This window comes from Pyrus communis, chromosome 2 (assembly GCF_041283825.1).
Source record: "Pyrus communis isolate YQ-2024b chromosome 2, ASM4128382v1, whole genome shotgun sequence".
Lineage (NCBI taxonomy): Eukaryota > Viridiplantae > Streptophyta > Magnoliopsida > Rosales > Rosaceae > Pyrus > Pyrus communis.
Window position 1 is genome coordinate 2,596,596 of NC_142566.1, and position 212,651 is coordinate 2,809,246.

Below are 212,651 nucleotides of genomic sequence, written 5' to 3' on the forward strand. Positions count from 1 at the left end.
TAATTTATGATTTGATGTTTGAGCTATTGAGCTCCGATGAGATATATTTTTGAAATATTAAGTTCATGATTTTTATGCTTACTTAATGGTTATTCATACTATGTGCCTACGGGCGAATGATACTTATATATGGCTTCGGGTAGGAGATGTAGTACTTACAGACGGAAGATATTTATATATGGCTACGGTCAGGAGATGTAGTGCTTACGGGCGGAAGATATTTATATATGGCTTCGGTCATGAGATGTAGGGCCTTTGGGCGATTGTGATACCACTATTAAGCACACTATATACGATATATGTTCTATGAAAGGTTTTATGACATGCTAAGGTTTTTGGAAAACCTATTACTTATTATGGTATATGAGTTTTCTAAATTGGGGGTTAGTACATTGAAGAATAACTATTTTAGTATTACTTGTATATAACTTGGTCCACTCATGTTTTGTTTTGCGCCCCCTCAAAACTTAGAATCGAGGTATACAACCCTAGCGTCAAGGCACTCTCACAGCGTATCTTCGAGTTCTCTCGATGTAGGACCCATTTCTTTGTTCATACATTTTTATAATATTCCTTGTTCAATGTTCTGGTTTAGTTGTATGCTCTGAACACGTTCCATAATTGCATGTAAGTATGGCTTCGTCACCTTCGGGTGTCGGCCAACACGTGCCTACCCTAGTGTTTGGAGGATATCGGGATCGGGCGTGTCATTTTTTGAATTACTTTATGTGTTTATGCATCTGGTTTTGCAGCTTTTTTATGTTGTTTTCAAGGTTTTAGTTCGAAAATATTCAAATACCTCTCTCTCTCTCTCTCTCTCCCTCTTTTCTCTTTTTCTCCATAGACAAATTACTTTGATTTTTCCCCCTTCCAAATTATTTGATTTTGTTTTTCAATTGTTTTTTTTTTTTTTTTTTTTGTTCATCAGGACTATATACCAACTGTGTTTGATAAATTCAGGGCAAATGTGGTGGTTGAAGGCACCACTATGAACTTAAGCCTGTGGACACTGTTGGTAACTCTCTCCAACCCAAATTCTAATTTCATGTTATATAAATGTGTTCTCCGCCCATTGTTGAGCGATTTGGAATTAGGGTTAGGTTGGGGTCTGTTTGGTTACCTGGAAAATTTGGGAAGGAAAATGTGGTAATGGGGTTTCTTGATTTGTTGTTGGATTTGTGGAAATTGCAATTTCTAGTGGAATTTTTGTGTGTATTTTCTTAAGGGGAAAAAGTTCAATACTTTTTTTGGTTTCTTGGCCACCAAATTGGAAATATTTCATTTTCTTTTATTTGTGCTTGTAGTGATGTAATGCAGGTTCGGTATATTGTGATTTTAAATCAAATGCCTTACTTCGTCTAAATTTACTACAAGATCTAATATGTATCTTGTGGGAAATGGTAAATAGGCCGTTTTCGGAATTACATGAAATTAGTTAGATATGGCATAAAAAGAGGGGATACTTACAGTTTCATAAATCTATTTCAGTCAAAGAATGTATCTTGGCAAGGGAACTTTGAGCTAATTAGGTGAAGAACCAAATTGTCTTATAGCATGCTTCTCATTTATTTTAAAAATGGATTGGATTCCTGTAAATATTTTAGCAATTGACTATAGATAAGGTAGTTGTATTGCCACTTTAAGATAAGGCAGTTGTATTTTTCAAAGTGAATTATCTTATACACATACAAAACTATGTGAAATGGACTAAAGTATAATCTAGGACTTTTACCTCAGTATAGAACTTGGCTATATGCCAGAATGGTTTGTCTAAGCACCTTTTAAGTTATATTATGTTTTCTATTTTTATTTTATTTTAAAGTTATCTCTTGTCTTTTAGTATCAGAACCGTCTATCCGTACATGATCGCTTCTTCATTGCTTCATTGTAGGTGAAAATATTATGCGAAAAAGCAAAGGAAATTTTAATGGGAGAAAGCAATGTTCAGGTGGAAATTTTGGTTTCTTTAGTCTCTTATTATATTTGTATTACATTACATATTTCACTGTTATTGCATTTTGTATGGGAAAAAAAGCATTATTATTGTCCTTCATTTTGAACTGGTAACGCTGGTGTAGATCTTTCAAATTATATGGGTAGACACTTATTATTATTTATTTGCATGCCTATGAAAAGGTCAGTGACAATTTGTGGGATATTCATGGGCAATTACATGACCGTGCCGAGTTTTTTTTGAATTGGAGCGTTTTCTTGCTTGCAATTTTGAATTATTTCAATTTATGAATGAATAAGCATTTTTTTTTTATTTTTTTACAACATTGTTGAGAGTGGGTTTTGCTTGAGCTTTCGAGTTCTTAGTTTGTATCAAGACATTTGATATGGTTTCATTTATTTTGTGAAATTAGATATTTTTATGTGAAGATTTTTCTTTGGAGTTTGGTAAATTGATTGCTCGTTTGGCTGTAAATTTGACATTAGTAAATTCTGGACTTTAATTTTAATGATTGCCTAATATTAATTGGCTATTGATTAGCATTTGTTTTCTGGAATTTGGACTCTAAACAGTTCAAAGGTTTTGGGAAAGAAGCACTTTTTAATCAGGCCAACTGGGTCCTCCTAGCAATACAATGTCGAAAAATTTTAAATACGAGTCCGATGGTTTCGGCAAGATGCAAATGGGTTGTGATTGGGAAGGTAACATCATCCCAATATATTTTTCAAAGCAATTTACTTATTTGCATTTTTCAGCTTTATGCAGCCAAGAGTTTTCAAGTGTTAATAAGGACCTAGAAAAGGTTAATCAGTAATGCTGTAGTAGTACAAAATGTAAACATCACTTTGGAGTGATTAATATAAACTCTATACATTTTCGTTTTGAATGTTGAAGTTGGAAATTGCTGTGGTTAGGATACTAATGATCAGAAAATAACTTTGACTAAATTTCTTTGTTGTTTTCATATGCTGCTTCTATGGTGGATTTTGAAATTTTAGTTGTGGATGTGAAATTCACTTCCCAAGATATTTGCGATAATACCTATTTTTCTTTCAAAGCTCTTTCAGCCAAGTTGCCAGAATCAGTGATTGAAGCTCTCCATGACGAGTTGAACATCGTCCTGGTACACTACTCTCACTCTTTCCTACTTTTAATTTTGATTGTTTATGAACCGTGTGTTTTTTTATTTGCAATTTGTTGCTGAAATTTATTTAGATAATTTGTAAAATTTTGTTTTATTTTTATTTCGACAGCTTTTAGGGTTATTGCCCACAAATTCTCTTTAGGCCAAACAATAAAGTTAAAAGAGCTACGGATTTTCTTTCGATTGGTTCCCCTCTATTGATTCCAAACATGATCCTAATATACTTGAATTGATTTTAAGTTAGTATCTTTTCTAGGATTGATTGTGGTTTTGGAGCGTTACTTAGATAAAATGTGCATTGTCTAAATTGCTACATTTAAGAATGCAATTGTATTGCTGCAGCAATTTCAATTAATTTTTCTATGGACATTATTCATGTAGGTTGTTGATTATAGTTTGAAAACCTGCAGCGAAGTGCAGACATTCCTGCTAATGTAAGGCTATGGAAGAGCCGACAAGGTTTTAGATTTTCCACTTGAAATTGATCGGTGCCGGCAGCGTCTAACATGACAGCCCTCTTCAACCTGAAGGCGAGCAAATTGGGTTATCCATTTTTTTTCCAAAACTAAAAGATTTGTTGTTAGGGTTGGGGATTTAAAACCCTCGCATTTTCCTCTTCAAAATCTGCTACTCTGCAGACATTTCACCTCAGAAATCTCAGAAATCCACCACGATTTTACAATCAATTACCTCATAAACTCATGTGGGCTGTCCCCAGAAGGTGCAATTTTAGTCTTCAAGAGGGTCGGGTTACGATCCCCATTGAAACCAGACTTCATTCTGTCCTTTATCAGAAACCATGGATTCTCTAAGACCCAAATCTCAAAGATGGTGAGGATGTACCCACAAATTCTTAACTCCAATTCGGAGAAAACCCTTTTGCCAAAGCTTGAGTTTTTCACTTCACTTGGAGTTTCAGAGGAGGACCTTGCAACAACTCTGGAATATGAACCTATGCTTTTGGCAAGAAGCTTGGAGAAACATATTCTACCCACTTACAATTTCCTCAGGAGGGTGATTTTTGGGGGAAAAATTGCTTCAGTTTTCAAGAACTGCTCGATGGTTTTCTTGGAAGGCCACTATAATAATGTTGAGCGAAATATTAGAATCTTAAGACCATCTCCAATCGAAGGGTCCAGAGGGCCGAAAATGATCTGAAAACTGTCTCCAACTGAGGGCCAGGTCAAAGGGCTTGTGGACCCCATTGGACAAAAAAGGCCAAAAGGTCAACCGGGCAGCCCAAATGAGCCAGCCAGTCAGCCTCGGGGCTGGCCAAAGGCTGCTAACATCTTGAAAACTGGGTGGTAATTAATATTTTAATGAATAGTCTCCAATCGAAAGCTACTAACATTAAGCACTACTAACAGTGCTTGATGCCATTTGTTCAAACTTGGCTGAAAATGTTTCTTCCATCTTGAAGAACAACTCTTGTGGTTTTAGGTATTCGGTGGAGTGGTGCCTTCGTAGAACTCTAAGTATTTTTTGGACACACAAGTCCAAACACCTTCACTTGTTTGAGAAATCCCCCTATAAGCCCTGCAATGAGCTTCATCTTCTTTTCGGATCCAAGCCTTACCTTTCATTGCAGATGAGGCCATATGAAAATTATTGAAAAAATTGAAGGAAATATTTTTGGAAGAGGTAAGGAAATATGAGAATTGAAATGGTGTAGGAATGGTGAAAACTTTGTGAGGAATGGTGAAGGAATGATTTAGATATTTATAGGAAAAAAATTATAATTTTTTAGAATTAAAAAAGAAAAATTGGCCCAAAAAAAAAAAATTAAAAAACCAACGGTAACTAACATCAGCTAGCCGTTGGGGATTCAAATGGAGCTCGGCATGGGGCTGACTAGCTGGCTCATTTGGGTCGGCCGGTTGGCCCTTTGGCCTAACCCTCGGTTGGATACGGTTTTCGGCTTATTTTTTACCCTCTAGCCTTTTAGATCATTTGGTTGGAGATGGCCTAAAAGAATCAGGTATGCCCCAATCTTGTATTTCTCTGTTGGTAGCTCATTTTACCCAGGTTTTGATGCAAAACCCTAAAAAGTTTGCTCAAGTTGTGGGTAAGGTTAAGCAAATGCGTTTTGATATGGAAAAATCAATGTCTGTGATGGCTATAAAGGCTTTGAGTAGTGCCAATAATAAGTTCATATGGACTCGAAATTGCGAAGTTTATAAGAGGTGGGGTTGGTCTGAGGATCATGTTCTCTCTGCTTTCACGCGGTACCCACATTGTATGACCAAGTCAGAGAAGAAGATAATGCAAGTCATGGAATTTGTAGTGAACAAGATGGGATTGTCATCGCAAATGATTGTTAAAGCCCCGATGATCATGCGTTACAATTTGGAGAAGAGAATTATCCCATGGTTTTTGGTTGTGAAAATTTTGATGTTGAAAGGATTAATGGATGAAAATAGGAAACTAGGCTCCGTGTTGTGTTTTACGGAGAAGCAATTTTTGGAGAGATTTGTGACCAGATATCGAACTAAAGTCCCTCAACTGTTGAGTGTGTCCCAAGGGAAAACTACAATTCAAGATGTATGAGTACATTTGAGAATTGGTGAGATTGCAAATTCCAGCCACTTGATGCAGCACTACAACTGGTAGCAGCTTTGGCATTGTATTTTAAGGGTATGTCTTGTATACTAAAAACTATTCCCTTAAATAATGTTCTAACTACATATGAGCGTGACATGCAATTCATCTTCTCTTATTTAACAACCATCATTGCTTGTGGCGTGGTTCAATTTAATCTATTACGAAATGCAGTGAACAAAACTAAAAATTTCATGTAGTTTTCGATCGGTTAATGCCAACAGCAAGCAGTATCTTTAGGGTAATTAGCATTTTCCAAGACTGATTGGAAGAAAGGCATTGATGTTGTCACGTCCCGATCCCGACATACATCTAGGATCGACACGTGACGTCACCAATTACACACACACACACATATGTGTGTGTGTGTATATATATCTAACATACCCCGCCTTTGGGATATGTGCCCAGCTGAACTCATGCCTGGAATTGTGTAAAGATTTTTCGTATACTTTATGGCTATATCTAACATGCTCGTTAGATTGCATATGTATCCTAAACATGGAGCAAACCATTTGTAGTTCATCATTCATTATGCTCGAACATTCATCACATAAATCACCATTTTTCAACATTACCAAAATGCATATCATGCAATATTTCAAAGAACAAACGACGAAATACAATCATATTCTCTAGCCATACTGAACAACAACTCTAATCATAATAATAACAATGATATCTATCGTCATTCCACAATCCCGTCAATTAATCAATTCATGAATCAAAGATGCATGATCGTAGCACTTAACTACGTTAATCAATCAATGCAATAACATATCATTTTACGAATTTAATTAAAGAATTCTATATAATTCCCTACTTGGATTATAAGTAATAACCATGGTAAATCTAATTTATATTCACAAGGTCTAGTGCTGGTAATTCCCATTTACTCGAATCCATGATTTAATGAATGAATTTTGTGGAGCATAAAAATTAAAGCTAAATATTGATAATATTGACTGATTTTTGATATCTTCCATAAGTACTATTAGTCTAGATTTTCATTCATATCATAACTTTTTAACTTGCTCACAAAATGTAACTCACATAGTGCATCTTTTGTATTATCAAGGTAATAGATTCAGTGAATAATATATATATATATATATATATATATATATATATATTATAAATACTATTATATTATATATAATTCGGTTCGGATTCTGTGACGGATATGGATTGAGAACCCTTATAACCACATCCAAAGTCATAACCGAATATTATTCACGGTTTTTTCCCATATCCAAAATATACCCGAATTTTCATACTCAAATCCAATCCATTCGAGTGATTATCCACGGTTATGGGTTTTAACAGTTAGAATTGTCATCCCTAAATTTAAACCACATTATTATCAGCTTATTGTGGGGCTAAGCTCAACTCCCTTTCCCTTAGACTGCACTATCTTTTGTTCAAAAGAAAAAAAAAAAAAATACATGTCTCATTTTCCGTGCACTTCACAATCCTTGTAGGGTCCTAAATGAGTTTTTTATTAAAATTGAAAATTATTATTAACACTCTAAAATTGGAATTTCAATCTGTCTCTTCTAAATTTAAAGTAACTGGGAATATTACATTGTTTATATATATTTAAAATAAAAAAAAATAAAAAAAAGTGTAAATAACAAAATAAGATTGGGCCTTTGGTCTGGATTCGGCCTCTCCCCGGACCCCCACCCACAATAAAAAAAACCACATTTTCCATAGATTCCAAATTAAGCTTCAATTTTCAGGCTCGTCACTTGCCCGTTGGCTATCTTTTAGCTCTATGACTTTGGCGCCATGGCAGTTATAGCAAAAACTGCACTCCAACTCAATGACGTCATCACACTCGCTCTTCGAATTCGAACTTACTCCGATTCGATCCATGCATTTCATCCTCCCAGTTTTTCTTTTTCCCACCCAATCAGATTCTAGCAACAGCAGATTTTGGCGATGCACGTCTTCCTCGAGACCCCGAGCTTCCTCGTTCATCCTCACCGCCATGGATTCGATTGGGGGACGCAAATTCCCCTTCCGAATCTGAAGGCGTCGAGGCGGAGAGCAATCGGAGGACCTTCCAGAATCTGAGGGGAGAGAATTCTAATGGATATAGAACTCGTGAACAGTTAGCTGGCAAACTGTTTCTCTTTTTCTTCTCTCTAATTTTACAGTTTACTGATGTATGTATGTATGTATGTATGTATGTATATGTGTGCCTTAGAGATAACAGTAATGTGTGCATTTTTTTTATTTAATTATAAATTTACGGTTTACTACCATTTCAACCGTTGAGAGGAAAAATAGGAAGAGGAAATAAAGGGGGAAAAAGGATAGGAATTTTAGTTATTTTTTTGTTATAAAAATATGTGTTGAAATCCTACACGGACTCTCATTAACTGAACCAAGAGTTTGGATAGGAGGAAGAAGACACCTTCAACTTGCTTTAATCAAGTTTATGCATTCATAATCTGGTGTGTACTATGAATGGATTAAAGTATGATAATATGCATAATTATTTGATTGTTATTTATTTATTATTATTATTATTTTATATTTTTTTTATAGAAAAGGGTTTTGATTCATAGGACTGAAGGGTGAAGACACACAGGATTATGATTGAGGTTTAACATTCCGGCTGGGGGAGGTAAATATTGTTAAATTTAGATAAAAGTTGTGTGATTGGTAGATTGGGTTGGTAGATATGGCGTGGTTTAGAGCAGTGTCTAGTGTGGCAAAGCTTGCCATTAGGAGAAATCTATCAAATTGTGGATCATATATGGCTAGGAGGTGGGTTCTTCCATCTCAAAATCGGGACTTTCACACCACATTATGTAATTCGAAGGCTCAATCTGCCCCGATTCCACGCCCTGTACCCCTCTCTAGACTAAATGATAGTTTCTTGGATGGAATCAGTAGTGTTTATTTGGAGGGGCTTCAGAGGGATTGGGAAGCCGTCCCAAATAGTGTTGATGAGTCCTGGGACAATTTCTTTAGGAATTTTGTAGGTCAGGCCTCTACCTCGCCTGGAGTTTCAGGCCAAACCATTCAAGAGAGTATGCGCTTGTTGTTGCTTGTGAGGGCATACCAGGTTAGTGGTCACATGAAAGCTAAGTTGGACCCTTTGGGTTTGGAAGAGAGAAATATCCCAGATGATTTAGACCCTGCTCTATATGGGTTCACAGAGGCTGATCTTGATAGGGAGTTCTTTTGAGGGGTCTGAAGGATGTCTGGGTTTTTGGCTGAGAACCGTCTCGTGCAGACCCTTAGGTCCATATTGACCCGGCTTGACCCGGCTTGTGAGGGCATACCAGGTTAGTGGGAAATGTTGAAAAAGATCGAATTGTACTAGCTGTGGCTTTGTGAAATCTGGTGATACGGTTTTTGTTGTTTATTGTTCTGGGGGATAAATTTGGCTGACATCATGAGGTTGACACACTTGTTATTGGTTCTTTCAGATGCCGAGATAGTTTGGTGTCAGGAAGAGCCGATGAACATGGGTGCGTACAGCTATGTTGCACCCCGTCTTACTGCTGCCATGAAGTCCCTGGGCAGAGGAGCTATTGACGATGTCAAATACATTGACCGTGATCCATCAGCTGCCACAGCCACTGGTTTTTCTCAGGTTCATGATATGGAATAAAACGAGATTTTGCAGAAAGCGATGCAGTAGGAGCCAAATGAGTCTCACAACTGAATCCCGTCGCGCTTATTGATCCTCATATAACACTGTCTGAAATCTCCCTTCCTGATTTTTTTTGTTGATCCAAATTTTAATAAAAGATCGATTATATATCAAATATGCCTCCTTATATGTGAGGGCTGATGCACACCACAGGTTATGCTTCACAAATTTCTCTTCTTTTAGCAAACAGAGATCAGAAATAAGAACCTTTCCTTGGCACAGATGTTTCAAAGTATCGAATGGAATGTACTTGCCTCGTTACATGTAAGTTGTCTTTCCTCCTTACGGCCGAACTACATATATCGTATGTGTAAACTTTTAATTTGCAGTTAAGAAAAAATGACTCGCCTAATTGTAAGGAGCTAAGCAGTGTTGTATTAAATTATGCACCTACTTCGAGACCACCATGGATCTTTGAAATACAACCAAACAAGAATATATCTTGCTGGCCAAAACAATAGTCAGCCTATATTTATCGCAAAATTGATCTTCGTACTCTTACTGTGTTCTATTGCACCTCTTCATTTGGTTTTACATCTTATCTATTTATTGTTTCATCAAAATTTACATATAACGAGTTTACTTGTACTACGCCCTCTCGATTCAATAATTAAGTGTTATGCATAAGATTTTGTTATCCCTCTCGGTCACCGTAAACCCTAATTCCGGAACCCCGTCCAGTTGCTCTTAGGTTGGGCCAGATTTGGACCTCTACCCGACCCACCCACAATAATTGTTTGTTTTTTTTAAAAGTAGGAAGCAAGATTTGCCTTGGTTCACAAATCGACCGAAAAAAAGAAAGAAAATAAATGGAAATGTAAAATAAAAGGTAGCGTTCCAGAAAAGCTAAAAAAAGTCACCGTCGCTTTCCCTGCGATTAGGGTTCTTTTCCGTTCTCTTACTCCTTCCACCTCTCGCTTTCAGTTCCCCTCCCACTTCCAGGTAAATCCCTAATCTCCATCGATTCCAAGCTCGCATCTTTCGGTAGTTTAATCTCGTTTCTGTAGAGACTAACGAAACGAACCGCGACGTTTCGTCCACCAAGCATTGAGTTCAAGGAACAATTTCGTTTCTCTGTAGATCAAACTGGTTATATGTTCTTGATTGGATTTTGTTAATTATTTATTTAATGGAATCAAATTTTTGATCTTTTTATCTTCCAAGTTCATGAACTCGTACACGTATTATGAGTGGATTAAGGTATAATAATTGGTATAATTATTTAATTTGTTATTTGTCTTTTGTTGCATTGTACAGGGTTTTGTATGATTGAGGGGTTTGAGCAGTGGGAGAAAAAATTGTGTAGAATTGGGATAAATTTTGTGTGATTGATAGATTGGGTTGGTAGCTATGTCGTGGTTTCGAGCTGGGTCTAGTGTGGCAAAGCTTGCCATTAGGAGAAGTTTGTCGAATAGTGGATCCTATGCGGCTAGAAGGCGGGTCCTTCCGTCCCAAAGCCGAAATTTTCACACCACAATATCTAAATCGAGGGCTGCCCCGGTTCCACGCCCTGTACCCCTCTCTAGGCTAACCGATAGTTTCTTGGATGGAACCAGTAGTGTTTATCTGGAGGGGCTTCAGAGGGCTTGGGAAGCTGATCCCAATAGCGTCGATGAGTCGTGGGACAATTTCTTTAGGAATTTTGTGGGGCAGGCCTCTACCTCTCCTGGAATTTCGGGGCAGACCATTCAAGAGAGTATGCGCTTGTTGTTGCTTGTGAGGGCATACCAGGTTAATGGCCACATGAAGGCTAAATTGGACCCTTTGGGTTTAGAGGAGAGAGATATCCCAGATGATTTGGACCCTGCTCTATATGGGTTCACTGAGGCTGATCTCGACAGGGAGTTCTTTTTGGGGGTCTGGAGGATGGCTGGGTTTTTGTCTGAGAACCGTCCTGTGCAGACCCTTAGGTCCATTTTGACCCGGCTTGAGCAGGCTTACTGTGGGAACATTGGGTATGAGTATATGCACATTGCAGATCGTGAGAGATGTAACTGGTTGAGAAACAAGATTGAGACTCCTATGCCCATGCAATACAATAGGCAGCGCCGTGAGGTTATTCTTGATAGGCTTATTTGGAGTACACAGTTTGAGAACTTCTTGGCTACTAAGTGGACAACAGCAAAGAGGTTCGGACTTGAAGGTGGAGAAACTCTTATTCCTGGCATGAAGGAGATGTTTGATAGGGCTGCTGATCTCGGGGTTGAGAGCATAGTAATTGGAATGCCTCACAGAGGCAGACTAAATGTATTGGGTAATGTGGTGCGGAAACCTTTGCGTCAGATATTTAGTGAATTTAGTGGTGGTACAAAGCCTGTGGATGAAGTTGGGCTTTACACTGGGACTGGTGATGTCAAGTATCACTTGGGAACCTCTTATGATCGACCCACAAGAGCTGGGAAAAGAATTCATTTATCTTTGGTTGCAAATCCAAGTCACTTGGAAGCTGTGGACCCTGTCGTTGTCGGAAAAACTAGAGCAAAGCAGTATTATTCAAATGATGCGGACAGGACCAAGAATATGGGCATTTTGATTCATGGAGATGGTAGCTTTGCTGGACAAGGTGTGGTCTATGAGACTCTGCATTTAAGTGCTCTTCCGAACTATACCACTGGTGGGACTATACACATCGTGGTGAACAACCAAGTTGCCTTCACAACTGACCCAATGTCGGGAAGATCTTCTCAGTATTGTACTGATGTTGCCAAAGCATTGAATGCCCCTATTTTCCATGTAAATGGTGATGACATGGAGGCAGTCGTTCATGTCTGTGAGCTTGCCGCTGAATGGCGCCAGACTTTCCATTCTGATGTTGTGGTGGATTTAGTGTGCTATCGTCGATTTGGGCATAATGAGATTGACGAGCCATCTTTCACACAGCCCAAAATGTACAAGGTTAGACCTTGTTTCCAGTTAATTAATATTTTTATTTTGTTCATTTATTGAAGAAATTTGTACCTTATTCTCATGATAAGTCTCAAAGTTCTTTCTTTGTTGTGTCCTGCATTATTATAAAGTGCAGCTACTGAGATGTGCAAAGCTGACTCCTGATTTTTCTACCTAATTCTGGGTACACAGGTTATTCGGAATCATCCCTCAGCTCTAACAATCTACCAGAACAAACTTCTAGAGTCTGGACAAGTGACCAAAGAAGACATAGAAAGGATACAAAACAAGGTTAATTCAATTCTCAATGAAGAGTTCTTGTCTAGCAAGGATTATGTTCCTCAAAGAAGGGACTGGCTTTCATCTCATTGGTCTGGATTCAAGTCACCTGAGCAGATTTCTCGTATCCGGAATACTGGGTATAACACTGTCTTATATCAGTTTCATCTGTTATTCGCAATATCTGATTGTATTTTTTAGTGAATTCCTTATGCTCCTGTGCAGGGTAAAACCAGAGATTTTGAAGAGTGTTGGCAAAGCTGTCACTGCCCTTCCAGAAACTTTTAAACCTCACAGAGCAGTAAACAAGGTGTATGAACAACGTGGAAAAATGATTGAGACTGGTGAAGGGATTGATTGGGCAGTTGCTGAAGCACTTGCCTTTGCTACACTACTAGTAGAAGGTAACCATGTTCGACTGAGTGGTCAGGATGTTGAAAGAGGTACATTTAGTCATCGGCATTCTGTTCTTCACGACCAGGAAACTGGGGAAAAGTATTGTCCTCTTGACCATATTACGGCTGGCCAAGATGAGGAAATGTTTACAGTTAGCAACAGGTAATGCTTGATTAGGTTTAGTACAGAGTTTTGTTAAAATCTCCATAAATGCATAGAAGATTTTGACCATTTTTTTTTGTTTGGTCTGTTAGGTTTAGTCCAGAGTTTGTTTGTGCGGTAACGTAGTGACCCAGAATTTTAGGATTCAGCTGCATTCCCTTTTACCATATAATCTAAAGAAGAAATGGTGGCGTTTGGCCATAATTTTGTTGTATTTTGATGTCTACATTTGTGACAGACCCTCTTTAGGGGCTATTTGTGTTCCCAGCAATCTATTTGATATACATGCTTTATTCATTACGCCATGGTTTACTTCTCTTGTTCATGAGCATTTCTCACATCTCTCTATGGTTTATTTTTCTTGCTCTTATTATGCTAATGAGAGATTAATGTTGACAAATAGTTTTACCTTTTTGTTCCTGCTAGAATATATACCTGCTGTACTCCATCCTAAAGATTTTAAGATTGCTGGACTACCATGACTTGTGATGCATTGAATAATATAGGCAAATAGTTTTACCTTTTTGTCATACCATGACTTGTGATACACTGAAAAATACGTTTTTAATTTTTCATCTAATTGTCTTTGTGTGTGTACAGCTCACTCTCAGAGTTTGGTGTACTTGGATTTGAATTGGGTTACTCGATGGAGAGTCCAAATGCATTAGTGATTTGGGAAGCTCAATTTGGTGATTTTGCCAATGGAGCTCAAGTTATCTTTGATCAGTTTTTGAGTAGTGGGGAGTCCAAGTGGCTTCGTCAAACTGGGCTTGTTGTGCTGCTTCCTCATGGTTACGATGGCCAGGGCCCTGAACATTCTAGTGCCCGCCTGGAGCGATTTCTTCAGGTATTCCTTTGTCAAATATAGTTCACTCCTTCCCCCTTATTTCTCTTTTCCTTTAGACAATAGTAGTGTCAGGCATGCATCCTGATCTAATATGTGTTCACGAATGTTTGTACAGATGAGTGATGACAATCCTTTTGTCATACCTGAGATGGATCCCACACTTCGAAAGCAAATTCAGGAATGCAATTGGCAGGTTGTGAATGTGACAACTCCTGCCAACTACTTCCATGTTCTGCGTCGTCAGGTGAGTGGAAATATTTTGTTTCAGTATTTTCCAGCATTTTGACTAGTTTCTGCATGTTCTAATATTTTGATGAAAAGAAAATATATTATCCAGTATTGTGAAAGTTTCTGGATGTTCTAACCTTGTCTCATTTCTCAGATACACAGGGAATTCCGCAAGCCTCTTATTGTGATGGCTCCTAAAAACCTGCTACGGCACAAGGACTGCAAATCAAATTTATCTGAGTTTGATGATGTGCAAGGCCACCCAGGTTTTGACAAGCAGGGGACTAGATTTAAGCGACTCATCAAGGACCAGAATCACCACTCTGATCTTGAGGAGGGTATTAGACGGCTGGTTCTGTGCTCTGGCAAGGTATATTATTCCTAATTTTCCTCCGTATATAAACATTTAAACACACACATGCATACGTGTACATGTTGTTTGACTTCTAATTGCATTATAGTTTTACCATTATATAAATCAATTCAGCAGACCTTGGAGTATGAAATGCAAAACCTGACAGAAGTATATCATATGTTGACTTGTAGATAATTATGATTTGTAATTTTGTATCATTAACCTGGTTCAAGGGACAAATTTTAATTCCATCTTCTATCCTGTATTCCCTTGCAGCTTTATTATGAGCTTGATGACGAGCGAAGAAAGGTTGAAGCAAAGGATGTTGCAATTTGTAGAGTGGAACAGCTTTGCCCCTTCCCGTATGACCTCATCCAGCGAGAGCTGAAGCGATATCCAAGTATGTGGTCTGTAAATAAGGATTAATGGAATGTCGAAACATTCTGGTGATATATATAATGTTTATGAGGCTCAGGGTGATAGCGTTGTTTTCTTTTCTGGGAGCTCAATTTTGCTGACATCACGAGGTTGACACATTCTTTATTTGGTTCCTGCAGATGCTGAGATAGTTTGGGTCCAGGAAGAGCCGATGAACATGGGTGCCTACAGCTATATTGCACCCCGCCTTAGCACTGCCATGAAGTCCCTGGGTAGAGGAACTATCGACGACGTCAAATATATTGGCCGTGCTCCATCAGCTGCATCAGCCACTGGTTTCTATTCAGTTCATTTGAAGGAACAAAGTGAGATTGTACAGAAAGCGGTACAGAAGGAGCCAATTGAATCTCACAGCTGAAGCAGCGCCTCTCTCAGACATTAAGATTTTTTGCTTCTTTGTGTAATGCTCATGTGTTTTTGAGAATAAGGTCAATCTGCTTTATCATCGACGACACAAGGTTGGTCAGACTTTGGCCATTCCGGATGAGTATCTTTCGGATATTTATTGTTGTTTCCCGTTATGTATTTGGTTAAGCATCTTGAATTTCGTTAAACTGATATCTCCGGCGGCATGTATCTCACCACCAGAACAATAATTTGATTGCAAATGACTCGAGTATATTGCTCAAAATTAGGCGGTTAAGGGGGGAAAAAAAAAATTAAAAAAAAAAAAAAATCTAAGGGGATGGTTAACGAGAGAATTTATAGGGCATATTTGTATTCAATTCGTTTGACTTTAAGTCTTCATTTTTTCAACCATTTGAACTGTAAAAAGGGATGTGTGGATGGTATGCACGAAAAGCCATGAAAAGCTGAGTGACACCTCACATGATGCAGTGTCGTATATTTCATATGGGCACATAGGAAACTTGACATGTGTAATGTAGGGATAGCTTAGTAAAGCTATGTGCTGTCAACAAGAATTGGAGGGATATGTACAAACTACATGGCTTGAATAAATAATAGTAGTTGGTAGGTCACATTTGGAAAATAAATATTATGAGGTCTAACAGTCGATCCGGAAAATATTTAGCTTTAAGAATTTGATCTGGTAATGTATTTGGATTAAGCATAATTCGCCACCCAATGTTTGCTAGATAAGCTAGGTTAAAGGCCAATAAGTCCCTAAACCCTAACCCACATGCCTTCTTGCTTTGCTTCATTTTCTGCCATAAAACCCAGTGCATGCCACCTTTATCCTTATTCCCCCTCCACCAAAACTTAGCAATACCTGAACCTCTTCCTCCTCAGCCCTACAGAAAATTACCTCATCATCTGCAAAGAATAAGTGAGAAAGAGGCAACACAACATGTGCCACTTGCACTCCGTGTAAAACTCTTGGCTCCTCCTTCGGATGTAACAATGCCGAGAACCCCTCAGCACAAATTAGAAAGAGAAATGGGGACATAGGATCTCCTTACCTCAACCCTCTCTGTGGCTAAATGCACCCAGTAAATGCTCCATTAACCAACACATTGTAGGACACTGTAGTAATGCACTCCGCAATTCGATGGAAAAACTCAAATGGAAAACCCATAGCTTCCATCATCGCTAATAAGTAACTCCATTCCACACGAACATAAGCCTTCGCCATATCCAATTTCATTGCCACTGAAACCTCATCTCCATCTCAAAGTGGATTAAGCAAATGTAATATCTCATGCACCACCAAAACATTATCTTGAATCTGTCTCCCAGTCACAAAAGCCGACTGATTTGCACTAATAAGCTATGGCATAGCCATCTTCATACGAGTTATCAAAAGCATTGCACTCACCTTAGAGACCACATTACACAAAGATATCGGTCTTAGCTGAGACATCATTCGCGGACTAAGCACTTTCGAAATTAGAACCAAGTGAATATGATTCAATTTCCGTAATAGTTTCCCAGAGAACCAAAATGCCTTCACCATATCCACAGCATCCCAATATTCATGGTAGAAACTACCCATAAAGCCATCTGGTCCAGGCGACTTATCAGCTGGTATTTGAAAAACAATTTGCCGCACCTCCTTTTCCGATATAGGTCGCAAAAGTTGGCTCTAATCCGCTGCCGTAAGCCTAGTCTCAACACATTCCGTAATCTCTAAGACTCTACATGAGCTACACGACATGAAAAGGTTTTGAAAGTAGCCAACTGCAATCGCATCCACCTGAGATGGTTCGGTGCACCAAACTCCCTGATCATCTTCCAAACCCAGTATTTTATTACATCGACGTCATTTCACCGCTTGAGCATGGAAAAATTTAGTATTTTTGTCCCATTCCTGAATCCACTGAGTTCATGATTTAATCCTCCAATTCCTCTATTCCTCCTTAAGCATCGACTTAAGCTCCACCTCCTTACGGCGAACATCATCATTTGCAAATGCCGGTGTTTTATAAGCCTGCCTTAGATCATTCTTCTAAGCATCAATACGAGATTTCGAGTTCCACCTATTAGATTTCCTCCATTCTTGCAATCCACGGCGAACCCATTTCAACTTTTCCACAACCCTAAAGGCATGCGAGCCCATAAACCCACGACTCCAATTTTGTTTCACAACCCCGCGACACTCTTTCACCTTGTTCATCATAAATAAACCGTCGCTTCCTAATCAACGTCGAAGGTTTCGTAGCCAAAATAAGCATGGCATGGTCAGACCCCTCTAAGACTTCATGCATAATTTTTGCCTCGAGATACACATCAACCCAACCACTCGTCGCCAACCCATGGTCTAAGCGCTGCTGTATAGGGCCTTCATCCTTGCGATTCCTCCAAGTAAATGGGTACCCCATAAAGCCCAAGTCAAGGAGCTTGTTACCTACACTAAAGTCACAGAAATTCCTCATACTTACCACAGACCTGTAATTCCCCCTTTCCTTATCTAAATCATCAATGATATCATTGAAATCCCCAATAAGCAAACATTTGTTCCTTGCAGCCTTAATCCGATTAGATAGCATTCGCCATTGGTCTTTCCTCTTATTATCATTCGTACTCGTGTAAATCGCGAACAACCTCCAATTCTCATTTATTTCCCCGTCACATATACCAACCTCAAGGAAAAAATTTGCATATTTAACCAGTAAAACATAGTTCCTCCAAAAAATGCACATACCACCAGCAATTCCCCTTGGTTCAACAGCATGCATAGAATCCATCCCAAGCCTTCTATTCAAATAAACATAGTGATTACTTCTATTTTTAGTCTCCAACAGAATCACTATGTCGGGGGTATGAAGCTTATTTTGCTCTAACAGGTCGTCAATTGTCAAGTCACGCCCGATACCCTGACAGTTCCATTCATGGGGACTTGGGAGACCCCTTAAGGCTGGTCTTCTCCGCCTCAGACAACAATGATTGTTTTGGTCGGTTCCTTTGAGGTTCATAACACTCAACAGGTTCCACATATTCCACCTCATGTGTAACATCCCACATCACCCAGGGGAGTGGATCTTGTAAGCCTTATATGTATATTCCCCATCTCTACCTAGTACGAGACCTTTTAGGAGCTCACTGGCTTCGGGTTCCATTAGAATTATGAAGTTAAGCGAGTAGTGCGCGAGAGCAATCCCATGATGGGTGACCCACTGGGAAGTTCTCGTGTGAGTTCCTAGAAACAAAATTGTGAGGGCGTGGTCGGGCCCAAAGTGGACAATGTCGTGCTATGGTGGTGGAGCTGGCCCGGGTTGGGATGTGACAATTTGGTATCAGAGCCTAACCCTAGCTATGGTGTGCCGACGAGGACGTCGGGCCCCTAAGAGGGGGATTGTAACTTCCCACATTGCCCATGGGAGTAGATCCTGTGAGCCTTATATGTATATTCTCATCTCTACCTAGCACGAGGCCTTTTGGGAGCTCACTGGCTTCAGGTTCCATCAGAACTCCAAAGTTAAGCGAATTGTGCGCGAGAGCAATCCCATGATGGTTGACCCACTGGGAAGTTCTCGTTTGAGTTCCCAGAAACAAAACCGTGAGGGTGTGGTTGGGGCCCAAAGCAGACAATATCGTTCTACAGTGGCGGAGAGGGCCCGTGATGTGGTGGGGCCCGGGCCGGGATGTGACATCATGAATAGGCATTTTCCTTCATTTTTGGTTCTTCATCACTGCCTCAATAATAGAAACTAGATCAAAGGGATCATCCTCAAAAATCTCAAAACCTCCTTTCACTTTTACACGTTCGGTATGCACTACCAAGTCTATTCCCTTGCCTCCTAAGTCACATTTCCCACCCTTCCCAGTTTGTGCTGCAATATCTAAGTCAATCTCCTTCCCGTTCTCCTGCGATACACATACAAAGTTAATCCATCCATCCTCCTCCAGCATTCTGTGAAAGACCACATCCACTGATTCATCCGTAATCACACCCCCCGAACCGATTAATCTTGCATCATAAGCCTTTTCTCGACTTTTCCTTGCTTCCTCCTCATTCACTCGTTGACGACGAATTTGTGCAGCAAGGTTAATACCCTTTGGCGCATGATGGTGCATAGCACTTCCAACCTTGCTTAAGGATCGTCCCGTGTTAACCACTCTGTCATCCATCCGCCTACTACTAGCAACTCCAGGTTGGACCCCACTATCCCCAGAAGTAGCTGGAGTCCCTGATACTATGGAAGACTCGCCATTCATTTTCGATCCACCCCAATCAGTACTTCATACTATCCTTATCTGTGCCAAACTAACTCGCCCCCTATTTGAAACACCTGATCCACCGCCTCGAAAACTGAATCTCAATGAGTTACCACGAAGGTCCACCTCTGCATCCAAGCCTGATACTCGAAAGTCTCATCCAGAACCACCGAATCCATCCCAGCCTCTCTATCGTCCTCCAAATTATCCCGACAAGCTCTCGTTGTATGCCCCATAAAGCCACAAATAAGGCAATATCGCGGTAGTGGTTCATACTTCAAATCTACCCAAATCCTTCCATCATCCGAAAAATGCACAAACATCCCACGCATGAGAGGTTCACTTACATTAAATCAAATTTTCACACGAAAGAATCAACCAATGCAATCACGACTGACCGACGTATCCACCTTACGGACAGTACCCACATTCCGCTACCACCACAGTCATACTCAATGGGGGAACATTGTGAATTTGCACCCAAAAAAAGCCCAAGAGAATGCAGTCCAACGATTAAGACCATTTCCCGTTCTATCAGCCACCATCACTAGGTCATTCTTAAAGGTCGAAGGCTGATCCGCATCCACCACTTTTTCCAAATCATGTTGCCCGACAAACCTCGTAAAAAATCTACGGTCACCATTATCACGGATAGAGACACCCTCTCTTTTGTGCCAAAGCGACGTGAAACAATCTATGAAGGCTTCACCATTCACATCCTTAGACATCAGAACCTTTGTAACCATGGTATACTGAAACCCTAAAACACTCCATCAGTAGCCTTCTTATCAATTGCAATTCCATTTTGTTCCTTATCAGTCAAACGAAGGTTAGCCCCAAACCGGGATCCCAACTGCTTTACCTCTTGCCTTTCGCGATCCAACGCCATGCTAGCAACAGGACCACGATGTTGCACAACGTCCTTCCCTCCTAAACTCGCCCCCCTACGCACATAATTACCATGAGGGAATCTCCTTTGCAGCAAAACCTAGCCCTTTTGTGCACTATCAGAACCCTTTACAAATGCCCCTGATCGTGAACCTCTCGAAACTCCTATGCACCTTGCCGCCATCACACCTCTAGGGTTCCAAACGTGAATCGCCAAACCAAACCTCTGACTTTCTCAGAGCAACTCCATGTGGCTTGAAAAAAAAAAAAACTCTAAAAAAGTTGCTTAAAATACACTTCAAAATCTCATCAATTCTCTCAAATTCCTGAACTTTTTCAATTTCTTTAAAATCAATTTCTAATTGAATACACCTTAAATGTTATAAACTATTTTAAAATTCTAATTGAATACATCCGGATTTCTAAAGATTTTAATTAACTATCTTAAAATTCTAATGGGATACACTTTGAATTTTAGAGAATCGCTTAAAATCCTAATTGAATACCCTTAGATTCATTAAAAGAATTAAAATATCTCAAAGTCTCATTTGAATACACCCCCTTATATGAAATCTCAAAAAATCAACTGAACTCCCAAGAAATCCATGAATTTATAAATCCATTAAATTCTCTCAAACTCCGAATTGAATACATGTTCCGTAATCTATCATCAAATTAATTTGAAAACTCATATAAACAAAGATCTCACATTGCTCAAAAGAGGAATAATGTAGTTTAAATTCGTTTTTGATAAAAATGAAACTTAAAACCCCTTATATATAAACGAATATAAAACTATTAAATCATAGTAATAAATGACAACTTCCAATATACACTGATTGTTGAAAAAAAAGGGCAGTATTAGCCGGTAGGGTTTTGGGGATTTCCCGATAGAATTTGATCGTCATCGGCTTAGTTGCTTCCACTCTGCTAACACGCTAGTATGCTGCGAACACTCAGATTATGCTATTCGCAATCTTCCAGCATAGTTGCTGCTTCCAGAATCACATTCTTTGTTCAACATCCGATACTCCGCAGACACTTGAGCTCGGAAATCTCAGAAATCCAACCCAATTTCACAATCAATTACCTCATAAACTCATGTGGGTTGTCCCCAAAAGGTGCGATTTCAGCATCCAAGTGGTTCGAGTTGCAATCCCCAGAAAGAGCAGACTCCGTCTTGTCCTTCCTCAGAACCCATGGATTCTCCGAAATCCAGATCTCGAAGATCCTCAGGTCATGCACACAACTTCTTAACTCCAATCCGGAGAAAACCCTTTTGCCAAAGCTTGAGTTTTTCAGGTCGAATGGAGTTTCAAGGGAGGGCCTTGGAAAACTTCTGGCAAATTATCCTCGGATTTTGAGTGTGAGCTTGGAGAAACAGATTGTACCCACTTATAAATTCCTTAGGAGTATGATTTCTGAGAAAAATGCCGTTTCGGTTTTGAGCCGGGGCTCATGGTTTATCTATTCCAAGAATTTGGTGCCAAATCTTGAGATGTTGAGAGAATCAGGTATGCCCCTACCCTGCATTTCTCTGTTGCTTGCTCGTCAACCCACTGCTTTTGCACTGAAGCGTAAACTGCTTGTTGAGGTTGTGGATAGGGTTGAGCAAATGGGTTTTAATATGCAAACATCAACTTCTGTGCATGCAATGTGTGTATTATTAGTGCGCTTTAACGATAGTAACTCGGTATGGAATCGAAATTGCGAAGTTTATAAGAGGTGGGGTTGGTCTGAGGATGATGTTCTCTTTGCTTTCAGACGGTACCCGTTCTGTATGAATAAGTCGGAGACAAAAATAGCGTCAGTAATGGATTTTTTAGTGAACAAGATGGGATGGCCGCAGAGATCAATTGTCAAATACCCGACTGTCATGGGTCTCAGTATGGAGAGTAGAATTATACCAAGGTGTTTGGTCGTGAAAGTTTTGGTGTTGAAAGGATTGATAAAGGAAATTGAAAATGTGGGTTTGAGTTCGTTGTTGGCACCTGCGGAGAAGTGTTTCTTGGATAAGTTTGTGTTCAGATATATAGATGAAGTACCTCAATTGTTAAGCGTGTATGAAGGAAAAGTGGAAATCCAGGATGTATGATGTTGGTAGGAGCTGCAGTACTGGTCATTGTCATTGGTAGCAGCTAGCTTTTGGCCCAGTGTTGTAAGTTCGTTCGTTAACTACTGTTTTACTTATGCCAACACACTCTTCATATTTCTGTAGAAATAAATTCAGCTGTTAGTCTTGGCCAAAGAAAAACAAATACTTGTTTGTTTTGTGTTTGCATTCTGCTGCATAGCTGCTTTAGCTGTTTAGCTCTGCTAACCTAGTAATTTTCTTCCACGAACAGCTAGCCAGCCTTGGTTTCAGCGGGCAGTGGCTGCGTAAACTATCATTGTCATTATCTTTGTGTTAGCCTTGTTAGCGTTCAGTTTATGTAATGCTTGCTTATTCAAAAACAAAAATGAAGCTTTGACAAGATGTGTTATACTGATTCGTTAGAGTTGTAATGCAGAGTGGAGGAGTTTGGATTTGAGATAATGATTCAAATTATGAATAAGACTACAAATAATACTTGTGATTGGCTTCACTAGTTGACTTTGAAGTGATTCCCCATCTGTCTGGTGCTGTCGCAATCTACATATAGGCTGGCCAAGGTGCTGCAGAAAAGTGAACGAGGAAGAGAGCAAGAGATTTTGCCTTACAAACACCATTAAAACCAAGTAGAAGAAAGTAGATGGCGGGCAGTTCCATTAAAAGTTCATGTTTATTTTCTGGATTACTGGTTGGAATAGGACTTCTAAAGCTAGAGATAGTTCATCAAACTAAACATTGAGTCGTCCATAGTTTGAATGGCGAAATTGTGTTTCCATGCCTGAAATAAAGTTACTGGGGGAAGGAAAAACAGGTTTTGGGCCACACCGTTTAGTTGACTTGTGTTAAATCTGATGCATATTTGAATTATATATTTCCTTGGAATTCCATATCCATAGGAAGATAAGGACTGCAATGCAAGAGTAGTTTAGATTAGCAGAGAGATGAAGTAGCCTCAGGCGTGCCACTTGTATGACCCGGAGTCCGGACTCCAAGTGCATTGCTCCTTATAACCATTTTGACTTCCAAATCTGTTGTGTTTTGTGAACATGTCTTCGATGATTACCAGTTCTTTCATCTAGCTGCGGAACACGTTGATAAGGATGTGTTAGTTTTGAATCCGATATATATAATAGCTTAGAGCAGCCAGTGAGCAGAGAGCATTTTCCAAAGTATTTTAAGAGAAGAAAAACCTGTTTTGTAGCCGTTTGTTTTTAGAGAAAAACTTAGTTTTTGATCATTGGTTTTTCCTACACTTATGGATGTGCCTTGTGATTTTCGTAATTGATTGATTTAAAAAATCATTTCATTTCATACATTATGCGTGATTGTATTAGTATCTTGCAAAGTTAAAAAGGTGATTGATGACCGCGTAAGTGTTGTGTCACTTCCACTTGAAGATTGAAGGGAGATCAAATGGCAAAGTCGTGGAGACAGAACTGCACTTTTTGAATTGATTGTTGGACACAAGTTGTAAAATATTGAATCCAAAATAAAGAGGGTAAATTACATTTTATCCCCTCAGGTTTGGGATCAATTTCAATTCCTTACAACATCTTTAAAACATTTCAATTTCAAACATTTACTTATCATTTTTTTTCAATTTCATACATCCGTTAGAAAATCTGTTAAGTTAACTGTTAAGTGATGATGTGGCAAATATGAGATCCTCATTTGTGCTAAAAAAAAAAAACAAAGAACCCAGAAATCCCCTTCCCACTTCGTCTTCCTCACCCCAAAGACACACACACACTCTCTCTCTCTAATCACCTTCTTCTTCCTCTCTCTCTACCTCACCTTTCGCCACCATTCCCGGGCCTAGAAGGCCCAGCCCAAGCCCGCTGCTGACGTCCAGTCGGGTCGCCATGGCCTGCAGCAATCTATCCCTTCTCACCTTCTTTCTTCACCTTCTCACATGAACGATCTGCCCAGCAAGTTCACCGTTCCACCGATCGATAGCTTTAACCCAAAACCCAGAAATCAAATTTCCACAATTTCCAGAAACCCAAAATTCAAAATTTGATTATTCGAATTGCAAAAAAAAAAAGAAGCCAAAAGTGCTTACTGTGCAGGAATCGCAAGGGTCGAGCTCCAAGGAAGAGTCGTCGGCGGAGAAGCCCTTTTGGGCATTGATAAAGGAGTGAGCTTTATCTAAGTTCATCTAATCCAGCCATTTGGGGATGATGTATTGATCAAATTTTGGTTTGACTTGATTTGTATTTGGTGATTTGAATTTTGTTGAAGTTATCCGAGATTCTTGATGATAGGGTTCCTTTATTCTAGGGTTTATTCCTGGACGTGCTAATAACCCTCCTACACTTGAGGGACAAGTTTGTTTGTTTTCTGTTTTGACTTAGTCGATCACCACGATTCTAGGGCTTGTTTATCGTGGGTTGTTATTTCACTTTCCTGTTGATGTAAAGCTATATAATAGCTAGTTGTTGTCTTTGAGTTTAATAAGAATACTCTCGAGTTTTATCAGTGCAATACACTTTGTGTTCACAAAAGCTTTACGTTAACCTAGTTCAGTTTCAACATCTGGTATCAGAGCCCCATCACGGGGCCTGACCAAAAATCTGCAAACACAGTTGTGTGAATAAGAGAACAAGAACATGACATCCGAAAATAGCTTTGTGCAACCTGCCATTCCGAGGCTCGATGGGCACTATGATCACTGGAGTATGCTTATGGAAAACTTTCTGCGTTCCAAGGAGTATTGGAATCTGGTGGAGACAGGAATTACTACAGTCGCAGAAGGAGCTGACTCTAGTGATTTGCAGAAGAAGGCACTGAAGGAACTGAAGTTGAAAGACTTTAAGGCCAAGAACTACCTGTTTCAGGCCATTGATCGTTCAATCCTGGAAATGATCTTGAAGAAGGACACGGCGAATGACATATGGGATTCCTTGAAGTAGAAGTATCAAGGGACAGCGCGTGTGAAACGTGCTCAGTTGCAGGCACTTTGAAAGGAGTTCGAAGTATTACATATGAAGACTGGAGAAACTGTCAATGATTACTTTGGAAGAACACTCATTATAGCTAATAAGATGAGGGTGCATGGAGAAAGAATGGAAGATATAGTGATCATTGAAAAAATTTTGAGGTCTATGACTTCAAAATTTGACTATGTTGTTTGTTCGATCGAGGAGTCGAATGACTTGGATACTTTGTCCATTGATGAACTTCAGAGCAGTCTTCTTGTGCATGAACAAAGGATGAGTCGGCATGTGGTGGATGAACAAGCTCTCCAAGTAACCACTGGAGTCCAACAAGGAGAACGAAGTGGTGGTCGTGGCTTCTATCGTGGAAGAGGAAGAGGAAGAGGTAGATTTGGGTTCGACAAGTCTATCCTGGAATGCTACAATTGTCACGAGCTAAGGCATTTTCAGTGGGAATGCCCTAAGAAGGCTAAGGACTCTAAGGCTAATTTTGCAGAAACAAAGGAAGAAATGCTGCTAATGTCGCAGGTGGATATCAAGGAAGCTGAGATGGAGCATGTTTGGTTCCTTGATTCTGGGTGTAGTAACCATATGTGTGGTATCAAGGAAGCATTTATTGAAATGGATGCCAATTTCCGAGAGTCAGTCAAGCTGGGAAACAACTTCAGTCTAGTGTGCAAGGCAAAGAGAAAGTGCGAATGGAAGTGCATGGGACCATGCATGTGATTACAGAAGTCTTCTTTGTACCTGAATTAAATAATAACTTGTTGAGCATCGGTCAACTACAAGAGAGGGGACTTGCAGTGCTAATGCAACATGGCAAATGTAAGATCTTCCACCCTGAGAAAGGTCTCATACGTGAAACTGATATGACATACAATAGGATGTTTGCCTTGGTTGCTCGCTGTCCAGTAAAGACACAAAGTTGTCTCTCCTTGACAACTACAGATCAGGCAGATCGCTGGCATTGTCGATATGGACATTTAAGTTGGAGCGGATTGAAGGTGCTACAACAGAAGAATATGGTTGAGGGGCTGCCAAAGTTCAAAGCTTCTCAGAAAGTGTGTGAAGGCTGTCTCGTGGGGAAGCAGCATCGTGACTCTTTTCTTAGGGAAAGTGTGTGGAGAGCCTTGAAGATCCTTCAATTGATACATGCTGACATTTGTGGTCCCATAAACCCAATCTCAAACAGTAAGAAGAGATATCTCATAACTTTTATTGATGACTATAGTAGAAGAACTTGGGTTTATTTTCTGGTGGAGAAATCAGAAGCTTTTGCAGTGTTTAAGATGTATAAAGCCAAAGTGGAGAAGGAAACAGGAGCATTCATAAAAAGTTTGAGGACGGATCGAGGAGGTGAGTTCACATCACATGAATTCACAGATTTTTGCAATGAGAATGGCATTCACAGACAGTTGACAGCTGCCTACACGCCTCAACAAAACGGCATTGCTGAGCGAAAGAATCGAACCATCATGAATATGGTTCGATGTATGTTATCAGAGAAGCATATTCCGAAGACTTTCTGGCCAGAAGCAGTGAACTGGGCAGTACATGTGTTGAATCGAAGTCCAACCCTTGCTGTGAAAAGCAAGACACCTGAGGAAGCATGGAGTGGGCGCAAACCCTCGGTGGAGCATTTTAGGGTCCTTGGTTGCATCTCTCATGTGCACGTACCTGATAGTAAAAGAGTGAAACTTGATGACAAAAGCATCAAATGCATACTGTTGGGGGTAAGTGAAGAGTCTAAAGCTTATAGATTGTTTAACCCTGTCTCAAACAAAATTATTATAAGCAGAGATGTGGTTTTTGAGGAAGATCAACAATGGATTTGGGATGAAAGTCATGAGGAAGCTATATTAGCTGATCTTGATGAAGAAACAATTACAGAAGATGAAGGAAATGAAGAAGAAGATAAAGAAGAATCTGAAGCTCATGAGTCGGCTGATGATAGCTTCTTTGAATCAGAAGATGTCACAAATGAAGGCAGTGCACCTCAAGAGGGACGAGCTCGAAGGCCACCAATTTGGATGAGAGACTATGACACTGGTGAAGGTTTCTCTGATGAAGAAAATATGAACCTGGCTCATCTAGCCTTGTTTACTAACGGCGATCCCACTACTTATTGCGAAGCCATGAAGAGTGAGAAGTGGAAACAAGCAATGGATCGAGAAATAGAAGCAATAGAGAAGAATAATACATGGGAGTTGACTGACCTACCATCAGGAGGAAAAATCATTGGAGTAAAGTGGGTTTTCAAGACAAAACTAAATGAAAATGGAGAGGTGGACAAGTACAAAGCTCGGCTTGTTGCCAAGGGGTATAGCCAACAGTATGGAGTAGATTTTTCTGAAGTATTCGCACCAGTGGCACGATTGGATACAATTCGAGTGGTTATTTCCCTTGCTGCACAAAGGAGTTGGAAGATCTATCAACTCGATGTCAAATCAGCTTTCTTGCATGGAGAGATTAATGAAGAAGTCTTTGTTGAACAACCACCTGGATATGAACAGAAGGGAAGCGAAGCCAAGGTATATCGTCTCAAGAAGGCGCTGTATAGGCTCAAGCAGGCTCTCGTGATGAAGGAGGAGCAAGAGTAGATAGCACATTTTATAAGCAGATGGTTGGAAGTCTTATGTACTTAACAGCTACACGACCTGATCTTATGTACACCGTAAGCCTAATCAGCAGGTATATGGAGTATCCTACTGAGACTCATGTGATGGCAGCCAAACAGATTTTAAGGTACATAAAGGGCACTGTTGAGTTTGGGGTATTCTACAAGAAGGGAGGAGATGAAGGGATTATCGGCTATACAGACAGTGACTATGCTGGTGATCAAGATGACAGAAGGAGTACGTCAGGCTATGTATTTATGATGAATTCAGGAGCAGTCTCATGGTCCTCGAAGAAGCAACCAGTGGTCACTTTTTCCACCACTGAAGCAGAATTCATTGCTGCAGCTTCAAGTGCGTGTCAAGTAGTGTGGTTAAGAAGGATTTTGAGTAGTTTGAATTTGAGGTAAACTGGTCCGACAGTGGTTTATTGTGATAATGTCTCAACCATTAAGCTTTCAAAGAATCCAGTAATGCATGGTCGCAGTAAACATATAGATATACGGTTTCATTTCCTTCGAGATCTTGTCAAAGATGAGGTGGTGGAGTTGCTGCAGTGTTCTACGCAGGAGCAGATAGCAGACATAATGACGAAGCCGCTGAAACTTGAAGTATTTCAGAAGCTGCGAGATTTAATGGGTGTTTGCAAAATGCCCTAGAATAAACTGTATATCAATGATATTTAGTTTAAGGGAGGATGTTGAAGTTATCCGAGATTCTTGATGATAGGGTTCCTTTATTCTAGGGTTTATTCCTGGACGTGCTAATAACCCTCCTACACTTGAGGGACAAGTTTGTTTGTTTTCTGTTTTGACTTAGTCGATCACCACGATTCTAGGGCTTGTTTATCGTGGGTTGTTATTTCACTTTCCTGTTGATGTAAAGCTATATAATAGCTAGTTGTTGTCTTTGAGTTTAATAAGAATACTCCCGAGTTTTATCAGTGCAATACACTTTGTGTTCACAAAAGCTTTACGTTAACCTAGTTCAGTTTCAACAAATTTTTGTGGCTGTTCATCTTCCTATCAAATCCGATGGCGATGGAAGTTCTTCATCCTTTCCGTTGTCGAGAAGGTGAAGAACGAAGGTGAGAAGGGAGATATTGCTATAGGCCATGGCGATCTGGTTGGATGACGGCGGCGGGTTTGGGCTAGGCCGTCTGTGGGGTGGGGAAGACGAAGGGGGAAGGGGATTTCTGGGTTTCTGTTTTTTTATTTTATTTTATTATTGTTTTAATATTTTAAATATTTTATTAAGTGTTTAGCTACGTGGCATAAATGTGGCAGTCATGTCAGCACAAGTGCGAATTCTATATTTGTCACGTCATCACTTAACTGTTACCTTAATAGATTTTCTAACGGATGTATGAAATTGAAATAAAATGATAAGTAAATATATGAAATTGAAATGATTTAAAGATGTTATAAGGAATTGAAATTGATCCTAAACTTAAAAAGGTAAAACGTAATTTATTCAAATAAAGAATCATCAACCAAAAATTCAAGAATGTACTTTTCACTCATTTTAGCACCAATCAGTGAATTAAATTTCGCGTAATTTAATTGATCAACCAAATTAATGGGTAGTTTGGTACAAAAATAAATGAAGAGCAAATTGAAGAAAAATGATCGGGAAAACAAATGATGAAGGAAAAAAGTGTAAATTTGAATGCTTGCAACTTCTGCGTTTGAACAGGCAATTGCACTCTATTTTGTTGTGAGGGTATTTAAGTCTATTCGCAACAAATATGGTTAGAATTATGACCACAACGATGCGCTTCAAGGACCGCAGGTCCTCAGCTTGATCCTCTTGGAGGCTGAAATCGCACCTTCTCGGGACAGCGTACTTGAGTTTATGAGGTAATTGACTGTGAAATGGTGGTTGGTTTCTGAGATTTCTGAGGTGAAATATCTGCAGAGTAGCAGATTATGAAGACGAAAATGCCTGCAAATATTTAAAGTCAGAAATCTCAGAAACCAACCACGATTTCACAGTCAATTACCTCATCAACTCACGTGCGCTGTCCCCGAGAAGGTGTGATTTCAGCCTCGAAGAGGGTCAAGCTGAGGTCCCCAGAGAGAGCAGACTCCTTTTTGTACTTGATCAGAAACCATGGATTCATTCTCTGTAAGCCAGATCTCGAAGCTTGTCGGGAGTCGCTCAGAACCAATATTGAGGTTTAAAAGAATCAGGTATGCCCCAATCATGCATTTCTCTGTTGATGCTTCAGAGTCCCGGCGTTTTTATGCTAAAGCCTAAAGATCTTGGTCAACTTGTGGATGAGATTAAGCAAATCGGTTTTAATCTGCTGAAATCAATGTCGGTAGAGACAATAAGAGCATTGTGTGGTAACAATAGGTCCATATGTAATCGAAATCGCCAAGTTTATAAGAGGTGGGGTTGGTCTGAGGACGATGTTCTCTCTGCTCTCAGGCGGCACCCACGCTGTATGACTGTTGGACGTTTTAGTGAAAAAGATGGGATGGCTTGGCCGTCGGTAATGATTGGCAATGGTGTTCCGTTGTTAAAGTTTTGTTGCTGAAAGGGCAGATGCAGATTGAAAATGTGAGTTTGCTTTCTGTGTTGGTGCTGTCGGAGAAGTTCTTCTTGGAATGGTTCGTGGCCAGATTCATAGAAGTGGTACCTCCGTTATTGAGTGTGTATCAAGGAAGAGTTGAAGTCCAGGATGATGATGTTGGTACGTAGTTTAAAAGGGTTAGAGAACAATTGATGTGTATGCAGTCAGTGGTGGCATCTATAGCTTTTTGCTTAGTATTTTAAGATGGAAATAATGGACGTGCGCATCTTTATTAATTTGCATAGGATGATTGGCATCTGCAGATCGGTCTTACACATATGTCGTTCCTATACCTTACTGCTAGGGACTGCAGCATACCCGTTTACCAGTAACTTTTACACTTAGCACGAAGGCATAGGCACAGGGTGGTATCCTATTATTGAATACCACAGAGTCGTGTATTTACTTATTCACGATATTGCTAACTTCTGCCATGCAGACTTATGTCATGGCTACTGGACAAGTTTCTGCTTTCAACGACGTAGTGTTGAATTAATCTATATATGTATATTCATTGATTTTCAAGCTTGATGATCTAAACTGATTCTGATATTTCATATGAGCTGCATTCTGGAATCACGCAAGTCTCAGATTGTTGTAAATCGTGATCTGGTAGGCTTCGGCACAAAGCACTGGCCAAGGACACGACAGGATGCTGTGCAATGCATTCTGCAGAAAGAGAGATTTAGTAATGGTGTTCATTTTTTACTGTTTTTGTGTCTTCCTTTTCCTTTTAGATGACCAGGTTTGAGCTGTTCACTTGTTGCAATTGCAATTTTGTATCATTTCTAGAAACCCGTGTTCATCGCGCTCTGAGACACCTGAAAAAACTGTATTTTCCGGGGAAAAAAGAGAGCTATAAGTAGGCCGTTTGCTATTGCTATGAGGGCTGCTCGCCTTTATATGGCTTGGGAGGGTATCAGTCATTCCTTCAGCTCTGTATAGATGAATTATATGGAGAAGTTGTTTGTTGATACCTTTCTTATTACGTCCAACTCCATCAATATGATCTGGTCTTGTTATGCTCGCTTCGATGCATTGAATGTTGTAAGTGTTATTTTTTTTATGAAAAGCAAATTTTGGTGCCCGCGTGGAAGTGCTTCTCGGTGAGCTTTGTTGCCAGATATATGGATGAAGTACGTTCTTCGGTAGAATGTGCGCGTATGCTGCTTCTCTTGTCCCTGTTCTGCTCTGCTAATAACGTATCCGGGTGAAGTATCATTGTGTCATTGTGATTCCCTTGTGTTAGCTTTCTTTGTGAGACCATAAGGATTGAGGGTGCAATTTATTTAACGCTTGTGTTATTTTGAAAAAACAAAACTGAGTCTTTCATAAGATTTGTAATGCAGATTCATTAGAGCTTGATGCAGACTCGTCTGGAAATTGCTTTTTGCGTAGATAAAATGCATCCGATTGCGTTCTGCACCTATAATGCAACCGTTTCATGTTAGAATCTGTCCGCCGATATATGGGAATCGATTAGGAGGTGGCTTTCTTGGCTTTCTTTTCATTAGTTTTCCTTTTCTTTTATTGCGAAGGAAAAGAAATAATCAACATATGTCGGTACCGAAGACGGAGAATGAAATCTAGGATATTTTGGACATATGAGAATTCTCCTCGGATCTTCTTTGTGAGGATCTTCAGATCCTCACATCTTATCCGTTCATCGTACATCGTGCGGTCATTTTAATTAGGTATTGTTTGTATTTAATTTTAAATTAAAAAAAATTCAAAATGATTGTGGCTGCACAATGTACGGTAATGGATAAGATGTAAGGATCACTAAGATTCTTACGAAGAGAGTCCGATTGAGATCCAAATCCATTTTGAACAGGCTACATTCATTTGTAAGCCGCTAAAAAGGAATAAGCCCAAGACTTGACAATCATGTCGTTCACATAGACCTTCATTTTTCTTGTGAGTTGTAATAAGTCGATATTATGCTATATATTTGACCCTATTCTTAGTTGTAATTTATTGGTTATTTAGGTGAGATTTTGATTCTTTAAATTATATTTCTAATATAGGACATTCGACTTTCTCTTGAGCATAAAGTAATTACATGGATGAATTTTGGAGTGATTCCAATTGGAGGATGTTCATGAGCCTTCAAGATGATTGTATCAAAGTTTCAGATTTTTCTACTTAGTCGTTTGATCGTGGCAATGAAATTAAGGCCCAAGACGTAGCTTTCCCAAATTGACCTTTTTGGATGTTTTAGATATTTTAGAGGTCAAAATGGCATACTTGTAGGAAGATTCCTTCTAAGGATTTGTAGGGGCGTCTTCAGCTTTCAAAAGAGACCTTTTAGGCCCAAATCGTAGTTGATTTGGTTGGTCAAAAGTTTTATTTTTTGAGAAGTTCGAATTTCAGTTTAAATAGGAAACCTTTTATTTGCTAGTTTATTGTTTTATTATGTTTCATAGTTTTATTCTAAGACCTTTTAGGGTTTTATTTTGAAGTAGTATAAATAAAGATATTTAGCCATTAGGCTTTTAAAAAAAGGGAGACGCATCAATTTAGAGAACTTTTGTATTTTTTCTTTCAAGGTGTATTCTATCCTTTTTCAATTTAAAATTCCTTTTATTTTATGGTTGCGCATAATTAAATCTTTGTTTGCTAGGGTGAGGCCATGAGCCTTAACATGAATATGTAGTCTTTATTCAATTGCTTATGATATTATTCATGCATACTTTGAATTATTAATTATTATGTTTAAACTGTCCCTATGTTTTAATGCTTAACTATCATTAAGATGTTTAGATAAGTAATCGGATACAATTCGATCAGAATTTCACCGTAGGATTGAGTATTGCTTCTTGTGGTTAATAATTGTAATTTCACCTAAGGCGAATATCATGCTCTTAGGGGTTGCGTGGTTTTTCAAAGGGTTTTCACAAAATTTAATGAGTCTTGCATGTTCATATTTGATCTGAATATCATAGACGGATTGCATGTTAGATATAAGTTATTGCTTGAATATCATGAGGAGAAGATGCATTAGGAAAACCTAACCTTCAAAGTTGCATATGTAATTCAGAAGTAATCCGTAAAACTACATAGAATTGTTAAGGTGACGGCGAAACCCTAGGCTTTTACAATTTGGTTTTCAAAAAAAAATCTTTTCCTTTTCTTTGATATTGCATATTTTCTAATCTTTTTAATTAATTTCGTTTTTAATATTTTAGGTTATAAAATCAACCTTTTTCAAAACCTTGTTTGAGCTACTATACTACGACTACCTTGTTCTTTTGCAAGTATTTTTAAGTGTTTTTATCCCTACTTTTATTGGTGGTAAAAATCCTACCAAGCTGCGACCAACCAAATCATTATCATAATTTTGTTGGTTAACAGTTGATCAAAGAATGTATGGTCATTTAGGCCCATTACCATCTTGCATAACAATTTTTGGAAAATCTGTTTCGTAAATGAAAACCAAAAATAGGAATTTCGATTTTTATGATTTGATAATGCTTTAGACAGTTAATTTGGTAATGAAAAATAGTGAAAATGTGTCTGGTAATATCTAAAAGTCAATACATATAAATTTGTGTGATAGTAATGGTGGTCATGGTGGTTGAGAAAAGAGTGGTGTTGGTAACAATGGTGGTTGGAGTGGTGGTAGTGGTGAGGGTAATGGGGTGGAGATGGTGAAGATGGTGGAGTGGTGGTGGCAATGGTGAAGGTAATGGATTGAAGAATGTATTGATGGTGGTGGTTGTGGTGGTGGTGGTGGTAATGGCAGTTGTAGCGGTGAGACAATATAGGTGGTGATGACGATGTAAAATATGGTAGTGGTGGCAGTGATGGTGGCGACGGTCATGGAAAGACGGTGGTGGTGGTGTTGTTGATTGTGGTGATGGTGAGACGGTGGATGTTGTTGTGGCATGGTGATGGCGGTGGAGGATATGGTGGTGTCAGTGATGGTGGTGTCAAAGATGGTCATGGTGGTGGTGATGATGATTGTGGGATGGTGGAGAAGGTTGTGTGGTGGCGGTGGTGGTGGTATACATAATTTTATTTACTAAACTCTAACTTTGTTTTATAATGTATGTTTTATGTTCTATTATTTTGAAAATTATTCTTGAAAGACAGAGGAAACATCAATTTAATGTTATACAGAACTTAGGCTAAATATTGTTTTGAGTTCATTTTTACAAAACAATATGTCAAATATTTTTTTACACGTTTTTTGTATCTGCAAAACAAAAAATTGTGTTTAAAGCGTTAATGAACGAGCCATCACTTTTGGGTTTGATATCAAAGGTGGAGAAATGGATGTGATTTTCGTGTTATTTAATTTGTACCATTGATATCAAGTTTAATAGTGGACGATCATGAAATCCTTAAGCAATTCACTACTGGCCGAAAAGTTGAGTTTGATTCCATTTTTATAAGATTATAACTCTAACAAGAGAAATTTGGCTTGAGTCATATGCAATACATGACCAACTTTTTTATTAGTAGAATGATGGTGTTCGTAGGCTAAATAGTTAAATGTTAGAGAAAAAGCGAATCAATGTAGATCTTACCCGCATAAAGAGACATAAGCACAACTTTTTTCAATTATAGCAATAATGCACCATCTGAAAATACAACAACAATAAAGCCTTTTCCCACTAAGTGGGATCGGCTATATGAATCCTAGAACCCAATTGCGCTCAGTTATGTGTCACGTCTTCCGTTAGGTCCAAGTATTCTAAGTCTTTTATTAAAGTCTCTTCCAAAGTCTTCCTAGGTCTTCCTTTACTCCTTCGGCCCTAAACCTCAATCCTGTAATCGCATCTTCTAACCGGAGTGTCAGTAAGCCTTCGTTTCACATGTCCAAACCACCGTAACCGATTTTCTCTCATATTTTCTTCAATTTCGGCTACTCCTACTTTACCTTGGATATCCTCATTCCTAATCTTATCCTTTCTCGTGTGCCTGCGCACCCAACGAAGCATTCTCATCTCTACTACACCCATTTTACGTACGTGTTGATGCTTCACCACCCAACATTCTGTGCCACAAAGAATTACTGGCCTTATTGTCGTCCTATAAAATTTTCCCTTGAGCTTTAGTGGCATACGACGGTCACACAACACACCGGATGCACTTTTCACTTCATCCATCCAGCTTGTATTTTATGGCTGAGGTCTTCATCTAACTCTTCGTTCTTTTATAAGATAAATCCTAGGTAGCGAAAACTATCGCTCTTTGGTACTTCCTGATCTCCAATCCTCACTCCTAACTCATTTGAGCTTCTGCTTGCATTGAACTTACACTCCATATACTCTATCTTTGACCAATTTAGGAGAAAACCTTTAGATTCCAATACTTCTCTCCAAAGGTTAAGCTTCGTATTTACTCCTTGTAGTGTCCCACATAACCTAGGAGAAAGGATCCTCTATGCCTTATATGTACATGATCACCTCTCATTGCAAGACACATTTTGGGAACTCACTGGCTTCGGATCCCATAAGAACTCTGAAGTTAAATGAGTTTGGGCGAGAGCAGTCCTAGGATAGGTGACCCCTTGAGAAGTTTTCGTGCTGAAACCCAAGAACAAATCCGTAAGGGCATAGCATAAAGCGGACAATATCTTACTATGCGGATTGGGATGTGACAATTTGATATCGTAGCCACTCCTTGGCCGGAAGTGTGCCGATGAGAACATCGGGCCCCTAAAGGGGGTGGACTGTAGTGTCCAACATCACCCACGGGAGAGAATCCTTTATGCCTTATATATACATGCTCAGCTCCCATTGCAAGACACGTTTTGGGAACTCACTAGTTTCGGATCCCATAAGAACTCCGAAGTTAAGTGAGTTTGGGCAAGAGTAGTCCTATGATGGATGACCCCTTAGGAAGTTCTCGTGCCAAAACCCAAGAACAAATTCGTGAGGGCGTGGCCCAAAGCAGATAATATCTTGTTATGCGGACTGGGATGTAACACTCATTCTTAAGTTTCATCTATCAACACTATATCATCTGCGAAAAGCATACACCAAGGAATATCATCTTGAATATGTCCTATTAACTCATCCATTACCAATGCAAAAGGGTAATGACTTAAAGATGAGTCTTGATGTAAGCCTACATTTATAGGGAAGCTTTCGGTTTATCCTTCATGAGTTCTTACAACAGTCCTTATTTTATCATACATATCTTTTATATCTTGGATATATGTTACTCGTACTTTTTTTTTCTCTAAAATCCTCCAAAGAATGTCTCTTGGGACCCTATCATTAGACGTGTAAATGGGTCGAGTTTAATGGGTTTGGGTCAGGTTGAACCCGACCCATTAATTTAATGGGTCACCCGAACCCAACCAGTTAAGCTAACGAGTCACCCAAACCCAACTCGTTAATCAAATAAGTCACCCGTTAACAATTTTTTTTTTTTAACATTTTGAATTCCAATACAAATTACACATATTTTAACCAAAATTACAGACATTAACTAACATCCTATATATATATATAGGGAATTGTTATTAGCACTCCAAAAATCTCATTCTACACTCCTCATAAGTGTATTTTTCTTTCTAATTATATAAAGTTTGAAGTGCTAAATGAGATTTTTGAAGTGCTAATAGCAATTCCCTATATATATCAAAGTGAAAGCGTTTATAAGCATAGAAAGTATTGATAGCCTTGCCAATATCATGAACGCAAGAGTACCTCCTGATCATGATCAAGAGAGTGTGAATAGTGTCAAACTTTCCCAATCATTGCGAACACATGAAAGAACCGCTACCACCAGCTCTGACGAGGCTGCTATGCCGCATTGATCGAGCTTCCTCTTCATCTCAGAGCCCAGCGACTCGCTCTGTAAACTTAAGATGTTGACAATGCTTTTCACATCTCGAGAAAGACCCGAATCCAAGACTCCCAACTCAGTATCATCATCATCTTCTGCGTTTAGGTTTGCGCAAAAGCTAAAAAGCTAGTTTTTCAAAGATGCCTTTTGCTGCTTCTGTTTTTTTGCTTTTTTCACCCAAAACTGTGGAAAAAAAAAACTAAAGTTGGAAGTTTACCAAACACCAAAAACTTTCCTAGCTTTTTTCATACCAGCTTTTTTTTAAATTACCTCAACCCCAAACCATACCTAAAACTAATAGCATTAAACTCATGTGCATTTAGTCTCTAGCCTCTCAAGAGTATAAGTCCAATCCTAAAAGAACGAAAAATATGGATAGCCTACCCAATTGAAAATTCTTGACTCCGCTCTTGTGAGCAGGACTGCTTCTATGCTCATTTGTTAAAATATGCATCCACTCAACAAAATCATAATCCTTGACTTAATGAATCATAAAGCACATAACTTTACCTACTAAATCGACATCCACAAGAGTTTCCTACACTCGCAAAATACCCTTATGAACTAACAATCCAGAATTACCACACAAACCAAGAAATTAAATTACTTTCCACACACACATGCACGGTGACATATACAAATCAGTCAGAATATAACACATTATAGAACACAAACAAAGAAAAAAGGGTTTTAGCCTTTTTAGAGAGAGAAACTAGAGAGAGAGAGAGGAGGTTGTGTCTTGTCGTATCATGTAACTTGCAAGTTGCAACAGGTTTTTTATTTTTGCTCTTTTGATTGTTTGTTTTGGTGAAGTGATTTTTTTTCTTACGATTTTTAATTTTAATTTTATTTGTTTTATGATTTTGTTTTCGCTTTTTGTGAGCTAGAACATTTTAGGATAAAATGATAAACTAGAAAGAGAGAGAGAGAGAGAGAGAGAGAGAGGAGGTTGTGTCTTGTCGTCGTGTAACTTGCAAGTTGCAACAGGTTTTTTATTTTTGCTCTTTTGATTGTTTGTTTTGGTGAAGTGATTTTTTTTCTTACGATTTTTAATTTTAATTTTATTTGTTTTATGATTTTGTTTTCGCTTTTTGTGAGCTAGAACATTTTAGGATAAAATGATACCGGTTTTATTGTATTATTGAGGTCTTCAATTCAAAGAAGTTTCTAACAAAACTAAGAGGTCATTGGCCTAAACTAGTTATAATCGTAATAGTAGATTTGAGAACGAGACAAGTTCGAGAATAAGCAAAGGAATGCATCAAAATCTTAAAATCTTTCACACTCAAACTCACATTCTAAAGTCAAAGGAATTCCATTCGTAATGAAAAAGTCAAACACTTTGAAAATTGACATTTGTGAAAATCTACGTACACAATCTTGAATATAGCGAACGGGATGACACTCATCGATAATAAGTAATATCGACTCCAGCAACAAATATATTGTTACAACAAAATAGACCTAGGAGAAGCTAGTAACACACCGATTCAAAATTAAAATGTTCATTAAGAAATACTCACAAATAATCTCACCAAGAAGGCATTTATTAACGAAAAAGAAAAAATAAGACAAAAAATAGATATGCAGCAAGGCATAGGAAAATTAAGTTGGAAGGCATGAAAATTAGGGAGGACTGTCTTTGTAGGATAAAATTGATGAGTTTGAAACTTAAAGAATCAAATTGATAACTTGTTAAAAACATAAGACCATCTTTAATGGAGATGTCAAATATGTCAAATAGAATTAAAAGATATTTAGGTAATCTTCAATAGACATGCGATATATGATGTGACATGTGAATCATTTGACTCCTTACTTTCTAACTGTCTTTTTTACAACAAACAAAAAATGAGTCAAATATATTTAATTAAATTTTTTAATATATGAGTCTCATTAACATCTAATAAAATAATAAAATAAATATTTCACAAGGAATAAAAGAGAATTTGGCACTCGTAAGGAAAAAAAAACATGAAATGCTAAAACCCTTTGCACGGAAGAGCCGGCGAGGTTTTGGATTTTCCACCTCAAATTGATCGGTGCCGGCGGCGTCTAACATGGCAGCCCTCTTCAACCTGAAGGCGGGCAGATTGGGTTATTCACTTTTTTCCAAAACTAAAAGATTTGTTGGTAGGGTTGGGGATCTAAAACCCTCGCATTTTCCTCTTCAAAATCTGCTACTGTGCAGACATTTCACCTCAAAACTCTCAGAAACCCACCACAATTCCACAGTCAATTACCTCATAAACTCATGTGGGTTGTCCCCAGAAGGTGCGATTTTAGCTTCTAAGTGGGTCAAGTTGCGATCTTCCAAAAGAGCAGACTCCGTTTTGTCCTTTCTCAGAAACCATGGATTTTCTAAGACCCAGATCTCCAAGATGGTGAGGACGTACCCACACTTTCTTAACTCCAATGCGGAGAAAACCCTTTTGCCGAAGCTTGAGTTTTTCACTTCGCTTGGAGTTTCAGAGGAGGACCTTGCAACAACTGTGGAGCATGAACCGATGCTTTTGGCAAGAAGCTTGGAGAAACAGATTCTACCCACTTACAATTTCCTCAGGAGGATGATTTCTGGGGGAAAAATTACTTCAGTTTTCAGGAACTGCTCGCGGGTTTTCTTGGAAGGCCACTCTAAGAATGTTGAGCCAAATATTGGGATCTTAAGAGAATCAGGTATGCCCCAATCATGTATTTCTCTGTTGGTAGCTCATTTTACCCAGGCTTTGATGCAAAACCGTAAAAAGTTTGCTCAAGTTGTGGGTGAGGTTAAGCAAATGGGTTTTGATATGGAAAAATCAATGTCTGTGATGGCTATAAAAGCTTTGAGTAGTGCCAATAGTAAGTCCATATGGACTCGAAATTGCGAAGTTTATAAGAGGTGGGGTTGGTCTGACGATGATGTTCTCTCTGCTTTCAAGCGGTACCCATGTTGTATGACCAAGTCGGAGAAGAAAATAATGCAAGTCATGGAATTTGTAGTGAACAAGATGGAATTGTCGTCGCAAATGATTCTTAAAGCCCCTGTGACCATGGGTTACAGTTTGGAGAAGAGAATTATCCCAAGGTTTTCGGTTGTGAAAGTTTTGATGTTGAAGGGATTAATGGATGAAAACGGGAATCTAGGTTCGGTGTTGTGTTTTACGGAGAAGCAATTTTTGGAGAGATTTGTGACCAGATATCAAACTGAAGTCCCTCAACTGTCGAGTGTGTACCAAGGGAAAGCTGCAATTCAGGATGTATGAGTACAGATGAAAATTGGAGAGATTGCAAATTCCAGCCACTTGATGCAGCACTACAACTGGTAGCAGCTTTGGCATTGTATTTTAAGGGTATGTCTTGTATACTAAAAACTATTCCCTTAAACAATGTTCTAATTACATGAGTGTGACGTGCAATTCAGCTTCTCTCATTTGACAACCATCGTTGATTGTGGTGTGGTTCAATTCAATCTATTACGAAGTGCAGTGAATAAAACTAAAAATTTCATTTAGTTTTTGATCGGTTAATGGCAACAGCAAACAGTATGCGTGCTTGTGTGCATTGGTTTTACATCTCATTGTGTCTGTGTCTAAGATATCAATGGTGGTCTGCAGTATAGTGTCCTCCGCAGGCGGCTAGCCTTTTGCAGTCGCTATGGCTGGGTTAGTATCATCCTGTCATTATTATTCCCCTTCATCGGACTTTGGGGTAAGGAAGGGGGCGGCAATTTAAGTAACGCTTGTCTTATTAAAAAAACAATGCAGTGGTTGTGGCTACTGTTTGGGTTCTTCAGGGGACACAGGATTGAGCTGATCTGATTTGTAACGTTGAGCCGCTTGGCTACTGTTATCTGTGCGGATGAGTGAATCCATGTGAAAGCCCTTGGTGGTTCTTTTTAAACGGATGTCACCATGTATTGCATTCGGTACTGCAGGCGATGAGGGAAGAATTGCTTGTATATGATTTTCCTGCTGTTATCCTGTAAACGCTGCAAACTCTCGTTAGTCGCACCATGTAAGCATACATTGTTCCCTTGCTTTATTATGTTAAGGAGAATGATGGTCGTTTTGTTCTCTATTTTATGTGGATTAAGGTTTGACATGGATAGACTGCTGACATAGGTAACGCCGGTTGTTCTGTTCTCTTTTCTAGAACATTTGATTGCCAGAAATGACAATAAGCTCTTATAGTAAGATCATTTGCAGCCAGAAATAACAATCCTTGACCTGGAAATCTAACCCTTCCACATGGCTACTTATTTTCCTCCAAATTACAAATTACAGAATGAACGGGCGCGCCCACACGTATATTGCACAGAGTTGCAAGTTTTTTCATTCCTTCATCGCCACAATAGATTAGATCGAATGCCAATAGAAGCAACATATGCGTACAGACAATTCCCAGACGAACAAAGTCACGAACAATCAATCTTAAGTTGAAAGCACCACAATCACAGGGAGAGGAGCAGGTCAAATCTCAGGTTCATTTCAGACAAGAAAGTAGATATATAACTAAAGTAGCTAGGCAGTGAAATGCTAAGACAAACAAATAATTAACAGCTGAATTCATTTCTAGAGAAATATAAAACACTAGTTAAAAGTTAGCTGCTACCAATGGAAATGAAGAGCACTGCATCTCCGATACTGCATCAAGGATTCTCAAATTAGAACAATATCTAACCTTGTTTGACCTACATACATCATACATCCTGGACTGCAACTCTTCCTTGATACACACTCAATAGCTGAGGTACTTCATCTATGTATCTGGCCACAAACCTCTCCAAGAAGCACTTATCCGCAGGCTCCAACAAAGAACGCAAACCCACATTTTCAATCCCGTTTATCAGTCCTTTCAGCAACAAAGCTTTAACAACTGAACACCTTGGAACCAACCTCTTCTCGAAACTGAAACAAAGGACCAGTGGGGTTTTCACAATCGTTTTCGAAGACCACCCCATTTCTTTCACTAAAAACTCCAGTGTTCGCATTAATTTCTTCTCTGAGACAATCATACACTGCGGCTGCCTCTTGAACGCAGAGAGAACATCATCCTCAGACCAACCCCACCTCTTATAAACCTCGCGACATCGATTCCATACAGACCTATTGCTACCGCCCAATGCGTGTATTGCCTTCACCGAAGTGGAGTTTTGTAGATCAAAACCCATTTGCTTAACCTCATCCACAAGTTCACCAAGCTCTTTAAGCTTCAATTGTAATGTGTTGGGATGATAAGTAAGCAACAGAGAAATGCTGGACTGGGGCATACCTAATTTTTTCAAAACCTCAATCTTGGGCGCAACATTCTTGGAGTGGCCTTCTGCGAAAATCCAGGAGCCGCGCCTTAAAACGAAAACGACATTTTTCTGAGAAAGCAGACTCCTAAGGAAATCATAAGTGGGTGCAATCCGGTTATCCAAGCTCAGAGACAAAAGCTTCGGTTCAAATGTCAAAGTTTTTGCAAGGTGCTCCTTTGAAACTCCAATAGAAGCGAAAAACTCGAGCTTTGGCAAAAGGGTTTTCTCCGGACTGGACTTAAGAAGTATTGGGCGTGCCCTGACCATCTTGGAGATCTGGGTCTCAGAGAATCCATGATTTCTGAGAAAGGACAAAACGGAGTCTGCCGTTTTGAGGGATCGCAACTTGACCCACTTAGATGATAAAATCGCACCTTCTGGGGACAGCCCACATGAGTTTATGAGGTAATTGACTGTGAAATCGTGGTGGATTTCTGAGATTTCTGAGGTGAAATGTCTGCAGAGTAGCAGATTTTGAAGAGGAAAATGTGAGGGTTTTGCATCTCCAACAACCAATCGTTCAAATGTGGAAGCAACTACGCTGGAAGAAGAAGATTGCGGGTAACCCAATCTGAGGAGGGTGACTGCCTTCAATTTATAGAGCCCCACCATGTCAACAGCTGACCAATTTCAAATTTTAATTGGGATGGTGGTTTGTGGTTTGATCGGGGAAGATGGGTTTTCGGCTCCTTATTTTCCATTTTGCTTCAATACTGCGCCGAATTGGATGCTACGCAATTGAAGAGGCTTGAGAGCCGTTGGATTGCCATTCAATCCAATCCACGGCTGTCCTATTTTTCCCTAAGACTTTTCGTAGCAGACCGAACAAATTGGTCACTTCTCCTTTCTCTCTCCTGTTATCTCACCTCCACTCTTGTCTTTTAATCACATTTATTTTCTGAAGTTGGTTTTGTCTAATTTGTCATTTTTGTGCCATTTGATGCTAGGTCACTTATAAGTAAGAAATCTTAATTTCGAATCTCGCCAAAAATGAATTTGAACTATTTTTAACGCAACTCTTTACCCACAATCTGTAAACAATCCCAATTCTATTTTTGACAACGGTAGTTCAAATCCCCGTCCGTCTTTGTCAAAAATGTAATGCACTTGCTACTTAATTTAACGTCTATTTGATGGAATGGACGAAAATAGTGTGAATCAAGACTGAACAAGACCAAAATGACAGTTTCAAAGAATAAAATAAGACCAAATGACAGTTTCAAAGGCAAATCATGAAACTGGACAAATTACGTCAAAATATGTGTACATTCTATGTACTTGGAGTTTCCGTCAAAATATGCCACAGGAAACTGGACAACTTCAGCTGCACTGCCACTGCTAGTTCCCTACCCCCTTACACACACACACACACATATTGCACAGAGTTGCAAGTTTTTTCATTCCTTCATCGCCACAACAGATTAAGATTGAACGCCAATGGAAGCAACATATGTGTACATTCTATCGAAGGCGATTCCCATACGAACAAAGTAAAAAAAACCATTCATTTCTAGAGAAATATAAAACACTAGTTAAGAACACAAACTTACAATGCTGAGCCAAAAGTTAGCTGCTACCAATGGAACTGAACAGAACTGCATCTACGATACTACATCAAGGCGTCTCAAGTTATAACGAATATCTAACCTCTTTTGACCTACGAACATCATACATCCTGGACTTCAACTCTTCCATGATACACACTCAGTAACTGAGCAACTTCATCTATATATCTGACCACAAACCTCTCCAAGAAGCACTTCTCCGGAGGCACCAATACAGAACACAAACTCACATTTTCAATCCCGTTTATCAATCCTTTCAGCAACAAAACTTTAACAACTGAACACCGGGGTATAAATCTCTTCTCCAAACTGTAACACGTGACACTGGTGATTTCGCAATCATTACTGACGGCCATCCCATCTTTTTCACTAAAAACTCCATTGTTAGAATTAGTTTCTTCTCGGACACCATCATACAATGGGGGTATCGCTTGAAAGCAGAGAGAACATCATCCTCAGCCAACCCCATCTCTTATAAACTTCGCAACTTCGACTCCAATTAGACCTAATGGCAGCACACAATGCGTTTATTGCCATCACAGAAGTTGATTTTTGCAGGTTAAAACACATTTGCTTAACCTCATCCACAAGTTGACCAAGATCTTTAGGCTTTAGTATTAAAGCGATGAGGTGACAAGTAAGCAACACAGAAATGCAGTGCTGGGGCATACCTGATAACCCAATAAATCCTAAGAAGAACAACCCTAAAACTCAAAAAAGACATGGATGAATATCCAGAAAACTCAGAGGCTCAAAGGTTGAAGCTCGTTCTGCTTTCCTTCATTTCAAGAGAGAGAGTCTGGTATTTTTTTCTGCAGATTTGTGTGAGAGTTATATAGAGACCTTTTTGTAGTATTTGGATTGTTTGTGGTTGAGATGGATCGACCTTGCAGGTCGTAACGGATCTCAGGAAGGGAGGAAGGGGAGTTGCTCTGACGGAGAGAAGAAGAGAGACAGAAAAGGAACTTGGCCAAGCAGAGTCGGACTAATAATACATCGATTTTGGGGAGGATAATTAGCCGGGTGTGAGGAGTACCAAAGTGGTGGGGTCGGATATCTAGTCCGGGTACTATTTAATACGTTAGAGCATCAAACACCTGATTCCGTATTATTAGTACTATCCGGTTCTATATACGATATACCAAACGAGGCCTAATATTTGGCGCCACCTTCTTGGAGAGGCCTTCAGCGAAAATCTAGGAGCCACGGCTTAAACGGAAACGACCTTTTTCTGAGAAAGCATACTCCTAAGGAAATCATAAGTGGGTATAATCCGTTTCTCCAAGCTCATAGCCAAAAGCTTCGGTTCATATTGCAGTATTGTTGCAAGGTCCTTCTTTGAAACTCCGAACGAAGCAAAAAACTCAAGCTTTGGCAAAAGGGTTTTCTCAGGATACAATTGGAGAAGATGTGATATGGCATTTTCTTCCAAATTTCATTGCTTTCCAGGCTTAATCCTAGATTAAATATGGCATTTTCGTCTTATTTAGACTCAATTTGCACCATTTTCGTCCATTCCATCAAACAGATGTTTAAGTAAAAGAGCGCATGGGCATTTCATTTTTGACACAACTCTTTGCCCCCAATCTTTCTGCTAAAACAATCCCAAGTTTATTTTTGACAACTGTAGTTCAAATCCCCATCCGTCTTTGTTGTGGATTGGTACACAGCAGTTAATGTCGGAGCATCGACTAGATATTGATCATATGAACGACATGACGAGGATAGATGAGTAATGTGGCTCAATACCATAGTGATAGATGGGGATATGCTGCAGACGTATTTCATGATTTGTGGGGATAGATGAGCAGATATTGTCATATATGAATGACACAACGAGTTGTGTCAAAAACGAAATGCACTTGCTCCTTAAATTTAACATCTATTTGAAAGAATGAACAAAATTTGGATGAACTCAAACAAAATAAGAGGAATGCTCGCCAAGAAGCACTGAAGTCTGCACTCGAGCAGTAAGGTACAAAGTTTAAAATACAAACGACGTGTTTGTATGGCTTCCAGTGTGATAAAGATCTGCGGATGCCAGTCATCTTATAATATGAAAGATAGTGAGCCAAAAGCAGTGCTGCATCTACATCAAGGGGGCTAAAATTGTTATATTACCAACACTTCAACTTTTCCTTTATATATACACTATATATTTGAGGTACATCACCTACATATCCCGACACAAACCTCGCCAAGACGTCCTCTACATTTTCAATCTCATTCATCAATCCTTTCAACAACAAAACCTAAACAACGGAACACTTTGGAATCAATCTCTTCTCGAAACGGAAGCGGAAATGGAGGACCACTGGCAAGAATTTCAGATAAGACAGTGGAACCCTATATATAACTAAAGTAGCTAGACAGTGAAATCCTAAGACAAACAATAATTAACAGCTGAATTCAATTCTATAGAAACATGTTAAGGACACAAACTTACAATGCTGAGCCAAAAGTTGGCTGCTACCAATGGAAATGAACAGCACTGCTTCTACGATACTACACCAAGGCGTCTAAAACTATAACAATATCTAACCTCATTTGACCAGCGAACATCATACATCGTGAACTTCAACTCTTCCTTGATACACACCCAATAATTAAGGAACTTCATTTGTATATCTGACCACAACCTCTCCAAGAAGCACTTCTCCGGAGGCACCAACACAGAACCCAAACTCAAATGTTCAATCCCGTGTATCAATCCTTTCAACAACAAAACTTTAACAACTGAACACCTTCAAACCAATCTCTTCTCGAAACTGAAACCGAGGACATTGGGGTATTTGGGATTGGTTGTTTGATCGAGTAACGATGGGTTCTTGGCTCCTTATTTTCCATTTTGCTTCAATATTCAATACAACTTCGTATAGGATTTTTTTTTTATTTTTTTGAAAGAAATGAGAATTTCATTAATAACCAACCACTTACAAGGATGCCAGATGGGTACATAAGCTTCAGTGATCAATTTCTTGATCTGGAGGTAATGAGCACAAATTACAAATAACTTTAAAACCCCTAAACGACAATCACTCAAAACTCATCATTACAATGAGGAGTCCCAAGATTGATAGACCCATAAGTGGCATACCAAGCACTGAACCCTCACCAAAACCTACGCTAAACAGCGAGGCTACAAAATCGCGACACAAACCAATTGCTGAAGCAACACAGAACAGTCATAAAAGCTAGACTAAAAAACGAAAGAGCATGCGACCAACACATGCATAGGACGAATAAAATAAATCCAACATGTCCACAGTGGAGTCACATGTGCAGCATTGGAAGAAGACTGAGCAGGATCATGTGCAGAGATGACCGTCGGAGCCGCCGTCTGGTGTGGGTTGTAGCAGAGGGAAGGGTAGTGACGACCGACAAGGAAGGCAGATGGCATTATCCCATCCAAGTCTCCAAGCCACCAACCACACCCCCCAAAAACGAACCCAAATGAGACAGAAATGATAGTTCCAAGAGCAAAGCCCTCGGGGAGCCCAAAACACCCGGAGCAATAGACCTGCATTGCACAACAACCCGTGAGCAACCATGTCACCGGGAGCACAAAAAAAAAAAAAAAAAGTCCACCGCGGACAGAACACTACATATTCGAAAGCCCATCACACCCCAGCGAAGGAGGGACACTACGAAACCCAGATCCGGGTCGCCGCAACGCCAAACCCGGCAGCCAACAACACCCTCCAAAGCCACAAAATGGCAGAGCCATCCAAGGGAACCAGAGAACCCCTGGGACGACGATGGAAAACCTTGTGGGGTGGGGGAGCAGGGAGGGATGGATGAAGGAGAAAAAAGACGCGTGCGGGGGAGGGGGAAGCGGGGAGAGAGGGACGAAGGAGAAAAACACCGAGGGGGGGAAGATGAAAGGAAAAACTATGGAGGAAGCACGGGAGAGTAGAGGTGGGAGGAAGGCTGAGAATAGTAGGGATAGGGAGGCGAAAATGACGAAAGAAAACAGAGGGGGGGTGAAAGGGCTAGGAGGATGAGAAGGGGGGATGGAGACGAAAAAGGGGAAGGGGAGAAGGAAGGGAGGCTAGGAGGAGGAGAGGTGGGGCGGCCACCGACCCTCAGCCTTAGCTGGAAGCCGGTGGCCATGGGATGAGGACTTAAGGATGAATTAGGGAGCCACAAAATAGCCAATGGATTGTCACTTTAGTTAGGTGGTTTATTGATTGGATTAAGATTATTTCCCTTTCTTTTTCCATTTCCTTATGTCTTCTCATCTCACATTCTTTATTTTGTCTTTCTCTTTTTTTTTAAAAAAAGTTAATATAAGATGTTAGCGTAACCCGTTCAAAGAGGGATGGAGGGAAGATGAGAGGAAAAACGGAGAAGAGAGAATCATACTCCTTATTGATTTCGAGAAAAAAAAAAACGATTTTGATGGATTTTAATTCTTTTATACTGTATTTGAATGAAGAAATTTAAAATTACTAAGGAATTTTAAAATAACAGAAATTGAAATGACGAAATTTTATTTTCTAGAATTTGTGAATTTTCTTATTTGGTTAAAGAACAATATAATTAAATACGAATTTTTTATTTATTTTAAAACTCTCTATAATATAAATTGAGAAATGATACTTATTTACATGGAATTTGAACTTGAGAATTGGATGTCTCAAATTCCAAGTTTTTTTTTTCCACGTGGATATTCTAAATTTCTATGTTTATGAATTCAAACAAAGAAATTCGTGCATGTCAATTTGCAAATTCTAACTTTAATCAAAATTCTATGTTTTTTTTCCTCATTTAAACATAGTGTGAATCTAGAGGTATTCAATCAAAATTTTAAATGATTTTCTAAAATTCAAAGTGTATTCAATTGGGACTTTAAGACGGGTTATTAAAAACCTTAGAAATCTAGGTGTATTCAATTAGGATTTTAATGAAGTTTATAACATTCCAGGTATATTCAATTTGAAATTGATTTTAAAGAATTCGAAGAAGTTGAGGAATTCGAGGGAATTTGAGAGATTTCGTAGTGTATTTTAAGCATTTACAAATCTCACATCTTCCATGAGATTTTGTGTGACATCCCACATCGCCCAGGAGAGTGATCCTTATATGTATATTCCCATCCCTACCTAGCACGAGGCCTTGTGGGAGCTCACTGGCTTCGGGTTTCATGAGAATTCCGAAGTTAAGCGAGTAGCGCGTGAGAGCATTCCCATGATGGGTGACCTATCGGGAAGTTCTCGTGTGAGTTCCCAGAAACAAAACATGAGGGCGTGGTCGGGGCTCAAAGCGGACAATATCGTGCTATGGTGGTGGAGCGGGCCCGGGAAGTGGTCTGCCCCGGGCCGGGATGTGACAATTTGGTATCAGAGCCTAACCTTGGTCGTGGTGTGCCGACAAGGACGTAGGGCCCCTAAGGGGGGTGGATTGTGACATCCCACATCGCCCAAGGGAGTGATCCTTATATGTATATTCCCATCCCTACCTAGCATGAGGCCTTTTGGGAGCTCACTGGCTTCGGATTCCATGAGAACTCCGAAGTTAAGCGAGTAGCGCGTGAGAGCATTCCTAGGATGGGTGACCCATCGGGAAGTTCTCGTGTGAGTTTCCAGAAACAAAACCATGAGGGCGTGGTCGAGGCCCAAAGCGGACAATATCGTGCTACGGTGGTGGAGCGGGCCCGGGAAGTGGTCCGCCCCGGGCCGGGATGTGACATTTTGAGAGAATTGAATCAAAATGTTGTATTCAATTGAGAATTTGAGAGATTTTAATGGATTTATAAATCCATAGAATATTATAGAGTTTAATTGATTTGTAGAGATTTCATTTAAAATTTTGATTCAATTCCCTCGAAATCTCATGGGGAGGATGAGATTTGTGGATGCTTAAAATACACTTTGAAATCTCTTCAATTCCCTCGAATTCCTAGACTTTTTCAAATTCTTGAAAATCAATTTTTAATTGAATACACCTGAAATATTATAAACTGCTTTAAAATACTAATTGAATACATTCAGATTTCTAAGAATTTTAATTAACTATCTTAAAATTCTGATTTGAATTTCAGATAATCACTTAAAATCTTAATTAAAGACCCCTAGATTCATTAAAAGAATTAAAATGCTTCAAAATCTCATTTGAATACACCCCCTTACATGGAATCTCATAAAATCAATTGAACTCCCTAGAAGTCTATAAATTTATAAATCTATTAAATTATCTCAAACTCCCAATTGAATACACTCTTTTTATTCTATCATCATTAATCTAAAAACTTATATAAACAAGGACCTCACACTGCTCAAAAGAGAAATAAGGTAGTTTAAATTCATTTTTATCGAAAATTGAATCTAAAACATCCCTTGTAAGCGAAAGAGAAAAGCACCAACCATAGTAGTAGTACTGATTGTTTAAAAAAAGGGGAAGTATTAGCCGGTAGGGTTTTGGGGATTTTCCAATTGAATTTGATCGTCATCGGCACAGTTGCTTCCACTCTACTAACACCGCTAGTATGCTGCAAACACTCAGATTATGCTATTCGCAATCTTCCAGCATAGTTGCTGCTTCCAGAATCACATTCTTTGTTCAAAATCCGATACTCCGCAGACACTTGAGCTCGGAAATCTCAGAAATCCATCCTAATTTCACAATCAATTACCTCATAAACTCATGTGGGTTGTCCCCAAAAGGTGCGATTTCAGCATCCAAGTGGTTCGAGTTGCAATCCCCAGAAAGAGCAGACTGCGTCTTGTCCCTCCTCAGAAGCCATGGATTCTCCGAAACCCAGATCTCCAAGATCGTCAGGTCATGCACACAACTTCTTAACTCCAATCCGGAGAAAACCCTTTTGCCAAAGCTTGAGTTTTTCAGGTCGAATGGAGTTTCAAGGGAGGGCCTTGGAAAACTTCTGGCAAATTATCCGCGGATTTTGAGTGTGAGCTTGGAGAAACAGATTGTACCCACTTACAACTTCCTTAGGAGTATGATTTCTGAGAAAAATGCCGTTTCGGTTTTGAGCCGGGGCTCATGGTTTATCTATTCCAAGAATTTGGTGCCAAATCTTGAGATGTTGAGAGAATCAGGTATGCCCCCATCCTGCATTTCTCTGTTGCTTGCTCGTCAACCCACTGCTTTTGCGCTGACGCCTAAACTGCTTGGTGAGGTTGTGGATAGGGTTGAGCAAATGGGTTTTAATATGCAAACATCAACTTTTGTGCATGCAATGTGTGTATTATTATTGCGCTTTAACGATAGTAACTTGGTATGGAATCGAAATTGCGAAGTTTATAAGAGGTGGGGTTGGTCTGAGGATGATGTTCTCTCTGCTTTCAGACGGTACCCGTTCTGTATGAATAAGTCGGAGACAAAAATAGCGTCGGTAATGGATTTTTTAGTGAACAAGATGGGATGGCCGCAGAGATCAATTGTCAAATACCCGACTGTCATGAGTCTCAGTTTGGAGAGTAGAATTATACCAAGGTGTTCGGTCGTGAAAGTTTTGGTGTTGAAAGGATTGATAAAGGAAATTGAAAATGTGAGTTTGAGTTCATTATTGGCACCTACGGAGAAGTGCTTCTTGGATAAGTTTGTGTTCAGATATATAGATGAAGTACCTCAATTGTTAAGCGTGTATAAAGGGAAAGTGGAAGCCCAGGATGTTTGATGTTGGTAGGAGATGCAGTGCTCGTCATTGTCAATGGTAGCAGCTAGCTTTTGGCCCAGTTTTGTAAGTTCGTTCGTTAACTACTGTTTTACTTATGCCAACACACTCTTCATATTTCTGTAGAAATAAGTTCAGATGTTAGTCTTGGCCAAAGAAAAACGAATACTTGTTTGTTTTGTGTTTGCATTCTGCTGCATAGCTGCTTTAGCTGTTTAGCTCTGCTAACTTAGTAATTTTCTTCCAAGAACAGCTAGCCAGCCTTGGTTTCAGTGGCAATGGCTGCCTAAACTATTACTTTCATTGTCTTTGTGTTAGCCTTGTTAGCGTTCAGTTTATGTAATGCTTGCTTATTGAAAAACGAAAATGAAGCTTTGACAAGATGTGTTATACTGATTCGTTAGAGTTGTAATGCTGAGTGGAGGAGTTTGGATTTGAGATAATGATTCAATGGTTTAGCCAGCCTTTTCATTAATTTTCCTTTCAAATTATGAATAAGACTACAAATGATATCGTGGAAAATGACCTCAAGCCACAGTTCTTGTGAATGGCTTCACTAGTTGACTTTGAAGTGTTTCCCCATCTGTCTGGTGCTGTCACAATCTACATATAGGCTGGCCAAGGTGCTGCAGGAAAGTGAACGAGGAAGAGAGCAAGAGATTTTGCCTTGCAAACACCATTAGAACCAAGTGGAAGAAACTAGATGGCGGGCAGTTCTGTTAAAAGTTCATGTTTATTTTCTGGATTACTGGTTGGAATAGGACTTCTAAAGCTAGAGATAGTTCATCAAACTGAACATTGAGTCGTCCATAGTTTAGTTTGAATGGCGAAATTGTGTTTCCATGCCTGAATTAAAATTACTGGAGGAAGGAAAAACAGGTTTTGGGCCACACTGTTTAGATAACTTGTGTTAAATTTGATGCATGTTCTAATTATATATTTCCTTGGAATTCCATAGGAAGATAAGGACTGCAATGCAAGAGTAGTTTAGATTAGCACAGAAATGAAGTAGCCTCAGGCGTGCCGCTTGTATGACCCGGAGTCCAGACTCCAAGTGCATTGCTCCTTATAACCATTTTGACTTCTAAATCTGTTGTGTTTTAGTGAACATATCTTCGATGATTACCAGTTCTTTCATCTAGCTACGGAATACGTTGATAAGGATGTGTTAGTTTTGAATCCGATATATATAATAGCTTAGAGCAGCCATTGAGCAGAGAGCATTTTCCAAAGTATTTTAAGAGAAGAAAAACCAGTTTTGTAGCCGTTTGTTTTTAGAGAAAAAATTAGTTTTTGATCATTGGTTTTTCCTACGCTTAAGTAGAAATCATTTATGGATGTGCCTTGTGGTTTTCGTAATTGATTGATTTAAAAAATCATTTCATTTCATACATTATGCGTTATCGCATTAGTATATTGCAAGGTTAAAAAGGTGATTGATGGCCGCGTAAGTGTTGTGCCACTTCCACTTGAAGACTGAATGGAGATCAAGGGAGATCGAATGGCAAAGGCGTGGAGACAGAACTGTGTGCTAGTTGAGTTTCTAGTAAGATACTAATTGTTGTGATAGTCGGACACAAGCTTGAGCCGCTACAATTGATGCAATAGTCGGGAAGCAAGCGCTGGTCCTAGCCGGGCATCATCCTTTTTGAATTGATTGTTGGACACGAGTTGTAAAGTATTGAATCCAAAATAAAGAATCATCAACCAAAAATGCAAGAATGTACTTTTCACTCATTTTAGCACCAATCAGTGAATTTAATTTCGCGTAACTTAATTGATCAACCAAATTAATGGGTAGTTTGGTACAAGAAAAAAATGAAGGGCAAATTGAAGAAAAATGATGGGGAAAACAAATGATGAAGGAAAGAAATGTAAATTTGAATCCTTGCAACTTGTGCGTTTGAGTTGACAATTGCACTCTACTTTGTTGTGAGGGTATTTAAGTCTATTTGCAACAAATATGGTCAGAATTATAACCAAAATGATGCGCTTCAAGGACCGCAGGTCTGCTTGATCCTCTTGGAGGCTGAAATCGAACCTTCTCAGAACAGCGCACGTGAGTTTATGAGGTAATTGGCTGTGAAATCGTGGTTGGTTTCTGAGATTGCAGAGTAGCAGATTATGAAGAGGAAAATCTGCTACGCTGCAGACATTTCACCTCAAAAATCTCAGAAACCAACCATGATTTCAGTCAATTGCCTCACAAACTCGCGTGCGCTGTCTCAAGAAGATGTGATTTTAGCCTTCAAGAGGGTCAAGCTGCGGTCCCCAAAGAGAGCGGACTCCTTTTGTACTTTCTTCGAGACCAGATCTCGAAGCTTGTTGGGAATCGCTCAGAACTACTTCAATTTGATCCGGAGAAAACCCTTTTGACAAGTATTTTTCAGGTCTTTTGCAAATTTCAAGAAAGGGCCTTGCAGCAACTCTGTCCTATAATCCGCAGATTTTGACGAGGAGCTTGGAGAAACGGATTGCATCCGCTTATGATTTCCTTAGGAGTCTGCTTTCTCAGAAAAATGTCGTTTCTGTTTTCAAGTCGGGCTCGTGGATTTTCGTGGAAGGTCACTCCAAGAAGGTGGCGCCAAATATTGAGGTTTTAAGAGAATCACGTATGCCCCAATCATGCGTTTCTCCGTTGATGCTTCAGAGTCCCGGCGTTTTTATGCTAAAGCGTAAAGATCTTGGTCAACTTGCGGATGAGATTAAGCAAATCGGTTTTAATCTGCTGAAATCAATGTCGTTAGAGACAATAAGAGCGTTGTGTGGTAACAATAGGTCCATATGTAATCGAAATCGCCAAGTTTATAAGAGGTGGGGTTGGTCTGAGGACGATGTTCTCTCTGCTCTCAGGCGGCACCCACGCTGTATGACTGTCGGACGTTTTAGTGAAAAAGATGGGATGGCTTGGCCGTCGGCAATGATTGGCAATGGTGTTCCGTTGTTAAAGTTTCGTTGCTGAAAGGGCTGATGCAGATTGAAAATGTGAGTTTGCTTTTACACTAAGCATGTGGGCATAGGCATAGGCATAGGTGTTAAAGTTGTTGGCTTAGGTTTCTTTGTTTCTAAGGCTACTCACGTAGTTGGTTTTGTAGCTGTTAATAAATGCCTGATTCTTAGGAACAGGTTTGTTGCACTTTCAGTTTCAAGCTTAGTCAAATACCACGATTCTAGGAGCTGTAAAATCGTGGGCTGTTGCATTTACATTCCTTTATCTTGTAAAGCCTTTTAAAAGGCCATTATCATCTTTGAATTAATAAGCAAATCCTTCCTGAAAATAGTGTGCATCAGTTTTTCTCCTTGCTCAGGTTTCTTGTGGTTCTTTGGGTTTTAACATCTGGTATCAGAGCCCCACCACGGGGCCTGATCAAAGTCTTAAATCAAACACGAGTTCAGTGAGAAGGAGTAACAATATGGCTGGTGAAAGCAGTTTCGTGCAGCCAGCCATTCCTAAGTTTGATGGGCACTATGATCATTGGAGCATGCTCATGGAGAATTTTCTGTGATCCAAAGAGTACTGGGGTCTGGTGGAAGTTGGGATTCCTGCAGCAGCAGAAGGAGTGGATCCTACAGAGACACAGAAGAAGGCGATCGAGGAGCACAGGCTTAAAGATCTAAAGGCGAAGAATTATCTGTTTCAAGCTATCGATCGATCGATATTGGAGACAATCTTGAAGAAGGACACAGCGAAGGACATTTGGGACTCCTTGAAGCAAAAATATCAAGGCACGGCTCGTGTAAAACGTGCACAACTGCAAGCTCTTCGTAAAGAGTTTGAGGTACTTCACATGAAGACAGGAGAGTCAGTGAATGACTATTTTGCAAGAACACTCACCATTGCCAACAAGATGAGATTTCATGGAGAACAGATGGGTGATGTGGTGGTCATTGAGAAGATCTTACGGTCCATGACGCCTAAATTTGATTATGTTGTGTGCTCCATAGAGGAGTCCAATGATATTGACATTCTGTCCATTGACGAACTTCAAAGTAGTTTACTCGTCCATGAACAACGAATGAGTAGGCATACCATGGATGAACAAGCATTGCAAGTCACAAATGAATTTCAGCCAGGAGGACGGAGTGGGGGTCGTGGTTCTTATCGAGGAAGAGGAAGAGGACGTGGCCGGTCTGGGTATGACAAATCCACGGTTGAATGCTACTACTGTCATGGGCTTGGTCATTTTCAATGGGAGTGCCCTAAAAAGGAAAAACAGGCAAACATTGCTGAGACAAGTGAAGAAATGCTACTCATGGCATATGTGAATGACAACAAGGCTAGAAGTGACTGTTTTTGGTTCTTGGACTCAGGGTGTAGTAATCATATGTGTGGGAGGGAAGAGTTTTTCTGTGATCTTAATAAAAACCTCCAGGACTCAGTTAAACTGGGAAATGATGCACGCATGGAAGTACAAGGAAAGGGGAGCATTCGAATGGAGATTGATGGCATCATGCACGTGATCACCGAGGTGTTTTACGTACCAGAATTGAGGAACAACCTACTGAGCATTGGGCAACTCCAAGAGAAGGGTCTTGCGGTTCTCATGCAACATGGAACCTGCAAGATTTTTCATCCTGAGAGGGGTTTAATTATTCAAACGTCAATGTCACACAACAGGATGTTCATTATCATTGCTCGGTGTCAGATAAAGGAACAAAGGTGTCTTGTCTCTCTTATCACAGACCAATCCCAACTATGGCACTGTCGATATGGGCACTTAAGCTGGAGTGGTCTTAAAGTTCTTCAACAAAAGAAAATGGTGGAGGGTATGCCAGAATTCAAAACTCCCTTTAAAGTCTGTGAAGATTGCTTGGTGGGGAAACAACGAAGGGACGCATTTCCAAAGGAAAGAGCATGGAGGGCTTCTGGAATCCTTCAGCTAGTACATGCTGATATTTGCGGGCCTATAAATCCAACATCAAACAGTAAAAAACGGTATCTTATTACTTTCATCGATGACTTTAGTCGAAAGACTTGGGTATATTTTTTGGTTGAAAAATCTGAAGCTTTTGCTGTCTTTAAGAATTACAAAGCTAGAGTTGAAAAGGAAACAGGAGCATACATAAGGACTCTTCGCACTAATCGTGGGGGGGAGTTCACATCACAAGAATTCACAACGTTTTGTGATGTGAATGGAATTCGAAGACAACTGACAGCTGCATATACTCCCCAGCAAAACGGAGTTGCCGAGAGGAAGAATCGGACGATTATGAACATGGTTCGCAGTATGCTTTCTGGAAAGCATATCCCAAAAACATTTTGGCCTGAAGCTGTTAATTGGACAGTGCATATTCTCAACAGAAGTCCCACATTTGCCGTGAGAAGCAAGACACCAGAAGAAGCATGGAGTGGAGTCAAACCATCAGTGAACTATTTCAGAATCTTTTGATGTATCTCGCACGTTCATGTGCCTGACAATAGAAGGATAAAGCTTGACTATAAGAGTCAGAAATGCATATTTCTTGGGGTAAGTGACGAGTCAAAAGCTTACAGATTATTTGATCCAATCTCTCAGAAAATAATTGTAAGCCGAGACGTTGTTTTCGAAGAAGATCAAAGCTGGGATTGGGAGGCTTGCTACAAGGAAGCCATTGTTGCTAACCTTGAGTGGGAAACAGATGAAGAAGTAGAGACAGAAGTTGATGCAAATGAGGAGTCAGAAATCAGTAGCACTGAAGAATATGAGGACAGTGGTGAAACTGAAGACAGTGAAGATGTCGAAGAGGTGGATCATGGTGCTCAAGAAGATTCACCTCATGAGGCACGGACACGAAGACCGCCAACATGGATGAATGATTATGAGAGTGGGCAAGGCCTCTCTGAGGAAGAAGACTTTGTCAACTTGGCTTTGTTCATTAACAGTGATCCCATGTTTTATGAAGATGCAGTAAAAAATGAGAAATGGAGGGCAGCCATGAACGTGGAGATCGAGGCAATAGAAAGAAACGATACGTGGGAACTTACAGAGTTACCAACTGGCAGTAAAGTTATCGGGGTGAAGTGGGTCTACAAGACGAAACTCAATGAGAATGGAGAAGTCGACAAATACAAGGCGCGACTCGTTGCAAAAGGGTACAGCCAAAAGTATGGGATAGATTATGATGAGGTATTTGCACCTGTAGCGAGACTAGACACGATTCGAGTTGTGATTTCGATGGCTGCTCAAAAGGGATGGGAGATCTATCAACTAGACGTCAAGTCTGCATTTTTGCATGGAGAGATAAATGAGGAAGTCTTTGTTGCTCAGCCTCCTGGCTATGAAAAAACGGGACAAGAACACAAAGTGTACAAGCTTAAGAAAGCCTTGTACGGTCTTAAACAAGCTCCACGAGCTTGGTACAGCCGTATAGAGACTTACTTTATTAATGAAGGTTTCAAGAAGTGTCCATATGAACATACTTTGTTCATCAAAACAGCAGAGGGAGGTAAAGTTTTGATTATTTGTCTATATGTTGATGATCTCATATTTACTGGAAATGATGAAGTTATGTTCAAAGATTTCAAACAGTCTATGATGATAGAATTTGATATGATGGATCTTGGAAAGATGAAGTACTTTCTTGGCATTGAGGTATCGCAGAGATCTGATGGTATCTTCATTGGGCAACGAAAATATGCGCAGGAGGTGCTCGACAGGTTCAGAATGGATCAATGCAATCCAGTGAATAATCCAGTAGTTCCTGGATTCAAGCTGGTGAAGGACGAAGGTGGAGTTAGGGTAGACAGCACTTTTTACAAACAAATTGTTGGAAGTCTTATGTATCTGACTGCTACACGTCCGGATATGACATATGTAGTGAGTTTGATCAGTAGGTACATGGAGAGGCCTACTGAAATGCATTTACAGGCAGCAAAAAGAGTATTGAGATATGTGAAAGGGACTATTGGTTTCGGGGTGTTCTATAAGAAGGGAGGAAATGAAGAGCTTCTGGGATACATGGATAGTGATTATGCAGGTGATCAAGATGACAGGAAGAGCACTTCGGGGTATGTGTTTTTAATGAGCTCAGGTGCTGTATCTTGGTCCTCGAAGAAACAGCCAGTGGTCACTTTTTCCACCACTGAGGCTGAGTTCATTGCTGCAGCGTCCGGTGCTTGTCAAGCTATCTGGCTAAGAAGAGTTCTAAGGGAACTAGGTTATGATCAAAGCAAGGCTACGGTGTTATTCTGTGACAACGTATCAACCATCAAACTCTCAAGAAATCCAATCTTGCATGGTCGTAGCAAACACATTGATGTTCGCTTTCATTTTCTTCGTGATCTTACGAAGGAGGGAACTGTGGAATTGGTTCAGTGTTCAACCCAGGAGCAAGTTGCAGATATTTTTACAAAGCCCTTGAAGTTTGATGTGTTCGTGAAATTGCGAAGTTTGATGGGTGTTGGTTCTTATCCAACAGTAAACTGAATAACTTGGTATTCAGTTTAAGGGAGGATGTTAAAGTTGTTGGCTTAGGTTTCTTTGTTTCTAAGGCTACTCACGTAGTTGGTTTTGTAGCTGTTAATAAATGCCTGATTCTTAGGAACAGGTTTGTTGCACTTTCAGTTTCAAGCTTAGTCAAATACCACGATTCTAGGAGCTGTAAAATCGTGGGCTGTTGCATTTACATTCCTTTATCTTGTAAAGCCTTTTAAAAGGCCATTATCATCTTTGAATTAATAAGCAAATCCTTCCTGAAAATAGTGTGCATCAGTTTTTCTCCTTGCTCAGGTTTCTTGTGGTTCTTTGGGTTTTAACAATAGGCACGGCATTGAACCCATTTACCAGTAACTTTTACACTAAGCATGTAGGCATAGGCACGGCATGGTATAACTCCAGCAAGAGAAATTGAGTTTGAATCATATGCAAGACATGACCAACTTTTTTGTAAGTAGAATGATAGTGTTAGTAGGCTAAATATTTAATTGTTAGAAAAAAAACGAATCGGTGTGGATCGTCCCCGCATAAAGAGACATAAGCATAATTTTTTTCAATTATTGCGATAATGCGCCATCTACCAATGATAAAAAAAATATAGAATAACAAATAGTTAGAAATAATAATTAAATAAATTCCACAACTAAAACCTAACCTCTATTAAACTCCAAGGGAAAAGAAATGAAATTGAAATATGCTAAAACCAAAAGCCCAGTGAGCGGAAGACCTGGTAGGGGTTTTTGGGGCCGTTGCCAGTTCCAAATTTGAAATTGATCATCTATTATTAACTGAAACGATGGTATTGCTTTCCAAATTGAAAGTCGTTACTCTCAGATTTTGTTATTCTCCATCTTCCTGCATAGTTGCTTCCACATTTAAACGATTTGTCGTTGGAGATGTAAAACCCTTACATTTTCCTCTTCAAAATCTGCTACTCTGCAGTCACTTCACCTCAGAAATCTCAGAAACCCACCATGATTTCACAGTCAATTACCTCATAAACTCATGTGGGCTGTCCCCGGAAGGTGCGATTTCAGCGTCTAAGTGGGTCAAGTTGCGATCCCCCAAAAGAGCAGACTCCGTTTTGTCCTTTCTCAGAAACCATGGATTATCTGAGACCCAGATCTCCAGGATCGTCAGGAATCACTCTCCAGTTCTTAACTCCAATACGGAGAAAACCCTTTTGCCAAAGCTTGAGTTTTTCGCTTCTCTAGGAGTTTCAAGGGGGGACCTTGCAAAAACTCTGGCATATGGACCGAAGCTTTTGTCTACGAGCTTGGAGAAACGGATTGCACCCACTTATGATTTCCTTAGGAGTCTGCTTTCTCAGAAAAATGTCGTTTCCGTTTTAAAGCGCGGCTCCTGGATTTTCGTTGAGGGCCACTCCAAGAAGGTAGCGCCAAATATTGAGGTTTTGAAAAAATCAGGTATGCCCCAATCCTGTATTTCCCTGTTGCTTACTTATCATCCCAGCACTTTAAAGCTAAAGCCTAAAGATCTTGGTCAACTTGTGGATGAGCTTAGTGAAATGGGTTTTGATCTGCAAAAATCAACTTCGGTGTTAGCAATGAACGCATTGTGTGTTAGGAATAGGTCTGTATGGAATCGAAGTCGCAAAATTTATAAGAGGTGGGGGTGGTCTGAGGATGATGTTCTCGCTGCCTTCAGGAGTCAGCCTAATTGTATGATTGTCTCGGAGAAGAAATTAATACGAGCACTGGAATTTTTAGTGAACGAGATGGGGTGGTCTTCAAAAATGATTGCAAAAAGCCCGCTGGTCCTCTGTTTAAGTTTGGAGAAGAGATTGGTTCCAAGGTGTTCAGTTGTTAAAGTTTTATTGTTGAAAGGATTGATAAAGGGGATTGAAAATGTGAGTTTGTATTCTTTGTTGGTGCCTGCGGAGAAGTATTTCTTGGAGAGGTTTGTGGCCAGAAATATAAATGAAGTACCTCAGTTATTGAGTGTGTATCAAGGAAGAGTTGAAGTCCAGGATGTATGATGGTGGTAGGACAAAAGAGTTGAAGTCCAGGATATCTGATGGTGGTAGTATCGTAGATGCAGCGCTGTTCATTTCCATTGGTAGGAGCTAACTTTTGGCTCAGCATTGTATGTTTGTGAACTTAACTACTGTTTTATATTTTTCTCGAAATGAATTCATTTGTTAATTATTTGTTTGTCTTAGCGTTCCACTGTCTAGCTACTTTAGTTATATATTTACTTTCTTATTTGGAATTAACTTAGTGGGAAAAGGCTTTGTAGTTGTTGTTGTATTTGAAATTAACTTGAGATTTGACCTGATTGTGGTGCTTTCAACTTAAGATTGATGTTCTTGACTTTGTTCGTACAGGAACTGCATTTGATAGATTATACACACATGTTGCTTCATTGGGGTTCAATCTAATCTATTGTAGCAATGAAGGAATGAAAAAACCTGCAACTCCATGCAGTGTGTGTGTGTGTGTGTGGGCGCGTTCATTCTTTGTGCTTTGGAAGAAAATAAGTGGCGTGCGGAAGGGTTGTGTGTGCGGCGCGCGCATTCTTTGTGTTTTGGAGGAAAATAAGTGACATGTGGAAGGGTTGTGTGTGTGTGTGTGTGTGCAGCGCGCGCGCTCGAGTTCTTTGTGCTATGGAGGGAAATAAGTGGCATGTGCAAGGGTTAGATTTCATGGTAAGGAACTAGCTAGGAGATGTGCAGCTGAATTTGTCCAATTCCCTAGGCCTATTTGGATGGAAACTCCAAGTGTATAGACAAAGTACCTCAATTAGGGAGTGTCTGCAAGGAAAAGTAGAGGTCCAGGTGTAACAAATTAACAGTGCATTATCTTGTTAACTTATCTGAAAACAGCTTGATGATGACATGCGCTGCTCCGTGGTTGTGGTGCCTTCAACTGTAGATGGTTCTTGAGTTTGTTCGTCTGGGAACTGCCTTCAGTAGATTGTACACATTATAATCTATTCTGGAGATGAAAAATACAAAAGCAACTTGTCTGAATTTTCACATTATCAGTTGTGTCAGATATCATCGATTGTCTGCGAGTTGTCTGTGTTATGCTCTACTAATGTCTAATGATATTCCTCCACAAGCAGCATCCTAGTTTTCAGTGGCAATGGCTGGGTAAAGTATCACTGTCATTGTGGTTCCCTTGTGTTTGTAAGAATTTATGCATAGCTTGCGTTATTAAACATGAAAAGGCAGCTCTTGTCGCTGATTATTGCATTTTCCAAGGGACAAAAGATCAGGCTTTGATAAGATTTGTAATTGGAAATCGCTTTGTGTGTGGATAAACGACTCCAATTGCTGTCTGCATTAGTCTGATAGTAATGATGGGGAAGATTTTTGGTGGAATCTCTCCAATGAATCCAATCGCTATCTGCGGCTAGTAACTTGATGATATAAATACTTTCTTCTTTTTTAGTCTGTTAATAAGTGCCTGTGGAAGCTAGCCTTTTCTCAGTGGCCATGGCCTGGGTAAGCATCATTGTGCCATTGTGATTCCCTTGTGCTGTATTTTCACCACTTGCCTTATCAAATTATAGGTCTGTATGGAATCGAAGTCGCCAGGTTTCTAAGAGGTGGGGTTGGTCCGAGGATGTTCTCTCTGCTCTGAGGCGGCACCACGGTGTATGATTGTGTCCGAGAAGAAACTAATGCTAGCAATGGATCTTTTAGTGAACAAGATGGGATGACCTTCAGAAATGATCGCCAAAACCGCCCTCTGTTTCTGTTTCGTGAAGAGATTGATTCGGAAGGTGTTCTGTTGTTTAGGTTTCGATGTTGAAGGATTAATAAAGGAGATTGAAGATGTGGAGAACTACGTATTGGCGAGGTCTGTGTCGGGAAATGTAGGTGATGTACCTCGCTTTGTTTCGTCGGCATTGGCACCCGAGTGTCTATCCCCATCATTGAGCCACATTACTCGTCTATCCCCATCGTGTCGTTGATATATGATCCATATTTAGTCTCACATTCCGATATTAACTGCTCCGCATGAAGATAAATGAGCGTTTGAACTACAGTTGTAAAAAATGGAATTGGAATTTTTTAAACAGGCAGGATGAGGGTGAAAGGTGGTGTCAAAGATGAAATGTTCATGCACCTTTTTACTTTAACGTCTATTTGACAAAATGTTCAATGAATTGAGACCAAAATTTTAAAAGGCGAAAGCGTAGGCGAGGCGTCTCATGTATAGCTAGGCCTAGGCGAAAGCCTTGAAGCGTGAGGTGAAGCCTCACAGAATCTAAATTTTTTCATATATATTATGTATAATATTTTGGTGGTATAGGTAGAGTCTTAAAAGAGAAAAACAAGAACAATGTATAACGTTACAAAAGAATAATAAAAACAAAATGATGCTATTTTTTTGGGTTTTTATTTATTAACACTATACATGTTTTTGAATATATTCCACTTAAAAATGTTATGTTAAACAACTTGTAACTCAAATATGAAATGACTATTTGAGCCCTCATAGCTACTCGTACTCTCCATTATAGAACAAACCCCTAAAAACGCACATGTTGATGAAGAAAATATCTTTTGATGAACGGAACAAAAAAAATAAAGTTTTGCTCCTTGTTCATTAATTGATTTTCACATTCAAAATATTATTTGAATAATGAAATAAAAAAATTGACTTTTTGTAAAGCCCTGCTCAAATTGGAATCCAAGAAATATGAAGAAAATTGGAGAATGTTGTAAAATTTTAAGATGTAATTAAATGTAATATTCTTGTGGCTGTTTGATAATGAAGAAATTCAATGTTTTTTGGCTGGTTGGAATTGACATGACTTTATAAGAACAGTTCCTATCATTTGTCTATTGGGCTTCTTAGAATCCAACGTGATCATTCAAGAAAATTTGACAGGTTTATAAATCAAACGGCAAGATGGAGATTTTATACAACAATTAATTCATCTTTCTTGTCTTTTAAATGTGTATTATTCTTTTGTTTGAAAGAGATGAAGAGTTTGAATTGTGGTTAATTAGTTGATGATTGTGGGGTGTGTGAGATGTGAGGTGTGGGGTGTATGAGATGTGAGGTGTGAGGTTAGTATTGGAAAATATGTGGGATGTGTTAAGAAAATTTTAATTTAAAAAGTAAATATGGGTGTATTAAGTATGTGGGGTATAACCAACAAAATGTGGAGTGTTAATAAAACAAGCCTTATTTTTTCAACTGGCCACACAATTTTTGGATCTATAAAATAATATTAAAAAGTATAAAAGTTTTTTGAGTTTATTGGTATTTATAAAATAATATTAAAAAGTATAAAAGTCTTTTTTTTTTCTTTCTGCACAACTTTTAGTCATTTGAGATTTATAAAATAATCTAAATTACATATTAATGAAATTTTTCGTTACCTAAAAAAGGATGAAAATGCATTTTTTTCTTCTATACAAATTAAAATTATAGATAAAATAATTTTGCACAAACTAAATTTTACAATTTTTTTGAAAAACATAATGTACATGTGATCCTAACAAATCTTTAATTTAAAAAAAAAAAAAACAAAAACTCATCCCCCCCATTTTCACATTCTCTCTTTCTCCCCTTTTCTTATCTTAAAGACAAAAATAAAATAAAAAAAACATTCACACACATAAAGTGTGTGAGCATATGCTAGTATTAAAAATAAAAACCAAACAGAAAGAAATATGCTAGATAATAGCTATTGGTCAGAAGTGACAGTTTAGAGAAACAAAAAATTAAAATAAAGAAATATCAGCCAACAATTTTGTCTTCTTCTTCATCTTCTCCGAATGCAACTAAAACCCCAGATTTCAATTTCTTTTTTTTTTTCTTTCCAGATTTCGACAACTTTTAGACAAAAAGGATGACCGATCAAATGCCTTGAGGCACACCTCTGTCACGCCCCGATCCCGACATACGTCCAGGATCGACACGTGACATCACCAAATACTCGTATCTTAACATACCTCGCCTCTGGGATATGGCAAATCACAACTCGAGAATCGAATCACATAGTAATTTTTTGTATACTTTATGACTGCATCTAAACTCCTCGTTAGACTGCTTACGTACCCTCATTAGGGATCAAGCCATTTGTAGTTCGTCGTGCACTAATTTAGACATTTATTCTAGTGCGTTCTAACTGGAATACATAGCATTCTGTAATCAATTATTAGAACTTGACATGCATGACATTACCAAGTTCAGGGCTACAAAACTAACCAACATGCCGTTCAAGATTCTCATTCCATCCATCATATAAATTCCATGTTTTCAGCACGATACTTCCATCCACAGTATGTAACATATCAAATAACCAATGAAGCACATATTATTCTCAGGCCACATTGATCAACTAAAATAATCAGAATAATAACAACCATAACCAAGGTCATTCCACAATCCCATCAATCAATTCATGAATCAAAGATACATGATCTTAGCATTTAATTATGTTAATCAATGAATGCAGTAACATATCATTTCACAAATTTAACCAAGGAACTCTATATAATTTCCTACTTGGATTATGATCAATAACATGGTAAATCTATTTTATATTAACAAGGTCTATTGTGGGTAATTCTCATTCACTCGAATCTAGGGTTTTAGACTAACCTTATAGGAATGAGCGAGAGCCTAGATTCCGGACCACTCAATGGAACCAAAATATCAAGCAGTTTCTCATAATCTATCCAGACCTGTCATATGTAAAATCAGTGCCTACATCATGGAAATGGTGCATCAGCCAAACGGAACTTGGGTAAGCTGTGGAGCTCGAGTGAGTGACAATAATACAAATATGTGATAATCAATAAAAAGAAAGACCATCGATCACAGTTTATAAACCTCAAATATAAGTTTGTAAATATGAAAACATAGTCAAGTCTCTATCAACTTCGAATGAGTCACCCAGACATCCAACAACTTTTCCCATTCAAACCGTCAAGATTCTCAAAAAACCATCGTTCATATGTACATTAAAAACTAGGGTTAGAGGGACATAGTTTGGCCGAAGCCTACATAAGTAACCAAACAGGAAGTGGCCCCCCAAAGTGGATTAACCAAGCAAAGCTACCCCTAAGAAAGTAACCAAGTAGGCAGTGACCCCCCAATGCAGATTAACCAAGCAGAGTCACTCATACAACTGTTAGGAAGTGATCACCCAATGCGGATTAACCAAGCATGATTACTCCTAAGCATACATGGCCACAAGGATTGCCCAACGCGGATTAACCAAACACGATCCATATATAGTATAGTCTCCCAATGCGGATTAACCAAGCAGGACCACTAGTGACCCCCCAATGCAGATTAACCAAGCAAGGTCAAGATAATCAGGTAGGTAGTGACCCCTCAACACGGATTAACCAAGTAGAGTCACACCTACAGAACTGTTAGGCAGTGATCACCCAACGCGGATTAACCAATCATGATCACCCTTAAGTATAAATGGCCATAAGGATCACCTAACGCGGATTAACCAAGCGTGATCCATATGTAGTATGGTCCCCCAATGCGGATTAACCAAGCAGGACCATTAGTGACTCCCTAACGTGGATTAACCAAGCAGGGTCATAGTCCCCTACTAGCCCTCAATTTACAAAACAATTCAATATGCAATTCAAATCACTTTTTCACAAATATTACCAATCCATGAATCAAATCACATTTAATAAAAATAGATCGATGGCCAATTATAAAAGAATCACATTTTAACAGAAAACACATTTATAAAGCCATGTCATATCCACAAAGGATATTAATATAATGAATCGGGTAATCACCATATCACATATATTAAAGTCACTCACCGAGACAAATCCACAAAGCTTTACTGAGTCTCTAGTTATACTAATTTTAGTAATTCAAATGGTTCAAAACCTGTTGACCAACCATCAACGGTGTGGTCCACACCCTAGCAATTTAATCCGTAAGATTCACACATCATAATCTAGATCTGTAACTTCCTAAGGTCCAAATTATGCTCTAAGAACAACATGCTAAAATCTCATCGCAATCCGATGGTCGGATCTCAGCCAATTGCTAGAATTAGGCGGCGGTTAACACTTACTTTTACTAACTTAGAAATCTAATTCGGGAAGATCCGTACGTCGGATTCCGAATCCGTCAGTTCCATCTATCCTCAAATATTACGTTCTATAACACATTAAAGTTTGGTGACGATCCAACGGTCGGATCGTCAATTCAAATTTTGATCAAGTGATTATCATAATGATTCTATAACGCATTAAAGTTTGGTGACGATCCAACGGTCGGATCGTCAATTCAAATTTTGATCAAGTGATTATCATAATGAAACTAAGTTCAAACAATCAAACCAATTCAAACAGATACCAATTATGAATTCAGGGCATCTAATTGGACTTGGAAAGACATCGTCGCCCCACTGGTCACGCGCCGCCGCGGGATGCGGTCGGCCACCCCGACTTGTCGGAAAGTTCAACAATTTCCAAAAATTACCAAATTTTACAGGCAAGTATATCTCAGTTAGGGGAGCAATTTTCATACCTGTGGCCAAGTCTAATTTAGCCAGGAAGTGTCTCAATTTCATCCAAACCCACAAGAGACCCTAGAAATAGGTGTTCCTCGATTCATCGCCAGAACGAACTCCGACGCCTCATCCAATGCTTGAGCCTTGCTCCAGGGGTTGAGGGGAGTCTATTAGTAGTGATGATCGATGGTAATCATTGTCGAAATCACCATAAAATGAGAAAACTCGCCGGAAAACCCTCGGCACTTTGTGGCTTCGACCTAGAAAAATGGAAAGGAAAAATGGAAATCTAACAATGCAGGGATGTAAGACTCATTAAGAGCTTTCCATGGACACCAAGATTACCCAAAACGGAATTGGATGAAGAAGATATGGCCAAGTCAAAAATGGTGGTTTGAGGGTGAAAGATGAACCATTTTTGGGTCTCTCCTTTCCCTTCCTTCCTCTCCCTTCCCACTGGTCACTCTTCCCTTCCTTTTCTCTCCCGTTGCCACCTGGCAGCAACCATTCCCTTTTTTTTTTTTTTTTCCTTTTCTCTCCCATTTCTAGTTGGTCCTTCACTCTCTTATCTCATTGGTCCCTTTCCCACAAGGTGGGAGTTTCAAAATAAACTTAAAATCTATAATTTAGTAACAACTTCAAATGTCCATAACTACACCGTTAAAACCTGGACTCCCAAAAGGTTTCTGCCTATGTGCTCGTGGTTTCGAGATCTATTCGAAAACGTTACTTGTGACCTCGAAAGGTCAATGAATCTTAAAGATTAATTACGAAAATTCAAACCCGATAACTATTCGATTTAAATCCCAAAATTTACGGAATTAAAATTAAGTAATAAAATTAACATAAATGTGAAATACGAATTTAAATTACGAGATACATAATGAATACTAAAATTCCGGGGACGGGATTTCACAACCTCAGCCACCCAGGTGCGCCTTAATGGAGCCTAATTACTCCCACAAAATAGAGGCAATTTTACTGACGTCTCCAAAACCACCTAGGGACGCTTTGGGGCAAGTTTTTTTTTTTAAAACTAATTAAAACTAAATGGAATGGAAAATGACCATTTGAGTGGACAAAGTTGGGGCGAAACTGATTTTAAAGAATATTATAGAATTTCACTTGTATAATGGCATGTGATTTATCATCCGGTGTTTCAGATACACGGATAAATCTCTGCAATACTAAGTAGAATTAAATAGGGGTGGATTTTTTTGCCGAATTGCCAACCATGCCATACCGATTTTGTGCCAATCGGTAATGGTACAGTATTGTACCGTACAGAAATTTCATGGTACGGTATTGGTAATGGATACCATTACCATGGTATTACCATACCGTACCAAAAATATAATATAATATATCATTTATAAAATTATATAATATATAATTTTATAATGCATATTTATAATATATTTTATATATATTTATAAAATTCCAATAATTTGAAAATAAAACCCTACTTATATTGTTGTTGGTGACTTTGATCTCTTGATGTGGTGGAATTCAAACACAAAAGGGTTCTCAATTCTTTCACAAGTAGTTAAGGATATCTTTGCAAACCCCACTTTTACCGTTGCTAGTGAAAATGCTTTTAGCCTAGAGATTAAGGTTGTGGACCCTTTTAAGGCATTCTTGACTCCTAAAATGGTAGAGGCACCAGTGTGTATTAGTGATTGGTTTAGGATGGATGAAGTAAACTTTTGTACGGAACCACAGGAAGATATGCTTCAATTTTACAAGAAAATGAAAGAAGTAGAAACAAGTAAGATATGCTTTAATTTTTATATGGTTTTCAACTTAAATTCTTCTTGCTACTAATATGTTTTCTTTATTTGTAATGTAGACTTGACACAAGCTCAATCTTCTACAAATTCAATGCCTCCTCCAAAAGCTTTGACATCTTAAGCTTGAAGAATTGATCAATGAATTTTACTTTTTGAAGTTTAGTTCCAATTTTCATTTGGTTTGAAACTTTAACTTCTATTTGGATTGTTAACTTCTATTTGTTTTGGTACGTAACTTCTATTTGGATTGTAAGCTTAATTTTCATCATGAATCTTGATGCATCATTTGAATTATTGTATGTGTGAATTGTGAATGATGAATAATAGATGAATTTAAACTACAATGTATGAGATAAAGGTACAAAAAAAAAAAAAAAAAAAAAAAGAAAAAAAATTTGCCCTTGAATTGGGTTAAAAAAATAGAAATAGATTTTGTCCCAAAATAAATTGGTAATTACCATTGCCATACATGCCAACCGAACTATTTGGCAATACCGAACTTTGGTATACTAAAAATTTGGTATAGTAATGGTAATAGATTTTGTCAAACCAAAAGTCTGGTACGGTAATTAGTACGAGGGTTTTGGTTCGATAACCATATGGAACCTACCCCTAGTATTAAAGCAAAATAGAAAAATAAGGAATAAAAAACCCAGGCACGGATCTGCTGTCCCAAGTGGCCGTCTCCTTCCTTCCATGTCTCCAACCTAATTTTATAACATGTGTCTTTACACCCACAAGAGCATTAATTTTTGATCAAATCCAAGCATTTGTCAAGAAATCTCTTCGTTTTGGCCTTTCAGACAAATGGTGACCAAAGATAAAGAGAATTTGGGCCATAGCTAGCTTTATGACGTCACTAAATCAATCTTGATTAGCTTTCTAGGCTATGTAGTGGGACATGAAAATGAGGTTTTTTTTGTGATACGGTAGTGGAGGTGGTGGCAAACTGGAAAGACATGACGAAGGAGATTGCTCGTTGAGATGGGCTTAAAAGGTGAGATGACTTTTGACACACCCGACCCTGATATTCTCCAAACACCATGTTAGGCATGTGTTGGCCGACACTCGAATGTGACAAAGCCATATTAGGATGCATGAGAACTAAAAACAGTTAACCGACATAAATAAAACTTGTAAATTTAATTATAATGAATATGCAATTGTGGAATGTGTTTAGAGCATACAACTAATCCGAGACATTAAAATGAATAATATAAAACTGAATGAACAAAAGGATGGGTCCTACACCCGAGAGGATTCGAAGATGCCAATGTGGGAGTGCCTTGACGCCGGGATTGTACTCCTCGATTCTAAGTCCCGAAGGGGCACAAAACAAAACATGAGTGAACCAAGTTGATATATAAGTAATACTAAAATAGTTAATCAACAACGTACTAACCCCCAAAGTTTATGAAAACTCAATAACATAATATGTAATAGGTTTTCCAAAAACCCTAGCATGTCATAAAACCTTCGCAAAAACATATATTATATATAGTGGGCTAAGTAGTGGTATTATCTCCCGCCCGAAGGCATATAGAACACTTCATTCGCCTATAGGTAGTATCATTCGCTCGTAGGCTCCTACATCACCCAACCGAAGCCAATATATAAGTATCATTTGCCCGTAGGTAGTATCATTCACCAGTAAGCTCTTACATCACCCGACTGAAGCCAATATATAAGTATCATTCGCCCGTAGGCAGATCGTATGAATAACTACTAAATAAACACATAAAAACATTAACATTATATTTCTAATGTGTGTGTGTATATATATGTGTGTATATATATATATGATGACTATATACCTACTTATGAACGTGGTTTTACGATATGACGTTTTAGTTACTGAGCTCCATTTTGAAATACACACACACACACATGTTCATAAGTAGGTATATAGTCATCAATCATATATACCACAAAGAACATAAAGTCAATAAAGCATGATAATTCATAAAGCGTGAAAACAATTTACTCATAAACGTTTCAAAAAATGTAGCCATAAAATCATGCTTTTTATGTATGCATTTCTAATAGTAAAATATGCATTTTAGAAGGGGTCCACTCACAGACACTTTGCTGTCGAAGAATCGTGCAAACTAGAGAAGATGGAAACGCCATAAACAATTGCACCTAAGCACATGAAGGTACAAATTAATAAAACTCTATAATAACGATTGAATTTCAGAAAACGGACGTCATAAAGAGATTCAGGACGTCGAAAAACATAGCGGGGGACCTCGGGTACCCCCACGCACCCTCACGCACTGCCATAGGGCAGCGGCCCGGACTGCCACGCGCTGATTTAGGTCTCCGGAAAGTTGGCCAGATAAGTCCCCGACTCCGCCATCCACAGTACCTCCGGTGGAGGGGCGTGTGTTCCGCGCGCCGGCCAAGACAGGCGCCCATGTGCGGACCCATGCATTGGCCAGGGTTCTAGGTTGGGCTGGGGGGTTTTGGGCAATAAGGTTAGGCCTCGGTAACAGAGTTTAGGCTAAGAGTTTGGGTCGGATTCCATGGCCCAAAGGTTTGGGCTGGCCTAGGGTTGTGGATTAGGTTTGACCCATTTCAGGCTGGGTTGGCCGATTTTCGAGGAAGAAGAAAGCCGAAGCTTCCCGAGCTCTGTTCAACCCCAAAACTCAACTAAAACGAGTCCTACAATATACCAACATAAAGCCCAAGGGACAAGGAAGAATAACGTATCTATCTCGTGGCTAGTCATGGCCGGAGTCGGCCGTAAAATGGCTTGCAAGGTTCGGTTTTTTGCTGGAATCTGGTGAAGTATCCCCAAGCTGGTTTTTTCTATGTCAAACGTCCCCAAAAAATACTTATATTCCTTAAAATAACCCAGAACGTTGAAAAGGAAGAATGAGCGATGGCATTTTGAGCCTTACCTAGTCGGGAACAGTGAAACTTGCTGGCGTGTGGGTGTGCTAAGCAACTTTGGGTGGTCTCTATGCTTCACAGAGAAGGAGAGAGAGAGAGAGGGAGAGAGAAAGGTCGAACGATGGTGGTGGGTGATGGTTCGTCGGAGGGAATGTGTGTATGCATGTGTGTGGGGTGTTCGGGTGAAGAAAGATGCAACAAGGGAGAGAGAGATTGAAGAGAGAGGGTTGTGTGGTTTGTCACAGGAGAGGAAAAGAAGAGAGGGAGATGGAATAGTGGGCTGGGGGACAAATTTGTAAGGATTGGCCCCACGTGGCTCACAAATTAAGACCCAAAAGTAACAATTTAAAATATCTAGCCCAATCCCAATGAAATTACCAAAATACCCTTCCATTCCTAAATCCGTAATATTAATCGGGACGGGTTGTTACAACTTCACGGGATTGTTCTTTTTTCTGTTCAAATATACGACGTAACAGCCTTGCTCTCTGTTAAGTGGAAGGACATGGCCGAACAGTTTAGCTTGATTCCAATTTTATAGGATTATAACTCCAACAAGAGAAATTGGGTTTCAATCGTATGCAATACATGACCAATTTTTTTATTATTAGAATAATAATGTTAGTAGGCTAAATATTTAATTGTTAGAGAAAAAACAAATCGGTGTAGATCGTACCCACATAAAGAGATATAAGCACAACTTTTTTCAATTATTACGATAATGCGCCATCTACCAATGATAAAAAAAAATATAGAATAACAAATAGTTAGAAATAATAATTAAATAAATTCCATAACTAAAAACTAACCTCTATTAAACTCCAAAGGAAAAGAAATGAAATTGAAATATGCTAAAACCAAAAACCCAGTGAGCGGAAGACCTGCTAGGGTTTTTTGGGGTCATTTCCAGTTCCAAATTTGAAATTTGATTAACTGAAACGATGGTATTGCTTTCCAAATTGAAAGTCGTTACCCTCAGATTTTGTTATTCTCCATCTTCCTGCATAGTTACTTCCACATTTAAACGATTTGTCGTTGGAGATGTAAAAACCTCACGTTTTCCTCTTCAAAATCTGCTACTCTGCAGACACTTCACCTCAGAAATCTCAGAAACCCACCACGATTTGACAGTCAATTACCTCATAAACTCATGTGGGCTGTCCCCGGAAGGTGCGATCTCAGCGTCTAAGTGGGTCAACTTGCGATCCCCCAAAAGAGCAGACTTCGTTTTGTCCCTTCTCAGAAACCATGGATTCTCTGAGACCCAGATCTCCAGCATCGTCAGGAATCACTCTCCAGTTCTTAACTCCAATCCGGAGAAAACCCTTTTGCCAAAGCTTGAGTTTTTCGCTTCTCTAGGAGTTTCAAAGGGGGACCTGGCAAAAACTCTGGCATATAGACCGAAGCTTTTGTCTACGAGCTTGGAGAAACGGATTGCACCCACTTATGATTTCCTTAGGAGTCTGCTTCCTCAGAAAAATGTCGTTACCGTTTTAAAGCGCGGCTCCTGGATTTTCGCTGAAGGCCACTCCAAGAAGGTGGCGCCGAATATTGAGGTTTTGAAAAAATCAGGTATACCCCAATCCTGCATTTCTCTGTTGCTTACTTGTCAACCCAACACTTTAAAGCTAAAGCCTAAAGATTTTAGTGAACTTGTGGATGAGCTTAATGAAATGGGTTTTGATCTGCAAAAATCAACTTCGGTGTTAGCAATGAACGCATTGTGTGGTAGCAATAGGTCTGTATGGAATCGAATTCGCAAAATTTATAAGAGGTGGGGGTGGTCTGAGGATGATGTTCTCGCTGCCTTCAGGAGTCAGCCTCATTGTATGATTGTCTCGGAGAAGAAATTAATACGAGCACTGGAATTTTTAGTGAACGAGATGGGGTGGTCTTCAAAAATGATTGCAAAAAGCCCGCTGGTCCTCTGTTTAAGTTTGGAGAAGAGATTGGTTCCAAGGTGTTCAGTTGTTAAAGTTTTATTGTTGAAAGGATTGATAAAGGGGATTGAAAATGTGAGTTTGTATTCTTTGTTGGTGCCTGCGGAGAAGTATTTCTTGGAGAGGTTTGTGGCCAGAAATATAAATGAAGTACCTCAGTTATTGAGTGTGTATCAAGGAAGAGTTGAAGTCCAGGATGTATGATGGTGGTAGGTCAAAAGAGTTGAAGTCCAGGATATCTGATGGTGGTAGTATCGTAGATGCAGCGCTGTTCATTTCCATTGGTAGGAGCTAACTTTTGGCTCAGCATGTATGTTTGTGAACTTAACTACTGTTTTATATATTTCTAGAAATGAATTCATTTGTTAATTATTTGTTTGTCTTAGCGTTCCACTGTCTAGCTACTTTAGTTATATATTTACGTTCTTATTTGGAATTAACTTAGTAGGAAAAGGCTTTGTAGTTGTTGTTGTATTTGAAATTAACTTGAGATTTGACCTGATTGTCGTGCTTTCAATTTAAGATTGATGTTCTTGACTTTGTTCGTACAGGAACTGCATTTGATAGATTATACACACATGTTGCTTCATTGGGGTTCAATCTAATCTATTGTGGCAATGAAGGAATGAAAAAACCGGCAACCCCTAAGAAAGTAACCAAGTAGGCAGTGACCTCCCAATGCAGATTAACCATGCAGAGTCACTCATACAGCTGTTAGGAAGTGATCACCCAATGCGGATTAACCAAGCATGATCACTCCTAAGCATATATGGCCACAAGGATTGCCCAACGCGGATTAACCAAGCGCGATCCATATATAGTATGGTCTCCCAATGCGGATTAACCAAGCAGGACCACTAGTGACCCCCCAATGCGGATTAACCAAGCAGGGTCAAGATAATCAGGTAGGTAGTGACCCCTCAACATAGATTAACCAAGTAGAGTCACACCTACAGAACTGTTAGGCAGTGATCACCCAACGCGGATTAACCAAGCATGATCACCCCTTAAGTATAAATGGCCATAAGGATCGCCCAATGCGGATTAACCAAGCGTGATCCATATGTAGTATTGTCCCCCAATGCGGATTAACCAAGCAGGACCACTAGTGACTCCCTAACGCGGATTAACGAAGCAGGACCACTAGTGACTCCCTAACGCGGATTAACCAAGTAGGGTCATAGTCCCCTACTAGCCTTCAATTTACAAAACAATTCAATATGCAATTCGAATCACTTTTTCACAAATATTACCAATCCATGAATCAAATCACATTTAATAAAAATAGATCGATGGTCAATTATAAAAGAATCACATTGTAACAGAAAACACATTTATAAAACCGTGTCATAGCCACAAAGGATATTAATATAAGGAATCGGGTAATCACCATATCACATATATTAAAGTCACTCACCGAGACAAATCCACAAAGCTTTACTGAGTCTCTAGTTATACTAATTTTAGTAATTCAAATGGTTCAAGACTTGTTGACCAACCATCAACGGTGGGGTCCACAACGTAGCAATTTAATCCGTAAGATCCACACATCATAATCTAGATCTGTAACTTCCTAAGGTTCAAATTATGCTCAAAGAACAACATACTAAAATCTCATCGCAATCCGACGGTCGGATCTCCGCCAATTGCTAGAATTAGGTCGCGGTTAACACTTACTTTTACTAACTTAGAAATCTAATTCAGGAAGATCCGTATGTTGGATTCCGGATCCATCAATTCCATCTATCCTCAAATATTACGTTCTATAACGCATTAAAGTTTGGTGACGATCCAACAGTCGGATCGTCAATTCAAATTTTGATCAAGTGATTATCATAATGAAACTAAGTTCAAACAATCAAACCAATTCATACGGATACCAATTATGAATTTATGGCATCTAATTGGACTTAGAAATACATCGTCGGCCCACTGGTTACGCGCTGCCGCTGGTGGCGGTCAGGCACCCCGACTTGTCAGAAAATTCAACAATTTCCAAAAATTATCAAATTTTACAAGCAAGTATATCTCAGTTAGGGAAGCAATTTTCATACCTGTGACCAAGTCCAATTCAGCCGGGAAGTGTCTCAATTTCATCCAAACCCGCTAGAGACCCTAGAAATAGGTGTTCCTCGATTCATCGCCAGAACGAACTCCGACGCCTCATCCAATGCTTGAGCCTTGCTCCAGGGGTTGAGGGGAGTCTATTAGTAGTGATGATCGACGGTAATCATTGTCAAAATCACCGTAAAATGAGAAAAATCGCTAGAAAACCCTCGACACTTTGTGGCTTCGACCTAGAAAAATGGAAAGGAAAAATGGAAATCTAACAATGTAGGGATGTAAGACTCATTAAGAGCTTTCCATGGACACCAAGATTACCCAAAACGGAAGTTGGATGAAGAAGATATGGCCGGGTCAAAAATGGTGGTTTGGGGGTGAAAAATGACCCATTTTTGGGTCTCTCCTTTCCTCTCCTTCCTCTCCCTTCACACTAGTCACTCTTCCCTTCCTTTTCTCTCCCGCTGCCACCTGGCAGCAACCATTCCCTTTTTTTTTTCCTTCTTGATTCATTCTTCTTTTCTCTCCCATTTCTAATTGGTCATTCACTCTCTTATCTCATTGCTCCCTTTCCCACAAGGTGGGAGTTTCAAAATAAACTTAAAATCTATAATTTAGTAACAACTTCAAATGTCCGTAACTATACCGTTAAAACCCGGACTCCCAAAAGGTTTCTGCCTAAGTGCTCGTGGTTTCAAGATCTATTCGAAAACGTTACTTGTGACCTCGAAAGGTCAATGAATCTTAAGGATTAATTATGAAAATTCAAACCCGATAACTATTCGATTTAATTCCCAAAATTTACGGAATTAAAATTAAATAATAAAATTAACAAAAACGTGAAATACGAATTTAAATTACGAGATACATAATGAATACTGAAATTCTGGGGACGGGATTTCACAACCTCAGCCACCCAGGTGCGCCTCAATGAAGCCTAATTACTACCACAAAATAGAGGTGATTTTACTGACGTCTCCAAAACCACCTAGGGGCGCTTTGGGGCAAGTTTTTTTTTAAAAACTAATTAAAACTAAATGGAATGGAAAATGACCATTTGAGTGGACAAAGTTGGGGCGAAACTGATTTTAAAGAATATTATAGAATTTCACTTGTATAATGACATGTGATTTATCATCCGGTGTTTCAGATACACGGACAAATCTCTGCAATACTAAGTAGAATTAAATAGGGGTGGATTTTTTTGCTGAATTGTCAATCGTGCCATACCGATTTTGTGCCAATCGGTAATGGTACAGTATTGAACTGTACTGAAATTTCATGGTACGGTATTGGTAATGGATACCATTATCATGGTATTACCATACCGTACCAAAAATATAATATAATATATCATTTATAAAATTATATAATATATAATTTTATAATGCATATTTATAATATATTATATATATATATATTTATATATTTATAAAATTCCAATAATTTGATAATAAAACTCTACTTATATTGTTGTTGGTGACTTTGATCTCTTGATGTGGTGGAATTCAAACACAAAAGGGTTCTCAATTCTTTCACAAGTAGTTAAGGATATCTTTGCAAACCCCACTTCTACCGTTGCTAGTGAAAATGCATTTAGCCTAGAGATTAGGGTTGTGGACCCTTTTAAGGCATTCTTGACTCCTAAAATGGTAGAGGCACCAGTGTGTACTAGTGATTGGCTTAGGGCGGATGAAGTAAACTTTTATACGGAACCACAGAAAGATATGCTTCAATTTTACAAGAAAATGAAAGAAATGGAAACAAGTAAGATATGCTTTAATTTTTAAATGGTTTTCAACTTAAATTCGTCTTGCTACTAATATGTTTTCTTTACTTGTAATGTAGACTTGACACAAGCTCAATCTTCTACAAATTCAATGCCTTCTCCAAAAGCTTCGACATCTCAAGCTTGAAGAATTGATCAATAAATTTTACTTTTTGAAGTTTAGTTCCAATTTTCATTTGGTTTGAAACTTTAACTTCTATTTGGATTATTAACTTCTATTTGTTTTGGTATGTAACTTCTATTTGGAATGTAAGCTTAATTTTCATCATGAATCTTGATGGATTAAATTGAATTATTGTATGTGTGAATTGTGAATGATGAATAATAGATGAATTTAAACTACAATGTATGAGATAAACGTGCAAAAAAAAAAAAAAAAATATGCCCTTGAATTGGGTTAAAAAAACAGAAATAGATTTTGTCTCAAAATAAATTGGCAATTACCATTGTCATACCATGCCAACCGAACTATTTGGCAATACCGAACTTTGGTATACTAAAAGTTTGGTATAGTAATGGTAATAGATTTTGTCAAACCAAAAGTTTGGTACGGTAATTAGTACGAGGGTTTTGGTTCGGTAACCATTTGGAACCTACCCCTAGTATTAAAGCAAAATAGAAAAATAAGGAATAAAAAACCCAGGCACGGATCTGCTGTCCCAAGTGGCCATCTCCTTCCTTCCGTGTCTCCAACCTAATTTTATAACATGTGTCTTTACACCCACAAGAGCATTAATTTTTGATCGAATCCAAGCACTTGTCAAGAAATCTCTTTGTTTTGGCCTTTCAGACAAATGGTGACCAAAGATAAAGAGAATTTGGGCAATAGCTGGCTTTATGACGTCGCCAAATCAATCTTGATTAGCTTTCTAGGCTATGTAGTGAGACATGAAAAGGAGGTTTTTTTTGTGATACGGTAGTGGAGGTGGTGGCAAACTGGAAAGACATGACGGAGGAGATTGCTCGTTGAGATGGGCTTAAAAGGTGAGATGACTTTTGACACACCCGACCCTGATATTCTCCAAACACCATGTTAGGCATGTGTTGGCCGACACTCGAATGTGACAAAGCCATACTAGGATGCATGAGAACTAAAAACAGTTAACCGACATAAATAAAACTTGTAAATTTAATTATAATGAATATGCAATTGTGGAACGTGTTCAGAGCATACAACTAATCCAAGACATTAAAAATGAATAATATAAAATTGAATGAACAAAAGGATGGGTCCTACACCCGAGAGGATTCGAAAATGCCGATGTGGGAGTGCCTTGACGCCAGGATTGTACTCCTCGATTCTAAGTCCTGAAGGGGCACAAAACAAAACATGAGTGGACCAAGTTGATATATAAGTAATACTAAAATAGTTAATCAACAACGTACTAACCCCCCAAAGTTTTTGAAAACTCAATAACATAATATGTAATAGGTTTTCCAAAAACCCTAGCATGCCATAAAACCTTCGCAAAAACATATATTATATATAGTGGGCTAAGTAGTGGTATTATCTCCCACTCGAAGGCATATAGAACACTTCATTCCCCATAGGCATATAGAACACTTCATTCGCCTGTAGGTAGTATCATTCGCTCGTAGGCTCCTACATCACCCAACCGAAGCCAATATATAAGTATCATTTGCCCATAGGCAGTATCATTCGCCAGTAAGCTCCTACATCACTCGACTGAAGCCAATATATAAGTATCATTCGCCTATAGGCAGATCGTATGAATAACTACTAAATAAACACATAAAAACATTAACATTATATTTCTAATATATATGATTGATGACTATATACCTACTTATGAATGTGTTTTTACGATATGACGTTTTAGTTACTGAGCTCCGTTGTATATAGTCATCAATCATATATACCACAAAGAACATAAAGTCGATAAAGCATGATAATTCATAAAGCGTGAAACCAATTTACTCATAAACGTTTCATAAAATGTAGTCATAAAATCATGCTTTTTATGTATGCATTTCTAATAGTAAAATATGCATTTTAGAAGGGGTCCACTCACAGACACTTCGCTGTCGAAGAACCGTGCAAACTAGAGAAGATGGAAACGCCATAAATAATTGCACCTAAGCACATAAAGGTACGAATTAATAAAACTCTATCATAACGATTGAATTTCAGAAAACGGACGTCATAAAGAGATTCAGGACGTCTAAAAACGTAGCGGGGGACCTCGGGTACCCCCACGCGCCCTCACGCACTGCCATGGGGCAGCGGCCCGGATTGCTACGCGCTGATTTAGGTCTCCGGAAAGTTGGCCGGAAAAGTCGCCGACGTCACCATCCATAGTACCTCCGGTGGAGGGGCGTGTGTTCCACGCGCCGGCCAAGACAGGCGCCCACGTGCGGACCCACGCATTGGCCAGGGTTCTGGGTTGGGCTGGGGGGTTTTGGGCAACAAGGTTGGGCCTCGGCAACAGAGTTTAGGCCAAGAGTTTGGGCCGGATTCCATGGCCCAAAGGTTTGGGCTGGCCTAGGGTTTGGATTGGGTTTGACCCATTTCAAGCTGGGTTGGCCGATTTTCGAGGAAGAAGAAAGCCGAAGCTTTCCGAGCTCCGTTCAACCTAAAAACTCAACTAAAACTAGTCCTACAATATACCAACATAAAGCCCAAGGAACAAGGAAGAATAACGTACCTATCTCGTGGCTAGTCATGGCCGGAGTCGGCCGTAAAATGGCCTGCAAGGTTCGGTTTTTTGCCGGAATCTGGTGAAGTATCCCCAAGCTGGTTTTTTTGTGTCAAACATCCCCAAAACATACTTATATTCCTTAAAATAACCCAGAACGTTGAAAAGGAAGAATGAGCGATGGCATTTTGAGCCTTACCTATTCTGGAACAGTGAAACTTGCCGGCGTGTGGGTGTGCTAAGCAACTTTGGGTGGTCTCTATGCTTCACAGAGAAGGAGAAAGAGAGAGAGAGAGAGAGAGATAGAGAAAGGTCGAACGATGGTGGTGGGTGATGGTTCGTCGGAGGGAATGTGTGTATGCATGTGTGTGGGGTGCTCGGGTGAAGAAAGATGCAACAAGGGAGAGAGAGACTGAAGAGAGAGAGTTGTGTGGTTTGTCACAGGAGAGGGAAGGAAGAGAGGGAGATGGAATAGTGGGCCGGGGGACAAATTTGTAAGGGTGGGCCCCACGTGGCTCACCAATTAAGACCCAAAAGTAACAATTTAAAATATCTAGCCCAATCCCTATGAAGTTACCAAAATACCCTTCCGTTCCTAAATCCGTAATATTAATCGGGACGGGTTGTTACAACTTTACGGGATTGTTCTTTTTTCTGTTTAAATATACGACGTAACAGTCTTGCTCTCTGTTAAGTTGAAAGACATGGCCGAACAATTTAGCTTGATTCCAATTTTATAGGATTATAACTCTAACAAGAGAAATTGGGTTTGAATCGTATGCAATACATGACCAACTATTTTATTATTAGAATGATAGTGTTAGTAAGCTAAATATTTAATTATTAGAAAAAAAAACGAATCAATGTAGATCGTACCCACATAAAGAGACATAAGCACAACTTTTTTCAATTATTGCGAAAATGCGCCATCTACCAATGATAAAAAAAAAATATAGAATAACAAATAGTTAGAATCAATAATTAAATAAATTCCACAACTAAAAACTAACCTCTATTAAACTCCAAAGGAAAAGAAATGAAATTGAAATATGCTAAAACCAAAAACCCAGTGAGCGGAAGACCTGCTAGGGTTTTTTGGGGTCATTTCCAGTTCCAAATTTGAAATTTGATTGACTGAAACGATGGTATTGCTTTCCAAATTGAAAGTCGTTACCCTCAGATTTTGTTATTCTCCATCTTCCTGCATAGTTACTTCCACATTTAAACGATTTGTCGTTGGAGATGTAAAACCCTCACATTTTCCTCTTCAAAATCTGCTACTTTGCAGACACTTCACCTCAGAAATCTCAGAAACCCACCACGATTTCACAGTCAATTACCTCATAAACTCATGTGGGCTGTCCCCGGAAGGTGCGATCTCAGCGTCTAAGTGGGTCAAGTTGCGATCCCCCAAAAGAGCAGACTTCGTTTTGTCCTTTCTCAGAAACCATGGATTCTCTGAGACCCAGATCTCCAGTATCGTCAGGAATCACTCTCCAGTTCTTAACTCCAATCCGGAGAAAACCCTTTTGCCAAAGCTTGAGTTTTTCGCTTCTCTAGGAGTTTCAAAGGGGGACCTTGCAAAAACTGTGGCATATAGACCGGAGCTTTTGTGTGCGAGCTTGGAGAAACGGATTGCACCCACTTATGATTTCCTTAGGAGTCTGCTTCCTCAGAAAAATGTCGTTACAGTTTTAAAGCGCGGCTCCTGGATTTTCGTTGAGGGCCACTCCAAGAAGGTAGCGCCAAATATTGAGGTTTTGAAAAATTCAGGTATACCCCAATCCTGCATTTCTTTGTTGCTTACTTACCAACCCAACACTTTAAAGCTAAAGCCTAAAGATCTTGGTCAACTTGTGGATGAGCTTAATGAAATGGGTTTTGATCTGCAAAAATCAGCTTCGGTGTTAGCAATGAACGTATTGTGTGGTAGCAATAGGTCTTTATGGAATCGAAGTCGCAAAATTTATAAGAGATGGGGGTGGTCTGAGGATGATGTTCTCGCTGCCTTCAGGAGTCAGCCTCATTGTATGATTGTCTCGGAGAAGAAATTAATACGAGCACTGGAATTTTTAGTGAACGAGATGGGGTGGTCTTCAAAAATGATTGCAAAAAGCCCGCTGGTCCTCTGTTTAAGTTTGGAGAAGAGATTGGTTCCAAGATGTTCAGTTGTTAAAGTTTTATTGTTGAAAGGATTGATAAAGGGGATTGAAAATGTGAGTTTGTATTCTTTGTTGGTGCCTGCGGAGAAGTGTTTCTTGGAGAGGTTTGTGGCCAGAAATATAAATGAAGTACCTCAGTTATTGAGTGTGTATCAAGGAAGAGTTGAAGTCCAGGATGTCTGATGGTGGTAGTATCGTAGATGCAGTGCTGTTCATTTCCATTGGCAGGAGCTAACTTTTGGCTCAGCATTGTAAGTTTGTGAACTTAACTACTGTTTTATATTTTTCTCGAAATGAATTCATTTGTCTTAGTGTTCCACTGTCTAGCTACTTTAGTTATATTTTTACTTTCTTATTTGGAATTAACTTAGTGGGAAAAGGCTTTGTAGTTGTTGTATTTGAAATTAACTTGAGATTTGACCTGATTGTGGTGCTTTCAACTTAAGATTGATGTTCTTGACTTTGTTCGTATGGGAACTGCATTTGATAGATTATATACACATATGTTGCTTTATTGGGGTTCAATCTAATCTATTGTGGCAACGAAGGAATGAAAAAAACCTGCCACTCCGTGCAATATGTGTGTGTGTGTGTGTGGGTGTGTACGTTCTTTGTACTTTGGAGGAAAATAAGTGTAATGTGGAAGAGTTAGATTTCATTGGTAGCATCTACCTTTTCGCTCAGTATTGTAACTGCTGTTTTATTTGTACCCAACAATTCAGCACTGCTCATTGCTAGTACCTCCTTTAGTTATGTACACTAATCTCCCTCGGGCGTGTTGTTTGCATAACCATGCGAAGAGCTAGTGAGGGCCGGGATGCAAGATCATATCTAGTGCAGTATTGGATCCGAAGCTGAGCAAACTGTGCGAAAACTACTGCTTTGTTTTTCGGTTTAATGTGAAGTCTAAGGAAGATAAATCCTAACCAGAAAGCCGGTGAAGTAAGGTTATGAAAGGTAGTTTGTTTGCTCGACTGAAAAAGAAAGATTGAAACAGCCAAGAACAGCGAAAACCTTTCAAGTGGCAATGTAGGAAATGCATATCTTGTTAACTTATCTGAAAACAGCTTGATGATGACAGGCGCTGCTGTCAGTGGTTGTGGTGCCTTCAACTGTAGATGGTTCTTGAGTTTGTTCGTTTGGGAACTCCCTTCTGTAGATTGTACATGTACACATTATAATCTTATTCTGGAGATGAAAAATACAAAGTAACTTGTCTGAATTTTCACATTAAAAGTTGTGTTGGATATCGTTGATTGTCTGCGAGTTGTCTGTGTTATGCTCTGCTAGTGTCTATGATATTCCTCCACAAGCAGTTATCCTTGTTTTTGGTGGCAATGGCTGGGTAAAGTATCACTGTACCAATGTGCCTCCCTTGCGTTTGTAAGAATTTATGCAACGCTTGCGTTATTAAAAAAAGGAAAATGCAGCTCTTGTCACCGATTTTTGCTTTTTTCAGAGGACAAAAAGATCGGGCTTTGATAAGATATGTAATGCAGAGTAATTGCCTGTTAGTTATTGCCTCCGGAAGCTAGCCTTTTCTCAGTGGCCATGGCCCAGGTAAGTATCATTTTTCCCTTGTGCTGTATTTTCGGCACTTCCTATCAAATTATAGGTCTGTATGAATGTGTCCGAGAAGAAACTAAAGATAACACTGGAATTTTTAGTGCAAAGGATGTGATGGCTGTCGGAAATGATTGCCAGATCACCAGTGGTCATGTGTTACAGTTTGGTGAAGAGATTTGTACCCCGGTGTTCAGTTGTTGAAAGGATTGATAAACGGGAATAAAACTGTGAGCTTGTGTTCTGTGTTGGTGCCTGTGGAGAAGTTGTTCTTGGAGAGGTTTGTGGCGAGATATATATATGAAGTACCTCAGTTATCGAGTGTGTATCACGGAAGAGTTGAAGTCCAGGATGTATGATGTTCGTAGCTCAAAAGAGGTTTGATATTCGTTATAATTTGGGACGCCTTGATGTAGGACCGTGGATGCCGTGCTGTTTATTTCCATTGGTAGCAGCTAACTTTTGGTTCAGCATTGTAAGTTTGTGTCCTTAGCTAGTGTTTTATATTTCTCTAGCTACTTGAGTTGTATATCAACTCAAGATTGATTGTTTTCGTCTGGGAACTGCCTTTTGGAATTGATATCTCAATCTGTGTGGATAAATGAATCCAATTTCTGTCTGCAATTATCCGATACTAAATCGTATGTGATCGAAACTGAAGCTGATCATTGTGCTTTCATGGTGTGGTGGGAGGGAGGGACATTGGTAGGTTTAAACACGCAGTTAGGGACCTAGGGTACGTTTGATAACCATTTGGTTTTATGTTTTTAGTTTTCACCTTTTTGTGCTTTAGAAGGAGAAGACAGGGAAAACAAGGGTGGTGAGGGAGGAACAGAAATAAGAAGAGTGAATGAAAACAAAATCTTGAAAATAAAAACAACTTATAATAGTTTTTGTTTTTAATTTTCTCCGTGAGGATGTCATAATTGTCGATTTGTTCGATGCTCTTGAATGGTTAAATGGTCTTCAAGTCTAATGAATTTTTCTCGAGATTATCTTTAGACAATGACAAAGAACATAGAGAGTTACGATTATGACAGTTGCATGGTGAAATAACGTCATGTTTAGGTGACAATGAAGACTTTCCTCCTCCGCGAGAACGATTGATACTCCACCAATCAAGACTTTCTTGTACAATCGTATTGCTAAGAAAATGCAAAAATTGAATATTTCCTGAGGAGTAGAGTGTGTTACTTTAGTTTGTTCCCTTAGAGATGGAGGCGTGGATGCTCGGCGGAGCCTGTTCAAATATATGAATACGCATATGTTTATATGTTTGTTTCTGAGCTTTGACGATCTAAACTAATTGAAATATATGTGATGAACTGTATTCTGGAATCATGTTCGTCAAAGATCGGTGTAATTGCAAGACCACTCCTCTTTCATCATCCATTTACTTTGATTCTAAAACTCTAGACATCTTTATTGTATTCTGTAAATCTCTTGTACATTGTGAAATACAAATACATTGAAATACAAATACATAGCTTGATAGATCCTAGGTCAAACCTTAACTCAAAGAAGCTATGAGAGAACTTGTAGAGAGAGAATGACAAATGAATTTCAATAATATTTTCATAACAACCTTTCTGTTACTTACAAACCAAGCTATATAGCAACTTTTCTTTATCCAATTACAACTACCACTAACAACCTTATTACAAGTATTACTACTCAATCATTCAGATGATGACATTTGGCACAATCACAATTGCTAAATCAGGAAATTTCAACCGTAGGGTATCCAGATTTTCCTAAGATGCATCTGTAGAATGATGATTTTTCCAATGCACCAATACTTCTGTAACTGAAGTTGACCTGTTCTGAATCACTCTTTGATCCAAAATAGCTGATGGTTTTGCTTCATCTTGAATTAAGCCAACATCTCGAACTATTGGTAAGGGAATAGTAGTAGTGATTGAAGTTCCCAACTTCTTTTTTAGACATGAAACATGAAAAACTAGATGGATCTTGGAGTGACTTGGTAGCTTCAATTTGTATGCCACATGTCCAACTCGAGCAAGAATCTCAAAGGGACCATAGAATCGAGGATGCAATTTATGGAAAGGATGCAAAGCTAATGACTTCTATTGGTAGGGAACCAATATGAGATAAACAAAATCACCAACTGTAAATGATCTCTCAGTTCTATGCTTGTTTGCTTGAGTTGTCATCCTTTCTTGAGCAGCTGCTAAGTTGGTCTTTAAGAGAGAGAAAATTCTAGTCTTGTCTTTCAAACACTAATCCACCATATCAACCTTTGTTGTGCCAATTTCATAGAGTGGGACATGTGGTGGTAACTGTCCATACACCACTTCATAAGGTGTCATTTTAGCTGCTGAATGGTATGAGGTGTTGTAGCTCCATTCGGCCCAAAGGAGCCATTTTAATTGCTTAGGTTGCAAGCTACAAAAACACCTTAAATACGTTTCCAGACATCTATTTAGAACTTCTGTTTGTCCATCAGTTTGGGAATGGAAACCTGCACTGAGACGTAGCTTGGAACCCTGGAGTTTAAAGAATTCCTTCCAAACTGAGCTAATGAAGATTGGATCCCTATCAGATACAATGGAAGTGGGCATTCCATGTGATTCAAACACTTGGTTAGTAAAGACTTGGGTCGTTGAATGTGCTGTATATGGATGAGATAAGGGCAAAAAATGTGTAGCTTTTAAGAATATGTCAATAATGACAAATATGACTGATTTACCCTTGCAGGGAGGAAGTCTAGTGATAAAATCCATAGCTATATCAAACCAAATTCTTTGAGGAATAGGTAGTGGATTTAGAAGTCCAGCAGGGGCAAGTGTTTCATACTTATTCTTCTGACAAATATCAGATCCAGCAACCATTTCTTTGATATTGTTCTTCATACCTTCCCAATTAAAGGATTTAGATATCCTTTTATAAGTCTTAAGGAAACCTTTATGGCCTGTAGATGGTGTACAATGGTGTTCTTCGAATGTCTTTGTTCTTCACTGACTTGTAAGACTGATAACAATCCTATTCTTATACTTCAAAAAACCATTATCAATCTTATTTTTAAGCAAATTTAGTGGAGCAGAATCAGAGGGTGTTTGTAAAATAGCCTGAGACTTTTCTAAAATCCAATCATCTTTTTCTACATGCCTCTATAGATCATCAAGCCAAGACACATAAGGGTATGATAATGCAAGTAATTCACTGTCCATATCTGTGCATTCCAATGAAACTACATCAACATTACCTTGATCAATACAAACAACCATGCTTGAGCCATACCAATTTCATTACTTGAACCAATAGTTGAAGTAACCTGAGAATTGAACATTCTAGATAATGCATCAGCTGCTTTATTGTCACTGCATTTTTTGTACTGGATTTCATAATCAAATCCAAGTAACTTGGAAACCTATTTTTGCTAGAAATAAGAATTGGCTTGATTTTGAAGAAAATATTTGAGGCTGTGGTGGTCTGTCCTTATAATGAAATGGTTCCCGAGTAAATAAGACTGCCACTTTTTAACTGCATGAATCACATCCAACATTTTTCTTTCATATATAGATAGTGCTTGATTCTTTGGTCCTAGAGCCTAATTGGTGAATGCAATAGGTATACCCCCTTGCTGCAGAACTGCCCCTATCTTAGTTCCTGAAACATCACTTTGAATAACAAATGGTTTTGAAAAATCTAGTAGTGCTAAAACCTAAGGAGACAACATTGCATTTTTCAATTCTTGAAATGCATCAATGGTTGCATAACTCCATTTAAATCCATCCTTCTTAGTGAGTTGAGTCAAAGGCCCACTGATTCTTCCAAATTGAGGAATGAATTTCCTATAATATCCAGTTAAGCCTAAAAACGCCCTTAAAGCTTTCACAGAAGTAGGTAGAGACCGATATGCAATAGCTTTCAGTTTTGAAGAGTCATTAGCTACTCTATTTTGTGAAACAATATGGCCTAAGTATTTAATTTGTGTTTTCCCAAAAGCACACTTAGACAATTTCACAAACAAATGATGATCTTGGAGTAAACTGAGGGCAGTACTTAAATGTTGCAAGTGCAATTCCCAAAAGGCACTATATATTAGAATATCATCAAAGAAAACTAAGATGAATTTCCTCAAATAAGGCCTAAATATCTCATTCATTAGGCTCTGGAAAGATGCAGGGGCATTTGTTAGGCCAAAGGCATAACTAGGAACTCATAATGCCTCTCATGAGTTCTAAAGGCAGTTTTTTCAATATCTTTGGGGTACATACGAATTTGATGATAACCAGACCTAAGATCCAATTTTGAAAAATATTTTGCACCAAAAAGCTCATCTAATAACTTATCAATCAATGGTATAGGGTACTTATCTTTGATTGTGAGTAGATTGAGTGCCCTATAACCCATGCAAATCTTCAAAGTACCCTCTTTTTTCTTTACTAAGAGCACTGGATATGAGAAAGGGCTATGGCTTGGCCTGATGAAACCTGATTCCAGTAGCTCCTTGACACAATTCTCTATTTATGTTTTCTAAAACGGACCATACTTATAAGGTCTAGCACTAAGAGGTTTACATCATTCCAGCACTGGTATCCTGTGATTATGGGATCTGGATGAAGGTAATCTAGATAGGGTTTGAAAAATAGGTTGATAATTTGCTAACAGGATTTGCAGATCATTGTCTTGGTGAGAATTCAACTGAGAATGAGTGGATGGAGTTTTGTTTTCTGCACCAACTTGAAAACAAATAAAGCAACTCCTGGGCAGTGTTCATGGTTGAGTAACTTATCCATTTGCAAGGAAGAAATAGATTGAGATTCTTAAGACTGAGGACTTGATATGGAAAATGTGGTATTGCCAACTACAAACTTCATAATCATTTTGTCAAAGTCTCATATCACTGGTCCCAATGTTCTTAACCATTGTATGCCTAAAACAATATCACATCCACCCAAGGGAAGACCATAGAAATCAAGAACAGTTGCATAATTATGTATTCTATTAGAAACTTGAGCTAAACATCCAGTACTAGTGAGAGATCCCCCATTTGCAATCTTAACAGTGAATGGGTGTGTGGCATCCAGATGAGCTTTTAATTGTTTGACTAGTGAAATATCAATGAAATTATGTGAGCTTTTTTAATCTACCAGAAAAACAGCAGGACAATTGAGTATTAACCTATTGACTTTCATTGTTTTGATGGATTTTGGAGCAGACATCCCATAAATTGCACAAGCAGTTACCTTAAGCTCTTCATTGTCATCAGAATAATGTTCAATAAGGTCTCAATTGTCGTACACATCCATGAGCAACACTTGTCATTTTGGACCAGCATAAACATGTTCTCTCGAAAAAATTTCATCACAGTTAAAACATAGCATGTTTTTCCTTCAAAACTCAATTTCTGCTACTGTTAAGTGCCTAAAACTCTCATTTCTTGAAGAATGCTCAGTCTTTGGCGTGTTGGTGACATCAGATAATTGTGTAGGCTTGAACTGAGAAGCAGAATGAGGGTTTCTTGAAAAAGTTCGGACCTTTAATTCTGCCAGTTTGGCATCCACCTATTGAGAATAAGCAATGGCTTCATGAACATTGAATGGTCTCAAACTCTTGACATCATGGCGAATTTATGGTTTCAATCCTCCGATGAAACAACTTTTCAAAAGTCCAGGGGTGATCTCTACAGTACGATTTGCTAATCGTTGGAATTCCATGATATAATCTTTGAGCAACCCAAATTGGCGAAGTTTCACCAAATTTTCAATGCAGTCCATAAGGTCAGATGAACCAAATTCCTAACAAAAAAATCTTTGTAAAATCTTCCCATTTAGGATAATTCATGATGCAATTAACCCATTGTAAACATTGAAGTGCCTTATTCTACATATAAAAGGAAGTCATACGAACTTTTTTGTCGGCCGGAATATCAAAATAATGCTTTGCTTGTAAATTCACCCGAGAGGATCATCCTATTCCTGATCTTGGTTGAAACCCTAAATCACGGCGGTTGAATTACTGGGGTCTTGAATCTTCACGCAAATTGAGTTGCATCCGATGAATCGCCTGAAAAACCCATTTCACATTTATCCACAAAATTGCGATGAAGTTTCTCATTTCGGGTGTCTGATGAATCTTGACGCACTTCCATGGCGTCAAACCTTTGGAGTAGTGTGTCAAGTGTATTGTTTATCGCAACAAGATGATTCTGTGATTCCATGGCTTTCTTCGTCGATGCATGAGTCATACGGCGACAGAAAAGGGATTAAGAGATCCAAACTGGCTTGATACCAATGATAGATCCTCGATCAAACCTTAACTCAGAAAAGCCATGAGAGAACTTGTAGAGAGAGAATGACAAATGAATTTCAATACTATTTTCATAACAACCTTTTTGTTACTTACAAACCAAGCTATACAACAACTTTTCTAACTACTTTTATCCAATTACAACTATCACTAACAACCTTATTACAAGTATTACAACTCAATCATTCAGATGATGACATTTGGCACAATCACAATTGCTATATAACAACCCTTAACTACTAAGATGCCTATCAAATTCCTATCATAGCCACTCTAATTAATGTTAATGCACAAGCATCATCTCTCTTACTCTTAATACACAACCACAACAAACTCCAAAGCAAACTCAAGCTTCTAATTCACAAGGTTTAATGACTTTTCATTTATCGATTTCACTTTCACAAGGTCCAAGGTTTTCTCAAGTATCGTATTCTTAAGCTTAAATGAATCTTGAGCCCGTTTACAAGCTCAAAGGCCTCATAAACCGTTGAATGGTAAGTGTTTAAAAGAAAAAGGGAGTGGGAAAGTTTTGAACAAATCAAAATTTCAAAGTAGTGACTTTACAGACCTACAAGTGAGAGACTAACTGAAATTAAAACCGTTGAAACTAAACCGAACTAAAACCAAATAAATAAATAGAAAAATGTTTCATTTTATGATTGGTTCAAAGCCGTAATTTCAAGATAAAACCGATTAATCCGAATCGCACCTGCATGCCCGCTTGCAACTTTCATCGGCGCTAGTACTACCTTCTTCCAGTCGCCATTTGAGCTCACGTTTTCAATTCTGTTTTTTGAAAACCTCCATTTCCAGTCGAAACTGAGTGCCATCAAAATCTAACATGGTAACGCTCTTCAGTCTGAAGAGCATGGTGGTTAGTGATGGCAATGTAAAATATGGTAGTGGTGGCAGTGATGGTGGCGATGGTCATGGCAATACAATGGTGTTATTTTTTATTGTGGTGATGGTGAGACGGTGGAGGTTGTTGTGGCATGGTCATGGCAGTGGAGGATGTGGTGGTGGCAATAATGGTGGTGAAGATGGTCATGGTGGTGGTGATGATTGTGGGATGGTGGAAAAGGTTGTGTAGTGGCGGTAGTGGTGGCATACATAATTTTATTTGTTTATTAAACTCTAACTTTGTTTTATAATGAATATTTTATGTTCTATTATTTTGAAAATTATTCTTGAAAGACAGACAAAACACCAAGTTAATGTTATACAGAACTTAGGCTAAATATTGTTTTGAGTTAATTTTTACAAAACAGTATGTCAAACATTTTTTTACACGTTTTTGTATCTGCAAGATGAAAAATTGTGTTTGAAGCGTTAATGAATGAGCCATCGCCTTTGGATTTGATATCAAAGGTGAAGAAATGGATGTGCTTTTCGTGTTATTTAATTTGTACCATTGAAATCAAGTCTAACAGTGGACAGTCATGAAATCCTTAAGCAATCCATTATTGGCCAAAAAGTTGAGTTTGATTCCAATTTTATAGGATTATAACTCCAACAAGAGAAATTGGGTTTGAATTGTAACAACTCGTCCCGAATTTAGTTACGGATTTTGGAATAAGGGCAATTTGGTCATTTCACGAAGGAAAGGTATTTTGTTTTGTTGCTTTTGGGATGTTTATTTTTGAAATTATGCTTTTGGTCTTAATTAGTGTGCCCAAGGAGGCTGACCCTTGATTTTGTCCCCCGACCCAAATCCCTCATCTTTCTTCCCTCACAGTTCTCTTTATCTCTTTTCTCTTCTCTCTTCTCCCCCTGTAAAGTTCTCTTTCTCACTTCTCTCCCTTCTTCCTCAGCAAGCACTGAGATGGTGCCATGGGAAGATCACCACAGCCTTCGTGAGGCCCCTAACTCACCACCACCTAGACCTCGTCACCATTAACCCCAGACCAGGAACCTAGGAACTCGACCGTGGCAGATACCATTATTCACAAAGGAAACTCGGCGAGTTTCCAACACCTCCAACATAGGTGAGCTATGAAAAACACCCTAAACCTTCCTATTTTCATCCTCAAATTTCATTTCTGATCGTTTTTGGTGTATTGTGGATGTTAAAACATCAAGAAACCGACTCAGGGAAACTTCCTTAGATTTCGGCTAACTTCGGCCACCTTAAATCTTGAAATTGGTACGAATCTCTTCCTTGTTCTTTGGGCTTCAATTTGGTATATTGTATGATGGGTTTTAGTTAGATTTTTGGGTTGAACGGAGCTAGGATAGCTCCGGCCTTCTTCTTCCTCGAAACGGCTAACCCGGCCTGGAATCAGGTCAAGCCCGACTCGGAAACACTAACCTGGCCCAATCTTTGGGCTAAGCTACCCGACCCAACCTAGAGTTTCAGCCCACTAGGCCAAGCCCAAACCCTCAAGCCAAACCCTGATTCTTGGGCTAGGCTACCAAACCCAAATCCTAATTTATGACCCACTGAACCCAACCCAGAATCTAGGCCTAGACCCAATTGCCCAGGCCCAACCTTGCGGGCCAACCCAACTGAACCGTCCCAAACCCAAAACCAGTCGGCACAAGGGTCGCACATAGGCGCGCGTGGATGTCTGCCTTGGCCGGCACGTGTCCACGCGCTTTCACCGGAGGTACTATGCTCCGCCACCGTCCACTGCGGCGACCATTGTGGCGCTGGTGACTTTTCCGGCCAACTTTCCGATGACCTAAATCGGCATATACAGCGGCGCGTGGAGGTACCCGAGGTTCCGCCTTATATTTTTCGACGTCCTGAACCCGTTTCCAACGTCCGTTTCCTCAAATTCAATCGTTATGATAGAGTTTTATTAATTGGTACCTTTTTGTGCTTAGGTGCAAGTGTTTATGGAGTTTCTGTCCTCTCTAGTTTGTAGGGTTCTTCGACGGCAAAGTACCTGTGAGTGGACCCCTTCTAAAATGCATATTTTTACTATTAGAAATGCATACATGAAAAACATGATTTGTGGGTTACGTTTTATGAAACATTTATGAGTAAATTGGATTTACACTTTATGATTTATCATGCTTTATCAACTTTACGTTCTTCGAAGTATATATGATTTATGATTATATACTTTGAACATGATTTACGATTTGACGTTTTAGCTACTGAGCTTAGTTGGAGATATATATATATATATATATATATATATATATATATATATATATATTAGAAATATTATGTTAATATTTTTGTATGCTTATTTAAAGGTTTTTCATACATTCTGCCTACAAGCGAATGATACTGCTTTATGGGCGAATGATACTTATTTTGGCTTCGGTCGGGCATGTGTAGGTGGCTTTGGCAGGAAGAGTTCTATATGCCTTCGAGTAGGAGATGTAGTGCCTACGAGCAGAAGATATTTATAATGGCTTCGGTCGGGCATGGGTTAGTGGTTTCGGCCAGAAGATATTTATATATTTCCTACGGGCGGGAGATATAGTGCCTTCGGGCAAATGAAGATTTATATATATATATATATATATATATATATATATATATATATAGACACACCTTTGTGCTACTACTATTAAGCACACTATATATGATATTTGGTTTATGAGGTTTTATGGCATGATAAGGTTTTCGGAAAACCTATTACATACTACACTATTGAGTTTTATAAACTTTGGGAGATAGTACGTTGTTGAATAACTATGTCGGAGAAGAAACTAATGCTAGCAATGGATTTTTTAGTGAACGAGATGGGGTGGTCTTCAAAAATGATTGCAAAACGGCCACTGGTCCTCCATTACAGTTTGGAGAAGAGATTGGTTCCAAGGTGTTCGGTTGCTAAAGTTTTGTTGTTGAAAGGATTGATAAAGGGGATTGAAAATGTGAATTTGAGTTCTTTGTTGGAGCCTGTGGAAATGTGCTTCTTGGAGAGGTTTGTAGCCAAATGAAGTGCCTCAGTTATTGAGTGTGTATCAAGGAAGAGTTGAAGTCCAGGATGTATGATGGTGGTAGGTCAAAAGAGTTGAAGTCCAGGAGGTATGATGGTGGTAGTAGATGCAGCGCTGTTCATTTCCATTGGTAGGAGCTAACTTTTGGGCTCAGCATTGTAAGTTTGTGAACTTAAGTACTGTTTTATATTTTTCTCGAAATGAATTCATTTGTTAATTATTTTTTTGTCTTAGTGTTCCACTGTCTAGCTACTTTAGTTATATATTTACTTTCTTATTTGAAATTAACTTAGTGGGAAAAGGCTTTGTTGTTGTTGTTGTATTTGAAATTAACTTGAGATTTGACATGATTGTGATGCTTTGTTCTTGACTTTGTTCGTATGGGAACTGCATTCGATAGAATGTACCCATATGTTGCTTTATTGGGGTTCAATCTAATCTATTGTGGCAACGAAGGAATGAAAAAACCTGCCACTCCGTGCAATATGTGTGTGTGTGTGTGTGTGGGTGTGTACATTCTTTGTACTTTGGAGGAAAATAAGTGGAATGTGGAAGAGTTAGATTTCATTGGTAGCATCTAGCTTTTCGCTCAGTATTGTAACTGCTGTTTTATTTGTACCCAACAATGCAGCACTGCTCATTGCTAGTACCTCCTTTAGTTATGTACACTAATCTCCCTCGGGCAAGTTGTTTGCATAACCAAGCAAAGAGCTAGTGAGGGCCGGGATGGAGGATCATATCTAGTGCAGTATCGGATCCGAAGCTGAGCAAACCGTGCGAAAACTACTGCTTTGTTTTTTGGTTTAATGTGAAGTCTAAGGAAGAGAAATCCTAAGCAGAAAGCCAGGGAAGTAAGGTTATGAAAGGGAGTTTGTTGGCTCGACCGAAAAAGAAAGATTGAAACAGCCAAGAACAGCGAAAACCTTTCAAGCGGCAAGTTCTAATCTTAATTCAGGAAATGCATATCTTGTTAACGTATCTGAAAGCAGCTTGATGATGACAGGTGCTGCTCTCTGTGATTGTGGTGCCTTCAACTGTAGATGGTTCTTGAGTTTGTTCATCTGGGAACTGCCTTCGGTAGATTGTACACATTATAATCTTATTCTAGAGATGAAAAGTACAAAAGTAACTTGTCTGAATTTTCACATTATAAGTTGTGTTGGATATCGTTGATTCTGCGAGTTGTCTGTGTTATCCTCTGCTAGTGTATAATGATATTCCTCCACAAGCAGTTATCCTTGTTTTTGGTGGCAATGGCTGGGTAAAGTATCACTGTATCATTGTGCATCACTTGCGCTTGTAAGAATTATGCAACGCTTGCGTTATTAAAAAAAGGAAAATGCAACTCTTGTCGCTGATTTTTGCGTTTTTCAAGGGACAAAAGATCAGGCTTTGATAAGATTTGTAATGCAGAGTAATTGCCTGTTAGTAATTGCCTATGGAAGCTAGCCTTTTCTCAGTGGCCATGGCCTAGGTAAGTATCATTGTGCCCTTATGATTCCCTTGTGCTGTATTTTCAGCACTTGTCTTATCAAATTTTAGGTCTGTATGAATGTGTCCGAGAAGAAACTAACGATAACACTGGAATTTTTAGTGAACAAGATGGGATGGCCGTCGGAAATGATTGCCAGATCACCAGTGGTCATGTGTTACAGTTTGGAGAAGGGATTTACACCCCGGTGTTCAGTTGTTGAAAGGATTGATAAACGGGATTCAAACTGTGAGTTTGTGTTCTGTGTTGGTGCCTGTGGAGAAGTTGTTCTTGGAGAGGTTTGTGGCGAGATATATAAACGAAGTACCTCAGTTATTGAGTGCGTATCACAGAAGAGTTGAAGTCCAGGATGTATGACGTTCGTAGGTCAAAAGAGGTTTGATATTCGTTATAATTTGGGACGCCTTGATGTAGTACCGTAGATGCAGTGCTGTTTATTTCCTTTGGTAGCAGCTAACTTTTGGTTCAGCATTGTAAGTTTGTGTCCTTAGCTAGTGTTTTATATTTCTCTAGCTACTTGAGTTGTATATCAGCTTAAGATTAATTGTTCGTCTGGGAACTGCCTTTTGGAATTGATATCTCAATTTGTGTGGATAAATGAATCCAATTTCTATCTGCAATTATCCGATACTAAATCATATGTGATCGAAACTGAAGCTGGTCATTGTGCTTTCATGGTGTATCATTGGAGGAAGGGTTGTCGGAGGGAGGGATATTGATGGGTTTAAACACGCAGTTATGGTACGTTTAATGGCCGTTTGGTTTTATGTTTTTAGTTTTCACCTTTTTTGTGCTTTAGATATGGAGAAAGTATAAAGGGAAGGTGGGGAGAAACAAGGGTCGTAAGAGCAGTGGCGGTGCTAGAAATCGACGCTAGTAGGGGTCTCTAAGCCGTATGAAAGAAGTTGGACAAAAAATAATATAACTAATGTGAGAAAAGTTCATTTTTGTAGTGAAATGGGAAATTTTTATCATAAGAGAGGAATGAAGTCGTGAAAAAAATAAATAAATAAGATTGAGATAATTATATCACAAGCACCAAGTTCCTACATTGAAATTGAACAAAAATTATTGCACCGAACTGATAAAAAAATTATTCCTCTATGCCATATATGTGTGGTTTCATTGGTCAACAAATCATATAAAGGGGTGACTAACTAAAGAAGGCTAGTTGATATAAGTATTTGGTTTCATAACAATACTACTGTAAAAACACGTTTTTTTTTTTGTCAATTAGAGAAATATAATAAAGCTATCTAGGAGGAAAAGTATATATAAGTCAAGGAATACAAACTATCCAATCAAAATCATAAACGTTTTTTTTTTGTCAATTAGAGAAATATAATAAAGCTATCTAGGAGGAAAAGTATATATAAGTCAAGGAATACAAACTATCCAATCAAAATCATAAACAGAAACTAAAAGTGAAGAAACTTCATGATAGGCCCAAGCCCTCCTAGTCCTCAAGTGGCTCTGCCACTGGGTGAGAGGTAGGAAAAGAAACAAGAAGAGTAAATGAAAACAAAACCTTGAAAGTAAAAACAACTTGAAATAGTTTTTGGTTTTAATTTTCTTTTGTGTACCTTTCCATATGAATCTAAGGAATTTGATTATTCATTGTGAGGATGTTATTTGTTATCATAATCATCGATTTGTTTGACGTACTTGAATGGTTAAATGATCTTTAAGTCGAATGAATTTTTCAAGAGATTATCTTTATATAGTAACAAAAAACATAAAGAGTTACGATTATGACGGTTGTATGGTGAAATAATCACGTTTGAGTGGAAATGAAGAATTTCCTCCTTTGCCAGAACAATTGATATTCCCTTTTCTTGGAATTCCATCGGAACATAGGGACAACAATGCAAGAGTGCAAGACCAACTGATGGCCAACCGAATGAATACCTAAAGACCAACTCCAACAAGAGGCCCAAACCCAAATATTTGGGTTTAAACTCAAAAATTACCCCCCAACAACAAGACATAAACCCAAAAAATTTGGGTTTATATTCAGCCGACTCGAAAGGGGAGACCTGCCTTTTTTAAAGAGAAGAACACACACTACTTTGGATGTGATGGTCAACATCTAGGCCAGGCGTGTTAGGAGGCCCACGTGGCCAAGGATAACAATTCAGATTCAAATGTACAGTTCGATTTATCAATCATTGATTATCAATTGTTTCGATTAAATTTTTATTTCTTGCATTCAATTCAATGGTTGAGATTAAAACATATCAAATTCTACGGCTATAACAATTTAAAATATTTTATATATATAATTTAGTGTGATATTGATACTTGTGCTGAACTATTTGGTCTCGATTCGGTTTCGATAGTTGAATTTTTTACTGTTTTTGGGTCGACATATTTTGGTTCAGTTTTGATACAAATCGGATCGATTCTTCGGTTATTGTGTTAATTTACCACGATATATTGACCATAATAAAAAAAAAAATGTATTACAATTTGAGTAGAACTTTAACGTCATATAATCGTATTTTGACTACACTAAAGAATGACTTGTCATTGATGAAAGATTTTTTAATATGTTCAGAACATGCAGTGGTGCACTATGTCATCATACAAGTAGAAGGAATAAAATAATTTCAAATGTTGTTTCTATTTTGAAGCAGGGTTCGTGGATTTTCGTGGAAGGCCATTCCAAGAAGCTGGCGCCAAATATTGAGGTTTTGAGAGAATCAGGTATGCCCCAATCACGCATTTATATGCTGCTTGCTCATCACCCCGTCGTTTTATGCGAAAGCCTAAAGAGCTTGGTCAACTCGTGGATGAGGTTAAGCAAATGGGTTTTAATCTGAACAAAACCAAATTCTCTGTTGGCATTAAGAGCATTGTGTTGTAAGTCAACATGTATTCGAAGTCGGGAAGTGTATAGGAGGTGGGGATAGTCTGAGGATGATGTTCTCTCTGCTTTCAGGAGGTACCCGCTGTGTATGATTGTGTCGGAGAAGAAAATAATGCTAGCAATGGAACTTTTAGTGAAAAAAATGGGATGGCCGTCGAGAATGATTGCCAAAACCCCAGCGGTCATGTGTTACAGTGTGGAGAAGAGATTTATCCCCCGCTGTTCTGTTGTTAAAGTTTTGTTGCTGAAAGGATTGATGGAGATTGAAAACGTGCGTTTGGGTTCTGTATTAGTGCCGTCGGAAAAGTGCTTCTTGGAGATTTTTGTGGGCAGATATATAAATGAAGTACCTCAATTATTGAGTGTGTATCAAGGAAAGGTTGAAGTCCAGGAAGTATGATGTTTGTAGGTTAAAAGAGGATAGATATTGCAACAATTTTAGATGCATAGATGCAGATTTAGCACTGCTCATTGTCATTGGTAGCAGCTATATAAATGAGTTGCCTGCATTATTGAGTGCGTATAAAGGAAAAATTGAAGCCAGGATATACAGCCTTGATACGTTGAAGCTAGTGATATTACTGCAGATAGTTTTAGCATCCTGTATCCCAGAAAGTTTATCCGTAAGTAAGGTTTAGGTTGAAGCAAACCTGTTATAAAAAATTATCGGCTTTTAGTTCGTTTCTTCAAATGTGTGTGTGTGTGTGTGTGTGTATCCCAGAAAGTTTATCCTTAAGTAAGGTTTAGGTTGAAGCAAACCTGTTATAAAAAATTCTCGGCTTTTAGTTCGTTTCTTCAAATGAATGTGTGTGTATGTGTGTCCTTTCGTATTAAAATACCTGCTTTGGTTGGCATGCTCTTTGTGGTGTAATCAATCCTGTGCAGTTCATGGTTCCTGAATTTTCGTCTTCCTTGAATATTGTTTTTGTAGATTATGCACCTATATTGATTTTATGACGGTTCAATCTTGGCCATTTTTGAAGTTCCAAGATTTTGCTGAGATGAGGAACAAAATACATGCAGTGTTTGTGATCTGGTAAGTTTGTTATCATTGGGAATGAATCTATTTAGAAAGCCTCCGAAGACTTGTTGATCTCAAAAGAGAGGTAATGGATGAATTTTCCTTTATCCAATAAATATGTCTGAATACGATTTTACTGATGTTAGTTATTGCAGGCTTATGAGATTCTAAACTTGTATAGTCGTATTGCAAAGAAAATGCAAAAATTGAATATTTGCTGAGGAGTAGAGTTCGTTAGTTTAGCTTTGCTTTAGTTTGTTTCCTTCGAGATGGACTGTTCAACCTGGCACAAACTCACGGGTAATAGAGATTCAAATATACATATGAATATGCACATGTTAATATTTATGAATACGTACGTCATGAATGTGTTTATTTCTGAGCTCTGGCGATCTAAACTAATCGAAATATATGCGATGAACTGTATTCTGGAATCATGCTCGTCAAATATTGGTGTAATTGCTAATCTTGTAGGCACAGAGGGTCATGGGCCAGAGAAGAAACAATTCTAATCATTCGCGATAAAGGAAGGAGCAAGAACCGGGGGAAGGACACGGAAAAGAGAGAGAACACACCAGCAAGAAGTTCTTTCCTTCTCAGACCACTCCTCTTTCATCATCCATTTACTTTGATTGTAAAGCTCTAGCCATCTTCATTGTATTCTGTAGATCTCTCGTACATTGTGAAATACAAATACATAGCCACTCTAATGAATGTTAATGCACAAGCATTGTCTCTCGTACTCTTAATACACAACCACAATAAACTCCAAAGCAATCTCAAGTTTCTAATTCACAAGGTTCAATGACTTTTTATTTATCGGTTTCACTTTCACAAGAAAAGTGAATAGTAAGTGTTCAAAAGAAAAGTGAGCGGTCTGAATAGTAAGTGTTCAAATGAAAAGTGAGCGGGAAAGTTTTGAACTAATCAAAATTTCAAAGTAGTGATTTTAAACATCAATTTTTTTTTTGTTGAATTGCATGAACAATTTATTTGTTCATGTTGTACTGATGTCATTAGGCATTTTGACGTTGAACTTTGTTTGAACTTTAATTTTAGTATGGTAAACTAAACTTTTTCAATTAGATTGTATAAAGTAATGTCATAAGGCAGCTTGATGTTGAACATTGTTAGTTGAATTTTAGTATGGTGATCATCTTAACTTTCTTTTAAACGACATAAAGCATTTAGTTTGCAAATGGCTAGGTTTTGAACTTTTGAGTTTGTTTGAATGTGAATACTTGTATTAATGTCAATTTTTTACGGACCTACAAGTGAGAGACTAACCAAAATTAGAACCGTTGAAACTGAATCGAACTAAAACCAAATAAATAAATAGAAAAATGTTTCATTTTATAATTGGTTCAAAGCCACAATTTCAAGATAGAACCGATTAACCCGAACCGCGCCCGCCTGCAACTTTCGTCTGCGCTAGTACTGCCTTCTTCCAGTCGCCATTTGAGCTCACGTTTTCAGTTCCGTTTTCTGAAGACCTCCACTTCCAGTCGAAACTGAGCGCCATCAACATCTAACATGGTAACGCTCTACAGTCTGAAGAGCCTTGGATTTGGTCATTCAACATTTGCCACTACATTCGGTTCCAAAACTAAAAGATTTATCGTCGGAGATCTAAAACCCTCACGCATTTCTCTTCAAAACCAGTTACTCTACAGACCCATTGGCACAGAAATCTCAGAAAACCAACACAATTTCACCGTCAATTACCTCATAAACTCATGTGGGTTGTCGCCAGAAGGCGCGATTTCAGCATCCAAGTGGGTCGAATTGCATTCCCCTGAAAGAGCCGACTCTGTTTTGGCCCTTCTCAGAAGCCATGGATTCTCTGAAACCCAAATCTCAAAGCTCGTCAGGTCGCGTCCGCAGCTTCTTTTAGCCAATCCGGAGAAGACCCTTTTGCCGAAGCTCGAGTTTTTCCGGTCTCTCGGAGTTTCGAGGCAGGACCTTGCGCAAACTCTGGCTTTCAATCCGAAGCTTCTTTCGAGAAGTTTGAAGAAACAGATTATTCCCACTTACGACTTTCTGAGGAGTATTGTGTCTGAGAAGAAGCTTGTTGCTATTTTCAAGCACAACTCGTGTATTTTCGTTGAAAGTAACTGCAATGTGGTGGAGAACATTGGGTTTTTGAGAGAACTGGGTATGCCCCAATCGTGCATTTCTATGTTGCTGGCTCACTTCACTACTGTTTTGATGGTGAGCCCTGAAAAATTTGGTTTGCTTGTGAGTGAGGTTAAGGAAATGGGGTTTAATCTCGAAAAATCGACTTCTGTGAATGCACTGCGTGCATTGTGTGGGAAGAATAAGCTGATATGGAATCGGAGTCGAGAAGTTTTTAGGAGGTGGGGTTGGTCTGAGGACGATGTTCTTTCTGCTTTCAGGAAGAACCCGCAGTTTATGATTGTGTCAGAGAAGAAACTGCTGCAAGCAATGGAACTTCTAGTGAATGAGATGGGATGGCCTTCAGAAATGATTGCCAAGTATCCAGTGGTCTTGAGTCTCAGCTTGGAGAGGAGACTTATTCCGAGGTGTTTGGTTGTTAAGGTTCTGTTGTCGAAAGGATTGATAAACGAAAACTTGAATATGGGTTCGGTGTTGCTTCCTCCAGAGAAGCAGTTCATAGAGAGGTTTGTAACTAAATATCTCAAACAAGTACCTCAGTTGCTTAGTATGTATCAAGGGAAAGTGGATGTCGAGGATGTACGATCTTGATACCTTGAAATGGGTGAGCTTGTAAATTGCTTTAGCCCCCAGAAGTATTTGTTGCATTTAGCACAATGTTGTTGTACCATAGACATGGTCCTGAAGTAATGTTTCTGTTGTTCCCAACATGTTATTAATTTCATTGGAAGTAAATTCATTTGTTTGTTATTTGACTTCATCGCGTAGACACTTTTAGTCAATCTTACATGTTTTCTTGCTGCTTAAGTTTGCCTGCTTCTGGCAGTGTCACCAATCTCATGCAGTTTATAGTTCCTGAATTTGGTTAGCTTTGAAAACAGTTTTTAGAGAATATGCACGTATATTGCTTTCGTTGGGGTCAGTCAAGTCCATTTTACAAATTATATGATATCTATGGCTCTCTGTACTTTATTTATGTTATTAATCGTCCATAAGCAACTAGCCTACTTCATGTGGCCATGTTTTATTCATAGGAACAAACTTCAGTGGTTATGGTTGGTTTGTCGGAAACTAGGTTAACATGGCATGAATAAAGTGGGTGAGCATCATTGCTTTGTTGTTTCTCATGTGTTAACCTTTTGTTCTAACCTTAACGAATAGTCATTTGGCAATTGAAAGCTTCTGGAGATCTTCTGATATCAAGAGAGATGTACGTTGTGGATTGGTTACTTTCTTATAATTTCTCCTTTCAGATAATTTTCCGGTCAACAGACTATTTCTTTCTTCAGTACACTTTTTTATTCTTTACATGGATGATAGTTCTCTATTAATGCTTCTAATCGCTACTGAATCTTCAGTTAGCATGCTTTCAGTGCTACAGATCAGGAGAACTTATCCATATGGTTTTCCTGCTGTTAATAGTTTTTGCAAGCGTATGGCTGAAACGGGAGTTTGAACTTATTGTGAAACTGACAAGAAAATGAAGTAAATGAAGGCACCACAAACGGAAGTGAGTAGTTTAAACCTTTTGTTCAGAGTTTATATACTGTGTATATGTTGTGAAGCCCCATTAGTTACCGAGTGAAGTTTAGAACACTGTGTAAGCTTGTTTTTCATGTTAAGGAGAATATGATGCCTAATATGCAGTATTTGCAGCGTTCTGGTGATTCTGAGAAACCATGGATTCCATCGAACCTAGATGTTAAAGGTTGTCCGGTCATGCTCTGGAAGTTCTTCTATTTGATCCTGAGAAAACTCTTTTGCTAAAGCTTAAGTATTTCAGGTTGCTTGGAGTTTCAAGGGAGGACCTTGCGAGAATTCTGGCTTTTAGTTCGGAGCTTTTGATAAGATGCTTGGAGAGACAGATCAAACCCAAAAAGTCTCTCAGTGAATGTGATGCCAAATATTTGGTCTTTGAGATTGGTTATGCCCTATTCATGCATTTCTCTATTGTTCACTCATTGCACCACCGTTTCGGTGGAGAATCATGGAATTCAATCTTGAAAACTCCTCTGTGAATCCACTACATGCGTTGTGTCAAAGACTAAGTTAAGACGGAATTGAAATCTCGATGTTTTAAGGAGGAAGGGCTGGTCCAAGGATGATCTTGTCTCTACTTTTACCGTCTGCAGTGTATGATTGTGTCGGACAAGAAAATATTGGAAGCTTGAGATTGACAGGATTGGTAGCTGAAAACTTGAGTTTGTGCAGTGCAATTTGGAGAAGAGAATTACCCGTATTAACACTAGTCGAAGAAGAAGAAGACATGCAGAAATGTTACAGAGAGCTTTTGGAAGAAAGAAAGAAGCTGAATACTATTGGTGTATTGCCGAGAATGAATCAATACAAGATACAGAGGGATATCCTCTATTTATACATGCATTCTTTCCTTCAATCGCAAGTATTCTCACCCTTATCTTTCTACAATTCCAACTATCTGTTACAACCTTGCTGATGTGTACATATCCGTCAACATCCCCCCTCAATCTCAGCTGGGTTTCCAAGCTTGAGATTGAATGAATGATTGAGGAACGAAGGACCGTGCAGACCCTTAGTATGTCTGCGGTTTGATCTTCAGTAGGTGAGTATTGAACTTGCAAATCTCCCTTTTGAACCCTCTCCCGTACGAAATGATAATCTGTATCTAAGTGTTTTATCCTTGAGTGAAAAACAGGATTTGCACTTAATGCAATTGCAGATTTGTTGTCGCAGTATGTCCCTGGAGGAAAGGGTAAGACAACTGCCATATCCCGAAGAACATTTCTAATCCAAGCAACATCAGCTGCAGTGTGTGCCAATGCTTTATACTCGGCTTCTGTAGAACTCCGTGATACAGAATCTTGCTTCTGTTACAACCTTGCTGATGTGTACATATCCGTCAACAACCCGAAGGTGGTGGTCAGTTGTTGAAAGGATTGGTTGATGGAAACTTGAGTTTGAGTTATTTTTCGGATGTCTAAGGAGAAGCACATGTCGGAGAGATATGTGATCAGATATCGAAGTACCTCAATTGTCGAGTGTGAAGTACCTTAATCCCTTCCGGAAGTCATTTTTCATGGACCAACAATGTTGTACAAACAGAAGTTGTACATTAGTTGAAATTTTATTCTCAATATTTTAATAAGCACATGTGTAACATGTGTACAATTAATAGTATGTGATAAAGAGACGAACATTATCACCCAATAATACATTAGAGCATTTCCACCCATTTTGGTGGCTTTGGATCTAGGACTAGATTTATGGCAATTCTTATGCACAGCATATTATTTTTAATGTATAGTTCGATTATTTAATATTATTGAACGGATGAGATCACTTTAAAATATGTGACTAACTATGTCGTGTGTACGTACTTATAAAAATTTATGTTGATATTTGCCACATGTGCTCATTTAATCTTTACCCATATTTATAAAAAATCTTGTTCAAATTTTCAACTAAATTTCGGTTGCTCTCGTTCTGTCATGTGTTCTTATCTTATTTTGCTATTGTTGTGTCATGTGTTCTTATCTTATTTTCAGTCTCATCTCCCAATTACCCCAAAATGTCATGATGCATTCTTCCTAGGGATGAAACTGGGGTTGGGTCAACTGGAACCTGCTCATACCCAACCCGATTTTGATCTCGAATTCGTTATATACTACGGTTTGATGATATTCATTTTCACTTAAAAATGAGAGGTCATAGGTCCAAGTCTCGTGAATGGCCAACTAGATATCAAATTAGGTTGTCCATGCACATCAATGTACTAAAAAAAATTGTTAATTAACATGTTTGTGTTCTTATTGTGGGATTTAGTATACCCATCCTCATCATATAGATATCGTTTGTTAAAAAAAAATATCAAAAAATTAACTACAATAATTTGGTAATGAGAAACGTGGCAAACTACTATGAGAGATTGGAGGTGAAAATTTTCATTATAACTGAAACACAGATAATACATTATTTATTTTTATATAAATAGTTGAGAATTTTATATTTTAAACTATTAATTTTTTAACACACATATTTCAGTATTTTGCGTAATAACCGGATCACTGCGTGTTTTGGTCGCATTGAAAATCTCTCTTATTGAAGGGGGAATGTGACCATCCACCACCAAGGTTAGTAGTGGCCCCAGAACAATGGTAGTTTATCGTTGAAGGAGGGGAGATTTGAAATCACCGGATCGATCATGGTACTACTCCACAATTTGAAGAATCTCAGAGTACGGATTTCCTCGTTATATTGTTCATTTGCTTCAATAACGAAAAGCGTTGTGGTTGAAAATCTAAAACCCTCACATTTTGATTTTACTCTTCCAAATCACATACTCTGCAGAACTTCACCTCTGAAATCTCAGAAAATCAACACAATTTCACCCTCAATTACCTTGTAAACTCATGTGGGTTGTCCTAGGAAATGCAATTTCAGCCTCCAAGCTGCTCAATTTGCAAACCCCAGAAAAAGCAGACTCCGTTTTGGCCCTTCTGAGAAGCCATGGATTCTCCCAACTCCAGATCTCGAAGTTCGTTAGGTCCTGTCCAAAGACTCTTTTATCCTGTACAGAGAAAACCCTTTTGACAAAGCTCAAGTTTTTCGCCTCGGTTGGAGTCTCAAGGGAGGACCTTGCAAGAACTGCGGCCGCCAATCCCTGTCTTTTGGCAGTGAGCTTGGAGAAGCGGATTGTGCCCACTTACAATTTCCTCAGGAGTTTGCTTTCTGAGAAGAATGTTATTGGTGTTTTCAAGCGCCGGTCGTGGATATTCTTGGTTGATCACTGCAAGGATGTGGTGCCAAATATTGGGCTTTTAAGAGAACTAGATATGCCTCAACCATCCATTTCTCTGTTGCTAGCTCATTACACTCATGTTACGATGAACAAGCATAAAAGGTTCGGAAAAATTGTGGGTGAGGTTAAGGAAATGGGATTTAGTCTCCGAACTTCTACTTTTGTGTCTGCACTGCATACATTGTGTGGTAAGAGTAGTAAGTTGATATGGAAACGTAGTTGCAAGATTTTTATGAGTTGGGGTTGGTCTGAGGATGATTTTCTCTCCGCTTTCAGGAAGAATCCAGAGTTTACGATTGTGTCAGAGAAGACACTAGTGCAGGTGATGGACTTTCTAGTGAACAAGATGGGATGGCCATCCGGAATGATTGCAAGGTATCCGCGGGTTATGCGTCACAGTTTGGAGAAGAGAATAAGGCCACGAAGTTTGGTTGTTAAGGTTTTCCGGTTGAAAGGATTGATAGATGAAAATTTGAGTTTGGGTCATGTGATGCACCCTCAGGACAGGCTCCTCCTGGAGAGGTTCGTGACCAAATTTCAAATTGAGGTGCCTCAGTTGTGGAATGTGTATCAAGGGAAAGTTGGAATTGAGGATGTGTAATCTTGGTGCATTGATGCTGCGTCACTAACATGTATGAGCTTGTTTGGCACAATTGGTAAATTAATTTGCTTGCTCTTATGCTCCACTGTCTAGCTGCTTTTATTTATTTGTATGTACGTAATTTCTTATTGCAAGACCTTCTTGAGCTGGCATGCCCACTGTGTCACTGCCAGTCGCATCTTTTGTTCCTGAGTTAGGTTAGCCTCGAAAGTAAGTTGGAAATTCAACCCTAATATAATTTCTGAGAGGAATGAAAACAACTAGGTTTTGTCCATTTTTTATATCATAGTATATCAAAGGCTGTCAGTCCTTTTTTCTTGCCCTGTTATTGTCCTTCACATGGTTGATTTGTAGGGAGCCAGGTCAATATGGAATCGATGCCGTGGGTGTGCTAGCCTTTATAATGAGAGCTTAATGGTGAGGAACACAATACATGCAGTTGGAGGTTGATTGGGGGTTTTGGGTTCAAAAAATCCCACTTTGACGGGATGTGTAATGAAGCGTTATTTGGCCATTCGTATATTTGATGATGAATCTATTCAATATGCCTCTGGACATTAGCTGATGTCAAAAGAGTGGTAGAGGATAAATTTTTCTCTCCCAAAAATTAGAAAAAGAAAACTTTCTTGTTCGTTGGTTGGATGTTAGTTTTCTGGTATGGCTTCACTTTTTCTCTTGGACCTATCTTATCAGGCATGCCATTTATTGCTCCAAAACATGAGAATATAGGTGCTTCAATGTGATTTTCCTGATGTTACTAGTTATTACAGGCTTGTGACAGAAAGTCTAAACATGTCCAGTGAAACAGCCAAGAAAATGAAAAACTGACTTAAAATGTTTTTGCCTCTGATTCTCACAATAGGCAACCAGGTCGAGTCTCATTGCGATGATCTTTTCTTTGTTTTTGCAAAGTTCATATATCTTTAGACGCAAATAATAACTTCACTTTGCAAATATATGAGATATATAACAGCAATTAGATATGCACCTCTTAATTAAATTTCAAATGGTGGGAATCACCTTGTAATCTTTCTTGCATTAGGCGTCACATTGTCATGGTCGTTATATCCATATGTTGATACTTAATTTGAAATATTTTGACTATTGCTATGATGAATTGCAGATTCATTTCAACTGCTAATTTTTCATAATAATGATTGTTTCTTTGCAAGTATTCTTCATTTGAGTATCATCAATCGGATGTGCATCCATTTTTATGTCCCTCTCTGAATGTCGCCTTCTTCAAGTATTATTGGGGATGTGAACCGATAGACCACATTCGTGTCATTTAGCCCTTTTAGTAGTTTGGCATGAATGCATTTGGGGAATTTTTGTGCATGGAGAGGATGAAGGTTCATCCTTATCACGAGGTTAGCATACATGCCAGGTGAGGATGAAGGTTCATCCTTAAGATGCTGAAATGGAGCGTTAAGGTACTGTCACCTTCGACATGTATATGGATTCAGGTAACTGGAACTGTCTTCACGAAAGAGGACGACAGAGTTGGGTTGGGCAGGGAAGGTCTCTGATCGCTTTTGGAAGGGTGGCTGCATCCCGCTTGCTTGTCTAGGGAGATGTACTATCCTCTGCACTAGGCGTCCAGCTTAACACTTGCATATGTATAGAGATAAGTCAAAAGCATATGACATCCTAAGTAGACACAATAAGAGATTTATAATTTTTTGACCGTTGTATTTGGTGTTTTTAAATGTCGAATTTGCAATGGCAATCTTATGTGGTGGTGTCCAATTGCTGAATATTACAGAGTTTGTCTGAACAAGGATGCAATGCCATGATTTGCTTTTCTTATTACTTCTTAGTTACTGTTATTTCCCTTCTGCATTTTCGCAGTGCAAACGTCTGGAGAGACATTTCTCTTTCTTTAACGATGGTTTAGCGTTGAAATAATCCAGGTTATCGTGCACATCATCACCAGCCCGAATATTTGTGAACATCGGTGAGCAGCACAGGAACTGAATTCCGATTTAGGCTGTTGTGTTTGTTTTGTTTTACGTTGATTGTTGGATGCGTGGATGAGCCTGTTCAACCTGTCTTGTATATACTGGAAATCCTAGTACATGTATGAAGACGTATGTACGTATATTTGCGCATCGGTTTCCAAGCTTATCAATCTTAAGCAATGGATTAGAGATGAGTTGTATGCTTAAATCATGTTAATCTCAGATAATTGTCCTCCTAGACACTAAATCTTCCTTCGTCAAAAGTGAATAATTTTGTTTAAAACGTAATAAATCCAACTCCAGCTGCACTATTTGGCGGGGAAAAACTTGAGTAGGCCATCAACCTTTTTTTCTCCGACCCCAATCTCCCTCAAAAACACACGTACTCGTTGGTTTGTTTTTTTTTTGGTTAATTCTGTCCTGTTTGTTCACTTATGGCAACGTGACAACTTCTTATTAAATGACTTTATAAATCTGACCATGGAACGGTCCTATAATTGAAGATTTTCTCCCATTTTCAAACAATTGAATAGTATGGTCGCTAGGCAATATTTTAGGCTCCTTGATAAGAAATGCGACTCATTTGACCAACATTTGTTGTAACAGACATATAAAGCGATTGAGTTTATCACAACCATCCCTCAAATGACAATATAGTTATATCAGGTACGTCACTCTACCGTATCTCAAACTATATTATACATTTTTTTTTATTTGAGATACCATCATAATGACGCATTTGATATGCTTGAATGTGTACACTTCTTATCAAGAAGCCTAAAACAATGGCTCCAATAAAAACATTGCATTTGTCAGTTGCAACTAACCATTCTTTTAAGAGCACAACCACAACATGATACATAGCAATTATAATTATTTTCTTCCTTGTATTCGTGGATTGCTTGAAGTACTGTTTTGAACCACACCACAACTCCAGCAGGCTTGAATAAACCATATTATCACTAATCGATCAAAAATAGTGTTTACAGAGAGATCTATTACTAACTATAAAATTTAAAGTTGATCATAGCTTGTGAGCATATCCAGCTCAAACTCCCCAGAAAAATGATTCAAACAAAGAATCCGACGCGCAATTCAGATACTCGTAAGAGGAATTCTGGAAAGGAAGCCGAGGCATCTGCACATACTCGTCCACAACGTTCAACTGCTGCTCATGAGAATCCTCATGAACATTTTTCTGTTGCTGTTGGCCACCGTTATTTGTCTCCATAAAACGCTCCGCGTCGGAGTCTCTTCCGGTGAGCTCCTGGACAAGTGCCCTAAACTCAGAGGCACTGGTCTGAACTTTCATGGGGCTTGATATGTAGACGACTTTGACACCACCCTTTGATCTGCTTCTCTTGCTTTGCTTCGGGCTCTTCACGTTCACACCGAGCACGTCCATTGCCAGAAGTTTTTTGAAACTTAAAACAATTTACAGAGAAGATCCTCTGCGGATTTCGAAATGTTATATATATCAAAGAGTTTGAAGTTTGAAGTTCAAAGGAAACTGCGTACAACAAGTGATGAGAAATGAGGGTGAGTTTTGATAACCTAGTTTTGCCCTGCGGTTACATATATATATATATATATATATATATAAGGTAAGGACAGAGACATTTTGGGCTTTTTTTGGGGTCTCATGGGTAAGCTTCTAGGAAGGAGAATGGCAGAAAATGGAAGGCAAAGCATAAAAGATTCTTGTACTTACATGGCCCGCATGCTTATCAATATTTAAGATGGTGATGCGTGATGTCATCAATTCACTCACGTATTAGAATGTACATATATTTGTTCATAGCATAGTCTAAATCTAAACCCTTTTCACATTCATCTTATAATAAAATAATGATCTTATAATATATGAATGGATAAATTATATTAAATATAATACAAGGATATGTAATATGTGGCTCTTACATGTAATGAGTTATTTTTGTTTACATAACGACATGACATCAACTTACTATACTAAGAGCATCTTAAATGTGCTCGCTAAATGAGATCCTAGCTAAATTTTAGAGATGATTTTAAAAAAGGATACGAATTCTCCTATGAGCTTCTAAATCTAGGGAAAAAGGAGCTCTTATTACTAATTTCCAATATTTTAATCTTTTTCTATTGGCCCACAGTTGTTATGACACCCCAAACTAGAGAAGATGCTTGGAGATGTTCTACTATAATAATTTGTCTTGTTCCTTGTTTTTATTCTCGTCTAAAGATCATTAGAGATTCGTAAGTGTTGAATAAATCAACAATTATGTTAACAAGTAATATCCTCATAATTAACTGTCAACTTGTTTGATTCATATAGATGACTAAACGGTACCTCAATTGAATTTCTTTATAGATGATATTATAGAAGCTGATAAGGAGAATGAATGGACCAAATTATAATGTTTGTACCGTTAAACAACATTATGTTGTCATATAATTAAGGAAAAATAACTCCATATATGTGAGAAACCAAATTAGCGTGCTTGATAAAAGGCTTTAATTGGCCTGATGATTAGGGTCGTTTTCTTCTTGCGTTCCAAGTTCAAATATTATCCCTTATCTAATTGTATTGAAAAAATGATGAAGGATTTGATTTATTAAGGCTGAGATTCAATGTAGCAAAGTAACGCAGCAAGACTTCGATAACAGTCACGTGCGCAGCCTCCTATGACCTGAATTCAATATTTGGTTTCGTGGAGCTTGAAATTTGAAGATGTGGGTGGAAGGGATTGGTAAAGAGAGTAGGGTCGGCTTGTGGAAATGTGGTGGGTTAAGACTTGACCGACTAACATTTGGATTTATCCCTCTCCTTTTTGTTCTTTATTGGTTTGTTTTTGACTAATTATCTATCACATGATGTTGAAAACTGATGATGGGGTGTGGTTTCCTTCTAATCATTATTAAAGATGACAAGTGATTATCATCAATAAAAAAAAAAAACATTTAACAAGGATAATTATGTTCTTTTGTTTATTGAAACAGATCTGTGACATTATTTTTTTACATAATTTGTTACACTAGATTCTATAGACCCATTCCGTGATGTTTTTTAACGATCGAATCATCTATCTTTTAGAACATCATTCACAAATCATCCTTGCAAAAAAAACAAAAAAAAAGACAAATCCAAAACCATTAAATCATTCATTTGCACTGAAAGAAATGGAAGAATACGGTCTTACAAAGAAACCATAAACTTTTATCCATTGGTCATATGGTTATTTGAGTAATTTTTTGTAGATATGATATTTAAGAGAATACTTAAAAGATAGAATGTTCAAATCATTAAAATACACTATAGAATGAGCCTACAAAAACTTATGTAAAAAATTGTGTAAAAAAAGTGGTGTCACCAATTCGACCTCTTATATAATATAGATGATATATATGCATCGTATATAACCAACAACAGGTAATTATGCAGATTTTCAATTTAGCGAGGTTGACTATGGTAGTTTGTTCTCTCTTTTAGATTTAAGTTCGAGTTTCCGTATTTTCAATTTAGATAATTTAATATAAATATCGTTTGTATACAATGAAAAATTAATTATTATTATTTTTACTTGGTTGGAAAAATTCGTATATTGACTCACATATTACATGCTATATATCGTTTAAATATTAGAACTAATAATCATTACAACAAAAAAAAAAAAAAAAAAAAAAGGATTTTCACAAAAATTTTGATAACTCTATTTATTGGCTCTAGTACGTGGTAACTAAGGACATTACTATGGGGACACCTTAATGTCAAGTCGTATGTCTTCATCCAACAAAACACAATTTTTCGGCCACAAAGGACAAGTGGAAGCTTCAAGCTAACTTCATCACTCATAATTTTTAATAGAAAACGTCTCCGTCGCAAAATTAGCTTTCCAGAACATAAGTGAAATTATATACAATAAATACTTACATCATAAGATAAGATGAGAGAGAAAGATTTTTGGATTGAAATAGACACCATGTTGATTGTTAACTATGTTTATAAGGCTCCTAATGCGGTTCCATAATTTTTTATGATGGATTAGAAAAATTGTTTCTGATGACTTCGTCAATACGATTTATGTGTACACAAATATAAAGAAGGAAATCAAGTTACAGATGCTTTAATTTTTTTGGGGGCAGATAGTTTTTTTTATTACTAGAGGTGGTCCACAATTTCAAATTTGTAGTCCCTGCTCATGCTCATGACCTTTCGTCTTTGTCCTTATTACCGTTTTTGTTGATCTTTTTTGTAATTGCAGGCCTTGGCATAATCCCCCCTCTGCATTATCTTTTTTGTTTACTTTCATTTATTATTAATAAAATTGGTGGAGAAGGAATGGGCCGATGGTTTCTAGGTTCACTCATTCGGGGGAAGGTAGGTGCCTCATACACGACCATTGCCGAAATGCTAATCTCGCTTAATCTTTCTCCATTTGAGAAAAAAAGCAAGCGCACATGGATATAACTATATTTTAAATATTAAAATTTTGAAGTCTCGATAAAAATTTTAGAGTGAGCATGACAATTTCCTATCAAACTTCTCATATATTGAAAATTTTCCCCTTTGGGTCTTGTTCAACTTTTTGTTATTTATCTATTAGCTATTCTGGTCAATTTTGTTATTTTATTTTACATACTAATGAGGATCTTTATACTAGAGCTTCTTTTTTATTATTTTTTTATGTCATATCTTGGGATTTGTGATCCCAAGTAAGATCGGTTCAAGATCATGGGATCTTTTTCTATCAGATATGAAAGGTTGTTGCATAAAATGTACTTCTAAGTAATTGCTCCATAGATCGTATATCTATCTATATGAAGAAGAAATCATGCAACGAAGGGGATTCTTATTTGTACAAATGGTACTTTGAACTTGGAACGAGCATGAAGAAATTAACGATACTTCTTTATCTTTGGAGTTGTTCTGCCGGATCGGCCATTCAAGACCTTTGGTCTCTAACTCGACCCGATGAAAAGTTCCTTGATTTTGGCTATGGCTAAATGGTTGTTAAATCCTTGCCTTGGAATAAATAGAATCAAATGGATTGATATTGGTACGATCCGACTTATTATTAGAGGTTAATCCCCCCAAATTCTTGATTAGAGGGGAAACCAAAGGCCTTTGCCCTTCCATCCCTTGGATAGATAGAGGGTAGGGGAGGGCAGAGCTTTTGGTTTGTCATGTTGCCAAGGAGTGGAACAATGATTTTTCGCGTTGTCAAAGAGTTGAACAATGAAAATAGATGACGAGTGCCTGATCGAATTGATTGGGTTATGTAGGATTAGCACCCAATTTTTCCGATTTGGCAATTCGATCTATGTTATGATTTATCATTCATGGACGTTGATAAGATCCTTTCATTTAGCAGCACCTTAGAGGATGGCATAGCCTTAAATAAAGTTAAGGGTTATAGTGGATACCTAGGCACCCAAAGACGAGGAAGGGCGTAGTAAGTGACAAAATGCTTTGGGGAGTTGAAAATCAGCGTAGATTAAAGATTCCCGAATAGATTAACCTTTTGAACTGCTGCTTAATCCATGGGCAGGCAAGAGACAACTTGGCAAACAAAAACATCTTATTAGCTAGAGGAAAAGAAAGCAAAAGCAATTCCCGTAGTAGCGGCTAGCGAAATGGGAGTAGCCTAAACCATGAAAACCGGGTTGTAAGAGAGCAATACAAGTGTCGAGCCATTTCATACGTTGTTGATTGTAGCTTTCTCCAGACATCTGAGAAAAACATGAAGAAAAAAAAGGCTCGAATGGTATGATCCCTCCGTCACCCCATAATGAAAGGGGCGATCTCATAGTTCTTGGTCTGTGAAGATACGTTGTTAGGTGCTCTGTCTTATTTTCCCATCGAGGCCGAACCTAAACTTGTGCTCGAGAGATAGTTGTCCATATACTAATAAGGGATGTATGGATTCTCGAGAAGAGAGGAGCTATGGTGAATAGATTCGTCACATCACTTTTTCTATAATTTTTTACACACGTTTTTAGGGGATTCAACTTGTATTTTAACTATTTAAATTGTTTATTTTTTAGGTTTTTCTTCAAAGATCATGTCACCACAAATAACTCAAATTTGAAATTATATGACCGTCGGATTAAGGGTTTGGGGTTTCTTTGTAAAATTGTATTCATCCATTTTTTTTTTTCATTACAATAAAGGAATGTGTTATCCACACACCCCTTTTTACTTCTCACACACCCCTTGTTAATTTATTTATGTTGATGTTTTTCAATTCATCCGATCCAACGGCCGAAAACTAAAAAGGTGTGGGAGAAGTAAAAAGGGGTGTGTGGATGTCACACCCCTACAATAAATGTCTTAATAGTTTTAGATTTGTTTATTTATTTATTTTTATTTTTTTTGCATAGATAATCTATAAATGATGTTCTAAAAGATAGGCAGTTTAGATCATTAAAATACATAACAGAGTGAATTTACAAAAAAGTGTAAAAAGTGGTGTCTCGTCCCTTTATATATTAAGCAAAAACATGTGTTCACGCAGATGTTGCGACAAAATAATCCAGTGAATCTCAAATGGATTAGTGAATAATTTTAGTATATGATTTATTATTTTGTTATTAATTAGTAGTGTGTTATGTACATGTAAGTGACAAATCTTAAGTTTCACTCAAATGAATAACGAGGACGTATAAACTTTACATTGAGTTTTGTGACATCCCACATCGTCCAGGGGTGTGATCCTTATATGTATATTTTCATCCCTACCTAGCACGAGGCCTTTTGGGAGCTCACTGGCTTCGGGTTCCGTAGGAACTCCGAAGTTAAGCGAGAAGGGGGCTAGAGCAATCCCATGATGGGTGACCCATTGGGAAGTTACTCGTGGGTTCCCAAAAACAAAACCGTGAGGGAATGGTAAGCCCAAAGCGGATAATATCGTGCTACGGTGGAGTCGGGCCCGGGAAGTGGTCCCGCTCGGGCCGGGATGTGACAATTTGGTATCAGAACCTAACCCTGGCCGTGGTGTGCCAATGAGGACGTGGGGCCCCTAAGGGGGGTGGATTGTAACATCCCACATTGCCCAGGGGAGTGATCCTTAAATGTATATTCTCATCCCTACCTAGCACGAGGCCTTTTAGGAGCTCACTGGCTTTGAGTTCCATCAAAACTCCGAAGTTAAGCGAGTAGCGCGCGAGAGCAATCCCATGATAGGTGACCCACTGGAAAGTTGCTCGTGAGTTCTCAAAAACAAAACCGTGAGGGAATGGTAAGCCCAAAGCGGACAATATCGTGCTACAGTGGTGGAGCGAGCCCGGAAAGTGATCTGTCCCGAGCCGGAATGTGACAGTTTGATATCTAATCAATGACTTTCATTGTGTGACTTAACTTAATTTCCGTTTCTTTGAGTAAAATATGATTGTCAATAAATAAATAAACTTTTGTATTGTGCACTTGATTTAGACTTTAAGAAATGAAATCGTTGTGGAAAGTCAGGTTAGGCTTGACCTTCGGGAAAGTTACATCGGTGGCAAGTTATATACCGAAGTTCGCGCCAAACACCGATCCATTTATGTATTCAATTGGATCCCAGTCACACTCACACTAAACATAATAAAAAATAAAAAAAAATAAAAAAAATTCATTTCTAAACTTCCTTTCATGGTATATACTATTGAGTAGTCTAAAAAATTAAACGGTTAAATCTTAGTTATAGAAATCTAATGAGTCTTTTCAACGGCTAAATCTTGTATAAAACATGTACCTCTGAGTGGGATGTAAAACTGTAGCTGGACTCTTTTTTTCCTTTTAACATAATGGTAAGTAATATTATTATATTCAACAATGAAAAGATATGATTATTTAGTACTACGGTCTATCTCTCTTTTACTTGTAAATATGAAAGGGTATACTTGAATCTCGTGATGATGAGTTTGATACCAATTTATTTGTTTACCACTTAATAAATGTATTGGAATCAAGGACGAAAAATAGAAAGGAAATTGTATCACACATGATTGCCTAGCAAAAACAAAACAAAGAAATTCACATTTGCATCCAAAATAAAATATTTGGCATTACCCATATTGTCAAATTAGATTTTGACTGTGATCCATTTTTTAAGGTACATTATCATGACTAAATGTATATACAATGTACTTAAAGTCTTAAACAATGTACAATGTACCTATTACATGCCTTAACGCTCAAAATTTGCAAGTTAATAAATTAAAAACTAAACTCTTAGTGTGCTTGGGATATGAACTGAAATGAAATGAACTCAAAGGTTTAAGTGGTTCACCTCTCAAAACTAGGCTACTCCCACAATTTTGCTCGGATGATATTGGTTTCAAGACTAAAAATAGCACCTAGCTAATACATGAACTTTCTTTCCTTTCGTTAGTCCAACTCCAATACAGGAGATTCTCACCCCTTTATATAGGCCACCAATGAACCCCTCAGCCTTGGGTTCCCAACTTTGCATTTAATGTGCCACCTAGACTAGCATACTGACACATTTTCACCTATCAACCAAATACTTGGTGGTGAAAGTGATGTGGGCAAAGTGTCCCGCTCAACCTTGCTTATCCAACCCTGCTTCTCTGAGCCTCGTTCGAACCACCTTTAGGTCCCATCCTAGCTCTCTACCACTGACTGGGGGCTTCCACGTTGCCTGATTGACATCCAAGTAGAGCTATTCCATGAGACTTGTGTCATAAAGATGTCAACCTGCTCACATGCCCCTGGCGGTCGGAAAGCTCTTTACATATATCGGTAGGGCTAAGCTAATAAGCAGTCGGCTATTATGCTTGGGGGTATCCTATTCTAATCCCTTTAGGCCTTGGACTTCTCAATATCCCTTGGGGTTTTCGTGACTTCTTTTCCGACCAGCACCATTATGTGGGCCTAAAGTTGCCCAACATAAATAAGTCCCCAAACTCCTTGATCAAGGGTTCTTTCTTAGGCATGGAGTTGCAACGATCGGTCGGCTCTTCAAGTGGTGCTCGGCCAGAGGAAGCGTCTCGGGTGTTCCTGACTCATCATTGTCAGTCGCTCAGCCTCGTCCCATCTGTCACCCTTCCAAAGCAATGGTCGGGAGACGTTTAGGTGCCCGAGGCCTGTGTTTGTGGCAGATTGGCGGAATAATTGAGGCACCTCTGGATTTAATGCATTACAGGCAGGTGTGGCCTCTTGCACTGCAACATCTCTTCACATCCCTTTTGTTTCGAAAACTTAATCAACCGGAATGCCACGTGTCACGATCTTGCTGTTTCAGCGCCTTTTTTTCCAACAAATGTGATCAGTTTCTCGGGGCTATATATGAACCACTTTCCAGAAATTTATCTTCATTGTTCCTCTTCTTTGAAGCGAAACTCTGCCGAATTCTCTCTTTCTCCTTCTCCAATGAATAAGAACTGCGCCACAAGATCTTCAATATTCTCTATCGATTTCTCCCAGGTTTGTCCAACACATTGGTACTTCTCTTGATCATGATAGAGTGCAACTTAATCGCCATTTTAAAACGTCTCCCTGAATCTCGAGTTGCTAGTCCGTCGCCGGAATGGACAGACACCGACGAGGATCACCATCATTGAGTCCCTTAATAACTACCCTTGTTGACCAACTAGGCTCACGACATACCCGAGCGTGTACCTCCTAGCCCTAGCACTTTTTTTTTTCTTGGTGGATTCTCCTGCCCCCCGGGGGGGTGGGCCCACGCGGGGTGCGAATCTCGTGAGTACCTAGCAAAAACAAAACAAAGAAGGATTTACATTTGCATCCTCAAGAAAATAAAATATCTACCAATACCCATATTGTCAAATTAGATTTTGGCTGTGATCCTTTTTGTTAGGTACATTGTCATGATTGAATGTATATACAATGTACTTGGAATCTTAAACAGTATACCTACTACAAGTATTTCATGAACAAGTAACTTGAACATTAGGTTTACAAGGAGCTTGTGCGTCGAGCGGCTAAGAGCATTAACCCCTGCACTTCCAGAGGTTCTAAGTTCGGTACCCTCTTTCCCACCGTCGGTACAAAAAACCAAGGAATACAATGTTGTCTTTCTGAGGATGACAATCAAGTTTTCTGTAGAAAATAAAAGCCATGACTTTTCCAATTGAATATAATAGTCAAGGCCATGCGCTCATTTCCTTGCATCCAAGTTTGATCTACTTCTCAAAAATTTGTGTACTTTATAAAATTGTCTTATCGAAACAAACAATCTAGCAAATTAAGGACTAGTTTCAACAACAATCTCGCCTCTCTAGGATCGTTACCCGAAACTAGTTGACGGATAACCGCGAAAATTTTCCGCCCTTACGAAACAAGAATAACATAGCCACAGGGCCATAACTAATGTAACGTCGTGTTCGATGTGAAATACTAGTCAAAACCATCCTGCATTTCCTTATCCAAAATTCATTTCGAAACTCAGTCACAAATTACAATTACACAAATCATAAGACTATAATTATTAACAATAATAAGCATTACTCGATCCTACGATGACTAAAATGACGGTAATAAATTACAGAATTACAGGATTAGCGCTAACGATACAATTTCTGCAGCTACAGCATCAGAGAAAATCTATAAAAGAAAATTTGTAACGATAACCAAGTAACCCCGGTGCTGTACTAGAGAGAGTCAATTGCTACTCAGATGCCTTGCCGGCCACAACTTTACCAATCAGTTTGGGAGCATTTCACTCTCTTGGGCGGGCAAGCCAGAGAGAACTAAGAGCACGCAGCCGTGAGAAATAATCATGTATAGCCAAAAGTGCACGAGCTGACTGGCGGGTTGTCAAGATACGGTGCATTTGTTGCAGTGTTTGTTGCCGCAAATTGTCAGCCTGATGTTATAAGCCCATGAACAGATTAGGCACTTTAAAAAGTTATAACAAAACAAGAGTGCACGCACGAAAAACAGTGAAACTGAAACTGAATACTAGCATTTTGTTATCTTTCAGCCGCGTGATAATATCGAATTTTGCAAATGAACAACATATCTTACCAAATAAACCTTTAGGCGCGTAAAACAAATTCATGCCTAGTCTTACATCCATAACACAATCCGAAACAAGGACAAGAGGTTTTGACAGGTTGGTGGGTAATCTATACTAATTCTTCATAAACCCCAATCACGTTAGCTTGTAGAATAAAAATGATAGCCATATAGCTTTCAAATGATACATATTTCAGAGATCATCCAAATATCAATCTGTTTTAGCATTCTCACATTTCAGGGGTTAACAGGCGGGACTGGTCAATGGAGCAATTGGTTTTTGTCCAATCTTATTCTTTGTTGTATTTACGCATAACAGTTTCACATCGATGATTACTATATGTGTGATATGCTACAGTACTGACTACACAAACGGGTAAACGATAAAGAACTATAATGAATTACCTGGCGGATAAACCCTTCAAGAGTTCCTAGCTTTCCCATTGCCATGGCCATTTGACCCATGTAGTTAGCTACATTTCCTGAGTTACCTGAGGAGCCAAGAGATCCACTGGACAAAGTTTCAGCTAGAGATTGTTGCAATGCCTCCATCCCTTGAGATAATGCATCTTCTCCCTGTTGGGAGGACTGCTGCAAGTTGTTAATCCCAACCAACTGCTGCTCCGTCAGAGGCTCCAACTGAGTAACAAGAAGCTGCACATATACTCATTCATTTTAAATTTTATAGAAGGGATTAAGACCAACACAATATTAAAAAAGTCACATACAAAACAAATTCATGCATACCTATAAAAGAAAAAAAATTCAAGGAAATGTGCAGAGCGTGAGTTGAAACTTCTAGCAAACGAAAAAAGCAAGCACATAGAGATCCGTAAAAGTGCATGAACATGCATATATACATAAATATCAACCTCCGTAGTAGTGAAGTTGGAAAATCAGATGCCTCTTTATGCCAAGTCTTTATCCATTCCACAGTAAAGTGGGGATAAAAATATCTGACTATTTAGCCTATATGACTGAATCCAACAAAAAGTATATTTAAAGAAGATACGTTAAAGACAAAACCCAAGGAGATATTTCCATCTCTATGAGTGACAGATTAGTATTCAAGAACGAAATTTGAAACCCGAAAATGGGCAGAAATGAATGTCTTTAACCAGAACCTTAGGGATTGGATTGACCTACAAACAAGACTGTTGAACCACATATAACTTCATAAATTTGTACTTGAAGTTGCATGAATTTATATTTTTGTACATTTTAGCAGTCAAAATGACTAAACTGAACTATGGTAGAGTACTTATGCGGAACATTTAATTTGACAACATTACCAATCTGCCTATGACATCAAAGCCATCAAGAAGTGAGAAAGAGCTTCACCTTCAGGAGCTCAGATGAACGAAAACCTCCAAGCCACAAGAAACACCTCTCAGCAGGTGTTTTCCACATACCAGACAACAAATGGAATACATCGGCTTTAGCTGCTGTGCCCTTCAGCCTAAAGACCTCATCATAGTGCGCCAAGACTCCATCTACAATAATACGAAGCTCTGCATCACTTGCATGAGAGTTTACTGCTGATCTTAGTTCATTAATTTGCCGATTGTGCTCTTCCTGCCACCGTCCATATTCTACATCGAATGCCATGGCCCCTGCAAGGAGATACAGTGAACAAGATAACCCACCTCATCCACTGGAACTAAATTAAGAGAAGAGGACCAATTTAAAAAGCAAGATAAAACTTTAATTTTTTTCCGTAGCCTGTCTGCATGCAAATAAATATGAGTGCACCTAAAATGCCTATTTTAAAAAATTTAAAAGAATATGTGTCAATCATACCAACTTTATCACTGCTGGATGCAATTGAAGGAATTCCATATTCTACTTCAAATGTATCTTAAAACATAAAATTAGTATTATTATCCTTAACTTTCTTAAAACCAAATCACCAAAATATCTAGAGGCTCATAAATTGGAATACTGCCCTCTCACGCATGTTAAAATTGCTTCTCTCGTGCAAGTGGAGATTTTATATCTTAGAAACTAAAGGATGCTGATGAAGGGACTGTAGGAGAAGAAGGTAGAGGCAGTTTACATATGTACTGGGGGAGTTTGAATTCAGATCAAAAAAACAAGAAATCTGTCAGCATCTTATTGAACCATCCGAAACATGACCACATAAAACTATCAAACATCAAGCGCCTCAATAAAAAATAATACAGTACAAGGAAAGCCTTTTGAAATACATTTTCAACTACGCCACAGAAGCTTAATATCTAATTTAATCCCGGAGTAACTTTGCAATTTGCATCCACCTTACTGTCCTCAAAGAACCTCCTATTACGTCCAGCCAAACGCTCCTCATGAGAGCCAAAACAGCATATCTCCAAGAGGTGAACATGCTAGCCCCTCAACTAAAAAACCCCGTGACAAAAATTAAAACAGCTTCTCAGACACAACATTATCAATGGTTCCAACAAGTGATGCCAGATATGCCTAGTAAAAAGAAAGTGAACATAAATGTAGACAGCGTTCTCCCCTTGCATTTGTATAACACAATCCGATATGTATGGCAATCAGTATGCATAGGACCTTCTTTGGATCCTGCATAAATATCTAATCGCTCATGTTCCAGCAGCCATGCAAGAGTTTGCACCTTTGCTGGATCATCAGCCTTCCAAATCAACTTAAATGGCTTAAAGGAAGGATCAGGTTGATTGTACCAATTTAAAGAACAAATATGTACAAGAAAAGCAACCAAATGAGTAACAGACCGTAGATAATGCTGTACATTAGTGGACCTCTCACTCTTCAGAACTTTAAATTCCAAAAGAATATGACGATCGAAGACAAAGAAGAGAACTATGTTGCAGTTGAAAAAAAAAAAAAAAACCTGGCAAAAAAATATAAAACGATTGGAAAGAGCTGACTCTCCTAAATGCCTTCCCAAAATTTGACTTCATTTCCATATCCCCACAAAAAAAAATTGTTTGGTAAACTGACAAATTTCATTAAAGGAGAAAATATAAAGAATAACCCTGAAAAAACATTTGTTTCTTTAAGCAATATAATGCTGTCGGTTTGGTTCTTTTCCAGGTAAGTTCAACATATATATGATCTGCCAAGAATGAAAATCTGATTGTTATTAGATTCCAGAGCTTATCAGCAAGGAAATCAGGAACCACCCATAAATGCCACTCTTCATCCTCAACAATTCCTTAACCAATTCGACCTCTGTACCCTACACAAACATTCAAGAATTCCCCTAAAAGTTGCTACTAAAATCTTCTGATTGTGTTTGTGAACAATTACAACCGACAGAGAGTACTTTCCTTGTCCTATTTCCAATAGAGCATTATCATGTGTGTGAAGTGTGAACTACTCATGGCATATAGTGTTTCAACACAATCTTTCTCCTGAGTATAATTGTTTCATGCATATAGTGTGAACTACTCATGTAAACCATTGATATGGAATCATCTCAATTTGACTTACAAGTATAAATTGATGGAAAGTTTATCCCACAATTATCAGGAGGTAGTCTCCCTTACTTCAATGATAAAATTTCAAAAATAAACTCAGGAAAGAAGAAATACCATTTCCACTATTTGAATGGGCAGCGTCCCCTGAGTTTGATATGAAGATTCCCTGAACAAAAGAACAATATAACTTTAGGAGAGATGCAAGATGAAAACCTCACAAAGAGGTCATCCACCAAAAATCTATGGCTTTGAATACATTAGGTTTTACAATAGTAAAGAAACTGATTGCTTTAACCTGCTGTCTGGCTCGCTGGAGCTCTTGCTCTAGTTGAGTCAGCTTTAGACGACTACTCTCCAGCTGCTGAACATAAGCCTATAATCGACAAGCACAGATACAACCCATTAAAGACTTACCAGAAAACTAGGCATGAACGTAGCATAAGGGCTCAAACATAAATATGCAGATCTATGCATTTCTATTTATGTTTTTAATGTAACAAGAGAAAGTATGCTTACGAGAGGATTCAGTAATAAAAAAATTCAGACAAGGCAATATAAAACAAGAGACCCGGTGAATTCAGCTTCCACTCTCATAAAACAAAAATATAACAAGCAAAATGCCAGACACACACTCATTATAGATTGACTACCAAATTACTAGCGAGCAATAATTGCTCATCTAGCATCCAAGCTCAAACCATAAAACGATTTTGTTAGCAGGGAATGCAGGACAGACATTGGGCTTACTGTTTCCACGCTAAATCTAGAATCCCAGCTAAAAAAAAGCTAACAATTGAAATATACCAAGAGATCTAGGATCTAGCTGTAAGAGACAGACTCAAGTATGAAAGTATGAAGGTGATCGACCTGTGGCAGTATCAAGCTGATAGTACTACTTAAAGAAGACTTTTTGGCATTCACAAGGCAAGAGAGACGCTAAAGTGACAATATATCAAGGTGAAATGCGAGTTACAGATCCAACCACACTCAAATGGGAAATGATGATTATTAAGCATTTGAATTATATGAACTGTAACATGCATACAAAGATGTGCTTTGTCCAACCAACCTTGTGTAATCTGCAATTGGAAAAATGTTGGTTGATCATATGCTTCATCAAGGTCCTAAAAAGCGTTAGGCGCTAGTCCTGCAGCAGGCAGGGACCTAGTCCTAGGGGTCTAGGTGGGGTTTTTTTTTTTTTTTTTTTTTTTTTCAGTTAAGTTTATTATAAACAATAAAAACATATAAATAAGTGACTACAATTGATTGAATACATAAAATGAAATATGTATTCAATGATATTTTACATGAAAGAAAGTCAAGAATTATTTTACAAGAAAATTATCTTCAAACCTTTTAACCTAAAGAGAATAGAATAAAATAAAATAAAAATTTAACCACCTAGGACCGCCTAGAGCCATCTAGACAGCCTAGGCAGCCACCTAATTGCCATCTAGAGCCTTCACTTATTTTCTAAACACCTAGGCCCTAATCGGGGCCCCTGGCCTCTGCCTAGCGCCTAGGCTGCTTTTTAGAACGGTAATTTAGAGTATCATTTCCTATTTGATCCCTTAGAATTCTATTTTTGAAGTTGCACATGTGCAAACTAGAAGTTGAGTTCTAAACTAACCAAGCTTTTCCCAGATGAGGTTAAATTTCGGATATGCTGTTAAGCCATGATGAATCAATGTCACCAGAACTACAACAGATTAGATAGGTTAGGACATGTTAAGCTTATCTCAGCTCGCAGCTATAACTTATAACCAATAAAGTTGGCCAGGACCCATTTTCCAGAACTTAGTTCTGCATTCAGCTCCTGATTCTAAGATTACTTGTTGATATAAAACGAGTAGAAGGAAGCAAAGCTTTATAAGATGCATGTACCAAAGACTTGAAACCAGGAAAGGTAAACAAGGCAAATGAAGAAATGGTGACCAGTTGTGTTAGAAAGTTGAAATCCACAATCTCAAGCAGCGCTCACAATGAAAAAAATTTGAATTTTAACCGTTACGCTAAAATGTTAAGAAATCATGCCAGATAAGGAAACAAACAAACACAGACAATTAGGTAGGAAAATGAAAACCCACTTGAGCATCAAAATTATCAGACCTTTCTTTCACCGTCCGCTATCCACAAAGCTAGGACAAGGAGTAGCTGATAGATTTATCATATTAGACCTGACACGTGCTATTGTTTAACTCATTGTCTATACTATTGTTTCTCAAACAACTAAGGATATAAATCATTAAACCTTTCTTTCACCGTCAACAGGCTTTGATTATCCACAAAGCTAGGACAAGCAGTAGCTGATAGATTTATCATATTAGACCTGACACGTGCTATTGTGTAACTCATTGTTTATCCTATTGTTTCTCAAACAACTAAGGATATAAATCATCAGACCTTACTTTAAATGTCAGCTGGCTTTTATTATCCACAAACCTAGGACAAGGAGTAACTGATAGATTTATCGTATTAGACCTGACATGTGTGTGTAACTCATTGTCTATCCTATTGTTTCCCAAACAACTAAGGATATCAATTTACTAAATGAGTGGAAATGAGGGCTGCCATCAAAACTATATTTTAAATATCCCATTTCCGTTAAAATCACAACCATGTTTTTGAGCAGTCGTCACTTCCCTTAGAACTTACAAAAGTAAAGCTAAATATATATCAAGGCAAACTGCAAAAGAAATGTAATTGAGCAAATGAATAAAGATAACATACTTAAACAAAGTAAAATAAGGCCTTACTTTCTTCCTCAGCCGGCTTTTCCTAGCAGCCTCACGATTTTGAGCCAGCCGACGGAGAGTCTGCAAAATGCAATCGAACAAATGAGCATCTTGGCCCTGCTAGATCAACTCACATATCATAACTGTGTAATCGATTTCCTATACATCACCTTCTGATCTTTTGGATCTTTCGATTTGTCACTGGAATCAGAAGCCACAGGAGCAATGGCATATTGGTCTCTATCAAACTGCCATACAGAGAGTGATCAAAATGTCAGATGGCCAACAAAAACGAGTTAACATCTACAAAATGTTCCACACAGCAGAAATGAAGAAAACAAGTGATTCTTAATAGTTGGTATGACCCAAATTTAGAGAGAGAGAGAGAGAGAGAGAGAGAGAGAAATAGAGAGAGTACCCTTTGATTCTTATCATCTGTCTCCACATCTGTAGAGATATCAGTCCTAGGACTGCCATCAGCCATGGCGGATTCTATACCCACTTCTCAATACCACCACTTGATGCAGAACAGAACCAGCAAAAAGGTTGACCCCCTTTGTGATTGCAAGCCTCTGACGGCAGCTGGGAACTGTTTGGTATCGGCCAAATGAGCAAAACCGAAGGAAGAGAAGAAAAAAATCCACACCGAAAAACCAAACAAAGAAATTCAATTGAGAAAAAACCCAAAAGGGAAACTTCATTACCAGAAGTTGAAACGAAATTGAAGGGAAAAAGGAGCAAACTTTGAGACCTTGGGGCGGCGATCAGGAGGAGGAAGCGGCTGCTCCGCCACCACTTTACTCTTCTGGGGTGGTGGTTGTAAAATTCAACAGGGTGTCTGCTGCATCAACAGCTCATGTCCTAAGAAGTTTGACTTAGGAGAGAAACAGGAGGGCTCTCCACCCACTTTCCACTTGAGCATAAAATGTTGGCCTTTCCCAGAGAGACAAAAAAAGAAAAGAATTATAGTAATAATTCATAAATTATGGCAAAATCAAAAACTTACAAATTTAAATATATTAAATTTTCTAGGGGTGTGCTTTTAGGAAGGGGGAGGGAACGCTTCATTGGTACGTGAAGTTGCCAGATTTTGCCACAAATACCGGTGAAGTTCCTCTTTAAATGAAGAAGATCAATGAACAAAAATTATCAAGAGTGTGCGAGAAGTAAAATAGGATATGTGAATAGTTTAGCTTTTTTTTTTATTGGAGATATATTTAATTGAGACAATTTTATAAACGGTAGCTGATATTCACATATTAGTTTTAGCTTATTACACCCCTTTTTTTTAGGGAAAACTTGATATAAGTCCAATTTTTTTAACCAATAGTAGGAATAGTTCAATTTATTAAAATAAGTTCAATTCCTTAAATTTAATTATTTTATTATCAATAATTATCTATTCAATGATAAGATTTATTATAAAAATCAAATTTCTTCCTAATTATCTCTTTGATTATTTCTTTTTATTTTTATTTTTTGTTATTTCTTGTTCTTCCTCCTGCTTTAAACCTCATTTATAGATTTTATTTTTAATTTTTATAATCAACCTATATCACAGGTTAATTATTTTTATGAATCTATATGACAAATTCTTTTTATAATCAACGTGTCACAAATTCACGTGTCTTGCTTGTAGGTATATTATGTTTTTTCCTACCTTTTAGTTCGGTTTCATATCTCGCTTACAGATATAATATATATTCATATATTTGTTACTTGAGTTAAGGTACAATGTTTTGTAGATAATTTATGTTAGTATATTAGGTTTTTTTTTTTTGTTTTAAGATATTAATTAGATTTTTTGGAGTTGAAAAATGCATAATATTAGAAGATTTTAATTGATTTTTAATATTTAAAAAACTATAAAATGAGTATAAAAGAAATAAAAACATGTAATTAGATAATTGGACTCACTCCTAAAAACCATCTATGTTTTTGGACCTAGATCTAAAAGCCCCTTTTTTTTATAACCACTTTATTTTTTACTTTTCACACATTTTTCATTTATTGTTTACTATCAAATTGTATAAATTAAATAAAATCAACAAATATAACCAAATAAAATAAGTAAGGGATTGAAAAATACTCGGCGAGCCATGCAACGTTCCCAGGCAGGAACTGCTCCCTTCCTTGATCTCCCTATTTAGTGCATTGATCTCGCAATGGCCCTCCACTCTAGCATTGATCACCTGGAAGTTTTGTTATTTAATATTTGCCTTCAGGTTGACTTTCATATGTTCAAAGGCTGTTGGTTTCACCTCCATCTTCTGCTTCGCTTCGGAACTCTATTCTCTAACAATATTAGATCACAATTATTATTCCCTAAAAACCCAGATGTACCTTGCAGTCGAGCAGAGGAAGCATTATGTCTTCCAAACCTTTTCTAATCCCGGATCACTGTTATGTGTCTATCATTCTCTTTAATAATTTTTTTTTAATGCAAGTACGATATTCATTGAATTGTAGAAATACGTACAAAATCAAGGATAGGGTGCTAATAGTGGGCCTCAATAAAAACCATGCCAGGGCTTTCAAACCGATTGAAGGAAAAAGAGTGTCCCGCACCAATTTAACTATAAAGACTATCCTCCAATAATAATATCAGGAGGTTCTTCAAACCAAGAAATTGGATGGTCAAGCATTAGACTCAACCTTGCAAGCCGATGTGCCACTATGTTCGTCTCTTGTGGTTCGAAGGAAATCTTCCATTGCTTGAACCCTTGCATAATATGTCGTGTATCAGCAAACAAGTGACCAAAATGACCATTTAAAGTTGTTCCCACATTCTAAATAGCAGCAACCACCATAAGAGCATCGCCTTCCACCTGCACTTGTTCCTCACGCCAATGCCAAACAAACATAGATGTTGCCTGTGCAGTAGCAACCTTTTTATGCATCGCTGAGCTGATACCAGTCTCCCGCAGCACCGTTGCAGCCACGAAACCTCTTTTTACGTTTCAAACAACAATCTCTATACCCCCATACGAACCATTCTCATCCCAAGCCGCATCAAAGTTACACTTTATCCAACCAAAGTCCGGATGTTTTCACTTCTGAACATGAACCGTTGGTGAGTGTGGTTGAACCCCATTCCATTTCTTGAATTCCATCAACCACGATTGGGTTTTAAGTTGCACATCCAATGGTGATGCATCCACACCTTTCCAAATAAACTCGTTATGTACCTTCCAAATGCTTCACAACAACACAAGGAGCAACTCAAAACTATTACGTACCTTCCAAACGCTCCACACCAATACAAGAAGCAACTCAAAACTATCTTTAGTGACTAATTTTGCCATATTGATTAACCATCCACCAAAGCCCTCCTCTATCCTTTGAAACATACGAATTCCCAAAGGACTACCAAACCAAATTGCAGTTGATCGTGCGCACTGTAATAAAGCGTGCTCAACTGTCTCTGCCTCTTTATCACAGAACCCACATATATCCTCCGTAAGAACCCGTCTATTCTTCAACTTCACTTTCGTTGGCAAAGCATTCATAAACCCACATCAAACACAAAATTTGACTTTCCCCAGTACCTTTGCACGCCACAGAGCTTTCCAAAGAAATTTTGTCTCCTTATTTAGTGTAGATCCAACCGGTTTATCCCAACCAAGACCATGACATGTTCGTGCCACAAAGTAAGCACTCTTAGTCGTAAATACACCCTTAGGCTCTTTAGTCCAAATCATAAAATCAACTGGATTAAATAAACTCAAAGGGATACTCAAAATCAAATTTGTTTCCTCCTCCATAAACCAATTACAAATTAAATTTGTATTCCAACGCATCCCTTCATTGTCCACCATAAGAGAATGCATGGTAAAGGAAGGGTGCACCCCGGTCGGTCTAGGACTAAGTACTTTATAAAATGTCTCCTTTGGCAGCCAATTATCCCTCCAAATCTTTATACATAATTCATCTCCAACCCTCCAATGAGCACCCCTTTGTATAATGATCCTAGAAGCCGCCGCACTTTTCCAGCAATAGGAAGAATTAGAGGAAGTTAAAGCCTGCAGAAAATCTGTTTCAGGATCATACCGGGCTTTAAAAATACGAGCAACTAGAGAGTGAGGATATTGAATCAATCTCCACCCTTGCTTGGCCAACACCACCATGTTGAAAACATATAAATCTTTGAACACTAGGCCACCCTCACTCTTTGGTTTACGCAATTTTTGCCACTTCACCCAATGAATGCGACACTTACCTGCTTCTTTGCCCCCACCAAAACTAAGCTACCATTTGGTTCAACTCTTCACAAAAAGACTTAGGTAGTAAGAATGTCTGCATCGTATATATTGCTTGAGCTGCTGTTTTTATGAGTATCTTTACCCGCACTACTCAACAAATAACCCCGCCATCCATTCAGCTTCTTCCAAAGATGGTCTTTAATATATGCAAAAGTCTCATTCTTCGACCGACCCACAAAAACTGGTAAACCAAGATAACGGTCATGATAATCCACCATTTTCCATTCCAAGGCAATCGGCCAGTAACTACGCATCCATAACCGTAAGATTTCTACTAAAAGCCACACTGTTTTTGGCAAGATTCACCGCCTATGCGGACGCCCGTTCATAAGTTCGTAACAACTCCTTCACCTGTAAGCATTCTTGGAGTGAACTCCTAGCAAAAATAAAACAATCATCCGCAAAAAAGAGATGATTAACACTTGGGGCCCCATTACAAACCTTACACCTTGAATTCGACCTTATGCTTCCCATGATTCAAATAAAGCCGATAGACCCTCGGCACATAATACAAACAAAAATGGAGACAATGGATCACCTTGACGGATACCCTGTTTAGGATGAACAAGACCCACAGGCTCTTTATTTAGCTTGAAAGAATAGGATACAGTAGTAACACACATCATTATCTAGTGAATTCATTCTTCCACAAACTCTAACCTCCTCATCATTTGCTCCAAAAAAAATTCATTCTATACGATCATACGCTTTACTAATATCCAATTTCAAAGCCATTGCTCTATTCCACCCATTGTTCTTTCTATGCACATAATGAGCGATCTGTGAAGCTACCAAACAATTATCGGAGATCAAACGGCCTGGAATAAAAGCACTCTGAGAAAACGACACAACATCCAACAATATAATTTTCAACGTATTAGTCAGAACCTTGGAACAAATCTTATAGATCACATTACAAAGACTAATCGGTTGAAGCTGGCTCATTGAAGTATGATCCATTTTCTTCAGAATCAACGTAACATGCGTATAATTAATTTTCCGAAGCATAAGCCCCAAGGAGAGAAGATACTAAACCCCTTTCACAAACATCTTGGCCGACAATCTCCCAATGCTTCTGATAGAACCTAGGTGACATACCATCAGGTTCTGGGGCCTTCGTTGGATGCATTTGGAAAAGTGCCGACTTAATTTCCTCGTTCGAAACCTGCCAAAGAAGTTCTTGGTTCATCTCTGCCAAAACCTTGGGATTGACAACCTTCAAGATTTTCGTCGCATCTACTTCACCTTGAAGTCGAATAATTTTGTAAAATACTCGACAATAACATTCTCCATACCAAGCTTATCTTCATGCTATACTCTAGCTTCATTAAACAGGCCACTTAACCCGTTTCTCCGTTGTCTCTGATTTTCCTTCTGATGGAAATACTTAGTATTTTGATCACCAAGTTGTAACCAATTTTCCTTGGACCGTTGACGACAGAAAGCTTCTTCTTGTGCCAAAAGAGAATGCAACTTGGTATAGAGCTCATGGTGTTGGGCTATGGTTGTCTCCGTGAATGGCTGACCTAATAATGAATTCAATTTATCCTCCGTCTCAGAAATTTCTCCTGGGATGGAATGTTTCGTGGCTTTAGCCCAGTTAGCCAATTGAATACGTGTTGCTGTACTTTTTTTCGCGACACAAAACATAGGTGAACCTTGAAATTCCATCTCCCACCCGTGCTTAACTGCAGTCCCACAACCCTCCTTTACGACCCAACCTTCTTCATAGCAAAAGGTTTTTTTAAAACCACCTCTTCTCTTAAGAATCCAATCCACCAATATCGATATATAATCAGACGGTGTGGGCTTTAAATGGGTAACTTTATAACATGGAAACTGTAAACTTTTGGATTCTCATTATCATTCTCTACAAGGTTACAAGGATTTATATACATGACTTCAAGTATCAAGATCAAATCACCCTAAATTAAGGGATACAAGTGTGTAGGTAGGACGGCTTATACTTTGTGGGTAGGACGGCTTATAGGACGGCTTATACTTTGTGGGTAGGACGGCTTATACTTTGTAGGTAGGACGGCTTATAGGACGGCTTGTACTTTGTAGGTAGGACGGCTTATGACTACTAACAACCTTATCAACATCCCCCCGCAAACTTGACTTCGGGGATGAGACAAAGTTTGAACACAGAGATCGAAAATGCGCCGTAGACAGCCCCTTCGTAAAGACATCTGCAAGCTGCAATGTGGAAGGCAGAAACTGAACTCGATGAGTACCAGAAGCAACTCGTTCACGAACGAAATGATAGTCAAGGGCAATATGCTTAGTGCGAGCATGAAACACGGGGTTAGCAGCCATGTACGTTGCACTTAAGTTGTCACAATGCATCAAAACAGGAAGACGAACATGCACCCGTAGTTCATGTAGTAAACTGAGGATCCAAATGGTATCGGCACAAGCAAAGGCAAGAGCCCTATACTCCGCTTCAGCACTAGAGTGAGACACTGTCCGTTGCTTCTTGGCACACCAAGAAATTAAATTATTCCCCAAGTAAACACAAAAACCAGTTGTAGAACGGCGGGTGTCTGGACACCCCGCCCAATCCGCATCCGAATAGGCAGCAAGCTGAAATGGTTGAGCAGAGGGTGTGAACGTAATTCCCATGCCCAAAGTCCCTTTAAGATATCGCAAGATACGTTTAACAACATCCATATGGTCAGTGGTAGGACGTCCCATAAATTGAGCAACAGTTTGCACCGCAAAGGAGATGTCAGGACGCGTTAACGTGAGATACTGAAGTGAGCCCACAATTTGTCTATAAAGGGATGCATCTGGAAGAGGTGAACCTGAGGTAGCAGATAAAGAAGTCTTGGCAGCAACTGGAGTAGGGCATGGTTTACACTCAAGCATATTACTACGTTTCAAAATATCAAGAGTATATTTGTTTTGTGTCAACCGGAGGCCAGAAGATAGATGGGAGACTTCGACACCCAAGAAATAGTGTAAACACCCAAGGTCTTTAAGTTCAAACTCCTTACCCAAAACTGCAATAAAGGTTTGAAGTAGAGAAGAAGCATTACCCGTCAACACTATGTCATCAACATAGAGAAGAAAAATCAAAATTGTAGAACCCTGATGAAAAGTGAACATGGAGCTATCCGCCCTACTTTGAACAAAGCCAGAATGGACAAGGAAAGCACTGAGGCGTTGAAACCAAGCACGTGGTGCTTGTTTAAGACCATAGAGTGCCTTGTGCAATTTACACACATAATTAGGGCGAGTGGGATCAACGAAACCTGGCGGCTGCTGCATATAAACCTCCTCCATAAGAGAGCCATGAAGAAAAGCATTCTTCACATCAAGTTGATGAAGAGGCCACCCAAAGTGCACTGCTAAACTCAAAACTGTGCGAATCGTCGTAGGTTTAACCACGGGACTAAAAGTTTCTGAATAATCAACACCGGCTTGTTGGTGAAACCCCTTGGCGATAAGACGCGCCTTATGACGTTCAATCGAGCCATCCGAATTCTGTTTCAACTTAAACACCCATTTACAACCGACGATGTTGGCACGAGGAACCGGAGGAACCAAAGACCACGTACGTTGTTTTAATAAAGCATTGAATTCATCTGACATCGCCTGTCTCCATTCAGGGGACCTAGATGCTTGGCTGTAACATGTAGGTTCAGAATCTTCCCCAACCAAAGCAATGAAGGCGTGAGGAATGGGATGGCGCGATGCAAAGTAAGACCGAGCTTTGGGTTTAAAGATACCCGATTTGGAGCGAGTTTGAGGTCCAATATATGGAACTGGGGCAGTAACAATAGCTTGAGATGGCTCGCTAGCTGACGGGAGTAAGCTACCAGATGCAGGTGGAGCTGTGACGCCAGGACCAGAGGGAGGCACAACACCCTGTCCAGTACCAGAATTTGAAGCAGCTGCTGCAGAGAGAGGAGCAACAGGTGGTTGCAGAGAACTAGTAGATGGCGGTGTAGGCAGAGTTTGCGTCTCAGAGGGTAGCGAGTAAGGTGCATGAATAATTGGCACAAATGCAAAGTCTGATGGTGGCATCGTGGAAGAAGCAGCAAGAGCACCATAAGGATAGGAGTCCTCATTAAAAATAACATGACGAGAGAGATATACTCGGCCAGTCGGAGGGTGAAGACATCGATAACCCTTGTATTGGTCACTGTAGCCAAGAAAAACACAAGCCAAAGATCTAGGTTGTAGTTTATTAGTCATATAATCACCAAGATGCGGAAAGCAAGCACAACCAAAAGTTCGAAAAGCCATATAATCTGGAGACCGTCCAAATAGCATTTGGAATGGAGAGGCCCACTTAAGAACATGAGAGGGTAACCGATTCAAAACATAAACAGCGGTGCAAAGTGCCTCAACCCAAAATTTAGGAGGAAGATTGGCAGCAAGTAACAATGTGCGTCCCATTTCAGAAATATGACGGTGTTTGCGTTCAGCAAGGCCGTTTTGCTGCGGGGTATGCGGACAAGAAAATCTGTGGTGAATCCCTTTTTGCACACACAAGGTCCGAAACGATAAATTATCATACTCCTTACCCCTATCACTTTGGAAGATTTTAACCATGGTCAAAATTGATTATAAATAAGAGTGAGAAAAGTATTAAAGTGAGTAAAAACCTCTGACTTATTACGCATGGGATAAATCCATGTATACCGTGTGTAGTCATCGGTAAACAAGACATAATAACGAAAACCGGAGACTGACAAAATAGGAGACATCCAAACATCAGAATGAATTAATTCAAAAGGAGACTTAGCATAATGTTCAGAAGAATGAAATGACAGACGATGGGATTTAGCCAACGCACAATGATTACAAAAATTTTTATTTGAAACTGAAAAAGACGAGCCTAATACATCACTAGAGGCTAATACACTAAGAACTTGACGAGATGGATGCCCAAGACGACGATGCCAAAGTGATGACGACGCTAAAACGGAAACAAAAGCACGTTTGGGAGCTGACCAATTCCTAGAGGCAAGACCAAGCTTAATGGGATAGAGGCCATCCTCACATGGGCCCTGAAAAAGAACAACACCGGTTTTTAAATCACGGATGACAAAACCCCAAGGAAAGAACGTTAAACTAACAAGATTATCACGTGTAAACTTAGCAACCGACAATAAATTCTTTTTAATTGCTGGAACATGTAAAACTTGGGATAATCGAAAAATAAACGACCCAGACTCAAATGAAATATTACCAGTGTGTGCAATAGGGAGGGCCTCACCACTACCAACAACCACCTTGTCATGAGAACCATACCCAGTAGCCGAAGTCATTGTTCGAGCATCATTCGTCATATGATGAGTAGCCCCAGTATCGGGATACCATGTTGGATCAGAGGGAGAAGCAAGATGCATACCAGCAAAGGCACGAGAGATATCATCATTTGAACGAGTAGCTTGAGGACACAATACAGCAATGTGGCCAAATTGGTTGCAGGCCCAACACTGAGGACCACGATTGACAGGAGCAGGTCCAAGAATACCAAGGCGTTGTTGTACAGCACCACGTTGACCATATCGCCCAACACCTCCATGTTGATTCGATCGGCCACCACTAGGGGTACGGGGAAACCGATTGCCACCAGAAGCACCATTGGGGCGAGAAGAAGAGTGACCACCGCGTCCATTAAACGAACCACCAACCGTATGACGGGCAGAATAGAAAGCAGAATGGGATGATGCAGCAACCTGTTTCATGGCGTGCTTGGACTCAAAGACTAGGAGACGGGTACGCAGATCATTAAAGGATGGCAGAGGTGGAAAATTGGTCAGGGCCAAGACAAGCATTTCATATTCAGGCCCCAAGCCGTTAAGCACATACGTAACCAAATCATCATTTTGAACAGGTTGACCAATGGAGGCCAATTGATCTGCCAAATGCTTGGCCAGACCCAAGTATTCTGCAATTGTTTGGTTCCCTTTCTGAAGAGAAAGCAACTGAAACCGATTATGGGTAGAATTGGCAAGGGATTGTTGAGAAAAATTCTGACGAAGATGCTCCCATATCTCACGAGAAGTGGACAGCCCAACAGTCAAAGAAAGAACGGGCTCAGTAAGCGTAGCACGTAGCAGGCTCACAAGTGTCTGATCAGTCTGGTACCACACAAGGTAATCGGGATTAGGAGTCGTAGTGACCACAGGAGGAACCACCGTAGAAGTAACATCAGAATCAACAGAAGCAGTGGGGGAGGCAGCAGGCACAGGGGTGGTGATAAAGAGAGGAGGACAGGGGTGAGTTCCATCAACAAAACGCTAAAGATTTTGGCCAATCAGAAAAGGCTTAACCTGACTTTCCCAAGGAAGATAGTTGGTTTCAGAAAGCTTAACGGAAACGAGGGTAGAGATATTGGGGATTGAAAAGGTGGAAGATGAAGTTGCGGAAGCCATGAAAAAAAAAAAAAAGGAGGATCAGAGGCTCAACACCATGTAAACTTTTGGATTCTCATTATCATTCTCTACAAGGTTACAAGGATTTATATACATGACTTCAAGTATCAAGATCAAATCACCCTAAATTAAGGGATACAAGTGTGTAGGTAGGACGGCTTATACTTTGTAGGTAGGACGGCTTATAGGACGGCTTATACTTTGTGGGTAGGACGGCTTATAGGACGGCTTATACTTTGTAGGTAGGACGGCTTATAGGACGGCTTGTACTTTGTAGGTAGGACGGCTTATGACTACTAACAACCTTATCAACAGAAACAAATCCACCCAAGTCTGCATAGCTAACACTCTATCCAGCCGAACTTTGATTCCACCACCCCTAGTTGTTACCCAACTGAGCTTATTTCCTACAAACCCCAAATCTTAAAGTTCGCAACTAGTAATGGCGTCACGAAAACCCTCCATTTGGCGTTCACTATGAATATCACCTCCTTCTTGCTCCTCCACCCGCAAAACCTAGTCAAAATCCCCCATGCAGGCAAACTAGAATAATCCTTTAGTCGCCAAAGTAAACTCCAAGATTTATGTATGTCCCCCTCAGTCGGATAACCATAAAAGAAAGTAACTCTCCAGTGAATCTCATCACCCACCCCTCCTACCTCCAAATCAATATGATTAGAAGAATAGGATCGTAACGAAAGATTAGCTTCCGTCTTCCACATAGCACATAAACCTCTTGACCTTCCTAAACTAGGAACTGCAAACATAACATCAAACCGTAAAAGTGATTTTAAGCTCTCCATATGCTCCTTCAAGCATTTAGTTTCGCACAAAAAAATCACCATGGGATCTTTACAGAGAACAAATCTCTTAAGTGCCCGAATTGCCCAGAGGTTCCCAAGCCCCCCGCAATTCCAGCTTATACAACTCATTGGGCTCAGCGGGGCTGAACTCCGTCAGCCTCTAAGGAATTCCGTTGGGACTTCCTATTTTTCTTCCGTCTAATCCCATTGCCATTTGCAATCTGCTTAATAATTTTAACAAATAGAGTTCATAATCTTCATGTACGGCAATTCTTTAACCAATTGGCATGTTTGGTAAAGAATGATAAGTGATAACCTTCTATTTTTTGTGCCATTGAGTGAGAGATCTTAGATTTGATTATCCCCACATGTGAATTTAAATTACATTATTGCAAACTCATTGTGATGCTAAGTCTACTCTTTTCTCTTTCTGTAGATAATATCGTTTTTTCAAAATCCAAAAAGCACATGTTAAGTGCATTCATCAGAGATAAAATCTTCTACACCTAAAATAAGTATTGACTCCCTGTGGTCTTAATTATTGTTTGACACAAATAAAGTTTATGACAAAAAAATTAATAAGTATTAAATTTATAAAGACGTGCCATTCAATTACTTGAGCCACAGGAAGGCTGCACCCATTTTAAGTGCATAAAATTTGATCTCCACCCATGAGTCCTGTTACTCATTGCTTACTATTGAAGTTGGTCCAACAGGTTACCAGAAGAAATGTGCTTACGTTTGAATAATTGCAATCTCTAAACGTCTGCTTCTGTGAAAAACTAAAATAAATAAATAAATTAATTAATTAAAAAAAATGGAAAATCGTGTATTGTTGAATGTTGAGTGGTTTGACATTTTCCGTGGCTTTGTTTGGTTGCCTTTGCCTAAAAATCGTGTCAGCTTCAATACTGCTAAATCTCGCTTACAACGCACCTGTCAGTCACGTGAGCTCAAATCCTTTGCTTCTACTCCCCCACTAGTTGAGCTGAGCTCAAGTTGCACTATTTACTCACGTGGCCTTTAGTATGTAAAGACTGTTTTAAAAGTAGAATTTTCTATAAATTTTTTGTCACTTGAACTCATATTATTAGCATAATGTTTGATAATGTTGGCACATGAATTAAAGTTATTACTGTAACAGAGAGTCCATGAAGAGCCACACTTTAAAAGAGTCTTCCTAATATTTCTCTAGCATGTATGTAGGGGTCATATATCAAATCTACTTCTTTGATCAAAAAGTTATTTATAGTAACCTTGTGGTTATGTTTTTAAGAGTCTCATTAGCGGTTATTCACCGTTATATTTGATATTAAGAATGAAGATTAAAATTATATTTACGCATTATATATGACATATATCAAGTTCAATAATGAGTGGTTAAAACAACATTTATGTACGTTCATTTTTAAAGAAAAAATAAGTCAAGCAGACACGAACCCTTACCTAGTGTTTAGAATTTGTAAAACTTAGGCTCTGTGTTGTTACCGTCCTACAAAACCTTTTTTTTTTTTTTTTTTTTTTTTTTGTAGATACAAATACAGTTGGGAACTGAATTGTTTTGTGAAAACAAATTAAGCAAAAAAAAAAAAAAAAAGCCATAGAAGACTAAATTTAGCCTAAGTTCTATAAAACATCAAATTGATGTTTCCTTCTTTTTTCAAGAATAGATTTCAAAATAACAGAAAATAAAAGGTACATTATAACATAGAGTTAGAGTTTTAATAAAAAATAAAATAAAATCATGCATGCCACGATTGGCGCCAACACCATTACCATCTTAACATTCTCCAGCGCTGTCACCCACGCCACCATGGTTACCACTACCTCCACTGTCTCACCACCATCTTTGACGTGACACCACCCTCACAGCTACTATTGCCGCCGCCGCCACCACCACCACCACCATATTATACACTACCATCACCTCCCCTTCCAATCACCATGGCCACCACCACCTCCACCGTTTCACCATTGTGACCATCACCACCACTGCCATTAGCCACCACCATTGCTACCACAACCACATTCTCCACTGCCATCACTCTCGCTATGACCACCACCACCTCCATCGCTCCATCACAATCATTCTGGCCACCTGTTAATCACAATTTCCGCAACTATACCTCACAACCATTGTTAACACAATTACTTTCTACTCTGCTATTGTCACCACTATATCTATTTCTCACCACTACTAGCACCACTAAACAAAAATTAAGATTGATTTTAGAAATATTCCCAAATTTGGCTTGATTTCGAAATATATATTTTTTAAACTTAAATCATTATTACCCAAAAAAAAATAAATTGTTTATCACACGATCTTGAAATACTTTTAACTCATAAAAGACAAGTCATGTGATTTACATAAGAAATCCTTACAATGGTAATCTATGTGTGATTTATTTAAGGGAATTTTCATGAAAAGGGTTTGGACTAAGTTTATTTTAATAAAAAAACCATGTTATAAGTTTATTTAATTAAAAAGACTTAAATTTTAATAAAAAGGACAAAAAAATTTAAATTTTAATGAAAATGACATAATTTTAAGGGTAAATATCAGTTTACTACCCTTATGTTTCATGGTTTTGAACATTTAGTACATCAAGTTTTTTTCATTCCAAAGTCATACCTAAAGTGTAAATTTTGAGACAGTCTCATACATTCGTTAGTCAAACTGTTAAGTCTCCCGTTAACTGATAATGTGGCGTTCATGTGGACAATGATTGGGTGCCACATGGAATTTTTTTTTCTTCTTCAGAGGTTCCAAAAAAAAAAAAAAAATCCTGCCCAAATTTTTTTGAAAAAAAAGTTCAAATTAAATAGGAAAAAAACCACAACTTTCTATTCCAAATCTGCAAATTTAATTCCAAACAAACTTTGAATTCTAAATTTGCAAATTCATCATTTAAACTACCAACTACCAACTACCAACAAAGTTCAATTGTCAACAACTTTCAATTCACAACAAAGTTCAATATACACCCTCCAATTCACACAAAAGTATCAAAAGACCACAACTTTAACAACTAATGGGTCAAGGTGTTCTTCCAAAAACCAAAATAAGAGTACCAAAAACACCAAAGATCTGTCCAAAACACTAAAGATCTATCGGAAAGTTGTTTCCAAAAAAACTAAGGGCATATTCAACTACAATAAAATGAACCCTTAAACAACCTAAAGCATTAAAGCAGCATCATGGAACATTCCTCCTCCTTTTTTGACCTCTTGCAGTAGACTTTAAAGTGGTTTGAGAGGCTTGAGTTGGCTGAGATGAAGGTTGTGGAGCTTCCTGAGTGCATGGTTGTGATGACTGAGAGGGTTGTGATGCCTTAGATGTTGAGGCCTAAGTAATGAACCCATATAGCATTAGCATTGACAGATACTACACTTCACAAATAACAAATTCACTTAAGAAATGAAAAATCAACAAAAAAAAAAAATCAAAATTATACCTCATTTTTCTTGCTTTTTCTTCCTTTTTCTTCCTTTTCTAGTAGCTGTAGGAGGATGAGTGGTTAGGCATTTGGCCTTGTTGTGTCTCGAGGCCTTGTAAACACTACACTTCACACTTTTTTGCCCTCTTTTGCTTAACTTGAATTCATTTTCTTCACCCTCCCTATATCTTCTCTTTCTTGGTCTTCTAGGCTGCCTTTTAAAAGTTGGAGGAATAATGCATTTGTTTTCAGATGGCTTGTAAAATTTCATTCCTTGGATGGGTTGAATCGAGTTTTCGTAAGCTTCAAAGTACTTCTCCTTCTTATACCAAGAGGAAACAAATTCCTCAAGCTGTTTCCTTGCATAATAGATGGCTGAGCAACCATGTATGCAAGGAAAGCCTATCAAATCCCATCTTCTGCATGAGCAAGAGCACCTATTCAAATCCACCACAAATATATTGCCTCTGCCTTCATCCATTTCAAAATTTTCTCCTCCAGACCATGTAGCTATAATGTGTGGGCTTTTCAGTTTGTACTCCTCTAACTTCTTCTGGATTTTTGGGCAAATAACTCCTTTATCCTTCCTCATTGCATCTCTTCCCAACCATATCCTTTTCATCAATAAAACTATTATAGTTTCCAGCATGGTAATAATAGGCTTGTCCCTAGACCTTAGGATAAAAGAATTGAAGCTCTTACATAGGTTGTTTAAGATAATGTCACACTAAGCGTGTGTCTCAAAGTGTGACTACTCCAATGCAAGGCCAGTCTTTTCACCAACCATTTATAAGCTTCGAAATTCAGCCTATTCACCTCAGCTATACTCTCTCCAAAATCAGCAATGGTTGTTGCCTTGGCAGCATTCTATAAGGCATCATTTAATCCCTTCATTTTAAACCCATCTGCCTTGTAGTTGATGCATAAGTGCTTAACACATAACCGATGATTACAATTAGGCAACACCTTCTCAAAAGCTGGTATTAAACCTTTTTGTTTGTCAGAAATGAAAGTCCAAGTACGCTGGTTCACAATTCCCAAATCAGCAGCTAGGAGTTCTAGAAACCAAACTCAACTGTCCTTGTTCTCGAGCTCTACTATGGCATATGCAATAACCCAAGTTTGGTTATTTGCATCCATTCCCCCTACAAATATTAATTGGCCTTTGAACATTCCCTTCAAGTGAAAACCATCCAACTCTACAAGCTGCCTACATCCATTTTTAAATCCATTTTTGCAAGCCCCCAAACAAATATAAATCCTCTGAAATATCACATGAGCATCATCATAAGGCAGCACCTTCATCTGAACTGTACTACCCGGGTTTGTCCTCTTAAACTCATCACAGTACTCCCATAACTTTTTGTATTGATCCACATTACTCCCCTCAAGGATTTTCAAACATTGTGCTCTCACTCTATAGGCTATCTTGAGGTGGATCTTAACCATTCTTTCCTCATTCACTGTCTTCATAAATGTAGTGATGGGCATGCTTGGGTTGAGTCTGAACTTGTCCACATACCTCTTCACAAGCCATGCCACTTTGCAGTTAGGATTTTCCCTCCAAATCCTCGGACATTCATGTTTTCCAACATAGGCTTTCACTTGCATTGAATCTTCATTGTACATCCTAGAAGCATACAATCTCCATGGACAGTTTTTCTCACACCTTGCACTAATCTTCCATTTCTCATTCATTTTTAGCTTAATAGAAGGTGCAACATGCTTAATGGAGTGAGACCACATTGGCTTTCTCAACTGTGCAACATCTTTGAACTTCAATCCATTTTCAAACTTTGGATCATCCATATCGGCTTCTTCATTGAACTCAAGATACATGATCTTCTCATCACATTCTGAACCTGAATAGTCAACACTATGTAGGTCATCTGAGTCTTGTCTCTCATCATCAAGGGTAACATCTTCTACATCCCTTGCATCAATAACTTCTTTTGGATGTTGGTTCCCAACCCTTTCACCCCTTTCAGCATCTCCATTGACATTTTCTACAACCGTATCATCTACTACACGACGATCATCATCTTCCAAATTGTAGTCACTATCCATAAACTCACTATTTGTAGTGTCATCCTCTGCATTTACTGCCACAAACAATGCATATTTGTTAAAAACCTAAACTTTGCAAAAATAATTGAATACTGAAATTAAAATTGCAAAAATAAATGTTTCAAAAAGCTTACCTTCATTAGCTTCTACTTCGGCCCCTTCATTAACTTCTTCAACTTCGTGACTTTCTTCAGTTACATCACCTTCATCATCTTCATCACCTTTATTATCAGCATTGAGATGACCATCTTCAACCTCATCTCCATTTCCTTGTCATCCCTCAGTTGCTTCAGCCTTATCTCCATCTTTTAAGTGATCAGCACCCCCTTTTGCTCTACCCTTCTTCAGCTTTGATCCACTTCCTTTTGTAATTGAAATCGCCACCCTTGATTCCTCAATATCTTCTATCATGACACCTTTTTTTAATATGCCACTCTCATCTAGATTCATCAAAAACTTATGTTTCAGGGTAGCTTGCTTTGGACTTAGATGTTCTAGGTACATTTCTATTTCCCTAGTCCCTGGAACATACTTGCACATTTCACCCACATCTTGGTCCCGTTCAATAAGCCTTAATCCTTGTGTGTAAGACATCCCAGGAATCCTATAGTGATACAATATAAACCCATCATATCCTAACTCCTTAACCATTTCATCAATCTCGAAAAAAACATGAAGTCTTTGTCTATGTAATCAAATCAAGCCTCAAATCCTCCCATAAATGCATTTTTAGACCACTTCTCACTGTGGTTAATTTTAAGGCTAAATAATTCAGGCATGCCTGCAAAGTCAAGGAAAAAGGTTTTAAAACCCAAAAAGTTAACCCAAAACACTAGTAGGACCATGAGGAAAAAAGTGAAAACAAACTATGGGGACCATGAATACAGGGTTTTTTAAAGGCTGCAATTGGGACCATGAATGAAGACAAAACCACATGCACATTGAAAATAATTAACAATGCAGAAATCCACTACAAAACACAATTCCAGAAACCATAGAAAACAAAATGGGATTGGAACTCACAAATCCCTAATCCCTAAAATTCAAAATTGAAAAATCGAAAAACCTAAACCTATATTATCTACACTTCGAAAAAGGTAGGTTACTTACAATAAACTGGTGTTTCAGATACTTCAATCCTCCTTTTTACCCAACCATCGCTAACGATGGCTTCACGACAACCTTACCCAGAAACGGTGCCCCTTATTTGATGTGCAAATGTGTGTGCAACGTACGACAGCGTGCGAGGTGGAGCGACGGCGAGGTCGAGTAACGGTGCGTTAGTAGGGTTTTAGACGAAGATGGGGGATCACGATTTCTAGGGGAGTGAAAAGTGGTTTTCACTTTTCACTTTTTCACTTTTAACTGTTCCCCGTCTCTAAATTTTGAATTTTGATTTTTTTTTTTTAGTTTTTAACTAAACCCCTTCTCTGAAGAGAAAAAAAAATTCACGTGGACCCCTTAATGACACGTGGTGTCCAGTCATTGTCCATGTGGGCACCACGTCATCAGTTAACGAGAGACTTAACGTTTGATTAACGGATGTATGAGACTGTCCCAAAATTTACACTTTAGATATGACTCTGGGACCAAAAAAACTTGATGTATTAAATGTTGAAAACCACGAAACATAAGGGTAGTAAACTGATATTAAAAAAAATCTGACGCGCGGACCCACGCATCCTCACACAAACTGTTTATGAAACTTTCTACACTATTTATAAAACTTAACGGTACTACACTGTTTATAAAACCACTACACTGTTTATGAAATCAGGACACTGTTTATGAAACTTGGGACACTGTTTATGAAATCAGGACACTGTTTATGAAACTACTACACTGTTTATGAAACTTAGGACAATGTTTATGAAACTTACTACACTGTTTATGAAAACTTACGACACTGTTTATGAAAATTACTATACTGTTTATGAAACTTAACGGTACTACATTCTTCTCTCTCTTCCTGAATTTTCTTGGCACATTCTCACCTTCCAAACAAATTTTCTTCTTCTAATTTTCTTCGACACTCATCAAATTTTCTTATATCTCTTCAATTTTTCAACTTTCTACACCAATTACTTAATTTTCTTCTGTTGTCCACCCATCTACAGCTGCCTCTTCTCCTCCACCAAATGCAAATGTTATGCCCTACAAACACAACACTAACTACACTATCAAATTAAAGTAAATACTTCAGTGCCTGTAAATTGACATAATTATTCATTTTCCGTTAAAAATTCACTAACACGAAAAAGCATTCGAACCCAACGACTTGACAATTCAAACTTCACCATGTCAACCCAGAAAACACAAAGAAACATCCATTGACCTCCTTTAGAATCAACCCAGCTATCTGCTGCAACGCTTTCTTAGCATCACTACTCGAATCATCACTATCCCTTGAGCTTATTATAATCACACGTTCCTCGTGTCTTTGCAAAAAAAGCAACAAAATCGATCGAAAAACCCAACCGACAAAACCCTAACGAAACAAAACCGAGATAGTGCTACACACAGCAATGAGGTCAGCAATTTTGATATTGGCCTTGGTCTCTTCACGAATCTTCTAGATTCGGCACCCCTCCTTTCCTATTACTTTTCTGATCTGCCAAGAAAGGATTTTCTTCAACCTCCTCACCAAGAAAGGATTTTCTTCAACCTCCTCACCAATCTCAGAACTTCTACGTAGATTTTCAATGCTTTCTCCATTTCTCAATTGCCGACCCACTGATCAGTGTTAGGTTTTTTTTTTTTTCCTCTCGTCTTTATCATTAAATAAAGTTAGTAGGTGATTTTTGGTTAAAACTCAAAGTTTTAAAGTCATTTTCATTAATTTTCTTTTTATTTAATTAACAGATTAGCAAACTCATATCATTTTATGTTGTTTGTAATGCGATTAAGACAACTGTCCATAAAATAAAGATAAGGAAAACTGGCTGTGTAATTTTATGTTGATTTTAAAACGATTAAGACAAAAACAGTATCCAATTCCTACAACTCTAGCTCATTGGCCAAAAATGAAAATCATTTCACATGTATGTTATATTTAGAAATGTTCTCTAGTCGCTTAGCAACCAAAAAATGTATGTTCACTCAAACCCTTGATGCCAAATTCAAAAGTGCTTGACCAAATGAGCGGGACTCTCAAACCCAACTAAACCATGAATCCTTGATCACTAGGTGACCAGAAGAACGATACTCTCAAATTCAATTCAAGGACATTGTACATAAACGTTTGGCTGGAAACAATGAACAAACCTCCCAAGAAATGAGGCACGCAGAAAAGATTATAAACTCAGGGAAAGACATTCAAAAGAACCTCACAGCATTATCTCCCCTCTTTTTTTTTTCTCTTCCCTTCTATTTGAAGGGTCACGTCTACATCTTATGTTAATTTTTTTTTCTTTTTATAGAGCGAGGCCACTTAATACTATAGTCTAGTAGTATTCCTCTTTACTTGTGAGTGAGAAGTCTTAGGTTCGATTCTCGCCAAAGACGAATTTGAACCACCTTATTGCTAGCCCATTGTGAGGCTAACAAAAAATTATAGAGAGAGAGACATAATAGAAAGTATGAGAGGAGGGGAGGGAAAGGGAGGGGAGGGAATTCTGCTCCAGAGCCTACAATGCTCATCCAACGACATTACTACACCTCGTTTCTTAATTTTTCAAAACCTTAATTACTTCATAAACGGCAGCAATTCAGTTATTACCCAGTGACCTTAACAGTCAATATCCAACAGAAACATACAAAAACCTTGTCAAGTACACCTTTATTTATGAAGCCCTGAAAGCAAAGTCTCACCAGAGCACATCCAGAGAGCAGCGGAGATTCAAAAATAATTGCTCTTATAAAATTCTTTAAGAAAAGCAGAGGTCCCCTGATCTTTGGTGCCCGAATCCTGCACAAGCCCTTGCTGACCAACGACGTACTGGCCAATGATGTGGTGTCGCTGCTTTGCATGCTCGGTGATGTTATTTAACTCTTCCATTGCCTTGAAGAGCAGCATATCGATGACCTGCATTTCAATACCATCCACCAAAAAAAAAAAAAAAAAAAAAAAAAAAAAGGTTTATAAGCCACAAATCACAAGAGCATGAAGCACTTTAGCAGCAGGTATGGATGGTAAGAAAAATCCTGGTTCTTAGTGCCAACAAAAATACAACTAACTCAAATGTAGAAACTCTTTCAACTCAATAGTTATGCATATTACTAAACAGGAATCATGTCAAAGTGCATTACATTAATAATTTATTTGATTTCGTTGTCTCAATAAAGCTTTATGTTCAGCCTGATACAATGATTCAAGGACCCAGTAGCGTGAAAGTTCCTATACTTCCTTCCAGGCAGAATTAGATTTCCCAGAAAACTAGAGCAAAACACACAACCATAATCCAGAAACATATAGAGACAACCCATGTGAAGGTTGCTAGACAGAGACAAAACAACACAAGAATGATATAGGAATAGCTGACAACATATCTCTAAATATACACATGATTTATCTTGAAATTTACTGAAACCTAATTACGTATGTATACTACGTGTGTGTGTAAGCCCAGTCAAATGTGACTGTTCTAGGCAGGGTGGGCCACGCACCTTCAAATGATGTTGGTCCTGTGGATCATAATGGACTTGCCTTTGGCTTCTGAGCACGCTGGAACCGCATGAGTTCCAAGAGAGCCTTTTCAAAGTCCTGGAGAGGAATACATTGGGGCCTAACCTTATTCCTGACTCGGTTAGTTGGGTACTACATAATTAGAATCCATTGTCTGCGCTTTACCCACAAATTCCTGCTATATTACGACATATCACATAAACTGAATGCCACTAACAAAGGATGAATCCTCACCTAGACTTTTACTAGAATGTGGCACTAATACCAGAGTCCATATACCATACTGAATCCTCAAAAGAAATCTACCCATTACATGTTTTTAGTTATCCCCACAAAATCAAAATTTAAGCTGTTAGGACATAGGAAAACAAATATTCATAGCACAACTCTCCCTTGTTTAGTATGTAAGATAAAATTGCATCTTCTAATGTCCTCAATATGCGGCCTCTATTACCACTATAGAGCCCAAAAAGGTGAAACTTAAAACGAATGTGAAAGCTTTTGCAAAGGTTCGAGCTTGCATCGTCTATTGTCCTCAATGTGTGCCCTCCACTACCACTGTGGAGCCCAAAAAGGTGAAACTTAATATAAAGGTTGAAACTTAATATGAACGTGAAAGTTTCGCAGTGGTTCGAGCTTTCGTCTTCTGCTCCGACACAATGCTAAGATTTTCCAACCAACCATTATTTCTCAAAAGCTCAACTACAAAAATGAAACGAAAAAGAAAAGTGTTTCTGGGTGAAAATTTCGAAACCAAGTAAAAATGCAGCATCTAATATCATTCCCATTCGCCGCGATCCTCCTTCTACCCAAATTCACGTCAGTACTTGGCAGAAAATCCAATAGCACATACGAGATTGGACAACTTAATTGTATAAAAAAAAACCCTAAATCTCGTGGGCAAATATGAAATTCCAGACATTTTACTCGTTGTTCGAAATTTCAGATGATTAAAACAGCAGCGTATCATATAATTTGAAGAAAGAGAGATAGAGAGGGAGAAGGGGACCTTAGGGTTAGTGACGTTGGCGTTCTTGCGGATCTCGGAGGCGACGACGGTGCGGAGGTGAGAGGGCGTAACGACGTCGTCGAGGTTGTAGATTTCCATGATGGTGGGGATGGATCTGCAGGCGGCCCTGAAGAAGTCGAAGACTCGGTGCCGGGCTTCGTCCAGAGAGGCCGAGTTCGGTGGCACCTTCACGGCCCGCTGAATAAACGACATTTCTTCCTCCGAAAACTCAAAACTCGACTCACTGAGTTCTTCTGCCTCGCTCTACTCTATTCGCCCTGATGGCATTCGGTTTCTCTGGTCTCTTGGGAAAGGTAATCGATGTGGATGTGGTGACCACGAGCCCAACGGTGCCGTTTCGGCTGCTTTTTATTTTGGGGCATTGGGTTTGCTAGCCCAGTTACAAACCAACCAACAGAAAATTTATTAAAGCTCAAAGTCCCTTGCTCAACCGACAGAAAATTTATGGTAACGAGATCAACTATTTAGATTAATTTTTATATATTATATGACGTGGTTATTGATGATTGGATTATTACTTAAATGATGATGTAGAGAGACTTTTGAATTGCGAGGTACCATTACGAGCACAATATATACGATTGTTATTTCGTGAAATAACTCGAATTTCATATCATTCACTTGCTCTGATTGGACAGAAAGCCTTCCTTTACTACAAGCGACTGGAGATCAGATTCTTACCATAGAAATGAATGACTATAGGCACGGAACTGGCATTTACCCTTTCTTTGCCTCACTAGCTGACTTGCCTCCGCTTTTTTCTCAAACTCTAAGAGCGGATTTTAAGGTGCTTATTTCATATTGGTGACACATCACATGGTTTCTAAATCGAAGTAGAATTCTCCTCTCAAATCCCCTGTCTTTCACTCCTCTCACACTTTTCTCTTTGTCTTTCTCTCTATAAAAAGGTCAACACAAAATGTTGACGTAATTTAATTGTGAATGTTCAAATAGGAGGGGAGGGAAAGGAAGGGGAATTTACAGGGCAAAGAATACCACCCCTCGCAAATATGGTTTTAAAAAATTAGTTTACCTAACATTACTCTTATGAACAATATCTAAAGGGTAATGCTAGGGACAACAAATTTCTAAACCAAATTTTATAAACCAAATGATGTGGATAAATGATTGAATTATTACTTAAGTGCTAACTAACGTGCTTATTTACTATTGATGACACATCATTCTAAAAATTTAATTTCCTAGCATTATCCATATCTAGAGGCAATGGATGTGTTGCACATCGAGGAGTAATAAACCACCATATACAATCAGAATTTTGAGCATTCCCATAAATAGCTGGGGCATGAACAACAAACTTTGCGCTTCTCTAAAAACACGGGTAAAATTAATATAAATCATAACTGAAACGTGGGTTTATCATAGATATTTTACATGATGTTATACAACTTGATGATGATATTATCTGTTATTCTTTTGCAATTACATATAATGTTTAGCAGAAACCTTATTGGAATTGGTTTAATTATCTTCTGTTAATCCTTGTTTCCCAAGGAATTATTAAAAAGGACCTAAATAATCTACCAGCTGTACATAAGGGTTTTCACTAGCCAAAGTTACGCGTACAAAAGTTGTGTTATATATCTCCCAACCGGCAAGAATACATACCTCCTCAGTTCCTAATTTCCTTCACCACTCTCTCATCTCTCTCTCGATATATCTACACCATGGCTTCTATTTCAAAGTTGAAGAGCTGCAAGATGGCCATCGGCTGCAGCAGAATCGCCAGCAACTCCATCCCTCAACCCTTGTGTCCTGATCACATCACCAACCTCGCGCGCATGGCGGCAGTCAAGGCTCGAGACGCTGCAGAAGCATATTTCACGCTCGGTAACTTCGAATATGCAATCATGCAAGCCAAGGCAGCAAAAGAGTTCGATCCAGATTTGCATGCTATGGACAACTACATAGCTGCATACCAAGTTCATTCTGCCGTGTCACACAAGCAAAACTGGTACCGTGTTCTCGGCATCGAAAACCCTACAGTTGCTGACTCAGAAACCATCAAGAAACAATACAAGAGATTGGCACTTGCCTTGCACCCCGACAAGAATGCATCAACAGCGGCCGAGGGTGCTTTCAAGCATGTTAAGGTGGCATGGGACGTTCTCTCTAACCCTGCTAAAAGAGAAGCTTACGACAAGTCTTTGAAGCGACAGTTTCAAGCAGCTCACGGTTCCAATAAGCGCAGAGCTAGTGAGTGCAAACCCCCGCAGTCGAAGAGGTCTAATACCTTCCCTCGCAAAAGGTCTAGCCCTAGCGGTGATGGGAGCTGCTACAAGAAAACCATTAAGATTATTAGAAAATCAAATCCAGGCCAAAAGGCAACTGTGATGATGGTATCCGTATGCCGAGTGGCTTAATGTGTTCCTCGCTTTGTCATTAATTTGCCTCCTTGAAATTTTGGAGTGCTTACTATGTTGTATGTATTTGTATTTCAATACATCGTTCCCTGATTTCCACTTTTATATTTTCTCTATAGCTAGTTATTTTGTATATTTTTCTGTTTATATTTTCAGAACCATGTTGAAAGGGATAGAAAATGGGGCTTCGTATAGCTTGTCGAATGGGGTTTCTTACGGTAGAACACAGAACAGAAAGCATGTGTTTTCAATGTAGTTTCTCCATCGATTTATATGGTAGCATGTGGAAAATATGAAAGAGAATGCTTTTTCTCATTTTATTTCTCTACAAGATTACAAGGATATATATACATGATACAAGTGTGTAGGTAGGACAAGGTAGCCGTCCTAGTGTGTAGGTAGGACGGCTGTAGGGGACAAGGTAGCCGTCCTAGTGTGTAGGTAGGACAAGGTAGGACGGCTTGACGGCTGTAGGACGACTAGTGTGTAGGTAGGACAAGGTAGGACAAGGTAGGACGGCTGTAGGACGGCTTGACGGCTGTAGGACGGCTTATTCTTCCAATACTCCCCCTCAAGCTGGATCAAGGAGGTTAATTGATCCAAGCTTGGAGAGCAGACTTTGAAACTGAGGAGAAGCAAGAGACTTCGTGAAAATATCAGCAAGTTGATCTTGGCTTCGAGTGAATGTGGTTTGAATTACCTTGGACTGGACTTGTTCCCGAACGTAGTGACAGTCAACTTCAATGTGTTTGGTGCGTTCATGGAACACCGGATTGGAGGCAATATGCATAGCTGCTTGATTGTCACAGAAAAGAGACATAGGTGTGTTGATTGAGAACCCCAAGTCCGAGAGAAAGCCCTTGAGCCAAATGAGTTCACATGCAATGGAAGCCATGGCTCTATACTCAGCTTCGGCACTTGAGCGAGCAATTACATTTTGTTTTTTGCTCTTCCATGTCACGAGGTTTCCTCCAACCAACGTGCAATAGCCAGTAGTGGATTTTCTATCAATAGCATTCCCTGCCCAGTCAGCATCGGTGTAGGCAATGATTTGAGTATGACCATTGTTTTTCATGACGATTCCCCGACCAATGGAGCCTTTGAGGTATCTGAGAATTCTTTTAACAACATTTAAATGAGCTTCAGTGGGTGCATGCATGAATTGGCTTACAAGACTGACGGCGTAAGTTATATCCGGTCTGGTGATGGTGAGATATATAAGCTTACCCACCGATCGTTGGTAGTAACTGATATCACTGAGAGGTTCTCCTGTCAAGTCCAACTTCAATTTGCTATCAAGAGGAGTACGAGTTGGTTTGCAATCCATCATCTTCACTTCTTGAAGTAAGTCAATCACATATTTCCTTTGACTCAAAAAAAGTCCCTTGGGGGAAGTGGCCAGTTTAATCCCAATGAAGTATTTTAAAACTCCTAAGTCTTTAATGGCAAATTGTTGATGAAGAGAATGTTTAAGAGTGTGAATCTCATCAATGTTATCACCTGTGATGATGATATCATCAACATAGATTAGTACAACTAATTTGCCAACTGATCCTATTCGAATAAACAGGGAGGAATCAGCATGACTTCTCTTGAACCCAAAATTTTCAAGTACCGAGCTCAGTTTGGCATACCAGGCACGAGGAGATTGTTTCAAGCCATAGATTGACTTATGAAGCTTGCAAGCCATACCTGAATTCTGTGTTTATGGATGACCCGGAGGTAGTTGCATGTAGACTTCCTTTTCGAGGTCTCCATGTAAAAAAGCATTTTTTACATCCATTTGGTACAATGGCCATTCATGGTTCACTGCAACAGATAACAAAACCCTTATTGTGCTCATCTTAGCCACGGGAGCAAATGTCTCCTTATAGTCCACTCCAAAAGTTTGAGTAAAACCGTGAGCCACCAATCTTGCCTTGTGTCGTTCAATTGAGCCATCAGAATTAAACTTGATTTTATAGACCCATCGACTGCCTACCACCTTCTTGCCTTTGGGAAGTTGAACTACACTCCAGGTTTTATTTTCATTCAAGGCTTTGAGTTCTTCTTCCATGGCTAGCCTCCACACAACTTGACAATTGGCTTCTTGAAAGTTCCTTGGTTCACTTTAATAGGACAGTTTACTGAGGAAGACTGCATGAGAGTGAGAGACTTTGGAGTAATTTACAAACTTGTGAATAGGGTACCTGGCATGGTAAGTTTCATAGTCTTGCAGCCTTGATGGTGGATGTCGATCTCGAGTCAGATTCATGCGGGGTTGAGTTGGGATCACAATAGGTTCAGCTCCACTCTCTTGTATAGATGTTGTGTTATGGTCATGGGGAACTACTTGTGCTTCTGAGGCTTCAGTGTCATCTCCAACAAGCAGGTTGTCATTAAGAGTTGCATGAGAGTCCTGGTTGTGAGGTAGTGAATGGACACAGTCACTTGGTTCGACTGGATTTGGCAATGGGAAGAGATCTAGGAAATGCTCCCCCTGACGATTTTGATCTGATGATTTGTTGAAATATGGTTGGTTTTCATCAAACCGTACATCTCTTGAGACAAACATCTTCCTGGAGCACGGATTGTAGCATTTGTACCCTTTTGGGTGGAGGAGTATCCCATGAAAACACACTTGACAGCTTTGGGATCAAGCTTGTCTCAGTGATGGGATTGAATATGAACATAACAGGTACATCCAAAGATTCTCATATGGGAAAGATTACCTTTTTTGTTTTGCATAACCTCAGATGGTGATTTTGTATCCAGAACACGACTAGGCAGTCTGTTGATAAGATAGGTGGCTGCAAGAACTCCTTGAGACCAAAACCTCTTAGGCACATTCATTTGCAACATTAGCGCCCTGGTTTTTTCAAGTAGGTCCCGATTCTTCCTTTCGGCAATTCCATTTTGCTGAGGAGTACCTACACAACTTGTTTGATGTATAATTCCATGGGTGCTCAAATAGTTAGTCATATTTTTGGATGTATATTCAGTGCCATTATCAGACCTTAGTATGTGGATTTGGGACGAAAAATGGTTCATGACAAGATTATGAAAGTCCTTGAAAGCATCCATAACTTCACTTTTGAATTTTAGGAGGTACAACCAAGTGGCTCTTGAGAAATCATCAACAAAGATAACGTAGTACCTATAACCATCAAAAGACTCTAGAGGTGCAGGTCCCCAAACATCGGAGTGCACCATCTCAAACAACTTGCTAGTCCTAGACATGGAAGAATTGAATGGGAGTCTAGTAGATTTTGACAAATGACAAATTTCACATACAAGGGAGGATTTGCATAAACTAGGGAACAACGTAGACAACACAGATTCTGAAGGATGTGCTAGGCGTTGATGCCACAACTGATGTTCTAGGTTTGAGCTGACTTGGAACCCCTTTGGAACATTGAGGTCCTCTGAAAAATAGTACAGCCCATTTAGGTAATGACCTTCACCAATCAGCTTCTTGGTGGCTAGATCCTGAAAAACAACATTGTGGGGGGAAAAAATTGCACGACAGTTTAGAGAGTTTGTAATCCTTCCTACGGACAATAATTGAAAAGGAAAAGATGGAACATATAACGCTGTGGACTCAACAGTTTCTGAGATCAGTTTAACTTTCCCTCTACCTAGAACTGGCACACCTCTACCATTTGCTACAGAAACTAGTGATGGTTTAGTGAGGCTTTCAAAATCGTATAGCTTAGAATATTGATTTGTCATGTGATCTGTGGCACCTGAGTCTATAATCCAAAAATCATGAGAGTGACTAACATTTAGAGCAGTTGAAAGAGCACACATGATACCTGGAATGTCTCCTTGAGGTACATGACCAGATTCAGCTAAGAACCCTGCAAACTGTCCAAGAAGAGCAGTTTGACTTTCCCCAGTCGACGTTTCACCTGTGCTTCCTTTTCTGGTTTGAAGGTAGGTTGAGAACTCATTCAACAAGTCAGCTGGATTGGCTGTAAAGTTCATCGACCCACCGATGGATGTAGCAGCAGCAGCATGGTACTTGTTTGTATGTGGTCTGGCGTGTGAGCCTTTATGATCTCTTAAAGGCTTGTTCTCAAACCTTGGCTTCAACTCAGGGTGCAATATCCAGCATCGATCTATTAGATGTCCAACATTATTACAATGTAGACACTTCAGATCTGGCCTTTTTCCCTTGTATACTTTATCTCCAAATGACTTGTGATTTGTCACAAAAGCTCTAGCCTCAGACACACTAGGTTTTACGTCAACATTCATGACTTTTCTGCGTACTTCTTCTCGCTGGATAGTAGTGCAAACACTTGCAAATGATGGAAGTTCGGGATTCATTAGAATATGGCTTCTAAGATCTTCATATTCAGAACCCAAACTTGCAAGCAAATGAAAGATTTTGTCTTCCTCGGACCTTTTTAACAGTACGGCAGCATCGATAGTGTGTGGTCGATACATTTCTAGTTCGTTCCACATGTTTTTCATGCAACCGAGATGATGAACAAAGGATTTATCACCTTGTTGAAGACTTGCAAGATTCCTCTTAAGCTGGAACACTCGAGCAGCATTGTTTTGATTTCCATACATGTCCTTGACTGCCTTCCAAAGAGCACTAGAAGATTCTGAAAAACTGAAAATTTCAGACAGCTTAGGATCCATGGAGTTGAGGAGCCACGACATGACCAGCTGGTCTTTGCACAGCCATGCTTCATACTCCGGCGATGCGACGTCAGATGCTTCAATACTTCCATTGACGAATCCAAGTTTGGATCTTCCTCCAAGGGCAAGAGATATTGATCTGGACCATGGAAGATAGTTAAACTCATTTAACAACACAGAACACAAACGTTGGTTTGGGTTGACTTCAGCTTCTGGAAAACTAGGGTGAGGAGCTGTGAAGCTTTCAGCTTCTGAGTCAAAAAGATTATCTTCTGCCATTATCGAAACGAATGTGCAGAAGAAGAGAAGGGACAACAATGGAGTCAGGCCAGTTAAGGTTCCGGCTCTGATACCATGTGAAAAATATGAAAGAGAATGCTTTTTCTCATTTTATTTCTCTACAAGATTACAAGGATATAAATACATGATACAAGTGTGTAGGTAGGACAAGGTAGCCGTCCTAGTGTGTAGGTAGGACAAGGTAGGACGGCTGTAGGACGGCTTGACGACTGTAGGACGGCTAGTGTGTAGGTAGGACAAGGTAGGACGGCTGTAGGACGGCTTATTCTTCCAATATAGCCAAATTTGTATAATCTTGTCAATAAACAAGGTAGTACATGGGAACGACAGAGATCAAATCAGGGTTAATATGTAATAATGATAAGCGTTCTTTTATAAACAACAATTCATCCAAATTTAATGCAACCAAAAGAAAAATTCACTACCAGAATACTTTAATTACAAAACAAAGCCACAACGAAAAACATTTTATCCATTAAAGTAGCAGAAAATGTCGCTTGCGAGCGCATGTGGGTAGGTAGTATATTATCTCTACCAATTAATAAAACACTCATTATCAACCAAAATTTCATGAAATTATCAGTAATTAATTAAAACAGAACATGAATAAGAAATATGGGGCATACATGTAATTTCACACAACCAAATTTTGTTTTTTTTTTCAAAATCTCACCTACATGTAATCCTAATATATTTCTAATTATAAAAAATAAAATAAAAACTTCTCACTCCCACGTTCTCTATCACTCCTTTTCTCTCTCCTTTTATTTCAAAAACAAAAATAAAAAATTTTCTCACACACTTTATGTGCCCATATGCTAGTACTATTTAATTTTACTCCCAATCTTGTGGGATTGTAACGATTTGAATGAAAAATGGGCTGGGGTTCATTTAGGTGCTCGTGTACCGAAAAATTGAAGGTGTGTTCAGTAGCAAACCACCAAAATTCCCCCATTTATTTGGTGCCTACATGTCAAATTATGTTGATATTTTTTGTGTTGCATGACCAAATGTCCACCCCGCAGCCAAACACGTGAAGATCACACGAACGCTCAAAAAATCGACTCATACCTTATTTTGGGGCTCCAAAACTTCGAACTCACCCTATATTCATAACCAAAAGCTTGTTTTCCATTATGAAAGCGTCTGAATTAGTGAGATTTTACTTATTGTGAAAATAAGTAAAAATTAAGGTATATTGCGTAATTGTTTTATCTAGAAGTGCAAGCGGTGGTGAGGATTGCACCAGGGTTTAGTTACTGCAAATCTAACTCATGTACAACGGCCAAACTTAGTCAATCGAGTTCAAATGAAGTTTCTAATCTTGGAACTTAGCAGGAACCTTGTTGAGTTATTGCTATACTACTAGGAATTATTTTCATATGTTATTTGGAGTTGTTGCTAATTTCTTTAATTTTTCAACTAGGAAAATACATGACCTATACAGTATATAACTCTGACATTATCAGCAAAAAACAGGAGAAAAAAATATAGATTTGGGCCTTTGATAAATTATTAGAAATCCAATTTTAACAAAAATATATCTGAATTTGGTAAGTTGAGTCGGTTACTAATTTCAATTACGAAGAGGAATTGAACTTTCTGCCCAAGTACCCTTTTTCTAGGGTTTTAACGCGTTTCTTAAGTTGCAAGCAAAGTTTGCATCATATATATATCCAACCTGCAAGAATACCATCTTTGCTTCTACGTCCGTCACTACTCTCTCTCTCTCGATATATCTACACCATGGTTTCTATTTCAAAGTTGAAAAGCAGTAAGATGGCCATCGGCCGCAGCAGAATCCCCAGCAACTCCATCCCTCAACCCTTGTGTCCTGATCACATCATCAACCTCGCCCGTATGGCGGCGGTCAAGGCTCGAGACGCTGCAGAAGCATATTTCACGCTCGGTAACTTCGAATATGCAATCATGCAAGCCAAGGCAGCAAAAGAGTTCGATCCAGATTTACATGCTATGGAAAACTACGGAGCTGCATACCAAGTTCATTCTGCCGTGTCACACAAGCAAAACTGGTACCGTGTTCTCGGCATCGAAAACCCTACAGTTGCTGACTCAGAAACCATCAAGAAACAATACAAGAGATTGGCACTTGCCTTGCATCCCGACAAGAATGCATCAATAGCGGCCGAGGGTGCTTTCAAGCATGTTAAGGCGGCATGGGACGTTCTCTCTAACCCTGCTAAAAGAGAAGCTTACGACAAGTCTTTGAAGCGACAGCAACAGTTTCAAGCGGTTCATGGTTCCAATAAGCGCAGAGCTAGTAAGTGCAAACCACCGCAGTCGAAGAGGTCTAATACCTTCCCTTGCAAAAGGTCTAGCCCTAGCGGTGATGGGAGCTTCTACAAGAAAACCATTAAGATTATTAGAAAATCAAATCCAGGCCAAAAGGCAACTGTGATGATGGTATCCGTATGCCGAGTGGCTTAATGTGTTCCTCGCTTTGTAATTACCTTGCCTCCTTGAAATTTTGGAGTGCTTACTTTTATTCAATACAAGTTGAATAATCATTTTGGATCCCTTATCCCACTTTTATATTTTCTGATTCTGAAAGTAGTCTCCGCAGTCCGCACCAATCTGTGGCTGCCGATGTTGGATAATCTTCTTAATATAGAGGGTAACACATAGGAATGAAAAGAGAACAAATAGGTTTAATATTAAGAATGATAACCTTTCTTTTATTAGCAAAATACATACAAACTAATGCAAAAAAATATATATATATATATATGCAACTAGAACATACTTAACTCGCGAAACAAGTCACGATGCAAAAAAAATCTGTACTATATTGGCTCTTGCACGCTTGAGAGCGCATGCGAGGAGGCTAAGTATATTGTAATCATGCACTTAGACTAGTTAGTACTACTGGTAGTGTTGTGCAAGAAAGCTTGTGATTTTCTCTCATAGTAAAAGTTGCTTTTCAAAGAAGCGTCAGCTGAGAAGATAACAACCCCGTTGATTTTCAAATCCATTTGTCTGCAACAGTGTCAAAGCATCAAAAAAAGCATCCCCTTGACTTCCTCTTCCATCTACTTCATAGGATTGTAAGGATTTGAACAAAAATGGGCTGGGGTTCATTTAGGTGCTCGTTCACTGAAAAATTCAAGGTGAGTTCAGTAGCAAACCACAAAAATTCGCCTATTAATTATTTGGTGCCTACATGTCAAATTATGTTGATATTGTTTGTGTTGGATGACCAAATGTCCCACCCCGCAGCCAAAGTGGTGAAGATCACACGAACGCTCAAAAATTCGAGTCATACCTTATTTTGGGGGCTTCAAAACTTCGAACTCACCCTATATTCGTAACCAAAAGCTTGTTTTACTTATTGTGAAAATAAGTACAATTAAGGTATATTGCATAAGGGTATTAGCAAGAAATGCAGGCGGTTGCACCAGGGTTTACACTACTAGAATTATGCCCATTACACACCATTTTTTGCCCACCCTTTGCAATTGGTGGTCATAGATATAAAGTTGCTACTCTTACTATTATTTGGTGGCTTTACAGTGAGATGCCACTGATATCAGTGGCCTAAAAAAATCAGCCACCAATATTGGTGTCTGTTAACTAACTTTATTTCTTAAAAATACTTTTTTGTGCATTTGTGATTAACTGGGCACCAATACAATTTATTGAACACCAATAAAACAAATAAAAAAAAACCATTAAACCTCTCTCCCCTTCACAAAAGTCCAACTCCTCCCCTTCATTCCCTCCGCTCGCTTCCCCTTTCATTCTCTCTCTCCTCCCTCCCGTATACTCTTCTCTTTCATGCAGCAGTGGCTCCGTCCTCCCGTCACCAACAAGCGTCAAACTATACCTTCAGAATCCTCTTCCCTTCCTCTTTCCAACCCTCAAGTTAGTTTCTCCAAATTTGTAGCCGAATTTTCTCAATTTCAGATCTAAGAAACGGTGACCATAGGTATTCCGGCCAATTTCCAGCAAAGTCTGCCTGAATTGGACCTCAACCAAGAGGTAAAAATGATCCTCTCCTCATGGGTGTTCCCTAGTGTAAGTGATTTTTTTTGGATCAATTCTAGATTTCAAATTTTAATTCCATTTTCTGTATGCATGTTGAAGATTGGGGACATGGAAGGTGAATCAAGGTTGTTTCCAACTTGGGCCGAGAAGAATGGAAGCCTTGGAAGGTTGTGGGTGAAACTAAGGTGAAGAGGGTTCTTCTAAAAAAAATTAAGGTGAACATGGTGATTTTCTCCTTAACCACAACTATCACATTTTATCTCTTGCTTGGAAATTTTTTTTAAATTCCCAGGATATGCAGTTGCAATATTTTTGATGGACAAATTAAAAAAGAAGCAACTGCTTTTATAAAGCTTTTGTAGTCTCAAGCACGGTAAATATATCATATATACTAAAACCCGTAGGGTTGGTACTGTGGATGACCAGTGTTGTTCCAATTTTGCCCTTCAGTTGTTCTTTAAGTCTTACTGTTTTTGTCAATTACACAGTAAAATGACGATTTTGACCCTAGATTGCCAATAGAAGTCTCTCAACTCCCTCAGAAACGAAATCCAAAAAGGAAAAACTGTGCTCTGCAACACGATTGACGATTTCGATTTTGGCTTTGTGGATGCCTCTGGAACTCTCCAATCCTGCGTCCGTTCATCATATCGCTGGACCTTCCACTTCCAGTGCATCTTCATGGTTTTTTCATTCGTTCCCTCTCTCTCTTTCTCAAATTTCTGCTTCCGCCGTTCTCAAACTCGCCTCTCTCACTCTCAAGCGTTCAGTCTCTCTCGCTCTCAAACGTTGTCGATCTGTCGAAACCCATATTCCTTTCCTCAAAATCCAAGGTACGGACTTCATGCAGCACTAAGTTTTTGGGATTTTTTTTTTATATTTTAGTTTTGGATTCGTAATTTTTTGCTCGGTAGATGAGAAAATGTGATTCCGTGTTTCAGTTTTGGTGTTTTTGTGATTTTGGGTTCGTAGGTGTTTCAAATTTTGGATGTTTGTTTGTAGGTTGCAAAACCCTTTGTTCTCAACGTAAGTAATTTAAAATTCTGGGATTGTTCTATTGAAAGTTTCAATTTATAGTTTAGTTTAGTTTTTTTATAATCAGAGTTGAGTTGGTATTTTGTTTGTGTTTGGTTATATTGAAATCGGAGTTTCAGAGGACTTCTGTTTGGGTTTGATATTTTCCCACGATGTATAAAATGAGGGAGGGCAAAGCATTTAATGCACCAGATTATATTGGTTGTTTTTGTTATTTCATGCTACGTATTGTAATTGGGAGATTAATCTGTTAATTTGTGTTTATGTAGAAATTGGAAGAAGCAAAGAACATGTATGCTTTTAGCACCACCACCTACACTGGATTCCAATGAACTATATCCGAAGAAGCATCTGAAAAATTCAAAGGTATGCATAGTAGTCAGTTGCATTTGCGTTTTGCAGCTCATGGAATGCTTTTTGAAAGCTTAGATTCAGCTCATGAAAGTTCTTATTGCTGTGGTTGTGTTGTGGTTGCAGCTTATGGAATGATTTTAAAAAAATCAGGCCATAATCAGTTTGTACAGGAATACCAAGAAATCAGGGATTAGGATTAATCTCCCTGTTAACATGTGGCCAGTAACATGTCCAGGGCAAGCTTTGAATGCACCTGATGACTTGCCTAAGAATGTCACACGGACTTTGAATCAGGGCTCAATTCCCATGAGCATGGATTTTCATCCTTCACAGCAGACTCTACTTCTTGGGTTGTATTTTTTAAGTAGCTACTTATATTTATTTGTATACCTTTGGCTCTACAGTTTTTCCCTAGATGCTTGCTGCTCATAATTGACTGTTGATTGTTCTCTGTATATGCTTCAGTTGGTACCAATGTGGGGGACATAGGGCTGTGGGAAGTTGGATCTAGGAAGATCCTCTGCATGGTAGTTAATAGATACTTTTCTATTTGAAAGTTCTTATTGTTGTGGTTGCTGTGTATTTACTTAGATTAATTATAAATTAGAGGTGGTTAAAAATTCGAAATTTTATTGATGCATGTTTTCTTCTTTATTCCCAGCTATCAATTTGTTGTCTGAGGAGAATCTGAATAGATCAGATAGTACATGAAGAAAATGATTTTGGTAATGAAGAAGAAAGAAGAGTGAAGTAATGAGATATGAAGAGAACTTTGCCTCTAAGATTAAAATAGAGATTGTAGTGAGCAAAGTCTAGGTATGAAGAGTCTGAGTTACATAATTGTTAATGGCTTTGAACCTTTCTAATTTTGTAAACCGTTAATACTATCTTAAAATTTAAATTATGAATCCTTATAATTGAAATGTCAATGATTTGAAGCTCATGACTGAATTATTACAGTTCTGTAAGATTTATTGATTACCTTTTTTCGAACTGTCTCTCGCAGCGGAATCACCGCCACCAACAGCTATGGCTACACAGTTCATCGTCATCCGGTATTCCTCCAAAATTCCACTATCTCTCTTTGTTCTCTCCTACTCAGTGCGTCTCTATTCTTCCAGGTCCACCAATATCTATATCCCAAATGACTCTTTATATGTATCTATTTGTTAGAGAAGGCTTTTGCCTTTTGGGTTCAATTTTATCTGCTGTCTGCATTGGATTTGATGTCTTCTTGGTCCCTATTTTTTTTTATCCAGCAATCGAGCTTGCATTATGACTTAAGAAATTAGCAAATGAAAGCTGCTTCACTTGCACACTGTAAAACATTCATTGTTATTGTATGATGTCTTTTTAATATAAGATGATTAGGCTTAGGTGATTATATTTTGTACCATCAATTGGTTCGTGTTGTGAATTAACAGTCTTACTATACTATGTTCATCCTTGAATTTACGACTAACAGGTTGCTGAGAAGAACAAAGATGTGCAATTAATAGATTTTGTTGAAATCAAGTTTTTAGCTGAGCAAGTCAGTCTTGATCTCTTCCCTTATTTTTCATCAGGTTGGAAAGGTTCTACAGGGACGCTTGCATGATTTTTGATGTTCTGCTTTTACCTTTTTAGGTGGAAGCCTATCAGGAAAATATCTGAATATTTTGCTCAACTAAGGACACTTCACAAAGGGCACGGTAAGAACCCGTAATTCAATTTCATTGTCATCTTTATCACACGTTTAGTGTTCATCTTTTGAATATAACATTACTTATCTGATTTCATTTTCTGTTCCGTACTTGAGTTTCTCAAAACCTAATGCAAACAACTAATATGGCTAAAATTAGTCCCTCATGTATTTTCCTCATCTGAATTGGGGTTTTTAAAGTTTATCAAGAAATTTGATCTGGGATTCTGAATTTTTTTTTACAACTCAGAAATTTGTGGAGTTATTCTTAGGTTTTATCAAGAAGTTTGATCTAGGTTTCATATATTTTGTGACTCACATTGCTTTTTAGCATTTTTTTTTTTCTGATTTCTGCTTTCTTTTGATTTATGGGCCTGCATCAAGCTTCTGCCTTTCTTTTGAGGTGCGTGCTCATGCTTAAATATTTGTATCATCTGAAGGATGTTCCTTTGATGATTGTTGAATCCTAATCTTTCTGAGCATGGTTAGGAAGTTATGAAAAAAGTAGAAAGGATGTTCCCTTGATGATTGTTCAGAGAAGAATTCTGGTGATAGTTCATAGAAAGTAAAGGTTTATGTTTTTTTTTTAAATTCCAGTTGGAATGTGTTGCAATAATATCAGTCTTTGTGAGATCAAATGAATAACACCTACCTTTTTGCCTCTTTCTACATGTTTTATACAGTTTCAAAACCCGCAGCACCGCGCGGGCAAGCTTGCTAGTTAGCACTAGAAAGTGAGGAAATCCACTTTCTTTGGTCAAGTTGGATTCTTTACTATGACTACCATTTTTATCTCTAAACAAATTTTTAATGGTATGTATGATATAAAAGGGTAAATTTAACTATTTTGGTTTCTTTTTTTTCACGCTTTGGTGCCTCGAGTTTTAATTTTTCATAGCTGTGTTGAGTTTTTTTCCAGTTACAATTCAGGAGCCATTGGCAACTTCTAAGGGACCAAAATTGTTTTCAAGTCAAAATACAGGAACCAAATCGTAACTAGACTAGGAGATTACATTACCAAAGTAGGAAAGTTTTGTCTTGATTCATAGTTTGACAACATAATATGTATGTAGGATGTTGTTTTAGAATCGCTTGGTAAGTGTTAAATACATCCTATAACATGACTGACTAACAAGCATGGTCGTTCAGATATACATGCAATTGAGATCACTGACTAAATCAGATTTCTTTTATATTGAAGCAAATCTTGCCTATTGGGTGTTTGTGAAAATTCCCCAGAGAGTTAGAAACAAGGATATGATGCAAATCTGAATGTAGGCTGTTTTGGTATGTGTGTGTACGTATAGGTGTGTTATATTGATATGACATGCTGCCTAATTTATCTATTTTTGGATTGCCAGATCAAAGAAGGAAGTTCAATTTATCAAGGATCAAGGTTTGGACTGCTAGACAGCGCGTCGCCTTCGGTTTGAGGTATGGAATTAGTCTCGTGCTCGCAATCTGGCCGCTTACGTGTTTAAATTTCTGGTTTATCAATATGCTCAAGATTTGGTTAGCAGGTAGTTATGCAAACAAATTAAAGTTCCTTTAAGCATATGGTTGGTAGTCTTGGTGCTCTCCAGATTTGTGTAAAAATCTAGAGCCATCTGCATGGTCCTATGCTAATGAGCTGCAAGTAAAACTTCAGTAACAATGTGTTTTTGTATTTCTTTCTAGCGATCAGCTCTTTGTGCTCGAAATTTGGCGATCAGGACTTGCCTTTGATTTTTTTTTAGTGCAGCAGAGTTTTGCATCGATTTTTTCATCTTCTTCCAGATTTCTGTTCCTTTTTTTTTATTTTTTTTTTTTTATATTGTTTTGGGATATGTGAATGTAATTTTTTGAGTATTTCTTTGCTTCAATTCTCTCTAATATTTTGATGTTTAGTTTGAACTCCCATCGCAGCATCATCATCATCATCTGCTCTTGCTGCTGCTGCCTTTGACTGGTATTTCCCTATTTGCTGCCCAAACAACAGTCCTCTCAGATACTACTTGCTCTTAGATACTACTTGCTTGGAGTACCATATACCTATATAGTAGTTTGAAAGCTGACCTGGTTTGAAGAAACCTAGCTCAAACATCCCACCTGGAGAGACAATGGTTTGATCGCCAAAGAGAGATTGGCATGACATGATTAAGCTCTTTGGAAACAGAGTCTTCAAACACTTTTCAAAGTTTGAGTCCCAACATTTGTTCAAAATTGTATTAAAGATCAGTTATGCAAATTTGTAGTATATTCTTATATCAAAGATCTTACAATTTGTTTCCTCACAAAAAAAAAAAAAAAAAAAAAAAAAGGAAATATTCCTATTCAAATCTGGGTGCCCACACAGGGCATCCTCTTTTTTTAATATTATTTTGCAATTTTGCCACTGATGTGAATAAGGGTGGCATTGCAGGAAAGGCACCAATGAAATATTGGTAGTCATTGTTACAATAGAGTCCTCTACATAGGCCACACTCTCTAGTTTAGTGGGTGCTTGGTGGGCATAGAGGTTTGCCACCAATGTGAGTGGCAACACTTGACAATAGCCACTAAATGAAAAGGGTGGCTTATAGCCAAATTTCTAGTAGTGTTAGTTACTGCAAATCCAACTTATGTGTGGCCAAACTTAGCCAATCGAGTTCATATAAAGTTTCTCATCTTGGAACAGAGCAGGAACCTTGTTGAGTTATTACTAGAAATTATTTTTATATGTTATTTGGAGTTGTTGCTAAGTGGACCATCTATTAATTTCTTTAGTTTTTTTAACTAGGAACAGATATATGACCTATACAGTAATATAACTCTGACATTATCAGCAAATAAAGGAGAAAAAAAAAACAGATTTGGGCCATTGATATAGACAGTACTAGAAATCCAATTTGAACAAAAATATATATGAATTTGGTCAGTTGAGTCAGTTACTAATTTTAATTATAAATAGGAATGGAACTTTCTGCCCAAGTACCCTTTTTTCTAGGGTTTTAACGCGTTTCTTAAGTTGCAAGCAACGTTTGCATCATATATATATCCAACCTGCAAGAATTCTATCTTTGTTTCTACTTCCGTCAGTACTCTCACTCTCTCTCTCTCTCGATATATCTACACCATGGCTTCTATCTCAAAGTTGAAGAGCAGTAAGATGGCCATCAGCGGCAGCAGAATCCCCAGCAACTCCATCCCTCAACCCTTGTGTCCTGATCACATCACCAACCTCGCACATATGGCTGCAGTAAAGGCCCGACAGGCTGCAGAAGCATATTTCACGCTCGGTAACTTCAAATATGCAATCATGCAAGCCAAGGCAGTAAAAGAGTTTGATCCAGATTTGTCTGGTATGGACAACTACATGACTGCATACCAAATGCATACTGCCGTGTCACCACACAAGCAAAACTGGTACCGTGTTCTTGGCATCGAAAACCCTACAGCTGCCGACTCCGAAACCATCAAGAAACAATAGAAGAGATTGGCACTTGCCTTGCACCCCGACAAGAATGCATCAATAGCAGCCGAGGGTGCTTTCAAGCATGTTAAGGCAGCGTTGGACGTTCTCTCTAACCCTGCTAAAAGAGAGGCTTACAACAAGTCTTTGAAGCGACAGCTTCAAGCGGTTCATGGTTCCAATAAGCGCAGAGCTAGTGAGTGCAAACCACCGCTGTCTGAGAGGTCTAATACCTTCCCTCGCAAAAGGTCTAGCCCTAGCGGTGATGGGAGCTGCTACAAGAAAACAATTAAGATTATTAGAAAATCAAATCCAGGACAAAAGGCAACTGTGATGATGGTATCCGTATGCCGAGTGGCTTAATGTGTTCCTCGCTTTGTAATTACTTTGCCTCCTTGAAATTTTGGAGTGCTTACTTTTGATTCAATATAATTTTGTTGAATTAATCATTTTGGATCTCTTACATTGTTCCCTTATCCCACTTTTATATTTTCTGATTCTGAAAGTAGTTTCTGCAGCAATCCGTGACTGCCGATCGATGTTGGATAATCTTCTTAACGTACGGGGTAACACATGGGAAGGAAAGAGATCAAATAGGGTTAATATATTAAGAATGATAACCTTTCTTTTATTAGCAAAATACATACAAACTAATGCAAAAAAAAAAAAAAAAAAAAGAAGCAACTAGAACATACATAACTCGCAAAACAAGTCACGATGAACAAATAATCTATACTATATATGGCTCTTGCACGCGTGAGAGCGCATGCGAGGAGGCTAAGTATATTGTAACGCACTTAGACTAGTTAGTACTACTGGTAGAGTTGAGCAAGAAAGCTTGTGATTTTCTCTCATAGTGAAAGTTGTTTTTCAAAGAAGCATCAGCTGAGAAGATCATGACCCCATTAATTTCAAATCCATTTGTCTGCAACAGTGTCAAAGCATCAAAAAAGGCATCCCCTTGAATTCCTCTTCCATCTACTTCATAGGCGGGCAACAACTTTTCCTTGCCAAATTGCGCGGCTCGAATCTTAAAGGCTTGCAGATATCCCTTCGGGGTAGTAACTTTGTCGGTGTAGAACTGGTGGTTGACATAGTCTATAACATCTGCATAGTCATCAAAGAGCTGAACATACGGCGCAGCTGTAGTATAAAACGGTGCAATACTAGCAACGGAAATGAGCCCTTTCTTTTTCAAGCCGGTGATGAGCTCGCCGATGCAAAAAGAAAAAGAACTTGAATTACCGCGCTTTGGGAAGTTTTCGTAGTCTATGTCAATGCCATCAAGATGGTAAGTGGTAATTATGGAACCGAGCGACGAGACAGCGTTAGATACCCATTTTTGGGGGTTTGTCGGATTGTACCAGTGAAGGACTTTATCACCTAAGCTCCAACCTGAGAGGCTTGCCATGACTTTCACATTAGGGTTTTTTTTCTTGATGGCTGCAACAGATTGTGGGGTTAATGTAGATTGCCAATATGGTGAGAATATCCCATTTTGTTGTTTGCCTAATGAGTCTGCATCAATCGCAAACCCGAGTATGAAATGGAAGTCGATCTCATTGTCAATCGGTACGGAGTCAAATGTTATGGGAACTCCGGTGGCTCCAATGTACTCCATCATTAACTTCCCGTCTGAATCATGCATAGATAATTAATTAATGGTTAGCTCAGAAATCAAAAGATTGGACATATGACACGGATTGATGATACTAATATATATCGTTCGCATATAATACAATTGTCCCATATCAGAAAGACTAATGAGTGAGCTTCCCCTGAGCATAATCAAGTTCAATTCTCCCTCTCCGTAATTTATATTGGTTTAGAGTATCGCTCAAATAAATGGAACAATAAACGTTTTATGTGATAAAAATTGTGAAAATAGTACTGCATATGTACCACAAAATTGCTGAAACATGAGGACAACTGATGCCACATAAAGGAGAGAGAGTTGAAGTACTTGAGCCATCCTTCTTAGATTTTGGGATTGAATGAAGATATGAAGAAGGCTGTGGTTTTATAAGTCTACTGAAGTTCAGACTCAGCCGGCCGGCCGCCGAAACTAATGACAAAACCAGAGTTTTGAAGGTTACAAGAATTTCATCTATATTTGTTTATTAACTAAGGAACTAGTCGTAGCATCTTTCTTGCCTCCCACGGCTGCTTCAGGACAAAAAACTGCTCCATCGCTGCCGAAAGGTGCTTTCAAGCTTCGGTGAACACAGCCTGGACGTTGTCTCTAAACCCTGGAAAACGCTTACGACAACTCGTTTAGGTTGACGGTTTCGATTTCATCAATAGAGTCGGATTTCTACATGCACTGGTTGTCCACTTTTATTCATCTTGTTTTATACAGAGGCCGCTTTAGGGGACCGAAAGGTGCAATCTCACAGGATCCTAAATTTTGACGGATACTAAAAAAATTTGTCATCTAATATCTATACGTAGTAATGCTATATATTAAAAAATTTGTTTTTATTAGCACTTTAAAATTCTCATTGTCCACTTCTTATAAGTGTACATTTTTCTTTCTAAATATAAAAATTTGGAATGCACAATGAGATATTTAGAGTGCCAATAACAACCCTAAAATCGATTTTTTCAATTTATTATATAATAATACTATATATTCAAGTGAAGCTTTAAATTAGAGTTTTTGAAGTTTTTTTTTTTCTTGATTGGTTGTCCAGATTGAACTATTTTTATTATTTAGTGAAGGTTATATATGTTTATAGCTTTTTTTATTTATTATTTAACGACATTTGTAAACTTACAATCAGTAAGTCCTAAGGTTTTTTTGTTTTATTTTATATTTTTTTTTATTTTTTTTAAGTTATTATTTTCTAGCATCAATACATTGTCTTACTTTCTTTCAGAAAACTATCGTAAAAAGAGGCTCCTTCATGAATTTCGCACTGAGTCATCAAAGTCTCAAAGACGGCCTTAGTATTACATATATACCGAAGAAATACAATTTTTGCTTATGTCTTTTGCTCTTAGGATGTTCATAAGCAAAACAAGCAATTGTCTATAACCATTTAATTTTTAGTTTTAGAATGAATCTCACTGTCAAAACATTAATTAGCCAAATTTTTTATTTTTATTAGACTCGATTCTCTTGTTAGAAAGCGAACGTCTCGTTTGGAATGAATATGTCACAATTTTTGTTTGGCCTGGAATCCGAAAGGCAGAAAAGAAACAGCACAGAGAACCAGAGAGGCCAAATCTAGTGGCCACAGAGATACCAGCCGATTGTCCCATCCAAGCAATTCAAAATACATAGAGAAAGAACAGCCAAACAATATAGAAAACAAATCATTCATTTCTTTTTATATTTCATACTGGAACAACTAGAACGCGGACCTTTAAAAGAAAAAACAATACGGCGGCGTTTGTTAGACACGGTTGATTTGGATAGGATAACTCACTGTATTGAAAGCATTTCGAAGGAAGACATAGATGACAACTTCCATAGTTCGTTCTAGTTGAAAGTTACTTGAGAAGAAAAGTTATCCTTGGCAATCCTCAAGTTAAAGGTTACTCCTTTTAATCCTATTTTTGTGGGAATTTGTAAGGATAACTTTTCTTCACTAGTCCTTCAACTTGGACAAAATACGGAACTTGTCATTCATTTCTTCCGTCAAAACGTCTTCAATATAAAGAGTTATCCTATCCAAGCCAATGCTGTCTACCAAAAGCCACCTTAGTGAACAATAGAAAATGCAAACATAAAATTAACAAGCAATTGCCTATTTAAGAACATGTTGGATCAAATTATCAAACACGGGGTAAGTAAAAGAATGCATGGTGGGTGGAAGGAAAACACAGAGGAGAGTGTGATGGTAATCTTGGGGAGTGAGGAGTGTTTACTCGAAAAGTGGCTATACTGAAACACTAAGGTTGAACGACATGACCGTTACGTTCAATAATGTAGAGAGGGTGGCAAACACAAGTCGTACGGGAAAATATAGGAATGGGGGATAAAAACACATAATTATATGCAAAGCAACTTAAAACGACTCGAGTAATTGAACGTAGAAAAGGGACCATGATGGCTCCTCCAAGTCAACAGGCAGATAAATTAGACGAGCTAGTGCTTTGATGAAGTTTCTGCTTTCCAAAAACAACGGTGCAACCCTCAGTTAACATATGAACAAAAGGATCCTTCATCTTAAGTCAGAAGTCAGAACAATATACTGTATTAGAATTAAACCCATAGAATGCTTTTATGGGAAAATTAAGATTCTATTGGTTACAAGAGTTTTTATAGTTAACCATCAATAAAGCTGCTTACAAACTCGGGGTTTACATCTCTCCGCATTCAGCAATAACACAGGCTAGCTTAGGGCGATTGTTGGGTCCCGTAGCCACATTCTCAATCTTCCTAACGACCAAGAGACCATCTCCAAGCACTCTCTACATAAAATTAACAAAAAATAAAACAGTTTGTCAGTACTACCAAAAAATTGGAAGGTTAAACCTAAAGCAGGTGATTTAGAGCTAGGTAACAAAAGGATAGAAGATCAGTGGAAATTCCTAGGACAACTTATGTTTGTTTGCATGCTCACGGGTGTGGAATTTTGGTTCCTAGAATCATTTTACGCAAAAAGTTTCACAGCACAAAATGACTTGTATCTGCTCAGGATAGGTATTATCAAATTTTCATTCTGGATGGATGCATGGTAATACTTATTATGTTTTTGGCAACTAAATAACGAATCTCTTTGATAAAAATCAGGTGACTTGTATGTTTGAGAAATATAATGCATTATTGACAGTAGAGAGAAGGATCATAGCGTACCCCGAACACAACATGTTTATTGTCAAGCCAGTCACATTTCGCGCAAGTGATAAAGAACTGAAGTGCAAAAGCAAACAAACATCAGTCACATCTCTGTGTGTGTAATAAGAGAGAACAAAAGAGAGACAGTTTTGTTTTAACCTGGCTCCCATTTGTATTTGGTCCACTATTTGCCTGAAAAGGAGCAAAAGATTATATCGATTCAGTATCAAGAGTACAATCTCATGTTGGAACCGAAAAATATATCTGTGTCTCTGTTTGTATGTGCATGTGTAAAAATTCCTGTTTCGGACAGGATCCTCGGCCATTTGTGTGGCCAATCAAAGCATAAAATCTTACAAGAAGTAACAAATAATACAATGCTAATACAGCTTATTAATTTTGCGCGTAGACCTAATAGGTTAATGGGCATTGGAAATCCCATCAATTCCCCTTCTTCTTTCCCTGTTCTAAATGAACATTGCAGCAACCTAAAGAAAGGTTGAGGTTTACAAAAAAAATGGAATGAGAAGTACTCCTGTGCACGTGTCAACACATTATCTCTTTACCTCTTACACATCTTACAATGTGTTCAGAAGCAAGTAACTAGTTAATTAGTAATGGATATATATCCACGAAGAAGGATATGAAGGACTCTCAACACGTTAATTACACTACAGAAACAATTGAAACTCATACCAGAAAACAAGGAATGCCGATGTGATATGCTAATATTACTCTTCAAAAATTGGATCTTCAGTTTTGACAGACTCACCCAAAATCAAAGGCCAGTAAGACTTTAAACTCCAAACTCACTTACATCAGTAAACCAATGCCGATGAGACTTTGACATAAAAGGACCAATCACTAGCACTATGAACTATACTGCCTAAGAAAGGATGAAAAGTATAAAAGCTCATCATTGAATAGAATTCTTCAGTGACCTACGCACATTTAGAAGCAATCAATTTCACATCTCAAACCACACATAAATTTAACTAGAAACTAATCTTTTGTATCTCCACGTACAAATTTGTTGCACTGAAGGACTAAATAAAAAGCTTTACCCATTTTCAATTCTCCACATAAAAGAGATTCAAGTGTACATGAAGGTAAGGTAAAGCAAACAAATGTTGGATATGAATCTTCGAAAAGTATGGGAAAACCACAGGAAATTATTGAATACTAAAAGCAACATGAAAATGCATACCATTGACAATAGGCCGGGACCAGTGTGTTTGGCATCAAAAGTCTCGTCATCAAACTTATGTCCGTAGATGGAAACACATCCACTACCATCACCCTGCAAAGAAAGGTCTTCACTATAAGATTCTTGCAACAACAAGAGGAAGAAAGTTTGAGCATTATGAAAACAGCAGTTTCCTTCTTTATCCGCAGATTCCTCACAATAATGTTTTTCATAAGAAAGAAGATTATTGTAAGCAGTGTTATGCATTGAATAGATATGATTGGGGTAGAAGTTGCACACTGAATATATTACACGAAGAACACAGTTAAAAACAATCTCCATTAAAAATGACTACCTAGCCGATATATAAGCATGATCATTCATATTCAGAAAATGGTAACAAACCCAAAATTCCATGAACTTTCCCTCCTAAAGAATCTGAAACGGCATACGTAACAAAATTAGATACTTGTTGAAGAAAAAGGAAGAACCTTGAGAAAATCACCAGCTTGAATCATGAAATCCTTAATCACCCTGTGGAACTGGCACCCCTTGTACCCAACTGGCAACCCAGCTTTTCTGCCAATTTACAATATCCAATTCAAATAATTTTTTACAAAATCCAGATAAATAGTAAAAATCAAAATCCCCAAACTTGGAGAGAATGAAATAATGGGTTTGGCCGTTAGGGCTGGCTACCTGTACTCGCCGGTGCAGAATTGCCTGGAACAAGAAAAGAGAAGACAAGCAAGCTGAATCAGGAACGAACGACGGCGTCTTAAACGATGAAGTGGATGACAGAAGAGGAATAGTAACAGAAAGGGAAAACGAGGGGAAAATGCCTGAAATTCTCGGCGGTTTTGGGGGCGATATCGGCGAAGAGCTCCATCTTGATGCGACCGGCGGGGATGGTACCGATGGTGATGTCGAAGAAGACGACTGGGTTTTTAGGGTTTGGAGGCCGTAGATGCCACTCCACTCCTCCGCCTGCGTTCCCTCCACCTGATGCCATTGAAATTGATCCAAAAGTTCAGAGAGAGAGGAATCTTACACTATGTTTGGATGGAAATAAACATGGACTTTTGGTAAAAGTTGGAATTTATAAATTGACAGGCATCAATTCTCTTGTTTGGATTTATAAACATAGAAATTTAGAATTTTCGCGTAGAAAAAAAACTTGGAATTTGGGACCACCAAATCCCACGTTCAAATTCCATGTAAATAGGTGTCATTTCTCAATTTCTATGATTGAGAGTTTAAAAATAACAAATTCCGTATTCAATTTCATTGTTATTTTAGGTTAACTAAACAAGAAAATTTACAAATTCTAGAAAATAAAATCTCGTCATTTCAATTTTCATCATTTTTAAATTCCTTAGTAATCTTAAATTTCTTCACCCAAACATAGTGTTAGTGCTTTCTAGGGTTTAATCAAGGGTTTTAGAGAGGGATGATTCAAAGTCCAAAGGCGCCATTGTTAATTACATTTCATTTTTTTAACAAAAAGGCTAATTGCATGAAAATATTTTTGCTCACCACCTACGCTGATCACCTTATCTATGATCTTTTCTTTTGTTTCTTTTTAACAAAGCTTATCAATAATCTTTGGATTATTTTAAATTGTGAGATTTGTGGAGTGGCGTTTGGGTCCAAAATATTATTTTGGGTCAAGTTTAGAATCATTCTCGATCCAGTAGCATTCATCTAGAATCTTGTTATAAGTCGTTTAGTCAAAGTCTGCCAAATCCTATTACAATGAGGTTTGGTTTGGATAAGGGTGAGTTAGTTGAATTCTCGTGTAACTAGGAGTCTTAAGGCTAAGGTTGCTGAGAATTAGGGGATGAATCTTGTTTGTTAAAGAGCTTGGTTCAAAGTCCTATAGAGATTAGGATTGGTTGAAACCTGATTGGAATGGGTTAAGGAGTTCTAATTCGAGTCCATTTCTAGTTCAGCAAGGGATTCATTGCTATAAATAGAGAAGGGAATGCATCATTCAAGACCCTTCCAATTCAACACACAAATTGTCCTGCATAAAGCTTCTCAACATCCTTTGAGATTTTCTCCTCTTCCCCTTTCTTCCCGCCAACACATCTTCAGTTTGGATAAACAGTACTGTGAAGGCAACCAGCGACATCTTCAGTTTGAATAAACAACCCTAGAGTCGTAGAAACAGTCAATCAAGGAGCACATTCAGTTTGGATAAATAGCATTACTTCGAGACCGACTAGTTATTTATCCAAGTCTCGATCAACAAGGATTTTCAAGTCCTTATTGGTAGAGGTCATCTCATCAGCCTTCTTAGCGAGGTAAGGTGTTACAGGTTACTAGGCTCGACACATTGAAAGCTGAGTTGTTTTATGATTGGATAGATATAACTTTCAAACTCTAAATTTATTCAATGGTGATAAATAAGATGGTGACCGTTACTAGCACGTAAGAGCAATGAGCAAAAATGTACCCAATTACATGTACACCGTCTCAAATTCAACTCGAGTCTTCGTGTAAGTGTGTTATAAGTGTGTTGTGCCGTCTTAACCTGCAATTGCTAATGAATCGTTATACATCAGGATTAATTAATTTAGGGATTTAGAAATGTTTAGGTTGGTTTGTCGTAAAAGTCAGCATAGTTTGGGAACTGATGTTGAATGTATAGAGGGAATGATAAAAAGCGTTTTTAATTAGGGTAGAGATATAAAACATGTGTTTGAATAAAATTTTCTAATATGTATGAGCGACTTGTGAGCGTCTTTCGTTGTCTACAAATGGCTGTCAAGGCTCCAAGATAGAATTATACAACCACCATCAAGTCTTATCCCGCTAAATGAAGTTGACTATATGAATTCTAAAACACGATTACACTCAATTTTACGCCAAAGTCTTTCTTTAGCTCCAACTCCATGATATGTTCAGAGAAACTAGTCTTTGAAACCCGAGGCGTAAGAGGAACGGCATAATCTCCGTCATTTGACGAAACCGTCCGCGTCATTCCTACAAAGTTACTCCTTCCACCGGGAATGGTTGTAATGCAGACAGCAAGTGCATTGCGTTCTATTTGCTTCAAATACACGTTTTCTTTTCACATCTTAAATGGGAAAGATTTAGGAATCCGAAAAAAATACAGATTTAATATGTAAAATAGCTCTTATTACATGTTCATAAGTTACATTAACAAAGATAGAAACAATGAACTAATTACACAAACAAATTTCAAAAACAGTACAAATTTTACCGCTTTACATTTCTCTGAAGAGCAAAGATAATCCCTCTATGCCACGGACTTCGGTATCTTGTACTGTTTCTTGAGGAATTGAGAGGCCTCCGAATCACCTCTATGACATAATATTCTCAATAGTGTCTTAGAATCAGCCCCTAGTTTGCTTCTACCACCCCGCGCTTCCGGGCCACTGGAAGACCTCAAGTCGTCGATCAGTTCTCGAGTCTGTAAACAGAACGAGTAAAAAGAAAAAGAACCCATAAAAAAATGGACATCAGACATCTTATAATTAGTTCAATGTTATCTACCAAAGCAACCAAGATAGTCGACATTATCACGACCAAAATCAGTTCTGCGAATATTGTGTGATTGTGTGTGTGTGTGTGTGTGTTCAAGCTCCAGTTTATGCGCGACAATGAGATCGTTGTTGACTCCTCTACTCCGTTACCTTGGGAGTATTCATGCCTTGCATAAGCTTTTATTTCCAGTAAGACGAATATTGTGTGGTTCGTTCTATGGTTCATAAACAATGGTTATTTCTCTCTTTCACCCTTTTTCTCTTTAGTTCGTAACAAACCAACTTGTTCAAATCAAAGCAAGAGAAATGTCAAAAATTGAATTAAAAAATGACAACTGTCTAGATGTACATTTTGCTTTTCAACCCTTATTCCTATTGGCAATAGAATAGTATAATGCCTGAAATAATCTGATTCACTTATGAATTTTCAACCAGAGAAAACGATGAACTAACCTCGTAGCTGTGCAACTTTACTACATCCCGAACACGTGACACCTGATTCTCAACAACTCCTCGTGGAAGGCCATCTCCTCCCGAGATGAAAAACTCCTGTTTTACATCCACAATGACGCAAATTAAGAGCATGTATACAAATTTGAAAGTCTATGTATCACACAAAGTAGACAAGTCTGGGAGAAATTTAAATAAATAATTGAGGTCATTTCAATTCTTCTTTCGCCCAATGAAGTTCAAGCAACTTTCAAATGCCTCCCTGTAAGTAAATTTTTTTTCAACACGCAATGGAACTAGTGAAGATTAAACTTGTGGAGATAGGATATGCAAGTTTGTTGTTTGACTATCTATCCGGATTAAAAAAAGATTTCATTCTTGATGGGTATTAAATAGTTGGCCTATTTTCTAACAGTCAATGCTTTTTAAGTATGGTGATAAACCAAAATAAAAAAGTTTAATGGTATTAAGAAGCAAATCCGAGAACTAATCCCTACAATGACAACCTCAAAATACAGGTTGATTCAGTTGGGCCAGGCCCTCTAATGGTGGTGAGGGGTTGTCCCCATGTGAGGAGTGTTAATAATTGTTTGCCCACAATCTAACAGCTTAAACTTTTGAGAACAAAGGTCAACCACCACTTCCGATATTCAAAGAGGCAAAAAGCAGGTACCTTGAGGACCTCCAAATCTTCTTCTAATAGCTTTGCATCTCCCACCAAGAAAATTCGTGATGGGCCGCCATCTAATAGAACGCGGAGTAAACCATCCTGGTAAAACAGCCAAAAAAAAAAAAAAAAAAAATTAAACATTCCATTGAAATATAAATATCTTACAGGATTTTTGACAGATTTGTTCAAAGAAGCCAGGGTGTGGAGGATACCAGTGTTGCCTGAAGGAGACTTGTCACAATGCGATCCCTGAGTGGTTCCACAATTATAGCACATAGTTGACTAAGTTCCTGCAATAGTTGTCTTCGACATCAATTAAAAAATTACATGGATACAGAAAGTGTGGTTGAAAGGAAACTAATAACTGAAGAATAAAACTTTAAAGGCAAATCGAGAAAAATACACAGCACTCGTTTTTTTTGTTCTTCTGAACTGTTAGCAATATGTTTAAACAACTGCTAAAGTTATTCAACTCAACCAAGGTTGTTAAGAGGAGGGTAGTCAAAATTGACCGTGGTGAATATCCAATTTTTGATGTGGTGCGAGCATGACTCATATCATCACTAACTTCCAACACAAAAGCTATGTCATGTTGACTGTGCCACATCCCAACTACAACTATTACTTGAACCTATTATTCAAGTTGATGGATCTTTCTCATGAGATTTAGCTCAAACCCCCAGGGCACCCTCGATTTAATGGTTAGACTGTGCTACCATTATGCACATGACAAAATTAGTTAGTGGACTTATATACAATTTAGGTGATAAGGATTGAGAAGATGTAAAATTCATAATGGGTGACACATAAATGATATGCAACGTGACAGATACCACATAAAAATAGAATATAGCTTCCAAAAGGGATAAATCTGACCGTATCAAGTGGTTCGTACACTGCTTCGAACCTCGAAAGAGAAACACTTGGTTTATATAAATTGTCAATAAACGGTTCCCTCAAATCCCAGAAGATAATTTTAGTTCCTGCAACAAAAGTTGGTACATTAATAAGTGTTCTCTAGTTTTCCAAGGAATAGGACATCATTAAATAACAAAATTCTTGTACCAGTGAACTCGCATATTCGATCTATAGCGGCATTTATATCTTTTCTACTGCCATCAAACGTGTCCTTTTGGGTGAAACTTTTTGACTTTTCGTCTATGGATTTCTCTACAAAGTTACAAAAAAATAGTCAATATATCAGCCCTCCGAGAGATTGCGAGTAAATAATAGCATATGCATTCCTCAACCTAAACTCTTGTAAATGGAAAGATTTCAAACGGATATAAGGTTATAAACCACTTTTTAACACATACTGATAAGTTTTTGGCGGGGCTTCTTCTTCGTCCATCGCTCCCAAATGCTATCTTCCAACTTATTCAACTGACTGATTGCATACTGTGAATAGCACAAATAAAACCAGATTGTTTTAGATAATCATATTGGCAATCAAATGCCTATACAGAATAAAGTATATGTAGACAAACAAATTTAAACATAACAGACATGGTGTACAAAAACGAGATGACCATCAAATATGGATGCAACTAAAGATCTTTAGCATATGTCTTTAGCATATATAACAGAGTGCCATCACATCACATCCATATGAAACTTAGGTCTCATCAGCATCCATGTTTTTGCTGGAAAAGAATACATCTACTTCTAAAGCCAGCTCTGATATAACTGTAGACTGGCCAGTGCTTCAGTAGGTTACTAGAGAGAGATCACTTCAATTCAATTTTGATATGCACTAGTATAGAAAATATCAAAGAATGGCATGCATTATCAGCATTTTAAGAATCACATATACATAACTAATCATTTTCTAACTTAGGCAGCGTACAATATAAGAACATAAACATTATAAGTTCACAGGACGCCTAGAGGAGATATACTTAGTTGCATTTCATACTAATATATCATCAAGAAATTCCAAGAGAGAGAGAGAGAGCAGGTTCTTAACGAAAATAAGCTAAACCTGAACTTACATAAAGTGTATTTAACTGCACACAAAGGGTTGGAGTCGTTCTAAAACTAATTTCAGTAGACCTTCTCTCATCAGGCAGCCGAGGATCAAATAGTTCCTTCTTTACAAAAGCCTTTATTCCAGCTTCCTTCCTGTATCTTGTAAGAATGGGCACTGGTGGAATTAAATCCTCCTTAGTAGCTGCATGACCAAAATCAAAAATTAAGGTCTATGTGGGTAGAATAAGGGTAGACAACAAGAAATAAAAAGGACAAAAACCATTTGTACCATGTAGAGAAGAATAAAAAATCTTGTTAGCTTAATATACAAGGTTGACCATTACTGGTAATCAGGCTTTGGTAGTTGGAGGTCCCGGGTTTGAAACCACATGACCCACTTCTTTGTTCACTTGCAAGGTGCACGTGAAGAAGGGTTTAGCTTCGTGTGCATGATGGGTTGCATGCGAAGAAGGGTTTAGCTTCATAGATAGTGTTAACTCATTCCTTAACAGCTTAAGTTTTTGGGGTCCAGTGGTAAAGCAAAGAACAATTGAGCAAAATGAGTGTTTCAATAATGTCCACCAAGAAAATCAATAAGAGATCAATTCTCAATAAGGCCAGATAAACAATTTTTGCCAAGGGAATACAAACGACATAGAGTAAGGGAAACATGGAAGTTTTCAGAACTGTGACAACACACCATGACCAATTTAGAACTGCACAACTCATCCCTACTGGATGATATAATCACATGGGAGCACAGGACTTAACCTACAACCTTTGTGATGTGGGAAAAAGGAAAAAGAGAAAAGGGTCGAGGGCAAACCAAGAGCTAGGATCTCTATGAAATTTTCTTAACTCTTGCAAATCCTGAAGACAAATTCTGTTTTCTTTTTCCTTTATTGTATATTTAGTTCTCCCAAATAGCACCTACCCAATTTGTCAATGACGAGATTAGCAAACACTTGAAACGCATTGTCAACTCCACGAAACAAACCACTCAATTCTGTAGGCCTCATTGGAACCTTGAGATCAAAAAATTGGTCAACAGTCTGCACAAAGAGATGTTTACAAGGAAACACATCAGTATTGTTAGAGGTATCTGACCAGTGCCAGAAATAGATAATACATTTGAATACCAATCCAACAAGTACGTCCAAACAATAAAGAAACTGATTTATCACTATTTACTAAGTTTATGATATGTTTGTTATATTTATACATGTCACATATGTACTAAGTTAAATTAGATAGCTCCAATAGGAATAACCAACAATATTGTCAACTACCGACAATATTATAATTGATTTATCCCTAAAATGATTTTTTTCTTATACCCAAACGAACAAAGTCATACCTCCTCCACAATCCTAAATACTTCAACGATTGAACTCCCATGCCGCTGTTGAGGTGATATTGGGTCCCACCTCTGTAAAATGATGCACATGAACATTTAGAAACTCAACAGAGAAACAACAAAGTGAGGAATGCAGGTTTTCCAGATGAGAACAAAAGATGCGCTAAATAAATAAATAAGGATAAACTGTAACTTTTACCTCCTGCTGAATAGCCCGTTCAACCCAACCTAAGATCCTTCCAAGTTGCGAATTGACCCAACGCATCACCAATGTTCCAGATATAGATTCAATCTAGAAATATATAAGAAGCTTAATAAGAAGATGGTAAGAAGCAATGCAACTAGTGCTACATGGTAAACCTGACATTGTTTGCATCTTTGTAATTAATCAGCTTTAACTTAGCAGAATCAAGTCTATATTCCAATTGTGCACATCCATGACTATACACTATCAGAATAAGCTCACATTAAATTTTGAAACTAAAAAGAAATAAGGAAAATATGTAATGTAAGAAAATTGAGTCACTCGCCTCGTATGGAGCTAGTTTCCTACAGAATACATCTGCAGTTTCCTCTCTACAAGCGGACGTAATAAGTTCCATAATGTATTGCTCAAGGCTGTCAGCTGCTGGAAATACAGATACTACATCTTCTGTCAGATGTTCAGCAGCACGAAGAAAAGGTTTCTGAAATAAGACATCAGTACTAAGTTCCCCACATCCACCTAAAAGAATACTGTATTATGGACAAAATATATGTAAAATGTAGTTCACATTAAGAAACAGCATATAAGCTTACCAACTTGTTGCCATAAATCCTATGAAGGAGTGAGGCTGAGACAGCAGTTGCTTGTGGATGCCTCTGGGACAAAATTGGCATGAACATGGTTGCATCTTTTTTCAAAAGTTTCTTCGTCTCTTCAGCAAGCAATGCCAAAGGATGTTCATGCTTTAATTCTGATTTTTCAACAGAATGTAAGATCTGCATGACGAGAAAAATTTTGAAAAGGAAAACTTAAAGCCATGTTTCAGTACAAAGTCCTTAATGAAAAGTTGTCTATATCATCATTGAACTTCAAGGGTTATCAACAGGTATAGCGTGCAGTGTGCTCATTGTTATATTACATATGCATATGAGTTCAATGAAGAATGTGACCATTGGATAAATTGTGTACTGGACGCAACAGATTTAACCACAACAAAACACGACAGTCCGTTATATCCGCAACTTAAATGCTTTCAGGAGAAACTTAGTTCACCAGATTAACAACCAATGAACATAAAACATAGCAACTGCAGACCCTCTTACTGCTTCATAATAAGAACAAACATCAAGCCTGATCCCCAATGTACAAATTAAGAGTGATGGGGGAAAAACATGATGCACACTCTCCTTGTCTTGACATAAAACGCACCAATGAGGAGAGATGCAAATAAAAGGCCTTTGCTTTCCTGTTCTAATACCATGATAATTGTTGGTCTACGAAAGTTCCAAAAGCTTAAGTCTTTAGAATATGGTCCAAGTAATTTTCTTTTTTATCTTCTAGCACCTCTTACCAAATGAGAAGTTCATTGCCTAGCTTCCCCGTATTAAATTTCGTTTGTTTGAAATACTAAGCTTTTCTAATATACTTTGTCAGCCAACAACCCTATTAAATCAACTGTAACACTTACCCTTGTAAATGCATTCTTAATAGAAGATGATATATATAATTCTATCTGATCTTCATCTGTGTTGGATGTGGATTGAAGCATTGCCTGTCAAAAAAGAAATTCAGCTTTAAAAAGTTTACAAGTTGACATTACATTTGAATTTGTGTCATTTTTATTAAAATAAAAGAGAGAAAAAATCCAGATATTGCAATTGGGGAAAAATAAATTTCATCACACAAGAAAAATAACATCAAAAAGTTGGAAAGTCAAAATAGTTTTATTCTACAAAAACCATGGTTGGCTTCTCATCATGTCACCAATTGGTGAAAGTGGTTGGTCCCACCACTTCAACTAACACCTTAGCAGTGACAACGAAGTTTCTCCCCACTGATGAGAAGCCAAGAATTATTCTCTAATATAAGTCAAGCACAAAGTTTCTTTTGAGTCTACACATACTGCTTCAGGTTCCTCCAACAGAAGCCTCCGAGCAATCATCGCAACTGCTACTATATTCTCCATCAAACCTGGCACCTATAATGTACATGAGAAGTTTAAGAGTATTGAGTTGCAAAACTAGGAGAATTCCTTGGTAAAAGTAACTAAAAGTAGAAAAGAGCTGCATAAAGTATGTGCATGAGCAATTGAGCATACATGATAGATCATGCAAGCAGTGAATGGGCACAACGCATATGATAGTTATTTCCACAAAAGTAAAAGAGCAAGCATAGTAGCATACACAGATTAAAAATAACTATTCAACAAAAGCTAGCATTGGCGCTACAAAAAATAAAATTAAACACAAGGTCCACACCCAAGTATAATTTTGCCTACCTCAGCAAAGTGCAGATGGTAATCTCCTAATTGCTTATCAGCCCACTTCTGAATTGGCAATAAGAATGACTGTAAGAAAGATAAATCTTTATGCCCCTGATCGCCTTCAACTCTACAATGCAAACTCTTCAAGTGTGACCTCTCCTGTGGTCCCCGTTGTTCCTTCAATGGTATTTTCTTTAACTGTTCAATGGCATGTTGTAAAATTCCTTGCTCGCTAGTAATAACATGCTGTGATGACAGAACCAACATAAAATGTGAACGGTGATGGTATTAACTAACAAGAATTTTCTAATTGAACTTCCACAAAATATTGATGAGAACAAACAAAAAGGAAACAGAAGAAATAGAAAGAACAAAACTGGCTGAAAAGAAACCCAGAATTGAAAATAATACACAATTTTTGTAGAATGGAGCGACTCAAAGAAGATTAGTGGGTAGATATTTGACATAATAGCATGCTGACAGAAGAAGCCGCCGATGAAAGACATCCCAGTGACTCCACTATGAGCATCTTTATACTTAAAACCATCCAAAAACATGCATGAATTTATGTCACTATATGACATATATGTAGTACACTTCCGTTCCCCATGAAAAGATTTACCAGCTCAAAAGTACAAGAAGAAATGTCAATTTGTTAAAAAACAAAGCTGATATCTATTACCAGTGCCATTCAATGCAAGTTCAACTCTTCAAGATGCTCTAGGTATACAATTTTAAAATGTTAGAAATACATTGAAGGTTCCCAAGATATGGATGTTTGCAGCATGGATTTGAGGTTCATGGGATGGGGTACGAGTGCCTTCCTTTGTGTAACTCATAGGCCTATAGGTCCGAAGGGCCTCGAACTAAAGGAAAATTATCATCAACATGTTATATAACTCTATATGGTATGCATACTGCACGTACGTATCTCTGTGTGTGTTTGTATATGAGAGAGAGAGAGAGAGAGAGAGAGAGAGAGAGAGTCCTTTGTTTGTTAAGTCCATATCCTCTAGTGAATGTATGAAAGACCATCTTTTTAGAATATAAATAATAACTGTAACAGTATGAGACATGTCAATCGTACCCTCCAATCTCCATCACAAATGAAGTTATAAACAATTACATTATATAAGGAAAAAAAATCATTTTAGGGGCTGTAGGTCCATTCAAATAGAAAATAAATCTTGTGGCCTTTATACCTGACGGAACAAGACCCATGCATAGCAGGTGTAATGAATGGTCTCCGTGATTCCTAAAACACGCCATGTCGACTTCACGAGCTCAAGTATTTCTTCTACTTCCTGGAAATAAAGATGAGCTAGAGACTATGAGAGACAGAGAAAAAGCCTAGCTTCTGCGTTCATCGTAAATTCCATATCTGGTGACTTGAGTATTTACAACTGGAGTCATCACACAATGGACAAACGGCTATTATTGATTTTGATGTTCGAGTAATAAAGAGTCTAAGGTTAAAACAATTTGCATATTGAGTCTTCAGTTATGAGCTGAGTTTTGACTTTTTTTCCTCACATAGGCAGTACTGGAATTTCATAAATCAGGGAGAACTTTATATTTAGTATTTATCAATTGTTTTGAGTCCAGAAATTCCTCAGATGCAGGAGTGCTGGAACTAAATAGGTCCCTGTGTTTAAGAAGTAGTTACCTTAACTAGATAATAATTTTATTACATCTACCTTGGTCTAAGAATCTATAATTTAGTCAACTGTGTACTTAGGAGAGGTGACAGGCACTCTAAAATAGTCATCCCACACTCCTCCCTTATAAGAACATATGAGATAATCTCCACTTAAGAGGAATGCAGTATGACTGATTTGGAGTGCCAATAAGAATTCCCTAAAACCATTTGAACTTTAAGTGTATTCTATCTCTTTCTCTGTATGCCGTTCATCTTGCTAGAACAAACTTGATTTTTCTCTTTTATCATCCCTTCAGGATTGTAACTCTTTTTCCTTTATTACCAACTAAAACCCTCTATAGCAACATTCCAAAATATTACTATGAATGGGTGCTAGAACTCTGAAAGTATCCTTCTATGGTGTCCATCAGCTTCAACCATCAAGATTCAACCTTTTAATTAATAAAACCTTTGAACCTTTCTTTCTACAGTTCCAAGCCTTGAATCTATAATTGTTTTGACCCTAACACGGTAGCACCCACCCCATAACTGGAAGGTTACATTTCCTAGATTACCCTAAATCACTATCCAGGAAAGCAAATTACAACTATTTTGCTGTACAAATTCTGAAATCTGATTGGGATACCAAGTTGACACTGAAAGCATGCAAAAAATCCAATTTTCCGAGAATATGCTAAATGTCATATTCAGACCCTTTTGGAACTCTTCGGGTTTTTTTTTTTTTTTTCTCAAAAGATAAGAGTATAAATGCATGGGAGGGAGGGATGAAGACAAAATGTTGGTGAAATCATATTTGAAATGAAAACTAAAAACTAAAAGCAATTCAAAATAGTTGTTATTTCACACATTCTCCAGCATTTATCCCTTCTTCCTTCTTCCTCCCTCCCTCCTTTCTAACATACATTTCCTTTTCATATTTAACTGAAAAAGAACCCAGACCAAATGCGGAAGTGTTACCAAATGCGCCCAGGTATCAGTTAAATTCAGAATTTCAAACAGAATGGAGATCTTAACCCAACTCCAGAAAGCTTCTAAAACCAATCAAGCAGAAAGTGACTTGGCAACATAGATGAAAGCACTTCTTTTGTAGAATTAAATCCTCCTTTGACAGAGTCATGTTGCCATGGCCAAGAACAAAAAGTACTAACCTCAGTCAGCTTTCCCTCGTCCAACATATCAAAGACACTGAGAAGCAGTTTCTCATATAGTCTAACATTCAAGTGATAACCATCTGCCCAGTGGCATACTTCACCGGTTAAGTCACCACGAGCAGGCCTCTCAGCAAGTGGAGTGGCAATCTCTCGAAGAGATCTCAAGCATTCCGTTCGTTGGAGTTCACCCGTGGATGGTGGAAGAGACTGCAATCAAAAGAGAAGGAAAAAAGGAAAATGAAAAACAAAACAGATAAATTAAAAAATAGCAGAAAGCTATGAATTATATCATGAATACTCCGAAAAGGTATAAGGGAGTATCCAAACAAGGCAAAAGAATAATGTATCTTTCAATTTTACTTTATATATTATAAAAACTAAAAAGTAAAAGATTTTTAAGGAACTCAGCCAAATCTCTACATTTTCTTTACCTCTCTAGGAACAAGTCAGAGCCTTCAGCAGAATGTATAAATTCAATTGACCAATTGATAGTTTATGAATGTGGCCAACCAGAAAGGCTTCTAATTTAACAACTGGCTGATTTAAGGCAAGAGAACTCCTTTTTATGGAAGAATACCACTAAACTCCATTTTATCAACTCAACCTTTCAAACCAGTGATACCAAAATAATACCTTAAAATGGTGGCTTAGGCATGTTTTGGTTTAGAGTTTAGGGTTACTGAAGGAAGTAAGTTGTGTGTTGGGCTTCCTAGTGTGGGTATAGGAGCAATTTTGGAACACATGGTGGGTTTTCTAAGAAAAAGATGAGAGTTTTAATTAAAAATTGTAGTGTATTTCGAATGCGGGGTGAACTATGGGTTCAAAATTCAAATAGAAAACTTAAATTTTAATTTCTAATTTCGTGATAGAGGGCATTGCAACCATTTAGAAAGACATAAGACGCACCTCAGATTCTTCAATCTTTGCTAACAGGATCCTAAACTCACTCGCTTTGCGTCCAGATTCCCCAAATCCAACAACAGGGAAGTTGAGAAGCCCCTCCTCCAATATATTCAACTGTGACAAAAAAAAAAAAAAAAAGAGAGAATTTCTCAATTTGGAAGTCATGTACGGATATGGTCACCCCCGTCCAATTTCACCAAATAGGACAATAAAACATATCAACAGAAAATGAAAGAGATTGTAAGGAATAGAACTTACCTGCCTATTCTGCCACCGTATATACGCCTTCTTGTCAGAGAATTCTGTTCGTGAAATACAGCATAAAAGTTCCAGAGGAACTAGTAAGGTATCCATTCTTTTTCCCACTTTTCCTGCTAGGGCATTAAGCAGCCCTTGTCTAGTCCTGATGTCCATTGCCTCAGATATCTGCATCCGTAAGTATGGCCAATAAGAACAAAAAGAAATACAGTTCAGCAGGACAGCATAAAGAACCATATCAGCAACCAGCAGGATTTCAAAAATCCCTCTGGCTGTTGCCATATAAACTACAATCCCAATTAATGAGCTACAGATAGGGTCACTTAAAGAGGAATACATTCAGTACGTACCCAAATATGGAAAGAAAAAACTGATCCTACTAACAACTTTTACAGTTCATAGCAGCTTGAAGTGATGGCCACCAATGCATACAAGATTAACATATGCATGTACCATATCTAATTACTGGCCCGCTGAAAATATAATTATACATCACATTTGCTAGGAACTAGCAGAACCAGATGATAATATGGTCCATACTCCATAGAACTGAGAAGCTTGTATATGATAAAAGCAGTATTAACCCTCCAGCTTCAAAAGAAAAACATTCCATAAAGTCCTTCGTGCTTACATAGTTCTTAACTACTCTACCGGGCTTGTTTAGTGCACAGGACTGAACTGCACAATTTCAATCCAATGCTAATGTACTATTTTGCATTGTCTTAACCTTAGTACTATTTGGTGGTACTGTACAGAACTAAGTGGCCGGATAAGCTGTACTGTGTTCGTATTGTACCATATAAGAGTACAAACAGGACTGTACTAACATAAAATATGTTTATAAAAATATTTTATATTTAGAAAACAAATATGCCCGCGAACATATTTGTAGCTACCATTAATAAACATCATTCATTTCTAATTCTTTTCAAACACCGTCTATGTGATAGCCTCATAAAGAACTTCTCAAAATCCATACGCCAATTGCCTATCTGATTGGGATGATGGAGGAGTTCCATCTTTATAATAACAAAAGCTATCTCAACTTTAAATGGAGAGGAAAGAAAAAAGGAAACAGACTGGTAATGCATCCTTTTGAAAAGTAAACGACTAGTAAATACCTCCATTTGAACACGCATAGTCTCCAATAACCCAACCAATCCAGGGGCTCGTTGAGACTGACTCAAAGCATTTTCATTTCTACTTCGTCCAAGTTTCCTCATCAGCTTGGACCTTTTGTCTTTCTTTTTCTCTTTTGAAGGCACAATGAGACCCCTGTTCAGACAGAGAGAGGGCAAGCACGGATGGTGTCATAACAGAACATTCAAGGCATTACAAAGTATTTGCAGACCAAATAAGAAACTAAAAGCATACCCTGAAGCACCAGCACATGCCAAAAGGATTTCATATGCAGTTTCACAGAGACCATCTTCTGTGATAGCTGAAAAAGAAGGAAAAGAAGAAAATAAATTATGAGTCATGTTTCAATTTTCATCAGTCAACCTAGGAGCTGGAAATGCAATCTTTGCTACTGATTGCCAAGTGATTCATGGGCTATCTAGAAAAAGCAGACAGATCTGTCTGAACAGTATACCTGTAGGTCACTCTATAGTCTATAGACTATACCTCTTTAGTACTTCCCAATTTTTCTAATTTCTAACAAATGTATCCAAATTTCAATGAAAGTTATAAACAAATAGTGGTGTACAGATTGGTAGTAGTTATAGATTGAAATATAGCCAGGGCCATAACACATGTTTTCACTCTCGAGTAACACGTGAATTAAGAATGCCTGTATGATTGATTATTACACCATATAAGCATAACAATCTAACAGAAATTTGGAAAAAATATATAAATATTGAATTATTGATATACATGCACGTGCATTTAGTGTTCCGGCTATTTTGCACCTTGGCTCCACACAACACTAAAAGCATCATATCCACCTGGGCTTAAAAATCTAGTACCTGTCTTAAAAGGAGGCAATCCAAGAGCAAGATCAGCAGCATCATTTCGTGTCCTTCGTGAAATGAGGACACTGTCAGCCTCATCGATATCATCATCCTCAAAATCCTCAATATCATCTACCGTAAGTTCTTGAACTTGTGTAGAGTTAAAGGATTCTGATTTTGACACACTTAATGCAACCGGAGATGAGTCAAGATCAGGAACAGATGATATAACACTTGGAGGCGGCATGATAACGGGAGGCGGCACAAATTCAGGAACAGGTGGCGGTGCCCTTTTTGGAGGAGAACCAGAAAAGTCAGGATTTGTAACCAAAAAGAACTCGCCAGCTGAACCTGTATTGTTCTGGTAAAGTGGAAATAATCAACAGAAAACATATAAAATAAGCAAACAAATTAACAGAAACACAAGGAAATGAACATGACAATAGGCAGAAGATTACCGATTAGGAATTTTTATGGATATCCCAATCCAAATTACAAAAGAAAATAAACTAATATCTGAGTTACGTATTTAACCACAACCCAAAAAAGATAAGTAAAAGCGGAGGAGCTACAGATGACCATTTAAATGGGAATTATACATGCATGATGGGTCTTAATTTGGGACCAGATTCAAATCCTGAACCTAAAAATGAAAATAACTCACTACATCATGTCATAAATTGCACATACCATTTGCGGTAAACCGGTATGGTCATGGTAGTCCCTAATAGCTTCCGAAAGCTCAAGCATTCCACCTACATTGTCAAAATCGTCAGTGTGTGCAAAGAAAGAAACTCCAACGAAGAATACAACTCGAAAATCGACAATAAATAAACGCAAGAGACCACCTTTCTTAGCACAATTGATCACATAATCAACACTAACTTGGTCTAGATCCACATCATCGAGCGTAACCGCACCGGGAGGCATTATAACCTTCTTTATCAAGCTACCGGCAAGTATAAAATCAAGAAGCATTCGCCTGTCGCGGCGAAACCGCTGTAAAAGCTCCACTGCATTTTCCCTGCATTCCATCATCAAATCGAAGTTCATTTCTATTGATTTCAGCTAAAATTAAAAATACAATTAAAATTTTCCAAAAAATTAATTAGTAAAACAACACTTACTCTTCCATCTCGAAACGACTGCAATTATGCTACCTGAGAGAGAAAAAAACACAAAAACAACAAAACTGAAGCTTTACACAGAGTTGCGTAGTTTGCTCTGTTTGGCAAGCAAGAAAATGAGAGTAATTTTGATCGAACACAAAGACGAAACTCCTTTTTTTTTTTTTTTTACCTCAATTTTCTCGGCAACCAAACATTAATTTGAGCATTGAGTTTGTTTGACTGAGAAAGAGAGAGAGAATCAAAGGCGGAGCTGAGAGGGAAGGAAGTGAAACGGCGTAGTTTTGACTGCGGTTGAGTTGGGATGGTGAAGCTTTGAAAAGGGAGGAAAAACAAAAATCCCAGTTGGATGAGATTTGGATCTCAAAAGCCTTTTTTTAATCAATTAATTTTGTTTTTGTTTTTTGTTTAACCATTTGCTCACTCAAATTAATTAGATGGATTATCAAATTAACGATCTCTGTCTCTGTGGTTAAATAATACAATTAATTATCAGCATTTTATTAATTATCTCTAGTTAAGTAAACCATCACCATCTCGCTGACTAATAAACTATTGTTGGAAATTTAATGCGCGACGGGAGTTTGAAAAGGATACGGCTTCTCTGCTCTTAGTTCTCATATACTCTCATTTCCTTTTATTTTATGTAATCACGGTTAAATCACGTCAATATTTTATATTAAATTTTTTATAAAGATAATAAGACAAAAAGCAATAGTAATCTAAAATGTTGACGTGACTCAACCGTGACCGCACAAATAGGAAGGGATGAGAGCGTATGGGAACTGGGAGGGCAGAGAAGCCATGTCTGTTTGAAAATCATGAATGTTTAAAGAACCCTTACAAAAAGCTTGTTTTATTAACATTCCACATATTATTGAATACACCACATATACTTAATACATTTCACGCTTGCTTTTTCAATTAAAATTTATCTTAATACATCACACATACTTTCTCATAATACCCTTACACCCCACACTTTCAAAATACACCACACATTTTTTACATACATCCCACATTTCTACATGTACACCCTACATTTTCTACATACATCCCACACTTTTCTCCATAAACCCCACACTTTTCACGTCTTAGATGCAAATGCATATTTTATTTTTTACTTCTGTATAATCACAAAACAATGAAACCGGTTTTAAAAGATAGAATTTATGTAGAAAATTGACTAAAATGCTTCCATGATTCATTGGATAGAAGAATTTCAGCTCTCGAAAGTTTAAAGCCAATCGAAACTCCTTAACCTGCATAAGCATCTGAGTAGATGCTTTAAGGGTGGGAGTCGATTTCATGCCGATCATCCGGCGTATGACCTACACTGTGAGTGGGGGCACAATCACAAACACGATGGCATGCAGGCTGAAGCACATAACAATAAGATAATTACAAATTAACATATTTAGGCATGTCAATCTTGAGCCACAACCCCAACAAGCAGTAACAGACAGAGGGTGAGAGTGATACATGAATCGACCATACTTTTTTCAAGAGATGTCAATCATATTGTAGTTATAGGCATGCCGATGTCGTTGGAGTCACTAAAATAATAATAAAATATGAAACTTTCGCATTATGTGAAGTTTCCGAAACGTCGATTTCATGTTTCGTCTAAAATAATTTGTTTTAGTCAATGTGTTTGTAGTTTTATTGATTAGGGTTTGTTCTGCAATAGAGAGGGAAAATGATTTTAAGAGTTGAAGAAAATAAATAATCTTGTGACATATGTAAAAAATGATTTGATTTGTGGTGTATTTAATATATTTTTTTTTTAACTTTATGAGGTCAAAATTGTCATTACATAATAAGGTATATGTGTCATTTTATATCAAATTTTAATGTGGAGTGTATTCAACTTTATGTGAGGTGCTAATTAAAAAAAACCTTTTGTAATATGAAAATGACATAATTTTTGTATTTTTATGATTTAAGAATGCGTCTGGTGGTTTAATCGGAGAACGGTTTTTGAGAATGAAACATTAAAAACTTGTCTGGTACCAATATCTAAAATCTCGAACAAAAATATAAATTTGTGTTTAGTAGTAATGGCGATGGTGGTGGTAAAGATGGTGGTTGAGCAGAGTGGTGCTAGTAGTAGTGATGGTTGGCAATAGTGAGGATAATGGGCTGGGAATGTGGTGATGGTGGTGGTAGTGGTGATGGTGGCCATAGTGGTGAAACGGTAAAGATGGTGATGGTGGTATTCGCAGGTGGCAGTAATGGCGTCAGAAGTGTAGATGGAGGTTGGAAATGGTGGCGACGGTGATGGTACTTGTTAGTGAAAGGTGGTGGTGTCAAAGATGATTGCAATTGTGGTGATGATAGTGAGACGGTGGAGAATCTTGTAATGGTGGTGGTGGTGGTAATAGTGCATACATAATTTTATTTCTTATTATACTCTTAACTTTGTTATATAATGTTTATTTTACTTTCTATTTTGAAAATTGTTCTTGAAAAATAGAGGAAACACCAACTTGACATTCTACATGAAGAAAACTTATCCCATTTAATCCTCCAGAAAAATTTCTTACCAGAGATTGAAACTGATAAGTTATCACGAGATGACACCTAGATGCATCACCCATGAAGTAACAAGTATCCATCAAGACTAAATCACAATCTACCTTAATTTGGACAAAATTTGGAAGTCAGCCTCCCTTCCTTCTTTTACATAATATTTGAATCTAGTGAGTTATCAAATCTGAACACCCAACATGGCAGCAGGCATAAGGTCGGTGGCCCATACAAAAATACAGATAAATGATGCATCTAGAACTCGCAAGAGATTAAGGGTTAGGATCATTTGCATCATACAAAGTACAATTATTGACAGCCCTCCTCCTTTATCCGGGCTTGGGACCGGCTGTGTCTAAATAGGAATCAAAACACAGGCGGAGTTATTCAACTCGTACTATATATACATATTAAACACACATGAAAGCAACGTGAACGACAACGGCCTTGTCCTTTGCCCAGTCTGTTTTTTTGAACTCAATTACCTTTTCGACCAATACCGAGAATATCTTAATACTTCAGAGCGCTATAAAATTTGCGTTCACTCAATCAAATGCTAAATTGCACGGTTTATCCTTGTGGTACGTGGTCATATGTTAATGTTACTCAAACTCAGAATTGCAAGGGTAAAATAGTCATTTCAAACAATAGCGACTGCATTAACATACGACCGATACCACAAGGATAAATTTGCGCAACACAACCTTCATTGAACTACTTAGAAGCTCAAAGTGCAAGCCACAACTGCTGCCGGCATTTTTTTATTAGAAGGAAAGATAGAGCTTTAAGCAAAACTCATATTTCTAATTGTTCTTGTATGCCACACATATTTATTTGGTGATTAAAGACATTTTTGGTCCTGTGTTATATTGAGATATCAACTTCGGTTCATGTTTTACAAACATTTTAATCCGTTAACGATCTTGGTCTTCCCGTCAAACTGGCGTTTCGGTACAATCATGCAAGAACTCAAAACTGTAACTACTCCGTTTAATTGAAAATACATGGACCAATATTTAAAAGTGAATGCAAAAAAATACGTAAGGAACAATTGTGTAAATAACCCTTAAAAACTTAAAAGCTTGTTTCACAGAAAAACAAAAACAAATAAAAAAACCAAGATTGATAGCGGATTAAAACACATGGACCAAAATGAAACCTAATCAAAATGCACGGACCAAAAGCGTATATAACCATTCATTTAAAGTATACGGTTGTACACTGGTTTGGTTTGCTTAATTTTTGTTTTAGGGTACAGTACTCATCAAGGACAAACTTGAAAGTTTCTCCATAACTATAGAGTTCATCAAGTCTTTACCTTTTTGCATTGGTAATGAATGAGTTAATGAGATATTCAAGATATTCCTTGGTGTATGTTTTTTGTTGATGATATAGTATTGATAAATAAATGCAGGGGGAGTAAATGCGAAACTTAATCTTTGACGAGAAGTGTTGGAATCTAAAATGCCTAAGTAGGCCAAAAAGAGTACATGGAATGAGTTCGGTGGAAATCGGTCCAAATGAGACAGGGATAAGGATTGAAGATCAAGAAGTACCAAAGAGTAAACACTTTTGGTTATCTTGGATTTATCTAGCAAAATAATGGAGAATTGGATAAAATTTTCAACCATAAAACACAAGCTCGATGGATAAAGTGGAAGAGTGCATCTAGTGTGTTGTGCGACTGTTGTATGCCACTAAAACTCTAGGTAAAATTTTATAGAATGACAATAAGGCCAGCAATGTTTTATGACACATAATATTGGGCAGACAAGCATCAACACCTACAAAAACTGAGTGTAGCGGATATAAAATTGCTTCATTGGATATGTGGGCACGCAAGAAAGGACAGGATTACGAACAAGGATAACCGAGGTAAAGGAGTGGTCGCAATTGAAGATAGGTTTGGACATGTGAAGCGAAAACCCACAGATACTCTGGTTAGAAATGCGATTATGGGATAGAGGCTCAAGGCGAAAGCGGTAGAAGAATACCTAGGAAGACTTAGAAAGAAACTTTAAAAAAAGATATAAAGTACTTGAAGCTAACGGAAGAATTGGAGCAAAACCGAGCTCAGTAGCATTCTAGAATTCATACAGCCGATCCTTTAGTGGGATAAGGCTATGTTACTGTTGTCGTTGGTAAAGTACATTTTACATCATCAAGGTTTGGAGTCGGTTTCAAAATAGGCCACAAGATTTCAATTTTTTTTGTATTGCAGCCTGACGTTTTGACATCCAACCAATTTATACCTTTCATTAGGTTGACCGCTATTAACTAATGACGTGAAATGCGAGACCCACCCCCAAAATGTCCTCTCGGTAGTTTTTGTAGCATGGTTGGTGAGTTGGAGGGCTAGTCCAGCTCTGACACGAGTAGTTAATAGTTTACCACACAGTCAAGTTAACATAAAGTATAAAATGTACACATGTCAAAAGTCCGCGCGCAATGTGAAAAAATTGAAACCCATTCCGATTTAAAACTGACCCCAAACCTCGATGGTGTAAACTGTACTTGGCCTTCTATTTTTTTATAGGCTAGCTCAAATTTTAAGCCAAAGAGAATTGTACTGGTGTTGAAACAAACGTACAACACATTAAAGAGAGACATACCATACAAGAGGGCACAAAACAAAAGACCTCCGCCCAGCTGCGAAAGTTTGATTATCCTAATATTCCTGCAACCATAGAAAAAATAACAACAAATGAAAGCAAAAAAATAAAATTAAAAGTAAATAAAATAAATAAATGGGATGGACAATTCACACATAATTTATACGTTTGCCAATGAAACTATTGGTAAAAAAATAACCAAAAATTGCAAACCAATTAGCCAGAGCATCACGTATTGTTCAGGCTTTTGCTAAATATTATTTAAGGATTCCCGTTAAATGGTAGTAAGTTTGAGTTCTTACTCTCCCACACTTTGCATCTAAAAATTACCAAGCAACCGTCACCGTTCTTATGGTAACGTTATCGGCAACATTCCCACGCTCATGGAACAACTTCTCCACTCCAGTACACAAAATAATGCAGGATCCTACAAGTCACACATCATGCAAACATTCTTCCTAGTTTTGTTACTCGGAATCAAATTGACGGGGTTCACTTAATATAGCAAGGTGATTCGGCAAAGCAAAACCTTCACAAAGATCAAAATTAATAGGAAGATGGTTGCTCAAGATGCATGTCTAACAACTTGTCCATGCCACAAGAGGTACTCCTAGTCCAACTAAGGTGATACTAGATAAATAGGAAGCAAACGATGGATACGGCTTATCCTAATAAACATTATTCTCCCGGTACTCACACGCATATCATAGATCTAAGCGACAGACATTTCTTCAATGCAAAGGTAGTTGAATTTTACCATTAACTATAAACTATCAACATGCGCATTCAAGCCAATATATAGATTAAATTTCTTATCATTAAATAAACTTCAATAATGCATGTTTATACAAGATTTTATGTTCCAAAATTTGTTATGTAAGCAGTAAAACATTTAACCGATTTACAGTTTCTAAAGGGGAGAAACTCATCTGCAACACAGTGAAACCTACAAGAATGCACATGGTTCAGGTATATCTTTGACAAGCAGCCGAAATTCTCATTTGTGTGTGATGTTCACGATGGTCACATCACCCAATCTTTGATGTCAACCGCGGTTCATAACCTGAAAGAGTATCAAACTTGCATCAATTCCCGTTACACATGCTTCTTCAGTTAAAGTAGACTTGTACAAGTCACATTGCAAAACCCAATTTCTTGTTTTTCTTTTGGCACGAAAATGATTATCAAAATATTTAAATCAATGGATACCGTCCATCGAAAACTTATAATGCTAGTGGCACTGTTCATCTTTACTTGAATAAGTTTGTGATTCATAAACATACAATTGATGCTAAACCCAGCCAAAGGGCTCTGCTGTAACTCATCTGTCTTCTTATCTACAGCATCCCGCGTATGCTCATCCAGCATGCCAAGGGGAATGTTTTGTATCATGAAAGAACCATCCCAGCTCCTTCACAAGATTGCATAATTTTTAAAAACCACATTCAAACATTAAACCAATATAATTACATGCCGTATGCAGGCTGCCAACAAATATGACATTTAAAAAAAACAATCTCTCAAGCTTCCTGATCCCTTTTAAGGACCATATGTGGTTATTGAATAATCCTCAAGTAATAATGCCCCAAATGTATAATACAATCCAAACAAGGGGGCAAAGTAAAAGGAATCAATTGTGATCATCAGGCCTTAGAAGATGCATTCACAAAAAACATAAGAGCAAGAAACTGAAATTTAGTGCAACAGCAATTTGGACAAGAGCTGATATGAAGTACAAGAAACTGACGATTAAGAACAAAACATACCTCTGAGAAAGTATACTGCAATGCCAACAACATGCAAGGCATAACTAAATGCGTCGCCTGCAAAAAAACATTGAGTGACAATTTAGCATGAACAGAATCCAATTACAGAACTCCATTGAAGGAAGAATTGTGTAAATTACTTACCAGAGAACTCAAATCACTTCCTAATTCAAAGATCCACGACACCTGAATAAAAGATATGATTCTTAGTAGTATACATAACCATAGGTTATTCTCCAAACCGTTTAGATACAAACTTTATGAACATACAATTAAACAATAATATTTTTCTTGGTAGAAACACAAAGAAGATGAAAAAGACCACAAAATCAAAGAACATGTATTCTTGTAAAAACAAATCTTACTTTTTCGAACCACAGTTGCAAGGAATCTTCTTCTCCTCCAAAGGAAACTTATAATTGTAAGTAATTTCTTCACCAACAGCTATATGCCGTTTTGCGTAAATGAAGATTCGTTTGTGACCATCAACACTGATAACTTTGGTGTAGCAGTTAGGCTGCAAAACAATTTTTGAGGAACAATGACTTCATATCACGAGACCCAAAATCAAAACAACTCTGATACCACATATTTGCATTATAATCTGAAGAAGCTACCTCACAAGAATGGTTTATAAATCTAGCAACTCCTCCACGTTTTGTAGCATCAACCTACACATATTTCAGAAAGAAAATATTAGCCAATCGGTGATAGCTACTTTGCTCCAGTGGTGCACAGCTAACTTTATGAATGGAACAGGAGAAACTAGAGTTGAAGATTAATCCATGCACTGGACAACAACATGCAACAAATATAAGCAGCAAATGAAGAAGCTAGCAGAATGCCCCATTTCTTGAAGCCAATTCATCTATAATAATTGATCTTAAAATTTTTCTTATGAGCTATAAAGCCGTAAAAAAATGCCAAGTTCCATGCTATAGGAAATGAAATCGACGAAGCCAAAAGTTCCCTGACCAGGTCCCAGCCTACAAAGTATTAAATAAGAGAAATGCTTCAGGGAAATTGCTTCTATGCAAATATCACACACTCCCAAAAGATGTGTTATTCTCATTAGGTCACAGATCATGTGGTCATCAAATTCAATATATTCATAGAAAAATAATGTTCCATGCTATATGCTACAAGTAGCTCAATTATGGACCTGAATTAAAAGAAAACAAGAAAAGAAAATCATTAAAACCAAATTCTTAGTGTTGATTCACTAACCACATAACCATCATCAAGCCTAAAAAGATAACTGCTGCCAATTCCTATCTTCTCGTAATGACGCTCACGGATATCAGATATCTGCAAAGTCACAAACTAAAGTAATTAATGTACATATAAAAGGGACACCCCATCCTCAACTGGAAAAGGTAAAAAAGAAGGAAAACACACACACACACACACACAACTAACCAAACATTCTATTGATGAAACAATTATAGTCCAGTAAATATACCCTGGGACGAATCAGTTCTCCAACATATTCAATAACAAAGTCTTCTGCCTCAATTGGCTCCAATGCAACAAGACCCCAATCATGTATCTTGCTTTTTTGGAATTGTAGAAGCTTTTTCCTCGCCTAACAGTACCATGTAATAGTTTATCAGAATTATGTTCAGAAAGGCATATATATGTTATCCAAGAAATGATTTCATTCAGAAATCACCTTTAATTGAGTAGCTTTCAGAAGGTCAGCCCCATCAGCAGCAGCAGCAAGATTGCGCATCTTCACCCTATTTGTTCTTGCAGAAAGACCCTTGCCATTTGACCACTGTGATGTATTAATATCAGAACGTTGATACTCAGCATTAACATATTTAATTCCCCTAACACGGGCTCTTTCAGCAGGACTTGCGTTTTGTGACCATCTATGCCATTCCCAGCCATTAATGGACGCCCGGGCGCATCCAGAAGATTTAGGGCAAGGATTTAGTTTCTTGGATTTACTGGACTGTATATTTCTAGCTGCAACTGGCTTACATGCCGCTTTCTTGGGAGCAACATTGGCTACTTTCAAGATCTTTTCAGGACTTGACAAATCATCCATTGGGCGATACCTTTTCAGCTTTGGTGGTTTAGTTACTGTATGCAAAACCACAAATACAGAGAAAGAATAACATAGCAAAGAGTTAAATTAATAATATTATATACAAATAAATAAAAATTGCATGTGCGAATGAGTGAAAGGACACTTACAAGGCTCTCCTATAAGCCTAACATCATGACCATTGCTATTCACAACTTTCTCAACATTATTGTGGTCCCCTACGTGAGCTGAAACCATCTTTTTACTAGGTTTAGGAGTGCATTCCATGGGCTCACTACCTGGATAAAACAGTTCATATCCCTAATTATCAGAGAAATTCCATTCTGAGCGATAAACCGACAGGAAGCATATGATATTGAAACAAAAAAGAAAAAGAAAAGGAAACTATATCCTGTTCAACAAACTAGAAACGCCAATTAACTCGCAACACAAATATACATGTGAGGGAAACGGCATACTTTTCACTGCATGGGAAACCTTCAATAGTTTGCTGCTACTGGAATTCTTAGCAATGGCTTGCAAAGATGTGGCGCCAACAGACGATTCAGTTTGGGGTTTGCTTTGGCTTCTCTTCTTAGGAATCACAGGAGCAATTTTTAGTTCTGCTTTCTCAGGCATACCTCCAGCTTGCAAAGACATGGTGCCACTATACAATTCGGTTTGGGATTTACTTTGTCTTTGCTTCTTAGGAATCACAGTAGAAAATTTTAGTTCAGTTTTCTCAGGCACATCTCCAGCTTGCAAATATGTGGATCCAACATGTGATTCAGTTTGGGATTTGCATTGTCTTCTCTTCTTAGGAATCACAGTAGCAATTTTTAGCTCTGATTTCTCAGGCACATCTCCAGTAACATGTAATTTCTTTGACTTTTCCACTATTTCATTCCGTAACCCAGTATCACCTAAAGTTACATGCGGTGAAGACCCTGACTTTTTCAGCAACAACTTCTTGCGGTGATATGTATATTTACCAATCACTGGAGAAAGTCCTGCGGTGCCAGAATTGTCACAATGCTTTGATTCTTTCTCATGTTTTTCGACATGGTCTTTATTCCTAGTAAATGCTTTTTCCTGCACCAAAAGAAATAGTAAATATTAACTAAAAGGTTAGGGAATTCTAGTTATAATAATTCATAGAAAGAGATGAGTGCCGAAGGCACCAGCAGTGTACCTTATAAGCATGGGTCTTCTTTGAAGTGCGCCATGATGCAAGAAACTGTTGAAGAGAACAGTCAATAAACAATGATTTCCAATCTCTAATGACATAATCATGCAGTTTTCTCCGGCACATTGCTGTGGCAGTATATTCTCCAATCTTAGGAATACATTCATCTGACTTTGAAGGTCGGAATTTGCAAGTGCGTGATGGCACAACAGCTTTAGCTTTGTCTACAAGTCCAGGGGGCAATGGCTCATTTATTTCTTGGTCAACAGACATATCATCTATATGAGAACATAATTCCTTAAAAGCATTTTCCAACAAATTGGACATCTGAATTTCAGGTACAGAATGATCAACAGGCTGTGCTACTTGCGATGGAGATTGGGGGGATACATCAGATGGATTCATCTCTGTAGATTTTGTCCTTGAAATCCTCAATTCATCACATGAGTCTGAAGATCCACCAAAGCTATTGCTGGGACACATAGAAGAGCCGACATTCTCCTGCAGCAACAATTATGTTACTCTAACATACTGAAATGATCATAAATTGAACATATACGAGCTAGTACAGATATCACTAAAATGTTACAGTAAAACAGAAGGGGGAGGGAAAATTGATTGAATCTCTAGATCACCTTCATTAAATTTTCTTGTTTAGACGAAGTAACTAATTTCCCGACCTCCTCATCAACAAAAGATCCAACAAACTCAGTCAAAGCATTCTTTGCAGACAACTGGAGCTCGTTTTCTACATATTCTACAATGCAGTTCATGTCTTCATATGGGGGACTTATCTGTTTAGATGAATTTCCTCCATTAAGATCCAATGAAGAGATAATTGATGGATGTGCATGATCAACTAATTCCTTTGCCATGACTTCAAAACCAGGTGGGTAATCACCATCATAAGCATCAGATTCATACCTGGGTAGTAACTGCATGACCAAATAGGACATTAACAAACATTAAATAACTTATTAAATGAAAAAAACTAAAGCATGCAAAAGACCTACAGCTTCATGAGGTAACTTATCAATCTTCTCAGGATCTTCACTAGAAGGTATCCTCCACACTGGAGAACCAGACCAAAGTTTCCTCCTCCTCCAAGATGAGGAGTACTCTGCCACTGAATCATAGAAAACAGCATTCCACATGACTTGCATGCAATAATCAAAAAGCATTCTACAAACAACTGTATACGACTCCCAAAAGTTTTCAATGCTTCCAATAGATTTCATGCTTAATGGAGGTTTGCTGCAATCTTGAATGATACATGTCTCATCCGCAACAGAGTCGGAAGCTGCTGCCTCACACAAAACAGCAGCACAGTTCTTCATATCTCCAGCAATCTCAGACTGTTGACACAAAAAAATTATTATCTCATAAAGCAAAGAAAAAGTGTTTGGAGTACTTTTGGCATGTCAAAAGCACTTTTAGATAACCAAAACTGTTTTTTGTAGTGTTTGGTTGAAATAGCAAAAGGTGATATTAGGATCAGGAAGCAGTTTTAGTTCCCTTCCACTTTGATTTTTAATGAAATATTTTATGAGCCACTAAAGCACTACCAAACAGATCAAATCCACTCAGACAACATGTAACAGGCTTTAAAGTAAGAGAATTAGTAGTCTGCTTTTGGATTTGTATGCATTACCGTTTTGCTATACGAGGAACAAGCCTTCACACCCTGATTAACCCTTTGAGTTTTTTTTGTGGTAAAAAACTCATTAATGACATTGCTGATAATCTCATCTAAGACAACCCTGCGAGCTGCCTTCAAAATTCCATGGTGCAGTTGGCTAGAAACTGCCTCAGAAATTTCAGATATAAAGCTTACAGAAGACCCAGTGCCATTACTTTTGGCATCAGAGTTGGCGACAGTTTCAGTTCCAGGTTTCCATGCATTTGCAACAGATAGTAGGGTGAAGGGTGCACATTTATTCTCAACATGATAAATCTGCGAAAAACAAGTTGACACCAGAGTCAGAAGCATCATAAAAAATTTCAACAGCAGGCTCATAGAAAATCCATGCTATATTAAATATAGAAGACCTAGCAAATTCTGTATACTCCATGATTCTAGACACATAAACTTCCATCACTTCATAAAGTAATTGGCAAACACCTTGCACTGCAGCGGGCCCAAATCTGTCCCAGAAGTAGCAAGAGAGAGAAACACCACACACGTTAAGCCCTTTTGTTGAAAGTGGGTTTTACAGACGATGAAACAGTTCGAGGACATCTACCTCTCACAATATAAAGGTAATTAACACTGAACATAAGAAATCAAGTATGCACCAGAGACATCCGTTAGAAAGAAGCTTGAATCGACATCATATGCAGCTATTAACTTTCTGAAATGTCTGTTCTTTTCAGTTTTTCTTATTCGATAAGGCTTCGTAGGCTCCTGAATTGATTGTTCTAAGTTCTAAATAAACCAGCATAATAATGGAAAACCATCCAGTCATGATGTCGAAACAGTAGCATTTGTTGTAAACCCGACCTCACCAAAATTCACCAAGTTCAATTCTTGGACAAATGTGATATTCTACGACTAAAATGCCAATTCGATTTTTGATAACGAACATACACATCACACCATCATCACATTAGGGGCTCAAATCTTACCATGACTGAATCCTGAAGATATCCATATCGATACCACGAGTATAAATCATAAAGAGTATGCGGCCCGCGTTTGTGCCCTTCACCATCCACATACAACCAACAAGACTCTTCATTTGGCTGCATACATACAGAGCAACAAAGGGAAAAAAGAAACTAATAAGACATTAATCAAAAGAACACATACGCTCAACTTTTCGACCCGAACAAAAGAACCAACTATAAGTACCAGTGACATGGGCTGATTGGAATTGGCATGGAAAGTAGAATTGAACTGGGAACCGGGATAAACAACAGGAGCAGGTGAAGGTGTCGGTCCAGGAGCAGGTGTGTCGCGGATAGGCAAATCGCCGCCGTGAGAAGTTGCAAAAGAATCGGTGGGTGTGGGTGTGGGTGTGGATGCGGCGGTTGAGATGCCAATAGAGAGATACGCGAACCCAGTGGCGACATGATCAGGAAACTGCTTGAAGTACTTCAATGGAACTGGGGCGATCAAGGTGCCATTGACCAGAGGGTACACAGGAAGCTCATCGGGGAGGAACCCAGAGGATAAACCCTCATACAATTGCTCTTGAATGTACGGACCGCACATTTGTCCGACTTCATTGACGTACATCCATCCGCTCGCAACGAAAGGTTGAGGCATATATACCAAACATCAAAGTCCCCCAGCAGCAAACACATACAATCAGAAGAAAGAACGACTGCAATCTGAACAGATGAGGAGGGAGAGGGGGAGAGGGAGAGAGAGAGAGGGGGACACAGGCGGCACGGCGTGATGGAGAGGAAATTAGGGATCGAGACTTTCTGAAGGGAATTGGATTTTACGGTACCAAAGAGGAAAAATAAGGCTGGCGAAAAAATAAAAAATTGTATTTGACGAACTGGTCTAGGGTAGTATTTGCCCCTTTAAATTCGTCTTGGGCCGTGCGGGCAGGGCCGAAATATACTTTAACATATAATTGAAGAATGAGATTAGTTACACCTAGTAAACGAGATTGTATAATCATAGAGATTGAATTTTTTACGAACGTCTTAACTTGAAGGCCTTTGATCCTATTTATAGGCAATTAAGAAGGAGTAATCTTGATCATATCACTAAGTGGAAGTAGGGGTAGATCAGTCATTTGACGTTGATAATAACTGCAGTTCGTTGCTGGTGCCCTTATGCTGAGATTTACTGGGAATCACACGATTATTGTGATGACATTAGCTTGTCTGGTGATGCATCATTTCAGGAGGTGAGAGATTTCGGGGTCTAGTTGCCCACACTTTAGGGAGGATCGAGTATGAATTCTTGGGTGTAGCAGGACATGGACATCCCGAACCCTAGAAGACTATCCTAAGTTGGTGAGCCAGTGTCGCACACCTTTCATAAATAAAATTAGATTAACCCCATAGCAGGCCTTATTTTTATCTATGACTAACAAATTGATTTTGTACTGACGTATTCGTTTTACAAGGAATTGGACTTTGAATCTATGTTTATCTAAAGAGGTTAAACCAATTTTCCTTACCCCCTCTTCTTTTCGTTTCTATGGGCACTTTTGTTTTGTACTAACACTTATGAATTTACTTTTAGATGGTAATTGTATTAAATACACGTAAGTATTTTTCAACATTTATAGCCATATGAAACTTTTATATAGTTCACCCCCTTCAAATTCCTCCACCTGTTTTGGAACCAAATATAAACGACCAGTTATTGTTGTTGGTTAAAAACTTGTTTAGATTTCTTTGATTTGATGAAACCTCTGGCATTATTTCTCAGGAATTCGAAAATGGTCTTCAAATTTTTTGGTGCTTTAGTTCATGTTTTGTTTTTTCGAAAGCAATATACTAAGGTGGTAGCAACCATGGTCGCTATCCTTTCACGCCCAACCACAAATCCTCCCTCGTATTTAGAGGAGTCACGGCCAGCATAGCTTGACGGGGGGCCATCTTCCACCTGAGTGACACTTCACAAGAGATGTATTCAATAAACGCGGTACAAATAATTCTAGTTTAGTAAGTTAAAGTTGCGCATACGAGTGATACTACACAACTTCAGGGGCTGCAATCTACATAGGACATAGGCGAGCCTGAGTTGGGCTCCAAGTATTCTAAGATTTCTAATGAAACTAGCAACTACATGTCTTAATTTTGCACTGCATATTGTAACCCTACATAACCAACACTGAACTTGTCATGTAAAGCTTTATATATAGAAATGGCTGTCCCCATCCGCGGAGTCTGGACCAAGTTGCGTGGTGAAACCAGGATCTCGTACCATTCTTACTCAGTCTCACCACTCAACTCCTCGAGTGATTTTCCCTTTGGTTCAGGCACCAACAGTGTAAACAGCATGCCAAAGAAGTTGATGGTGGCAAGCATAATAAGAGAATTCTTCATACCAATACCAGGTGGGTACCCTGCCTCTGTCTTCGCTGGGTTCGTGCTTTGTGCAGCATATAAGAACCCGAAGCCGCCTACTATAGCTCCAGCCTTTCCTGCTGCAGCTGATATTCCATGACAAGTAGACCTCAACCTCGCTGGGAAGATTTCTGCTGGCACAACAAAGGTAGTGGCATTGGGTCCAAAATTGGAGAAGAAAAACGTAAGGGAGTACAATACCACAAACCCTATTCTGTTCGGTTTCAAAGTCCAATGATGGTAAGGAATTGCAAGGGCAAACATGAATACTGTCATGAAAAAGAAACCCATTAATTGGATCGCAAACCTTCCAATCCGATCGATGAATGCCACCGTGAACCAATACCCCGGAACAAGACTGCACAATGCTGTAAGTGTTTGTGCCCTTGCAATTGTGTAGAGCTCTTCAATACCGTTCATGGTTTCTGTGGCTGGAATCCACCCGATTGCGCTGAATATGTCCTTTTGGAAAAGATTCTGGCTGTAGTACGCTATGTCAAATAAGAACCAAGTGGTGGTGGTACCAAGGAGGTGAAGCCCGTGTCGGCGAGCAAATTCCTTGGTGAACAAGCCAAATGTGTTGTCCGAATCTTCCTTGACATTAACCTCTTCGGCTTCGAGGCTCACTTGTAACACCTTGGACATGTCCGATGCAGCTTGTTTTGCATTACGGGCAACAAGGGCGGTGTACCGAGCTGTCTCTGGCATTTTCAATCGCCAGAAATAAGTAAGAGCAGCAGGGATGGCTCCAAACATCAAAATAATACGCCAAACATAATCCGCTTGAGGAACAAGAGAAGCATTTGGATCGACGGAGTAAGGGGGTGCCTTGTATGCGCGATCAAACGCGCTTGAAACAACTATAGAAACAATCCCAGCAGCCAGAATTCCGAACCCCTGCATGGCAAACACAGCAGCGATGAAGGCGCCACGAGTCTTTTTGTTAGCGTATTCGGACATGATCGTAGCTGAAAGGGGATAGTCACCACCAATCCCGAAACCAAGCCAGAAGCGAAAGAAACAAAGCGTTGCCATGACACCCTCCGGCGAAGATCCAAAAGAGAGCCCCGAAGCAATAGAGCTGAACACCATCAGCATGAGAGTTATGCCGTAAACTTTCTTCCGGCCTAACTTGTCACCAAGCCATCCAAAGCAGAGTTGTCCGGCCAAAGTGCCGCAGAGGGCAACGCCACTTACAGCGGCGGAGACGTTGGGAGGCAACGTGCCGGGCTTCGCTGCGCCTTGCTTCGTGTAGTATATACGACCGAGGAGCTTGATGACGAAGGAGATGGAGAAGAGATCGTAGGCGTCTGTGAAAAATCCCATTCCGGCTATGATGATTGCTGTGAAATGGTACCATTGGGTCTTGGCAACGTCAAGTGCATTAAGCACTGCCGCTTGCTTATCTCTGGCCATAAATTAACAGCTAAATCTTATAGCTAATGCTAATTAATTAGTTGTAATCATAGCAATTACACAAAGTGTGCTGCAAAACGAAAGACGATGGTTAGTTGCAGCTTGCAACTGTGTTTCTTTCTTAGAGAGAGAGAGATTTGAATTTTTTTTTATTTGCAGTTGAGAAGATTCATGACCATGGATACTGAATGCCATTTATATAAAAGACAATAAAAGATTTTTTTGACTAATCTACCAAATTAACATAATTTATTTAAATATGTCGAAAATACATCATCAAATATTATAATATAATTAATTAGATTTTTTTTAAGTATTTAATCACTTGTATTACGACACTTTGCACACAAAACCGTGTTCCCGACTGAAAGAATCTGCATCATATCATTCATTCTACCACTAGCAAAATGCCAAGTGTAAAAAATAAAATCACAGCAAACCATCGATGGGGTTGAATCTGCGTATGTTTAATTGCTTTCTGCCAATTGATCTTTAATTGCTTTCTGTCTTATCAACTAATGACTTATCAAAAAGCACTTGGTACTAGCGCATCAAAAGACTAAGAGTTCAAACAATTGACCAATGAATTTAGGATAACGAAAAGTTTAAAAAAATTTCCATTTTAATGAATAGTTATTCTTAAAGGTATGGTGAATGTTATCAGAAAAATGTATAAATGTAGATTTTCATTAAAAATAAATAATACCAGGAATGTTTTGTTAAACCTTCCATAAAACTTTGACTTCTTTTTATTATTATCACGTTTCTATATAATCAACGTCCTGTCAATTGTCACATCATAATTTAACAAAGTTTTTCACACTTAAGCTAACGAAAGTTTAGCAAAACGTAACTTTAGGTATAAAACTTCAAAATTCAACGAAAAAATCTAAGGGTAACAAAGTACAATATTTGAGAGTAGTAAAATGACAATTAATAGGTCAAGATTTTGCGACGTCATCAGTTAACAGCCACAACTGAATATGTGTGTGATAATTAATAGTATACCTCTGGGACCATTCTCAACTAAATGGAAGCCATTCATTGTTTGTGAAAGTTAAAATTTCAGAAAAAAGGAAAGTGAAAGCAATAAGCGAAAACCACAACTGAATACGTGTGTGGTAATTAATAGTATACCTCTGGGACCATTCTCAACTAAATGGATGCCATTCATTGTTTGTGAAAGTTAAAATTTTAGGAAAAAAAAAAAAAAAGAAAGTGAAAGCAATAAGCGAAAGCCACAACTGAATACGTGTGTTTGGTAATTAATAGTATACCTCTAGGACCATTCTCAACTAAATGGTAGCCATTCATTGTTTGTGAAAGTTAAAATTTCATAAAAAAGGAAAGTGAAAGCAACAAGCGAAAGCCACAACTGAATACGTGTGTGGTAATTAATAGTATACCTCTGGGACCATTCTCAACTAAATGGAAGCCATTCATTGTTTCAACAAACCATTTGTATAATAGATTATGAGTGAAGCAGAAGATATTCTCACATCTACATTCAGTAAAATGGTAAAATTCTATACTACTTTGCTAGTGACTAGGGCTGTAAAAATACTCAAAAAAAACTGAACCCAACCCAAATAAAACCAAACTTGATAATTCCAAATTGTTCGGTAACTGAAACCGAAATTTATTGCAAGTTTTGGTATGGTATTCGATTTTCATTAAGGGTCTGTTTGGTAAAATCGAACCGAACTTAAATAGTTTTTATTATAACTTTATATTTAATTGAATTAATATTAGTTGTTGGATTTTGTTGAGATTGGATCCCAACCATTTGTTTAAACTCAACTCTCGCTCCCGATCTCACCTCAGTATCTCACGCCTCTCTCTCTCGACTTTGACACCCTCTCTCTCGACCTCCCTTCACTTTCTTCTCCAGTGTCATAACGCCGACCAGACCAGACCAGACTACACATTGCCTTCAATTGCATTGCAATCGCGAAAATCTTAAACCCAGACCTCACCCTCCTCTTTGCGAGCTTGAACCCAAAATCTTGAACCCATACCTCTCTCTCCTTTTTGCAATCTCGAACCAAGCCAACACCACCAATCCGTTGGTTGTCTCTCTCCCTCATGTTCTCAACAGCAAGCAACCACCACCACTTCATAATGCTCGTCTCTCTTTTTCAAATTAAGTCTAATTACGAATTATGAAATTGTGAAATTAAGGATTTTGATTTGAATTGGGATGAATTTTAGAATTTGGGGTTTTAATATGGGATAAATTGCTAGGGCATGGGATGGATTTCAAGGTTTAAAAATTTGTGAATGGGAATTAGGGTTCTAATTTTGAAATGGGGATTGAATTTCAGGATTTTTATTTGGGATAAGTTATTAGGGAACGAGTTGTGTGAAACCCCATCCCAAATTATGTGTAATTTCATATTAACGAAATTAGGAAATTACCATTATGCCCTTTATCCTCCTACCCTATCTGAATTGCCTTCCCTTTTTAGATTTTTTGTTATTATTTTATAACTCTCTCCCTCTCTCTCTCTGCTTGCCACGTGGCACCACCCCCACCTCATATCTCCTTATCTATTCTTTCCCCCAAGCTCTCTCTCAGTTCACTCTCTCTATCACACAAACCCTCTTTCCTTTTCGCTCATTTACACACACACCCAAAACTGAGTCAACGACAGTGGAAATGACACCACCACGCCCACCATGTTGGGTACCTCTCTCTCTCTCCCCCCTTTGTGAAGCCCAAGAAAACCCAGAAAACTTCTTCAGCGAGCCCCGTGGCTTTCAAGCCAAAATCTGACCGACTCCGGCCACCTCACGGCGTGATATAGGTACGAAACTCTTCCTATCGTCCTGAACTTCAATTTGGTAGTTAAATTGCACCTTAGGGTTGAGAATCGGAGTTGAACGGAGCTCGGGAAACTCCGGCCTTCTTCTTCGTTGAAACCGAGTCAAACGACCCAAACTCGGCAACCCAGGTCCTTTGGGCCCAAACCCTTGGGCCAGGCTTTCAAGCCCCAACTTATGTGAAACCTAACCTAATAACCTTTAAGCCCAAACCTAACTCAACCCAAAACCCAAATGAAACCAGACCTTCGGGCCGCGCAAACTTGAGCATTCGGCCTGTTGAACCCGAACCCAAACCCAATAGGCCCAAGCCTAGATCCGACCCAACCCAATCGGATCCTAGGAACCCAAGCCATGCATAGGCGCGTGAAGCACACACACTGCTATCCATGGCGGCGATCACAACAGAACCGGCGACTTTTTCGACCAACTTTTCGGCTGCGCGTGAGGTCGAGCGTGGCTGTTAGGGCCACCACCTTATGACGGCTCGTAGGGGTACCCAATGTCCCTCCTTATGTTTTTCAACGTCTCATTTTTTCGAAATTCAATCGTTATGGTAGAGTTTTATTAATTGAACCCTTTATGTGCTTAGGTGCGATTACTAGCGACATTTTCGTCCTACCTATTTCGCACAACTTTTCGATGAAGGAGTATTTGTGGGTGGACCCTTTCTAAAATGCATATTTTAATATTAGAAATGCAAATATGAAAAACATGATTTAGTGGTTATGTTTTATGAAACATTTATGAGTAAATTAGATTTACACTTTATGAGACATCATGCTTTACTGAGAATATTTTGGAATACCATACCTTGTCAATTTTCATGTTCTTTCTAGTATATATGATGAATGACTATATACTACGAAGATATTTTTGAGATATGATGTTTGAGCTACTAAGCTCCGTTGAAATATATACTTATTTTGGAAAAATTATATTCAATGTTTTGTGCTTATCTATTGGTCACTGTTCTGCCTACAGGCAATGATACATATATATACCTTTGGGTGGGTGCTGTAGGAGCCTACGGGCGATTGATACTTATATGCCTTCGGGTGCATGCTGTAGGAGCCTACGGGCGAATAAAAAGTTTTCTATGCCTTCGGACGATACTGATACCACTATTTAGCACACTATATATGATATATGTTTTATTGAAGGTTTTATGGCATGCTAGGGTTTTCGGAACCTATTACATATTATACTATTAAGTTTTCATAAAACTTTAGGGGTTAGTACGTTGATGAATAATTGTTTCAGTATTACTTATATATCAACTTGGTCCACTCATATTTGTTTTGTGCTCCCCTCAGGACATAGAAACGAGGCATACGATCCGAGCTACAAGGCATTCCCCTACTAGTGACATCGTGTCATCCTCTCTGCTTTGACATCACTTGTAATAGCAACTTTTGCTTGTATTCTGAATTAGATATATGCTCCGAACATGTCATGCATTATTATTATCATTTATTTGACGTTTGAATATTATTAAATTATTTTGGTATGGTTTGCATTTGAATATTATATTGCGTAATTCGCGCGAAATTTATATGCATGTTTCACATGTTCTCGACATATGCATTCATTAAATGGTTTGAGTCACCCTCGGGTGTCGACTAGCACGTGGCCATCCCGATGTCCCCTGGACATTGGGATCGGGACGTGTCAAGCTGAATTTCAGGTTTTAAGAATGTCATTGTTGTTGTTTCTTGTTTGCAGTTTGAAGCAATTTGAATCCTCCAACAACTTCTCATTCCTTCTTTATTTCAATATCTTTACCGAATCGACCTGAATTACCAAAATTATTCGATTTTACCAAATTTCGAGAAACCAGGTTCGGTTTGGTAACTGAACTAAACAAGTTTGGGAATTGAAAACCTATACCGAAACCAAACCATAATTTTTGGTTTCCCAAAATTGGTAAAACCGAAATAATTTTGGTAATTCGGGTCAGTTCGATAACGAGATATTGAAAAAAAAAAAAAAAAAAAAAAATAGGAATGAGAAATTTCTGGAGGATTCTAATTGCTTCCAACTGCAAACAAGAAACAACAACAATGAAATTCTTAAACCTGAAATTCAGCTCGTTCCCTGATAACTTATCCCAAATTAAAACCCTAAAATTCAATCCTCATTTTAAAATTAAAACCCTAATTCTCATTCACAAATCTTTAAACCCTGAAATTCATCCCATGCCTTAGTAATTTATCCCAAATTAAAAACCTAAATTCTAAAATTCATCCCAATTCACAATCAAAATCCTTAATTTCACAATTTCACAATTTCATAATTCGTATTTAGACTTACTTTCAAGGAGAGAGATGAGCATGACAAAGGGGTGGTGGTTGCCCATTGTTTAGAACGAGAGGGAGAGAGACAACTGACAAACTAATGGTGGTGGTTGAGTTCGAGATTGTGAAAAGGAAAGAGAGGTCCGGGTTCAAGATTTTGGGTT

At 38.4% G+C, this 212,651-nt stretch overlaps 20 protein-coding genes, 2 long non-coding RNA genes and 4 pseudogenes across 45 annotated transcripts; 13 read left to right on the forward strand and 13 right to left on the reverse strand.

Moving 5' to 3' along the window:
- Positions 1-3,604: 3,604 nt before the first annotated feature.
- Positions 3,605-5,645, forward strand: LOC137748043 (uncharacterized; annotated as a pseudogene).
- A 4,360-nt stretch (positions 5,646-10,005) lies between these two features.
- LOC137746627 (uncharacterized) lies at positions 10,006-15,514 on the forward strand. Its single transcript, XM_068486634.2, has 9 exons — positions 10,006-10,311; positions 10,627-12,264; positions 12,448-12,674; positions 12,760-13,092; positions 13,693-13,939; positions 14,055-14,183; positions 14,322-14,537; positions 14,799-14,922; positions 15,080-15,514. The coding sequence occupies exons 2-9, from the start codon at positions 10,720-10,722 to the stop codon at positions 15,316-15,318; spliced, it is 3,060 nt and encodes a 1,019-aa protein (XP_068342735.1). The 5' UTR covers positions 10,006-10,311; positions 10,627-10,719; the 3' UTR covers positions 15,319-15,514.
- A 1,944-nt stretch (positions 15,515-17,458) lies between these two features.
- Positions 17,459-18,367, reverse strand: LOC137748041 (uncharacterized). The gene has a single exon (XM_068488144.1). The coding sequence runs from the start codon at positions 18,365-18,367 to the stop codon at positions 17,459-17,461; it is 909 nt and encodes a 302-aa protein (XP_068344245.1).
- Positions 18,368-21,293: 2,926 nt separating this feature from the next.
- Positions 21,294-24,118, forward strand: LOC137748424 (uncharacterized). Of its 3 annotated transcripts, none has more exons than XR_015954015.1 (2): positions 21,294-22,623; positions 22,976-24,118. XR_015954015.1 is itself a non-coding variant. In XM_088681060.1 (2 exons), the coding sequence occupies exon 1, from the start codon at positions 21,409-21,411 to the stop codon at positions 22,558-22,560; it is 1,152 nt and encodes a 383-aa protein (XP_088537186.1). In that variant the 5' UTR covers positions 21,294-21,408; the 3' UTR covers positions 22,561-22,599; positions 22,972-24,118. The 3 variants fall into 3 exon arrangements, 1 of the variants encoding a protein (XP_088537186.1); XR_015954018.1 differs by lacking the exon at positions 22,976-24,118 and adding an exon at positions 22,811-22,954; XM_088681060.1 differs by having other exon boundaries at positions 21,294-22,599; positions 22,972-24,118.
- A 1,423-nt stretch (positions 24,119-25,541) lies between these two features.
- On the forward strand, positions 25,542-26,219 carry LOC148698348 (uncharacterized). The gene has a single exon (XM_088700531.1). The coding sequence runs from the start codon at positions 25,542-25,544 to the stop codon at positions 26,217-26,219; it is 678 nt and encodes a 225-aa protein (XP_088556657.1).
- Positions 26,220-39,447: 13,228 nt separating this feature from the next.
- LOC137748869 (transcription termination factor MTERF8, chloroplastic-like) lies at positions 39,448-41,549 on the forward strand. Its single transcript, XM_068489055.2, has one exon. It carries the CDS (start codon positions 39,551-39,553, stop codon positions 40,733-40,735), a length of 1,185 nt encoding a protein of 394 aa, XP_068345156.1. The 5' UTR covers positions 39,448-39,550; the 3' UTR covers positions 40,736-41,549.
- Positions 41,550-42,021: 472 nt separating this feature from the next.
- Positions 42,022-43,480, reverse strand: LOC137748868 (uncharacterized). Its single transcript, XM_068489054.2, has one exon. The coding sequence runs from the start codon at positions 43,381-43,383 to the stop codon at positions 42,172-42,174; it is 1,212 nt and encodes a 403-aa protein (XP_068345155.1). The 5' UTR covers positions 43,384-43,480; the 3' UTR covers positions 42,022-42,171.
- A 7,181-nt stretch (positions 43,481-50,661) lies between these two features.
- On the forward strand, positions 50,662-53,709 carry LOC137748867 (uncharacterized). Its single transcript, XM_088681101.1, has 2 exons — positions 50,662-52,038; positions 53,385-53,709. The coding sequence occupies exon 1, from the start codon at positions 50,824-50,826 to the stop codon at positions 51,973-51,975; it is 1,152 nt and encodes a 383-aa protein (XP_088537227.1). The 5' UTR covers positions 50,662-50,823; the 3' UTR covers positions 51,976-52,038; positions 53,385-53,709.
- LOC148698349 (uncharacterized) lies at positions 50,758-59,842 on the reverse strand. The gene is made up of 2 exons (XR_015954075.1): positions 59,453-59,842; positions 50,758-54,974 (listed from the first exon to the last, which is right to left on the reverse strand). It is a non-coding gene; the product is annotated as an uncharacterized LOC148698349 (long non-coding RNA).
- Positions 59,843-60,001: 159 nt separating this feature from the next.
- LOC137748705 (transcription termination factor MTERF8, chloroplastic) lies at positions 60,002-75,114 on the forward strand. 2 transcript variants are annotated; one of them, XM_088681096.1, is made up of 2 exons: positions 60,002-61,493; positions 75,051-75,114. In XM_088681096.1, the coding sequence occupies exon 1, from the start codon at positions 60,184-60,186 to the stop codon at positions 61,384-61,386; it is 1,203 nt and encodes a 400-aa protein (XP_088537222.1). In that variant the 5' UTR covers positions 60,002-60,183; the 3' UTR covers positions 61,387-61,493; positions 75,051-75,114. The 2 variants fall into 2 exon arrangements, with proteins under 2 accessions (XP_088537222.1, XP_068344984.1); XM_068488883.2 differs by lacking the exon at positions 75,051-75,114 and adding an exon at positions 61,735-63,741 and having other exon boundaries at positions 60,003-61,493.
- On the forward strand, positions 73,392-74,890 carry LOC137748954 (transcription termination factor MTERF8, chloroplastic). Its single transcript, XM_068489141.2, has one exon. It carries the CDS (start codon positions 73,501-73,503, stop codon positions 74,701-74,703), a length of 1,203 nt encoding a protein of 400 aa, XP_068345242.1. The 5' UTR covers positions 73,392-73,500; the 3' UTR covers positions 74,704-74,890.
- Positions 75,115-82,032: 6,918 nt separating the features above from the next.
- LOC137748706 (transcription termination factor MTERF15, mitochondrial-like) lies at positions 82,033-85,370 on the forward strand. 4 transcript variants are annotated; one of them, XM_088681107.1, is made up of 3 exons: positions 82,033-83,419; positions 83,891-84,728; positions 84,836-85,370. In XM_088681107.1, the coding sequence occupies exon 1, from the start codon at positions 82,149-82,151 to the stop codon at positions 83,349-83,351; it is 1,203 nt and encodes a 400-aa protein (XP_088537233.1). In that variant the 5' UTR covers positions 82,033-82,148; the 3' UTR covers positions 83,352-83,419; positions 83,891-84,728; positions 84,836-85,370. The 4 variants fall into 4 exon arrangements, with proteins under 4 accessions (XP_088537233.1, XP_088537245.1, XP_088537231.1 ...); XM_088681119.1 differs by having other exon boundaries at positions 83,969-84,728; XM_088681105.1 differs by having other exon boundaries at positions 83,891-85,370.
- A 13,643-nt stretch (positions 85,371-99,013) lies between these two features.
- Positions 99,014-105,750, forward strand: LOC137749021 (uncharacterized). Of its 3 annotated transcripts, XR_015954086.1 has the most exons (4): positions 99,014-103,026; positions 103,845-103,932; positions 104,079-104,130; positions 104,206-105,750. XR_015954086.1 is itself a non-coding variant. In XM_088681140.1 (2 exons), the coding sequence occupies exon 1, from the start codon at positions 101,820-101,822 to the stop codon at positions 103,011-103,013; it is 1,194 nt and encodes a 397-aa protein (XP_088537266.1). In that variant the 5' UTR covers positions 99,014-101,819; the 3' UTR covers positions 103,014-103,026; positions 103,845-104,798. The 3 variants fall into 3 exon arrangements, 1 of the variants encoding a protein (XP_088537266.1); XR_015954082.1 differs by having other exon boundaries at positions 99,014-103,932; positions 104,206-105,671; XM_088681140.1 differs by having other exon boundaries at positions 103,845-104,798.
- A 726-nt stretch (positions 105,751-106,476) lies between these two features.
- On the forward strand, positions 106,477-109,612 carry LOC137748578 (transcription termination factor MTERF15, mitochondrial). The gene is made up of 2 exons (XM_068488747.2): positions 106,477-106,635; positions 106,749-109,612. The coding sequence occupies exon 2, from the start codon at positions 106,811-106,813 to the stop codon at positions 107,798-107,800; it is 990 nt and encodes a 329-aa protein (XP_068344848.1). The 5' UTR covers positions 106,477-106,635; positions 106,749-106,810; the 3' UTR covers positions 107,801-109,612.
- A 1,005-nt stretch (positions 109,613-110,617) lies between these two features.
- LOC148698350 (uncharacterized) lies at positions 110,618-111,330 on the reverse strand (annotated as a pseudogene).
- An 8,768-nt stretch (positions 111,331-120,098) lies between these two features.
- Positions 120,099-127,839, reverse strand: LOC137748420 (transcription factor TGA2.2). 3 transcript variants are annotated; one of them, XM_068488565.2, is made up of 9 exons: positions 127,604-127,839; positions 127,318-127,488; positions 127,070-127,147; positions 126,921-126,980; positions 124,460-124,537; positions 124,279-124,330; positions 122,063-122,334; positions 121,127-121,375; positions 120,099-120,569 (listed from the first exon to the last, which is right to left on the reverse strand). In XM_068488565.2, exons 2-9 carry the CDS (start codon positions 127,381-127,383, stop codon positions 120,423-120,425), a joined length of 1,002 nt encoding a protein of 333 aa, XP_068344666.1. In that variant the 5' UTR covers positions 127,384-127,488; positions 127,604-127,839; the 3' UTR covers positions 120,099-120,422. The 3 variants fall into 3 exon arrangements, with proteins under 3 accessions (XP_068344666.1, XP_068344667.1, XP_068344665.1); XM_068488566.2 differs by having other exon boundaries at positions 127,651-127,792; XM_068488564.2 differs by lacking the exon at positions 127,604-127,839 and having other exon boundaries at positions 127,318-127,539.
- An 8,035-nt stretch (positions 127,840-135,874) lies between these two features.
- Positions 135,875-137,870, reverse strand: LOC148698351 (uncharacterized). Its single transcript, XM_088681154.1, has 3 exons — positions 137,827-137,870; positions 136,365-137,720; positions 135,875-136,182 (listed from the first exon to the last, which is right to left on the reverse strand). Exons 2-3 carry the CDS (start codon positions 136,954-136,956, stop codon positions 136,172-136,174), a joined length of 603 nt encoding a protein of 200 aa, XP_088537280.1. The 5' UTR covers positions 136,957-137,720; positions 137,827-137,870; the 3' UTR covers positions 135,875-136,171.
- Positions 137,871-142,870: 5,000 nt separating this feature from the next.
- On the reverse strand, positions 142,871-143,866 carry LOC137748040 (uncharacterized). The gene has a single exon (XM_068488143.2). It carries the CDS (start codon positions 143,864-143,866, stop codon positions 142,871-142,873), a length of 996 nt encoding a protein of 331 aa, XP_068344244.2.
- A 3,661-nt stretch (positions 143,867-147,527) lies between these two features.
- On the reverse strand, positions 147,528-149,840 carry LOC137748146 (NADH dehydrogenase [ubiquinone] 1 alpha subcomplex subunit 6). Its single transcript, XM_068488240.2, has 2 exons — positions 149,500-149,840; positions 147,528-147,890 (listed from the first exon to the last, which is right to left on the reverse strand). Exons 1-2 carry the CDS (start codon positions 149,710-149,712, stop codon positions 147,705-147,707), a joined length of 399 nt encoding a protein of 132 aa, XP_068344341.1. The 5' UTR covers positions 149,713-149,840; the 3' UTR covers positions 147,528-147,704.
- Positions 149,841-160,536: 10,696 nt separating this feature from the next.
- Positions 160,537-166,264, forward strand: LOC148698352 (uncharacterized). 2 transcript variants are annotated; one of them, XR_015954110.1, is made up of 4 exons: positions 160,537-160,835; positions 160,941-161,056; positions 165,273-165,345; positions 165,799-166,264. It is a non-coding gene; the product is annotated as an uncharacterized LOC148698352 (long non-coding RNA). The 2 variants fall into 2 exon arrangements; XR_015954109.1 differs by having other exon boundaries at positions 160,537-161,056.
- Positions 161,434-164,317, forward strand: LOC137708621 (topless-related protein 1). 11 transcript variants are annotated; one of them, XR_015954100.1, is made up of 8 exons: positions 161,437-161,674; positions 162,146-162,242; positions 162,354-162,580; positions 162,696-162,757; positions 162,892-163,046; positions 163,237-163,351; positions 163,696-163,761; positions 163,857-164,317. XR_015954100.1 is itself a non-coding variant. In XM_088681161.1 (6 exons), the coding sequence occupies exons 3-6, from the start codon at positions 162,444-162,446 to the stop codon at positions 163,881-163,883; spliced, it is 345 nt and encodes a 114-aa protein (XP_088537287.1). In that variant the 5' UTR covers positions 161,436-161,674; positions 162,146-162,242; positions 162,354-162,443; the 3' UTR covers positions 163,884-164,317. The 11 variants fall into 11 exon arrangements, 1 of the variants encoding a protein (XP_088537287.1); XR_015954101.1 differs by having other exon boundaries at positions 161,434-161,674; positions 162,354-162,757; positions 163,237-163,550; XR_015954105.1 differs by having other exon boundaries at positions 162,354-162,757; positions 163,237-163,331.
- Positions 166,265-167,398: 1,134 nt separating the features above from the next.
- On the reverse strand, positions 167,399-169,313 carry LOC137747005 (chitinase 2 pseudogene; annotated as a pseudogene).
- Positions 169,314-171,486: 2,173 nt separating this feature from the next.
- Positions 171,487-174,355, reverse strand: LOC137747564 (peptidyl-prolyl cis-trans isomerase CYP22). Its single transcript, XM_068487695.2, has 7 exons — positions 174,156-174,355; positions 174,013-174,036; positions 173,805-173,892; positions 173,335-173,427; positions 172,287-172,319; positions 172,146-172,202; positions 171,487-171,760 (listed from the first exon to the last, which is right to left on the reverse strand). Exons 1-7 carry the CDS (start codon positions 174,323-174,325, stop codon positions 171,650-171,652), a joined length of 576 nt encoding a protein of 191 aa, XP_068343796.1. The 5' UTR covers positions 174,326-174,355; the 3' UTR covers positions 171,487-171,649.
- A 2,055-nt stretch (positions 174,356-176,410) lies between these two features.
- Positions 176,411-191,143, reverse strand: LOC137748494 (protein unc-13 homolog). Its single transcript, XM_068488652.2, has 27 exons — positions 190,965-191,143; positions 190,793-190,825; positions 190,514-190,689; positions 190,356-190,420; positions 189,681-190,026; positions 189,085-189,151; positions 188,832-188,985; positions 187,711-187,878; positions 187,456-187,566; positions 186,547-186,756; positions 184,941-185,042; positions 183,754-183,984; positions 183,379-183,453; positions 182,944-183,027; positions 182,069-182,251; positions 181,801-181,956; positions 181,470-181,562; positions 181,271-181,342; positions 180,848-180,965; positions 179,937-180,115; positions 179,262-179,343; positions 179,011-179,115; positions 178,822-178,928; positions 178,158-178,235; positions 177,949-178,044; positions 177,279-177,374; positions 176,411-176,752 (listed from the first exon to the last, which is right to left on the reverse strand). The coding sequence occupies exons 2-27, from the start codon at positions 190,798-190,800 to the stop codon at positions 176,579-176,581; spliced, it is 3,336 nt and encodes a 1,111-aa protein (XP_068344753.1). The 5' UTR covers positions 190,801-190,825; positions 190,965-191,143; the 3' UTR covers positions 176,411-176,578.
- A 4,629-nt stretch (positions 191,144-195,772) lies between these two features.
- On the reverse strand, positions 195,773-204,425 carry SDG25 (SET domain protein 25). 2 transcript variants are annotated; one of them, XM_068487019.2, is made up of 17 exons: positions 203,769-204,420; positions 203,543-203,659; positions 202,569-202,871; positions 201,931-202,272; positions 201,553-201,852; positions 200,924-201,418; positions 200,211-200,823; positions 199,902-200,030; positions 199,372-199,787; positions 199,162-199,284; positions 198,927-199,007; positions 198,317-198,370; positions 198,065-198,216; positions 197,844-197,885; positions 197,700-197,756; positions 197,217-197,344; positions 195,773-196,996 (listed from the first exon to the last, which is right to left on the reverse strand). In XM_068487019.2, the coding sequence occupies exons 1-14, from the start codon at positions 204,183-204,185 to the stop codon at positions 197,864-197,866; spliced, it is 3,564 nt and encodes a 1,187-aa protein (XP_068343120.1). In that variant the 5' UTR covers positions 204,186-204,420; the 3' UTR covers positions 195,773-196,996; positions 197,217-197,344; positions 197,700-197,756; positions 197,844-197,863. The 2 variants fall into 2 exon arrangements, with proteins under 2 accessions (XP_068343120.1, XP_068343121.1); XM_068487020.2 differs by lacking the exon at positions 197,217-197,344 and having other exon boundaries at positions 203,769-204,425.
- Positions 204,426-205,492: 1,067 nt separating this feature from the next.
- On the reverse strand, positions 205,493-207,530 carry LOC137748778 (low affinity inorganic phosphate transporter 1 pseudogene; annotated as a pseudogene). Its single transcript, XR_015954113.1, has one exon. The product of XR_015954113.1 is annotated as a low affinity inorganic phosphate transporter 1 pseudogene (transcript).
- Between the last annotated feature and the right edge of the window lie 5,121 nt (positions 207,531-212,651).

Coding starts and splice junctions, on each gene's coding strand:
- LOC137746627 (XM_068486634.2), top strand. CDS start 10,720: ATGTCGTGGTTTCGAGCTGGGTCTAGTGTGGCAAAGCTTGCCATTAGG. Junction 13,093..13,692: donor ATGTTTACAGTTAGCAACAG/GTAATGCTTGAT, acceptor GTGTGTGTACAG/CTCACTCTCAGAGTTTGGTG. Junction 14,538..14,798: donor TGGTTCTGTGCTCTGGCAAG/GTATATTATTCC, acceptor ATTCCCTTGCAG/CTTTATTATGAGCTTGATGA.
- LOC137748041 (XM_068488144.1), bottom strand. CDS start 18,367: ATGAGGTGGAATATGTGGAACCTGTTGAGTGTTATGAACCTCAAAGGA.
- LOC137748424 (XM_088681060.1), top strand. CDS start 21,409: ATGCTGCGAACACTCAGATTATGCTATTCGCAATCTTCCAGCATAGTT.
- LOC148698348 (XM_088700531.1), top strand. CDS start 25,542: ATGAAGACTGGAGAAACTGTCAATGATTACTTTGGAAGAACACTCATT.
- LOC137748869 (XM_068489055.2), top strand. CDS start 39,551: ATGGCAGCCCTCTTCAACCTGAAGGCGGGCAGATTGGGTTATTCACTT.
- LOC137748868 (XM_068489054.2), bottom strand. CDS start 43,383: ATGGTGGGGCTCTATAAATTGAAGGCAGTCACCCTCCTCAGATTGGGT.
- LOC137748867 (XM_088681101.1), top strand. CDS start 50,824: ATGCTGCAAACACTCAGATTATGCTATTCGCAATCTTCCAGCATAGTT.
- LOC137748705 (XM_088681096.1), top strand. CDS start 60,184: ATGGTATTGCTTTCCAAATTGAAAGTCGTTACTCTCAGATTTTGTTAT.
- LOC137748954 (XM_068489141.2), top strand. CDS start 73,501: ATGGTATTGCTTTCCAAATTGAAAGTCGTTACCCTCAGATTTTGTTAT.
- LOC137748706 (XM_088681105.1), top strand. CDS start 82,149: ATGGTATTGCTTTCCAAATTGAAAGTCGTTACCCTCAGATTTTGTTAT.
- LOC137749021 (XM_088681140.1), top strand. CDS start 101,820: ATGGTAACGCTCTACAGTCTGAAGAGCCTTGGATTTGGTCATTCAACA.
- LOC137748578 (XM_068488747.2), top strand. CDS start 106,811: ATGTGGGTTGTCCTAGGAAATGCAATTTCAGCCTCCAAGCTGCTCAAT.
- LOC137748420 (XM_068488565.2), bottom strand. CDS start 127,383: ATGGCTGATGGCAGTCCTAGGACTGATATCTCTACAGATGTGGAGACA. Junction 124,331..124,459: donor TCCAGCGAGCCAGACAGCAG/GTTAAAGCAATC, acceptor TCTTTTGTTCAG/GGAATCTTCATATCAAACTC. Junction 122,335..124,278: donor CCATTCAAATAGTGGAAATG/GTATTTCTTCTT, acceptor ATCTCCTTGCAG/GGGCCATGGCATTCGATGTA.
- LOC148698351 (XM_088681154.1), bottom strand. CDS start 136,956: ATGCTTGTCTTGGCCCTGACCAATTTTCCACCTCTGCCATCCTTTAAT.
- LOC137748040 (XM_068488143.2), bottom strand. CDS start 143,866: ATGGATAGTGACTACAATTTGGAAGATGATGATCGTCGTGTAGTAGAT.
- LOC137748146 (XM_068488240.2), bottom strand. CDS start 149,712: ATGTCGTTTATTCAGCGGGCCGTGAAGGTGCCACCGAACTCGGCCTCT. Junction 147,891..149,499: donor CCAACGTCACTAACCCTAAG/GTCCCCTTCTCC, acceptor ATTGAAATGCAG/GTCATCGATATGCTGCTCTT.
- LOC137708621 (XM_088681161.1), top strand. CDS start 162,444: ATGTGGCCAGTAACATGTCCAGGGCAAGCTTTGAATGCACCTGATGAC. Junction 162,581..163,236: donor CAGCAGACTCTACTTCTTGG/GTTGTATTTTTT, acceptor TGTCTCTCGCAG/CGGAATCACCGCCACCAACA. Junction 163,352..163,695: donor GTGCGTCTCTATTCTTCCAG/GTCCACCAATAT, acceptor TACGACTAACAG/GTTGCTGAGAAGAACAAAGA.
- LOC137747564 (XM_068487695.2), bottom strand. CDS start 174,325: ATGGCATCAGGTGGAGGGAACGCAGGCGGAGGAGTGGAGTGGCATCTA. Junction 173,893..174,012: donor TTCTGCACCGGCGAGTACAG/GTAGCCAGCCCT, acceptor GTAAATTGGCAG/AAAAGCTGGGTTGCCAGTTG. Junction 172,203..172,286: donor CAAATACAAATGGGAGCCAG/GTTAAAACAAAA, acceptor TTTGCACTTCAG/TTCTTTATCACTTGCGCGAA.
- LOC137748494 (XM_068488652.2), bottom strand. Junction 188,986..189,084: donor GCATGTGCTGGTGCTTCAGG/GTATGCTTTTAG, acceptor CTGTCTGAACAG/GGGTCTCATTGTGCCTTCAA. Junction 178,236..178,821: donor TGTACGAACCACTTGATACG/GTCAGATTTATC, acceptor CAACTATTGCAG/GAACTTAGTCAACTATGTGC.
- SDG25 (XM_068487020.2), bottom strand. CDS start 204,185: ATGCCTCAACCTTTCGTTGCGAGCGGATGGATGTACGTCAATGAAGTC. Junction 202,872..203,542: donor ATCTTCAGGATTCAGTCATG/GTAAGATTTGAG, acceptor TGTTTTTCGCAG/ATTTATCATGTTGAGAATAA. Junction 200,824..200,923: donor AGAAGACCCATGCTTATAAG/GTACACTGCTGG, acceptor CTTTTGGTGCAG/GAAAAAGCATTTACTAGGAA.